General features: G+C 47.9%; 6 protein-coding genes across 17 annotated transcripts; 3 read left to right on the top strand and 3 right to left on the bottom strand.

Annotated features, from left to right (window-relative positions):
* Positions 1–6317: 6317 nt before the first annotated feature.
* On the top strand, positions 6318–54368 carry CASQ2 (calsequestrin 2). 2 transcript variants are annotated; one of them, XM_075000557.1, is made up of 11 exons: positions 6318–6748; positions 25249–25333; positions 28095–28195; positions 32306–32417; positions 32959–33032; positions 35065–35195; positions 40262–40307; positions 42792–42846; positions 44102–44202; positions 45436–45510; positions 50197–50449. In XM_075000557.1, the coding sequence occupies exons 1-11, from the start codon at positions 6473–6475 to the stop codon at positions 50248–50250; spliced, it is 1110 nt and encodes a 369-aa protein (XP_074856658.1). In that variant the 5' UTR covers positions 6318–6472; the 3' UTR covers positions 50251–50449. The 2 variants fall into 2 exon arrangements, with proteins under 2 accessions (XP_074856658.1, XP_074856657.1); XM_075000556.1 differs by lacking the exon at positions 50197–50449 and adding an exon at positions 50477–54368 and having other exon boundaries at positions 6319–6748.
* Positions 54369–67227: 12859 nt separating this feature from the next.
* On the bottom strand, positions 67228–131758 carry VANGL1 (VANGL planar cell polarity protein 1). 5 transcript variants are annotated; one of them, XM_075000552.1, is made up of 9 exons: positions 129174–131758; positions 123036–123185; positions 119814–120104; positions 118167–118293; positions 112896–113503; positions 82187–82320; positions 78154–78286; positions 75716–75950; positions 67228–74363 (listed from the first exon to the last, which is right to left on the bottom strand). In XM_075000552.1, the coding sequence occupies exons 3-9, from the start codon at positions 119882–119884 to the stop codon at positions 74103–74105; spliced, it is 1569 nt and encodes a 522-aa protein (XP_074856653.1). In that variant the 5' UTR covers positions 119885–120104; positions 123036–123185; positions 129174–131758; the 3' UTR covers positions 67228–74102. The 5 variants fall into 5 exon arrangements, with proteins under 5 accessions (XP_074856653.1, XP_074856655.1, XP_074856652.1 ...); XM_075000554.1 differs by having other exon boundaries at positions 119814–120063; XM_075000551.1 differs by lacking the exon at positions 123036–123185.
* A 2327-nt stretch (positions 131759–134085) lies between these two features.
* Positions 134086–136579, top strand: LOC142007046 (uncharacterized). The gene is made up of 2 exons (XM_074983567.1): positions 134086–135083; positions 135893–136579. The coding sequence occupies exons 1-2, from the start codon at positions 134442–134444 to the stop codon at positions 136499–136501; spliced, it is 1251 nt and encodes a 416-aa protein (XP_074839668.1). The 5' UTR covers positions 134086–134441; the 3' UTR covers positions 136502–136579.
* A 7164-nt stretch (positions 136580–143743) lies between these two features.
* Positions 143744–190276, bottom strand: CHD1L (chromodomain helicase DNA binding protein 1 like). Of its 7 annotated transcripts, none has more exons than XM_075000545.1 (23): positions 190095–190276; positions 187708–187820; positions 186912–187015; positions 183076–183190; positions 181248–181279; positions 174214–174295; positions 172710–172872; positions 171526–171681; positions 167330–167422; positions 165855–165951; positions 164552–164625; positions 162159–162269; positions 160360–160474; positions 159736–159889; positions 158425–158590; positions 157088–157230; positions 156538–156701; positions 150360–150568; positions 148952–149050; positions 147954–148024; positions 147591–147705; positions 147237–147345; positions 143744–144042 (listed from the first exon to the last, which is right to left on the bottom strand). In XM_075000545.1, the coding sequence occupies exons 1-23, from the start codon at positions 190189–190191 to the stop codon at positions 143985–143987; spliced, it is 2640 nt and encodes an 879-aa protein (XP_074856646.1). In that variant the 5' UTR covers positions 190192–190276; the 3' UTR covers positions 143744–143984. The 7 variants fall into 7 exon arrangements, 6 of the variants coding, with proteins under 6 accessions (XP_074856646.1, XP_074856647.1, XP_074856648.1 ...); XM_075000546.1 differs by having other exon boundaries at positions 157094–157230; XM_075000547.1 differs by having other exon boundaries at positions 186912–186935; positions 190095–190227.
* A 4340-nt stretch (positions 190277–194616) lies between these two features.
* Positions 194617–226017, top strand: LOC142016206 (uncharacterized). The gene is made up of 20 exons (XM_075000542.1): positions 194617–194852; positions 195156–195212; positions 198848–198885; positions 199714–199854; positions 201144–201206; positions 205603–205723; positions 206469–206561; positions 209016–209176; positions 209499–209584; positions 214306–214389; positions 216030–216092; positions 216236–216313; positions 216441–216529; positions 217897–217933; positions 220041–220189; positions 220492–220554; positions 220903–220978; positions 221453–221537; positions 221779–221866; positions 223710–226017. Exons 1-20 carry the CDS (start codon positions 194697–194699, stop codon positions 223818–223820), a joined length of 1839 nt encoding a protein of 612 aa, XP_074856643.1. The 5' UTR covers positions 194617–194696; the 3' UTR covers positions 223821–226017.
* Positions 226018–228999: 2982 nt separating this feature from the next.
* On the bottom strand, positions 229000–269002 carry TMEM39A (transmembrane protein 39A). The gene is made up of 9 exons (XM_074983565.1): positions 268578–269002; positions 239364–239557; positions 236707–236929; positions 235298–235381; positions 233670–233824; positions 232787–233135; positions 231705–231892; positions 230648–230768; positions 229000–229486 (listed from the first exon to the last, which is right to left on the bottom strand). Exons 2-9 carry the CDS (start codon positions 239474–239476, stop codon positions 229253–229255), a joined length of 1467 nt encoding a protein of 488 aa, XP_074839666.1. The 5' UTR covers positions 239477–239557; positions 268578–269002; the 3' UTR covers positions 229000–229252.
* Between the last annotated feature and the right edge of the window lie 17736 nt (positions 269003–286738).

Raw genomic sequence — 286738 nt, 5'->3', positions numbered from 1 at the left:
AGTTCATCGGCAATGCCCCCGAGGCAGGGAAACAAAGGGGAGAATGTCAGCATTGAGGTGGTGATGGGGTGGGAGCTGAGATAACGTACATTCCAAACTTCTTCCCATCACACACACACTGAGAAGAGACACGGCTTGTGGGTATTGCCCACTCTTTCCCTGTGTTTGCAGGGGTGGGAGAAGGAGGGAGGGGAAGGCTGGCCTCTCTCCAGTCTACAGCACCGTAACTAGAGAAGAAACACAGAGGGAAATCATGGCCTCATGGAATATTTCAATGTAGCATACACGTGTAGATGTAGCTTTAGAGTCCTGGCCTTCACAGCGTCCTCTGGCAAGGAGTTCCACAGGCTGACTGTGCGCTGTGTGAAGAAAAATTTTCTTTTATTAGTTTTGAACCTGCTACCCATTAATTTCATTTGGTGTCCTCTAGTTCTTATATTATGGGAACAAGTAAATAACTTTTCTGTATTCACTTTCTCCACACCATTCGTGATTTTATATACCTCTATCATATCGCCCCTCAGTCTCCTCTTTTCTAGATGAAAAGTCACAGTCTCTCTAGCCTCTCCTCATATGGGACCCGTTCCAAACCCTTAATCATTTTAGTTGCCCTTTTCTGAACTTTTTCTAACGCCAATATATCTTTTTTGAGGTGAGGAGACCACATCTGCATGCAGTACTCAAGATGTGGGCGTACCATAGTTTTATATAGGGGAAGTATGATATTTAGCCCCTCATTTTACATGGATCCTCGGACAGTCTTCCAATGCAAAGCTCCTGTGATGGTTAGCAGGGCAAGGATGATGCTCCATTTTCAAACGTAGTGTATAAAATGATGGCACCCCCCAGTGTTCTCTGTAAGCTGAGTGCTTGGGCAACCGCCAGGAAGAGATTCAGGCGCGGCCCAGCGGATATGCAGAATGCCCACAGTTGGCAGCATGTGTCTCTATTGGTGGTGCATAGCCACGCATGCCCAGGGGCAAATAACAAAATTTATTCTGCACAGGGATGGAAAAAATTAGAGGGAACACTGGGCACCAGGTGGTAATATGGTTTCCAATTCCCTAGTGTCTGAAGATTTAACAGTCTGGGGGCTTGTGGAGGCAGGGCAGTGCTGTTATCCCAATTGTACAAACGGAAATCACAGAGCCAGATTAAGTGATGTAGCCACTAGACCAGCCTTCTGCTTCTGTCTGTTGCTTTACCAACAGCCTGAGCTACCCCGTTTACCTGAAACAAAGCTGTTTGGAAGGTCAGACCAGTTAGTTTAACTTTTTCCTCCTTGCATGGTTTTCTTTGTCCTGTTTCCAGCTGGGCATGGAAGTAGAAGAGTTAAAACAACAGAGGTCAGGTCAAAGCACCAAATCGAGCTGGAGACTGCGAACATCCCAAAGTTCAGGGATATTTGTATGTGGGATTTTTGGTTTGTCTCATTATAGAGTTCAAGACTGCAGTCAAATGTCCCCAAAAATTCAGGGGTGTTGGGATCCTGGGTTTGGCACAGGCCCAGCTCTACAAAATACCAAGGAAAAGTCTGTTTGGCTGACATCTGCATCCCAGCTTTGTAGCCTCCTGGGATTCAGATTGTTCAGATAATCGTTCAGAATTTGGGGAGGAGCAGGGCCTGTGTGACCCTCCAAACCTTCTGGAGTGTCACCCCTTGCGAGTTCTACTTCACAAATAGACAGTTGACTCCACCATGGATAGGTGTCCAGAGCTTCAGGTGGGCACATTTAAAAAAATATCACACAAGCAACCATCACAATTAGCACTGAGTGGCCCAACGGCCTAGCTGACACACTCCGGGGAAAGGGTAAGGAATACGTGGACCACGGATGACGAAGGCAAAAGTGGCCCAGTGTGGTGTACTGCGAAGACATGGCCGCTAGTGCGGGCCCCTTATGCAGATGACTTTAAAGTGCCGCCACAGTAGTGCTTTAACATCACTGCCCATTTTGTCCACCGCTCCCAGGCCGCTAACGGGGAGGGGAAAGGGAACGCTGTTAGGCCGCTGCTGTTGCAGCACTCTGCAACCCTCCCAGCAGGGCCACCGACAGGTGGGGTTCAGGGTCCCTGACAGGGGGCAAAAAGTGCAGCTGTCCTGGGGCTTGGACTGGTGGGCTGTCTGCCATGGCCACTACCATAGCAGTGGCCAAAGCTGCAGGCTCTTTAAATCGCTGGAGCCCTGGCGGAGATGCGCGCTGTGCAGCGCAGAAGGGCTGGCTGGAGCCAGGCCCCCATGTGGGTAAGATTTTTAAATTACTTTCACCCTGAGTGACAATTACATTGCTACAGAAGGTCCCTCCACAGAGGCAAACTAGACAAAGCAAGCAGTCCTGGCGCACCTTACAGACTACCCGCTTTATTTATGGTCTTTAAGGTGCGCCAGGACTGCTTGCTTTGTTTTGTGAAGCTACAGACTAACACAGCTAATCTCCCTGAGACTAGAAGCACACTAGAAAGAGAAGTTTGCCCTGTTGCTACCCCAGTGTGTATGTGTGCATGGATTAAATACACATACACAGAAGATAAAACTGCGGTGTTCATCCTCCAGGGCTAATAAATCAGTACCTTTCACGAGAACTAAACTCATGTTAAAAAAAAACATGAAAGAATGGGGGTTGTGTCTATATTTAAGCAGTGACCGCTTTAAAAATAGCTCAAGAAATAAGAAAGGAGCCCACTCTGTTAACTTCTGTGACCTACTGCAAAGAAAGAAGAGCAGGCTTTGGAAACCTGATTTTAAAAAGTCAAGGCAACAAATTCCAATGAGTTTCATTTTACGATGGTGTCTGGCTTATGCATGTGCTTTAAAACATGCTGTTACTGGCAGGGGTTTGTATGGCATCAGAAATGTATTTAGTTTGTTGGAGACAAATGACCTATTCCCTATTCCGAGGCGCTTACGATCCAAATTCTAATTTTACAGCCTAAGCATCCAGTGAATGATCATTGTCATGTGTCCGCTCATCAGCTAGAAGAGTCTTGCAACTCCTCCTAAAAACGGCCAGGGTTGTGCTTGTCCATGTTGCAGTAGGAAGGTTATTTCAGAAATGGAGGCCTGTCCAGGAACACCTTGTATTCTGCTCTCTCAAGCTCCCAGCTGCCCATGGAGAAGCCAAGCTCAGGTGGGCTGGGAGGTGGACTGGAGCACCATATGGAGAGTGCTCAGCAGGCTAAGGGGCGGTGGTCCCCAGCAGCTACTGCTGCCGCCTGTCCACACCATCCCCACCCCCAACCCCGGTAATCCTTCTCTGTGCATCCATAGGATGGGTGGGGTGGCTGCCATGGGGCCCCCAAAAGCACAGCGCCTGGGGTGGCCAGCCCACTTTGTCCTCTGGGGGGATGTAGGAGAGTGTGAGGAGGCTTTTAAGAAAATATGGGCCTCAGTCTTCCAGGTCTTTGCCTCTGGTAAGCGGCACCGCTTGAATTTCACCCTACAGGCAATACAGAGCTAAGGCAGGGAGAGGATCCTGGGTCACTCAGAAGGGAGGTGACTCATCAGATGGAGCTTCTGGGTGGCTTCCACATGTAGCCTCACACGGACCACAGCACTGTGGAGCAGCTGAAAGGCTATGAAGGTGTGGATGGTTGAAGTGACAACTGTATCTGACAGCCTCTACCGCTGTAGAGGCAGGAGTGTTGTTTGCATGACTAAAGGAATTGGTGAGTCTAATGTAGCCAGACAGAATCCCCCTGCTCTACTCCATCTTACCCCTCTTAGGTGCCTCAGAGCACAAAGGACAAAAGGAAACAGCACAGTTTAGATGCCTGGGAGCACAGATGTGCTAGTCTCAAGCACAGTCTTTAATGCCTCAGAGCACAGATGTGCTGCCTCATCATGACCCTGGATGGAAGACCACAGATAAGAGGGCTAACAGGCCAGCCGATGACCATAGGGCCTCAAACTGCCCTTGGCTGGTACTGATAATTCATACACCTACATATCGTCCCAGGAGAGGAATCTCATGCCCATACAAAAAGAAAGTCCTGTCTTAATGATTTAGTTATCTCTGTCTTACAAGTGTAAATTAAGTTGAAACTCCCTTGTAAGAACTGGCGTCACAAAGGCGAACCAGTACAATTGGTACCTTTAGATAAGGAAGAGTGTACGTGACCCAAGGGGTAGAAAGAAGGGTCCGGCAGCCCACTCTAACTGAGCTCCAATTACCTATACCTGCCGGTTGGGTAAGATCATTGCCTCCCGAGGACCCAGGGGATGCCCTCCTCATACTCTTCCTCCCGAGGGATTGAGTGAAAGACGCTGGCTACGCCGAAGTCTGAGGACACAGGGGTGAGAATTATACCTGCAATGTATTTTGTGCACATTTAATAGTAAGAGCTCTGTAGGCTGAGGCATTTTGTCCCCAAATGTGTAACTTTCATTTGTAATCTAATTGGTATACCATATGTATCATCCTACTCATAGTTAAGAAGATAGAGCAATAATCTTGTAACCATTAAAATTTCTTATTTCTGCTTTTAATAAAATAAGAACCATTTAAGCTTTCAGCCTGATTCCTTCCAGTTACTGTAACTTGGCTGAACACAAACAAAGAACCTTAGCCGTTTGGCTATATCAGCCTGGTCAGTGGTAAGGTGCAGTAAAAAGCTGAGCGCTGAATCGTGTTACCTCCACGGGACAGACTCCTGGGGCACCCGTCAGCCTTCCTGGCTGCCCACTGTGAAGGGACAGTCTGTCCTAGCAGTTAAAGACTTGGGTGGAATAAGCTCTCTGCACCAACCTTTGGGGCACCCGTCAGCCTTCCTGGCTGCCCACTGCGAAGGGACAGTATGTACAAGCAGTTAAGACGCAGGTGGATCTCTGAGGCATCCGTCAGCCATTTTGGCTGCCCGTTGTGAAGGGACTGTCAGTCCTAGCAGTCAAAGACTTGGATGTAGCTAGGCTCACAAACCACTCATTACCCAGCCATCGACTAACATCTAGGAATGGAGAAGCCGAAGGACATCTGCTAAGCCCCAGGGCTGTGGACCCCCTCCGATTCACTGTATTTCAGTAGCCTTTAAAACATTTCTCCCTGCAGATCAGCATCACCACCATCTTCTCTGGGCTGAGCTGCAGCCAGCTGGCTTTATTCCAGCTCCCCATTATTGCCAGATATTTGGGGAGAGGGGCAGGGGAGTCTGGCAGCAGTGGTGTCTGGGTCAGAGGACAGCAAGACACAAAAAGAGGGGCATCAGCATCCTTCAGCCTCTCATGTGGTCGGTCTCAGTGGCTTCATGTAGCTGGAATGGAAAAGGGGCTGCAGGACTGAGACATGAGGCACCCCAAAACTGAAAGTCCCTGGGGAGAAGGTGCATTCAGCCAGCCTCATCTGCTGGCCAGGAAGATGAAGGAATGAGGGGAATCACTTGACAGGGATTTCATCCACACCGGCTGCATTGTGTAGGAGTGTGAGCAACAGCTGGTGGCCCCCAGCCTCCCAGGAGGACCAGCAAAGACATATGGCCTCTGTCCAATGTCCTGATGGGATCCCTGACTTCTGCCCATATCTCACAGCTGCTGGGCACAAAGCATGAGCAGTCAGACCTGCCAGTCTTGTCGTTTGACATCAGAATGCATCAGTCACATCTTAGTAATGTGGGGAGGGGGTCTGGATGCATGTTAATTACTCTGGGCACCTGAAAAGGCAAGGTAAGTTTCCAAGTCTTCCAGGATCACAGGTATCCAGGAGATGGTAAGGACCAAGCTTCACCAAAGCCCATGAATCTCCGCAGAGACTAGAAGAAACTGAAATAGGACAAGTGTGTGGCTGATCTGAACCTCAGCAACGACCTTTGCTTAATATCTCAGAAGAAGGGGCAAACTCCCCAAGTCCTCCCTTGTCTCTACTCCCTGGAGCCTGAGGAGAAGAATTTGTCCTTGAAGTTTGAATCAGAATCACTATCATGAAACATTTAATCCCACTTATATCCTTAAGACTGATTGATCAGTCCCTAATTACTGTGATATCTAGGCATGAGCCACGGTGCCAAGAAGGAAAGATACCCCTTGGTGTCCCAGCAACTGTTTTATTTTTAACCTCCTAATAAAGTGGATGGTGCCTTGATTCCCCTTTCTCTGGAAAACGCCTGCCTGCCTTGCTCCTAATCTCAACATCCTCCACTCCCTCTCCCTCGCTCAGATGATGCAGAGTGCCAGCAAGTCCCTCAATGGTGTCATATCTGTCCTTTTTATTCATTGCAGGGTTTATTTTTAGCCTGAAACAACTGCTTCCTAAAAATGGAGTTCCTAATGACACAGGAGCTGGACAGAGCTATGTAAGGTATCCAGGGCTTGGCCTCACAGCTTCTCCTGTCTGTCTCTTTGTCTTCAGCCCAGGATCGCAAAGTCTGCTGCTTCCCACTGGCTTTGGGGAGTCTGCACTGATTGTTAGGAAGGCAGAAGAAACACACACTCAGTTCAAACTTCCTCCTGAGCCTTTGGTTTCTGCTGTCTCTGTTCCCTGCCATGCTCAGCTATACAAGAAAAGACACCCCACGCTGTCTCCCAATGAAGGTAGTTTGCTGGCTACTGGCAGGTTTTTACCTCTTCTTCTGCTGCAGGGCAGAAGAGGGACTGGACTTCCCCACCTACGATGGGAAGGATCGGGTCTTCGACCTGAATGAGAAGAACTACAAGCAGGCCCTGAAGAAATATGACATGCTCTGCCTGCTCTTCCATGAGCCTGTGGGTTCTGATAAGGTCTCTCAGAAGCAGTTCCAGATGATGGAGATGGTACTGGAGGTAAGTGCTGGTGCATGCGTCTGGCTGCACACCGGTTTCAGCCAAGGTGTCCCGCAGCAGCACAGTTTGAAGGCGCTGAGGCTAGTCATGGGAAAGGACTCGGAAGGACTCAGGTAGGACTGATCCCCAAAGTCTTGGGTGCTGAATTCAGCTGAAACCTTTGGGTCTCGAAATTTCACGAGAATAGGTTTTCCAGGGCTGCTGTTAGAACTTCTGCATTTCTTCTTAACTAAGAAATTTCCTTCTTCATAAGCAACAGAAAACAAGATGATTGGCCTTTCCCAAATCTCTGGAAAGATTTGAGGCTCCACTTTGAACTCAGGGCAAATATTCAGGTCACTTTGTATGTTATCCAAGCCATTTCACCCATTTATATTGTGGACTTGAACCCAATTTTCTAGCCCGCTAAAGGGGCTTCTCTGAGCCCTTAATTAGTTCTACAAAGACAATACTTGTCTGCCTTTTGTTTAAAAGTTCTCAGTCCCTGCCAAGCTTAATCCGTTGTGCTCCCCTGACATGCAATCACCTGCTTGGAGTCCTTCTGTGTCATGCTAGTTTCTTCAGTATAAACCATCCATTTCTGAACTGGAGAATATGTGATTAATTACCCACCAAGGCAAGGCTCTGATTAGCTGATCCTTTCTAAAGGGGAATGAAGTAAAAATTACATGGTAGATTTGCAGCATTGACTCCTGGTCATAAAGGCACCTGTAAACTACTGGGTCATGTTGGGGAGTAGGCACCAAAATGCAAGGAGGGGAAAAAAAAGAAATTTTAGATACTCATTTTCCACCATTGTTGAGGTGGCTTTCCGGGTCTCAGCTGCAAAAAAGAAAGAAGTAAAGAAGGGACAAGTATGCTTTGCTTCCCAGATCTGGAGTTTAACTGTGTTGTGCCCTAACAGAATGGCAACTGAAAGCTAGAAAACATACCCACTTCTCTGTCCTGACAGCATGTTAATCCAGATTCAGCATCTACCTGTACAGCTTAACACTGAAGGTAGCAGAAAAAGTAAGGAGGTTTTATTCATCCATCAAAACACTATTACTTGCCCCAGGAGAAGGAGAAGGTAGAGTTCTGCAAATCTGGGTTAACAGCTGGGCAACAAAGCTGTAGCTCTCGAGCTGAGATGTCTGCACTGATGCTATAATTGCATTGCTATTTAATAGGGTAGCTATTATGTGCTACATAAATGGCAATTGATTACTAAATATATATTTATGGAGACTTGACAGAAAGTGTCTATTACGTATTACAGGTGTTAGTCTCTGCCAAAGGTCTGTCCATAATAATCTGTCACTGGCCATCTTATTAAATGTGTATGTGAGAACCTTTTCTTTTCTTTTTTTTTTTTTTTTTGGTTAGGGACGGTCCAATGATAGGTGATGATTAGCTCTGGAATCAGGAGATGTGGTCTCCATTTCCTGAATCTGCTTCAGATTTCCAGTGTGACCTTGAGCAGGTCACTTAAGCTCAGTGCCTCAGTTCCCCACGTGAAATATACATACAATAGCACATCACAGGGGCTTTGTGAAGATAAATATTTGAAGGAATAGGAGGTGCTATGATGGGGCCATAGAAGTACCACAGCTGGAAAGAACAATCACTCAGCGTGCTGCCAAAATAAAACTCACTCAAAACATACTCTGAAGAATCTGCCTCTTAGCCCGAGTGCTGGTGGGTTTTGTTTCAGTTCTCAGCGGACAAGTGTCCACAGCACAAAACTGCAGTCACGTCTCCCCTCCTTGCCAGCAATACCTGTAGTGAGGCCCGGGAGAACTGACTGACTCACCTCTCCCCTCATCCCGAGAGGCAGTTCCTGTAGAACAGGGCTGTGGCACATCCACAGGGCAGAACATACTGCTGCTTTGTGTGCTGTGCATATAGGAGATCAGCCTGTAAGGCTGCGGACCGACCCCTTTCATGAGTTCCTTGTCTGTCTGTTCATAGAATGTTTGGATACCAGACAGGAGCTGAGGGAGTGCTTCCCTGAGCCCCCAGGCTGATGGGGGCTAGGAGCATACTGGCGTGACATATTCAGCAGAGCTTGGTTGGGAAACTTTTGTCTAAAAGCATCTCCCTCAGAAAATACCATTTCACTAAACTGATTTTTTTTAATGTGAAATTGGCTCGATTTCAGGAAAATTTCATCTGGAAATGCATTAGAAAAGCATTCTGAAAATGTCAACACTTCCCATTTTGACCTTTTCAGGAGGGAAAGTTTCAATTTTTCATTTCAAATGATATCTGTATTCAGTGCTGATTTTACATAACAGAATTGAACAAAAAACAAAGGTTGAAGCATTCTGGACTTCGCTGAACAATTTTTCCTTAGAATTTCCATCTGTAAAAAAAAATGGCCTTTCCTTTTTTTACTGAGATTTTAAAAAAAACACTGAAATGTTTTGTAAGATGGAAAATCCCTGTTTCAACCAGCGCTAGTTCTCAGCTCCTGATTGGGGGCAGTGGGGAGGACATGGTTTTCTTGTGCTCCCTGCGGTGGGGTATGCTTAAGCAGGAAAACAGCTTCTAATGCAATGTAGTGATGCCACATAAGCGTTTGGGAAGGAAAAAAGACAGCGTTACAAGGTGGGCAGAGACAGACCCTGCTCCAGAGAAGCCTGTATGCACCCGGTTAAACTTAATCACAGGTTTAAGTACTTTGCTGCAATGTGTCCACAGTGAGCAGACTGGAGCATAAAACACTTTCCAGGAAGCCACAATGCACCACTCTGTGTATCTGCAAAGGCATCGGCACCGTCTGATCACATATGCCCAGGCTGACATGTTCATTTTCAGGGTGGGGGTGAGAAAAATGCGCCTTTGACTTGTTGAAGTAGAACTTGTGCAGGTAACTGTCTCTGGGTCAAGTGGCCAACAGCCTGAAGTTAAACAACAGCTGGAGGTAGGGGCAGAGGGGTGTGGTGGGGAGAGCATGAGAAAAAAGCCATTCAGCCAGGGCTTAGAAACAACTGGCACACACCCATCCTGTCTCCCTATACTGGAGCCTCCCTAGTTCAGAGAGCAAACTCGGGGTGGGACTTTTCTAAGTTCCACCCACAATCCAAACCATGTCCACGCAAAGCTCATACGCTGCCATACGATGGCCGTGGGCACAGCTTAGAAAGCCAAACAGCCAAGAAGACTAGCACCATCACGGACAATGATGGTGCATTGGAATTGCTCACTGCCTCTTTGGGCTCCCACACTGGTGAGCCATGAGATCCTGTACTGGAGGCTGGAGCGTACTGGGCTCCCTCACCAGGATTCCACAATGGTGTGGGATCCTGCGCTGGGGTCTGGAGTCCTCTGGCTTGCAGTGGAGAGGGCTCCTGTTCTCTGGCAGCCGCTGCTTCTCCCAGGTGCAGGCAGGGAGGAGGTACTCCTCGGCAGCTTGCAGTGCCTTGGACCTACCCCTGCATTTGCTGCCTGACAACTCCCCTGTAGCCAGCTCCCCCAAGGGCAGTGGCCTCAGATGTGGCACCTGGCAGGGAAGCAGCAACCAGAACTGGGGCTCTTCTCCCTGCCTGAGGCAGCTTCATTTCTGCCTTTGTGCCACTGTCTCTGCTTGGCCAAATGTGCCACTAGGGGCTGGCAGGGGTTGTTGCAAAAGGCACCGGAGTGGTGATGGGACGGCTGTGTGCCTGGTTTTTCTAAGCCCTGGCTAAATGGCTCTTCTCTCTCGCTCTACCCTTCCCCACCCACTGTACTATTGTTGTTATTGCACAGCGCCCACAGCAGCCTTTTGTAACAGCTGCCACCTTGGCTAATTGCACCCAAGACCTTCAGCGCTATGAATATTAGTGTCTACAAACAGAGCAGAAGAGCAGGGCTCTGGGGTTATGGCTGGACCAGACATGTGTCTTCTGTGGACTGGGGCCACAACACACACTGATCACTGGGTTACATGAGGCGCTTCCCAGATAAGTCAGCAAAAAAGTTCCCTGAAGAGGTCTCGGTCTAAGGGCTTGTCTGTACTTACCGCTAAGCCGACATGCTGGTGGTTGGGCTGCTGGAGTTTGAGTGAACCTGCCTAGTATGGCTGCATGAAATCAAACACTCAGGCTGCCACCGTGGTTGCGAGGAGTCAGGGAAGTTTGTGGGGGAGTTTGTCCCGTTGTCCTCCCGCTGTGGGGGTGGCGCAGAAAATCAACGCAAGGTACATCGAGTCCGGCCACACAATCCGCATAGCTGGAGTTGTAACAGCAACGAAGGGTCCTGTGGCACCTTATAGACTAACAGAAAAGTTTTGAGCATGAGCTTTCGTGAGCACAGACTCACTTCATCCGATAGCTGGAGTTGTGTCTCTTCCATTCGTTTTGTCCCCTACTGAAGGTCTGGCCTCAATAGGCAAAGTACAGGAAAGAAGAGGAGCAGTACGGTGAAGCTGAGGGGAGAAACATCCCCTCTCCTGTCCCTTTCCCCTCAGCACACTCCCTTTCCCCTCCTTCTCTCTGGGAGCCCAGCCTCACCTCCTCCTGTTTCTCCTTCTCCATTGCCTTCTCTTCTGTCTGTTCACAGTCCCTTTCCTGCTGAGGTGCCTGTTTCTAGCCCCATCCCTACAGCAAACATTGTAAACTGAATCATTCTACCTTCCCATGGGCCAGCACCCATCCCTAGGAATAAACAAACGAGGATGATGATGAGGAGGAGGAGGAGGAGGAGGAGGATGATCACCATCATCTGGGGGATTAGCGGCTTTGCTTCTAAAATGGAAGGCTTTAACAAAATATTGACCAAGCAGCTTGCATTTAGGCAAGTCCTTCATTCCTACTCCCCTGCTTTGTTCCTAGCACCGTGTGCACATGTGTAAAAGAGTCTGATCTGGTCTGACCACATTAAGCATCACAGCAGCGGCACTCGCTGGCTGAAGTTTCATGAAGCGTTGCCCTAGCACAAACTAATCTTATTTAGGTTAATAGAAGAGGAACATGGTGCTTCCCATTCCAGAATAGGTCTAGCAGCACACTGGTCTTCTGCCCTCAACTACACTCAACATGGGCTGCTTAGAACAACTTTGACACCATAACTTACTTGTCCAGTTCTGAAATGCTCTAGATGAGGGGTGGCCAACTCACGGCTCTCAAGCCACATGAGGCTCTTTGATCAATGAAATGCAGCTCCTGCTTGACACTGTCCACCCAGACTGCTTACTGCTGCTCTGCACCTGTGCCTTAGCATCTGGAGGGAAAAGCGGGTGGCAGCTGAAGCAGCTCCATTAAGTTTCAGGCGTTGCATTAGAGCAGGGAGGCTGGGGGTGCCTAGCTCTCGGGGTGGGGGTTGAACCATGTGTTATATATTTATTTTTATTTATCCATCTATCTAGATCTATATTAGATAGATAAAATAAATATATAATATGTGGCTCTTTGCCCTCTATCTACAGGTATTTTGGCTCTTCATCTCTAACTGGTTGGCCGCCCCTGCTCTAGATGATATGCTGAGGGAGGCGGGGGGAAGTCAGCTCCCATGAGCTAGCTAGCTCTCTCCTAGTGCATTAGAACCAATGGCGATGAAAAGGCAGGTTTTTTTCATCCAACACTAGATTAGGGTTAACGTGCGGGGTCAGGGTTAAGTCCCATATGGGACAAGAGTTGGTGTTTGGGTTGGATGGCACTGAAATCTCACCAGCTGTTCTCATGAGATGTGGGCTTGGGACAGTGGAAAAGACTCAGCCTTTTTGATCCTATGAATTTCATTAGTGGGATGCGCAGGTTAAAGACAGACAGGAATTTACACCCTGCATGGGCAGTGGGTATCAGAGGTTTGTGGAAGCTCAGAACTAGCCAAGCCTGGAGAACAGAGTGAAGTGAGCTGCAGTGACCAAGTGCATTGTGTGTTCTGCAGTATTTGATGGCTTCATATACTACAACTAGACAGGCAGACCAGCAGGGATAAATGGCACAACCAACTCCACAGGGATGTTCAGTGCCAGGCTTAGTCAGAAAAACTTCCCGGTGAAGCTGGTGGGCAGCAGTGAAATGATGTGCCAGAGAGCTTAGATACACTCTGTGGGAATCATCCTGAGACAGGATTGGACCCCAGTCGGGGTCCTTTCACCTCATGGCTGGAAACCCGTGCCTTGCCTGAGAGCTCACTTCAAATTAGGAATGCCCACTTCAGATAAAAATACAAATGGAACAACGTTCAACCTTTTGTGAGGCATCCGAAGAGTGTATCAAGTTTCCACGGGGCAGAGATACTCCAGTGTGAGTCATTAATGCCACAGTGCTGCCTGGCGGGGGGATCACTAGCAGAAAAATCCATTGGCCTGCGTGTGTGTGTGTGTGTGGGTGGGTGGGGCGGGGGGACACGACAGCCAGGGAAAGGGCTCTGCCGACAGTGATTAGTGTGGGCCTTCTGTCTTTCAAGGCTGCTTTCTGATTTGAGGGGCTGCAGCCATCTGGAGGGGAGCCTCAGCATGAAGTGGCCTGTGCATTTGATTCTAGCTGGGAAAAGGGACTGGGTGGTTAGAGGCTCCTCTCTGGTACTGGTGCCTGAGGGTCTGACCCCCAGGAACCACTCAGCTGGGCCCCACCCCAGATGTTCGCTGCCTGGCAACACTCCCAGACTCAGATTTTAGAAGCCCAGGGGGCTTTCTGATGTACAACTTCTCAAGAGCCCCAGAGTGCCACTACACCAGCTATAAAGACAAATGCAATAGAGAGACAACTGGGCACCAGAGCCCAGCTATTGCTGCAGGTGGAAAAGAGCTGCTAGAGGAGTCAGTGGTGGCAGGACCTGGAGTCACAAGTGACTCCTTAAAGAGCCGCATTTGGCTGTGAAGCTGCAGGTTGCTGACCCCTGCACTAGCCACATGTGGCTGTTTGGCTGGCTGAGTGTGGCTAGTTGACCTGAACAATAAATATATTTTCAGAATAAGGCAGTTAGTTCTCTACAGCAGGAGCCACTCTAGCGGTCACTGCTTCAGAACTGGTTGGACGCCAGGGTAGGTCTAGGTGGTGCTTGGTCTTGTCATGAGCGCAAGGAACGGGACTTGATGACCTCTTGTGGCTCTTCCCAGTTCTATGATTCTGCAGTTCCCCAAGTCCTGCCCCTTCCTGCCCTTACCTCTGAGCCTGCCACATTCTCTCCCCTCCCGCCTTCTCTAGAACCTCCTGCACGCTGCGAAACAGCTGATCGCAGTGGGGAGGAGGCACAGGGAGTGGGAGGGGAGTGCTGATTGGCTGATCAGTAGGTGGGCGCTGATGGGGGCTGCTGACGTATTACTGTGGCTCTTTGGCAATGTACACTGGTAAACTCTGGCTCCTTCTCATGCTCAGGCTGGCCCCCTCACCCTAGTGCTAAAGGTGCCGGGGCAGGGTAGAGAGTGGCTGCCTGGGGACTAGAAACATAGACTAAAACAGCCAGATCTCAGGCCACTGCTCCAAACAAAACTTCCGAGCATTTGCAACCCTAAATGGCCACCAGGTCCTGACTGCTGGTATATGCTGTAGCTTACAAGAGACTCTGGGAAGGGCAGGGATACCAGGGGAACCGTGAAGAGATAACACAGCGCCCTGGGGGGCTGTCTCTTACTTCCCCCTCCTGCCTTCCCAGTCTCTTGCTCTGCTGGCTATGGAGACTGGACAAGAGGCTCTGCTTGCTTACCAGGGAAGCCATCAATGCCAACTCCCTCTCACAGGGTTCAGTCCAGGCCTAGCGGAGCCTCCCACTCCTCACCGCCTGGGGGAACTGGGGTCCCTTTGTGCTCACCGCATGCTCTGCTGCTGCTCTCTCTCACGGCAGCTCTGGATCTCCTTCTTCATGACTTGGCCCTTCTGCCAGGTCACTGTGCTCACTTGCCCCTTTGGGGGTGCCCAAGTCTTTTCTTACCAGTCGACTTAGGCTGCAGCCACACCACAAGATAAAATTGAATTTAAAGGCGTTAGCTCGACATTAAGACACTAAGTACCATTAGCTCGAAGGAGTGAGCCCTGTACAGATAACAAAATGTCGGTATTATGGGATGGGTATAGAATCGATTTTGAATTTAACATTTCGAATAAAGGCTAGTGGGGAAGCACCATGTCTTTAATTCCAATTGATTGGCCTCCAGAAGTGTCCTGTATGTATCCCACAAAGCTACCCGGTGACCCTCCATGTATGGCCGCTTCGTTCTCCGCTGCTCTGAATCCAGGTGAGCAGGAAGAAGGTCACAGGAAGGACGCGAATTTTTGATTGAATTAGAATTAGGATTCTGCAGCGCCCAGGCCTGCAAATATAAGGGTCCAGACACGCAGCTGATGGAACCGGGAGGGGGGTGGACAGGGCTGGTAGCACAGATGCCCACCACTATGCCAACGTCTGCAGAGGATGCACGTCACAGGGAACACAGGTGGGTTTGGGGGGAGGGATAAATTCTGTTACTGGGACCTCTGAATTCTGGGGCAGTGCTTTGCAGCCTGGGATTCTAACATGAAACACCCACAAGTAACTGGGGCTAAGGCACCGTGGGATCGGTACCTACAATGCATTGCTCACGCTGTCAAACTTGCACAGGGCAATGGGGATGCAGAAACTCAACAAGGAAAAATGATGGGTCCAATTTCTAGAAGGTTTGTGGACACAAATTCGAATTCATAAGAAGGGGGTTAAAAGATCAAATTTATTAAAAATCGAATGTATCTCGGAGTGGAGACATAGCCCTAGTCAGTCTTTCCATTCACTGCCCGACAGGGCCAAATCCTTAAGCAGCTGGCTGGAGAACCCAAGCCCTGTACTCCAGCTTCCAGCTCAGGGAGCCGCTATCAGAAGCCAAGGTCTGTTCCCTTTTCCCAGAGGGTTTCCTCACCTGCTGGCTCTCCACCCTTCTCTGTACTTGCCAGCCTCACAACTCCCTCCTCCCTGGGGAGCGACCCCAGACATTTCTCTGCAGCTTCTCCCTCCCCTCAACTCCCTCCCCACAAAAGTGAGCTTATCTAGACTAATAAGAGCCTTCCTCTGGGCCCTCCATCTCCCAGCTTGCAGGCTAATTGGCCCATCTGGCCTTTCTTAGCCCCACTTGAGTAGATGTCCACTCCTTTGCTCTCTCTTAGAGAGACAAATTCATTGGTCCTCCCCATCCCTGCCAATTGGGTAGTGGGGGCAGGGCTGAGAAATGCTAGCATTACAGTCATTGGGGCCCTGCCAAGTGAAGTCAAGGGAACTGAGGCCACAAAACAAGCTCCCACCCTACAATGGGAAGCAGACAAACCTGAGATTTCCCCAGGGCTGGACCCCTGCTCCCCAGGATTCTTGGCCATCTGAGGGAAAAAACTGGCATCAAATACAAGCCTCAGCATGCGCAGTATTTTCATCAGATCAGAAGTATAATCACCCTACTCTGCGAAGTGACAAGACAGGGGTCTGCTGCCGATTTCAGGAACTGCCTTCCTTACAGGCTGCCCAGACAGGACACATCTCGCTGCTCCTCCTCTAGTCTATCCAATGTCACTTTTGCTCCTATGTGTCCAGTGATTTTGGAAACAGCCTCAAGGGCCTTATTAATCACCCAAAAGGTGCCAGCTCCAAAGCCTAAAGGTTTGTCTTCACTACCCGGAAGAGTGACCTGGTATGGGTCAATCTTTTGGGGTTTGATTTTGCACTCGTGGGGAAACACAAAATCGAACTATCAGGAGTTGACAGTCGCCCCCTGTACTCCTCATTCTCATGAAGATTAAAGGGAGGTCAGTGGGAGAGTTTCTTCTGCCAACCTCCCTCTGTGATAAGATAAGTTAATAAGTCAGATAAGTTGATCGTAGATAAATTGATTCCAGCTACGCAATTGTCATAGCTGGAATTGAGTATCTACAACCAACTTTAAGATCTAGTGGAGACCGGGCCTTAGACTACGTCAGTATGGAGAGCTCTCCTTTAGGTGCCAACAGCTCTGGGAGGGAAATGTCCTTCCTGGAGACAGAGTTTCATGCTGCTGGTATTCCAGCTGTCAGTGACTCACAGACTTTAAAGTCAGAAGACACCTTCACGATCATCTTGTCCAGTGATAGGTGTCGAGAGCTAGAGATTGGCCTTCCTTCACCTCAGTGGGACACAAGATTGAAAGTAGTCACGTGCACTAACCATGACCCCAAGAATAAGATTAAATATTTTAATGCAAGTCATGCTGAATATTTGAAAACAAGTAGAAATGCTTTAATCAGTCATGTATTAATAGAACTGTTATCAGCTTCAGATAATAAAACAAACAGTTACACTTACTTTACCATATCAAGTCCCTGCCCAGCTTTTTTCCTGCCTCCTGTCCCAAGCACCTCGTGTCCCTACTCCTCTCCCTCCCATGCTCATATTTCTGGAGCACCATGAATTGCCCCATCCCTGCTCCTCCTTCTCCCTCTCAGAGCTGGAACACCACAAATCAGCTGATTCATGGCACTCTGGAAGTGCTGGGAGGGAAGAGAAAGAGGAGGTATGTGCAGGGCCCCAGTGCATGAGAGGCATTGGAGAAGGTGGCCAAGAGGGATTTCATGAGCTGCACATGGAATCCCAATGAGCCACAGGGTGCCCAACACTGCCCTAGTTTGACCTCCTGCACGCTGCAAGTGACAGGACCTCGCCCACTCTCTCCTGTGACAGACACACAACCTTTGGCTGAGTCAATGAAGTCCTCCGATCATGGGTGAAAGACTTTAAGCTACAGAGAATTCACCATTTAGTTCAGTTTAAACCTGCAAGTGACACCGTGCTGCAGATGAAGGTGAAAAATCCACTTTTGGTTCCAGAGGAAATAACCTTCCTGGCCCCACATCTGATGATCAGTTAGACCCAGAGCACATGGACAAACCCACCAGGCAAACACTGGGAAAGAATTCAGTGACCTTTGACATCATCAACCAAGACGTTCTGACTTGCCTACGTGTGTGGAAGGAATTTCTTTGGGCCGACTCTACTAGTTCCTCTCCAACACATGCTGAAGGCCCATGATGAGCAACATCCTTCCTCATTAGTTCAATCCCCACTGTCTTTGGCTTGTCAGCTGCTTTACTCACCATCTCTGCCAGCCTCTTACGCAGTTTGTGAGGCTCCATGAGCTTCATTGCCTTCACGTGATGGGAAAACCCTTCTCTGTGGCTCTTTTGCATACAATGCACACAATGCTGTCTCCTTGTTGTCCCAAAGGCTGCAGGAAGCTGGAGCTGGTCCACACAAGCCCCAGGGTAGATGGAGGCGATGCTAATAGGAACACAACATGATTTAAATAAGTGGAAGAAGCTATGACTCTTAAGTTCCGCAGAATATGAGATGACATGCTGGGATTGCCTTGGACTCCTGGGTGCTCTTGGACACTCGGATAACAACAGTTACCTAAAAAACACCTTCTGTGATCTTCCCTTAGTCCATTATCCCAGATCCCTTGATCCCCAGACATCCCTTGCCTGGACACCCTGAATGGGCTGGACCCTAACTAACTCAGAGATCACCTCTTTGTTCACAGCCTACCATAGCTTCTGGGAACCAGAGGGCTGTTCTACCTGACAGAGAGGAGGCAGGGACTCTTGACTGGCAGAACAAGTTCTTGGGCTTGGAACTCCCCATGACTGTAAATCAGGGTACGTCTAAATTTTGCCACCCCCAGAGAAGGCCCCCCCACGATGACAGTGAGAGTAGCAAGACATAGAAATAAACAACAGGATCACCCCATTTAAGGGACGGCTGTAATAGTGGGACAAGGAGAGCCTACTTAAACACAAAGCTGCTATACTGAATGCTGTGCACAGCACCTAGATCCTATGAGGAAGGACAAGTTATGTAGGCACAGTACAGATAGGAGAGAGATGGACTGTGCGTTGCCAAATGAGAATGCAACATGGAGCATGGAGAGTCCCCTTGCTTTGCTCATACTCAAATCCACCCCCGCTTGCCTTGAACTCCTGCTGCACCTCGGGTCCATCTAGCACGACCAGGTAGGTCCAGTTTTTCCAAGCCAGGCTTTCGCCTCTCCCTGCCCGTGCAGCTGTTGAAGCCAAATTTTGTGCGGTTGAAGCAGACACCATGAGAAGGGCTGGGGTGGGCCAAGTCTTCCAGGGATTTGATTCTAAAGGTGGAGAGGAGGTGGTATGTTCATGAATGACAGCCCACTCCCTCCCACCCATCCTGAGCTGACAGGATTGCTGAGGTCAGAAACGTTATCTGTGTTCAAATCCCACTGGAATCAGAAAATACTGTAAGTGGATACATGAATGCCAGATACTGTATGAGGCTGAGGCAGCCAGCCAATGTGCTGTGTCTCTGGCATTCTCCGTGCTCTGATATTTGATGGTGGATCAAATGCCGTGGCACAGATAAGTCCTTACCTAGACAATGCATCAGGCTCCTCTACCCAGCAGGGGTCAGGGCAAGGGCAGTCATGCTGGTCAGTTCCTGTGCAGCTGGCCTTACAGAGAGATTCCCCAGCGCTGGACTCTGGCATGGCGCCCGTGGGCACACGCTGTACGGCATGCCTGGCATTATCTCAGTACGACTGTCCCAGCAGGGCCATCTGCTTGCAAGCACAGCTCTCTGCCCAGGGCTCACGCTGGCACACACATACACACCCTCCCAGATACACCTCCAGCCACACATACCCACAGAGAGACCAGCAAATTCCAAAACTACATTCACACACACACACCACACGTACACTCACAGAAACACCTACCTACACAGACACACAATTCCTATCACACATACACACTTCCAGCTATACCCTGTTCCTTCTCCCTTACAAACTCCGAACATATACCTATGCACACTCTCTCTCTGTCTCGCACCTACACACTCACCGTCCCACCACAGAGACTCTGATCCTCCCCCTGATATTTTTCTACATATGCTTACCGCTAACCATCCACACTCACAGTCACACACTCACCCGGCTGCCCACTCCATGGCCCTGTGCAAAACCTCAGCTCTGTTCACCCACCCGCTCTTATTCCCAAGCGCTCAGATACATGTACATCTACTCACGGGCCCATCACACAAACACCCTCAGTCGCCCACCCGCTCTCAAACCCCTCTCCCCATATGCAGGTGTTTAAACCTCAAAAGATGGGCAGACATTCTAGAGCTCACTTCAAGGCCTTTACATCCGCCTGCCCAGGTCTCAGTGTGAGACGAAGGAATGTTTGGCCAGTAACAGCCATAGTCTGTGCTTCTTGGACTGACCATATTTTACCTCAGTGATCTTCTCTGGTCACAGGGCAGGAAGGGGTCCAAGTGCTGGATTCACAGCTGAGGAAACTGGCATTGGTCTATCAAACCAATTGGGTCTATCAAACATCCTCACTGTGGCAATCTGCTTACCATAACTGGGTATTGTTCAGGAATCTCATACTCCAGCACTCACCAGTCCTGTGGCCGCCAAAGGGGTTCTCTGGATAGGCAGCCCATCATAGCATGGGGGAAGGGATTTCTCCTCTTCCCCACGGACCTCTGCTTGGCTAGCTATGTACCTGAAAAGGGTTTAATCTTACACTGAATCATTAGGCAGTGGCTGTTACCAGACCCTGACTGCTGATTTACATGGACCAGAGTTCTGAACCAGTAGGGTAGGAGTCGGGACACCTAACTAATGAGATCAATGTTCTCGGTCAGTATTACTGCAAGTAGAATAAGGGAAATAAGAATTAAGTGCTCTAACAGCGTATTCCAGTATGCCAGAATTCTTTTAAGTTTTCCTGTATACAGAGAGTAACCATTAACTTTCAGTCTGCCATCTGTTTCAAATAAGGAAAACAAGAACAAAAATAAAGTCTCTGTGAGAGAGAGCCCAGTGTATGCCTCCTTTGTAACATGCTGCATTTACCCTGCCTGACAAAATGGTGGCTGCCCCCACCAATGACAGGCCTTAGGAAGTTTTATGGTAGAGGAAATAAAATCAAAATGGTTATATGTCTAGGTACACCACGAAGGGGAGGTGGCAGGATGAAGACACCGGAGCAGGCCTGGGAGCATATCCTTGTGGGGGAATGGAAGCAGGGGTGTGAGGGAGGGGGCTTGACCTGGGGCATATTGTTATGGCGAAGAGAGTGAGAAGAGGGAAAGAGGATGTCCTTCAGTCCAAGGGGGAGTCTGACTGTAAAAAGGAGGTGGTAATCTAGGATATATTTTGTGGGGAAAGAGATCTTAAGAGTAAAAAAGTGGGGTGCAGGTTTAGGAGGATGTGTTTTTGGAAGGGGCAAAGAGAACTAACACGTCACAATTAAATGCATTTGCCATTGCCCAGGCAAAGCTTCTAGCAACTCCTGCCAATAAAATGCCCTCGTTTGGCCCTAAAATTTTGGCACTGGGCTGAACTGTTGCCAATGAATGATGACGACTTAACTGTGTATCCTTAACGAGAGACTCCGGATCCATAGCTGGCCTTTATCTTCCTTAATTTCCTGTCACCCTTAGGTTCAGACACAGACTATTTATAGCAGGGAGGTTAGCATGCTGCATTTCCATGTGCCCAGTGGCTCCGACCTATTGTGTGACATTCAAACCAGCCTGGCAACGGGGTGTGGGGAACACAGGGTGCCCACAATGCTGGGCCCTGGAATGGGCCTGCGTCACTCATAAATCATGCCGCAATCTGCCTGGAGGTTTTGTTTCTCTATCTAGTCCTGTGGTGGCGTCTGGAGGCAGGGAAGGCAGCCATGCCCTAATAGGGGCATCCATTTCCTACACGCCATGTGGCTCTGTTCCTGGGGTCCTCTTGTTCCTCAAATACTAGCGAGCAAACAAAAGAGCCATGGGGTTTTGTGGTGGTGAGTTGCCTTGTGACAGCAGAGATGTGGGAGTGCCCCCCAGCATGCAGCCCAAAACAGCAAGGAGTCCCAAGCACCAGAAATGTTCTCCCAGGGCAGGGCTTTCCAGCTGCTTTGTAACCTCTTTGTGTCATTACAGCACTGGTAAGGTCTGGGGCAATCTGCAGTCAAAAAGGCTTGTCACTGGGGTCTGGGTGGGGCTTGGAGGTGGTCCTGAAGTGGAGCAGGCTGTGCTTAGGAGCCGTTTCCTGTGCTAAGCCTGCATTTTGTGCTGGGATTTTGTTTGCCTTGCTGTGGGTATCCAGCTGGTCTTGGTCATCAACTGAAATGGTTGCTCTGACTGGGTGATTTGGATCTGGGGCCATCATGACTCTCTGCTCCCGTCGGCACCACATCTCTCCTGAACTGCTGCAGCATGGTTGCTCTGAACTGTCCTGGGCTCCTGGTACATTCAGGACAGCAACAAAGGGGACAGAGAGTGGTGGGAGACAGAAAAAACCCAAGTGGAGCAGCAAGAGAGACAGATTCAGACCGATGTGTGGGCTACCCTAGTAGACAACGCTTTGGCCTGCTTTTCAGGCTTCCACCCGACTCTGCCCTAGTCTGACACTGCTAACTGTGTGGCCATTGGCAAGTCATTTAATCTCTCTGCATCTCTGTTTTCCCTGGAGGTGTCTTGAGACTGGGGCACAGTTTGTCTTTGCAGTGAACTTGGCCCCTGAGTTTCCAAATGTTATTGTGCTTATCCCGAATAGAAATCCATGGGTAAAAATAACTGGATTCCCCAAAGCGTGGTGCTAGAGGCAGGAGGCTATTGTTTTATACCAATGGAAATAGATTTTTTTTTTCAGCTCTGCCTCCTACTTCACTGTCTGTGATTTGGGCTGGGAGCCTTCTCCCCACACCTGAGCATCTGGGAGTGGTTAGCAATACAGACTGTCTTAAACTGACGCAGCTCTGTAAGGAAGTGGGATGAAACCCAGTCACTGTGACCTATGGGTAGCATACCTCAGCCAACAACTGGCGTGTGACATGATACACCCATCAGTTCTGCCCAGAAAACAGAATATGGGTCACCTGTCATGATCTTGCCCTCCTGGTTGGTCACAATGACTTTTAGCTGCCTTGTGGCATTCATGAGAGAGACAAGGTGAGTGAGGTAATATCTTTTATTGGACCAACTTCTCTTGGTGAGACAGACAAGCGTTTCAGCCACTCAGAGCTCTTCCTCCTGTCTGGAATTAGTGATTAGATTGTTATAGTTAAATACAAGACTGAACTGACTATGTAGCATAAGTAGTTAGCACATATTCTAAGGGTCATTTAAGGCAAAGTGTCCTGTAGTTATAGGACAAAAGAGGGGATTAGTGAGCTGCAGGTTGTTGTAATAAGCCCTAAATCCAGTGACTGTTCACTTCATGATTTTGTGTCTAGCCGACTTAGGAATTTAAGCTTCCAGGTTCATCTTTGGAAGGCATTGTGCAAGTTTCACTTGCGGATGAGATCTGACAGGTCAGACACAGTCATAGGCGATGCTCCCTCCCACTGTCACCCCTCTCCAGCACCCACGGTCACTGCCACTCCGCTTCCGATGATGAGTGAGGCGGGGGCCTCCCCCAGAGTGGCACAGCATGAGAACCGTCCAAGCATCCTACCTCATGCTACTCCTAGGGCCCACTGTTCCAGGGGAGGGGAAACTGCCCTGTATGCTATGCAAGCAGTGGGTGGGGGCCGGAGTGGGGCATGGAAGGCTGGGGAGGGGCATGGGAGGAGCGGGTGGGGGAAGGGCGCTGGCAGGGGTTTAGTCCGGTGCTTTCGCCCCTCCTCCCCCTCCGCAATCCTCGCACCAGTGGCCGCTGCACAGAGTGGTCTCTCAGTGAAAAGTGCTCAACTACAGGTGATGGAGTGCGTTGTTTTTTTATCATTTTCCTGTGTGAGTTCTTCGAGAGCACAACGATTGTCCCACTTCACCTCCATAACGGGTATCGGGGCAGTTCGTGCACAGGATTAGCTACTCCAAAAGTGCTGGACCATTGGTCCTTGAAATGTGGATTATGGAGGGTGCTGACCATGGCAGCAGTGGAGCTATGTCTGAAGAGTTTCCCTCTGTTCTTCTGGCAGGGTCTGGTGCAGTGTTCCCTGTAAGCCAGTGGTTCCCAACCTTATCCGGACAGGGACCCACTTTGACAATTCAGGAAGACCTGGTGGCCCAAGGCAACTCAAAAATAGGGTGGGAGGGATGAGGCAGAGCCATAACTAGCTAATTTTACACCTGAGGCAAGAATATAAAATTGTGCCCCCTCATATTTACATATTCATAATAGTTATTTCATAGAAAAGGGGAAATATAGTAATAAAATAACAACACTACATTTACTATAGTTAGTCAGAGCTGTGGTGGTGGAAAGACACTCATCCCCAACCTGCTCCCCCTGCTTAAACCCCATGATCAGGGGCCAGGGAAGTCACACTCAGGAGCTGGGAGCGTCACACTTAGGCATGGGAGGGAGCTGGAGAGTCGCACTCAGGGCCTGGGATCACTTAGGGGCTGCAGGGGGTAAGGGTGTCTAACTCAGGGCTTAGGGGAGTCACACTCAGGAGCTCAGAGTCACTCACAAACTACCAGGAGCTAGGGGAGGCACAGGGACCCCGGCAGCTGGAAGTTGCCTGGGGCATGGAGCTCTGGCCAGCAGTGCCTGCCGTGGGAACCCCAGCCAGGGATGGAGGGAGACCCTGACCTTCTGCAGCTGGAAGCCAGCTGGGGCCGGGGGGGGGACCCCCAACCCCCATGGCTGGAAGCCGGCTGGGGCAGAGCCCTGGCTGGCAGATCCAGCTGCGGGAACCCCGGATGGGGCTGTGGGGGAACCCCAGCCACCACAGCTGGAAGCTGGCCTGCGGGAACCCTGCTGGTGTCTGGGGGAACCCCATCTCCTGCAGAGGCTGGAAGCTAGGGAACTGATCAGCTCTGCCCGCCCGTTCGTCCGTCCGTCCGTCCGTCCGTCCGTCCGTCCGTCCGTCCTCCTTCCCTCCCACCCAAACTCAGGCCCCTACCTTACCTGAGCTGGGTGCTGCTCCTCAGGTACACAGTTTTCTGCTTTGCCAATGAAATGGTTCTCAATTAGATTGATTAGCTTACCTGCCTGATGGCTGTTAATCCAATTAAGAAGTGAGAACCAATTCAGGAGCATGAATGGCTTCTTAGTAGCCACCTGTTGAGCTGCCCAGCCCAGCTGGCAACCCTTTGAAATGTAATTGTGACCCATGTTTGGGTCCTGACCCATTAGGTTGGGAAACCTAGCTGTAAGCAGCATGCTTGGGCAGCTGCCCAGGAGAGATTCAGTTGTCGCCCAGCCGATTAGAGCACCCACAGACACTCTCAGCTGGCATCATGTGTTTCTACTGGTGGTACACACCTGTATATGCCTCAGTGCACATAACAAAATTGATTCTGCCCATGGGTGGAAAAAATTAGAGGGAATCCTGGTCTGGGGCCACTCTGTGTTGGTGCATCCTGGTCTGTGGAGAACCTGCTTTTGATGGTGAGGTTGGGGCACTGTTTGAAGGCCAGAAAAGGGGCATTCAGGAAAGAGTTCTTCCAGGAGGGGGTCCCCATCGTGTATGGGGTGTGCTTATTTGATGGTGTCCTGGGTGGGTTACACAACCAGGGATCTGTGACCAGAGGGGATTTTAGCTTGGTATTGAAGCAGGTTCACTCAGGGTAGTTGGGTGGCCTCTGTTCATGTAATTTATGCTCGTGTCTGGATTCACTTACAGCTTGCTGCCCAAGTCCTGGAACCGAAAAATATTGGCTTTGGGTTTGTGGATGCCAAGAAAGATGCAAAGCTTGCCAAAAAGCTGGGTAAGTGTCGTATCTGAATGTCTGAAGCCGTGCACAGAGCTCACAGGTGAGGCACCAGCCCAGCAGCCCTGGAGAGGGCAGCCAGATGGTTATCCACAGGACAGAACGGTGGTGACAGCTTTCCCCACGCATACTGCCCCACCCTTCTAAGGGAATCATTCATGGTGTCAAGACAAGACAGGAGTTCAGAATCCATGGTGCGTTCCTTTTGCTTTTGCTTTTGCTTCTGCTTCTGCTTCCTGGCTGAGACTGCCAACAAAGAAGCCAGTCCTTGCTATTTCTGGTAGCTGCATGAGATTCACAGGCCATCAGAAAGGGGTGATAAGGTAGCAAACGTCCAATTCCATTTTAAAGGAATAGTTGACTTAATATATTTGTGCTGTCCTGGAGAGAGCTGGGCAGTACAGAACATCCATTTCTCGGGGGAAATGCAGGACTGGGCTGGGTGTGTGTGTGTGGGGGGGGATCACCCTGCAGTATAACCCAACCGGCGAGAGCCAGTGGGTCACTGGCAGGCTGCAGTTACACACAGATGCTTAGGGTGTGGCCTGCATGTGAGCAGCCCTGGTGGGAGATACATCTGCACGGTATTGTGGGGCACCTCACGTTACAGGGCATGGCTGACCCAGCCCCACGCTGTGGTAAGTCACGGTGATGCAGTCTATCCTGCACTGAGTCAGACTTGAAGCTGTGACATAGAGCTGAACATTTCCATAGCACATCACCAATCCCCAAGAAACCATCCAGTATCCTAGCACCCCCCAAGCTCTTCCCAGATGATTCCCTCCCCCCCATTATGACTGTGCTCAGACAGGGTGACTAGATTGTCTGTCCATTTCCTCTCTCCTAATCTTTCTTTTCAGACTCTTTTCTCCATTACTCTGGGCCTGGTGGTGGTTTTCTAGGGCTCTCCTTCCTGCACCCCAGTTTTCAGGGAGCCAAGACCTGCTTGGGGTGGGAGTCATCACTGGTAGTAGGCTGCATGTATCACAGCTGAGGGTACGGCTGGACTATGTGGAAGATCAACTCAGTCAGAATCGATCTTCTGGAGTTTGATTTTGCGCGCCCGGTAGAGACAGGCAAAATTGAACTCTCTGGGGTCAGCAGTCGACCCCTGTACTCCTCGATATTGCAAGGCATAAGAGAGGTCTGCGGGAGATTTCCTCCCCTCAACCTTCCTCTGTGAAGTCAGCCAGGTAAGTCGATTGCAGATAAGTTGATTCTGGCTACGCAATTGCTGTAACTAGAATTGCAAGTTACTCACCTGCCTAGTGTAGACCAAGCCTCAGTAGAATGCCAGAAGGACTGAGGAGAATAGCCTCGTTCTGTAGCCTGCTTCCTGAGCCGACGGCTCTGTACGAGTGAGCACTTCTGTGGTCCTCTATGTTAGGGGCTATTAGGGGAGGAGAGGGAGTGGGACTGGCTTTCAAGAAGCCAGTCATTGTATTACTTTGTGGTTGTTGGAGCATATTTACACTGTGAATGGTAGATCTGGAGTCATGCTACTTTCGTCACCCCTAGTGTTCTCGTCTGCCCCCGGGGCCCCTAGACTTGCTGTGATTAATGTTCCCACTATACTGAGCACTAGTGGAGTCGTGCAGGAGAGACTCAAATGCTGCCCAGCTGATTAGCAGAGCGCCCACAGTGTGTGTTTCTACTGGTGGTGCAACCCACACATAGCAGCATGTATTCCGCCCCCCCTCGATGGAGAAAAACAGAAGGAACACTGGTCATGATCCCCCTCTAAAAGGTCTTGCTCCTGCTCCATTAAGCACTGTCCTCACCTAAAATGGATTAGAACTGATGGCCTCCTATAGAGGTGTGAGGTTGCTGTGTTCTGCCTCAGAAGTGGCTATCTTTATCTACAGTCTGTGAAGCACTTTGGGATCTAGCTGTATACAGGGTGAACCTCTCTAATCCAGCACCCTTGGGACCTGACTGATGCCAAACGAGAGAATTTGCCACACCACAGGAGGTCAGTACTGTCTCCTCGAACGTTGCCAGCAATCCCACTGCTTACTGGGCTCTTAGACACTGAGGGGTAAATTAGAGCTAAATACCAGCACAGAACACTGAGAGCCAGGGCTGGTGGCTGGAAACAAACTTCATGGGATCACAGGAAACTTGGCCACACCCATGATAAGTGGTCGCCCGGCTAAGTAAAATCTTACCGGATTATAGATGTTGCTGGATGAGAGAGTGCCGGCCTAGAGAGGTTCAACCTGTACTTGGTGCCACATGAACATATGCTAGACCTAGGTGAGCTTTAGAGAGCCTGAGACTCACCTTGGCTCATTGGCTAGCTCTTATTTTATATAGACTTGGCTCAGCCATCTGTAGAGAGCCAACCACAACCAGGAAATCCAGATCATGGCTCTGAATCCAAATCAATTTTCTGACAGTTCTGGGGTGTTTACTCTTGGGATGCCTCTTAGAACCCGCAATTTTTTATTTTTGTTATTTGCTTAGCAAAAATCTTGCCCTTGAAAGGGAAAGAGGCTCGCGTCATGAAACTCATGTCTGAGTCAGAAACTGAACATTCTCCATGCCTGAGAGAAAAATGATCCAGAGTTCCCCATCTGGCTTGTTTCCAGTTGTGGTATCTCTCAGCAGGTAGATCAGTTTAGTTTCCCATGAGGAACTTTCACTGGCAAGTGGGCATACTCTGCTGGGCTGCTAATCTTATTTTCCCAGATTGCACCATTAACCCTTTCTGTAGCATACTGAACATGCTGTGTGTTTCTTTTTTCACTACTTCTAGGTTTGGATGAAGAAGGAAGTGTCTATATCTTTAAGGAGGAGCGGGTGATTGAATTTGATGGGGAACTGGCTGCAGATGTCTTGGTGGAATTCCTCCTGGATGTAAGCACAGATAAGATCAGAACCTGGCAACTATTTCCAAAATGTTTTTGAAAATGTTCACCACAAGTGAGTGTCAGCCCTATTTGCAATCCCCTTCTTGTCTGGTTTTCTGCAAAGATATAATTTTCTAATTTGAAAACTTCAAGAGGACAGCCCACCAGTGCTGATACCAGAAGTGTTCACGGCTATCTTGGAGTCTCTTGGATTTCCCTCCTCCAGCTTATAATGTTCAGCCATCCAATAAGGGAGGAAGAAACAATGCCATGTGATTTAGGTGACTGGCACATGTCACAAACAGTGAATAACTTGCGAATGGGAATTTGCACAAAGGGATCACTGATTTGGAAAGAAGAACAAATTAGTGATAACCCAAATGTGTTCAAAGGCAAGGCACTAAAAACAGCTCAGTTCAGTGATTAAATTACTTGCAGTGACCCGTTTGACCATCACTAGACAGGATCAGAAATATGAAAACCATGACATTTTTTCAGTGTGAGAAGAGAATTTGGTCTGTGACACTTGGACCTGTAAGGTCATGGCATCTATTTCTGCCAGTACACAAAGAGGTATCATGAGGGAACACTGTATGTCAGCCCTGAGCTCATCAGTAAACCAGATCTCCATCCAGCCTACCTCAGACATTACTACAAGCACTAGGCCACTCATTTTTCCTGAGAGGGCTTCAAATCCTGCTGTTTATCCCCATCTCAAGTGAGACTCCTTTTATGCATGACTTCATTACCCCCTCCTTTGTAATGTCACAGACAAGAGGGACCTGACCTCAGCTGGGCAAATGACTGAGCTGCAGGCCCTATTTAGAGATGATTGTGATGGGGGCCAGCAGCTCGTTTTCTGGGACAGCAGTAAGAGTTGTGCCTCTGCATAAAACCAGCGTAAGTTACGGGAGATCAGAAGTTGACAGCCAGAGATATGGTGCAGAGTCTGGTTTATAACAGCTTCCTGCCTGGATGGTATTATAATTCACAGTAGTGTAAATAAGATGAGCAGGCCCACAATACCTGTATCCCATTTGTCCTCAGCTTCTCATCTGTAGGATGACTCATCCATCAGCGTTATACAGGGATAAGGGGTCAGGATGGACTTGCAGGGCAGGATGCTGCCCACTGTCTTCCCACCAGAAGGACGCTACTCCTGATCTTGCTTCAGGAATAGGCTCAGGGTCATCTCTCTGCAGTGACCCAGCTTTGGAGCTGTAATGATACGGTGACAACTTACATTAGACTTTGTGGTCATCGGCTAGACAATGTATCTGTGGCATCCAGCCCTCCTGCACTTTGCCGTCAGTACAGGAAACCCTCAATTTAATGGACAAATGGGGGAAAGGGGTGTCCGTTAATGCTGGAAGTCCGTGATATCCGAATGGTTATAGTGTATGATGATGCATTGACCTTCCCAGCCCATCACTCACTCCCGTCCTCTGCCCTTCCTCTTCTCTTCCCCCCTCCTGCCCCATTCTTCCCCTCGCTCCTCCATCTCCCTCTCCCAATTACTGGGAGAGGAACTGCACAATGGCCTGGCTCCTTCCACCTCCCATGGCTCTCCTCAGCGCTGCAGCTCCTCTGGTCCCCATGGCCCCTGCCACTGAGGTGGCCCTGGTGGCGGCAGCAGCTCCACCGGCTCTGGTGAGTCATTGGCATTTATTTATGGGGACAGGGGCTGTTGGAGACTGTCCATTATTTCCGGAGGCTGTTAAAGCGAGGGTTTACTGTAGCTGGGATAGGGTTCATGTCTTCTGTAGGCAAGCCACTAGAGGGCGCTATGGTAACAAACATTGGCGCTGTTCTGACTCTTCACTTAGTTTCTAGTGGGATGTAGCAATCAGGCAGGGAGTACACCCAAGCGTCATTTATTATGCAGCACAACTTGTTCAGTGTGATGTTCTGTTTGCTGCCTTTTGACATGTGCACACAAAACGTATGCAATGACAAAAGAGAACAAAGCTGTTCTGTTCTCTCAGGAGGTGCCTTGTCATAAAGAAAATCCCACGCAAACGAGGGGAAAGGATAGAAAATACCTGGTTTGGAATACACAGAAATATTTAGGGGAACGTTTAGCCTCCCAGGATACTCAATAATGGACCTTAAAGTGGTGCTCCTCTTACAAAAGGATTTTTACTGATAGATTATAAAGGGGGACATCTGAATTGGAATTCATTTGCAAGTTTGACACATTTAACCTGGGTCTTCACAGAGATCTCAATTATCTTACGCATTACAACGATAATTTCCTCACCTTGCAGGAATGGCCCCTGTCCCACTTAACTTACTTCTTCCACAGGTCCTATTAATGACAGGTGACTCCCCCCTCCCTCTTTTATTCCCCTTCTACTTCTCCCCCACCTCCCTCCCCTCATATAAATCCTGGATTATTTATGCTCCAAATCTGATACAGTGGGTCTTACCCACAAAAGCTCATTACCTAATAAATAAAATGGTTAGTCTTTAAGGTGCTCTAGGACTACTTGTTTTTGTGTGTGAAACTACAGCTAACAGAGCTACCCCTCTGAGAAGATACTTATCATGTGAGCAGAATTGTCCCTAAAGAAAATGAACCCCAGTCTTCCTCCCACAGGTTTTACATCTGTCTATCTCCACTGGGTCCAGTGCAGTCACTTCTGGTTTACACCAGAGTCACTAGGCAGGCAATCAGACCAAATCTTTTCCTTTACTGTGGAACCCCTCCTTCATCCATGTTCTGGGGTGTCAGGAGCCCTGGGATTGATGTATATCCCATGATGCATAAAATTCAGATCCAGACCCAAACTTTCCAGAAGTCCCTGGGAGTGTTTGGCCTCACTCCAGCTTGCCTTTGAAATGACATTGTCAGCTAGCATTAAGATGTCTTTCTCCTTTAATTTCAATTTGTGCTCAAGGAACTCAAATATACTCATGCTGATAATCAATAGTTTGCCAATAACCAGTAACCAATTTTTGGTATGAATTTTAACACTGATTATATATTGTGTGAGAGGTATCTCTCCAGTTCAGATTACTTTAATAACAACAGACCTCTGCTATGTCAGCTTTGTATGAATGTATGAATCAAACAGTTAACAAAGACAATACATATGCACAGGGAGACAGATGATTACCAATAGCTGTGGAAGACCTTCCCTGAAGTTGCTAACAGCTGGCATCCAGTCTGGCAACAATTTTACAATCTATAATTTAGGAGCCATCATATCCATGTTACACTTATTGCGTGTCATTCTGGTCTTTACCAAATTCCGCTCTCTGGTAGATATATCTCCTTACCTTATTTCCAAAGTTCCCTGCTCCCTTGCAATTTTCCAACTGTCTCATCACCTGGTGTCCAGACAACGCATATAACCTCTTATGGATAATTTTGGGTTATTTCATCCGTTATATAGCTTGCAGCACATTGTAAGAATAGAATTTAAAAACAGCAGTCAAAATAAGCGGAGGGGTACTGCTCAGTAAAATTCCATTCTTTGTTAGATATCTTTATCTAAACTGCAAAGCACCATGGGAGTCTTGCTCCCAGGCAAGCCTTAAAATCTTTCTTGGCCTATCTTAAGTGTCAGCACTCAACATCATCCACAGCTACTCTCCCAACCATCTCTTCAACCTCTCTCAGTGGCTGATTACTCATCCCCCTAGCTCCCTACACAAGACACCCACCATCCTACCTCCTAATACTCATTTGCTCACCCAGAAGGTACTCTGTGATCATCTGGCCTGCTGATCACTCCTGCAGTCTTACCAAAGCAGCCCCTATACCTCACCCAGCTATCTGATCCTCATTAGAAAAACCACAACAGCAGGTGCCCCCTCCTGTGGCCATGTCTCAAACTCTCCCTGCTTACCTTCCCTCTGTCAACCATGCGTTTACCTGGTACAGCCTTCCTTATGGACAGCTGCCTTTGAGGGTGCTCTCAAACAACTCAACCCTGTGGGTTCCTTGTCTCAGGGCTGGGCTGGGAACCTGCCATGGGGGTAGGATAAGGCTTCTGGTGGCAGGGAAGCAAACTAAGACCTCCCCTGTAGGCCCCCCCATAAAAGTAGCCTACAGGAAGGAGGCTGCTGTTATGAGAGTAGGACTGTTCATCAAATCCATTTGTCATGGCAGTTGCTGGAGGATCCAGTGGAAATCATCAACAGCAAGCTGGAGCTACAGGCCTTCGACCGCATTGAGGACGAAATTAAGCTCATTGGCTACTTCAAAGGAGAAGACTCTGAACGTGAGATGGACGTGTTCCTTGCTCTAGTCTGGATGGTTTTTAGGGAGCCAAGGGGGCGGGGCAGAATTCCTGATCAGAGACCTTAAGAGGGAAGGTGTGCCAAAGAAGGTGTCATGTCAAAGTCGCTGACAACAGATGGATCTGGTCTGAGAGCACCTAGAAATTGCTCTCTGGTCTCATCATGTTAGCTCAGGCACATGTTAAACAAAACAGCAAAAAATATGTACAGAAAAGCCTAGGTATTCCTATTCTTATCCAGCTTTGGGATCCTAGACAGTGCTTTGCTGGAACAAACAGTTGTGCCATTGGCTATGGTGTGCTGTCTCCCTGCCTCACCAAAACAGTCACCCAGCTAGTTCTGTATCTTCTTTCTAACAATGGTCCATGCCAGATGTTTCAGAGGATGATGTAAACCCTCCATAACCAAGTGCCTGTTTGCAATGCTTATTATCCTTGGGAATCTGCTCTATTCAAACACAGTTTGGTCAGACGCATTTGGAAACTTTTCTTTAATGCTCTTTTCTGGCTTTCCTCCTTTCAGATTACAAGGCTTTTGAAGAGGCAGCTGAGCATTTCCAGCCATACATCAAGTTCTTTGCTACTTTTGACAAAGGGGTAAGTATCCAAAAAAACCCTCACAGCTTCCTCTCTGCACAGCCAAAGTACATTCAACTTAGAGTCCAGGTTTAGGTTAAAATTAGTGAAGTTTAAATCAGGACTTCCCAAATCTTAGCAGAGCAGGAGTTTAGATTCAGGGTTTTGAGATCCTGATTTTAACTTCTGTCCTGGGCCCTGCTGCATTAGTCTCCTTTGGCAAAGAAAATTTTCTTCTAACTGGAAAACAAAGAGAGTTTTTGCCCCCTAGCCAGCCAAAGTAGTGACTGCCCTGAGCGAGGTCATTGTTTAAATAAACACAAAGCATGGGGTTCCAGAGGCTATTGGCTTCAGTGGGGTTAGACCAGGCATGAATTTGTCTCAGAGAGACAATTCTGATAGACGTCAACAGCCTAAATTCGGAAGGTACATAAATAGTGGTGTGAATTACATTTCAGGTGTCTGATAGTCAGAAAACAGCTGAGATGACATGTTACTTGAATTAATTTGGCATTGGATGAGTTGATAAAACAAGTGTAACCTATGCACTGTGGGGGTTCGAGGGAGGAATGCTTGATTCTGGGTTCCCTGTGTAAAGTGAGCCCTTGAGCCATAATTTGGTTATTAATTCTAGTGTATGTATAAAAAAAGTAGAATTTCTGGATTCTCCAGAAATTTCTGCTCCCAATATACACACACACAAATCGCCTTGCGTGATCAGGACAATAAATCTCCGGGCTCTGCAGCCACATCCCTCTTTCCTTCTGTGCATTACCACCAAGTGGTTCTACATGGGACATGCCATGTCTCAGGCCCCATCCTCTGTCATACATTTCTTTAGCCTTGATGGAATGATCTCCCCTGTTCAGCAGGTCTGGGGGGAATGAGACTCCTCCCACAAAATGGAGTCAGCTGTGACAGAGACCAATGGGCTTGTCTCGCCTCCTCTCCCAGTTCTCACTCGTCTGGCGCCCAGCCAGTGAGGATCCACTGGTAACAGGGGGCAGTGGGGAGGGGGCAGGTGAGTGGAGTCACTGCTGTACCAGAACCTCTCTTTGTGATACGGGCAAGTGAGCAGAATGGAGACTGAAGGGAGGTGGGGCAGAGTGGAGACGGGAGGAGGGGCAGGAGCAGAAAGGAGGACAGAAGGATTGGTAAGGGACAAGGGTTGAAAGGGGAAGACAGTTAATGGGCTGAGGCAGATGAAGGGCCGGGGTAATACAAAACTCTGGGACACCTGTGGACAGCTTAACCCGTGGGGAGTGATATTAGCCAAGAAGCTGCAGTAAGTATTACACAGTACATTGGCTGGTAAAATGGACTCTGTGTGGACAGGCCCACCACAAGAAAGGGGGACATTCGTCAGCTAGAAGACAAGAAGCAGATGGAGAAACAGGCTACGCATCTGACGAGGCGAAGTGTGGTCGAGAGACAGGAACAGGACTTGGGATTATTCTGTTTGCAGCTCAGTGCATGAGTCACTAAGAAATTCTAGAAAAGTGTTTACCCCTCTGTGCAATAGGTCTCTAGTGGCAAAGTGAAGATAGAAATAAATAATGAAATTACCTTTCTCCCAGTGGGAGGCTGGAAGAATAATGCATCAATGGTTGTACAGCACTTACAGAAAGATGGATAGAAAGGGTTATGAAATACAAAGGAATACTTTGCTTAGCAAAAGCCCTCACAGCGTTCAGCTTACGATAGCGCTTCTGAGCTCTAGTGGTGGTCCCATGCCTAGAATGCAGTTCCAGACCAGGATTTTGAACTCTCCAGGTTTTAAGTTGTCCCCATGATAAAGGGCCTTTCCACAGTTCAGATGCAGATCCTGGCTTGGGTTTGAAAGCAAAGTGGGAAATGGTTGGGCCTCGTTCTGGCACGGCATAGAAAGTTGTATTTATAAGGGAGTGGTTGGGCTATGTGTGCAACAGATCCCCTACTACAAGGTGTGCTCTGAAGACATCACACTTGCCGCTGCTCTGCAACAGGGAAGACGTGTGCTAGCCCTGGTGGGCATGTCAGACCTATTCACTTGTAACTTCTGTGTTTCCTGCAGGTGGCAAAGAAACTAGCTCTGAAGCTGAATGAGGTGGATTTCTATGAGCCTTTCATGGATGAGCCAGTTCACATCCCCGACAAGCCTTACACGGAAGAGGAGCTGGTTGAGTTTGTGCAGGAGCACAAAAGGTACATAGCCTGCTCTTTGGGGCCGGGTTGGCTTAGGCAGTAGGAAGCCTGTCACTTCAGAGGTGCTGGTGCCAGCACAGACCATCTGAGTCGTAACTGAAGGTGGCTGCCACCTGGTAGCTGCCCAGTGGCTCATTAATTTTGTGAGATTGTGCTAAATTTCTAGTGTACGGCTCACAAAGTGGCATTCTAAGCTAAGGACTGAATGAAGACTGAATTCCCCTCTTCTTACCACGGGCAGTCCCTCTGGGTGTGTCTCCACAGCAAAGTTATTTCAGAATAACGTCCACTATTCTGAAATAACTTTGCGAACAGCTACACAACGCAACTGCTCTTTCAAAATAATATCGAGATAGCAGCTGGCTTATTGAGATTTACTAAATTTGAATTCTGGCTACGTCTACACTAGCCTCCACCTTTCGAAAGGGGGATGCTAATGAGACACTTCAGCAGATGCTAATGAGGTGCTGCCATGAATATGCAGCACCACATTAGCATAATGCTGGGCACGGCGATTCGAAAGTGCCATTTTCGAATCATGTGCTGCCCGTGTAGACAGGTGCCTTTCAAAAGGATCCCCCAGTCTTCGAAAGCCCCTTATTCCTAAAACCAAATAGGAATAAGGGGCTTTTGAAGTCTGGGAGGCCCTGTCAAAAGGCCCCCATCTATACAGGCCACACGCAATTTGAAAGCGGCACTTTTGAATCATCGCAGCCGGCATTATGCTAATGAGGCACTGCATATTCACAGCAGCACCTCATTAGCATCTGCCAAAGTGTCTCATTAGCATCCCCCTTTCAAAAGGTAGGAGGTGTGGACATAGCCTCTGTGAGGAATACCACCTGTTCCGAAATAGTTATTTCAGAATAGGGGCGATGTAGACAGGGAATAGGGGCTATTTTTAAATAAATTATTCTGGAATAGCTTATTCCAAAATAAGACTGCTGTGTAGACATAGTAGTTTGGATTAGGATTATCAGTGCTTCCAGGGGCTCTAGTCCAAAATAGACTCTATTCTGTGTGTACACACTATTTCGGAATAAGTTTTGCTTATTTTGGGGCTTCCCGGTAATGTGGATGCATTATTCCAGAATAGCTTATTTTGGAATAACAATTCTGGAATAAGATATTACAGAATAACTCTGTAGAGTAAACACACCCTCTCCGTCCCGATTGAAACATAGTGGTAGCAGAGTATTGAATGCATGCACCGCTCACACAGTTCCTTCTTTGGCGGTGAAACAGAAGGCCTGTTTCTGCAGGGCTGTCACAGCAGCACTAAAATCAGTCCACCCCTTCTCTGCTCCACCCGTTCCTGATGTTAGCAGTGACCCATCAGCACATTTCCTGAGCAGAGATCACAGTGCACAGTTAGAGGCGGGATAAGAAGAACAATACAGCGTGCTTGTTCTCAATGGGCTGATGAAACCATCCGCTTCATATGAGGGTCTGTTCCAGAAAAATACTGGTTGCCTGCAGTGTCTACTCAAGTCAGTGCAAGTTGAGGGTGCTCCATCCTTCTGGGGGCCAGGCCAGCTTTATATTTGATTAGGTATGGGGCAGAAATTAAAAAGACAAACAAAAACCAAGAACAGAGAGGTAGCTGTGTTAGTCTGTATCTTCTAGAACAACAAGAAGTCCTGTGGCACCTTATAGACTAACAGATATTTTACCTTACAGACTACCAGATGCATCTGACGAAGCAGGTCTTTGCCCACGAAAGCTTATGCTCCAAAATATCTGTTAGTCTTTAAGGTGCCACAGGACTTCTTGTTGTTCTCTAAAAAACAAGCAAAAAAACCCACGCTAACAGCTTAGGATTCTGGACATAGCTACTGAAGTTGCTTCTGTCTCAGTGGTTAAGACCATGTATGCGCATGCTGTGGAGCAAGGTGAATATGCACCTTTAAAATCTAGTGCAATGGAATTCAGACAGGATGTCATCCAGCAAATATACAAATTGCTTTTCCCCAACAGTTACACATCTCTAGAGCACACATGGAGTTGGTACCTAGGGCTGACGTAATATACTTACACTTCTGTACCATGTGATATTTTCTTTAAAAACTAAAGGCATAGTAAACTAACCTGGCACGCGCTAAATGATGAAAAGCAGGCTAGCTGATAGTTCTACAAATGTAGTTACAGCCAGAGAATAATCAAATGGGTCTGTTTTCAGTGGGAGACTTAGGGGATCAGTTCTTGGACTTATACTATTTGCTCTATTTATTAATGTCCAGGAAGAAAACATGAAATTATCGCTGATAAACTGTTCAGATGACACAATAACTGTGGGGAGAGAGGGTGGTAGATAATAAAGGGGACAGGTCACTGATACAGGGTGATGTGGCTCAGCAAACTAGGCTCAGAAAACAATACATATTTTAGCAGGGTTCAGTGTAAATGTAACAAAGAATTTAGGCCACAGGTACAAGGAGGGAAACTCCACCCTGGGAAGCTTGGATGCTGAAAAAAAAATTGGAGGTCTTTGCAGGGAATCACCTGAATACGGGCTCCCTGTGCAATGCTGAGGTCAGAAGGGCTAATGCAGTCACTGAATGCAGAAGGGGGAATCTTGCGTAAGAGCAGAGGGGTTATTTTACCTCTGTGTTTGACAGCAGGGTGATCGTTGCTGGAATACTGTGTCCAGTTCTGGTGCTTACAATTGAAGAAGGATATTGGTAAATTGGAGGCATTCAGAGAAGAGCCGTTTGAGTGACGCAAGGATTAGAAAACTTGCCTGGTAGTGATGGACTCCCGGCACTCAGTCTAGTTAGTGTAACAAAGAGAAGGTTAAGGGGTGACTTGATCATAGCATTAAGTATCTGCTGTGGCTATGCTCTGGCCATGCTCCACGAGTCCTGCACTTCTAGCGGATAGGGTTTGCCTCTCAGGCTCGCTGTGACCCTCCACACAGCCTTGCTCCCATTAAGAGAGACACGGGGCACAGTCTACTGAGCCATCTTCAGCGTAGGCTAGTCCATAGTTTGGGGTGAAAACCCCTCTGCAGCCCTGGCTTCCCCTCTCGGGAGCAGGGGAGAAGAGTCTTTGCAGTGGTGTGGGGAGCACTGGGGAGGACCCCCAGGCCCACCCGCTACTCTGAGTTCTGACCCAGCAACCCTCAGTCAGCGGCAATAGTCGGGGTTTCCTCTACTCCCACTCCAGCAGCTTCTTCCCTGGGCCACTTCCCCAAGTGCTCCATCCCCGTACCTTTGTTTTGGTGTCTGAGCAAGTCCATCCTACTTCTTCACAGCTCTCTGCCTTGCTCCCAGGCCCCAGCTCTCACCCCGTGCACCTCTTCACTCTCAGACCATACACTCCTGCTCTCCCTGCCTGGAGAACTTTTAAACAACCCCTGCCCCCCACCCCCAGAAAGGCTTAAAGGGCTGCAGGTGTTCTGCTTAGTCTGCTGCTTCTGGCAAGCCTTAGTTCACCCCCACGGACCTGCCTGATTGTGCTGAACTAGGCTCAGCCCCAGTTAGCCAGCTTTGAGGTGCGGGGGGGGGAAGGTTATCTGGGGTTCTCTGCTCTGTGTCCCCTTCTGGTTCCCTTGTTTTAAACCTGTGACTTGCACCCCTGCCCCTGTTTTCTCATTAGTTGTCCCGAGCAATCAGTTGGGTCTTCAGGCCAGTTGCCCCTCCCACTAGGCTGGGGGAGGGGCCTTAGCAGTGGGTGGGCTTCAGCCCGCCCACTTCTCGGCATCCAGATAGTACTTAGGGAAGAGGAAACTTTTTACCCAGAGCCCAGCATTCTGCCTTCCATTAGAGCAGTGGTTCTCAAAGTTTTCGGCATCACACCCCCTCCTTTAGATTTTTGAGAAGCCTTCAGGCCCCCCCCACCTCTTCTTCACCATCATCCAACCCCCCTTTAACGAAAAATTCAATTTGTAATTTGAAATGAACACAAAAACTTGATATAAAAATGTTATTTAAAATTAAAAACAAGCACAAATAATTTTCTTGGCCCTTTGTGGTTGCCTAGTGCAGCCCCAGCTGCCTGAGCCCTATGCCAGCCTCCAGAGCTGCCCACACCAGCTGCCCACCCACCTGAGACCTGAGCTGCCAGAGCCACCAGCCTGAGCCCCACACCACTGGGGCCAGCCACCCACTCACCTGCCAGCTGTCCACCTGGCTGCCTGAGCCCCACACTGCCGGGACCAGCTGCCCACTCAGCATCCCGAGCTGCCTGAGCCCCACGCTACTGGGCAGCCACCCGAGCCCTGTGCTGCCAGGGCCAGCCACCTGAGCCCCATGAGTCCTGCAAGCTGGCCAGCCGCCCGAGCCCTGCAAGCCCCTCCCCTGTCCTCCCACAAAGCCAGGCACCCCTAGCCTCCCATCTAACCCCATCCTCCTCCTCCTCCCAACCCACACACTCTCATTTGCAGAAGGCAGCCAGCTCCATGTGGGTCTGCGCTGGGTCACCCACGTACAATGGCAGTGGCTGAGACCTGGAAGCAAAGGCCAGAGCTTTCTTCAGGTCGGGGGGGAACAATGAGGGGGATGGGTCACTTCATGCCCTCCCCTGCAATTTCTTTGCGCCTCCCCAGGGTGGCACACCCCACCCCCACCCCCCAGTTTGGGAAATCATGCCTTAGAGTGAGGCAGCCAGCAGGTCTGGGTCTGTCACACTCCATGGGGAGCAAATATTTAAAACTCTGGCATAGAGGCAGACTGGTAATAGGGTATAATTTTTTCCACAGCCAGAGTAATTAAGCAGCGGAACAATTTGGCAAAGGGTCACGAGGGAATCTCCATCACTGACTAGCTTTAAATCGAGACTAGATTGTTTTCTGAAAGATCTGCTCTAGGAATTATTCGGGGGAAATTTTATGGCCTGTGGTATATAGGAAGTCAGGCGAGGTGATGACGCCAGTGCCTTGTGGGCTTGACATCTATCAATCTATGAAATGGGAGCAGAGTTTGAGCCTTCTGTCCATACCCATGCGTGCCCGACGGAGGTGAACCCCCTACTGGCAGGTACGTGTTTCTTGATGGCTTTTTCCATTCACACCAGCAATATGAATAACCTGCTTTCATCTTAAGAGAACGTGCCTTTGCTCTTTCCAGAGCCACCCTGCGGAAGCTGCGTCCAGAAGACATGTTTGAGACCTGGGTAAGCACACGAGTGAGGGAAGCCTTCAGTTCCCTGGAATCTTTGAATGAAAAACAAATCTGCTCTGGCTACTGAATTGCTACAGAAAAGGTCCAAGCAGCGATGATTAGAGATCAGCATTGTTTCCCAAAACAAAGGCTCTGGGGAAGATAATGCTTCACAGACACACTGGGTGATCATGTAGCAGGGAAAGCTTTGTCCGTAGCTTCCAAAATGTACACTAAATCCCACACATAAGTGCTTTGCTGTGCAGGGACAGACTGCTGAATTGGGGACTGGATCGGGGAAATGATGTTGAAACAATTCAAAACATAATAACCATAACAATTCATCTACACACGTAAACTGGCCAGATGTCACTCTGAGTCAAGGTCTAAAGACGCAATTTCTCATCACTTTAAATAATTGCTTCTTGGAACAGCTGGTTCTACAGAAGAGGAGAAGATGTTCTCTGTTTGGGGTTAAGTACCCACTGTATTTGGTTCAAGGTGCATTAAAAGCCAACGAGGAGCTCCAGTTGGGTCCTGCATGCTGACAAATTCTCTTCAATATTATTCATGAATGGTAGTTCCACACCTGGCTCTTTATAGGCACTGAAGACAGTTGGTTCTCCAAAGACCGCAGGGCCAACATTTTCAACAAGAGATAACCTGGGCTTGATTTTCAAAAGGACTGATTGCAGGATTGGTCCTAGAGACATCCAAGAAAGAGATGATACAAATCTTTAATTCTGAGTCTTTTAGGGTTTCTGTCATGTTGGACCCAGGGTTTTCATGTATCTTTTAAATATGGGTTTGATAGACTGGGTGAAATCCTGGCTCCAGCGAAGTTAATGGTTGTTTTGTGTTGCTGTTGATGTCAATGGGATCAGGACTTCACCCATAGGGATTTTGATTTACTATTAAATCATTATTCCCGATATTAAATACAATATAATCTTGAAGAACGCATGGATTGTCAGGGGTGGAAAGCGTGATAAACACAATGTTAAAATACAGTGAAACAAGAGGAGAAGGAGGTAAAGGAGATTTTTAATGCACGAGATCAAGGCCCAGATTCTGATCTAAAGTGGTCCAGGTGCAAATTCAGGAGACCCACATTGATGTCACCGGAGTTAATACAGGTTGACATGAGTGTAGCTCAGATCAGAACCGAGTCCTATTTGTCTAATGAGAGGCAGACTTTTAGTTAGCTAGTTAGTTAGTTAGTCTGTTGTGCAATGATCCTGCTGGCAAATGTCAAGGAAGATCAAAACTGCAGGCAACACAATCTGTTGTTTGATTTCTGTAGCAAATCTGCCCTACGTGTCTCTGTGAAAATAGGGCTCCCCAAAGAAGCTCAGGCAGGTCCTGCACCTGCTATTGTTTTTAGAGCTAATGTTTTCCACTTTGTCTTTTAGCTTGTTTTGTTGTTGTTGTTTGTAGCTTTTGATAGTGATTTTGTCACCTCTGGGCTCAAAGGGGAAAAGAAATTAGCATTTAGATGGGAATTTTTTCTTGCATTAAAATCAATTGAAATGGAAACTGGGATTGGCAGAGGATGAAGAAACTGAGACTTTCGCATGGGATAATTCTGAGACAATTTTCATAACAGGTGCACAATATGCAGCCTTTGCCAATGTCATTAGCCAATCCCTACTTGCTGTCCCCCTCTCCCTCCACCCCACCCTGCAGCTTTCATGGAGAAAATCACCCAAGCGCCTCACATCAGCCTCATGTCAATCTACCAGCTCTCACAAAGGCACCCATCTGAGCCCCATCACCTCTCACCTGCTTCATCTGAGCCCTCTCACTCCTCACAGAGACACCCTCCACCCAACCTCACACTGTTCATCCCTTATAGCCATTTCACCTACTTCACTTCTATTACTGGGAGACGAGGGACACCAGCTGATGCCACTGGCGTCGCTCACCAGCCTGGAAGGGGCCTGTCTGAGGGAGGTGGGGCACAGCAGGGAAGCATTTTTGGAGCATTCAGGCTCTAACTGGTGTGGAAAGACCCAGTACTCATCCGGCTGTCCTTCTGCAGCATCCCATGGGGCATTAGGCCTTCTACGGGAGCAAGGCCTCTCCACCCTGGGCGGCTTCACAGGACCAGCCTTTCTCCCTTCTCTCAGCAACTGTGTGCAAGCCCTGTAAGGTGCACTCTTCCTCCTCCTCTCCCCCTTCAACTCTATCTGTTGGCATGGTGGTCTCCTCCTCAGCTATCACTGCAGCTCCCCTCCAATGCTGAATATTAATCTGCAGTGACCCCCGTCAGATTCCTCCTTGTGGTGTCCATCACCGACACATCCCAGCCCCCTGCAGCATCACAGTGTGGCTCAGTCTCAGCCGCCCTTCACAGTGTCCCTCACCCAGGTACTTCTCACAAGACCCAATTTTACCTCACCCCCCAACAGCAACCCCTGCTCGAGCTTCCCCGCCACCACTCCGTGCCCCCTCCTCCTCTCTCCTGGCCAGTCAGTAACAGCTTGCTTCTCCACAGGAAGATGACCTGGATGGAATCCACATTGTGGCCTTTGCTGAAGAAGATGACCCAGGTAGGAGGCCCTTCTCCCCCACCCCATGCATGACTTCCGTCTCTCCCCACATCTGGCTGGAAATCTGCTGTAGTAAAGATCAGCTTTAACTGGCATTATGGCCTCCTGGTCTGAGCCTCACACACAGGCCCTCTTCTCAGCTCCAAGGACTTACAGCTCCTCTTGCTAGTTGTTTTCCTGCTGGACTCCTCCCTCCCAGCCCCAGAGTTTGTGTGTTAAAACAAATTCCACCCCTTGGAGGCACTTTCTCCCTTCCCACCCTGGATGGAGTACCCCATTCTGATTCTAAAGGCAGGTCTCTCCTCCTTTCACTGGAAGCGTCCCCCACAAGAGTGTGTCTGTTGCTTTGTGGTTCATTCACACCACCTTACAAAGAAAAAATAGTCTGACAGCTGGCAAACCTGTCAGACCAGCTCTGCAGAGCCTGCTTCGAGCAAGCAGCAAGAATCCCATACGCAAGCCGGGAGAAGGGAGACAGGCCTTACAGGGATCAAGAACCAGGATGCTTGTGTGAACTTTTAGCCAAGGAATAAGAATAGCCTCCACAATTGTACCAGTTAGGATTAAATTGCCAGGTTTACCAGCCCTCATCCTCCAGGGCTTAAATTAGTCATCAGCTGGGGTCGGGAAGAAATGTACCTCTCTCTCCAGTCAGCCTGACACAAATAGGAGATTCATGAGGGGCTTACATCTCCCTCAGAAGCATTTGACTCTGGTAGTTGTTGGAGATAAAACAATTTTCTGCATGAGATATTAGATTTTTTCATATGGCAGTCCCTAGAGTCCCTGTGTGCAGGCAGGACACAATTCAGGACCCTTAGGTCCTTGTTCCAGCTTTGACACTGACTTGCTGGGTGATTTCTTTAAAGTGACTTAGTGATTTAGGAGCATGAGTCAATGGGATCTGTGATGGTAAATCACTCAGACATTAGTGAAAATCCCACCTGCCACTCACTATGTGCCTCAGTTTTCCCCATCTGTAAAATGGGGATTATGCTACTGCCTGACTTCATGGAAGGATTACTAGGTTTAGTTAATATTTCGTTCATTTTTATATCCTTGGATGAAAGGTGCTAGTGAAGAGCAAAGCATTGTCATGTCATAGCCGTCCTCATAACAAATGGAGATTCACCAGAAGCTTGTTAAATGAAAAAGAGACCTGCATGCCGTCCTTCACCTGGACATTGCAACAACTCTCGAGGCTGTATTGGGGTGCCTGGCCGAGAGATTTAGTGGGTCACATCTGTCATTGCAGATGGCTTTGAGTTCTTGGAGATTCTGAAACAAGTTGCCAAGGAGAACACCAACAATCCTGACCTAAGCATTGTGTGGATTGACCCTGATGACTTTCCTCTGGTGAGTGGTAGAGGATCATTTCCCCTCCTTGGATGGTGTGTGTGTGTGTGTGTGTGTGTATGTGTGTGTGTGTGTGCGTGCATACACACTCCTCATACCAAAGCACTCGCACACAGAATGCAATGGAAGAGAAGAGATGGGGGAAGTTGAAACATAGTGACACAGACATGGCAAATTGGGAATGATCCAGCTGGATTCACTGCTCAGTCAAATCTGCATGGCAGTGGCAGGGGCTCCTCCTCACTCCACACTCCAAGTGCAGAAAGTGAAGCCCTGCAGAAACTTAAAAACACCTTACCTGTAAACAGGCTTTACCTTAAAACTTCCCTGGGTCACAGATTCCCTGGCTCTGGGGCTAGTTGCAGCCACCACTGAGTGAAAAAAGACCCTGCCTCAAGAAGACACACTCAGATATCTTCCTATGGGGGTACCCCAAGCTTTTAATCCTCCTTCACGAGAAAGCTTGTACAGAAAAACCTGAAATCAGTAGATGACAATTTGGTCTGAGGCACAGACTCTTCTTAGGCCACAGAAATCAAATCAGTTGCTTACAACAGTGATTTATTCACAAAACAAGAGAAAAATAAACCCTGGGTTGCATTCAGAGAAAAATATTTCCCTGGGATTCAGCTTCAAAGTTACAGGGGAAAATTTTCAAGTCAAACAATAACACAAAACAGAGGAAAACAGCTGCCAACAACAAAACAAGGTACCAAGCCAACAGACCCATCCAAATTTAAAATAATCAGAAGCCTGAACACGTCTAACTATACATTTCCCTAGTACTTACACCACTATGGCTGAGTTTGTGATGGGCAGGATATTTTTGATTTTTATTCCAATTGCCTGGAAGCCATCTCCCCACTGGGTCTTTTCTCCGTATCACAGAGAAAAAAAAGCCCTGGAAACTGCAATTGTTCTCAGTTTAAACAAAGCCACTTCACTCCCATTGGTTCACCTGGGATTCAGGTTACCTCAGGAAGATCAACCCCTTCCCTGCACTCATTCATGACAGCAATGCTATAGAAGAAACTGATCTGGTGTTTCCCCCATTTAATGGATGCTGTTGAAATGACCCACAGGTGAGCATTTTACACTGCCACCCTGTCTGATTTCCAGGCCCAGACTGATTTCTGGATGGCTTGTACTCCCATAGTTACCTGGGTTAATATGAAGTTTTTGTTGCTTAAACACCTTTGTCTGAACGTTGCTTTCTTTTTCTCACTGCTGCAGCTCATCACCTATTGGGAGAAAACTTTCAAGATTGACTTATTCAAGCCACAGATCGGGGTGGTAAATGTCACAGATGTGAGTATCACAAATACCGCGAATCCAGTAGCCATAGACTCAGGGATGCTGAGAAGAACAGACAAAAGGGCTGACAGATTCTTTGGGCCCTGGGCAAGGGGCAGGGAGCAGTTCCATGCTCCTGCAAGGGGCGGGGCCTTGGGTGGAAGGGACAGGGCCGAAACAGCCAGTTCTCATTACTGCCCAGATCACACCGCACTCCCAGCCAGCCCTCAGCACTCCCAGGTGCACACTGCCCAGGACTCTGGTGGCAATTTAAAGGTTCTGCACCTCTGGCCATTGCCACGGTAGCAGCAGCAGCTGGAAGCTCCAGGCCCTTTTGAATTACCAGGCCCTTGGGCAGTTACTCTCTTTCCCCCAAGCCCCTCTGTCAGTGGGCTTAAGACCAGAACATGGGGCACAATCCTGGCCCCGGCGAAATCAAGAGCAGTTTTGCCACTGACTCCAGTGGGCCTAGATGTTTGCTCCCGGGGAACGCAGCAAACACAAAGCCACAGAATTTACCTTTGAATCAGGATTTTCAACACCTCAGCGTTCAGGAATGTTCCGGTCCAGGGTTTCAGTTTGGGTGCAGTTCTGCTGCTGAGTCACATGTAGCCTACCTCTGGCTACAGACTGTTCCCCAGCACTTTATCCGCTTCGATTTTAAATAACTCAGACATTCATCACTTCCCCTAGAGCCTTCCCGAGTCACTCACTCCCAGTAGGGTCTGATTTGCATGGAATTCCACAGGTCAGAACAGAGCAGCAAAAGGCAGTGTTAGGGGCCAAAAGCACAAAAGGGAAGTTGCAGCTGTGGCAAAACCAGAAGGGCACAGGTTGACTGTGTAAGGAACGATGGTAAGTAGCAGAGATGGGTGAGCAGCCGTACAGATTAAAAATGCAGGAAAGAACCAGAAGGCTGCAATCTAAATGGACAATGGTTGGAGTTCTATGGGAAGAACACTGTATATCAGGGCTTCCCCTAGGTTTCTCCCCCCCACTGTGACAGCGCTGTCTTCAGAGGCATGAGACTCTGATCCAAGCTGCCAGTGGCTGTCTATTGGTCTTCACACCGGTGAAGCAGATGAAGGTGAATACGCTGGTGATGTACCAAGACCACAGCACTGGGTTTGACGCAGAGTGAGCAGAACTTTGTTCTCTCACAATCACCCATCTGACAATGGATGCAGAGCGAGCCAGCTTTGTTCTCCCATAATCACCCATCTGACAACAACCACCCTATCCTATTCTCTCGGCGGTATTTTTAATGGAATTTAACTAAGCCTCACTCCCCTCCGCCCCACCTTACGCAAACTGTGCGTGCAGCTGTGCCTCCCCAAGGGCACACCTCCTGAGAGCTAAAATCAAAGGGCCTTTTCTAGTGACACCACCATTTGATCACAAAAACAGCAGGCTCCTGCGTGGCTCCAGCAGCAGTGGAGAAGAGGAGGAGCAAAGGCATAATCCTTCTCCATGCCTGGGGCAGGGAAGCCTTTGACCTATTAATTCAACAGATAAACCTAACACATTTCACATTTCTGCCCCACGAAAGCTCATCACCTAATAAATTATTTTGTTAGTCTTTAAAGTGCTACTGGACAGCTTTTTTGTTTTCATAGTATATAGACTAGCATGGCTAGCTCTCTGTTACTGACAAATTTCACTGTGGCTTGCAGCCATCCCAGCACACAAGGGACAGAGCCCTGGCTTCACCCTGCCCAGAAACACAGTCTGGGCCTCTAGTACAGCCAGCATGACTAGGCAGCCACCCCTGTTTCATGTCCCGCAGTGACAAGCACCTTGGTGAGCCACAGGCACAATGTGGGGGGAGCGCTGGTCCCCTTTGAATGACCAGACTCTGGTGCAATTGCCCCTTTGCCTCTCCCCGTCCGTGGGCCTGATCCCAGCACACCCACGCGCACGATCTGGGGAGCGTAATTCAGCTCTTACTTTGTCTGTCTGTTTGACAGCCACCCTAAGACAAAAGCTGAGCAGCCCCGTCCTAGGGCACTTCACAAGTGCACAGAATTTTCCTCCCAGGTTGGCAACAATTTCTAAGACGTGCCATTGCGTTGCCATGGAGAGTGCAAAGCATCTCAAAACACCTCGTTGCTCAGAGGCACTGGATCCTCTCAACTCCTTTGGCCTTGGGTGACTCAGACTTTGCTATTGTGCTACCCGCCCGGGTTCTGAGAGCAGTAAATCTAGCCATTAACATGCTATTGTTTCCATTGTGTGTTTGTACCAGGCTTGTGCGTGACTAATGTCAGGTTACAAATGCCCTGTGCATTGACAGACAGTTTAGGGACCCAGTCCTGCCTCGCTTGTCTGACCTCCCCTGGGGCCTGAGGGGTGCTGAATGAGAGAATTTGTCGGATGATGGGAGGTCAATATGCTCTAGCACATTATCAGCACTTCCGCTGCTTACCCGGCTCTTAGAAGACATTTAGGGGGTAAATTAGAGCTAAATAAGAGCAGAGAACACTGAGAGCCAGGGCTGGTGGTTGTCAGCAAACTTTATGGGACCACAGGAAACTTGGCCTCACCCATGATAAGTGGTCACCCGGCTAATTAAAATCACCCCGGATTATGGAGTTTGGCGGGCAAGGGAGTTCCAGATGAGAGAGGTTCAACCTGTACCATAACGAAAACAGCCAGGAGAAGAAAATGCATGTGATGAAATGGCAAAACAATGGAGAAAAAAAACAACCCATTATTCCTCATTCTGACATAATGTGGAGATTATCTAAGAACAGGTAACGCAATTCCCAGATTTACAGGCTGGTTTTGGTAGGTGGATTCTATGAAATACAACCTTTCATACCCATTAAAAAGGAGCTGTCTGGATACACAGCAGCTTGGGACTCAGAATTCCCTCTACTAAAAATATTCATAGCATGGAGCCTGGGTTTAATGACCCATTTTGTGTTTGAAATTGTGTTAGTAAGACATCTGAATGGTAATTTGACCTCAGAGGAGAGTCGAGAGGGACTTCAAAGGACCATGACAATTTATACCAGCTGAGGATCCCACCCAGAGGGGTCTATTCCTGGCGCTGCTGCCTCCTTCCTCTGTGACATTGAGCAATTCAGTTCACCCATCAGTTTCCTCTTCTGTACAACAGGGATAATGAAATCCAGGCACATCATAAGGACACTACGCAATTTCATTTGCTCTGATTTGACAGATGCTAGGAAACCTGTGGAAGAAGGGGCTCACAGAAGGGCAAACTGGAGGTACTGTATTATTAAATCACTGCAGGCCTGTTCCCACTCCCACGCTAATCAGTGGGAAAGGTGGAAATGTAGAAAAACAGCATAGTCGGGCCAGAAGTTATTAAGCAGCTGTACAATTTACCAGACATGGCTGATTTATGATTATTTATATTGCTACTCTTCTGTCCCAAGTGGCCAGTCATAGTTTGAGACCTTTCATGTATTGCACATGGAACCAGGAATTGGTGATGGCATCTGCTCTTTTCTGAGTGCAGCCCTGTTTATTTACGAAGAATGGACAAAGCCCTGTTTCTTTGAACACAGGAGGAATCAAATAGCAGGAGACAGTTTCTTTGTTCACTGTTCCAAGGCTGCCTTTCCAGTTAATACTCATATCCAAAAGGCCTCCTTCTTAGCTTTCGCTCAGGGGCATGCTACTGTGCTACCAGCTGATGTCTGTATGTCTTTCTTTCCACATTTCTGTCTCCGTCTTCTGCTGTTGTCTTTCTGCACCATCCACCCACAGGCCTGGGTTACACCAGGCATTTGTGTCAGGATAGTTATCGCTCTTGGGGGTGTGAAGAATCCACACCCCAGAGAGAGGTGTCTGTATCTACTTAGCCCCGCATGCAAATAATGCTAAGTGGTAGCCTAGCCTCTCAGAGAGATGGGATACCTACAATGACAGGGGAATCCCTGCTGTCAGCATACGTAGTATCCACACTGAAATGCTGTCATGGAGCTGCTGTAGTGTTTTAATTGTAGACAAGCGTACACACATGCAAAAACAGCTTTATGGAGCTCTCCACTCACAAAGTCCAAATCACTGAGTGAGCTCGCATACCTGCCTTTGTCTTACATGGGGCTCTTGAGCTGTCTCTCAGCTGCCATAAAGAAGGGGTGGAGGACCTATCAGTTTAGATGAGGTTTAATTCAAGTCAGTGAATAATATTACAGCTTACAGGCTGAGAGCTTGTCTACTCTTACAACACTGCAGCTGAGCCACTGTCATGCTTCAGGATAGACAAGCATGGCTAGATTTTTTTACACCCCTGGCTGACGTAGTTAAACCAACCTAATTTTCCAGTGTGGACCAGGCATAAACAAACAAAATGGTGGAGGGGGAGCAGAGAAAACCAAAAGCACAGAGAGATGAAGTCTTATATAAGATCACCGTAACAAGCAGTCCTGTAGCACCTTAGAGACCAGCAAATGTATTAGGTCATGAGCTTTTGTAAGTAAAACTCACTTACTCAAATGAATAGAAAGAAAAAAAAGAAGAAGAGAAGTAGAATCCAGGGTTTATATAGCAGGGGAGGGGAGTGTGAAAGGAAGCAGCAAAAAAGAGTTACCTGTCACTGGTAGGACCAGTTAATGAACCAAATCAAGTAGGACGTGTCCCAAATACCATGTATATTGACAAACTGCCATCTAAACTGGTCCAGTAATGGGAAAAGTTTAATAAAAATGCACGCTATTATCTGACCAGCGCCTAACAGGTCGGCATAGCTACAGTAAATGGATTTGTCGCACCCATGAGTGATGTAGCTGGGACGACCTCAATTTTAAGTGAAGCCCAGGCCTCAGTGAACCACATTGAATCCCCCTGTTAGACAGTGGGAGAAGCTAATCCTGTTTGACACATGAAGTAATCCCATGACACCCAGCTAGGAGAATGAGCTAATGCCATCCCCTCCTTGGAGAAGTGAACCAGCCCTTGGTAGGCCAGGACATGCTCTGACCACTTGCTGTGGCATCTGCTCCTTCAGGCAGACAGTGTTTGGATGGAAATCGTGGATGATGACGACCTGCCCACGGCTGAAGAGCTGGAAGACTGGATAGAGGATGTGCTCTCTGGGAAGATAAACACTGAAGATGATGACAACAATGACAATGATGACGACGACGAAGATGAAGACGATGACGATGACGACGACGATGATGATGACAGTGATGACAACGATGATGACGATGATTAGATTTGACTCTGTACAGTTTATTTTCTGGACAGTGACCTGTTTTCACTTGGGGCATGTTGCTGTGTCTCAGAAACGGCTGTCCCTCCTGCTAGGACTTTCAAAGACTGTTTTCAGTGGTCACTGAGCACTTATCTCCTCTGTCCAGCTCATCCTGCCTGCGCCTGACATGACAAAAAAAAAACCTCATTGTGGCTGGGTTTCGGTGGTTCTGAATGCCCACAGTTCTCAGCAAAATCAACAACAGCTGCAGATGTTCAGCACTGCTGAAAAATACGTCCCCACAACGCACACAACCGAAATCTGTGGGGAATTTCCCCTGAAGTTTTTATGATTTACTACTGGGTAATGGGCAGATGGCCTTTCTCCAAGCCACCAAAGAGAGTTTGTAACTTATTTATATGTCCATGCTACTTGGCTTCTTATATATTAAGACCTAGTCTCATTGTAAGACACAAGAGAGGCCACGAAGGAATACTGACCATCTTATGAACAAAACATCCATCACAGCGGCTCAGCTAAACAGCACAGCAAAGACCACAATATCCCACAAAGCATGCTTTGGGGGTCTGGTGCTACATCGCAAATGACATCATAAACACCGTGTTATTTTTTTAAGGTTGGTAATTAAAAAATCTCAATTATCCATGTAATGAAAGACTATTCCCTTCATGCAGACCTGTGCAAAGCAACTGCAACCAACCACGCAAAACCTGCCTAGATTGGCATGTCACTGCAGGCTCCAAACTCAGGCAAGGTCGCTGACTGGTTAGAAATACAGGTGGGTCAGAACGAGAACATCTGGCCCAAAGTTCCAATGTTCAGATCCAAATCAGAACCCAAACCCTGAGGGTCATACCAAGTGGGCTGAAGTGGAACACGGATTCCTGACCCCAGAGCTTTCAGATTATCCAGCTCTGAACTCTGCTGCTCTGATGCAGCTGTGTGATGAGTGGAACCAGAACCTCATATATGAGCTGTCTGAATTTTGGGGAAGTTTGCATCTACATTTGGATTTGAACTCTCTGGGTTAGACCCATCTCTGCTTTTAAGAAATGTGGCTGATGTAAGATGTATGTACCTGGAAATTACATAAGTGGATACACAATCCCACAACTGGAAAGTGAAAGAATCGTTCCTAGTAAGCCAACCTAAATCCCTCCCATTCCATATGGCTATACAACCTCCAAGTCCTCTGAACCTTATTCCTGCATAGCACCTTTTTCCAGTGTCTACTCACCTTCACTAGACAAGCTCATTGGCTTGATAATGTCGGTGTGGCAGTCATCAGTGAAACGATCAAATTATCTGGTTTTTAAGAAGTCATAACTGGGTTTGAAAGTTATACTTCACCTAAGTGTTCCCCTATATCTTGGTGCTGAGGGTGTAGCGTCTTTTGGCTGCAAACTTTAAAGACCAACAGAGATTAGTTTGCAGTCAAATAGTCACTCATGATAGGGATCATACTTGATCCTGGAGCAGGCAGGGAGGAATCCACATGTAAACCATCTTGGTATCTTTAGGTGTCATGGGTTTCCTGCGACTTTCAATTGTTCTGCTTTATTGGGTTTTATGATAGTGCAACAGATGGACAATTTGAGGACATGCTAAGCCTTAGGAATTAATCCTCAAAAATTAATTCTCAAATTGTCTTGCCGCGTTAGCTTAGCTAGCATCTGTTTCTTCTGTCAAAAGCCAGGTCTACATTAGGGGACAATGTCAAGCTAAGGTATGCAACTCCAGCTATGTGAATAGCATAGCTGGAGTTGATGTACCTCAGACAGAATTACCATAGCACCTCCACTGGGGGGGTAGATGGGGGCAACTGGAGGAACTCTCCCATTGATTTCCCTTATGCTTCTCACTCTGGTGGAGTACTGTCGTCGATGAGAGAGCAATCGGCAATCAATTTAGCACCTTTACTAGACCTGCTAAATCGAGCCCTGGGGGTATCAATCCCTGCAGATAAGGCCTTACTAGAGATACAGGGCCTTCTCATCTTGGTTATACTGGGCAAGTCAGGAGTAACTACTGAAGTCAGTGAAATTAAGACTGATGTAAAACTGGTTGCGTTGAGATGAGAATCAGGACTCACTGGGTCACTGTATTAATGTGAATTAGTCCACCAAGAACTAAGGTTTATGCTTTGATAACTGCCTGTGTTTAAGTGAACTGCAAAGCAAAATTTTATAGCAATCTCTCTATTTTCATATAGCAGCCCTTTCCTGCTTCTGTCGGCAAGGTTTAAACTATGTGTCTTGTGGGGACATGGCGGGAGGGCTTTTCAATGCATTTACATTTGGAACACCAAGCCCTCACGTCCACTTCGATTTTAGAAGACTTGGTAACATCTTTGGAGGACCTGAAGGGTGTCATCACTCTATGTTGTGCTGCAGGCTGGGTGTCTCCTGCTTTCTTACTGCTACCTGGTGAGGAAGTGCACAGTTTCACCTGTTTCCCAGTGGTTGAGATAAGGAAGAAATCCCAGATTTGTCTACAACCACCAGTGATGGTCTTATGCTTCAGGCTCTCCAAAGTTCAGCTCCAGATCTTCCAGCACAGAGAGGGATGTAAGGACCTGAGATGCTTGATATAAAGAACACATAGGATATTATGTATATGTTTATATATATATATTTAAGTTTGAGGCCATCTTTATGCAAGAAAGAATAAAGCTACCATTTTTCAGTTTCTCTTCTCAGTTCACTGCTAAGGGACAGGTCCTGCTGACATTACGCATGCAGGAAGACTACCTCTTTTGCCTTCAACGCGGGGCTACTCATGTGGGTAAAGCAAGTAGGATTTCACCCTTTCTGGCTAATCAGAAGGGTCTGCCATGCACAGCACTAGCCACAGCTTCCGTGGCTTTTATAACACATATTTTAGTTATTTATACAATTTCCTAATCTGTTTGTCTCGCTGAAATTATTACTCATTTTCAGGAACTATTTGAGTGATCCCAGCCACGGTGAATGTTTCTTAGATTGGCCTGAGCTGGCTCATAGAAGGCTACTTCCAACATTAATAGACACTGAAACAGACACAGAGTTGTAATCTGAAATATAATTAATTTCTGTTAATTTAAAGAGTAAACAAATCACTTATTTTACCCCCTTGCCAGTAATTGGCACTAATGGGACATCCCGAAATGCTCACTAGCTCTCTGCATGCCTCTTCTCAGTGCCTTTCCTGCCTTAAGGACTTGGCTACGTTATGTATATTTGCATCGCTAGCTACACTGGTGCAAATCTTTCCCACAGATGCACTGTGACAGTGTAAAATGGGGTGAGCTGCATTTGTGCGAGCCACACCCATTTTGAGTTTTGCTCTGGTACAGCTGTCTTGGTAACACTACATTGATGCAAAAAGACCTTTTAAAGCATTGGGCAATATTGCTTTTGGGGAAAGGGGCACTGAGAACATGGGTATGGTCCAGGCAGAACTCAGTGGCTGGTATTGTAGCCTGTGCAGTGGGGTTTCAGGGCTTCGAAAATGAGACTATTAAGCTTTTCCTTGCATTGTACAATAAAAGGTTAAATGTGAAACAGTCATCCCAGCAGTCTGTGAAGTTGCTTTGGGTCCCCCTCATTCTTCAAATGTACCATTCTCTGGTTCTCATCATCCAGAGATCTGGGATCTTTTTAATTTTTCCTTTCAATTAAAAAGCTATGTATGTTTCTCTTGAGGTTTTTGCTTTTTTGAAAAATAAGTGCATGCCTAAGGACGGGGAAAGGAAGGCAGTCCTTGCAATGACAAAAGCAGGAGGCAAGTGTCAGAGGAGTAGCCGTGTTAGTCTATATCCACACAAATAAGAACTCCTGTGGCACCTTATAGACTAACAGATTTTTTGGAGCATAAGCAGTTGTGGGCAAAGGCCCGCTTCATCAGATGCATGTGAGACAGGCAGAAGGGACAGCTTGTTCAAATGCCTTTATCCATGCATCTGGAAGGTTCCAAATGCTCAGTAGTTTTCTGTTGCATAAGAACAGCCACACTGGGTCAGACCAAAGGTCCATCCAGCCCAGTAGCCTGTCTGCCGACAGTAGCCAGTACCAGGTGCCCCAGAGGGGGTGGACTGAACAATGATCAAGTGATTTGTCTCCTGTCATCCATCTCCAGCCTCTGACAATCAGAGGCCAGGGACACCATTCCCATGCCTGGCTAATAGCCTTTTATGGATCTAACCTCCATGAATTTATCTTGCTCTTTCTTAAATTCTGTTATAGTCCTAGCCTTCACAGTCTCCTCTGGCAAGGAGTTCCACAGGTTGCTTTTCAGTACCTTGTCTGCTGATTTTACAGAATGAGGCAGTATCTTTTGCGGGGTAGGGGAAGGGGGGGATCAGCATGTTATTGTGTTCTGTGCTGTGATTGGTGGGGTATTGAAGTACTCCATGCCGCGATTGGTGGGATGTTCTATGCAGCAATTGGAGGACCATAGTCTCTTGGCTCCTCTATGACAGTGTTTCTCAACCTTTTTTATAAAGTACTCACTCCTTAAAATAAATTATAAGTACCCCCCCGACTTCTCTAGGAGTACGTGTACCACCAGCTGAGAAACACGGTCCTGAGATCTTGAAACAAGTGCCATTCAACCTTTCTAGATTATGGTACCCTTTTCAAGAGTCAGATTTGTTTTGCACACCACCAAATTACACCTCACTTAAAAACTACTTAGTTAACAAAAACAGCCAAAAATATCAGTCGATCACAGATCCACAGTTCTAGCTACACCAATTGCATAGCTAAAAATTGACATATCTGAGCTCAGCTAACTTGCCCATCTGTACAGGGGAAGGTCGATGGGAGAAACTCACAAGGAGTACGAGGTCGACTGTGACCCCTGAGAGCTCGATTTTTTGCATCCAGACTCGGTGTGCAAACTTGAACCCTGGAGTGGGTCAACCTTCCATGGTAGTATGTATGTATCCTTAGTAGTTTAAGACTCAGTAGCCCTCTGGGTGTGCAGAGGTCCACTTCCAGGGAAGGTATGTCTGTCCCTTCTCTACATCTGGATAAAATACTCTAGACACCTTTGCAGATTTCCCTGCCAGGGATGTACTGCTCAGCCAATCGCATAAGCTGTCAGGGTATGTGGGGTTGCTTTTCTATCTTCACACCCTCCCTAAGAAGCAATTCCTTGGTTTGTTATCAGATCCGAACTTATTTCTGGAAAATAATAGATCTGACTGGAATGTATCTGATTCTGCTACCCACTTCTGCAGCCCTCTGCAATTAGGCCAGGCTGATGCTAGAATTATGCTAAGTCAAGTGCTGCCTTTGGCTATTACTGGATCCTCATTCTACAGTCATCCTCACAAAATAGCCTGGATTCTTGAGGATGGAGAACATGGCCAATAAGGAGCACACAGAGGGAGAGCAGATAGTTCTCCATACACACAGAGCTGTGGTACCCTTAGTATTCCACCCAGCTAGCATTCCAGGGCTGGCACTAGGCCAGCCTGTCTCCTGTCACCTCTGCCACCTGTGCAGAGCGGATATAAAAGGTTATCTATCAGCTGACAGAAGTGACTCAGGGCTCCACCGGCACACCTTGCACAGATCACAATGAAGCTACATGGCAGAGAGTCAGGCTTAATTTACTCAACTAGTCCCCAGGAGGGGTTCAGTACAAGGCTGAAGAGGTAAGGTGGAACTTTATGAAAAGGCGATGGAGCTTCCCTGAGACTCAGGGACCTGTGTCTGGAGCCCCATTGTGATGAGCTCCTGTGACGAAAACGGAGAACCCTCCCTAGTCTCTGAGACTCCCTTCTCAGAGCAAGGCTTGGCTCAAGCCGAGGCCCTGGAGAAATTCCATACAGGCCGGTGAACAATCAGGCCCCAACAGACTCCATCACAAGGGAGCTTTACCCCTCTGCGCTGCGTGGGTGCCCGATGAACTGCCATGGCCCCTGGGAGAGGTTCTATGGGGAAGGATCGTGTCACATTGTCCCAAACCCTGGTGAGTAGCAAAGCGGAGATCCTTCCCAGACTGTTACCTGCGGCGACTAACGATGTGACAGAGCTCAAGTTTGGCCTCAACACGTCATTCTTTGTGTGCCTGCCTGTGGTTAAGCAGTACTGCCACCTGCTCCTAGGATTTGTTTTGAGATTTGAATCCAAAACGTCATCCCCCTCCCCCCACCCAATTATTTCCATAGAAACACACCAAATTAGGCAGATGGTTCCAGAGCTGCAACTCATAATCATATTAGACAGAATTGCTTTTTAAAAAAGTTCCTAAGGAAACCATGTTCCTGAGAGCGTTCCAAAGCAGCAGCAAGCTGGTTGGCTCCACCCCCACCCCGTCCCCACACAATTAGCTTCAGAACAGCAAAGTCAGTATAAATATTGGGCCTGGTATGTTCAGGGCCCAGGAACTCCAGGTTGGTCTTTGCAAAAACCAAAAGACTTACAGCTTCCTCTCCACTGCACCGCCGCCAGCCTCCCTAGCATATAGGCAGAGGTCTCCTGTCCATAGGATGAGGTGGGGCGGCTGCCCCAAGGCCTGTGCTTTTGGGGGCCCTGCGGTGGCTGCCCCAGCCATCCTATGAGGCTGCTGCTGTCATCTGCTGTCGTTTCCTGCCCTAGGTAATCCGTGTGCAGACGGGTCAGGGAGTGGGAGGTCAGGACAGCGATGGAGTAGGGAAGGGGCGGGGGGAGTGCTGGAAGCCGTGTGCCTGCGGCACTGTGGGTGGGGGTTGCCCTGTGCCCCGCCCTCAGGATGACATTTAGGGAATGGCCACAGCACATGGCTGCACTGCTCATGCTCTTCCAAGATGTTCAGTAGTTCTGTGTTGCTCACAAAACTTCTTCTGAGAAAGTTGAAAGACTTTTGAGGTGATTATAGAAAATTTACCAGGAAAAAAAAACAAACCACAAAAACCCCTAAAATTCAGTAAGAACACCAGTGTGTACCTCCTTGAGGCCAGATAATCCTCTCGTAAAAGGAGGAAAAATATTATGGCTTAAAGAGTGGCATGGTTCCTGGAACAAAACAACTGTTACGTCTTTGTTTTAAGGCTCTGCACTTTTGTATTTCTACAGTTCACTTTGCAGAGCAGTCTGTACTACAAAGTTAAGACAACATAAGACACATTGCACCAACTTGTGCATGTGGGGATCCTTACATGTATGTGTCTCATACCAGCATAGCTGCCCCACACCTCCTCCCCAAGTGGCGTTGAGAGCCGGTCCTTGTTCTCAAGTCAGGGCAGCAGGAATGTACACTGTTACTTATGTTGATCCCAGCAGTCTTCCAGCAGCTGTCCCACAATGCCCAACCCTGAACGCTCTGTGCACAACTGTGAACTCCACTCCCCAGTGGTCATGGAGACAGGAAGCTCCTCACATACTGGAAAGCCTCATGAATTTGTAAATGTCTTTTCCTGATTGTCCAGCATGGTGAGCACCCCCACCATCTCTCCATTGTTGTGTGCAACTGCCCACCTGACCATGCCAGCTGCATGCTCCAGACACGCTCTGGCCTGGAGTAGACAGTAGATCTCTCGGTCCTGGGGAGAGCTAGGGACCAGCCATAGAAATATTGACATCTACCAGCAGATTGCACGAGGACTGCAGGAGAAGTGGTTAGACAGGGACCAGCTGCAATGGTGCATGAGAACGAAGGAACTGCAGCAGATATACCTGAAGGCTTAAGAGGAAAACTGTCAATTGGGTGCTGTCACTTTTACCACATGCTGCATGCAGACTGGGCAGAGACCCCTCCACTATCCTGGATACCTCTGAGGAGCGTGAATCACAGGTCCCTGGCATGAACAGGAAGGCTGAGGAGGTGGTGGAGGAGGTAGAGGATGAAGATGGGGGACTTGGGTCGGGGAGTATTGTCTAGCTATGCCATGGAGACCAGACCTAGTTGGGCCTGCACCACAGTCCAGCCATGCACAGCAGTTGAGCAGGGATGAGCCGAATCCATGGCAAGGAATCTTAGGTAAGTACATAAATGTATTTCCCACAACACCAGGGATGTACGATTGGTGCCTCCCAACGTAACAGGACACGGCTATTGACATTTCACTGACGTACTGCTACGATAGCGGGTAATGGAACGGCAAAGAGAAGGAGAGTTCTCACCTGGTTTTCATTTTCTCCTACAAGCAGGCAGCGGTGAGAGGCCTGCAGAGCACTTTGTTTTCATGTCCAGGATTGGCCTGTGAATCTTCTGGAGAGAGCACAACATGACGTTGATGGAGGCGCTCTGCAATCCTCTCCTGAAGGTTTCTATGGTGGTGGCTGTATTTCTCTCACCATAGTAGGACGCTTTCCCATGCCACTGTGCAATAACTTTGGCAGGCATAATGGCAGCACACAGGCTAGCGACACATGGACCTGGGCAGCTTTAGGACACCAGCAGCAGCTGTGCTTTTCCTGCCTCCACTAGCCTGAGGAGTGAGAGATCAGGTACAGTCAGCACTGCCCCTGGAAAAGGGTGCCAGCATTCATTGTTAGTGCCTGAGCCTCGTAATCTTATGCAACTGAGTCATTCCTTCCTCCTTTCTCTCAGCACTAGCAGGCCGTGGTGCTATGAGCAGCACCATGAACAAGCGCTCTGAAGCAGAAGTGTCAATGAGCCTTGTAATAGGTTGGGTCACAGAGATCCCCTTGAGACTTTTACCTGATGGGTGGATCATACCACTGCTCCCACCTACCTGCCCTCCAAGATGCCTCACCAACCTGTCCTGCTGAGCCAGGAGCTCTGGTCTCCCCCAGCAAAGGCCCCAGGAGAGTAACACAGAGACACGCGGAACAGCTCAGCTCTGGCAGGGCTCAGTTGCAGGGACTTGACAGCACCCAGCAGCACAGCCCTGATGGGACCTAACCCCCAAGTGAATCCATCACAGAGAAGTTTTACACAAACAAAGCTCATAAAGTTGGCCCAGTTTATTAATGAGAGAGAGATGCATGGCTGTTGTCCTCCCTGCAGGGCCTGGTAACAACTATTATTTACACTGGGTTTGATAAATAAACAAAAGGTGATTTTATTGAGTATAAAAAGTAGCATTTACATTGTTGCAACTGATAATAGTTCAAAGTAAGTTACTAAGCTAAAATTAAACCAAAACACACCAGCTAAGACTAACACACTAAGAAAAGTTGTTCAAAATCATAGCTTCTCACCCTTGTTCTGACTGCAGGTGAAATCTTTTCAGGCCAGAGCCACTCTTTCTGACCTAGGTCCAGCAGCTCACCCCCAACTCCTGTTCTTTGAATTTTGTTTCCAAGTATCTTTTTAGGGTGGGGAGCAGTGTGTGAAGCCAACTGAAGACAATTATCATTTGCTTAAAATAAATAAAGTTTCCCAAGGGCAGAAAGACTTTGTCTTATTCCCCCACGCTTGTGGAAAAATACCAAATTCAAGATGGATTCCACCAACAGGTGGCATGGTCACATGTCTTTGTAGCATCAACTGCAGTTTAGACTTACAGGAAAAAACAAGACTATTCACATATCCTTGTCTTGAGCACTGGGCCATCAAGTTCCTAAAGTAACAGTAATGGCTTTCACTAGAAGGCCTAAATTAATAAACACATATATTTCTAACTTCACAAACATGAAAGATAGTTGCACACAAGTAGAATACACACATTCAGAGGATTACGAGTTTTTAATGATGGGTTACTTGTCCTGTTTTGCATAAAGCGTATTTGACTTATGCATATTCATACTCAAACCACATTTCCATAAAAATATAAAGGCGTAGAGTTACAAGCATGTCTTGTTTAATGCTTTAGGGAGCAGGGGATGGGAATTCTGAACCTTGACTATCACTTTCCTTTGGGACAATACTGACAATGGTACCTCGGTGTGTTTTAGCCCCAGCTGCTGCCATTGCAGCCTTCAGTTGTTCCTCCTTTACACCTGTGGAACACTTCTGCAAGATTCGGGAGAGAGAGATGAGGACTCAGGATACATGTTCTGTGCCTGCAAGATTTCACCAGCCAGAGCTGCATTAGACAGTGAACAGAAGGCCTGGTGGATAAATATTGCAGACTATATGGAGTGGGAAAGAGTGGCCGAGAGAAAGGTCCAGGAGACCCATTAGGAAAGGAAGAAGGAGGTGCATCAGCATAAAATGGGTCTTCTCTGGAAGCAAACACAGATGGTTGAGGACCCACCTGTTTGATGTTCTCCTGCAAAGAGAGGCGGGGCTGGGGTTATCAATCTCATGCCTCTACATCACCTCTGCAACATTCCGCATGACCTCATGGGCTGAAGCTCTACCCTGCCACTACACTCCTGCAGAAAATAAGGCAAACAAGAGCATCACCCATCCTGACTGGTGAGAGCTGTGGCTGATGTACATGTAGCTAAAATGGACTTGAACATTCCCCCCTCTTCTTTAAGATCTTCTTACACATTTATTAAGGCTTTAACATATTTGCTTTTAACTTGCCCAGCATTTTTCTTAAAGTTTTTCACTGTACTGCTTGGGAAATAATTCATCTGGATTAGTTTCCAACATATGCCTCAGAATGCCTGGCACTAGGAAAAGCACCTCTTATTGCTATTGTACAGTGCTACACAACCCAGAGGATCCATGATAGTGTGATAAGCATTAATGTACAACATGCACCACAAAATTAATACAGATGTTCTCAGTGCTACAAATGTGCACCAAGCCCCATACAATTCCTAACAGAGCCCCACGGTTCAGGGGCAGGTAGCGCACCACCCACCATAACATTGTAGTACCCAGAGGCACTGAGACCTCATCCTAGGGTGAGTGAAGTCTCTGCTTTACAGCCCTGGCTGCGAGCCAGCTGGCCTTTAGCTCACATGGTAGAGCACAGAGCTTTAGCCCCTGCGATTACAGGTTCAATCTCTGGTGCTGGCAACCTGTGTCTGTTAAGCTACATCTACACGTGAATGCTACATCGAAATAGCTTATTTTGATGTAGCAACATCGAAATAAGCTATTTCGAAGAATAACATCTACACGTCCTCCAGGGCTGGTGCCGTCGACGTTGGGCAGCACCACATCGAAGTAGGCGCTGCAGGGGAGCGTCTACACACCAAAGTGGCCCACATCGAAATAAGGGTGCCAGGAACAGCTGCAGACAGGGTCACAGGGTGGACTCAACAGCAAGCCGCTCCCTTAAAGGGCCCCTCCCAGACACACTTGCACTAAACAGCACAAGATCCACAGAGCCGACAACTGGTTGAAGACCCTGTGCCTGCAGCATGGATCCCCAGCTGCGGCAGCAGCAGCCAGAAGCCCTGGGCTAAGGGCTGCTGCACACGGTGACCATAGAACCCCGCAGGGGCTGGAGAGAGCGTCTCTCAACCCCTCAGCTGATGGCTTCCATGGCGGACCCTGCTATTTCGATGTTGCGAGACGCGGATCAGCTACATGTGCCCTACTTCGACGTTCAACGTCGAAGTAGGGCGCTATTCCCATCTCCTCATAAGGATAGCGACGTCGACGTCTCGCTGCCTTATGTCGATTTCAACTTTGAAATAGCGCTCGCCACGTGTAGACGTGGCGGGCGCTATTTCGAAGTTGGCGCAGCTACTTTGAAGTAGCCGGAACGTGTAGGCACGGCTTAAGTGTCACAACGTGTCAGTGCAGCTTGCTATTAAAATGCTCTTTCTATGCTTCCCTAGGCTGCATAGCTTCACACTGAGCTCTTCTCACAGAAGAGTAGCTCTAGCTGTAGGTGTATGTTTTGGCAAGGTGGTTTGGTGCTAAAATAGGGATGTGCATGCTAGCTACCATCTCACAGCAGTTCGGGAAACCTGTTGCTGCAAATCCATTGCAGACCTTGCATATTGCCCAGAGTCGCTGTCCTGCATAGCTGGAGATGATTAATGGCTCTGCATATGTGCCTGACAATGGCCACCATGGAGGGATTTCCTGACTGAAATGATTTCCATTTTCTGGTAGTCATACAACATCGCGAGTTTACACAGATGACCGCCCTTTGCTTCTCTCCCATCAATGCAGCTCTCTTTTTGATAACCCTGTGCTGGAGTGAGTTCAGCACATGGACACAGGGGTGTTGGTTTGCACATCCAAAAGTACTGCAGCGACCACTCCTCATCCCAAGACTGCAGTGTGATGCCATCCTGTTAGTCAGTGCTTGTTCCTTGGGCACAGAAGTTGTGCTCCACCATTTGCAGATGCTTCATGAATTCCATCGACCATCTTAAACTGCTTCTTGCCATGGCCATCAGTCCGCCTGGAAGGAAATCATTAGGTGCCTCGCCGCTCTTGTTGTGGGGCTGCACTGTGGCGTGCGTGTCCCATGTTTGCAAGCCTCATGGCTGTGGCGCAGAGCTGTGTGGGCTCCATGCTTGTTTAAGAGTTGGGAGACTGAGACCAAGTACCAGGTGGATCCATGCGATATCCAAATTTGCTGTGAAAATTCTGGGATAGCGATGGTGCAGAGAAAGCTGAATTATGAGAACACGACCCAGCAGTCCCAGTTACTCCCTGTGTCACTTACATCCACCCCAGCATGCATTGCCAAAACACCCCAAAACACAGTGCGCTGGATGTTGGTGAGCTGAAGACCTACCCTTGGTGCACTGCACAGTGCAGTGTTAGACACACATGGTCAATGTAAGAAGCCAAGAAGGTTCATACCCAAGCAATGGACAAACTGTGATAGCTTTAAGCCAACGTCACTTGTGTTGGCAAAAGTTTGTAAGGTAGATGTGCTCTGAGCTGGAGATGCTGCAGTGGGTCATGGGAAAGACAGACAGAGTTCTCTCTGGCTGACTTGACTTTTTTTTTTTTTGTTTGTTTTATTATTTCCCTTAAACTAAAATAAAGGTAATTCAGGGTCACAGTATCTGGCTGATCTCCATGCCAGGCACAAGAACAAGCAACAACTTCTGTTCCTAAGAACTCACACTTCAGCCCTTCAGTCAGTCAAGTCAGAAGCAGTAGACAAAAAGGGCATTTCCCCCCAAAATGTGTTATGAAAGGGCCTTTTTTTTTCTTCTTTTTCCAATCTGCTTCTGATGCATCTGAGATGACCTTAGTGGAGTTGGGTCATCAGATAAGTGGAGCAGGGTTTTGAGGTGGCACTGTGCATTCTGTCTCTGAGACTATGGCTACACGACAGACATATTTCAAAGTTAAGAGATTAGCTATTTCAAAATATCTTGTTTTTGAAATAACACAGCTACACACTAAATGCATTTTGAATAGCACCTAGCTATTTCTAAATAGAATTTCCAGACCCAGAGCACCATTTCAAAATAGTGCAGTTGGACGCCATTATGGCTTATTTTGAAATAGCGCTATTCTGTGTCTTAAAGAGCACCTATTTTGAAATAGCTATTTCGAAATAGGCATTAGTCCACCTGCAATGAGGGTTACTGATTTCAAAATAACACACCCACTATTTCAAATTTATTTCAAAATAGTGCGTGCATAGTGTAGATGTTTGCAAAATTATTTCAAAATATTGGCTATTATCTCAAAATAACTTCGTAGTGTAGATGTAGCCTAAGATACTCACCTGGTTCTTGCTCGTGGTCTGAGCTGGCAGGCTCACTCCATGGCTTAACACACACACACACACACACACACACACGCCATCCTTCCCCTCCCATGGTGTGTAGCAGACTAAGGGGTGTGTGTATGGGGATGGGTGCATGGCGAGGGGAAACACACACACGCACACGTGTCTGTCTATACTGGGAAGGGCTGTAACCTGAACCCAGTGCCTTCCTAGTCCAAGATAAACTCAGATCAATCTTTCAACACCAATCCTAGGAGCTCAGCTGGCCGATCCCAGCATGCCTGCCTTTCCTGCATACACGTGTGACATAGCTATGCTGCAGAGGATCTTATTCCCCAAGGTGCACCACCTTTTCCTGTGCTTCAGGGCCCAAATATTCAGCCACACACATGCCTGTGACAGACAGGCCCTGAGCTTTGGCTCTACTTCCTACACTGTCCAGAGAAAACCAGCTGTTGGCTTGGATTCTGGAGCCAGGTTGAGTGAGTGGCCCAGCAACCAGCAATAAAGGGAAGTAACATAAGCCGGAGGGTCAGTTCTGTAGCTTTGAAACCCTTTGAAAACCCCTTACCCAGCCAACAGGAGGTGTTTTGCCAACAGAAAACACCAAGCTGTTAACTTCAGACACAAGGCAGAAGGACACATGCAGAAGCCATGCGATTGCACCACTGCTCCTTGCAGTACTTCAGAGCATTCACATCATACACCAGTGGTGGGAGACCTGCTGCCCATTGGGGTTGTGTGTGTGACACACTAGACATTTTGTCTGCTGTTGTCCATCCCCGCAGGGCTGCCAGATTCTGCTGGTTTCGGTCTGTGCAGTTTTTTCCTACTGGTATTACTAAAGTGACAGACACAAAACAAGGACACGTGAAGCGAGGCGTGCGCTGAGTGCACATAACGTTGACCGAGAGCCGCGTGCTTCCTCTGCAGCAAAAGTTCTGCTACGGTTCAATCGGCACACCCTGCAAATTCTAGGGGTGCAAGTGCATTTAGCAAAAACTACCCTATCCTAGGAGAATGACTTACTTACGACAATATTGCAGCCCAGAAACTCGCAGAGAGAGACATCATCTTCCTGTCCAAGTGCCAATGGATGACCTCTTTCCGCTCCCACCTCCCCACCCCCACCACCATTATATAAACCCTGGATTCTAGCTGTCTACTCCAGGGGTGAGCAAACTTTTTATAGCAGACCCCACTTTTCATCCCGGCCCTTAGCAGCCCTTCCAACCAGTCTAATATAATCCAAACTGACAGAAATCCGGTTATGTTCATCTGGAAAAGAGCCCCTTTCGGGACGTGTAAGAAACTAAGTCTGGAGAATGCAAAAACTTGACTAATCGGTATAGAAATGTGTACACATGTACATAAAAACAGGCACATTTCAGCATTTTTAATGAGATGGATGAGCCTGGGACCCAGTAGCTGATTGTGCTGTGTCCACTTTATGAAATTTCACACACATGTCCGACCCCCACTTTTCTCACCCCTGGTCTGCTCCAGTCATCTGAGGAAGTGGGTCTCACCCTTGAAAGCTCAGGACCTAATGAATTTGTTAGTCTCTAAGGTGCTACAGGACTGCTTGCTCTTCACCCAGTTTATGTAAAATAGGTGGGCCATGGCCACACACAACCTTTCTCCCTAGGGAGCAATGGGACCCCTCACACACACACGTGTGCGCCAGCAATGGGACCCCTCTCACATACACGTCAGTAATGGGACCCCCCCCACACACTCTCCAGAACAATTCTCCAGACTGACACTAGTTTGGCTGACCGGGAGCTGCAGCCTCAGTTCCATACTTCTGCTGAGCTAATTGCTTTCTTCACTCACGGCTTCCCCTTTCGATCCAGACCTGGGAGTAAGCCAGGTGGGGGCCAGTCAGAGCAGGGACCTCTAAGTCAAGCCAGCTCCTTCCACCACCTCTCCCTCTTTGAGCCAGGAGGGTGAGGAGCATGGCCAAGTGACATGCCTAGGGCTTCCACGAGGCTGAGACCTCACATGAGTGGTAGGTTATCCCGCCTCAGCCTGCTGTGGAGGGGTCTCACCCCTTCCCCAAACACCTGCTGCTAGCCACTAGCAGAGACAGGATAGTGGCTGGACAGTGGGATTGATCCAGTCTGGCAACTCTGCTCAGGGCACTAAGAGCAGGGCCTGAAGCACCAGTGGGTAAGTTTGAGATTTATTACTTCTTGGAGCAGCTTGCATCTCTAATGCATATTTCACTGCTGTCCCCCTACTGTCTCTTGCAGCTCTCCTGTGTTCCAGGGTGGTGCTCCTTAGGCAACTCCCGGTGCTGGGCAGCACAAGGGCGCTAGAGAACAAGGGCACACAGCCCATCAAAGGGGAAGGATCAGGAAGTGCTGACGGAGAGGTGCGTGAGCAGTGCCAAGTGCTCCCCCCCACCCTTCCTGTTTCCTGATGCTTTGAAATCAATGCTTTGCAGCCGAGTTTGGTAATCCCAGAAGGAGAAATCCCCTTTTGAGGCTCTCCGGGCTCGTGTTTATCCATTAACTGCTCTTATCTCTGCTACGGTCGCACTGTATTTTTCATAGCACGGCAGCATCCTGTGGATTTTTCCAACCATTTCTCAGGCACTGCTGACGGCAACCTGGCAAGTACTTGGACAGTGGAGGGGGCACGGAATGCAGGAAAAGCTGTGAGACCAAACGCATTGGCCCCATTGCCTGTGAGACCGCTGCAGGCTATATTTCCCACAGTCTGCAACAAAACTGCACCAGTGGAGCTGGCAACAAGAGGCGCTGGAGGGCTGGTCCCTCACTTGCATCTGTTGCCCCACTCGGAGTTGAGTCTTTGCAAGCTGGGTGTTGTAAACAGAGGGGCGGTAACAAAGCCCTTGTCCTTTCTGGCTGGAAAAAGTGCTCGAGAGCCGTGTTTATTTGAATCTCACCAGGTTTGAATTCTTCAGAAACCCAGGGCATGCCCAAGAACTGGTGCTCCGGATGCTCCCTGGGTTCCCCCTCAGTGTCCAGCTTTAATGGACTCCCAGGAGTTGGCAGAACAGCTCCATGATTTGGTTGTGTGCAGGGTGGTATGAGCTAAAAGTAAATGAGAGAGCAGGTGGCTGTACCCATTGGATTCTAACTCCTTTCTCCCGCTGCCAGTCAGCTCCAGCCCCTCCTCCTATATTTCCTTCCACGATTTCAGCTTCAAGGCATTCAGCACAACTTCCTGCCATCCCTTTTTTCAAGAGTGATAAATGAGCACACCCCCATCTTGGCAGGATGGCCTGAAGAGGCCTAGGATACAGCAGTGGGCACGATGGTAGGTTTAGCCTCAATAAGACTATGTCGTTTGTTTAGAGTTACCCCTCTCAAGGGGTAAAGGACACTCAGAGGGGGAAGGCGTCTCCCAGGCTGGAACAACAAAAGGAAGAAGAGGAGCTCAGAATTTCTGGTTTCGGTTTATTTTCAGAATTTTACTGTACAAAATACGCAAAGTGTAAAACGGTTTTATGTTTCGGTTCAAACCCCAAACCGTCCAGCTATAACTTACGAGAACCCAGCTTGGAACAGCACAAGTCACTCGGCGAGACACACAGCGCATTGACATCACAGACACCAGGAATTTGCTACTCAAGTTCACAACTGGGGGAAAAAGCCAAAACAGAAAACTGATTTCGGAGTTCATTTCAGACCGCGCAGCATTGTGGTTAAAAGTCACAGGTGCAGCGCGAGGCTGCTGACCGTCTTACTCATTAGAGCGCTGCAAAAGAACCCACCTTGTGATACGCAGTTGGTGTAGAAAAAAGGGTCGGGCTGTACATTACACAGTGATCAAAAGAAGTGTGCCGGGGCCAGGCAATCCTGCCCCCAGTACACAGTAAGGTTGTATTTGTTACAAGATACAGGCACAGAGGAGTGTAAGAACCCTTCACAGATAGGTCCCCGTGCAGGCAGAGAACCACAGCAATGTGAACATGTGTGGCTCCCAAGTGAATTGATTAGTGCTGGTGAAAAGGTGCCAAATCAACCATCCTTGAGAATTAGGTCCTCTATGGGCAGGCCAGGCACGAGTGGCACAGGCACAACACTTCCCCTACATGCTGCCCTGCCACGTGGGGTGGAAACCCTGTCTCTAAGACCTCTCTGGGAAAGGGGACAGTTAATACTAGCGGCAGTCATGGTGCTGTAAAGACCTGGCCCAAGAGGAACCAAAGAGATCAACACTGAAGTCACACAGGTTACCGAACACCTGCCAGATGGTAACTTTTGGTCACCATCTTTGATGGAGTCTCAGCTAGCAAACAGGAGGTGAAAGTATCAGCATACCCATCACATTGCCTGCTTTCACTGCTGTCCCCCTACTGTTTCTTGCAGCCTCCAGCCCCCTTACAGCAGTGTTTTTGATTCAGTCCCAAGTATGCTTCTCTCTCCATACAGTCTTATCGGACATCACAGAACCACTGCCCCGGCTCCAGGCAGGAGACAGGAATAACACACACGCCTACAATGGGACAGCACATACAAATACAAGCTGAACATGAGAAGAGCTATTTGCACATTCTTTTCCGATTGATCTAAGGGTCTTTTGGGTGGCAGATTGAAATCTTCCAAGAATACTTTGAAGATAAAATCTGGAGCGAAAACACTGTTCTCCCCAGGGCCTGTGGTCAGTTTTATTTGTTCTTTTTAGGAAGTTAGGACAGATTTGCTGGCTTTTTGAATAGGATAGCTACCTTAGCTTCATTGACTTGAATACACCTGCAACAAAGTAGGGAAAATAAGTTCTTGCTCCTTCAGGCTTTTTTGTGATTGTTTAAATAACTCACACCCACAAGACTTTAGCGCAGTCTCTGGGCTAAATGGAATTGCCAGCTTTTAAGAAATGGGGCATGTTAGGATTTTATAGCATTTTTGGTAGAGTCCACAGCAGTGGGGAGGAAGGGAAAAGAAGTCTTCCCTATAGGTGGGAGGCAAGATTGGGATTAAGATGGGGTCCACCCAAGAATCCTGCCTCATCATGACCCCCAGCAGCTTGTGCCCCCGTGATACCCACCTTGCCTGGAGCAACTGAGGGAAAAGAGTGGGTGTTCTTGGCACGTAGGACATCAAGGGCAGTGAGCCCAGCAGAGAGGGGCAGGGGACAAGTACTCCTGGGCAGCAGTGCTGAAGGCTGGTTTACATTTCTCTCCAGCGCCTCCACGCAAAGACATGAATGACTTCCGTTATTCCTCTGCGAGGAAGGACCGGGGCTGCTGCCAAGGAGCCCCTAGCTCAGACCCTGCTTTGCAAGGGCTGTCGTGCCACCCTTTCACTCTGCCTGCAGCCTCTACTCTTCTCACGCACCCCTGATCTCCAGGGGAGTGAGATTCCCAGCAGACACCAAGTCCTCCAGTACCAACTTCTTTTGCTATTGATGGAGCAGCAGACACGCTGGCCTCCAGGCAGCACGGGTTGGTGGGGGCTCACATCTGCTCCATTTTGCCCTGCCATATGGTAGAGCACTATCCGCCAAGCGCCCTGCTCCAGGTAACCTTCCACTTCCATTCCTTCCTCACCCTGCAGAGCAGAGAGGCCGCATGCCGAACCCACAGGCAATGGTGACAAAACAGCAGTCAGTGCCTCAGCTGTTTTCTGGTGGGCTGCTCAGTGCATACGGCCTTTCTCCATAGCACGGCCCTAGTTATGGAACAGCAAAGTCAGGTGATGAACATCCACCTTTTTGTGCCCATAAGCGGCCAGGGACTCCAGCATTTTCACTCTCTACCCTACAAATACCACACGCACCACTTCACTGAAGAAAAGTTGAGCCTTTTCTGGAAGTCTCAAACACCAGTCTCCAGGGATCTCAAACTGGTCCCAACAACTTCACATGCACTCACCTGCGAGGTGTCCAGCTAGGTCCCTCCCAGCTTTAGGGTTGACACCCAAACTCCTCACTGAGGGCGAAGATATAAGATAAAGTCTTTGGCAGTCCACGCTCCACCGTGGGGAGCAGGGAAAGCAGCAGAGAGCAAGGAGATGGCTTAGCCCCTGTGCAACAAGGAGACCTAGTTCCCTAAGGACAGGCTTCAGGCTTCACTTGCAGCGTTCAACAGAAACCTCTTCTTTTACTTAGCTTTTGGTCAAAGGCTGGGACTCTCACTCAATGTAAAGTAGGTTTCTGTTTCTTTAAGACTTCCGTGTACAAGAGAGGAAGGGGGTTGGAATGAAAACAGACCCCTTCAGAGCAATCCTGCAGGCCTTCTTTGCACTGCACTTCCTGGGATGAATGCAAAGCCAGGACTGGAATGGAAATGCCAACACATGGTACTGTCCCCCTCACCCGATTCTCATCCACTAACAGACTATAAACAGCAAGTGGAATTGGTTGCACTTGTTTCACTGTTTGAGTCTCTATCAGAAGGGAGTTTGCACCTTGACAGCAAATCTCAAGTGACTTTGCAAAGGCTAGGTTGACCCTCACAACACTACTCCTGTGAGGTAGATACCATCTTGGTCCCTCCCTTTGCAAATGGGGGAACGATGCCCCAGAGTAGTGAAGTAACCTGCCTACATCTCACCGCGATTCCACGACAAAGCAGGGACTAGAACTCAGGAGCCCCACCTCAGTTCAGAGCCAGTTGCCCCATCCAACCACTCATTTGCACTCTCTCCCTTCCAACCTTTGTCAAGGGCAGAAAGTTAAATGGCAAAGAGTAAATGACCTTTTCTTTTCCAGAGTATGCCTACACAGCACAGTTATTTTGAAATCACAGCCACTATTTTGAAATAACTAACCCAGGATATGGCTATGCTAGCCCCCACCTTTCAGAAGGGGCATGCTAATAAGCCACTCTGGCAGGTGCTAATGAGGCACTGACATGAATATGCAGCACCTCATTAGCATAATAGTGGCCATGTGCATAGACATGGGGCCTTTTGAAAGGACCCCCCCCGGACTTCAAAAGCCCCTTCTTCCCCAAACCAAATAGGAAGCAGGGGCTTTGGAAGTCCTGGGGTCCTTTCAAAAGGCCCCTGTCTACACGGGCAGCGTGCGCTTTGAAAGCGGCACTTCTGAAACACGTGCAGCCGCCATTATGCTAACAACGTGTTGCATATTCATGGAAGCAACTCATTAGCACCTGCCAAAGTGGCTCATTAGCATACCTCTTCCCAAAGGTGGAGACTAGGGTAGCCACAGCCCTAGTGTCTACACGAGGCAACTGCTATTTGGAAATAGTTTTGAAATAGCGGTTGGATTATTTTGAAATTGGTAAAGCTCGTTCTAGGAGGAATAGCGCCTATCTCCAAATCGTTATTTCGCAATAGGGGCTGTTTAGACAGGGAATAGAGCCTGTTTTGAAATGAACCATAGGGTGTCCAATAGCTTTACTTTGAAATAGGCTCTATTGTGTGTAGACGCTCTATTTAGAAATAGCTAAATGCTGTTTCAAAATGCACTGTGCGTGTAGCAGCCTTATTTCAAATAAGATATTCCAGAACAGCTCTTCCAGAAGAGCTTATTTCAAAGTAAGGCTGCTGTGTAGACATACCCTCATGTGGGTGTACCCTCTGGGGCCTTAGCAGGAACAAAGATAAAGGAATTCCATTTAAAAAAGGGTGCTGACAGCATCTCTGTCAGTGGCAGATGGCAATGGTGGCCCTTTACTGAGCATGTAAATTACACAGCTGCTGTGAACACACTCGGCTTCTATTTGGTTTTGCATTAAACCCTGATGTGCATTTAAAAAACAGACAGACGTTTCCTGAGCAAAGTGACCGTCCAACAGCTTCCAGTGCTGAGGTGATTGGAGAGGAATCGTAAGATAAGGAAATACTTACCAGGTGATTTTCTTCTAAATTCACACGGCCTAGCCAATGGAGCTTGAAATCAGACAGCCAAGTGCTCTGATCCCAGCTTTATCCAATGACCTGCACAGTCCGTGCCTCAGAACCCAAGGGAGTCTCTTCCCCAGTCGCACCCAAAGGTTAAAGCAATGCACTCTGTGAAGCGTCACACATGCTACGGCTTTTTAAAAACTGGTACAAAAACCAACACTTTTAAAACAACTAAAATGCAGCAAAGGCCATGACTGATAAACACCAGAGACTGCCGGAAAGCCTGACTGAAAGAGCTGGGTGCACACTCTGAGGCAGGGGCATTCTACATACATCACACGCGGCAGAGCGATCTTCCTACAGCTCCTTCTCCCTCCACATCCCACCAACCATCTTTCGCCCTCGCCACCCTTCCATGCAATCTGGCTGCTTTGTTATCATTACCGATGTGTAAATACAAAGGCAGTAAGGTCCTGTTCAATACCTAGGACCAGCAGGAAGAGCCTAGCAGACCAGATAGGCCATGGCTTGAAAAATCACCACTTTAGACCGGGTTCAGCACAGCCTTCAGTGGAACCTGCTGAAAGCGATACACGTGCTTAAGCACCTTGCCTTAACGTGCTCAACGTCTGGCTGTAACAAAGCCAGACAAGCAGAACAAAGATGTTGACATTGCGAGAGACCCAAGCCATGAAATCCCCCCTCAGATCCAGGTGTGAACTCACCCAGAGTTTGAAGGTGGCCTAGAAGTGAGTGAGGTTTTGGTTTAGCTCACAACCGAAGCAGGTGTTGTCTCTGGAGCGGAGACCTGGGCCCAAACATTGCTTGAATTCAGAAGGTAGGGAGTGCGTTCAGAGCCAGGGGTGCTGTTTAGGCCCAGCTTTCAAACAAACCTCTTTAAAAACCTTAAGAATAGAGCTGCACTTATTGGGGGGGAAAAAAAGCACTTTAAAAAGTAGGTTCTCAGCAGAGCTAAGCACCCCCCGGCAACTTCCCTCCAAGAACAGACAAATTCCAGGCTCGCTTGATGACTAACACCTAGGAGAACTGTCACATGGGGAAAACGGCCAAGAAATTTTCAAAAGCAATGGCAATGTTCAGACACAGTTTGGTCTCTCTCAGCTGCAGGTGGTGGGGGGAAGGGGAAGAGACACATACCGCAGTGCATTTATATGTATCATCTTGAAGAACTATGGCACTCAACCACGTGTCATCCAAGGTCTGCCCTTCTGCTCATTCACTCTGTGGGCCCAGTGGAGACAGAGGTTAAGTGTTCCCCCTCCTACGAAATGCACTTGAAGCGCCCCTAGAGCACGACACCCACATTCATGCGCACGTACCCTTTGTCCAGGACCAGACTGCTAGGGCTAGGTAAACTCCCGCCTCCCCTTCCCTGCCAGCAGAACGTTTACCCAGCCATGCCCTCCTTGTGCAAATACACAGTGAGAGCAGGGTGGGGAGGAGGTGATAACACGACTGCCCCCAGGGGAGCTGTTGCTAGCGGGGACAGAAAGGAGAGTGAGTATGGGGCAGTCCAATCAGTGAGGCAGGGACTGGAGATCAAGGGGTGGGGGGGTGAGGAGAGTCGTGTCAGGCAGAAAATCCCTTCACGGCTCCTTACGTAAACTGGGAATAATTCCAACAGCTGCAAAATGAGTCGTGCCCATACAACCATGAGCAACACAAGCAACTGAAGGAAACCAATGGCAGAGCCCACCCCCTGTAACCCCATAGTTTGTATGGGCCCAGTGCAATTGGAGAAGAGCGGCCCTCGCGGGGAGAAAGCCTCTTCAACCCCAAAACAGCCTAGCTTACAAACAGCTATCGGTTCTCTCACACACCCATCACTGTAAGGCAGAGTTCCAAAGGAAACAGAAAGGCCATGTTTGTTCACACAGTCTACTGTACGCCTGGAAAGCAAGGAGGAATAGTCTGTCTTAAAGGCTGAGCTAACTCAGCCAAGTTGCCCGGTCACTTTTTTAAGATACTTTCTTTCCCAACCCGCTTCTCCCCACCCTCCTTCCAAATAAAGTGCAGATGGTCAAATATGACTGGTCTGTCTGTCATCTGCCAGTTTCAGTCAGCCTTGGGGAAACAAAACCCAGAAAGCACAAAACAGAGAGATCACCAGCCCCGCACCCTAAACCGAAGTCTCAGATTGCAAGCGAAGGACAAACTTGTGAGATTTGGGGTCTATGAACTCTTCCGAGAGCTTGATGAAGGGGATTTTCTTCACATTGATTACAAGGCTGAAGTCCAAGCACTTGAGAACAAAAACACCACCATCCTTTAATCCACTTGTGACCGCTTCTTCACTGATGAGCGTCCATTGCTTGGCAAACCAGCGCTCCCTGTCATACTGGAGGGTTGGGCCCGGATTGATGTAACGTTCCAGAAATGCCTAGAGAGAGAGGGGGGGAATGAATTGGTGTCAGGGGAACTCCACCCCCCATGACTCAGGTCTCTCGACACTCTTTCTTAGGCCTGTGGACAGAGGAATTTCCTGCAGTGAAGTGTTTCAGCTAACACACTTGGTAAGCCTTCCCTTCCTCCTGCCACTTCCTAGTCCAGACCCTGAACAAGCAGGTGACAGCCAGTGATTTGCTTTATCACCATCTCAGTCAGTTCACAAAGTTACAGCTCCAGCTTGCCTTTTAAACAGATATCCAGCACTGGCAAAAGGGCAGACAGCCCAGCCCTGACCAGCAGAGGTCCCCTCCAGAAAGAAGCTGCTTGGACAAGCGCAAGACAATTTCCCTCCCCTCTGCAACATAAACAGCCCACTGCCAATAAACCCCACCCTGGGCCAGAAGAGAAACCTTATCCAGGCGGGAGGAGATTTCAGCCTCCACCTCCCACGCAGTCCTTGGCAGATATTACCTCAGACACCTGGAAGAACAAGCCCCACTTCAACTAAATACTGTATTGTAAAGTTCCCAGTGAAAACTCAGGGAGTAAGTTCTGCTTCCACACACATCATCAGGCCAACTGCTCGCTGGGATTCAAAGGGCAGTAGGTCATAAGAGACCCCCACTGGAAAGCCTAAATGCCCGCCCTTCTCTGCTATTATTATACATGGTTATTAATTCCCGGTCAGATAGCGAGTGCTTTTGCATTCCTGGGTGGCCTTCATCCCAGAGTGGACTATATGTGAAGCACCAAGTTAGTTACAAGGCTCCCTTCCCCCAGCACTCAAATGCAGCAATCGTTTAACGGTTGCACAGAAACTTAAGGTGGGAAGTGAAGCACACTCATTCGGGAGACAGAATGCCGTCAAACAAACTGGGGTCTGGCCAGGATACGAAGACTGATGCCTTCCATTCATTTCCACGCACAAAATGCCGGGGGGTCTTCAGCCGACCATTGTTCCTGGGTGAGAAATCCAATCCAAAGGCGACAGGCTGCCTTTGGGATCAGTGCTGTCAGTGGTAAAATTGAGTCCTTCCTGAATCACTGCTCCATTCCTTCCACCTCCTCCTCAAGTTACTTATGCCACTTTCTACAGCAACCTGTGTTTTCCTAGCAGGGCTCCAAACCAAGCTGACCCCACTGAACTGTTCACAGCTGAGGAGACCACAGCGTAACAAGGCAGATGGGAGATGGGGCAGCGGCTCTCAGTTCACAATAAGACCTAAACCCAAGTCATAAGCGAAGGACTGAAATGTACCAACGACACCCTGTCTGTCTGTCCCCCCATTTCCCAAGACACACGCTGCCCCTGCGGCTCTCTGGCTGTCTGTGCTCAAGCGTTACCTTGGGCGTCATGTTGTTGGTGATGCAGAAGGACAGGTGCTGCAGGATGCTCTCCATGCTGTGGTAGTGCTGCTGCCGGGTGGTGCGAAGGTATTTCTGCAGAGCCCTTGCCATGGATGGGAAAATGGCCTGGGCTGCCTCGCGGGGGTCCATCACTTCACCCGGAGCCTTCTGCTGGTCCTCTGCCTGGAGGCGTTTAATGTGAGTGAAAGCCTCTTCCACTGCAACCATAAGCCTGAAAAACAGACACGGGAGAGCCAGGTTCACCACTGGGAGGGAGGAAGCGTCTGGGGCGTAGGTACAGATTGCGCCAGAGTCAGGCTCTGGCACTGGACGTGTCAGACAAGTCACTTAATTCCTTCCACAGAGAGGGTAACAGAAGCACGCAGAGGTGAACCGGAGCTCTTTTTCTTGCTCAGAAAATCACCCAGCACACCAGTGACAAAGCCGGGATTGAAACCCCAGCATTCCCGGCCCCAGTCCTCCTCTCAGGTCACTAGACAGTCCTGCCTCCAGTTATAACTTTGGCCCACAGCTGCTCTCACGTAGATTATAGAGGTTTGAATGTAGCGGACTGAGCATACGTTAAACTCATACTCTGGGACCCATTGTCTCCACAGACCTCCCCGTATTCATGACCTGAACTCCAGTCTCTTTTACACAATCTGGGGTGTAGGTATCAGAGCCCCGGCAGGTTGCCCAAGGGGCCCCGCATCCGGCAGGCGTTGGGTTCCCTGTCCTAGCTCAAAGCCCTGGCAGCCAAAAATGCATCCTATGCAAACCATCCTTGTTTCAGCACAGCTGTGCAAACAAACTCAGACCACACTGCGGCAAAGCAACACAGAGAGGCCAGAGGACATTCAAAAACTAACCTCACTGGGTTTAGCAAGTACAAGAGAGTAGTGCAGTGAAAGAAAAACTGTTAGGATGCAAAATTATCCACATTTCATGTTGGGCTAAGTGACTGGAACCAAGACAGTAATAACAACTTTTCTTCAATGCCTGGCATATAAACCCTTTAGATATTGAAGCAAGGAGATGCAGTACTGTCAGCCTGATCACACATGAGGACAGAAGTACCAGAGACAAACTGGAGACACAGGAAGCTGAAGACAAGTATGAGCAGGGAGCAGTACGTGGCCCTCAGAGTTCTTTTTAGTCAGATTTTGATATTTTTAGAAAGATTCACCATGTATACAGCAGCAAGCTGCATCTTCCACTAAATGATGGTTTGTCTCTAGGTAAGCAGCTGAGCTCAGTGAATACAGGAAACAGAACCAAATTCAAAGGGTTAGGTCCATTAATGGCCATTAGCCAGGATGGGTAAGGAATGGTGTCCCTAGCCTATTTGCCAGTGGCTGGAGATGGATGGCAGGAGAGATATCACTTGATCATTACCTGTTTGGTTCACTCCCTCTGGGACATCTGTTGCTGGCCCCTGGCGGCAGACAGGATAATGGGCTGTATGGACCTTTGGGTCTGACCCGGTATGGCCGTTCTTATGCTAAATTACACAGAGGAAAACCTGTGCAAGCCCAAAGACAAGTGATTCCCTTTTTGCTGCGAGACTGGAGAAAACCTGGCCAGGCGCCAGGCTGAGCTAGCACAGAGGCTGAGACTGTCTCTGTGCTTTTACTGTTGACTCTAAACAGCCTGTTAGGACGACTCGTTCAGTCCCCCGGTCACAATGGAAACCTTCCAAGAGCGACTCAGCTCAGGGACTCGGTCTGCTGCAGGTGGCCTGCCTGAAACAATCGCACGGAGGAGCTGCCATCCCAGGTTAGCGCCCCTTGGCTGTTAATTCTGAAGAGCAGTTACACCCCGTAATCAACGTACTGAACTAGTTTGAACAGAGGACCATTCCAGCCACAGCATCAAGCTATTCCGGGATCATGCCCCTACCTCTGCCAGACTGGTTCGGCTGGACCATACCCCTACAGCTGGTAAGCCAAAGCACAGCACTGTCATATCAAACCCTTCATTCGCCTACTTGGGAAGGAGGGAGAATTTTTCCCTTCACAGACCAGGAGGCACTGATAGCGCTATGGTTACAGCCCTTGGGGGAAATGATGGGATTTCATGCATGGAGCTCTTACGGATTTGTCAAGCACTGGATCCTTCCCTAAGCCATAATGCTCTGTTAGCTGATCCTGAACATTCGCACGTCCTTTGCTCATCCACTTCCGCGAGACCTTCTTGTCACAGTGCTATTGCTGCTGCTGGGTGTCTGTTTCCTCCTATACTTTTTTTTTTTTTTTTTTTTTTTTAAATAAAAGGCACTTTATTTATATCACTCAGTCCCTTAATCAAAAGCCTCTCAGCCCAGTTCTCCTCCTTTTTTATTGGACCCACCTCGCTGGCTGGATACAGCGAGAGACCTTCTCCAAACTGAGTCAGGCAGGCAAACAGTTGCAAGAGCGTGACAGAGACAGCGTTACCTCGCTCGACGTTTTTTAACTCTGCGGTCATGGTCTGCTTCTTCATAATAGAGCTCGTTGTGGCTGGAGTCTCTGCGCCGGGCAGCCGCGGCGATCATGGCCCGGGATTGGCTGGCAGCATTGTTCCCCGGGGCTTCAGTGGAAAACAGAAGAGAGAGGAAGATGTTACTGTTCCACAGTAGGAGCTGAAAAGGCTCAGAATCCAGAGCGCCCGTCACAGGCAACTGGGTGGGCCAAGAGGTGATGTCCCTGCCCAGTGCTCTCAGGGAGCCAATAACCCTCCCTACAACTTATCAGTCCCTGCAGTCCACTCCAAGTGCTGCAATCCGTGGAGATGGGAGAGCGAATTCAGAGGGGACGAAGTAGCCAACTAGTTACAGTGACTGCCCACACAAACTAAAAGACCGAGTGCTTAGGGTGTTACTTACCATCCACTATATACATTTTCAGTTTGGCCACAAGGGCAGCTGCAACACATCACATTTCAGCAACAAGACAATGAGAGAGCACGCAAGGAGTTGGGAAGAGGAGCGGTGGGGGGGAGAGACAGACAGAAAAGAAGAACATCAAGAGACATGAAGACAACAGCCACACACAGGAAAATACAGAGCTATAATGGGATGTCTGGGCAGTAGCATCATCTTTAGATGAAATACAGACGCCTTCAAAAATGTAGTTACTGTCAAAGAAGCAAACACTGAATGTAAGTCTGGGCGCCATCCTGTGGGGCTGAAAGTTACATCTGTCTCAATCATTTTTATTGCTCTTAGCAGAGCCCTCTCAGCTCTTGGAAAGGAAGCTGGAGACTCTGCTCTACGTTGCCCATCAATATCCATCACTTGCCTATAAGTGAGCTTTTCAAATGCAGGAACAGCCCAGGTAGATTCCGAGGTCCCACATGCAGCTTGCAGTGCTATTAGTTCGGGCAAAGTAACAAGAAGTCCTGTGGCACCTTATAGACTAAATTAGGGAAAAGTGTTGTTTGCCGAATAAATTGAGCACGTTAGATCTGGTGTTAGAGAAAGAGAGGCATATAAAACTCTCACAAAATGCATACCTTTTAAAGAGCCACTTTTCTGACTGCAACTGTGCTTTAAGAGCCACTCTATGCCACTAAACTGGCATTGTTTAAGAATGATCAATTCTGCAGGGTAGCCAGGCCCAAGAATGCTCTGGTTACACAACAAAAGCTGTTTTTCCTTCAGAAGAGCATGGTTTCCAAGAAATAACTCTGATGTTTAATGGTGGCTAATCTCGGAATTCAAACAAACAGCTTCTCAAGAGTAAACACTTTAGATTTCATTTGACAGCCTCAATAGGTAGCGGTGAAGCACAGGAAAGGCGCAGTTTGGTTTAGAGTTATTGTGCGATTCATGCATGGTGATGAAAATACAGCCTTTGGGTGCCCATTTTGCCAGCACAATAGGGACTTAAGCAAGACCTTTCCTCTCTCCTGGCTACAGCAACACCGAACTCAATGACTGCCAACAAGTTAGGGGTCTTAGCAGCATTACAGTCCTCTCATGCAGAGAGCATGCGAGACAGATTGTTCTGCTGCCAAGACAGTCCTGGCTGAAGTGACACAGTCCACTTAGTAAATCCGCGGGAATTCTTCTAAAGGATATGCTTCTGTGCCACACAGTTCAATGTGCATTAAAAAAAAACCTGCTGCACACCAAGAGAAGCTATTCAAAACCTTTGCACACACTGGGATTGAAGAGAAGGTTACAATGGCTAAAATCCTGCAATAGTCATTACAACAATAAAGCCAAGAAGTACTGAGAGACCAAGGAATTGGCAATTATTGTAAGATCCTGCATGTGAAGCACCAGTGCCAGAAATAAATTTTTTATGCCACTGGAAAGTTGGGGGTTCCTGTTATCCAATGGCACAAAGCACTTGTTCCTAGCCCTGGCAAGACTGCAAGATTTTGGAACAGAAATACACAGCTCATCCAAATCCCTAGCTGGCTTTTGTCTACTTGTGGTCTGACAGGACTTTAAACTTGCCTAGCTCACAGACTGCCAGGGAAAAAAAAAAAAATTGGATTTTTTTTCCTCAGAAAGTTGGGAGTCCCAGCTTTGCAATGGCACACATCATTAACCTTTCCTGCACCAGCTGCGTCCTGCCAAGGCCTCCAGTTCTGCTGCAACGGTACTACATGATAGGCAAGATGGTAATTGGAACAACACGGCATTAAATATGTCTACTACCTCACAACCTGAGAAGGCGGAGGGGCACTTTGGCTGAATCGATTTTAGAAATACCTTTCAGATCTGTAAGTTCCCCCCACCGAACACTAGCCTGCGACCAGTGACTGGAATGGCAGAGAAGATTTCTACCTGGTCAAATGGCTTATTTTTTTTCCCACTCCCCTCCCACACACAAACACTGACTGTTTCCAAGACGGAAGCGGCTAGTTTACATTCCCTGCCACTGATGCAACTGATCATTTTGCGACCTGCTGCACTTCCTGGACTAGTCAAGATCAGAAGTGCTACAAAACTAAGTTGTCCCACACTGTGTTTCTGGTTGTCCCTCCCCACCAGAAGTAGGTCTCCATGGAGGGGGCTGCTCGGGCAACATTGCCATGTCCAATTTATGCTGCCTCTAGAGCACTGGTGGGCAGTCTGTGGTTAACTTGCTGCATGCAGCCCACTGGGGCTCCACCTGCAGCCTGCGCACCCCCATCTCCTGCACCGGAACACCAGAGCCTACTCCCTGCCCTGAATGGCCTGATGTGTGCTCCATCCCTGCTCCTCCCCCACCTTCCAAGAGCTGGAGCAAGGTGAATCTGCTGCTTGTGGCTGTTCTCAGTGCTCTGAAAGTGCTGGGAGGAGGAGGAGGAGCAGGAGCAGGAGCAGGTAAGTGCAGGACTCCGGTGCCCCAGGTGCATGGGGGAGGCAGGGTTGCAGCCCACTGAAGGGAAGGAGGGCCACTCATGCAGCCCACTTACCACTCATGGTTGCCCATCACTGTTCTAGTGGTTCAGATGAGGTTTGGTGAAGCATCCACACAGACTCTGAACCCTTTGGGGAACCCAGCAATGCAAATCAAGATATAAGCCACAGACCTTCTGCAAAAGACCGGTCAGAAGTCTTAGATTCAGTCTGTGTTTCCTGGGACAGCCTCTCTCCTTTGTATTTTAGCTTCAGTCCCGTTAACCTTTAAAGCTTCCTCAGAGAACTGAAGTTACCCAATTACTGGAACATCTGATTTTATCAAGGCTGTGGGTGTCCTGACACAACCTTGGCTTGTTTAAACCTGACTTACTTAGATTAAATGAGCACAGAATTGATTCAGGTTTGGTGTAAATCAGGTTCAGAGGGGCCACACAGGCTTTTCACAATGGTTTTATTACATCTATTGAAAGAACACTCCTTTAAATTGGTAACAATTGTGGAAAGAGGCCCTAAGCTCTCAAAGGTTTGCAGGACATTAAGCGTCACTGAAAGGGACCCTGTCCTTATATTTACCTATAAAGCACCATACCGGTTCGTGTCATCAGATTTAAGTTGGGCTTAGCTAACACGTAATAGCTAAACCTCACCTAAACTTGCTTACTTTTCCTAGGCCAGGTCTACGTTAGACATTAAAGTCAACTGTAGATATGCAATTAATTATGTAGCTGGAATCGACTTACCTGACTGTCCTCACTGAGGGAGAGTTTCTCCTGTCGACCTCTCTTACTCCTCACGAGATTGAGGGGTACAGGGGTCAACTGTTAACCCCTCAGTTTGTTTTCCTATATCCCTACTATGCGTGTGAAATCGAACCCAGAAAAATCGATCCTGACTGGGTTGATCTTCCAAGTAGAGAAGACATACCCCTAGCCAAGACAAGATTCTATTGTGCTGTGTAAGTAGGAAGTGATTTGGGACCCCGGTACTCAGCACTGTTAGGAGAACTGCTAACAAAAACTAGGAATCTTGGAAGGTCAGAGGGTAGGAATGTGCCTGGAACAAAGGGAGACAAGACCAGCTCTTCTCTACCGCCCACACATCAATTTCAGCAACTATTCCATCTCACTTACCATCCACATTGTAGACTTTCAGGCCAGCCATGTGTTTGGCTGTGCGGGACTTGGAGGCCATTAACAAGCTTGGATTATAGACAGTGAAATCTCTGTAGTAGTTTTCCAGAACCACCAGTGCAGCTCGCTGGATGCTGGAAAGAAAATGCAATAAAAACGTTTCTAAAGCAGACATTAGATAGAGAAACACAGCTAACCCTATTCATTATTCACGTTATGGCTCTGTGTACTGTGCAATGCTACAACTGACAGATCTGTCACATTCCGCTATTTGCGGCACTGGGCTCCAGAATTTGGCCAGAGGTCAGCAACCTTTCGAAGGCAGAGTGCCGAATTTTGGCTTTTTGATCTCTATGTATGGTCCGAGCGCCAGTGATACTTTTCGAAGTCACTAATAGTCCTACTTACAACAGCTTCATACATAAATAAATGAGGATGCACAGCTTTACTGTTTAGGCTGTGGCTGGTGGCACTAACTTGCCTTTTTTAATCCACTGGCAGCATGTCTTTGAGCAAGCTCCTGGCTGCATGGGAATGGAGGGGAAAGGCTGAGCTCATGCCTGTGTGCTGATGAAAATCTACTCTTGGCACCAATGCTGGGGGTTGCTGATCCCTGACCTGGGCTTTCGTTTTTGAGCTAAGTGTTTGCCTTTATAATTTTTTTTTTTTTTAATAAAACAAAGGCTTCTTAAATGCATACAGGGTGTAAAGCGACAATACTATGTTCATATCTGCAGACAGCCTGGAGCAATTTAGCTCATCTCACCTTGGCTTTGCCTGGACCAGAATTTAAGAGGCAGTACTATCATGTAGTAGTAGCCAGACAGCCTGCCTCTGTGGAGGCACTGTACAATACTGACAGATGCTTTCCCCACCAAATCTGCTACACCACTTCTTGCAGCACAAAATGTTTCCTGACATGAGACTTCTCCATCCCCCCAAATACTGACATGCCACAATCTTTACTGCTTGTGAGATCAGATAAGATTGAATCCTGAGGTAATAAGGCTGCATTATAGCAATAATCACAAATTCTGATTACATCTCACACAAGGGCTGGGACATAAAAGAGCAGTGTCACCTCCTCCCTTTGAGTTGGCTTCTATTCCTCACATAACAGCCAACACAAGCAAAACAAACACAGAAGTGCTCAGCTACAAGCTTTCCCATCCTCATAATCAGCAAGCAAAATATAAAGGCAGGGACTGTTTAACGACATTACAAGCTGAAGTATTTCAAAATGAGCCAAAGCCCAGGGTTAAATCAGGCACAGTGCAAGGAGATGCTTCACCAATTAGCTCCCCTCACACAGCTGTGCCAGTGCACTGCTGTCCTGAGCATCTCCTTGAGCAGATCCTCAGTGGCGATTTCTTCATGTCCCTGCCCAAGGGAACCAGCCAAAAACATCAGGCTGGTTTTAACTTTTAACCCACATGGATTAGACTTGAACAGCTAGCTCCTCAGGTGGAGTCGATACTAGAAGCTATCCTTCTTGTTCAGTTTACATGTACCGTTAACAAACTACCTCCCCCCGAACACAACAGATGATTCTCACTCATGTTAGAATAAGAAGGCTGTAGGATATGCACGCACAGGAAGGCTCGCATTGTAGAAAAAGTACAACTCAAGGAGACATTTGTATTCTGTTCTTGCCTCCACCACTGATTCAACATATGAATCAGGACAAATCACTTAACCTGTGTGTCTAATGTTGATAAAAAAGACTTCGTACCACACTACTCTGAGTCTGCATGATAAACAAACAGCCTTGCAAAAAAAACAAACCAAACCAAACCAAACAAAAAATCCAGATGCCTGTTCTACTCCCAAGGGTTAGAGGAGTATGGAGAATCAAACTGTGCCTTCCTCATTATATTTTACCATGTGGTAAAAGTGGCTAAGTTGCTTTCCTTAGTGGTGAACTTTGAAAATTCAGAGTGAGATTTTCAAAGTGAATAGTGATTTTCAGACTTGTTTCTTGGGGATGCAACTCAAGACACCTGAAAGAAGATGGGTACTTGCTGTTTTCAGAATGGTCCCCCAAAAAGCATCTCAATTGTTAAGATATTCTTCTCCCAGCCAACCCAAAAAAAACAAAAAAAAACAAACCACCAGTCACTGTTGAAAATTTCAGCCTTGATGAGAAAGTTGTGCAAAATGAACCACATGCACACATAAAGCAGTTTTTGAAAGGTTCACGCTGTCAATTCAAAAGCAAATTTTCACCTGAAGTTTCCAACTACATCTCCCCTGAACAAAGGTGATTTCCTTGACACATTTGTTTCCCAACTCCAGTCATAGAACACTAGGACTGGAAGAGACCCCAAGAGGTCACCAAGTCCAGTTCCCTGACCTCTTGGCAGGATCAAGCACCATCTATATCATCCCTGTTAGATATTTATCTAACATGTTCTTAAACATCTCCAATTAAGGAGATTCTACAACCACTCTATTTATTCTAGTAAAATCACAACATCACATCTTATTTTGCTTAAGCTTCCCAAAGTTTCACCCTGGTGCTGGAAAGGTGAAGGTTTTGGAGAGTGATGAACTCTTGAGAACATCAGAATTGAGACCATCATGCTCAGGTTTTAGCAGTGGACAATGGACAGTGTGAGTTGCACAATAAAACTACAGGCAAAATGCGTGGAGCATCTCTTGGGAGGTAACGTATAGAACAATTTGTGCCTCAGTGAGCTGTGGCAACATACCTCAGAGAAAGCATGTAATCAACTTTAATGTAAGACTATTCCTGCAACTCAGGCTAGGTCTACACTGCCACAGAAGATCGATCCATTTGGAGATGATCTTCTGGGGTTTTGTTTCGCACATGCATGGAATAGCACTGTCCAGGGTCAAAGTTGATCTGGGAACTCCTCATGAGCAGTGAGGATTAAGGAAGGTCGACAGGAGAAATGCTCCCATCAACCTTCTTCCATGTAGGCAGCCATAGCAGTCGACTGCTAATAAGTCGATTTTAGCTACGTCAATTGAATTGCTAAAATTGCATATCAGCCGTCAACTGCTATGTCTAGTAAAACAAAGCAGCAGAAAGGTAGCACTTTAAAGGACTAACAAAATGATTTATTCAGTGATGAGCTTTTGTGGGACAGATCCACTTCTTCAGATCACTTTCATTTCCAGTGCAGACTGACACTTAAGTACAGAGGACAAAAAAAAAATTGCAATAAAAATTGACAAATCAAACAGGATAGAAAGAAGTGGGTGAGACATGAGGGGATGCTAACTGTCCTGGCTGAGATAATTACGAGCACCAAAGGAAGGGAAGCAGTCCTTGTAATGCATGAGGTACTTGATGTCTCTGTTCATACTACATGTTAATGTGTCGAATTCGAATATGTACTCTAACTCACAAATCTCTTGCTCTAATCTGTTGTTAAATTCTCTGTGTTCCAGGACACAAATTCTCAGGTCTTTAGCATAATGGCCCATGCCACTGAAGTGTTCACTGACCAGCTTATGCGTATTGAGGTTCTTGATGTCTGCTCTGTGTCCATTTATTCTTTGGTGAAGGTTTTGCCCAGTCTGGTCCAATGTACATAGCGTCAGGGCATTTCTCCTAATCTGAGAAAGATTCTCACTGGCAATCACAGGCTACAACACAGTAATACAAATTCGGGAACTTTTCCTTGCAACAAACCCCACTGCCAACTTTGTCCACATATTTATTCTGGGGATACCACGACTGGACCTAACCATGTTAGTTACTAGATGAAAGGCACATTCATGTGCACTTCCAGCAACATTATATATGCCATTATGTGCCAACAATGCCCTGCCACTATGTACGTTGGACAGACTGGGCAAAACCTTCACCAAAGAATAAATGGACACAGAGCAGACATCAGGAATCTCAATACACAAAGTGGTTAGTGAACACTTCAATGGAGTGAGTCATTCTGTTAAAGACCTGAGAATTTTGTGTCTCAGAACGAAGAGAATTTAACAACAGATTAGAGCAAGAGAATTGTTAGTTAGAGTAGATATTCAAATTCGACATATGGTATGAATAGAGAGACCAACTACCTCACACATTACAAGGACTGCTTCCCTTCCTTTGATGCTCGTAAATATCTCAGACAGGACAATTAACATCCCCCCACCTCTCACCTACTTCCTTCAATCCTATCTGATTGCCAGTTTTTATTATAATGTTTTTTGGTCCTCTGTACTTATAAATGTCAGTCTGTATGGGAAATAAAATTGATCTGATGAAGTGGGTCTGACTCAATGAAAGCTCATCACCGGATACATCATTTGGTTAGTCTTTAAAGTGCTACATTTCTGCTGCTTTGTTTTGTTGGAGTGCAGACTAACACAGCTACCTCTCTGTTACTATATTTAGTGTCGACATAGCCATAGAAAGCACATTCATATTTACAAATCCCCTAAACCCTGGTGACCAAAAAATGTCAGAATTCAACTTGCTTAAAAAACCCTGCCATTTCTATGTGGGCACCAAGCCACGACATCAGTGAGGCCTGCGTTACTACAGGTCTCTCCCCACTCCAAAGCTGGCACAGAGCATGTTAGTAAAGTTTCATGGTTTCCTACCTCTTTTTATCAGCCCAACTCTGGCATCCACACAGTCGCACGGGCATCAAATTAGGAAACTGATAGAATTTTGTTTGCAGGGTTTCATTGTTTGTTTTAAAGCTAAATTCTCTCTCTTTTTAAAAATACCCTGGCAGTATGGATGAGAAAAATAGAAGGGTCATAATAACTAGAAGAGCCAATGAATGGCTGAAAGAGCCTCCAGGCCGTATTGCTCAACCTTTCTACCCACATCAAGGGGGAACACCACCCTCAACTGTGCAGTCAGAAAACTACTGCTGTTCTGAATTACAAGCTATAAAGCAACACAAATCCCCCACCCCAAACACATGCCCAGCTCTTCCCACAGCTGGGAGAAAACAGCACAAAGAAGGAATACATTTGGGCAAGTGAGAAGGCAGGTACGTGGCCAGATGCATACAGTGGAAAGTGCAGAGTCTACTGCAGCCGAGATCAGATCAAAAGCCTTAAGGGGATTAAGCTGGATGAGTGAACTGACTAGAATAAAATGCCAACTATGCACATAAAATTCAGCTCTGATACTACAGTCTCTGGGAATTTCAGCTACAGGCCAGAAGTACAGTTTCTTTAGTAATGCACAGAGAAGTAGCTGCTGCAGAAAGCACTCTCCTCTCCACCCACGCTCCATGGACTCCCGAGCTCACATGGAAACTGGCTAAATTCCCAGGCCCTCATTCTGAGGTTTTCCTGGCACAGCATCTGTACAAGGAGTTCAGCCCTGTGTTAGCCGGTAACATTTCACTCAGCACTCCTGAAAGCTAACTTCCCTTCCATTTAAAATTAAAATAAAAGGGATGGGCTTAAGGAGAAGATTTCATTGCACAGTAACTGAAGTGACCCACTCAGATGGTTGCAGAACAGACTACAAAATAAAGCAAGCTCTAACATTATGCTAACTCACAACAGCACAGAGCAACCTTCACCAGGAATTCCAAAGTGTTTTACAACATCAGCTCAGCTTCAAGTCACTGTTGGGGCAAGGCAGAAGACACCTGCTCTTTAGGCTGCAGCCCCAGTAAAATCAGGATAGTGCTAATATAGGCAATTCCTGGATACTGAGATGTGAAATCAGTAAGAGGGTCATGTTGGAACATGCAGCAAATAGGGGAAGCTTATAAACAGATACAAGAGAAGAACACGGTCTTTAATAGTAGCACCTTGCACCTGAGGACTGCAAAGCCCTTTACAAAAGCAATGAATCAAGATTTACAATGCCCCTGAGGAGGAGGAATTTGTTTCTTGTTTGTGTGAAACTGTTTCCACACTTCTCCCGCCCACCATAGGTAACTCAAGATCAGTTGCACTTGGAAACTTGTTACCAAATGTGATTTCCTTTAGAGGAGCTCATGAAATGCTTTGCAACTTGCAGGCCAAAATGGCCTTAATCTTGGGTACGGTGATGTTCTTAATCCAGCAGTCTCAGAGGGGCAGCTATGTTGATCTGCAGCTTCACAAAAAACCCAAGAAGTTCTGTCGCACTTTAAAGACTAACAATTTTACTGATAGTAACAGAGAGGGAGCCGTGCTAGTCTATATACTATCAAAACAAAAATTTTAGTGATGAGCTTACGTGGTAAGACCCGCTTCATCAGTGACTTGCATCTCTTCTCAAAGAGAAGATTCTTTGAGGCTCTGCAGAAGACAGGAAGTACTAAGAAGAAGGCTGGAGCAGAGAAAGGCAATCCTAGCAGTTACACCCAAATCAGATCCACAAGTAAAAGTGCGCAGACAAGCTGAGCTACACTTATACCCTCTGGACCCCTGGTCTTCCAAGATCTTTTTCTGGGTGGTCCTTGCAGCACCAGGGATACAGTTGAGCAGTGGCTTCCAAAGAGTCAGAGCTAAACAGAGCGTCTAAAATGCACATGTGAATTCAGATGGGCGTGACAATTCCTGGGCCAGTTGAAAGCCCTGGACAGTGTTAATGATGCATATTCAGGATCATTTTGTCCTGAAAGCTCCCCCCGCAAATGACCTACTTTTAAGTTTTCTAGTGCTCTAATATCTGGCACAATTCACTGACACCAGGGTGGGTAACCGAGAATAGGTGAGCTGTGTACAGAACAGTCACATGATAATGAGGCCAGGCAGGAGTAGGAACTGGGGAAGCTGGAATTTGGGTTCTCAGGCAATAGCCCAGATATGCATGCACTCTGCTGAGGGCAGGGTGGTGCCCAAGTGCAATCCCAGTGAATATGAGTTCAAGTCCTCTTCTAGGCAGATTCCTTTGACAGATTTTGTGAACGTGAGCTCTATACACAGCCTAAAACTCTGTCCAGTATCTAGAGAGATGTCATATCACTAGGCTGCCCCAAGTTCATCTAGTGTAGGCGATCAGCAGCCAGTCTAAAATACAGTCTGCTGGGCAGCACTCAGAGGGGTAGGGCTACCCTCAGCCCCTGGTGCTGCTCCCAGAAGGAAGTGGAGGGGCTGTGAGAAGTGCCCCAAGGGCTTTTTCCATCTTCGCAGAACCATCACCCAAGTTGGCTCCCCCACCTTACTCTCCCTTTATTAAATAACCAGGGGAAATACACACACAAAGTCCTTTTGCAAACAGGGAAGCCGAAGGCACGCAGCACCCGGGCTCCCTGTAAGCTGAGGCCTTGGGCAGCCCCCCCCGGAGTGATTCAGGTGCCATCCGCTGATTAGCACAGCACCCACAGCTGGCAACATGCATTGCTGCCAGTGGTGCGTATCTGCATGTGCCTCAGGGCACATAAGCAGTTATTCCATCCCTGGATGAAACAAATTAGAGGGAACACTGCTCAGTACTGCCCTGTGCCTGCCATGTCTTATCAGGTTATTGGAGCATAGCTCCCAAAACTCTAGCGTTCCAAGGAAACAAGATGACACTTTTCAAAGAAGCTGGACTCTGCTCCTGTAAGGTGAGCAGTAGGGACTGGGAACAACAGTACCTTTATCCCTTTTCTCTACAAACATGCTGTGTTCCCGGTGCCTACCATAAGCTCCAAGAAAGCATAATTCATAAGCAATCATCACTGTGCTTGATTGGCGGAGATTAAAGGAGGAGAACAGCCCTGTGCTCTCTTTCACTGACCCTTGCTCTGAGGAGGTAGTCAGGGCGCAGAGTTAAGGTTGTCTCTAACTGGCAGCAGCATTTCAGTTTGATATTGGAGAACGCACAGTAAAAACGTCTTAAGAACCCTGTACAACTATTGTGCTAAAACAAGATCATCAGACTATTGCAACAGCAACAATATTTCATTTTAGTTTACTGGGACTACAGTCTCATTCTTTCAAAGGACAGGAAAATCACATTTTCTTGTCAAGCAAGCACATTTGAAGTCTACAGTCTAAGCGGTCCAAATTCCTCACCCACCAAGCCTGCTCAGGAAATGCTCTGTGACGGTTTAGAAATTGGCACATTTGTTTTAAACACATGACAAAGGGGCGGAACCCTAGGCAGTTGTTGGACAAGCTCCTCAGCGGGGGGTGAGGGGATCAACGACCCATACATTTCTCCTGTCCTGGGAAGGAATGAGTCCCCAGCCGGCTACCACGCTGTCTGTATGGCAGAAACAGAATAGGACTTGTAAACACTTCACCCCGGCTCTATTAATTGAATGTGTACTCATGGTGCAGCTCAAACAGGCATACCAGATTTGTTGGACTTGCTCCAGGAATTTCTTCCTATGCCAGTTTCTTCTCTCCCTTTAAAAGAAAGCTTGGGAAATGAAGCGAAAGACATCTACATTAATGCAACACTAATGTTGCAGTGTTTAAAAAAACATCCAACTACTGTAGTCAGGAAACACATGAGTTAAGTTTCCAACCACAGGGTTATGTCAGCAGCTTTGAACATCCCAAATATTTTTGGCATATATCACATAGAACATCAAGTGACATTTAACAAGATAAAACTAATAAATACTTTGTGCAAAATGGCAGGGTAACAGTTCAGTCTGGATTTTGTACAAGACATTAAAAAATTTAGGAAATACAGAAGATTTTTTCATCTGATGGTTTCAAAAAAGTTCTCATAAGTCTATCACAAATGTGCTTAGCTTTTTTTTTTAAAAAACAGTCTATGTTGGTGATTAAAAAGCATGAAAATGTTACAATTCAAAATGGAAGTTTTAGAACAGCATGACATTAGCAAACTATTTTGTAGATAAAGCACTAGATTAAATGCAGTGTCCAAAATAAGATATCTTTAAAAAAATAACTGTACAAATATTCCCAGGCCAACACTGAAGGATGCCTGGGTGCATCCTTCGTATCAAATGACAAGATTTGGTCTCAGATGAGAAACTTTGGGAGAGAGCAGGACAAGAACGACTGGACATTGAAATTAAGAGAAGAAAGTGGGGATGGTTGGGCCACACTCTCTGAAAACCATCTTCCAGCATAGTCGGTCAAACTCTCACATGGAACCGGCAAGGAAATGGCAGAAGACCTTAGACAACGTGGAGAAGATCTACTGAGACCGAAGGACAACAGCTGGGGTGGGGTACTCCTGGAGTCTGATAGAAGTTTTGACCGGAGACAGAGTGAAGTGGAGAAGACTTATAGATGACCTGTGCTCTACCCCAAGTATAAGGATTTAACTGAGTATGTCAATGTTAAAGTCCACAATTTAGCCCAGCAGTTCTATAAACTCTGTAGAACTGCATATTACACCTACGGTCCAGCTGACAAACTCATTCTGAGAAACTGACCCAGCCAGGAGATTAGTACAATTGGACCAATTTCGCCAGACTTTCCACCAATCAATTCTGCAACAGTCTTTCACTGGGCAACTTTAGTAGTGGATATTTGTTTTCCTGCCATTTGTCAGATGGCGTACAAGCTACCTTCAGATGGCAAGAAGCAGTGGTTTTATCTCTAGAGCTACGTCTACATGTGAAGCCTACATCGAAGTAGCTTATTTCGATGTAGCAACATCGAAACAGGCTATTTCGATGAATAACATCTACACGTCCTCCAGGGCTGGCAACGTCGACGTTCAACATCGACGTTGCGCAGCACCACATCGAAATAGGCGCTGCGAGGGAACGTCTACACGCCAAAGTAGCACACATTGAAATAAGGGTGCCAGGCACAGCTGCAGACAGGGTCACAGGGCGGACTCAACAGCAAGCCGCTCCCTTAAAGGGCCCCTCCCAGACACACTTGCACTAAACAACACAAGATCCACAGAGCCGACAACTGGTTGCAGACCCTGTGCATGCAGCATGGATCCCCAGCTGCAGCAGCAGCAGCCAGAAGCCCTGGGCTAAGGGCTGCTGCACACGGTGACCATAGAGCCCCGCAGGGGCTGGAGAGAGAGCATCTCTCAACCCCTCAGCTGATGGCCGCAATGGCGGACCCCGCTATTTCGATGTTGCGGGACGTGGATCGGCTACACGTGCCCTACTTCGACATTCAACTTCGAAGTAGGGCGCTATTCCCATCCCCTCATGGGGTTAGCAGCTTCGATGTCTCACCGCCTAACGTCGATGTTAACATCGAAATAGCGCCCAACACGTGTAGCCGTGACGGGCGCTATTTCGAAGTAGCGTGCACGTGTAGACACGGCTTAGGAGGTGTAAAATGCAGCGAGCACGATCTATAATGCCAAAATTCAAAGACAGTGTTGGTGGGTGTGAAGGAGAACATTATTAAAAAGGTTCAATAAGATGCTGACTTGCGAGGCACAGAAAATGACTAGTAAAATGTGTCACGCTTCACTAATCTCTCCATAACCAAAGATCCAATACACCATAGTCTCTTTCAGCCCTTAAAAAACACCTCTTCATTCTTCGCTGAATTGAGGAATAAGAAGGAGAAAGAGGCAGAAGATGGGGTGGAAAGGATGAAAAGAAGAGAGGCCAGTCCCTGCAGAAGGGAGAAAGAGATGGAGATATCCGGGGATTGGGGAAAAATGAGAATGATGTACAGGAGACTTAAGGAAAAACAAACAAACAAACAGATTCACACCAATGCAAGGAAAACACAGCTTTATGGCATCGGGAAGTCCATAGTTAGCAGTTGTAACCAGAACAGGCTTCCAGACTAGAAGAGCATGCTGCCTGTGAGGAGCAAGGCTATGAGGCGTGAGCCTGAAGCTGAAAATGATCCAGAAGAGAACAGTAAAAAACAATGCAGCGTGCGCGCAGCAGGCTGGAAAGAATGACCATGCGAGATCGTCACTGGACTGGCTCAAGAGTGACTCCATTAGGGCAAGACATTTACAAGGGAAGCTCAGCACAACACCTGTGGTCCCTAGAGGATGAGGGACAAATTAATAAAAATGAACAGGTGGGTTCAGGGGTTGGCGATATGAGAAAGGTTTTGGGTTGAGTGCCCACTGGGAGTCTTTCACAGAAAGAAGAAATTCCTCTACTGATGGACTTCACTTGAGTACCTGGAGTATTAACTTTCTGGGACCAAGACTAGGATGATTGATACAAAGGGTTTTCAATTAAGAAACTCGGAGAGCAGGTTGTGAGGGATCTTGAGAAACCACCACATTTGTTTTCAATACACAGACCAGTAAAAGCAGCTAAATGAATAAACACTAAAGAATGAAGGGACACGAGAAAGTGAGAGTATGGACAACATGGGAAAAAAGGTACAAAAATTCATTTGAGTAGTCAAGATAGATGCCAAAATTAGTGAAAGGGCTGTAACTAATGTGAATAGAAAACTGTATGACACCTAAGCAAAAACAACAGAAGAGTTTGTACACTAAATGCAAGGAATCTCAGAGAGAAAATGGAAGAATTTGAACTAACGATGCAGGAGATAAAACCAGATATTGTAGGTCTGTAGAGCTCAAGGACTTATGTGGGGAAATCTGGAACTTCTTCAGATCAGCTATACAAAAGCTATCTGATATTTACTCCCCAAGCAAGGAGCAGATCTTGTAGAGAAAGTTTCCAGACTCAACTAGATGAATAACCACTCAAGAGGTTAGTAGGTGCAAGCATAGAGCTTATAGAGAATAGCAATTTTATTATGGCATAAAACTTTTCTGAGCTGCAACTCACTTCATCAGATTCATGAAGTGGGGGAAAAAAAGAAACAGATAGTAGGGATACAAAGATGGGTGTGTTTCATCAGAGCTAAAATTCAGTCAGGGTGGATGTGGATAAGGTGAGAAAATTACTTACTGTAACTGGAGAGCCACTCCCAGCTCCTAATCGGGCCAACTCTGCTGGTGTCAAAATTGCCTATGAATTCCAGCTCAGCAGTTTCATGTTGCAGTCTGTTTTTGAAGTTTTTTTGCTTGAAGATGTCAACTTTCAAGTCCTCCCAAGGTCTTTAAGAGCAAGGATAGGCTGTAGAATGTTGAAGATGTGTTGGAGAGGTTTTAGCTGGGGGTTGTAAGTAATGGCCATTGGCCTTTTGTTGCTTTCTTTGTTGAGTCTGTCCTGTATTAGGTGAGTTCTGGGTGCCTACCTGGCTCTGTCAATCTGTTTCTTCAGTTCCCCAGGCAGATACTGTAGTTTTAAGAATGCTTGACAGAGATCCTGCAGGGGTTGTCTTTGTCTGAGGGACTGGAGCAAATTCATTTGCATCTTCGCGCTTGGCTGTAGACATGTGATGCGTTATAGATGAAAGCTGGAGGTGTGTAGGTAAGTGTAGTGATCATTAGGGCTTTGGTACAGAGTGGTGTTTGTGTGACCTTCACTAATTTGCACTGTACTATCCAGGAAATGGATCTCTTCTGTGGAGAGGTCCAGGCTGCGATTCATGGTGGGGTTGAAATCCTGGCGGAACTCTTCAAGGATCTCCTTCTCGTGGGTCCAGATGACGAAGATGTCGTCAGTGTAGTGCAAATAGAGGAGGTGCACTTGAGGATGAGAGTGGAGGCAGCGCTGTTCTAAGTCAGCCATAAAAATGTGGGCATGCTGTTGGACCATGCAGGACCCATAACAGCACCGCTGACTTGAAGGTCTAAATCGTCTCCAGATCTGAAGTGGTTCTGAGTGAGAACAAAGTCACCCGTAGCTCAGCAACCAGCTGTATCAAGACATCATCAGGGATACAGTTCCTGGCAGCTGGTAGTCCATCTGTGTGAGGAATGTTGGTGTAAAGAGCTTCCACATTCATGGTGGATAGGATGGTGTTTTCAGGAAGACCACCAATGGATTGTAATTGCCTGAGGAAGTCAGTGGTGCCTTGAAGATAGCTAGGAGTGTTGGTAAAGTAGGGCCTTAAGAGAGCCTAAATAGGCAGACAATCCAGCTGTAAGAACACCCTATATGGAATGGACAAAAGCCGATCCACACAGAAAGCTACATCATGGAGGTTAGAAAATGGAGGAAGAAAGGGAGAATTACAAAACGTCAAGATGAATTAGCTCTTGCCAAGGAAATTAAAATGTACACAAGGGTGTTTTTTTCTTTTAAATTATAAAATTAAAAATAAAGAAGGTTGCAAAGGAGTTTAAAAATAACCTAGGCATGGCCCCAAACCTAAATGACAACTTGGTCTCTGCTTTACGTAAGGGTGATAATATGGACATGAAAGACAGGATGGTTGAGTATAGAAATGGAAGGTACTACATCTGAAGTGAAAGAAAAAAAACACAAAGAACTTAAGCTGCTCAAATCAGGGGAACCTGATAATTTACATCACAGAATACTAGAAAAGCTGGCACATGAGATTGCTTATCCATTAGCAAAGATTTTAATAAGTCTGTCTATTCAGGAGAAGTACCATATGCCTGAAGAATAGCTAATGCCATACCTATATTTGAGAAAAGGAAACAAAACAAAACTACACCAAGGCAATTAGATCTGTTGGTCTGACCTGGGTGGCATGCAAGATTTTAAAAAAACTGTGAAGGAAAGAATCATTACGTTCATGGAGGTAAACGGTAAAGGGAATGTAATGCAACATAGATATACTAAAGGTAGACCATGCCAGGATAATTTGATTTCCTCCTTTGAGAAAATATGATTTTTAAATAAGGGAAATGTGGCAGATTTAATATACTTGGACTTCAAGTAAAGCATTTGACATGGTACCACATGGGAAATTAAATTGTTAATTCAGAGAAGACGGGGATTAGCCTGAGAATTGTAAAGTGGATAAGGAACTGGCTAAAAGGAAGAAGGCAATGGGTTATGCTAAAAGGTACGTTATCAAACTGAAGGGATGTTACTAGTGAATTGGTCTTGGGATTAATCTTATTTAATATTTTTATTAAATGACCTTGGTGCACAAGAGTAGGAATGTTCTAGTGACATTTGCTGATGATACAAAGTTGGAAGGCACTGACAATACAGAAGAGCATCAGAGTACAGATAGCTCACAGAGACTGACACGTGCTAGCTCTGCTCAAGCGGGATGCAGAGGCATGGGCACAAGTCTGTCCCACTCGGTGGGTCTAAGTTTGAGTGGCCAGCCTGTCCCACAACGTCTAGACCTTTGGCACGAGAGCTTGAGCAAAGCTACTGCATATCTGACTACCTGGGCAGGAAGACATGCTCCCAGCTGGAGTACTGACACAGACTTAGACACTAACAGCTTTGTGTCCAGTTATTTATTTGCATTTACCATAACGCTTAGAAGCCCTAAGGCATTAATTCTCCTCGAACAGATTTAAAAGTATACATGTATAAGCCACTGATGCTCACAGAGCAGAGAGGCAGCCCATCTCCTTGTTGCCAATTCACACTTGAGGTTGGAACAAGGAACTGAAAGAAGAAGTAAGTCACTGCCTGTCCCTAGCCACATCACTACCACGAGCCAAGGACACCCAATGAGAAATGAACCAACGCCTGGCCAGATGCTCAAAACCCTCATTACAGGCTTGAGTCAGTTCTCACTGAAGCTAATGGCTCTTGGATTAAATCCTAGAAGGAGATGGGAACTGGATCACACGGAGGTAGCTCAGATTTAGGACTCTGCCAAGCATGCTGCCAGTGTGCCATGTGGACTGGCTCTGCACCATGGTTTTGTGAGGTGGCCCCGTATCCCTGTGGGAACAAGAGGGAAGACCGACTAGTTCATTTAAAACACAAAACCCGCTACTAACGGCTAGTGCTGAAACAGGCCTAAGCTGCGAAAGGCCCCCATTATCAATCAGCGCAGTAGGCCGGGGAGTGGAATGCTGACAGAAGCACAGAGGTGGCAATTTAAACGAAGGAAGGGTTTCAGGGAGTTGATCCACAAAGTCTCAAAACTTAGCAGCTCAGCAGGCACCCTGAACGTGCACAGCACCACTCACTCCAGCACTGTAGCTCACAGGTACAGTAAGCAGCAGCACAAGCCAGCTGCCCTTTCCAGCTTCCATACAGCAATGTGAGCCCATGTGTCCCTACCTACTGGTACTCTTTGAAGGTAGTAACCCACCCAAGTGACCAATCTGCAGGCAAACTACTACTGGGTGATCTGAGGTCTCCTGTCAATGCTTGCTACAGAAGTTGGTCCTGAGAAATAGGTCATCACTGGGAGAGGGAGGAAGAACAGGTCCCCGGAAGCGCTGGGAGAAAACACCCAGAGGGCTCTGCAGATGAGACGCAAGTTTGAATCTCATCTCGAGTCAACAATTCCAACACGGGCTCATTCCATAGAGAACAGCAGCTATTACACAATCAAATGCATGTGATGAAGCAGGTCTTTGCCCACGAAAGCATATGCTCCCGAATATCTGTTATGCTCCCGAATATCTGTTAGTCTCTAAGGTGTCACAGGACTTCTTGTGGTTTTTGAAGACACAGACTAACTTGGCTACCTCTCCGATACATGCCCAACAGATGCTCATGTCTATGATCTCAGGACTTGAAGAAACAAGCAAAGGGAAGCCATTTTCTTCCACAAATCATGGATTTTGTTTTGTTTTGACAATATCAATACGATTCATGAGGATCTGCGGCCAATAAGAGCTACAACCAGCCAATACCTGTGGCAATGCAGGTAAATACAGAGGTGGGGACCCACCCACCAGGGACTAACCTTGGCAGGCTGAATCTAGCCCATGGACCGGTATTTGTCCGCCTCGCCTCAGGGGTTGTTTTGAGACTATGCTGAGGGTTCCACAGAAACACAGGGTCCTGGCTCACGCGCTCCATTTCCAAGCCAGAGCTCAATCTCCCACACAGGGCAAGTCTTGACTGCAGAGTTAACTTGAACTACTCCGTTCAGGTTAGCCAGGTCAAGTGAGAACAGCCCCACTGCACAGCAAGACTCAGGCCTGGTCCATACTTAAAACTTAGGTTGCTATCATGAGAGCACTCAGGGTGCGCACAATCCACGTTGCCAAGAGCTGCGTTGCTTCTGTCACATGAGCTACCATTGCTGGGGGGGGACACATGGCGTTCCCGCAGCAAAGGAAAGACCTTTTTCATTAGTGTTGGAAACACGTAGGCTGTGGGATTAAAGCAGCAGCGCTACGATGCCCTTGCTGTGCCCCTATCGTATTCACAGCTTAGATGTGGCCTCAGTGTCCACAGTGGCGCCGCATTCACCCTCGAATATCACTGGGACTTCTAGGAACCCATCCCATGGTTCTTTGTGCTACGGTAAGATGAGCTGCCCTATGAATTCTCTCTTAGGGAAATGTGGAAGAGCTTTAGCACACCGGGGAATCTTGGGAAGGGCCCTGGAGGACAAGTTTCAGCTTATGCCTTGCCTTCAAAACAGGACGGTCAACTTGAGTTTAATTCAAGCTTAGAGGTGCTTTTAAGGAGGCAAGACAGGGAAGGGACCACAGTGGGGAAAATGACTTTTTAATTTAAAAATCATCTTTTATTTAAATTACCACAAATTTACTTTTTAAAAATAAACCTGTTTAAAATGGAAGTTTGAATTTAATGCGAGTGTGTTAAGGCCTAAACCTAAGATAATCTCTTAAGACATTTAAATACAAATAAATATGCTGAACTCATAAGCCTCTACCCAAACTTGTGTTAAATGTTCAGAGGGGCAGCCATGTTAGTCTGTAGCTTCACAAACAACAAGCAGTCCTGTAGCACCTGAGAGACTGACACGTTTATTCGATCATGAGCTTTCGTGGCTAGGTCCCACTTCTTTGAAGAAGTTGGGGAACCAGGTGGATGCCAGCCCCAGAGCCAGGAAGTTGGCCAGAGAGCCCCAGGACTGGGGAAGCCAGGGAGCCACAGGGTCAGGAAGTTAGCTATGGATCCAGAGGGAAGATGTAGGGCTGGGAAGTTGGCCAGGCCAGACAGCTGGTGGGAAGCAGTGGGGCTGGGGAGCCAGCCAGGAAGCCGACTTGGGAGCAACGGGACAGGGAACAATGGGGAGTTGTGGGGCCATGGTGGCCAGGGCAAGGAAATCACAGTTGGGGCCAGCAAGCGGGCAGCTGCGACTGGGCAGCTGGTGGTCCTGTGGCCAGGGCTAGGGAGTGGGGGCTGGGAAGCCTGCAGTTCCACGCTGGGGACCAGAAACTGGAAGGCAGTGTCCTGGACTGGGGAGCTGCAGGTGGTGTCAGGGAAGTAGTCGTGGCTGGCAGCTAGGCAGGGAGCCCAGAGGGCACTGATCACCTCTGGGCCAGCAAAATCCCTGGTGCAGGACCACTCACGTCCCAGAGGTGCTGGGCCAGGGAGATACAACCTGCATACGCTGTTGTGCCTTTAATTCCAATTATCGTCCTAACAGAGCTTGAGCCAAATGATGAACAAAAAGTTCATTTTCTAGTAAAGCAACAATAGTCACCATTTTCTAATATACTAAAACATACAGTAAGAATGTGAAAAATGTTACAATTGCTTACATAAATGTACAAAGGTACACAGTGTACCCACCTAGGCCAGTGAAATATGCACCAAATCTAGTACCAATGTTTACGTAGTTGTAAATCACTGAGTTTTAATGGCTCATCAACCTAGATCCAGGAAAAAGTACCTTTCTTTAGCAAAATAACTGAAGTACAAATGGGAAAGTGATTATAATTGATAATTTAAATCAAATCTTTCTTCTTGGTGATTTGAATCTTTATTTAAATTACTTATTAAAATTACCTTGATTTAGAAGCAGCACTGGAGAAGACTCAAGTTATAGACAAAACTCAGGTCAAATTAACTGGGCAGTGAATACAAGCTTGCAGAATCTGACTTTCAGTCATCATTAGAGACTGACAGAACAACAAGAGGTCTTGTGGCACCTTACAGACTAACAAATATTTTGGAGCATAAGCTTTCATGGGCAAAGACCCGCTTCATCAGATGCATGAGTTGGGGGAGGGGGGTGGTTTCAGAGGGGTATTTAAAGAGTGTGGTCCCAGTAAGAGGGAGGGCCAGAGCTGACAAGGTCTATTCAGCAAGGTGGAAATCGCCCAGTATCAACAGTACTTATCAAAAGAGGAAAAAACAGTCAGATCAGACAGGGGGATGTGAGCCTTTGTCAGAGTCTAATGGGGAGCTATTAGCACCCAGAGCAGAGAAACTGCCTTTGTAAGCTGCGAGCCACTCCCAGGCTCTGTTTACTCCATGGTTAATGGAGTCAAATTTGCAAATAAACTGCAGCTCAGAGATTTCTCTCTCCATTTGATTTTTGAAATTTTTTTGTTTCAGGACTGTCACCCTTAAATCTGCCACTGAGTGAATTCCCTAGGAGCTCTCCCCTGTTCTGTAAGGGAAAGCTCTGGAATTAGCTGCTGCCATTTTACACATCTTCCTCTCTCTCCATGGGGAGTCTACGTGAAAGGTTTGGGAGTGGGCGGTTGTTTTTTCAGTGTTTGTAGCGGCCTGGGACTTTTCAGGAGTGGTCACAAAGGTCACAGCAAGCAGTTCAGAGGAGGCCATCTGGCCTTTAGGGTGGCACGGACAACAGAAAAGGAAATGAGATGACAAACCCTTAAGTACAGGGCATTTTAAAGTGCTCGTACACCTAGAGGTGTGTGCTGTCAGTTTGCAGAACTAAAAGAAAGGGAAAATCTCTGCAGACTAAGACATGGTATTTCCTTTGTTACTTCTCTGTCTGCCCTTCCAGAGGTCGCCTGGTAAGAGGAAGAGAAAGCCAAAGATTAATAATTGACTGTAGGCCCTTCACCTGTGAGTACACATTTTAGACTGTTAATAGTTAGAAGTATTCCAAAAATGTGAAACCATCACTCCAGGGAATAAAGGTCACTCCCCATTCTCTGTAGTAGCAGAGAGCAATTGTTGTAGTGGCTGGTGTGCATCACACACACTCCATGTCCATGTTACTGGGATGCAAAGCAAGAGAAAAAAAGAACTCAGGCTCCCTGGCAAGGTAGAGGCTGCAGCCCATGAGCTTGCAAGGCCTGGAGGCTGCATTATCACCTCTCTCAGGCTTAATCCACACTACAGAGCTATTAGTGACTCGGCCCACAAAATACTTCTACCCCCTATGAGCAGGGTTCACACAGTCAACAGGAGCACACCCCTAACTGGCAACTTTGGGGCTGAGGGGGTTAAGCTCCTGGGAACAGCAAAAGTTGTCATTCAGTTGCCAGTGTGGACAACGCCTAACATGTCCTGTTTCAACAGAGCATCAAGAACAATTAATACTACAACAGCACATTTCAGGAGAGCATCCCATGGCACTAGCTTTCATTACCCTAGCTTCACTTCCACATGTATGAGATAGAGAAACCGAGGCATAGATGTGATATGATCACATGACATTATAGGTTCACACAGTGGATGGGGCAGAGGCAGGAATAAGACCCAGAACATCTCTGCTTCTTACTCTCTCCCGCAGCCAAATCAGTCTTTGAAAGCAGGAGTCCAACTATAGATTTGTTTTACAAGTCACTATTTATAAAAACTCTGAGAGGTAAGTCTGTGCAATAAGGGAGTACACTGGGAATACCCCCACATTCCACCTTCTTTGGGGATTGGGTGTCTCCATGTGGTAACATGAGGGAAAACTGTATCTTACGGCCAGGTCACTGTCAGATCTCTCAGAAGTGTTTCTGAACAAATGTTCCTCAGAACACTGGTATTCCATGAACAGCTTGCAGGTGTGCCGTGAGGATCTCTCACTTTTTTGATCTCACACACTGATGGTCTATATTTTCTGTTATTAGAACCAGATATGTTACTTCTTCAGTACTATGATACCTGAGTAAATTACTTCATTTTGGTTTTGCTGTATATGTTGCTGGTTGGGTTGTTTCGTTTTTTGGGTCTGATAACTTTTTTTGGGGGGAGGAGGGGAAGAACATTTTCATAGGTGTTCCACATAAAACTTATTGTCTCAAAAAGTTTAAGAAACACCGTCGTAGAGCACTCACTTGTAACAAGAGGAAGAGGGTAGCACCAGACTTTGCTGTTTGATTTCAGCACTACAGCATGCTCCATTTGACACCAGCACTGCTCCAACTGCCTTAAGAATGCCTGATTCTCCCTGAGGCAGTGCACAAACACAGCCTGCGTCAGAGCAAGCTGCCAGACAGCTCAATCCTCATAAAAAGGAGCTAACTTAAGAAAGAAAATCTCCTACCAACATTCATTTCCAGCCCACAATGGCAGCCGCTGGGGAGGCAGCAAGGATTTTTAGAGAACGCTACCCCTGAGGTGCCCAGAAGGGTCGAGAACAGAACGGGTCTGGAGAGAGAAAAGCTAGTCTCTCACAGTTGTAGTACAGTGGTGAACATGAGCATGGGGAAATCTGGGCTGCCATTGTTTGTGCTGGGCTCGTTCTGGAGTCAGGAAGACTTCAATCTCTAGGGCCATCAGTTTGGCACTTTTCATCAACACGGAAAGGCTACGTTAGGGCTAGCTCCAGAACTTCAGAGAGACCTTTGCCTGCTCGGTGGCAATGAGTGTCTCTTTAGCAGAATGAATCAGCTCCCTAGAGGAAGTTCTGGGCTGGCTAGCATGACGGGGGAAGAAGGGAAGAGTGGGGAGACATGGGAATGAAAATAGCCGAGAAGAGCCGTATTACACAGAGATGGGGAGGGTTGGCTTTGCTTTAGAACACCCTCAAAGGCTACCAACATGAATATTTTCGAGATGATGCAAGTTAGTGGAGGTGTGAGCAAGCAGGTGCCCTATTCCACATAGGCTACTGGGTTTGGCTGCGGATTTAGCTGTGCTACTCATTCCACTGTGAATATGCTCAGTCCGTTGTACTTACCGCTACAGGAGGGCCCGGTCTCCGATACCACAGCTTAACACATTTCAAATTACTAATACAATACAGAGCTCAGAGTAATCACATCTCATGGGTCACAGCAAAGCCTGATCACGGCAAGAGGTCTGGCAGACCACACTCTCCATCCCTGGACAATTTTAAGTCAAGATTATATGTTTTTCTAACACATGTACTCTAGTTTAGGGGGTCAGCAACGTTTCCAAGGTGGAGTGGTGAAATTTGACCTCTGTGTTTGCTCTGAGTGCCGGTGATACTTTTTAGAGTCACTAATAGTCCTACTTACAACAGCTTCCTTAATAAATAAAGATGCAGTGCTTTACCGTTTGGATGGTGGTTTGTAGCATTAGATGGTCTTTTGTTCATCCCCAGGTGGCATGGCTTTGAGGACGCTCCCAGCTGCGAGGAGGAGCGGTGGGGCTGAGCTCATGCCTCAAGTGCCGATGAAAATCGACTTGCATGCCACTGTCGGTACCTGTGCCGGGGTAACTTATTCCTGTTGTAGTTCAAACAGGAATCAGTCCATGGAAGTCCTATGGCCTGTGGTCTGCAGCAGGTCAGACTAGATCACATTGGCCCTTTCTGGCTTTATAATCTACGAACCTCAGCGAGAAACAAATTGGCCAGATACGTTAGTGAGTTGCTTCCGCATCATTTGTGAGGATCATGGACACAGCCCTGCGTCGAGAAAAGGATAGTGTAATGGGCTGCTGCTCTAATCTGGGCCAGTAAGTCCTGTGATGGAAAAGAAGGGTAAGAGGTACGTACTGCATGAAGAACCTGCAGTTGGGACCTAGAGACAAACTGTCAAGGAAAAAAAGTGTCAACGTGATGGGACAGAAAGCAGAGTTTTCTATCCAGTTCAGACGATGCACAAGTATTCTGGCTGACTAAGAGCATGTCACTCCTTAAGCGTTGCCTACAGTTAGTGAGCCACACTTAAGGAAAGGTTTAAACATGCAGACTTTGGTTTGAGGAACCTACTTCCCTAGCTTTTGTTCCTCTTCAGTGGCTTCTCCTCCCCACCTGCTCCAACCACGCTGGCGAATTATGCCTGCTCCAGCCACGAGAGGGGCCGGGATAAAAGAGGCAGCTTATCAAACTAGCTCCTTAAGTGCTGAAAACCCAGAAAGAAATTTCAGGAGTGCCTAGCCTGCTGTTTGTTTAGGCTTGAGCACTGATGAAAGAAGATGATTGCACAGAATACAGTCAGAACAGAAGTTGCACAAGCTGGTCCTCTTACACAGCTCTGCCATTGCACATTGCTTCTGCTCTGCGTTATGGTATATGGATGTGGGTGGCCATTTGCCACATGACACTATGGACAGTTCTTTCACCTTCTGTCACAGTTGGAGGAGAGCTCTCCCTGAAGCCTTTCATGTAGCTAGCTGTGGTAATTGCATCAGCTCTTTTGTTGATCACTGTGCTTGCAACAGCATCTCCGACCTGGAGGTCTCAATGACTACTAAGCAGAGCTGTATTCGGAAGAAAGAGACGGGCAGAGTAGTAGCAGGCGAGGATGATACTACAACCAGTTTCTTTCTTGGCCTCTACTCCAAATAAGGTCAGGTTAAGTACCCCACATAGCTCTCAGCAAGGATTAAACTCTGTCCTTGCGAGGGGATGGGCAAGAATCTTTCTGACATCATAGCGCTTTGCAAGTACACAGGCTCTCTGGATAAAAGACAACCAAGCCTACATCTGTTCGTGTGCACTGCACTGCAAATGTTGTAATCCAGCGACAGTCAACCCAGGCTAGTGAGTGGGCTGCATAAGTGGCCCTCCTTCACTTCAGTGAGCCACGAGATTGTTGTAACCAGGACTGTCTCCCAGGACAGGCTAGTTTTGCTCATTGCAGTTGTATACCTGGAGTTTGCGGGGTGTGCTGACTGAACCGGGGTGGCATTGTGATTGGAAGCAGAGAGAGTGCATGGCTCTCACCGTCAGCGCCATGTGCAATCAGCACATGCCTCGCTTCACATGCCTGTCACTTTAGTAATACCAGTAGGAAAAATATCTACACAAACAGAACGCAGCGGGATCTGGCAGCCCTGCAGGTGGGCAGCGGGAAACACCACGTCTCACAGGCCACACATCGATGGGCTGCAGGATGCCCACTGTGGCCGGATGTTCAGTAGCAACTAGACTCAGACTCGCAAGCTAATACCATAGGCAGCTTGTTTCAAGAGTTGATCCCATAATACTAAGAGGTGAAAGGCGAGGGCAGGGGTGTGCTCCCCACCACAGACCTGGCATTGTACTGCCCCACAGAACTATAAATAGGCAACCATGCACAGTGGCACCAGTCCCTCCCTCGCTGCTTCTTGTTCTGGGCAGTCTTGCGCCCCACCCACTTAACAGGGTGGAAATAGAGCCCTCTACGACCCACTAATGGCCCTTTTTCACCCCAGTCATTCCAAGAGAATGCAGGCGTCTGACACTTGTTCTATCAATTCTATCAGTGTTTACACTTATGAAACCATTCATTTTCCTGGTCTGTCTAGACTAGCACTGCTCTAGGGGGAGTGTGCACGTGAGGGGCGGGGTGGCGGGGGGCTGGAGAAGAGAAGAATGCATATGAATTTGAATGAAAGAGTAAGTTTAGCAGCCTGATTAAGAATGAGAGGGCTTTTAAATAGGGACTTTGCTAAGAATTTACAAGGTATCCAGAAAATCTGGGGAGGAATGAGACTGAAAGAGCAACAAATGAAAGGACTTTGTGATACAAATAAGAAAATTAAAATAGTAACACACCAGAATAGCGGCTCTGCTGATAAAGAATTCTTGATTTTTCCTTCCCTCCCCCTTCCCCTTTCTGTGCTCATCCTTCTTTCCTACTTTCATTGCTACAACCTCCTTCCCAGTCCAGTCAGGCATGTTTCACAGGTTTTCCCTTTCTGAGTTTTGTTTACCTCTCTTCTTTCTTTCTCCCTCTCTGTATCCATGTGCATTTGCTGAACTGGGTTGCAAACAGCCCTTTTGTTATGTTCCTCTGCATCTTAAGCGATTTCACCATTATAAGCAGTGCAGCAAACGTTACAAAATAAACAAATGCAGATGAGCTTATGCTTGGTTGCACAATTACAGAAACACCTCCACCATCTACCTTCATTACAAATGCATCTCCCTTTTGCCCCAGCAAAAATCACAGAACAAGAGGGCCCTAAGCTGGGCAGCTGAACTTGACATCTTAGGAACATCTTAGGTCCCACACCAAAGGCTTTTATGTAAATTAGGTGGTCATGGGATAGGAGGAAAGGTCCTTTCATGGATCGGGAATTGGTTAAAAGACAGAAAACAAAGGGTGGGAATAAATGGTAAATTTTCACAATGGAGGGGGGTAACTAGTGGTGTTCCCCAGGGCTCAGTCCTGGGACCGATCCTGTTCAACTTGTTCATCAATGATCTGGAAAATGAGGTAAGCAGTGAGGTGGCAAAGTTTGCAGATGACACCAAGTTGTTCAGGACAGTCAAAACCAAAAGGGATTGTGAAGAACTACAAAAAGATCTCAGCAAACTGAGTGATTGGGCAGCAAAATGGCAAATGAAATTTAATGTGGGTAAGTGTAAGGTAATGCATGTTGGAAAAAATAACCCAAATTACACGTACTACATGATGGGGTCAAATTTAGCTACGACAGATCAGGAAAGGGATCTTGGAGTTATAGTGGATAGTTCTCTGAAGACATCCACGCAGTGTGCAGCGGCAGTTAGTAAGGCAAATAGGATGTTAGGAATTATTAAAAAAGGGATCGATAATAAGACAAAAGATATCATACTTCCCCTATATAAAACTATGGTACGCCCACATCTCGAGTACTGCGTGCAGATGTGGTCTCCTCACCTCAAAAAAGATATATTGGCATTAGAAAAGGTTCAGAAAAGGGCGACTAAGATGATTAGGGGCTTGGAAAGGGTCCCATATGGGGAGAGGCTAGAGAGACTGGGACTTTTCAGTTTGGAAAAGAGGCGATTGAGGGGCGATATGATAGAGGTATATAAAATCATGAATGGTGTGGAGAAAGTGAATATAGAAAAATTATTTACCTTTTCCCATAATACAAGAACTAGGGGACACCAAATGAAATTGATGGGTAGTGGGTTCAAAACTAATAAAAGGAAATTTTTCTTCACACAGCGCACAGTCAACCTGTGGAACTCCTTGCCCGAGGCGGCTGTGAAGGCCAGGACTCTATTAGGGTTTAAAAAAGAGCTTGATAAATTTTTGCAGGTCAGGTCCATAAATGGCTATTAGCCAGGGATAAAGTATGGTGCCCTAGCCTTCATAACAAGGGCAGGAGATGGATGGCAGGAGATAAATCACTTGTCTTCTGTTCTCCTTCTCTGGGGCGCCTGGCATTGGCCACCGTCGGCAGATGGGATGCTGGGCTTGATGGACCTTTGGTCTGACCCAGTATGGCCATTCTTATGTTCTTATGTTCTAACTGGTTTGCTCCTGCTCCAACACTTCAGCTAACCTCCCATAACAGGAGGGGGAAGTAACATGAGCCTGCCGTAGCTCAGAAGGAGCGGAGAGAAGTTCAGTTCCTCGCCATTGAGAGCCAGTGCTGGTGGAAAGATGTCCATCAGAACCTCTGCGGATGGAACACAAGGTTTGTGACAAGCCTCTCTACAGAAAGGATCTGCCTGCCTCCCAGTTTTGGTTTTTGCATTGGAACAAAACAAAACAAAACCAACCAAACAAAAACCCCCAACAACTCCCCCCACCCCCATGCTTTCAGTTTTGACAGTTAAATTCCTCCTGCCCCCCCCAACCCCCTCCCCACACTGACCAGCTCACTTTGGAGGTGCAGTGAAAAACATTCAGAGGAGATATGTTAAAAGCTCTCCCCAACTTCCACCCCACCCCCAAAAAAAACCAACACATGCTGGACGCTCTAGGGAAAGAGACAGAGATGGACAAGCAGAGCTCAAAGCTGCTGAGAATGGGTCAAGAAAGACAAAACGAAGACCGGGGCAAACTGATTGGCCGTACCCTGCCAGCTAAATGTAACTGACAGAAAACATGTGCTCTCCTCCAGCAGCAGCGCCATGACTTCTCCTCGTCCAAGCCCACTAAAAACCCTGGGAGAGTGACAGGGACATCCCTCGCACAGCAAGGAGAGAAGCCCTAAAGCAACAGCAGAATGGGCGCACACTGCTAATAGTTAAGAGGATGGAGACCAGCTCTCCAGCATGTGCAGAATGCTGCTCCCCCATCCTCAAACAGCTCATCCTGGTCTACGCTCACTGTGGGATATGATTCACAGCTGTTCTCAGTCGGAAGCCCCCTACTGATTTACCCCTAGAAGCAGACATGGACCACACCTCTTTACTCCTGCTCCCCCCTGTCCCACTTACACTGGCATATAAACCTTCCTCTCTCGGCAACTCTGCCATCTACAACCACCTCCCTCTGCAAACATCTTTGTCTTTTTCAGCTGTAGGTATTTTTCCCCAGCTGATACACTAGACCCCAAGATGCACATATCTCCGGTTAATGCCACTCAGAGGAGTGGGGGAACTGACCAGCCCTGCTGCGGTTTCCCAGTTCCTGGCAGGGGCAGCAGCTGATTTGGCTGCCACCCCTGGCTGAAGAAGTTTCTCCGCTCCTGTCAGTGGTGGCATCTCTGGAAAAACGTCTCCGGTCAGCAGCAGCAGCTGAGTCAGGAAAGGGACCAGTGCAGCAGCAAGGAAACTGACCAGCGTTGCTGCCTAGTCTGTTTCCTGGCTACAGCAAGCACTGGGGAGCCAAGAACCAGGAGGCAGCTTGGCTCCCGGCTTCCCTCCACTGCTGCCTGGTCAGTTTTCCCACACCTCTGAGTGGCAGAGAGCTGGCGCCTGGCAGCCTGGAGCCAGGCGCCAGCTCCCCGCCACTCAAAGTCGCATTTACCCAAGATGTGCAAGTCGAGTGTGCATACTTTGGGGTTCTACTGTACCTGAAATTGTATAATATAATGGCAAATTAATGGAGTATAAGAGCTTGGGTCGGGGCCATCTTCATCATGCATGCATAATGCTTATCACTCTGGAGTCCTGACTACAGGCTGAGACATCAAAGTGCTACTGCATTACAAATAAGGAACACTCACTACTTCGACTCTCAGAAGTTTCTTTTAAATGCAAATTTCCCAGCCATTTTCAAGAGACTAATTTGCAAAACTGCAGACAGAGTCCCTGAAATTAGGAGCAAAGAGCGCACCCTGACTATTTGCTCATGCATGGACTTGATTTTACAACTTAAGAAATCTTGTCCCACAAATTCCACAACACACGAGTTGCAAAGTTATGGAATTCCACAGTTCTCATAGGTTCAGGATAAAAAGTAAGCCACGAATCAACAGTAAAAATGCACATGTACTTAAAAACCTACTGTAACCTAGTTTAGCCACAGTAATGACAGACTTCATTACTGAAAGTCAATGGCCTACCGCCCAATCCTGTGGTCAAATCCACAAAGGCATAAGGGTCCATCTTTGAGTAAGATAATGAATATTCATCTGTGCCAACAGATAGGGAAAGGAGCATAGTTTGTGACAAAGTGTGGAGTTTGGGGAGGTTCTACTGCAACTCTACACTTAGCTAAGTTTCTAGATCAAACTGTTTTTGATATAGGATGTGAAAAAAGTGGGTTGTAGACAGCTGAGAGCCATTTTTCGCCCCTGGAAAAGTTCTCACAGACTTTTTTCAATTTACCCAGAACTTCATAAGACTCTTCTTTGCCGCCGGGCCATGCAAGTTATTGCTATTAGTGATGTGCAGCCCAAAAAACAAAACCAACCAACCAACCGGTAGAACACCAACAACCAAATAAATCAGGTTTCCAACAGAAGACCTGCTACAAGTTTAGTTTAAAGATTTATGCAGATGCTTAACCTTCAGTATAATCTCCGTGAGACTATGCGCATCTATGGGGTTAGTTTAAAGCATGTTTGCTAGACTGTCTCTGACTAGGCTCTACTGTCTATGACTACAAATATTTGATTGCCTACCATTTCGTATTTAAACACTCAAAAGCAAGAATTCCACTTTTTCTTTAGGGGAAAAAAATAGATATTGCCAAAGTAAATTTTTAAAATGGACCACTCTTCTTCTTGTATTAACAGCATCTTCATCCCCCAACGTATGAAGCACTAGGATACGGATGAATTCTTACTTTGGTTGTCATGCCGCAGTCTCCCTAGTTTGAAAGGTTACTCTGTCCTTTGCCTGGTAAACAAGCTGGCACCTATCACTGAGTTACCAAAGCTCTCATAAAGGCAATAGAATAATTATGCTGATAGCAGCATTATCTCACAGATCTACATGATTTAAGAACAAATTAAGCCTCACTACTTTTCCACTCTGTGTGGAGAAAATACCTGTTTTACAAGGGCAGAGATTTGAACTGAGTTACTCAGAGTCACAGGCACAGCCAGGACCACGGAGGATCAAGCAGCCCAATACCCTGACCACTAAGTACCCCTTCAAAGCAACTCCATTGCTACGCTCACCCTGCAGGAGACTGTGCTCACATACCCACTTAAACCAGCACACACTAATCGCTCCATCTGCAGTAAATCTGTGCATGCCACAGGGATCTGGACAGGATAAATTCAACAGACGTTTAATCTGCACACTAGCTGACAGCATCTTCCCTTTCGTGCTTGTGGTCATTCCCTCCCACAGCCAGAGGAGAGCCATCAACCAGTTCTGACCCATCATTTTCATGGAGGGACGGAACCAGATACAAGCCCATCCCTGCCAAAAAAAAAAAAAAGCCCTAGCCTACCTCACTTTCCCATCTGAGGGAGGCAGGAACTTCAGCACAAGGGTCACATCCTCCAGGCATGAGTCATACACCTAAGGACACCAGATAACACCTTGGAGGTGCTAGAGCACTCAGGAAGGTCTAACAACATATCAGCATCCTGGCCCCATTGGAGACACTTACGAAGAGCGTACTACCCGCCACCAACTGAAGCAGCAAATAATCTAGAAACCAAACTATGTAGTAACAATACACAAAAGCAACCAGAGCTAGCATGTGGAGCTGACAGCAGCTGAAACAGATACTGCAGAGTGCATGTTTTCAATTATCCTAGAAGGAGAGGGAGGAACTGGGCTATATCCTGGGAGCTGTCATGGCAAAAGCTTGCTCATCTGTAGGCCGAGGGCAGTGGTTCTCAACCAGGCGTACGTGCTCCTGTGGGGGTGCTGTGAGGTCTTCCAGGAGGTATGTCAACTCATCTAGAGATTTCCTAGTTTTACAACGGGCTAAAGAAAAAGCGCTAGTGACATCTGTCCAAACTATAAGTTCATACGCTAATGACTTAATACTGCTCAATATACCATACACTGACATGTTAAGTACAACATTTATATTCCAGAGGATTTATTTTACAATTATGTGGTAAAAATGAGGAAGCAACCAATTTTGTCAGTAAGAGTGTGCTGTGACAGGTCTGTATTTTTATGTCTGATTGTGCAAGTCATATTTAAGTGAGGTGAAATTTGGGAGTACACACAGATCTATGGCATGCAGACAGAACCCATTCACCATCATGGAGCCTCAGGGTTAATGCGCAAAAGAACCGGGCCGCGAGCACAGCTCCTTTCCTATCCTTCATCTTGCTCAAAGGCTCGAGCCAATTTAACCGGTTTGAAAAGATTCCAGTCTCACAAGCTGCTGATCACTGAACACAGTTTCTTAAACTACACTCCGCGCAAAGCTGGTGTGCCATGAACGTCTCACAGGTGTGCCGTGAGCATTTGGAAAAATACACAGATGGTCAATAAACTCTTTGATATCCAGCACTCACAGGACCGGAAGGTTGCTACATAATCGTATATTCTGGATAACAGAGAGTACTCACGCTGGGTGGGACAGCAGAGGAGCCTCAGCTGCACTCACACGCCACACAGAGGGATGCAGGGCAGGGCCCGGCACCGATTTCCTCCGCTGCCCTGCATCCCTCCGTGTTGCGCCTGAGTGCAGCCAGCAGGCTCCTCTGCTCTCCCACCCAGCGTGGGTACTCTCCGTTATCCAGAATATACGATTATGTGGCCACCTCCCGGTCCTGTGAGTGCTGGATATCAAAGAGTTCATAGACCATCCGTGTACAGAGGGATGCAGGGCGGAGGAGGAAATCAGTGCCGGGCCCTGCCCTGCCCTGCGTCCCTCTGTGCCGCATGTGAGTGCAGCTGAGGCTCCTCTGCTTTCCGGCCCATTATCTGCTGAGCAGAGGAGAAGCAGCATTAGGGCCGGGGTTTGTGTGTTGGGGCGGCGGGGAGCAGGACAGCCCACTCAGCACTGCCCTGCATCCTTCCATGCTGTGTGTGAGTGTACAGCCGGCAGGCTCTTCTGCTCTCTCCGTGCTCCTGCCCAGTGTCCGCTGCCCAGAGCTGCCCAGCTGAGAGTGATGCCAGTTATTCGAGCGTGCTGCTTAAACCAACAGCAGTTAAACGAGAGTTTACTGTATTTTCTGTGAGTAAAACCACATACAATGTTACTTCTTCATTGCTATGATACCTGATAAAATTACTTCATTTTTTTTTTCCTGTATATGTTGCTGTTTAGGGGTTTTTTGTCTGCCAATTTTTTTGGGGGGTGGGGTGGGGAAGGGGGGGAGAAAATTTTCAGAGCTGTTCCACATAAAAAATTATTATTGTTTGGTGTTCTGCAATCTCAAAAAGTTTAACAAACGCTGACTTAGCAGAAGGACCCTTTCTCCTTGCCACCCAATGCAGGAGCATTTATGGATTCTTACAGGCCTGGAACTGAGGAAATCTGCATTCAATCCCCAGCTCTACTGGTTCTTACCTTCGACAACTGACAGACTCTGTGCCTCAGTCTCGCTATCCGTGAAACTGAAACGTTCCGTTCCTACCCCATGGAGGAGCCAACAGGTTTAATCGTTAATATTTTCCTCACGAGTGATTCCGAGTGCCTCTGATAGGGCAGGGTGTAGAAACCTGACAGATGCCCCATTAACATAACCATGCTGAATGCATTGCATTCTGTGCTATTACACTTGATTGTTATGTAGATTTCTAGCCATTCCCCTGCCCCCTCCCACCCAAGAACTTTCAACCTTACCTCAGGTGCCCCAAACTATAATATCGGGACTCTCCATCTGTCGACCGCACCACCTTGACTGTGAACATGGGCTGCAGTTGCCTCAGCTCCAGCAGCACAATGGCTAGATAGTGGATGAAAAGGAGAGCATCTACGAGAGACACTGCGTACTGTACGATTCCCTGGTAATTGGAGTCCTTAGAGTCCAAGATGCGGACGCCATAGAAGAGCCAGTAGGAAAAAACAAACAGAAATATAAGGACCAACAAGAGGGCCCGGAACACAAACACTCTTGGTATATCCGCCTTCGGCTGACGGAAGAAAAGAGCCCATGTCCCAATCAGAAGAATCAGGAGTTTAAAAGCCACAGAAATAAACAGTCCCTCGCAGACGGTGCCACATGGCTGCAGTTCATCCCGCCACAGAATCTGGGGCAAGAGAATGAAGGCAATGGGGGTAAGGAAGACAAGGAGTCCAAGGACAGCAGCCACTGTTAAACCAAGGTAGCGTTTGCAATCCAAGCCAACACTGTCCTCCAGATCCTTACTGATCCTGGCAATGTCCTCCTGGGAGATGCTGTGCTCTGAGGTGCCTGTGATAGCTGTGGTGGTCTCACCCCAGTTGTCATCCTGAAAGGGAAAGAGAACAAGGAAACATCCATTTATATCAGTTCCTGAAATTCTTCACTTAGCAGCCCGAGAGCCACACAGCTACCTAAGAGAACTTGAAACTTTCACAAGGTATCCGAACAGTACGTATAGAATCTCAACAATTTACTCAGTGATAACAATGTGGAAGGGTGAGATGCAGGGTAAATAGTCTAACCATATTTGGGGTCTTTTCCTACCTCTACAGACCCAAGAGAGGTGATTCAATATAAGAAATTACAAATGGCCACACTGGGTCAGAGCAATGGTCCATCTCGTTCACTATTCTGTCTTCTGATGGTGGCCAACCCTAGGTGCTCCAGAGGGAATGAACAAAACAGATGCTCATCAAATGACCCATCCCCTGTTACCAGTGAATAGAGGCTACGAAAACTGCAAAGCATGGTTTTGTATCTCTGGCTAATAGTCATTGACAGACCTATCCTCCATGGATTTATCTAGTGCTTTTTTGAATCCTTTCCGTTATACTCTTGGCCTTCATCACAACTTTCCATGCTGCTTACTACACCTGGGTCTTCCCTTTCAGTTCCCTGAAAGAAATATCAAATACCCTGACCAACCTGTAGGGACAGCAGAAATTACATGTCACAGCATGAGCGTGAGTAGCAGGAAGGGATTCATGGAGGGAAAGAGATTAGGAGCATCTGCTCCTGCTACTTAAGAGATCTGGAGAGTCAGCCCTGATAAAGATACCTAGAAGCTAATAACAGAGGATTCCCCTTCCCCCCCAGATACAGAACACGCTATAAGTGCAGGAACTAGTGGTCTTCCAGCCCACAAGTACTTATAAGTGCACTGCAGAATCCACCTGCAAGAGAAAGTTTCTTTCAATGGTCACCAATGAGCAGAGGCAATTGCAGTTATACTGAAACCTCATCCATAGTAAAGCTGTGCCCTAAGAGGCTTTACTGTCAAATGATTTTCTCAGTGTCCCTCGCTAGTGGAAGAGCCATTACAAACCTCTCTGCCAAACTGTTCTGGTCCAGTGTTTGTTAAGCTGACAGTCCAACTCGCCAGCAGTGTTTGAGATAGATATTTATAGGTGCTGGGCCACGTGAATTTGTGATATTCTGTGACACCTGTTAGCTCCTATAGCAAAGTACAGGACATGTCCAGTGCTGTTCAAACCTGAAGCCAGCATATTTGAATTAGGCACAATTGCCAAAGTCTCAAATTTAAGTCTATCACAAAGTCCTCTGAAAGTCAGCAATAAAAGGATTCTGACTTCAGAGAACTTCTGCCACAGGTCTCTTCCAAGCTGTTCTTCCTATGCCCAGATGCCAATGTTTGGGCACATCTACATCAGGCAAAGCTCAAGAGTTAATCTGACATGTATGGATCTGACTTGGAGCTCCTGTTCAGGGAGTGACTCAGACTTCTGAAGACTTGACAATTTATATCAATGCATCCCAAGCAGCATTAACGCTTCTAAACAGTGTACTTTGTAGGCAGATTACATCATCCCACACACTGGCACCTTAGAGACTTGTAGGCACCAAGCCAGTCATTAGCACTCCAACACAGGTTTTTGGAAGGAAAAAAAAGCTATCCCAGTACGAGTGTGTCAGTGACTGACAGGAAACATTTTTCTGCATATAAATATGCAGACAAGAGAGTTTCAACAAAGAACAGGCTTAACTTAATTGACAGAGGTCGTGCTGTGTTCTTCTTGTTCTGCGGTTGCAGGGCCTCCATCTTTTCATCTAGTATCTAATAAATTCAGCGCATTCATTTCTTGAAAGAATTACAAAAAAGCATTAAGTCTAAAAGAATGCTTGTAACAGGAGGAGACTGAGGCAGCCTAAACTTTTAGAATAGCTCCAAGAATTTTTCTTCTGATGCAATTTGAGACATTAATACCTCAGGCCAAAAGCACAGACGTTTTTAAAGGAGAGAAAGACCACTCACAGCCAGCATCTTGAAATGGTGTGAGCAGTGCTTTTTTCCTAGAAAAAAGGGTGCCAGCACTCAAGTCTGATGATTCCTCATAGGGGTTAGGTTGTTCAGCTTTAATGCCCTGCTCCCCGTGCTGCCGTGGGACCAGCAGGGGCTCCTGCCCCAGTCCCCACGCTGCTGCACGACCAGTGGGGGCTCCTGCCCCGGTCCCCACACTGCCACACAACTAGTAGTGAAAATTTTTCTGGTGTTCTAACAGAAAACAAGGTGCGAGAACTCCATTCTGATGCATTCTGCCAGAAGAAAAGCCCTGGGTTTCAGCTATGTTGACACTTCCTGTAAAAACAGAGGCCCTGGAAAGGCCTAACTAGTTTTGAAATGGAGTGCTGTACAATAGCACTCCGCTTTTTGTTACAGGTGGAACCTCTCTAATCTGGCACCCACAGGACCTGACTGGCCCTGGGCAAGAGAACTTGCCTGACCATGGGAGGTCAATATTGCCTAGCAGCATTACCAACACTCCCACCGCTGGCTGGGCTCTTAGAAGATATTTAAGGGTAAATTACAGCTAAATAAAAGCACAGAACACCGAGAGCCAGGACTGGTGGCTGTAAACAAACTTTATGAGATCATGGGAAACCTGGCCACACCTACGGTAAGCGGTCATCCCGCTAACTAAAATCATGCTGGATTATGGATTTTGACAGACAAGACTGTTCTGGATTAGAGAGGTTCCACCTCCATATGATGATGCAGCACTTTCCATACGATGATGATCAAAGCATTTTAGACACATACTCTCACTCCCTCTCCCACTCTATAAGGTGGACCAACAGAAGTGCCCTGATTTTACAGACACAGAAACAGTGCCAGAGAGAGGCTAAACTGATTTGCCAAGATCACAGCAAGTTGGGGATAAGACAACACAAAACTTACAAGCCATGGCTCCCAGCATTGCTGTGCTAACAATTCTTGCCATTTTAAAGAGCATTATCAAGAGTACATACAGTCAAGTCGAGTTAGGGGGTAAAAATCTGTGATGAAAAGCTGCTGGAGCATAATGTCTTTGAGTTGCTAAGAGACAGCCCTTCCTGTACTGTTTCTTCATTTTTCTTCATTTTTTAGAGTTATCTGCATGAAGATAAGGGCCCGTTTTTAAGAACTCACCAGCATCTTTTGCCCCACCTGATACAATAAACCTGCCCATTCACAACTGCTTCACTGGCAGTTTGTGAAAGCTATCATCCAAAAAACAAAGAAGTTTTATTCACGTACCTCCATTTGCTACCCTCTGCATGGCATCTGGATGTGCCAACTGCAACTATTAACATGAAAATTGCTGGCAGACACAAGGCAGCAGACTGAGGCTGGAAGTTTACATCAATCTAACTATGTCTGTGGTAGGGTGTGAAAAATCCACACCCATGAACAAAGTAGTTATGCTGACCTAACTCCTTCCCACTCCCGCCCCAGACAGCGCCACATCGGCCGGAGAACTTGGTGTAGAAGCCTGTACATTGAAGCGCCACAGCGATGCAGCATTTTAAAGTGTACACTGACCCTGACTCTCAAGAGTGAGTTCTTGGGTTTTATGTAAGCCATCAGTATTACTCTGAATTGTACACACAGATGAAGTGTGGAGGGTGTATCGAAATACATTCCAAGCTCCTGTAGCCCCTTAGAGACCAACCAATTTATTTACTAGTAATGGAGCTTTTCTGGGTAAGACCCACTTCTTCACCTTTGCAGAAGCCTGCCCTCCTGGGACTATTCCACGTGGAAATTATGTCAGGTTTGTCTTGACGTGTCGCTGCCCTTCACACAGTAGGACTGCTTCAAATCATGGAGTTCCAAAGACAAAAGGGCCTCTGTTCTGATCCAAATGGAATACAGAAATGGTGTCTTTTCACTCTTTGCCTCATCTAGTGTCCATATACCTATTGCATGAACTCAATATTTTGCTGCCACTCCAGTTTCTTATATTTGTTGTACATTGTCTCTTGCTTTCCTCCGCCTATTCATCACCTCAGCGGCCTGTTCTGTTACCTTTGGAAAGATTTCCTTTTAAAGAGCAGAGTTTTTGTTTTTTTTTTAAATGGCATGTCGCCCAGGTGAAAGGTGAGGAGGGCTGGGTAGGATAACTAGCCTTGATCAGGTGGTAAGAACAGCTGGTGTACTATGTTTGGCAGGACACAGCGTGCTGGTGATTCAGTAACAGGTGCTCTTCAGATCAGTACTGAATTAAAACCTTCAGTGTAATCACACAGGACTTGTACTACTGAACGGGATGTCTTCGGAAGAAAAAAATCCAAGATCCTAACAACATGTAAGCTCACAAGGTCCCGTATCTTTTATACAAGAGTGGAGATGTAACTGTGTCATTACATTACTTCCATTAGGAAGCTCTGGCCTTCATATTTTATCATGTTGTGTTCTAGTCCATTGTTACCACAGCCCACCGCAGAAGTGGTTGCACTTTGGTGATTGGTAATGTGATACCCTCCCTATAGGTAGAGAGTTTTGCAAAGCAGTTTGAGGCAAGAAACAACCCCCCAAACAACATTCACTGCAATCAAAAGGGACCCAAGAGCCATACCTGCCTGCCAGGAAGAGTGCAATGAACCCACTTCCATCAGCATGCAAGCAGGAAAAGAGTCACCAAAGCAGAAAGCTCTCCCACGGTCCACACTTTGCCCAGCCACATCTCTGTTTCCTTCCCATTTCTTACCTGACCCTCTTCTGTCCGAGAAGTATCATTCCCCAGCAGCGGTTCCGCAGGAGGCGTCTGGATAGTGACCGATTTCTCTGATCTACTGCCATCTTTACTCCGCGGTGATTTGTGCCTGTCCCGATTCCTTTCCCAAATATAAAGGGCGAGAAGAAGGAGGTTACAGGACCCATTCCCCAGAAAGCATCACAAACATAGCCCTCCCAGCAATATCTACCCACTTCCACTAACTTCCTGCAAATCAAAAAGTGCCCTAGTATCAGTTACCTCAGCAATATCACCCCTTCCAGAACATAACCACCACCCACTATTCCTCCAAGAAGGTGGAGACCCAACGCAAGTCCTTCATTTGCGGATGGTTTCTGGTGATAGGATTGTAAAGAATTCACCACACCGAGGAGCCTGCATCTGCCCTTACAACATAACCTTCTTTCAAAATGCTACGGGATAGCCTGATTCCAGATGACATCTTGCATGACCCTAACTAATCCTCAGGGGCAAGGCACATTAATTCAGTGTTCGCAGAGAGCTGGGTAGTGTAGAAGACAATTCCGGGCTTTGGGGACAAATTAGAAACTTTGCACCTGTTTCTTTCCCTTCTCAATCCCTGGTCACAAATACCTCCTACCCCAGCAACATCAGAAGAGACCCAGAGAAGGGGAATTTCTCTCATGTGTATCCTCAGTATAATCCGACCCAAGGACTCCTCTGGGAGATTTGGAGAGGGAAGAGAGGTGTGCATCAGTAGCCGAGCTGTTTCAAGGGAACTGAGATAGTACTAAAGGGAGCACTGACAGCAGTGTTTAGACCATGAGCCTATGTCTTCACTCTCCAGAAGATCAATCCAGTCAAAGTCAATCTTCTGGGGTTTAATTTCGCACGCCTAGTAGGGACGCGCAAAATCAAACTATTAGTGGCCGACAGGGCACTCCTCAGTCTTGTGAGGAATAAGAGAGGTTGATGGGAAAAACTCTCCTGTCAACTTCCCTCAGTGAGGATAGGTAGGTGCATTGATTGTAGGTAAGTCGATAAGTTGATTCCAGCTACACAATCAACTTTAAGGCCTAGTGTAGACATCACCTAAGCTATTCAGGACAGGGAATGTCCGGGTCCATACAGCACCTAAAACAGTGGGATCCTGGTCTTAGACAGAGCTCACTAGTGGCTACTGTGACACACAAAATAGAACAAAATACAGAAGTATTACGAAAGCTACAAACAAACTTCATCCTTTTCAGCTGTTTTTCTAAACCCCCATATTACTCGCGAAAGGTATACCCTCATGGCAGCCGAGGGGAAGAGAGACTATGGCCCTAGCAGAGAAAAAAAACCAAACAAACAGGTGTGGAAAAAGGAGGAACGCTAAGCATTGGTTTAAAAGGCTGCTCAGTCCTTCATCTAGGGACTCTGTCCAGCCCTTTGTTAATCACTAAACTAACCAACCTTTTTCCACCTCCATTTTCTGTGCCCCTATTTCTAGTTTCCTGTTCATAGCTATTCAGAGAGAAAGTCATCCCATGCTTTGCTTCCTCTGGAGCCTCAGCGTTTTGGTCTGCCAAAGGCTTCCACGTTCTTATGAAAGAGGAAACCTTTCCCTGTGGCACTGCCCAGATTAGAACACTGATTTCTTAACACGAGTTTCCATACCCTTGTCTGTGAGCTTTCTTGGAGTGACCTGAGTAGTGGGAATATCCCGAGTATGTCGATTCGGTATCCATGGTAGCAAATGCCCACCCCCCGCTGGGAGGGGGCACTGATCCCCTTCCTTAGAGGGTGAGCTCCTCTTCTTCCTGACGTGGGGTCCTCAGAGAAAGCACTTTCCTGGATTCTCTCAGCATCCCAATCATTTGTAGCTCCAAAACATCATGCAGCCAGGCATTTTCAACCTAAAGAAACTCTGAGGAGAGAAGAGCAGGTGCTTTACTCTTCAGCACAAACCTAGGAAAAAAGAAACAGATGGAAGTACAACACTGATCTCTGGTCAGCAAAGCAGCCACATTCTTGTTTGTCTTCCTTTAACATGCGTCACACCGAGGCAAACGGCATAAGCGCATGGAAACCTATGCACAGAACCAGATGCGGCATCTATTTAATGAGCAATACATTTTAAAATAAGCAGCATCTACAATACACAATGCAGCCCCATGCCTCTCCAAGTCTCCAGGGGGCAGTGGAATTTCTGAATGCACAGAGGGTGTGACCAGGGAGCGGCAACACAGCCCAGATCTGCAGTGGAGCAGATTTCTGTAACTCACTACTGGAAAACGCAGTTTGAATCTCTACCATCTTGCCTTGGATGTCACTTATTCCTGAGCAATGTAGATGTAAAAAAGGCTACCAAGTCAGAACAATAACAATTTACCCTCCCTTTCCACAGGTATGTGTCAGTACACAAGGAGCAAGGCACAAGAGAATCAGACCTGCCATGCCTGGACCTGTAGTGTTTCATAACTACAAGGTGTGGCCATTTTATTGGCATTACTTACTCTCAGAATATCATAGATTACAAAGACTTGTATCCCCTCACCAACTAGGTGGTATTTGGGTCTTCAATTGCAGCTTTTTAGAAGTCACAGGAGGCAGGGGAGACACTTATGTCATGTCTACTTTACATGCACTCTGGCCAATGCCCGACTTGTCTCCTACAGTGTATTCTGAAGGGCTTTCTGGTGTCAGACATCTTTGTAAACAAGGAGGAAAGGGAATCTGCTTTTGAAATAACAAGGTGTTGGAATAATAATCAAGCGCGGCCAGTAGAGCCGTAGAGTTTTGCATGAGGGACTGGTAGACATAGACTCCTTCCGTTTGGGGGAACTCAGATTGGTACCCTGAATTAGGTTACAAGTTAAATCTATGAACGGGGAGGGGAGCGATTTGCCAGCACTGACCACGCGCACAGCCTAGCTTGTCACTACACAGATCCCCTGACGCTAGAAGAGTAGGTGGCAGGCCTGCAGCTCAAGACTGAGTGCCCTTGGCAGAGCTTGGCTTGAAAAAGGAGGGAACAATCTTATACATTTCCTGCCCAGGCTATTTCTGCCTCTCATCAGCATCATGGCCTTTACTTTCACTGGTGTTACATTTATATACAAGTTGCAAAGTGAGAGAGAGAGAGAGAGAGAGGCGAGCTTGCTTTCATCACATCCTTCCATTATTTTCTGCTCACGGCAATTTTCAAACCACTTCCAACAAATACTCAACATCCTCCAAAAGGAAGAGTTAGCTTTTTAAGCCGTCTGGGATAATCTTTTTAATGCCTCATGTTCTACTTAGCAATGTAAGTGTACAGCACAGACCACATGACAGTGTAGGAAGTGTGCTAAACAAAGAACAAAATGCTGGCCTCACAGCACTCAGAGTCTCATGGAACAAAAGGGGACGATACTGCAAAATATTACAAAGATGGAGGGAGCTGCAATGGAGCAAATAGGTGGGCTTGCATGAGTTATCTGAATGGAAACGGAGGTGGATACGTGCATGTTAATTGGGAACGTGTTGCAAGCATAAGACACAAAGGTGTCCTAGTGAAAGAGGCACAAAGCTGGCAGGGATGCAGGAGAGCAGAGAGAGATGAAGGCAAGAACATAGTCACACAGAGATCTGAAAGTGAGAGCAGGAGGCTTGAAGCAAAGCAGGAGCCGTTCAGAAGCTAGTACAGATGCGTATGCAATGATGATGGTGAGAAGAAAGCACCCCTGGCAAAAAATGATCACTAGCAATCAGCTATAGCCATGATCTGCAGTTCCTGTAAATCAGCAAGACTACCACGCAATAGAGCAAATAGGCCCACTTTTATGTTGAGCCCACTTTTCATCCCTGCAATTAGCAGGGGTCCCCCAAATCAGTCTAATGCAATCCAAACTGAAATTTTGGTTGCATTCACGTGAAAAAAACCCTTTCAGCGTGTGTCAGGAAATAAGCCTGTAGAACGTAAATGGTTTATTAATCAGTATGTAAATGTGAATACAAGTACATAAAACAGTAACATTTCAATAGTTTTAATCAGACGGATGAGCCTGAGACCCAGCTGCCACTTGTGCTGTGCCCCCCTGCTTAACTTTCCTACCCCCATACTTTGCTCACCCCTGCAACAGAGAAGAAATACCCTGAATTAGGCAGACATTGCAATTAAGAAGCCTGGGCTCATTATTTCCCATCACAAGTGATGGCCTTACTCACATCTACTCTTTTGAGGACATCCATCCCCTCTACTAATACACATACTTCTAGGATGGGAGCAGCCAAGGGGGACAGAAGAGACAGCTGTATGTAGGTCCAAGGAGGGGTAAGCATCCCTCGTACAGGTTGAGCCTCTCTAGTAAAGGAACCTTGGGACCACACTGGTGCCGAATGAGAGAATTTACAGAACCAGGGGAAACTAATATTGCCTAGCAGCGTTACCAACACTTCCACTGCTTACTGGTCTCTTACAAGACATTTAGGGGAAAATTAGAGCTAAAAACAATAGCACGGGACACTGAGAGCCAAGACTGGAAACAAACCTTATGGGCCACACTCACAATAAGTGGTCATTCAACGAACTAACATCATGCTCCTACCTCTCAGAGGCTCTCTATTCACTGTGCAAACACTCATTACTTAAATCTCACAGCCGTTCTGCAAAACTAGTATTAGCCTCATTTTACAAATGGAGAAAATGAGATACAGAGGGCAAGTGGCTTGCTCAGAGATCACCCAGCAACTCAGTGCATCTCCTCCTTGTGTGTTAGCAGTGGTGCTTCTATTAGGGGAATAGCAACAGAGAGAATACAAGGCGTATTGCTTTACAGACCCAGTGATCTCCATTGAGAGTCAACATAGCATTTCAGCAGACGGACATTATAGCAAAATTACAAAGTCCTTCCTCACATGAAAAAAGAGCAGGCAGTTCCCATTCTCAGGTGGGGAGAGGTGACAGCAGGGATCAAGTGGAGAACACACCTCTATCAGGAAGTATTTTAATTAGGCTACCACAGAAGCACCCGGGCAAGCAGGCTGGATCCTGCCAAGTTTCTTTTTCTGTGGAAACAAGAGCAACGGTTTTGAGGTGGCTCCACAAAATGTCAGCGAGGGAGCCCCCAAAAGCAAAACCTCTTGGATCATAACCAACAGCAATACCCTTAACGTGAGAAATCTGCAACACCTCACACTCTGGGCCACATCACACTGATGGTGAAACAAAGTGCCCAGCTAATGTGGCAGCAAGGCTCCCATGAAATGGGCACTGCATCCTTTTGAATTCAGTTAGAAAAGAGAGACCACTGGTTTTGCCAATTAGCCAGCTAAGGGCGTCCAGACTTTGGGTAACCAAGGGGCGTGCTGGCAACTTTCCAGAACCTTGCCAACCACACCTAATCTGAGCAACAGAGGGCAACGCCACAGGTGCCCTCTTGGAAGACAAAGGTATGGCCTACAGAGAGCACAGTCCTACCCTCTGGCATGGAGTGGGCACATGCCACACCAAAGTCAGGCAGGGAAGAGCATGCAGCCCACGGCAGGCAATGGCTAACCCCACCCAGGAGAAACTTCAAGAACTGCAGCGAATGAGAGAAAGGAAATGAAAGAAGAAGAATCCTCAGAGAGGGCTCAGTAGGATGGGGAACCATAAGATGGCAGTAGTCCTTGACTTGCACACCTAGAAAGTGCCTAGCACTATGGGACCCGACCTGGTTGTGGCCTAGAGATGCCATCACAATAAATCTCCTCATGACCCTGGGAGAGGGGCACCTGTACTGTACAGAAGCCTTATCTAGTCACAGGCGTGCATCAGTTTAAAACCCAATTTGAGCTAAACAAGTGCAACGGGGATCAGATAAGGCCATCTTGTGAGACTCTGCTCAAGGATGTCCTGATTGTAGACACTTTGGGCTGACACTGAAGGAAGCCCTCTTGAGCACCAGTGTAAGGTAAGGCAGGGGTCGGGCAGGACTCTTACTGTGGTCATTCTTTTCACAGCCTGTAAACATGTTACAAACTTCAGCCAGCTGCTGAGCATGTGGGATATGGAGCCCTAACATGCTTCCTAAAGGAAGGTAGTTAGGGTCACTATGCTGGCAAGAAGAGGCACTAACTCCGCACATTATGAGTAGATAAAGCAGTCTCCACAGGGTAAAGCAGAGCGCTCTGTAATTAAGACTGCTAAGTACATTGTAACTCCCTAGTTTCACATGCTCATAAACCTCTCCCAGAACTTCCTTCTTTTGCGTCTGCCATTCTCCTAGCTTAGGCCATTGCTTTCAAGAGAGGAAGGCACTGGTGCAAGGCAGTTTAAAAAAAGTTGAGTTGGTTGCATTCAGTCCCTTTAATTTACAAATATAAACAAAAATACCCTGCTTTCTATGATACCCCATCAGTTTCAAGATGTGTCCAGGCAGTGCTAGGGAAGATAAGTCAGTATGCACTCAGCTTTGAAGTACAGTAAGGAATTAATCTTTATGAGGGTTTAGAATTTATACTGAACTAGAAAGAGTTTGGCAGTTAGATTGTAAAGTCACATGCATTTGAAAATGCCATTTGCAGCATAAGCAGCAGAAAGCATCCATAAGTACACACATGTTCAGATAACTGCAGTTGGCCTCGATTGTTAAATGACACCAACTGCCTATGGGCTGTTGCCGGCCCACAAGCTGGCAAACCTCAGGCAATTTCTCACAGTTCGGTAAATAAAAAAAAGGACTTGAAAATTAAATACAAAACCTTAAAAGCTGTATTCAAGCAATGTTAGGACTGCAGGGAGACCAAGAGTCAGGAAATTAACAAGTTAAAAGTTCCTGCAGCAGCATTAACTTGGCTGCACAATATAACCGTATTTTTCTATTCCCCTTTTCCTTATGTGTAAAAGTTGTGTTTAATATATTAAATTACACGCTTCAGAACAAACAAAGAGCAGTGTAACCAAATTAACACGGCAAGAACCTTAGATCAGGAAACATTGAAGTTAAGCCCCAATCCAGAAATCAGATTCACAAAGGCAGAATGATCTATCCACATGAATCCAATTGTAGTACTGGGCCTTCCACTTTAAGTGCAAAACATTTATGTTTTTTGGGGGGTGGGCACACTCTAGCTTTCACTCTGGCAGGTACTTTTTATCTTAAGGGCCTCCCATTACATAGCATAGACATTGCTGTTGAGGATTTTTTTAAATTGGTTTTAAAGAGGCAACAAAAACATATGGGTGAATCATTTGAACATGCATTACAGGTCCAAAAAATGCAGCCCTGCTCTTTGCTTCATAACAAAGTAGAAGTGTTTGCCAACCAAAAATTTCAAATTGCAACTCACACACACCGTGTGCAGCCACTAGTCTGTGTCCTGAAAAGATCCCCCAAGGCTTGCTCTAGGGCCCCCATGAGCCAGCAAAATAGCTTCCTTGTGTCTCCCTCTCCAGACCTAAGGTTACAGCAGCCTTCCCCAGATTTTTAGAAGCTGAGCCTGTACCTCTTAGTTTGTACAACTTCTATGTCCTCCAGGCCTCTAATTTTTTGAGGGACCCTTGATGGGGAGGGCCCCAATACCCAGACATTAAGAAATACAGGTGTAGTCTTCATCATATGACACAAGCTTTCATGAGCAGTGATGTTGTGAACAACATTAAAATTTAAAGCAGCTTGGCTTCTGCACAACCTGCCCAGGATCAAGCTTCCGGGGTTTGACTTTGTACACCTGGGTAGGGATGTGCAAAATTGACCTATCAGGGGTCAGCATCAAACCCTCATTCTCCTCATGTGGCATGAGGGAAGTCAATGAGAGAGTCTCCTGTTGACCATCTTCAGTGAGGATGGCCAACTAAGTTGATTGCAGATACATCGATTCTAGAGATGCAATTGACTTACTTTCCCCAGTGTAGACATAGCTTCAGTGTTCATTGAAACGAACAGTTTGGTTCAATGTCGGAGTCATTGTTTCAGGCCCTTGGCAAACTCAAGCATACTAATCCGCACTGGTAATACTAAGGGCACATTTTCAAGGATCCTTCTGAAACCCTGACAGCTAGAGGTTTGGGTGTTCTTCTAAGTGAAAGCTGTGACTCTAGGGAACAATTGAGAGAGCTCTTTGTAACCCCTGGGGGCTGCCCCATCCTTGAGATCCCTCTGTGGCACTTACACCTCAACTGTAGAGGGAAGGAATGGACTGTCCAGTGGAACTACAGTCCCAACCCAAACTGGCAAGGCAGATGGGCTTCATAACATGCATCTCTTGCAGGGGCTCTCCATCCTTTAGGAAGAAGGACAGGGCTTTGCAACACCCCTAAAAACCACAAAAGAAGGGGCAGAAGACACACCTCTATTCAGCTCAATGAGACAGCAAACACAGAATCACAGAATCCTAGGGCTGGACAGGACCTCAGGAGGTCATCGAGTCCCATCTCCTGCCTAAAGCAGGATCAATCCTAACTAAATCATCCCAGCCAGGATTGTGTCAACCTGGGACTTAAAAACCTCTAGGTATGGAGATTCCACTACCTCTCTAGGTAATGCATTCCAGTGCTTCACCACACTCCTGGTGAAATAGTTTTTCCTAATATCCAGCTGACACCTCCCCATCCGTAACTTGAGACCACTGCTCCTTGTTCTGCCATCTGTCCCTACTGACAACAGCTTCTCTCTATCCTCTTCAGGAAGTTGAAGGCTGCTATCAAATCACCCCTCGCTCTTCTCTTCTGCAAACTAAATAAGCCCAAATCCTCCAGCCTCTCCTCATAGGTCATGTGTTCCAGCCCCTTAATCATTTTCGTTGCCCTCCGCTGGATGCGCTCCAGTGTATCCACATCCTTTCCGTGCATGAAGAGCAAGTAAGGAATTATTTCCAAAACATATTATTACCTTGACAGTAGCACCCTGTCAGCCCTTTCCCCTTCTTTTGGGGGCATTAGATTCACATAATACTAGCAACTGGTAGCATTTCAACCACTATTCCATGCAAACATGCTCTGAGTAGCGTCAGACTTTGCGGTGCTTAGAATGCCAGTGGCTATATGTAGCCCTGACCACATTAAGCTTTCCACTAGTGGCAGAGGTGAAAGGATAGCAGCAAACATGGAAATTTAGCAGCAGTATGCTAATTTATAGGCACTCTGTATATCTGTTTAGCTTTCACGTTCCTGGCCCATAGCCATCAGCCGTTAGCTACCTCTCTGTGTGGCTGAACGTCTGCTGCAAAGCCTTCCAAAATGTTGACTTTCAAGGAAGTTTCCTTCATTTTTTTTTAAATGGGAGGTTCTCTGTAACCCTTATTCGTTAATCTTAAAAATAAATGGTGAATAAATTACTCTGGGACCAATACTGGTCCCATCTTTTCAGCCAGTTACCTATTAAGACTGCCAAAGAGGGGGAAAAAAAAAAAACAAACCAAAATTAATTTCTGAGAAGGTTACATACGCAGCAATGATGAGGCAAGAACTCCTAATCCGAACAGCAGAATAAAATTCTCCTGCTAATCAAACTATTTTCCCAATTTATATTCTCTTCCTTATGTACAATTTCTAGTTGTGCCCCCACCCCGAGACTGAGAAAGCTGATGCCATCACCTATATTCCCTTTAATTTTTTCCATCTATATGCAGAATAATTTACTTATGTGCACTGAAGCATGTGCAAATGTGCACCCCCAGTAGAAACACATGCTGCCAACTGTGAGCACTCAGTTAATCAGCCGGCAGCACCTCAATCTCTCTGGGGTGGTTGCTGAAGTGCACAATTTAGAGGAAATACTGCCTGTCATTGGCATCTTCATGAGGCATGTAACTAAAGATTCCAGCCTTTATTTTCACCTGTTAAGTAACATTCTAAACTGTGGAATTAAGTCTTCTTTTTTTTTCTCCCCAGGGGCTAAAATTCATAATTGTTATAATAAACTGGCAAAAGTAACAACTGCATTCTCTGTGAGGACAATCACCTCCTGTACTGTTAAAAATTAAAAGGGGTGTCCCCGAGGTCCAAGTACAGGCCTGTCCTTTTCCAGCAGATGGGTCTCTGGTTCCTCTCCATCTTTGACAGATTACTGGATCGCCGGGGTTTAAACTGACCACCATGCATACCTGTGTAGTCTTAAATTGTCACATTAGTCCACCTGATCACCAGCTTCCCTAGAACTACATCACAATTAGGCTTTACTTGCGGTTTTGTCTTATACACATACCCAAAGTTGCCCACACAGACTACTTGAAATTTAAAAAAGTTTACATCCTCCAGGGACTTTGCGGAGCACTGAAGTCAGTTTTGATTCACTCATTTATTAATCCATTACTGCTTTGCTTCAAAACACAGGGCTTTTAAAAATTCACTTCCCTGACAATCCCCTAGTCCTGCCAGGGCTGCAGACAAGCCCCAGTGGGCCTCAGCTGCTGCTCACAGCTCCGCCTGAAGTTAGCAAGGTTGCAGTTAGGCACATTGCTGTTGGCCGGGGCTCTGAGCGCAGCAACGCCACAAGACAGGACGCTGATCTCATGCACGGTACGAGATGGGAACGCTCTGAACAGCAGAGGCTCAGACAACCCAGGCGGCAACTAGGAGCCTTGAGGTGGGGGCGGGGGGGCAGGGAGGGAAAGAGAAGAGACTAAAAACTCCCCCTCTCCTCCTGCAGGGACCCGGCACCTCGCAGGCGGAGCGGGGGCCGCAGCACGCACTCCCAGGAGCCAAGACTTACGGCAACCCGGTGACGGCTCCCCGTCCTCGCCCCGGATTAACAGAGCCAGGAGCTAACTGCCGGCGTGGGCCCCCGGGGACACCGGCCACACCGCCCGCAGCTCGGATGCCGGCGAGGAGCGGAGAGGCAGCCCAGAGCCGGCCGGCCGGGCTCCGCGCAGCCAGTCCCCGAGCACAGCGCAGCGCTCGCCCAGCCCCGCCCGGCGTAGCTCCCCTCTGGGCAGCCCAGGCCCTGCAGGGCGCTGCGGCGGGGGCGGGGATGGCAAGGCTGCAGCGGGGCCCCCGGGGAGGGGATATGGGGGGGCGTCCCCGGGGGCGCGTGCCGGGCGGGAGAGGGGAAGCCCCGGGCCGCCCGCACCCACCTCGCGCGGCCGCTCCATGCCGCTCCCGGCTCCAGCCCCGCCGCGGTTGCTGCCGCCGCCGCTTTCCGCTTCCTGTGCCCGGCGCCGCCCCGCCCCCGCAGCTCGCCCCGCCGCGGGGAGCAGCCCCCGCCCGCCGGCCGGGAGGGAGTACCCGCTCCTGCTCGCCCCACGGACCCTGCAAGACCCCCGCGTGAGCAACACCCACCGCAGGATCCCCCAGGCTGTGACCACCGCCTACACGCCTCCCCCGCCTGCTGGGGCCACCTACTGGCACCCCTACAGCCGCCCGCTGCACCTTCCCCCTGCTCGCTGGGCCCACTCCTTGCCGCTCCCCACTAGGACTTGCCCTGCTGCAAGCTCGCCTCTGGGACCCCAGCATCCCTAACTGTACCCCCCAGGACCCAGCCCCTACAGACACACACACAAGACCAGCCTCTGCACCTCCCTCCCACTGCAACCTTCTTTAGGATCATCCCCACCCATGCTGCATCCTCCCCCGCGAGCCCACCTCCTTGCATTCCCAGACTGCTGCATCCACCTCCCGGCTCTTGCAACCTTCTCCTTTGCAGAATCAGCTCTCTCCACCCAGGGCTCACTTAAATACGAGGTGCACAAGGGTCAGGAGGCTGCAGCCAGAACCCCAGGCAGCACACGTGGTCCTTCAAAGGAATCCAGGGAACTAGTCGAAGTTGCACAGAGGGACACCCTCAAGTTGAGGGAAACGATCAAGGACCAGAAATACGTCCTGCAGTAGGAGACCACGCTCCCTGGTTGCCTTGTCTAGCTTCTGCCCCCTGGTGTGGTGGGTAGCCGCTGTGGCCCAGTAGGTGGGACATTAAAGTGGGAGTTAGGAGACTTGTGTTCCTGGCTTTGGCACTGACCTTGTCTGTGAGCTTTGGCAAGTAACTTCACCATTCTGTGCCTCAGTTTCCCCCTCTTGTCTTGTCCTATTTAGACTGTAACGTTTTCAGTGGCTGAGCAAACATCATGCTCTAGATCTCCTGGCTTTAACAACTAGAAAACGGTCGGTCCTTCAGAGGGAGCAGATATAAGATATTTCTCCCTCTAGCCACGTCCATGCTGCCTCTTTACTACACTGCAGCCTTCTTGCTCCGCGTGTGAAAAAACGCACCCTTGACTGCAGCAAGTTACATGGTTGGAAATCACGGTTCCCAGTGCTTTTAGCTACTCTCCTCCTTTATGTGTTTTACATAGATCCCTGGGACGGCTCCCTGCCAGCACGGGTGCTAGGGCCATACTATCATTTTACAGCACTGCTGTCAAATGCACTTTAATGTCTCACATGTAGACTAGGGCAGTGGTTTTCAACTGGTGTGCTGTGAGAACTGTCCAAGTGTGCCCTGAAATGTCGTCAGTTTCCCCAGGCTGGAGCTCTGCAGGAGGAGCAAGGGAAGCAGGAGGGGGAAATTGAGAACCCCACACCAGCAGGGGATCAAGCAGCAAGTCTGCCTGAGTCCCAGCTGGTGGGGGGGTTGGTCAATTTCCCCTTGTGATGGCTCTTTGCAGCACTGTTGTGAGGGAAAATCCCAACCCCACAAGAGACCGTTCGCTCCAGGAGCCAGCTGAAATGCTGCTTCCTAGCATGAGCAGGCTGGCAGGGCGGTTGGATCTGGGACATAGTTTAAATGCTGCATCCTGCAATGGGCTGGCGGGAGGGGGAGCCTGCTCCCTGGAGCACGCGTTCATTTGCCCACCTTTTTTTCAACCTGTCTATTCTTAGTGTTTTCTGTGCTGGATTTGAAACATTAATGCATTTGGTCCTCGTTTAGCTCATTGTGTGTACTACAGCAGCGCATCCTCCTCATTCACTACTGCAAACCTCAGTTGCCGTTACTATTGCAAACCTCAAAACTCCACCCTCCCCCCCACACTAGAGTACACTCAACACCACCAACAACCAGTCTCAATCATCTTATGACTTGGACATACCACCAGGTACAGACACCCTTGGATGCCATCCCCCAGGCTCTGTCCTGGCCATTGGCCTTACTGGAGCCCTTGGGGGCCTTACACAAGACATCACAGCAGACACACAAAGCCCACACAAGCAGCTGTTTGAGTTGCCTCCACAAGCACACACGGCACAGGAGGACATTCCTGAGGAACCTGTGGTCTAGGACCTGAAGGATGCTGCCCTAGACATATCCCCACCCACAAAGAGTTCCTCTTCGCCCAATGAGACTATTGCCTCCATCACACACATCAATGGATGACTTCTCCAAGCTCCAGGATCTTTTCTAAAGAGTGGCTGCAGAACTTAAGATTGCCCTTGAGGAGGTGTCTGAAACTCAAGATGAGTGGACAGCCACCCCAGTGACCTCCTCCTCTTCAAAAATAACTCTTCCCATCAAAGGCACTACCATGGATCTGGCGAAAATGATGCAGAAAATACCAGCCATCATTCTGCCTACATACAAAAGGGCTGATCGTAACTGAAGGGATTCCATTGAAGGGATTGGAATTTTTATTTACACACCCAGCTCCAAATTCGCTGGTACTAGAGATGGCCCACCAAAGGGGCAAGCAACAGCACTTCAGATCTCCTCCCACAGACAGCAAGAGGCCAGACCTTTTCAGACAGAAGGTCTACACTTCCTCAACTCTCTCTCTCAGAACCTCTAATTACTCTGCTCTACTGGTGAAGTATGAGCAAAGGAATTATGCCAAGTTTGCAGGCTTCATTGAGGACATCCCTCAGGCAAAGAGGCACCGGGTTAATTTCTGAAGAACAAACCATCACCCACACAGCACTGGATGCTGCTGACACTGCATCCAGATCTTCTGCTACAGCTGTCATCATGCACATGGCCTCCTGGTTCACATCCTCCACATTTCTTCAAGAAACACAGACCTCCGTGGAAGACCACCTGTTAGACAGAGACAAGCTAATTGCTACCAAAACCAACAAAGTCGTCTATATGATGAAGTCACAAGCCACGCTTTGCTCCCTTAGCATCCATATACCAGCCACCAGGAAAAGGCAGTAGATGTATCAATCCATAGCCTACGTCCTCCGTTCCACTCCTACAACCAACAGAGGCCATATGAATAGCAACTGCAGTGGCAAAAGGAAAGGACGTGGCGCTCGCGCCAACCCCAACAATGACATCCCAGCCTCCAACCTACAACAAACAAATTTGAAACATTGGTTGAGAGTCTCCCACTGGTTCCAATGCTGGATACTGCCCTCCAACTCTTCAGCGGTTGCTTACAACAACTGGGCAGTATAACCACTGACAAATGGGCACCAGAGGTTATTCTCTTGGGATATACTACCCCCTTTCTCTCCATCCCTGCCCAACCCTATCCCCTTTCAGGAAATCCTCTCATAAGTTACACTTAGTACAAGAGGTAGAACACCTTCTGCAATTAGGGGTGGTGGAATCTGGTCCCACACAGCACAGAAGTGGTGGTGGTGGGGGGTTACTCCTGCTATTTTTTAACCTAAAAGAAAAGCACCAGTGTTCCATCCTTGATCTCAGGAGACTGAACAAATTTGTAAAGCAGCAAAGACTTTTGATGGTAACAACTACCATACCAGTGCTGCAAAGTGGGGACTGGTTTTCAGCCCTAGAACACCAAGACACTAGTTTTCATGTGAAAATCCAGTAGCTGAAGTACATTGACAATGCGTAGTGTAGACTAGTCCTTACAGGTGTTAGTGGTCAGGGACACAGAGCAGAACCCTTTTATGCAGGATCCCTCCTCTGTGCCATGGGCTTGAACTGGGATGTTGGCACCCCCTTGTCCCTTTGTGAAGCTTGTCCCACCTGCAGAGCCCAGCATAGAAAAATCATTGTCCCACTGGAGTCCCTCACTCAGTGGTCCCAAATTCCTCTGTACTCATTCGTCAAGAAAGTATCATTCTAGGGCAAAGCAACTGTCTGGAATGCAATTCAGTATGTTGCCCTCAGGCAAGGTTGGCACATCATACAAATGGAGTTAATAATTTGCTCATGGCATACTCTACATACACCAGTGCAAAGTGGGTATAACATGCTACCAAATCAGAGTGAAATGGGAGCTTGTCTGCACTCACTGGAAGGTCAACGCTGCTGTGGTCGATCTTCCAGTGTTCGTATCTGGTAGGGATGCGCTAAATCAAACATTCAGGGCATCCCTGTCGACCCCAGTACTCCTCACAGTCGCAAGGAGTAAGGTACATTGATGGGAGAGTTTCTCCCATTGAACTCCTGCTGTAGGGATGGTGGAGAAAGTTGACCTTAGGTATGTGGGCTCCAGCTATGCCATTCTTGTAGCTGGAGTTGCGGATCTTAGGTCAGCTTTCTCCTCTAGTGTGGACCTGCCTTTAGTTTCATTTAATTAGCTTGGTCACATTCTGCTGTAACCCCAGCATAAGATACAGATCAAATATCAAAAATCAGATGCACATATATTGCAAATACACTTGCCACATTGCTCAGGGAAATGGGGGGCAAAAGAGGGTGCACATAAGCTACCGTCCCCCAACTAACACCACAATAACTTAGTACCTTTCATTAATATGTAACTACACAGTCCAGTGGTTCCTAACCTTTTCAGTAACACAGCACACTTCAAGAAGACAAACAATTCCAGGGCACACCCACTTTTTTCAGCTGAAGCGATTGCTCATAAACATCATATTTATGTACATTTACTATGATTGCTGTATTATACTTCTGTATTTGGCACTAGTTCAGCAGCAGCTGGAATACTGCATCCAGTTCTGCTGCCTGAATTCAAGAAGGATGCTGATAAATTGGAGAGGATTCACGGAAGAATCACAAGAATTATTTAAATAATTAGAAAATACTTTACAGTAGACTCTATAGCCGCGTCTACACGTGCACGCTACTTCGAAGTAGCGGCGCCAACTTCGAAATAGCGCCCATCACGGCTACACGTGTTGGGCACTATTTTGAAGTTAACATCGACGTTAGGTGGTGAGATGTTGAAGTCGCTAACCCCATGAGGGGATGGGAATAGCGCCCTACTTCGGTGTTCAATGTCGAAGTAGGGAACGTGTAGTCGTTGCGCGTCCCGCAACATCGAAATTGCAGGGTCCTCCATGGCAGCCATCAGCTGAGGGGTTGAGAGATGCTCTCTCCAGCCCCTGAGCTCGATGGTGGCCGCGTGGAGCGGCCCCTTAAAGCTCCCCGCCCCCTCCCTTCCTGTGCAGGAAGCTGAGAGAACGTGCAGGCGGCAGCCCAGACACGCGGCCAGCCTGCACGTCCCTCAGCCGCCACAGACAACCCCCCAGCTGCGATGGCCGCACGCCAGCCCCCCAAGCGCCCCCAGGGGACCCTCCCCAAGGGGAGCCCGGGCTCCCAGCCCAGCAGCCAGGCGGGGAAGCAGCAGCGGGGCCCCTCCTGGATGGAGGCCAAGCTCTGGGACCTGCTGGGGCTCTGGAGCGAGGAGGAGGTGCTCCAGGTAATGGGGAGCAAGAGGCGGAACGCGGATGCGTTCGCTCAGCTGGCCGAGGGCCTGGCCGCCCGGGGTCACCCTGCCTGCACTCCGGATCATGTCCGGAGTAAAGTGAAGGAGCTGCAGCAGGGTTATGCCCGGGCCCGGGATGCGGCCGGCCGATCTGGGGCCGCCCCCGTCACTCACCCCTTTTACAGGGAGCTCAGGGCCATCCTGGGCCCCCGGCACACCTCCTCCCCTCCGGCCACTCTAGATACCTCGGCCGACGAGCCCCAGCAGGCCCCAGAGGCGGAGTCCGCCCCGGAGGCAAGCCCTGCACCCCGGGGCCCCCCCAGGAGCCCACCCCCGGGGCACCGGAGGAGGAGGAGGAGGAGGGGGAGTCCTCCTCCAGCGACGCCGGGCTCCGGATCGTCCTGCCATCCAGGAGCTCCAGCCGGGCGTCCACCCCCCGGGTGTCCCCCGACCGTGGGAGTGGACTGTCAGGTATGTACCCCCCCCGGTGCACACCCCCGGGGTTGAGGGGTGGGGGTAATAGATATGGCCAGGGCCCTCCACATGCCCAGATGACCATGGCCCCAAGGACAGCAGTGTCATGTCCCTCAGAAGAGTGTATCAGCCCCTGCCCCCCCCAGCACGATAGTGCCGTGCCCCATCCCCGGGGCTGGGGGGAGCGGAACCTCTAGGGTCCCGCGGGGGGAGGGGGTGGGACACCCAGCAGCAGCAGCAGCAGCAGCAGCAGCAGCATGTGATGGAGTGGGGGGGAGTGCAAATGCGAGACTCAGGCTACATATGAGAAACAAGCTGAATAGCTCCCAGTGGCTAAGGATGATCCTGGGGCTACAACTGGCAGGTTACACCTCTGCCTTGAACAAAGAGGAGGGAGGAGCCGAGCTGGCTTTGAATCGGGGGCGGCAGTTAGAGGCTAGGGGAAGGGAGAGCTAGAAGGCAGCCAGCCTGAGGAAGGGGAAAGCTGCACCCCAGAGGGGCACCCCTCGGGGTCTTCTCCCCAGGACAGGTTGGAAGGACTGTCTCTGACTGCTGTACTGTCGCTTCTGTGAGAAACTGGGCATCTGTTGCCTAATAAATCTCCTGTCATACCTGCTGAGTTGAGTCACTCCTGCCAGCGGACGGGGTGCAGTGCAGGGGGACCCCTGAACCCCATCACAGCAGCATCTCCCGGGGACAGGGATGGGGAACCTGCAGCAGAGGGGGTGGGGGGACAAGGGTCACGGCTCGGGGCCCACACTAACGGCTGTCTCCACTCTTCTTCCCCCCTCTCCTGTGTTCCGCAGCTGCACCATCAGAAGGACCGGAGAGCGCCGGCGAGGTGTCAGTGGTCCCGGACAGCCCTCCGGGGCCATCACTCCAGGCCAGCCCCTCGGCGGAGGACTGACCAGCCCCATGGCGGGGAAGACGGCGGACCCAGCACCACCAGCCGACGGCAACGGACCCCCAGCTGCTGGCCCTCCACCGTCGGCAGCTGGAGGTCGCCGAGCAGCGGCTGCGGGTGGAGGAACACCGCCTCCACCTCCAGGAGCGGGCGCTGGCCTGGCGCCAGGAGGCATGGGGAGGCTACATGCGGACCTTCAACCGTATCGAGGACTACCTGGCCCCCCATGCTGCGCTGGCCGCTGCTGCGCCCGCCCTGCCTGCTCCACCTGCTGCTCCACCCGCTGCTCCAGCCACTGCGCCGTCTGCCGTCGCACCGCCACCCGCCGCCGAGGGGGACCTGGGCCCAGCTGACACTCGCCAGCCGTATCTCCCGGTCCGCCCGGCCCCCGGCCAGGGCTGAGGCCGAGGCGGGGATCCCGGCCGCCCACTCCCAGTGCTGGACTTTAGGGGTGTGGGGCCCAGGACGTGGCCCCCTCCTCCCCCTTTGTATATATTCCCCCCAGTTTTAAGTTAGTTTGTTGTAAATAGTTTGTATATTTGACCCCTGTTACAATGCTGATCCTTACCCCCCCATGTAAATACTTCTCCCCTTCCTTGTCTTCCCCTTTCATCTTATCTCTATTTATATAATATATATATATATATATATATGTTAGATTTTCCCTGTAAATAGTTAGGCTTGTTGATAATAATAATAAGAGTTCTAAAGATATTTGAGTTGACGAACAACTGTCTGCTTTTATTTACAAGAAAAGTGGGGGGGGGGTGCTCTTGGGTGCTCTGTGGTGTGGGCGTAGGGGCAGGGAGTGTTGTGGAGGATAGGGTGGGCAGTGGGGGGCCTGCCAGCATTTACCCCGCGGCCTCATCGAACTGGGCCCGCAGGGCCTCCCGGACCCGGGTCCCTTCAGGGTCCACCTGGCGACTGGGGGCAGCGGGTGGCTGCACATCAGCCTTGCCGGCCTCCACAGCCCAGCCCTGAAAGAAGTCCTCCCCCTTGCTCTCCACGAGGTTGTGTAGAGCGCTGCACGTGCCCACAATCTGGGGGATGTTGGTGGGGCCCACATCAAGGCGGGTGAGGAGACACCTCCAGCGCCCTTTGAGGCGGCCAAATGTGCACTCCACCACCTGGCGCGCGTGGTTCAGGCGCATGTTGAAGCACTCCTGGCTGGCGGAGAGATGGCCCGTGTACGGTTGCATGAGCCAGGGCCGGAGGGGGTATGCCGCATCTGCGATGACGCAGAGGGGCATGGTGGTGTCCCCCATAGGAATCTCCCGCTGGGGGATGTAGGTCCCCGCCTCCAGCCAGCGGCACAGGCCCAAGTTCCGGAATACCCAGGCATCGTGGGTGCTGCCAGGCCAGCCCACATAAATGTCCAGGAAACGGCCCCGCCTGTCCGCCAAGGCCTGGAGGACCACTGAGTGGTAGCCCTTCCTGTTTATGTAGCGTCCTCCACTGTGTTCCGGGGCGCGGATGGGGATGTGAGTCCCATCCAGAGCCCTGAAGCAATTGGGGAAGCCCAGGGTGGCAAAGCCCGCGATGGCGGCATCCGGGTCCCCAAGCCTCACGAGCCTGTGGAGGAGCAGGGCGTTGATGGCGCAGACGACCTGCAGGGGAAGCACATGGGAGAGCACCAATGAGGGGTGTGCAGGGTGTGTGTGGCCCTCCCCTGCCAGGGCTGCCTCCCCCTCCCCCCGTGGGTCCTCTTACCTCCATGAGGACATCCCCGACAGTGGCTTTGCCGACGCCAAACTGCTGTCCCACAGATCGGTAGCTGTCTGAAGTGGCCAGCTTCCAGACAGCGATGCCGACCCGTTTCTCGATGCTGAGGGCACGCTGCATGGCGGTGTCCTGGTGCCTCAGTGCGGGGGTGAGCCGCTGGCATAGCTCCAGAAATGTCTGCCGGCTCATGCGAAAGTTCTGGAGCCAGCGGTCGTCGTCCCACTCTCCGAGCACCAGCCGCTCCCACCAGTCGGTGCTGGTGGGGTAGCTCCACAGCCGGCGGCGTATGAGGCGGGGGGGGAGGGGGCTGCAGGGTTGGGGGTTGCGTCCTCCTCCCCTGCGGGCAGCTCTTCCTCTGTGGCAAGGAGGTGCTCAGCTGCCTCCTGCATGGCATTGAGCAGGGCGAGCACTGCTCCTGCAGGGGCGGCTGGGTGGACCTCTGGTGGCTGCTGCTGCTGCTGGGGGTCCATGACTGCATTGCTCGAGGTGTGCATGCCTATGGCTCTGCAGACCACGTGCTGTGCAGGCTGAGTGTGTCTGGGAGGGGCCCTTTAAGCTGTTGCCCTGGAAGTGCTAGTCCGCCCTGTGACCCTGTCTGCAGCTGTTCCTGGCACCCTTATTTCGATGTGTGCTACTTTGGTGTGTAGACGCTCCCTTGCAGCGCCTACTTCGATGTGGGGCTGCGCAACATCGACGTTGAACGTCGACGTTGCCAGCCATGGAAGACGTGTAGACGTTATTCATCAAAATAGCCTATTTCGATGTCGCTACATCGAAATAAGCTACTTCGATGTAGCGTTCATGTGTAGACGTAGCCTATGACAGTCTACTCAGTACGCCTATGAGAACAACAAGAAGTCTTGTGGCACCTTATAGACTAACAGATATTTTGGAGCATAAGCTTTCGTGGGCAAAGACCCGCTTCGTCAGATGAAGATGCATCTGATGAAGCGGGTCTTTGCCCATGAAAGCTCATGCTCCAAAATATCTGTTAGTCTATAAGGTGCCACAAGACTTCTTGTTGTTCTCGAAGCTACAGACTAACATGGCTACCTCACTGATACTCAGTACCCCTATGTTCATCCCTTTTATAATACTATGATAAATTTGTATAAAATACCTCTTGTGAGGTAATCATTTGAAAACTCCTAATTTGCTGATCATTACTGTCCCAGTAAAATGTTGGACATGGATGTTGCCCGATAAGAGAGTACCAGATCTGAAAGGTGCAACCTGTAGTTGCTTTCACATGTCACCAGCCTGTGGTCTCCAGTGTTAGGGGCTGGGGTGGATTGGGTTGTGCAGGAAAGCAACTGTTATCCCCTCACAGACTGTATGTCAAAGCTGATTGTTCAAACTGTCAGATCCTTATGTGGCTTGTGTGTGTGGGCATGCAATCCCCTCACCCCTCTGGCCAGTGGGACATATCAGAGGCTTAGGGATATGTACAGCCTGCCAATAAGCAGAACGAACTTTGCTTTAGCTTATGTCCTGCAGGAGGGCTTGTTTTGAGGAAGACAGACCTGGAGACGTGTGAATACGGGAAAGTCCCCACCTTATGGCTTGGCTGCTATTTGAAAAGGGAAAAGTGGAGCTGTGGGTACATATACAAGCAGCAAAACACAGAACAACTCACACATGAATTCTCCCCACCAGCCCTTTCCAGAGTTGAATAATCTAATACAGAACTCTATGTGATGGGGCGTGGGAGGCTGTGAGTTTTTACAAGCTCATTGTCTGGGTTTAGTTGAGGTCTGATTTTCATTTCTCTCAACTTCCTTAAGATGGGAGGTGGGAAGTCCGTGTTTTAGATAAATGACTTGTTTTGGTCGACTGCTTAGGCAGATTTAAATAATCATATATTTTCAAAACAAACTATCTAACCATGTCCCCTGTAAAGTTTGAAGGAGCAAAGCTAAGGTAGGTGCTACCTCCAGCATGTCAGAGGGTTACGAGATGGAAGAGGAACTCAGATCAGAAGCTGTCCTGCTTTGCCCCAGAGATTTAGAATACAGCACGAGCAACGGCTGCCCCTCCTGTTTCCAAACTGTGCGTCTATCCGTCTATCACTGGTTCCCAAGCTGGGGGTCCTTCAGGGTATGGCAGGGAGTCTGCGAAAAAAATAAAATAAAAATGATCGTAGAAAACAAGTTTTAAATAAATTGCAAGGTTACAATCAATTATTATTTTTAAATTAAATGTCTTCCAATAATGGTATTAATGGCTGTCCGAAAATCTATGTTGTGGTTTCATTTTTCACTTAATGAAGTGTACATAGCAGATAGAATTGGCTTTGATGGGGATCCGTGAATGGTTTGGAGGGTGATTGGGGGTCCGCACTAGTGAAAAGGGTGGAAACCACTAGTCTAGCTCTTTGCAGAGACCTCAGGGAGGTTTGAGGGAGGTAGGACCATGCTGCAGAGGTAGCTGTCTCCTTTTCAGAGACATGTATGCATGCTTCTCTTTGCTCACAGGAGCAGAGGCAAGTATATGAGGCCACAAGGACTTCAGCATTTGGCCTCATGAGTCCAAATTTGAGTCCAACATCTGGCCACCCAAGGCTGACTCAATATTAATAAATAAACTTGTCTATTTTGAAGCATGCTATCAACACACTGACACAGCAGGTTTATCCTTGCTGTAGCTGCACCGAAGCCAGAGGACTTGCAGTTGGGAGGTATTTGGCTGTAGATGTTCAGGAGGCTGTGAAGTGTGTTGGCAGATGTCGAAAGGAGAAACAATTGAAAATTATGCCAATTAAAAGATGACTACAAAACTAAGGGGAAAAGAGAGGCGGCGGAGCACAGGCATACGCCTGTAAACTGCAATGTCACTTGAAGAGATGAGTAAAATTGGAAAAGAAAAATGAAAAAAAACCCTAGATTTATATTTTAAATTTTGGCAGAACACCACCTTTTCCCAGTCTGAAGCACAACGTTTCCCTGCTGTTTCAAACCAGCCCACCGGCAAACACGCTATTTGAGTTGGTTAAGAGTGCCGCCAGCTGGCCAGCCTCAAAAACGTCACTTGTTCATACCTAGGAAAATACAGTAGTTAACATACATTTAAATGGCACCTTTCCTCTTCCAAGAGTAGGAGTGGGCAGTAACTTTTGATGGGGGGCTACTCCAAGAATTTGGTATGTGGTCAAGGGCCACACACTTCCATTATATTAATGGAGGTGGTGCAGGGTGTGGTATGGAGATTGGCTGTAGAAGAGAGTTTGGGGTAGGGAATGGGGGTGTAGGAGGGGATGTGGGCTTTAGGGCAGGGAATTGGGGTGCAAGAGAGGATTCTGACTGGGGGAATGTTGGAGGGGGTACAGGGTCTGGAAGGGGATTGTGACCTGGGGTTGAGGTACAGGAGGGGGTGGGCTGCTAGGTGCAGGCTCTGGCTGGGAGACACTTTACCTTAGGTGGCTCAGCAGGACCATCAGGCAGGCTCCCTGCCAGTGGTGGCCCTACACACTGCTCAGAGGCTAGCCGCAGGGGACCATGCAATGGGAAAGCATGGAAGAGGGCTCCATGCACTGCTTGTGCCACAAGCACAGCCCAGGACAGCTCCCATTGGCCAGTTTCTGGCCAATGGGAACTGCAAGATTATGCTGGGGGGTGAGGGCAGTGCATGACATCCCTCAGGCATGCAGTATGCTGAGATCATATAGCCTCCACACCTGACTGCTTTTAGCAGCATGAAGGGGTGCAGCAGGCAGGGAGCATGCTCACAGCTCCTGCTGGGACATGGGACAATAGCGGGTTGGTTCTGGCCGTTGGGATGTATGTTCAAGAGCATCGCAAACAAGGGCTCTGATCCTGCAAGCCCTTCCTCGCACGAGTAAGGGCTGTTCACATAAGAGTTCGTAGGTTTGGTTCATAAAGGCCTGATCCTGGGAGGTGCCAAGCTCCTGCTAAGGCCATTGTTGTTTATGGAAGTTGACAGTGATCAGAAGCTCTGGGGGCCTAGCAACATCGTGTGTGTACATGCACATGTGTAAAATATCAGTAAGACTGCCCGTGAAGGAAAGAAGGGGGAAAGGATATCAGAATCCGGCACAGTAACCCTACTGGGAGTCACCGTTATTGGTGCTGTTACAGACAGAATTACAAATTTGGCAGAGCCGAATGTATATGTGCAGTAGCATATTCAAACACAGGCTTCCCATTGGCTCCAGTGCACTTTCTTTCAGAAGTGTAACAGACTGGCAGTGATGCCTGTGTACCGCTCACAGCCTCTCTGACTGAACTATTTGTCAGCTCCTTCGATGTACCCAGCAAGCACGTTATGTGGCACCAAAAGCATTATAGTGGGTTTTACAGCACCACTGAAGAGCAAAACCAATAACGACATTTTGCCTTAAGCCTTTTTTTTTAAATTGGAGCAAAGAATCATAAAACTTCTAGAGCAGCAGAAGGAAGCCAGCCTGGTAGCAGCAACAAGCCAAGCATTTTACACTACAGAGCGCAGGTGGGTGGAAGATAGATGTCTCTTCTAAAGCCCTTGGATTTTGTCAGACGTTTGTGTACTGATAAAGGGTATCGATTAGATGGATCCTGCCTGGTGGTAAACACGTGGCTATGCAACTAGCCTTAGCTTAGAATGTTGTGTGTGAAGAAACACAATTAAAATGGGTCTCCAGTTTGTTCCATCTTCATCATGCCAGCACAATCCAAAAGCTGAATGTGTGTTGGAAGTGTCAGAAGGTGACGCGTGAAGCAGAACCAGCCTACCTAAGTGTAACCTTAGGCTGCATACTGAGTTAACACGTCCATCTGAGGAAGATGCCAGCTAAAGTTAAGATGTGCAACGATCTTATTAGCAAACAGGCGGATGCCCGCTCTTGTATCTGGTGGTGGAGTACTGCACACTGGCATGGAGTCACTCTTCAACAGCAAACTGGAGGAGATGCAGTTACATGCTGCCAAGTGCATCATGCTGCCACGAGCATCCAACTCCACTCCTGGGGCTTCCAGTTTTGAGCAATCAGACAAGAGGATGCCACCAGCAGGTTGCTGCAGATCGTGTGCACCAACCCAAGCCTGCGGCTGCACAATGACTTTTTTTAACTGAAAGCTGCGTGTTGGCTGTCATGTTGCCCATTATCTTATCTGCCATGCAGGATGTTAGGGAGGAAACGCTCTGGCAAATACCACGAGTATCTGTTATAATCCCCACTCGGGCCCTCGCTGCCGACCCCACAAGCAATGATGCACATTGCCAACGAACGGCTGCCGACGAGGCTCAGCGGTGGTCTAGAAAAACTGTATTGCACCAGTGAAGATGCCATTGCTTGTTAGATGTCTGTGCGCGCACTAAATAAATTAATTAAAATGGGTTTCTTTGCAGTTGGAACTTTTTTCATTAAGGCTGTGTCTATACTGCAAAAATAACTTTGAAGTTGAGCGTCTACACACACCCTACTTTGAAGTTAAACTTGGAAGTAGGGCACTACTCCATTCCCAGGAATGGAGTAAGAACTTAGCAGTTGGGCTCCGTTTCGAAGTTAACGTCAAAGTAAGGGAAAATGTGCACAGACTCTGTGCTCGCTACTTCTAAGTAGTACCTAACTTCAAAGTTAGTTCCTAGTGTAGACGCACCCTAAAGGTGTGTTACGCTAAGTTTTTGCTGCAGATACCTCCCTTGCCAAAGAGAGATGATTCATCATCATTAGATCTTTTCTCTTATTTTCAGTTCTGATTTTTCTGCTTGTCATTTGGCACTTGCTTGAGACAATCTTGTGAGTGTGTGTATGTGTGCTCACATGGTGGGGGGCTGTATAATGTGTGTGCACACATATGTGTTAGGAAAAGTTATAGCCCTATTTAGCCAAACTATCGTAAGCAACCACCAAACAACTGGCAGAAAAATCAATGTTGTAAACCAGAGATAAGGATTTGAAGCAAAAGTCAAACAAAACTGTACTGAAAACTCTGAAAACAACTTAAGATGGTGGCTAAAAATAAGGGCTTATGATTGGTCTTTAGTGATAGTTTTATTTTCCATCTTAAAAACTAGATATGGGCTCAAATAAATACCCCAGATGCATGGACATTCTGAAGTTAGAGGACATTTTAATGCAGTTCAGTTTCATAATTAATACAAAAACCAGTCTGAACATCAGAGATGAAGAAACCTGAAGAACAACAGTGACTTTGGATCAGCTTTGGAGAAGCTACATAAATACAGGTTGGCTGCAGAGGTGAAATGGAAGAGATCGTGGGATTTAGCGATCAATACACTTCTGAGTTAAACAAATGGACCTTCCTGGTTGTCGCTTATGATGTAGATGGTTGTGAAGAGGTGGAGGAGGCTTTATTCCTAGGGAAGTAGTATCTAAGGAGAAGAGTCAAGGAAATACTCTAAAATTTCAAACCAAATATCTACTAATGGCATCAACTTAAAGAGGTATGGAGGCAGAATACTCACTGTACGCCTTTGCCTGTAACTTCCCAACTCTCGCAGCATTGGTGATCATGACATTGTCCAGCAGCTGCATTACCCCCAAGAAGTGACAGAAAAGTGTATTAACACTTCTTACTCCTGCCAGCCCTGCAGAATCTACTCACCTATGTAAGTCTCAGCTGAATTCTATTCTGCTTTGCACACCATGACAGACAGAAACAGTACAAACAGCATGCACAGTGAAAACCAAATTGGATGTATAGGGTTCTTTCACTGGTTCAATAATCAAAAGTTGTCACTAACAAGGCAGATAAGGACACTAGTTTAAAATCCAGGTTAAAGCTCTCTAGTCCACCACCTTGGGGACCTGACTGGTGCCGAACGAGAGAATTTGCTGGACCACAGGAGGTCAACATTGTCTAGCACATCACCAACACTGCCAGTGCTTACTAGCTCCTAGAAGACATTTAAGGGTAAATTACAGCTAAGTAGCAGCACAGAATACTGAGATCCAGGTCTGGTGGCTGCAAATGAACTTTATGGGATGACAGGAAACTTGGCCACATCCATGACAAGCGGTCATCCAGTAACTAAAATCATACCGGATTATGGATGTTGACAGATGAGAGTGCCGGATTAGAGAGGTTCAACCTATATACTCATTTGAAAATGGTGTCTCTTCTTTTCTTCTGTCCAATATTCTATAAAGTGAACTAGCCTGAAGTTGGTGGCCCTTTTCCCCCATCCCCTTCAAAGACAGTCCTTGAGCTGATGTTTCCTGGCTTGCTGACTGTTCTGTCTTGCATAATCTGTGATGGTACATCACACAACTGCATGCACTGGTGAGCTAGTTCAGAGCAAATGATAGTGTGGTAGGCAAAGTTATATGGACATAAAACCCATAAAATTATTTTTTCCCAAGTAAGTTGCTCACTTCCTAGGACAGTGCTATGCCATTTTGTTACTAAGTATATTCTCTCACTCCTTTTCACCCTCCCACACCCACACTATGATGGCATGTTCGCTCCACCCCACCCCACAAGGGTTGAAGGTGGGCCAGAAGGGGCTAATTAACTCGGTAGCGCGCATCTGGGGGAAGACTTAGGCTATGTCTACACTAGATGTAGAAGTCAACTGCCAAAACGCAATTCAGTTGCATAGCTAAAATCAACTTATCTGCAGTCAATTTCCACGTCTGACTACATGGGGGAAGGTCAATGAGAGCATTTTTCCCCTCGACCTTCCTTATTCCTCACCTCTTGCAAGGAGCCCAGGGGTCGACTTTGACCCCTGACAGCATCATTTTGTGCACGTGCAAAACCAAACCCCGGAAGATTGACCCTGAGCGGCTCGTTCTTCTGCGGTCATGTGGCTGTAGCTTTAGGCATGACTGCCAAGCACTTTCCAAAGATGAAGCCCATGTGGGCAGAAGTAGGCAGCAACTTGTATATAGTTAGGAAGCGAACACAGAAGGAGGCTGCGGTGTGGAGGTCTGCAATCATGCTCTGGGCCTAGAGGGAAAGGAGGGAATCTGGGGAGCAAAAGCCCTGGCATGCTGACTCTGAGGGCAGAGGTTCATGCAGAGGTGTGGCGAAGAAGGAAGTCTGCTGAGGGCAGAGCAGAAAGAAGCCAAGGGAAACGACAGCAAGGTTTGACGTGGTACAGACTTGGCTGCAGACTGTAGGGTCCCTGGGCTGGAAACCAGAGAAGCGGGTGGGTGTGGCTTTTCTTCTCAGGCACTGGGAAAGTGGCACAGTTCGGGGAAAACTGTCTGCAGTAGCACCTGGACAGCTAGTCCCGTGAGACTTGTTACCTCAGAAGGGGAAACCTACAGTGTCCATGCCAGAAAGCCAAGTCACAAAGAGAAAGCACTGCAACTCCTAAGCCGTGTCTACACATGCACGCTACTTCGAAGTAGCTGCACTAACTTCGAAATAGCACCCGTCACGGCTACACGTGTTGGGCGCTATTTCGATGTTAACATCGACCTAAGGCGGCGAGACGTCGAAGCCGCTAACCCCACGAGGGGATGGGAATAGTGCCCTACTTCGAAGTTGAACGTCGAAGTAGGGCACGTGTAGACGATCCGCGTCCCGCAACATCGAAATAGCGGGGTCCGCCATGGTGGCCATCAGCTGAGGGGTTGAGAGACGCTCTCTCTCCAGCCCCTGCGGGGCTCTATGGTCACCGTGTGCAGCAGCCCTTAGCCCAGGGCTTCTGGCTGCTGCTGCTGCAGCTGGGGATCCATGCTGCATGCACAGGGTCTGCAACCAGTTGTCGGCCTGTGGATCTTGTGTTGTTTAGTGCAAGTGTGTCTGGGAGGGGCCCTTTAAGGGAGCGGCTTGCTGTTGGGTCCGCCCTGTGATCCTGTCTGCAGCTGTGCCTGGCACCTTTATTTCAATGTGTGCTACTTTGGCGTGTAGACGTTCCCTCGCAGCGCCTATTTCGATGTGGTGCTGCGCAACGTCGATGTTGAACGTCGCTGTTGCCAGCCCTGGAGGACGTGTAGACGTTATTCATCGAAATAGCCTATTTCGATGTTGCTACATCAAAATAAGCTACTTCGACGTAGGCTTCACGTGTAGACGTAGCTCTAGAGAGCAGGGGGAACTACTATACAGGCAACTGAAGAAAAGAGTATCAGCCTGGGCAGAGCTGGTCCCCTGATTGCAGCCACAAGGGATGTCCCAGTGCTGCGTAATCCCCACCTCTCTCTTACACACCCAGAAACTTATTTAGAATTTGCTTTTCCCCAGCTGCTCACTGTGTTTCTGTCTGGGTCAATTTTGTAAGTTGCTTCTGCAACATTAATGACATCACCACAGAGGTGGGACAGTGCGAAAGAAACCCAACGACTGTCAGAGGAGGACTACTGGGTAGTCCACATGCACTTACAGTGTCATACAAAACATCGTCATCTAAAATGCTTGGTATCCACCGTGTGTTGTGTAGTTGGCTGAGACTGAGAGATCAGTTCAACACAGTTCTGAACGGGCATGTTCTAGTAAGATGTCCATTGCTCACAATGGATTCACCAAGATTCTGCAGTGAACATTCTGATATTTGCAGAGAGGGTAAGTCATTTGATTTTGAATAAAATAAAATAATCATGCTTCAAAGGATACATAAATGTGGGGATTCCTCTCGTTGCTAAATATTTCCGGATGAGCTGCTCAGTACCATACCAGTTAAAGCCTTTTGTTGCATGTCCGATTCGTGGAAGATGAACGCTTGCTGGAAGAGAGAACAGAAAAGCTCTTCAGGTCCTGACACATGTAAAAAATAAATGGATGTGCCGTTCAAGTTACACTCAATGGAAAAAGAAACGCCTCTAACATAATATTCTACCTGCAGTGGGTAAATCTGTCCCCCCATTTCCATGACTGTGCCAGAATTTTTAAATGCAATTACATGCCCAGCTCTTGGGCGTGATGTTCTTTCCATTTCAAAGGCACACAGACGGATACATGCACACTTACCATTCCTTCTTTTGGCTGCTAAATAAATCTTCTTTAAGCCCTCTTCCAAAGCAGACAGCTTGATGCCAGACAAGTTGTTGGAACGATCCCGGTGCTGTGCTACAATCAGGGCCAACTAGGAAGTAAAACATGGAAGGTATGTACACTGACAGCCACCATGATGGCAGCTAAAAATAGCAAGAAATACACACCCCTTATCGACAGGAAAAAAACTTTCCCTTGTCTTGTCTTTGCGAACACTTGTTTCCAGCCACGCCTGTGCCGCATTCGTGTCCCTGTCATTTTGTATTAGACGTAATAGTCACTTCATGTTGTTTCAAAAATACTTGAGGAGAGAGAACATCAAAGAGCTTTTATACTTACCAAGTCCTGACCTTTATTTCTGGACTCTTTATCGTCAATGGGAAATAAGAGGGCTCTTCCCAGTGCCAAGTCTGTCCAAAAAACCAGAAACATAAGAAAACATTCAACGCTGCGAAGAAAAAAGGCGAGTCAGTGCAATGGTGACTGTTACAGGGGTCTGCACCCTCCTTTGTAGCTCTCCACAACAATGCGCACCACACACACACATTTTCTTCAGAGGGGAAAGTGAGAAGATAGAAAAAGAAAATGATCAAAATACATGAGGGGAAAAACAGACTACGGGTACATCTACACTACAGGGAAGATCGCCCCAGTCAGGACCGATCTTCCAGAGTTCGATTTTGTGCACCTGGTAGGGAGGTGTGAAATCGAATTGTCTGGGAATGGCAGTTAGTCCCTGCACTCCTCAATACCGCGAGGAGTAAGGGAGGTCGAAGGGAGAGTTTCTCCCATCAAGCTCCCTCTGTGAGGACGGCCAGGTAACTCGATTGAAGATATGTCGATCCTAGCTACGCAACTGCTGTACCTAGAATTGCATAGCTGCAATCGACTAACCTGCCTAGTATAGACGAAGCTTGAGACAATAAAATTCCAGGATACTGAGTAAGATCTAACCTGTTCACTAGCTCCTTAATGGTTTAAGACCACTAGTGAGTATGTGCACACAGGAGAACAAGGGGTACTGGAAAGAACTCATGGCCTAGCTAGATACATATTACAGTTGCTCCAACCCTCCTCCTAACATCATTTTAACATTTGAATTGCAGGTTTAGTACACTGCCTTGTACAAAGAAGAAACACTGTGACTAAGGAACAAAATCTTTCTCCCCAAACAAATATTAAAACCAGCGAGTTCTATGGAGAATCTTCTCACTCCAGAGCAAAGGTCAGGGTCAAAATGTCTCCCCGTGTTGTCACTGCCAACACCACATGTAGGAAGTAGCAGACTAAAAGGAGAGACCAGCTTCATGCACTAAGGTTATATTTTTCAATTTCACCTTTCATCCTCCCTGCCAGCTCGTATATTTTCCTGGGCTGATCAGAACGAACCTCCAGAGCTGTAAATAAACCTCCTCTTCCCCAGCGGCCGGAATCATCTAAAGCGAAGTTACAAGTTAGATTAGCTTACAAAAATCAGCATCTCTGTCCAAAGAGACGAGCTTCCAAGTGTATCTTGTGCTCATGATGCTGTCTTCAGGGAACAGATGCATTCTCACTGCACATCCTAGGGTGAACTAGAAATGTGGAAGATGAAATGAAACAAAGTTCCTTGATGCTCCCGCTCCATCATTCTGTGCAGGGAACTGATTACATGATCGTAAAAGATGATCCCTGCTCAGCACATCACTGAAATAAACCACCCTCAAGATCCCTGCCAAGCCATCCCAGGGGAAATTCCATCCTGGGCTGGCCCAGAACTTTTCAGAGTCTGGAGAAGACTTAGAAAAACCACTTTGTTCACAGTAAGAGAGGAGTTCAGAGGAGCCGACTGCACAGCACACAGGCAGGAAAATCCTCCTTCTAGCCCTCACTGTCCCCTCCAGTAGGGCATGATTGGTTTGCCTCAGCCTAACCATTGGCTATTCCGATCCTGGGGACATAACACAGGCAGCCTGTGAGAGGAGAAGACACGTACAAGTTTATTCTTTCCTGGGTATCCCATGCAGTAGTACTGTGACAGCTTTACTCTGCATAAAGCCCAGCACTGCACAGGGCCAGGCAGTTTCTCCAGGACCATCACCTATTTGTATTTTCACTTCCCAGAGTGCTTCAACTCCTTCCGCACAAAGCTACACTGAAGCACTATGTTTTCCCATATTCCCCCACTGCTAAGTCACTGACTGCCCGGATGCTGAGCTCTGCTAACACACTTACCCCATTGCTCCACTCCACTGATGCCTTTGCCCAGCTCGACTACGCAGATGCTCACCTTCTGCTATCTATGGTGCACTAATTTCTGCTGCTGGAGGGGGTCCTGCCTCCTCACTGATGGGTCATCAGGGTGGGCTTACACATAACTTCCTCCATTGTCAATGGACCTTATTAGTCACTGCAGAAATTCCCCACTTCAGCACAGATTTATGGAGTGGGTGAGAGGGAAGGTTCTTGGCACATTTCATTTTGGTTAAGTTATTACTTCCAGCCTATCCAGAAGGGGAGTAAATCTTCTGAATGGGACTCAAGGCTGAGCAGCCTCACGGAAGCTGCAGGCATACAGGGCCACGATCCACCCACCGACAGATGGAGGCAGTTTGTGCTTCACCTTCAGAAGAGAGGGAGCGTCCTACCCGCTCTCCTTAATTGCGGCATTCTAAAGGCACTGGCATACCGCCCAGCCATCTGGCTACAAGGCTACAAAGCAACAGCCCTATCCCCAGCAAAGCTTTTTGCCCTTGCCAGCCTTACCTATGCAGTGGACAACAATCGCATCCTCCTCATCTGCTCTGGGGTGGGTAACGTCACCCATCACATACCGGATGGAGTTCAGCTCTGCGTCTGTGTCATCCAATGCTGCATCCAGCCTGTCCTCCCACTCCTCAAAGGCATCGTCTGAGTCGCTATCTTCAGAGGGCAGACAGGGGGACCTGTAGTGATTTGCCTCCCACCAGGCCATCCTGAAACAAACCAGGCAAAGGGAGAACAGGCCAAATGAAAAGTAGAGAGCCAAAGGTTTCACGCTTTAAATCATCATCATGAATCACTGGAGACGGGTTCCTGAGAGACAAAGCTCATCTCCACGTTCAGAAACCATGCTGCCACAGGGCATCTGGCCCCACTGTGCCAGAGCAGGTGATCCCACCTGGGCCAATGAAGGTTCTATGGCTACACCTGTGGCCACCAAGGGTGAGCAGGAATACCAGTGGGAGAGACCTGGCTGAGACGGGGTGAGGAAGCAGCAGCAGGGCTGCCTGAGCCCCCTAGGCAGCGAGAAGAAGATGGAGCTGTAAAGAGGAGCTGTTTTTGTTTAAGTTTGGACAGTAAACCTGCCTAGGAGAGACTGTGGGTCTGGCAGTGGGTGCTGGAGAGGCTGGGGAGAAGCCCCACCTTGTTTCCCACAGAGGTGTACAGAGGCACTTTGGTCAGAGAAGAGTAAGGAACATCACTGGTGCAAAGGGAAAGAAAAGAGGGCGATCAGAAGCCCCTATCATTCACTGGCCTTGCCTTCTATGGGTGACCAGAATTCACAGAGGCAGATTCAGCGGAAGGCTGCTGTGCTTAGGAAAGGTCTGCTCTCCCAAGCTGCTGTCAGGAGGAGTACAGCAAGGGCGGGCACTCCTGTTCCAGTTCCCGCAGGCAGCCAGACGAGAGAAACAATAAGAGGTGCAACGGGAGTGACAGAAGCGAGTGCCATGCTCCAGGAGCAGCAGCAACCTCTCCTGGAGATCCTGCCAAGGCAAGGGACTGATGGGCCCACGCACCAAGCAGGAAAGAGGGTTCACGGTCCATGAAGACCAACCCTGGGAACATTCTGCCTGTGGGTGACTGGAGTGTGTAAAAAGTGATTGTCCTTATGTGAACTGTGCTTTTAAGACTGGCTCAGTTGCAAGGGGCACAGAACAAACCAGGGATACTCTGGGTGGAATCCTGCCTTGCTACTATGGCTCAGAAAGGAGGGCAGGACAAGAGGGTTCCCACAGGTTGCATGTTGTTGTGGGAGCTGAAGCACACAGAAGTGACTGCCCCACTAAGAGCATACACTGTGGGAAACCTGGGCGCCAAAGACTTGGCTATCTCAGGTGACAGAGGAATCACTGGAGGGTTTGGACCAGGAGACATGGTCAGCAGAATGACAAGTATCAGACGGGCAGCCAAGTTAATCTGTCAACAAGAAGTCTTGTGGCACCTTATAGACTAACACATTTTGGAGCATAAGCTTTTGTGGGCAAAGACCCACATTGTCTTCCCACAAGCAGAGGGGAGCTGGGTGTCTATGAGATTGGGAGGGACAAAAATACCCAGAGGTGCCACGTCAGAGAAGGGCACCAGGAAGCAGACACTCATGGTAAAGACGAACTATCAGGGGCCCAGACAGATCCTCATAAGTGAAGTCAGAGGAGAGCACAGACATGGAGTTTGTGGGAAAAAACGGAGTCATCCCTTATAGCTACTAAAGCCACAGTTACAGCACTGAAAGGAGGTGGTGTGAAAGGTCTGCTCTCCTTGGCAGAAGAGCCCTGGGTGGAGCCTGCTGCCTCGGAAGAGGCCAGAGAGCAAGCCCAGAAAGAGAAGGGATTGCAGCAAGAGCTGGGGAGGTAGCCCGAGCTCCTGGGGCAGGAGCAATTGGGATGTGAAAGATAAATCCAGGCCATGCAAAAGGAATGCCAAGGGAGGGCTGCTTTACTCCTGAGAGTCACTGCATGAGAGAGAGAGCTGGCGCAACTACAGACCAAAAAACTGACAAGCAAAGGTTGGAGACATGAGATGAGGCTCTTGACTGGATGCTTGGTGAAGATGTAAATTGTAGGGCTGGGGCTAACGACTCTGGGAACACTGAAGTGCATGAAAGTGCATGGCAATTTTTGTCTTTTGTCTGAGGGATGAGAGCCATCCTGCTGGGGCTTCACAGGTTGGAAGGTGGAGGATCGTGAAAGCAACAAATCACAGGGCGTCTTGCCCCTGTGACTGAAATAGTCCAACACCCTGTGCCACAGCAGGTGCTCCCAGCTGGGGCAATGGAGGGTGTGTGTCTGCACCTCGAACTACACAGGGCTCAGGGGTCATTCCAGTGGGAGAGGGCTAGGCAGCTGCTGAGACCAGCAAGACTGTCCACGCATCCTGGGGAAAGGAGGCAGGTGAGAAGCGTGAATTGTAAATGTGATAGGAGGAACTGGTGTCGCACGTGTCTGGACAAAATGCACCGCCTCTGAGAGACTTTGGGTGTCGCCGTGGAGCCTTTAGAAGCCAGGGAGAAGCCTCACCTTGCTTCATGTACTGGTGGTTTTGTGGTGTTAAGAAGTGGGGAGGAGCTTTGTGATAGCCATTTACAGAAGATGAAGGTTGTGAATGCTAAGGAAGGGGAGGCACAAAGGGACACAGCTAGAATTAGGGAGATGAAATTCAGACAAAGACTCAAGGCACAAAGTACAAATTCAAATTTCACTGTACGGGGAAGTGCCGAGTGTGAAATCTGGATCTGAATGTGAACCTGCTCAGACTTTGCACACTTCCCAACGAGGTTCTCTTCCATAGAAACACAGGTCTGGGAGGGACTTTGCAAGATCTTCTACGCCAGCCCCCTGCATTGACCCAGGACAAAGTAAACATGGACCATCCCAGACAGGTGTCTGTCCAAAACATTCTTAACAACTTTCAGTGATGGGGCTGGGAGGCCTGTTCCAGGGCTTAACTATCCTTTTAGAAAGGAAGATTTAGGTTAGATATCAGGAAAAACTTTTTGTAGATTAAGCCCATTATTTCTTGTGCTACCTTCACTAGACATGAAGAACAGCTGATCCCTGTGCTCTTCATATGTGAGGACTTTACAGGGGCCTCCTCTGTTTTCTTTTCTCAAGACTAAACATACACAGTTTTCCCCTCAGAGGTCACAGAATCATAGAATCATAGAACACTAGGACCGGAAGGGGCCTCGAGAGGCCATCGAGTCCCGTCCCCTGCCCCGATGGCAGGACCGACCACTATCTACACCATCCCTGATAGACATCTATCTAATCTGTTCTTAAATATCTCCAGCGAGGGAGATTCCACAACCTCCCTTGGCAACTTATTCCACAGTTTGACCACCCTGACAGTTAGGAACTTTTTCCTAATGTCCAACCTAAACTTCCCTTGCTGCAGCTTAAGTCCATTGCCTCTTGTTCTCTCCTCAGAGGCCAAGAAGAACAAGTTTTCTCCCTCCTCCTTATGACACCCTTTAAGATACCTGAAAACCGCTATCATGTCCCCCCTCAACCTTCCTTTTTTCCAAGCTAAACAAGCCCAATTCTTTCAGCCTTTCTTCATAAGTCATGTTCTCCAGACCTTTTATCATTCTAGTTGCTCTTCTCTGGACCTTCTCTAATTTCTCCACATCTTTCTTGAATTGGGGTGCCCAGAACTGGACACAATATTCCAGCTGAGGCCTAACCGGTGCAGAGTAGAGCGGTAGAATGATTTCTCGTGTCTTGTTCACAACATACCTGCTAATGCATCCCAGAATCATGTTTGATTTTTTTGCAACAGCATCACACTGTTGACTCATATTTAACTTGTGATCTACTAGAGCCCCTAGATGCCTTTCTGCTGTACTCCTTCCTAGACAGTCTTTTCCCATTCTGTATGTGTGAAACAGATTATTCCTTCCTAAGTGCAGCACCTTACATTTATCTTTATTAAACTTCATCCTGTTTACTTCAGACGATTTCTCCAATTTATCTAGATCATTCTGAATTTTGACCCTATCCTCCAAGGTAGTTGCAACCCCTCCCAGCTTGGTATCATCTGCAAACTTAATAAGCGTACTTTCTATGCCAATATCCAAATCATTAATGAAGATATTGAACAGAGTCAGAGTTGTCATTTTTATTACTCTCCTCTGGACTCTCTCACCAGTTTGTCCACATCTTTTCCTAAGTGTGGCAGTCACAATCGGACACAGTACTTCAGCTGAGGCCTCATCAGTGCTGAGTTAAGCAGGACAAGGATCTCCTACTTCCCTTATATAACACTGTTGTTAATACACTCTAAAGACAATGCATACTTCAGTTGTAACTGCATACGAATTGAGTTGGTACCCCAGATTTGTTTTAAGCAAAACTACCTCCTTGCCAGTTATGCCTCATTTCATAGTTGTGCACTTGATTTTTTTCTTAAGTGTGGAATTTTATGCTTGTTTTTATTGAATGTTATCATGTTGGTTTCAAACCATTTCTTCAATTTGTCAAAGTCATTTCAAATTCTAACCTTGCCCTCAAAAGTGCCTGTCACCCCTCCTAAGCTTGGGCTCATCCACAAATTTTATAAGCACTCTCTCCACTCCAAGGCATTAATGAAAATACTGGTGGAACATCTCTAGTACAGCACCCTTGGGACATAGGTCAACATTGTCTAGCAGCGTTGCCAACACTTCCAGTGCTTACTGGGCTGTTGGAAGACATTTAGGGGTAAATTATAGCTAAATAGCAGCAAAAAACACTGAGAACTAGGACTGGGGGTTGTAAATAAACTTTATGGGACCACAGGAAACTTGGGAACATACATGATAAGTGGACATCTGGCGAACTAAAATCATGCTGGACCATGGATATTGCCAGACGAGAGAGTGCCAGGCCAGAGAGGTTCAACCTGTCATACTGGACTCAAAACAGACTCCTGTGGGACGTGACTAGCTCCTTTTTCCCAGCAAACCATAGATAACTATTATTTTGAGTACGGTCTTTCAATCAGTCATAAATGTACCTTACAGTAATTTCAGCAACATATCCCAAGTTTGATTACGAAAATATCATGAGGGACTTTATCAAACACCTTACCATAATCTAGACATATCACACCTACAGATTCCCCCATCCACTAGACCATTATCCCTCTCCAAGAAGGAAGTAAAGGTGGTTTGGAATGATCTGTTTTGGACAAATCCATGTTGCTTATTCCTCATAACCCAAATATCTTCTTAGAGATTACAACTGATTTGTTTAATAATCTGTTTTGGTACCCTTCCAGGTGCGGATTTAGGCTGAGTGATCTATACTTCTCCAAGACCAAGCTGTTCCCAATTTCAATATAGGTACTAAGTGTGCCCATTTCCAGTTCCCTGGGCTCCACCCAGCATCCACCACTTGTCACAGATAGTCACTAAGCATTCCAATATTGCTTCAGATAGTTTCTTAAGTACCCTAGTTTCAATTTCATCGCGCACTACCAACTTGATTACGTCTAACTTATTTAAAAATTCTTTAGCCTATTCTTTTCCTATTTTGGCTTCTCCTTTGTTAATTTTAATTGCATTAATCATCTGGGCAAAATTTTCACTTTTGAGTGAAGACTGAAGCAAAATAGGTGATAAACACACACCTCAACCTTCTTGAGGTCATAATTTCCTAGTGCTCCTTCCTCACCCTACCAGAGGACCTACTCTTTCCTTCATCTTTCTCTGGCACCCAATGTATTTCTAGAACCTCTGATTATGGCCTTTTATGTCCCTTGCTAAGCATAACTCATTTTGTACCTAGTATCTTTCTGGTATTGTTCCTATATACTTGTGCTAGTCTTTTTCACCCACCCTTGGCAATCTGTCCATGTTTCTGCTTCATGTGGGATTCAGGCCCATATCTATGAAAGTTAGCAAAAAAACTGATGCTGCCATTGTGTCAAAAACTATTTCTACATCTACCCCCCCTACATCCTGCAATTTAAACACACGCTTGAAAACAATAATGTACAATCGTGATCCCATTTATACTTGCAGCCAACATTTCAAACCCTCTCTCCTCCTCCACCCTTTCCCCATGTCCCAAACGCCCTGTTATTGCCAGAATAATCAGAATGTGCAGTTTCGTAACTGGCTTTTAGCAGTCTAATTCAGCCAGTTTCCCCACCAACCATAACAGACCCCACACTGCTTAGCAGTAGCAAAGCACAGTCTTACTTTTTCTTGTGTTCAGCTTCTGCCTTCTTCTGTTTCTTTTCTTCCAAGAGCCGTGCTCTCTTTGCTGCTGCCTCCTGTCGTTTCTTCCTCCTGGCCTCTAGCTCTTCTGGGCTCAGTATGTGTTTCCTCCTGGTAGACACCTCCTGAAGACTCACGACAAGTACCTGGAAAAGGAAGGGGGATTGCAGATAAACAGCCACTTCTCATTTCAGATTCCTGTCAGATCCTATCTAATCTGATGTCCCATAACTGTTTCCCTACAGGCTTTGTCTGCACTGACTCATACTCCCCAGCTCATATCAAGAAGTTCACAAAACCATCAGCTAACAACAGTGATTTCTGCTGTTAGGACATGCATTTGAACATCTTAGATGCTAGTTTTTGATCCATGCCCAATCTCCCTGACTCATCCAGCCCTTGGAGTCTGCTGTTAATCTCAGCACAGCTATAACAATATTTTAAGTATTTCCTCTACAAAATGGAGATGAAAATCTGCCTCATTTTCAGTGTTTCACTGATTATATCAAGTTAGCTGGTTCTTTCCTCTTACACTTGCTTTATTTCGGAGAGCTCTTCCTCCTTTATTGGTCTCTTCCAGGACTTTCTGAAGATCTAACAGCTGATCAAAGGCTCTTCTGTCTTCTCCGCTGGGTTCTTTCGAATAATCCTTCCCTTCATATAGGTACATATGATCTTTAAAAGAATTAAAACATATAAAGGTCTCTGAATGGGCCAGTGACATCGGCTAAAATTACAATAATAATTACAATTAAGTAATTTGAAGTCACAGCCGTCTTTATGACACCATCGCCAATTATAACTGGGATAGCTGTTGTGATAGTTTTATGAGGAAAAACGTAAGCATCTTATGGAGACAACTAAACAAATTTCTGTCAAAGCACCAATCCTGATCAAGGATTACATGGATGGCAAATTTCAAGCAGAATCTGTTTGGAGTATCCAAGCACAAATAGAATTCAGGCTCTTAAGGCCAGCAAATTCTTCAACAGTTACCATGCACTGGGATCTGAACTACCACAGTTCTTTCAATGTGCAATATGAAATACCACTGTGTGGTAAGCATTGGCAAATGGTGATTTATTACCAGCAGCCACTGGACAGGACAGAAGGCCCGTTCTATAAAACCCCATTTTTGTATCTAAGGATATCAACGAATTTCCCAGACATTAAAGACTTTAGCCTCACAGCCTGCAAATCAGTATTGTTTCCCCCATTATACAGATGGGGAAACTGAGACACAAGAGGAAGCGGTTGTTCAACAGCCACAAATCAAGTTAGTAGAAGAGCAAGGAAAAAACCTTTCATTTCCTGATTTCAGATCCCCTACACCTGCGATGTCCAACTACTTCTGAAACTGGGGCCACTACAGTGGCTACCGCTACAGTGAACTAGCCACGTTATTCTGAAAAATGTACAGTAAGTGTAAATTTTCAAAAAGAGGAATAAAATTCGAACTGTAAGCTGCGGTTTACGATGATGCATGATGATTTTTGGCCTAAGTAGCACATTTAAGCTATTTCAAACACTGGGGGACGTTTCCACCCAGGAGATGGGTCAAACCAGCAAAGGGTGGATGTAGAATTGAGAAAGACCTTCTGAACTCTTTTTGTTTTCTGAAATTTTTTAATTTTTTTATTGAAAAAAATTTTGAATGCAATCTTTTTTGAATTTTTATTGTTGAAGACAAATAGTCACACTCAACCAGCTAAAGAGCCACACGTGGCTAGCGTGGCCCAATGCTAACCGCAAACCCATCTTTTTTCCTTGCAAAGTTACCCGAAAAACGCCATACAACCACCTGAAATCTCTTCTAATAGCATGCAGATTAGAGTGTCTTTCGTGTGTATTTAGGATCCTCAAACTTACTTTCTGTATCTCGCTCTTCGCTTTCTTCTTCATTTGGTATCACCGCATCCATTACCCACATCCCTTCTTTTGTCTCTCCGAGGATATTTTCCAAGTCCACATCCTGGACGGTGCTCCCTTCTGATGAGAGCAGCTTATCCAAACCAAACTTCAGAATTTCACTCAGCTGTAACAAAAAGATGAAGCTGAACATCACTGTCATATTTCATGCTGCTCCTAACTTACCACGCCTCTAGGTGTGAATGGAAGTAGTTTGTGGAGGGAAACCGAACACTTAATGCCACCCTGCAAAAACACTCATGCTTTGACAACTCTTATATTCACCCTGCCCTCATCAGTTTTGCACCACCTATCTGGACAGACTCACCTAACAAATCATGCTCAGCAACGTCCACCTTGCCTGCCATGGGTCACTAGCAGCTGCACAGTTACTCAGACAACATGCAGACAGAGCACCACACTGGGTCACGTTCAAGTTTTCTTCAAAATCAGAAAGGCCAGAAACCAGTTTTTTTCCTTACTCAAGGGCTTAAACGTCAGCAAAAATTAATGGGGCAAAAAGTGCAAGCCTGGTATATTACCACACACAGGTTCAGTCCAATTTCTCAAACTGGGAGCCATCATGGCTCAGGTAAGTTTATAGGGTAGACGGAAGAAGAGAAGCTGTGCCATATTTTCTCACAGTTCCACTTTCCGTGGGGCTCACATCCCTCTACACTTCACTTCATTTGGAGTCTAACTACAAGGGCTGGTGGTCCCTTAAACTCTATGGCTCATAAGCTGCAAAATCTTGAAGCAAAACTCAGCTTTTGGTTCTTAATCACAAATCCCTCCCTGGGTTCCAATGTGATTAGAGCTCAGTGAAAATTTTGTCTGAAAGTTGTGCAAGCCCAAGACCATAAGTGGGCTAGTAATGAATAGCCAGCACAGCAATGACGGTACAGTTCCATTTGCGTGGGAGAAGCAGGAAAAACGAAAGAGCTCCGAGAAGCAACAATGCGATTTTCATGCGACTATCTAGAACAGTCAAAAACGGAGAAAGAAAATCCCTTCCTCGGGGGGAAAAAAAGTCTTAGACAGATAGCACTTGAGCCTCAAAATGAACATGTCCACAAATTTCAGTGGTGTTTGGATCTGGGGTTTTGGCTTGCTCCATAAAAAGAGATGCACTCAGATTCCATGTTCTTCCCTATTCCTCCCCAAAGATAATGGTGTTTGGATCAGACCCATCTTGAAAATGCATATAAAATGGGGCCCTCAGACATCTTGGAGCGTTGATGCTGCTAGACTAATGCTTGGTGTTTCTCTTACCTGCACGTCTGCTGCTTCCTGAGACTTGGGTGCTCTGAGAGCAAATTGTCCCCCTCCAATAATGGTGTTTGTAAGCTGGAGCTTTGATGCAGCTCGGCGGTAGATTATTTCTTCTACGGTGTCACGTCCGATTAAGCGGATAATTTTTACTGGCCTTGCAAAATATATGAGTGTCATCTTAGCCATTCAGATTGCAGTAGAAGAGATTCCCTGAATCAGGGACCAAACCCTGCAGTTGGTCCTAACCCGGCCCCGTGGTGCCAAGATAGGCAAAAGTAAGTCCAGGTAGAATTGCAGGTGATATTGACCTGATCACCATGATCAAGATGAGGAAGGGACACATCAGAGAGCAGCCACCCCTTCCCATTCCATCCCCTTCCATAACTGCAGAGCTCCAGATTGAGAACATCTGGGGTGGCCAGGACTGCAGGGGGTCAGGGAAGAGGTGGAACTGTGCCAAGGACCCATGGCTCCTCCTTTTTAGCCACCCCTTCTCTGAACTGCTCTGCTTGGCTCTCCATCCCCGGCAGAAGCGTGGTGGGTGCAGGGAGAGATACTGAGTAAGAGAGTGAGCAACTAAGTGCACAATGCATCACAATAAACACTTCTGTTCCTATTTCTCACTTGTTCTGGCCAATCCTGTGAGCTCTCGCTGTGGCTTGTAAGTCATTTTGTGGGTTAAAATCACTATCGACAAAAATAACTGTATCTGCTGCAGTCAGATTCATGCCAACTCCACCTGAAAGCAAGTTTTAAACAAAGAGTTACTACAAAACTACACACAGTTACTAGCAAAAGGCTGGTATTGGCACTTTTTAATGTCAGCGTCATCGCTAAGATGAAGCTGCCGCAGGGACAGGCATTACAGAGCATAAGAATGGTCATACTGGGTCAGACCAATAGTCCATCTAGCCCAGGATCCTGTCTTTCAGTGGTGGCCAATACCAACTGCTTAAGAGGGAATGAACTGACCAGGCAATCGAATGAGCCATCTCCTATCATCCCATCCCAGTTCCTGGCAGTTGCAGTCTAGGGACACTCAGAACATGTGCTTGCATCCTTGTTCATGGACTTATTCTCTAGGAATTTATCTACTTCTTTTTGAAAACAGTTATACCTTAGGCCCCCACAAGATCCCATAGCAATGAATTCCATATTGACTGTGTGTTGTGTGAAGCATTTCATTTTGTTTGTTTTAAACCTGCTGTCTATTAATTTAATGGAGTGACCTCTGGTTCTTACTCACTTTCTCCACAGCATTCATGATGTTATCGACCCCTATCATATTCCCCCTCAGTTGTCTCTTTTCTAACCTGACCAGCCTCAGTCTTTGAGAAAACCACTGGTTTTCTCAACCTTTCCAGACTACTGTACCCCTTTCAGGAGTTTGCCTTCTCTCATGTATCCCCTAATTTTACTTCACGTAAAAACTACTTGCTTTCAAAAATCAAACATAAAAATACAAAAGTGTCTCAGCACACTGTTACAGGAATATTGCTTCCTTTCTTTTTTTGCCATGTATTTACAAAATAAATTAACTGGAATATAAATATTGCACTTAGATTTCAGTGTCTAGTATATGAAACAGTATAAACACGTCATTATCTGTAAGAAATTACAGTTTGTACTGACTTCACTAGTGATTTTAGGTAGCATTTTGTAAAACCAGGCAAATACCTAGAGCAGGGGTCAGCAACCTTCCTGAGGCAGAGTGCCGAAATTTGACCTTTTGACCTCTACGTACGGGCCGAGTGCCGGTGATACTTTTTAAAGTCACTAATAGTCCTACTTAAAACAGCCTAATTAATAAATAAAGATGCAGCGCTTTACCGCTTAGGTGGTGGTTGGTAGCATTAGCTGGTCTTGTGTTGATCCACAGGCAGCATGGCTTTGAGCAAGCTCCCGGCTGCATGGGAAAGGAAGGGTGGGGTGGGGCTGAGCTCCTACCTTGTGTGCCAATGAAAACTGGCTCGCGTGCCACCCCAGGCACCCATGCTGGGGGTTGCTGATCCTTGACCTAGAGGATTTTCTGCAGTTCTACCTGTGCTTTCTTTTATCATACTTGAGCTTAGTAATAAATACGTGTGCTGGCCTCAGCTGTTGAAATGGGAGTGTGAACTTGGGGCTCAGCCTGAACATAAAAGAGTTGCTGATATTTAAAATGCATCATCCAAAACTGTAATTAAAAAAAAAAAATCTCCACATGGATTCGATCACCGACTGAATTGGTTTTATTTGACTGATGTTATTTAAAAGCTTTGTTTTCTTTCCCTTATAAAATCCCATTTTAATCTTAAAACTGGAATTCTCTAAAAAATTCAGACCTTCACAAAATCTAGGCTGCACCTGAAGACCGCAGAACAGGAGACTGTGGTATGAGTTGTTTAAAAGTTATAGTTCTGTCCCTCCCATGGCGGCCTTACCTGCTCTGGTGCTCAGCAGGAAAATAAAAATGGGCTGCTGACCAAAATTCTTAATGGCCAGGTGCCTCTCCTCCCCTCTGACAGATCCATCCAGTCGCTCATAGCTGTAGCCTTTCCAAAGAGACAGAAACAGCAGCTAGTCAAGGAACCACTACTCTGATCCTCTCCCTCCCCAGGTTTGTCTTGTCCCAACCTTTCCATTCTGCCTCCTGTTCTACAGGTTGCTTTCCACGTCTGTAGTTGTCTTCTACTCTCACTCCATGCCTCAGCTTCGCCATGCTTTCCTCACAGACTCCCTCTGGCTTCCTATCCTTCATCTACAGTCTCCTATTTTTACTTCTTTGTCATTCCACTCACAGGGCTTTTTTGTCAGGGGCGAGGGAGAAGGGGAGGGTCGTAGCTTTGCTGCTCCCTCATATTTCCGCTGGTACTTCAGAAACGAAGAACCAGAGTCTGTTAGGGTTATCATATGAAAATGAGGCCACCCCTGACAGGGAGCGTGTCTGTATCAGCGTCTACCAGCTCACCTTGTATTTATGTGTTGCAGTGTAGCTACTACATTAATACAACGTGAATTGGTAGATCCAGTACAGATACACGCTCTCAGAGGTGTCCTCTTCTTTGAAAAGTCAATACAGTCCCAGTTGATGTAAAGCCAAGTAATGTGACTGACTTCAATGGAGTTACTCCTGATTTAGTGAATACAGGGGCTACCCGAACTGAACGTGTGGCAGAAACTCTTGAGGTTTGATGCTGGGAAACCAAATGGAAAAATTCAGAGTCAAAGCAGATGAGGGCTGGTACACTGGCCTGTTTTAGATCAAGCCACTCTGGCAACTAACTCCGCATTATGGGACAAAGCATAGAGTCCTTTTGCACTGACGTCCATGCCAGCTTTTCTGAGCCAGGACTACAGAATTTGGCTCCAAGTTCGGCCTTAGACTGCATCATTAGTTGTCCATGGCAATAAAGACTAAATAAAAGCCTTTCCTGTGAGAAATGGTTGGCATAAAGCCTCAGGGACTGAAGGACAACGCTTCATATTTCAAGAACACTTCTGGTAACGTTGCTGAAAATGGCGGCACCCTGCCTACACTTGCCCTCACACCATTTCCAAGGAGACGTACGTCTCACAATGGTAGTGTAGGTTACATGTCCGGATTCTTATTTAACTCAGTCTGCTGTAAGTCCGGAATACAGCTACTGATTTCACTGGAGTTACTCTGGATTTGGAGCTCTGCAGCTGAGCTCAGAACATAGGGGAGAGTTCTGAAGCGCAGGGCTCAGCACCATTACCGGATGACTTTTATGACAGGGCGCAATGTAAATAGACGATGGGCAGCCATGAGCAAGTAGTGGGTGGGCTGCATGAGTGGCCCTCCTTCATGTCAGTGGGCCAGAGCAGCCTGCGGTGCAGTGGGGTTCCGCTCAAAGCCCCACGACCCCCTCTCTGCCCCCACCTGTGCACCTTTTGCACACGGTGGCACCAGAGCCTCACACTTAGCAGCTTCTCCCACTTCCCCAAGAACTTTTGGAGCATGTGAATCACCTGATTAGTACTCTGTCCCCACCCCTCCCTCCCCCTCAAGACGGAACACCATGAACAGCTGATTCATGGCATTCCAGCTCTGGAAGGAGGAGTAGGGGCAGGGATGGAACGCAAATCAGGCCTTTTGTGGCTCTTCTGAACGTGCTGGGAGGGAGGGGGAGGTGTAGGAAGTGTGGGGTTCTGCTGCCTCAGTGTGCAAGAGACACATGGGGAAAAGAAGCAGCTGGGGGGTCCTTGGGCCACAGATGGAGCCCTAGTGGGCCGCATACAGCCTGGTTGCCCACCACTGATGTAAAGCAAACAACATGGCATCCCCATGAACTGTCAGGATGTTACAAACCAAATTCAGCCCTTTGGGCAACTGGCTGCAACACCACTGATATTAATGGTACTGCACTCACTGACATAAGGACTGAATATGCCCTATGACTACTATATTTGCAGTCCTAAAATCTTAGCTTTAGTTTAAGGTATTAGAGAGCAGATTCTTACCCTAATCCTTCATCAAAGAGGATGGAGGAGTGAGGGTGAGGATTTGGCCTTCACTTGTCTTTCATTCAAAGATTTCTAACTCTTCAATTCATTATCTCATTGAACATCCTAACAGCTTTATCATCCCACTTTCACAGATGGCAATACTGAGAGGTGAGAACACAGAGAACTGATGAGATTTGCCCAATGTCACACAAGCAGTCAGAAACTGTAAGAAAACTCCTTCTGCCTACTACAAATAAGTATTATGGTTCTTTCTCTCTCTTGCAAGGATCAGCCAGGTACAGCACCAGTATGGCTGATAAAAGGCCATTATGACAAGACAGCTATTCCAAGAACACAAGTGTTTCACCTCTATAGTCCACGTAGTCTTGCAGAATATCCAGCATTCGAGTCATCTGAGAAAACAGCAAGACCCGATGACCACTGAAGAAATAAAGTGAAATTCTGTCACTGCAATGTGAGCTTTTCTAGCATTTCACATGGGACAGACAAGTTTAGCTTAGTTTGATATACAGGAATATATTCAATCCAAACATGTAATTTCAGTTTTCTAAAATACAATATGACTCGACAAGGTCATAGAGTGAGCTAGAGACTGAGATGGAGTCAGAGCTCAGGTCTCCTGACATCTAGACCTGGGCTGTATGCCTTATGCTGTGACAGCACCGAATTTAAGACAGATGATACTCACCAGCATCATTTTTAGATGCAACAGATCTATGAGTTCTGAGAATTCTTGTGGCACAGGACCAAGGACAGACGGACACACACACATTCTCTTTCTCTCTGTCTGTCCCCTCAGCACTGCTATACAGCTCAGAAGCAAAATTATTCTAGCCACTTTAACAGTTTCATTTTTCCTTTAAAATGTCTGTTTAAAGACTCCCTAAGGAGGCTGCCACAGGGGAACTGCGTGCAAGTTAAGCTTATCTTGTTTAGTGTTACTTTGGATCATGAAGGAGGAGCTGCCCCCGGAAGTCAATCAGAAGTCTCAAATGTGTCCTGGACGGGTTAGCTCTCTCCTGGGAAATGGTGCAAGTATCTTCAGACTTCAATTCTAAATGCTGAAGGAAGCCACCAAAATTAAGTTCCAGAATCTGGGTCCAAATCTTAAATCCCCTGAGCTTGGCGTGTTGTGTATTTCAAGCTCTGATTGATTCCAGACTTTCCCCATTGTTAGGTTTGGGTTTTTTCCCTTCCAATTACGATGATTTTTCATTTTGAACACATACTTGTGTTTCTTCTGCCCAAAGGAGCTGAAACGCAGCATGGAAGTCTGTTCTCTTGCAGTCTGTGGGCAGGCTATAATCATGTAAGTCAACTTGTTCTTCCAGGACTTCCAGCCCAAATTTGGAAGACAGAAAAGGTCTGAATAAATACAGAGAAGCTGCCTGTACTCTGGGTTCTTTAAAAGGAGGCTTCAAAGCTTTTAAGATTCCTAATGTAGCTACAATGTTGTAATCACTTCTGTATCACTGTTAGTCATTCAGCATTACCTGTACTACTGCAATGTTCATTTCTGGGTGCACGCAGGTAACAGTCATAGCTAAATTAGTTAGTTTTTCCCAGCCAGACTTATCTAGACCCTTCTCCTTCTTCCTCACCCCACCCCCACCCCTCAGGCCCAAATAATGCTCAGTAACTCCACATACCCAGCATACAAGAAGGAAAGAAGTTTGTCTAACAAGCACAGCTTCCCACTGGCTTCGATGAGGTGCTCTCCAATTGCAAAGGGCTCTGGTTCGACCCCTGGAAGGGAAGCAAGTCTCAGAAGCACTACGACAATTAGACCAATGATAGCAAGGGCCTCCAGGCCATCCGCAAGTTACCTCTGTGCCATGTAAGATAATGTCTTGCATAGCTGCAGCTAAGCCAGATGTCCCGAAAGTGTGGGCCACCTCCTCCTAAGTGGGCATGAAGGAACATCCAGGGAAGGAGGGCGTGGCCTAGGACAACCCCCACAGGGCAAGAAGGGAGCACCACTGTGCCCCTCCCCACCTCCAGATATGCTCCAGTCCTGCCCACAGTGTCCAGGCCCATTGCAAGGTGTGGCTCCATTCCCAGGCCAGAGCTGAGGTGGGGCCAGGCCACAAATGGATCTGCCCCTGACTGTGGGCCCAATTGTTAGCCGCCACTGCAGTCGGCTGCACGCTGTGCTCCCACCCCGGCCACTGGCTTCTCGCCATAGCCCCAGACCCGTCCCCAGTTGTGGCCTCGGCCTTGGCCACATCACCCCGTCTGCATACACCCCCAAGGCTGCAGCCTCACTCCCTGCTCTGGGCGGGGTTGGGGAAGGACACGAACAGGGTGGGGAGGTGACCTTCAAAGTTTCGAGACCTCTGGTCTAAGCAGAGCTAGAATCTGGCTTCAAGACTGAAAGTGCATTGCTATCTAGGAAAACAGAACAAGCAGTCCTGCAGCACCTTAAAGACTTAAAGCATTTTATTCATTAGATCATGAGCTATCTCCTGATTCTGGCCTCTCCCACAAAAGCTGATGACCTAATAAATAAAATGGTTAGCCTTTAAGGTGCTACAGGACTGCTTGTTTTGTTTTGCGAAGATACAGACTAATGTGGCTACTCCTCTGAGACTACTTGCTATCTCGGAGGAATGCTACAGTAAAGACTCCATGCCAACAAACTAGTGTGAACGTATTCCTTAGGCGGAGAAAGGAAGCACTCAAGAGAAAACAAGTGCTGAGTTAAGACTGAGACCTCAGCCCTGGTTTAGGCTTATCCTTGAAAGAGAGACCACTTTACCTATCATTAGTATCAGAGGGGTAGCTATGTTACTCTCTATCCCCAAAAACAACGAGAAGCAGTCCTGTGGCACCTTATAGACTCACAGATTTTTTGGAGCATAAGCTTTTGTGGGCAAAGACCAGAAAGCTTATGCTCTCAAAAGTCTGTTACTCTAAAAGGTGCCACAGGACTTCTCATTGTTTTTATCTATTATTATGAGTCGGTTAATATGAACTCGAATTTATCATATGACCTAACACAGTCTTGAAGTGACTCAATGTTTAAGGGTCAATGAAATCTACAAAACAAGTCACGTTTGAAAAAAACTGGCCATATCCTGTGATGATTTTTGTTTCTTTTAAACGGAGAAGAGTTCTTGCTCACCACTGAAGAGGTAGGGATGGGCTACACACTTTCGAAGCTGAATTAAGACATTTTGAAGTTTAACCTTCCTCCCCACTTCATTTTCAAATGCATCTGAAACACAAAAATGAAATGGCAAAGCCGTTCAGCAAGAGCTCTGGGAATACGCAGTAAATGTAGTGACAGGAATTACGTGGACACGAACCACAGTTCTACAGGTTTATAATAGAGAAGGGAAACCTCTCTGTGGTATTGTTTCAATTTATGTTCCATGTTTAACATTCTCCTTCATGCATTAAGTTTTTGCAGTCAAATATTCATCCACTTTGGCAGAAGAAACATTTAGAAGAAGTATTTGTTGGAAATTTTTCCTGAAGGGCCCTGTTAGAAAGCCACAGCCCCCGACACTTCAAGCACCTCAGGGATTTTACATTTTCCAAATTAACAAATAAACATAATGTATTGGGGTATTGGAAAAAAAAAAAAACAGCACCACCTCCAAGACCGCTCAGCTGCCAGATCTGTGTTCTCGGGTGCTGCCTACTTTACTTCTGTTCAGAGTCTGTGAGAGACTAATGAGATGGGGGAAGAGTCAAAGCTCTGAGAAGGTATGGAGCACTAAGCCATCCATACGGCTATGTCTCCACTAGTGCTTAAAGTCAATTTTAAGGCACGTAACTCGATTTTACAAGGTGACTGTCTTCTCTGTAAATACCATTAGGTCAATTTTAACAGGTGCGAAGGTAAACTTTCTCGCCCCACCCTTCCCAGGTGGTATAAAGCCAAGTTTGAATTTAAAATGTCAAATTAGTGCTAGTGTGGAAACAGCATGATTTAAATGCATTTAATCCGCCTCCACAGGTATCCCACAATGCGCCGAACATGTCTGGTCTGGCCACCTTCCCCTCCGCTGCTCTCCAGAGCTGCGTCTACACGTGCACGCTACTTCGAAGTAGCGGCACCAACTTCGAAATAGCGCCCGTCGCGTCTACACGCGTCAGGCGCTATTTCGAAGTTAACTTCGACGTTAGGCGGCGAGACGTCGAAGTCGCTAACCTCATGAGGAGATAGGAACAGCGCCCTACTTCGACGTTCAACGTCGAAGTAGGGACCGTGTAGACGATCCGCGTACCGCAATGTCGAAATTGCTGGGTCCTCCATGGCGGCCATCAGCTGGGGGGTTGAGAGATGCTCTCTCTCCAGCCCCTGCGGGGCTCTATGGTCACCGTGGGCAGCAGCCCTTAGCCCAGGGCTTCTGGCTGCTTCTGCGGCAGCTGGGGATCTATGCTGCAGGCACAGGGTCTGCAACCAGTTGTCAGCTCTGTGGATCTTGTGTTGTTTAGTGCAACTGTGTCTGGGAGGGGCCCTTTAAGGGAGCGGCTGGCTGTTGAGTCCGCCCTGTGACCCTGTCTGCAGCTGTGCCTGGCATCCCTATTTCGATGTGTGCTACTTTGACGTGTAGACGTTCCCTCGCTGCGCCTATTTCGATGTTGGGCTGAGCAACGTCGAAGTTGAACATCGACGTTGCCGGCCCTGGAGGACGTGTAGACGTTATTCATCGAAATAGACTATTTCGATGTCGCAACATCGAAATAAGCTATTTCGATGTTGGCTGCACGTGTAGACGTAGCCCAGGTGTGCAGGAAGTAGGAAACAGGAAGCCCAGCAATTTGAATTCATTTTCTTTCTGGCCAGCGTGGCAATTACACCTAGCCATGATTTCTCAGGGTGGCAAAAGAGCCCCAGCACGGAGCCCCAGCACGGAACCAGGATCTCACTCTGGCTGGCGGGCTGCCCCTCGCCCCACCACACCACATGGCAGCTGTGCAGCACACAGCAGGCTTCCCGACAGCAGCATGTCCTGCCCTGCATGGGGTGAAGTCTTCTTCCCTCTGAGAAACTTGTTTTCTCCATTGCTATTTTCTGGTTCTCATTCTTAAACACTTCAACCTCTGGAATTTACACCATGTGCCGGGGGGCTGGCTCTGGGCCGCAGAAATGTTAGGGGGCTTGGCCCTCCAAGGCACCATGCACTGGGGCAGGGGCGGGGCTGGTCTCCTGACACAAACATTTTATGGGGTTGATCCCTGCACCCAGGCACACAACTGACTGAATCATGTCAGCAGGTTGCTAACAGTCTCCGGGGTTGAACCCCCGAAGTACTGTGCACAAGGCTGACCCAGGGCCACAGAAGTTTTAGGGGGTTGGCCCCCCAAGGCACCATACACTGGGGGGCTGGCTGACCCCAGGCCACAAACATTATACAGGGCTGCCCTCCCCACATCCCTAGGTGCCAGTACTCTCCCCTTCCAATTAGCGTGGCTCAGGGGAAGATTTCCTACGATGGAACAGAGCTTGTGGGTTCTCTCTCCTTTCTAGAAGAGGCAATGGAATCCCTTGATTTTTCCCTCAACTTTTCTATCTTCTAACATTTCCTTAACTTCTCCTTCTCTTCTCGAGCCACTACTATTTCTGACTGGGTAATGGCTCCTTCCAGCAGCCAGTGGACACCAGCACCCTCAGGGATTCTTTCCTTCTCCTCTATTTAGTGTTGGGGATTCATAATGAGTCTGGAGCTAATACTTTTAATGGTCTCCTCGCCTCATGTTGGAGACGTCAGTGCAATGGCCTCCCTAGGGTGCTCCTTACTTCTGTGTGGTGAGGACTCACAGATTTCTCTCTCGCTCAACTTCAAACCTCTCTCCTTCAGCCAGATACACTACCACTACACTAACACTTTTGCATTGTATTTTCTTTCCTTGAGAACAATAAGACACCTTTCCCAAGTCACATGAAGCCAGTTTGTTCCACTTGGATATCAGATTCTGAAGCCCACCTGTTTGGCAGTTTTTCACCAGGAGAAATCTAGTCAACACACTTGCTGACATGGTACGGTCACCTGAGTGCTCTCAGAAAACATTTGGTAAGTTTATTTTTCAAACTCAGTGTTCTTTAAAAAGTGACAGAATGAAGCACAGTCCCAGCACTGACTGCTACGAAACGTAACTGCCGCATGGTGGCTTGAGGTGGGGGAGCTGCCCCTTACAAATGTGAAATGGAGAAAACCAGTTGAGTAACCCGTTGAAATGGTTCAGTCAGCTGGGTGCTCTCAGAACTCATTTGGTAACAAGGTCTGAAATGCAGACGACTCAAACAATTTCTCTCACTGGGGAAAGAGATTTCTGAAAAAGGCCCTTTGTTTACATGGGAGGGGAATGAGGTCAGTGTAGTCTGGGAAGATGACATCGCACACCACAACCACTTGCAGGGTATTTTTTCCCGTTAACGCACCAGCAAAAGAACTCAGAATGCCACCAGGCTGAGGGAACTGTGGGATAGGTTCTCATAATGGACTGCTGCAACAGTCAAATTTTGGCGATTTAGTGGAGATGCATTAAGTCAACTTTGTAGGCGGGCGCAGACACTCAGCTTTCACTTTATAAAATCCCATGTTACAAAGTTGACTTTAATAAATTTGACTTTATTTTGTAGTGTAGATGTCACCTCAGAAGTGTCCAATTATAGTCTGACTCTCATCCTGATTCATGCTTATGGAACCTGGCTCTTGCCAATTTCCCCCCACAACTCCTGCATGGTGACTACCATTCCTGGTGGGCAGACCTCAGCCCAGATGTGACCTCTTGGTCAGACCACCTATGTCCCAGTCTTTTACAGTATAATGTGGCATTCACACAGGAAAAAGCAGGATGTCAGAATAAGAAATGGACACTTGAATGTAATTCAGCATAAAAGCTGAATGGTTCATTTTGATTGGTTATATATTAGATGTTTGTTATGAAGGCGAAGAACTTATGAGGGTGTTCAGTTGGGCATTAACAAAGATCTTAAATCACATTTTAATCAGAGGCTGGCCCAAACCAGAATCCTGGGACTGACAGTTTCCATGCTTTGTAAAGTTCTGATCCAAATGCCAGTGGACCAAACCAGCAGCCCAGCATTGAGCAGCTGTGAACCCTAGCAAAGTTTGCATCAGGCTATAAATTTTGAGGCTCAGACCGAACCCCAATTTTAACATCACTTGCTTCTCAATGGTCATTCGGAACACCGAACTCAGCCCAATCATTCAGTGCATTTTCTGAACGTTAATGCACTTCCTGCTTCTCTATTAAAGAGTGCAGGGATTTACAAACGAGAATTAACTTTGGTTTTAAATGAACTGATTAGGTCTGTCCTTGCTCCCCATTGTACCTAATTACCTAGATCTTTCATCAAAATAGCCTTGTAATATTTTCTCTGCAGGGCTGACATCCCATGATACAGAACCACCTCCACTTTCCTAGGCAACTCTGCCGTGACTTCGGCCTTCACCCTCCTAAGCAAGAAGGGCTGCAGAAGACAGTGCAGTTCTTCGGCTGTTTAGGGAAAAAAAAGTTGCAACCAGTGAAACAAGCATAAGGAATAACCTCTAGCACATTTTTATACAAACCGCAGCAGACCAGAAGTCGCAGCTAAATGCCCGACGGAGGGTGAACATTTTGGGTGCTGGAGGATCTCCTTTTTGTTCCCCTCCTAAGCTCCCAGAGGGTGGAGACCTGCAGGCTGGATAGACAGCTGGGGCTTGTTAGGGTTAGGAGTCAGCCAGCCGCTGCTTGCAATCAAGCACCTGCTACCAGTTAAGGTCTCCAGGCTCCCTATAAAAGACTTTCCCCAGGCAGCAGGGAGAGAGGAGTGCCCCGAGAGAAGGAGGCTGGAGGGTTGAGAGAAGGGCAGAGCAGGACAGGCTGAGTGAAGCTGAGGGATGCCAGTCACAAGGTACCAGATGGAAGTGGAGGGTGCAGAGGCCCAGGAAAAGGTCGCTGCCCTGGGGCAGGGTAGCGGAAGCCCCGGTAGCTCCTTCCCTTCCTAAGATCCCTGGCTGGAGACCAGGGCAGTGGGTGGGACTGGACTCCCCCCACCCTTCCCATGGAGAGGTACCCAACTCAGGCCAAATTGGGGTGGCCCAAGACTGGTGGAGAGGGTCCTAGTCCACCCCACTCAAGACTGGCCTGTGATGAAAATGGCTTGGTAAAGGGAGACCCTCGCTTCTGGGAAGCCCCAAGGCAACAAAGGGGCCTCTCTGAGGCCCACAAGGAGCCGCCCAGAAGCGCAGGACCCCTAGGGAATGGTCAAGGGGCCTGTCACAAACATTAAGGAAATCTCAGACTATCTTGTGAGCTGTCGGTGTTTTCCCTATTTTATAGGAGGGAAACTGAAGCATGCTTGGCTCTCTGAAGGTATGCATCTAAATACCTATTAAGGCAGCTACATGCTGATATAGGAGGCTTCTTTTCATAGCTAATCAGTGTCAGAGACGACACACCCATAGTCCCAACACCTAGTCCCCCATTCTAAGCAGCTGACAGAACTGATCCTCAAATACATTTTATGGCTCATTACTCACCTGTCTTGCTCTCCTTTTCAATCCCCTGGTAACACTGAACAAACTCTTCCACTTGTTCTTTAGGAAAGATACCAGGCTCAATAAAACTGAGTAGGGAGTACAGCTCCTGGAGGTTGTTCTGAACAGGAGTGCCGGTGAGCAGGAGACGGAAGCCCACTGAAAACTGAGATAAACAAAGTAGAATGTAACTGGAAGGAAAAGTCAGCTGCTACCCAAACCTCTTTGCTACTCTCCCACACAACCAGTTGGTAGAGAGGCACCGAAAGAACTCTGTAACTTCAGGGGAAGCCACCAAAGTCAAGACCTGGAGTAACACGCAAACAAAAAGGGCCGGATCTCCTCTCAAACACTCTGGCGAAAAATCAGGTGTGACGCCTCTGAAGTTAATGAAGTTACGCCAGAGCATAACACAAGATAAGAATGAAGGCCAAAGCTGGTGCCATTAAGATCTTTATCTCTGGCACGCTGTATGTGCAAACCTTGTGCCCCAAATTAAATAACTAGACCTAGCTGGAAAATTTCTACCAAAAAAAAAAAATCAAAAACACCAAAATGAAATTACACAAAATACACACTCTGCTCCTCCATTTTCAGACTAGCTCTAATGTTCTTCTGATCTGCGCCGTGCTGTTCGCAGTATCCCCTGTACTGGAGAACACAGTTACCATTATGGTAAGTTTAATACTATATAAAATTCCTCCAAATGGGACTTATGTTAATGGAATGAAGGAGGGATTGGGGTTATATTTTAGTATGACCAATAACCGTCCCAGCCGTAGTCACACAACTGTACTAGAAAATGTTACCCTGAGCATATTCTGTCTTCGCATATATTCCTTCAAGGACAGATTTGGATCTGGGACACCTGGTGGAATCCAAAGCAACACCTCCACCGTCCACGAAGAGAAGGGCAATCAAGGTCACACAGCAAGACCTTAGTACAACTGAGGTGTCATGATTCTTGGTCCCCTGCGCTCACCACTGCATAAGACATCCAAATTTACTGCTACCTATTACCTCACTTTCAAATTTACTGCTGCCTCACGCCTACCTCACTTATTTTTCCCGACTAGCCAAAGAAGAATATTTATAATATTAAAATTATATAATCATTTAACATATTAAAATTATATAATAATATACATCAGAAATACAGACCCCCTCCCACAGACGTCAAACAGCTGTAACTTTGTTCCACATTATTTGGGCATCTTTATGCTAATCTTTTCCTCACATTCCTCAAACTTCTGAAGCTCAAAGGCGAATCAGAATGTGAGACAAGTTCCAGACAAAGGAATCTCCATCCCAATCCACTCACACAGGGCCTAATCTATTTTCCCCTGAGGCAACAGGAGTCTATGTACTGACTTTGAGGGGAACTGGATCAGTCCCGCAGAAAAATAAACATGCTGAGGGACTAAAAAATGGCATAAATAATGAACCTGTATTAGTTAAAGGGGAGAAAAGACCATTAATTGCTGACAGGCTGTTGGATTCTTTTTACCTCTGAAAGCGTGTTGTGTAGCAGTGAGTTTTGATTTTTCAGCCTGTGGGCTTCATCCACAATCAGAGCAGCCCAGTTAAAACTGTAAAAATAAATGGATAGGAAATATTGTTTTCATTTAAAAGTCAAATACTCCTTGTCGATGTGAAAAGGTCAGTATCAGCTGCCTCTCTCTACATTAGTACTGGAGACAGTCCTCAACCAAGATGCACTATCTAAAATCCCCTGAATTATGGGGGCGGGAGCCAGGGAGGAAGCAGATCTTCACCTAAAGTTTGCCACTCGCATGCTTTTCTTGGTGTAATCGATGCCCCACACCAATCTATATTTAAGGTTGGAAAAAACTTTTCCATTCTCCTCTCTTGTTCTCCATCACTCTGCAACAGCCACCTTTCAACCTGAAACTTCCCAGGTATGTGTCTGCTCAAAGATGAACTTTTGGGGCTAAAATGAGGATGGGAACCTGGAGGAAAACAATTCAGCTGCTTCTAAGGGAGCAAAATAATTACACTTTTTTCCTCTATAAACACATATTACCGTGAGATGATTTTGAACCACTGGGGTAGAAGCTGGCCATTTGGCAGGGAAAGAGACTTGACTGAAAAATACTGTCACCACCTCTTTATGGAAGAAGGTAGCTTTCCACTTGGCCAAGTGAACCTCTGATAATGATGTGCCGAGGGTATGCGGTGTACGGTTTGTTTTGCTATGCTTGTAAAGCACACGCTCTGAATTGCTATCCACCTCTATAAAGTACGCCAAGATCTACAGACAAGACGGTGTGAAGTACCGTTATTGTTAGCTGTATTTTTCAGACGGAACATTCAGGCTCAAAGAACCCAAGCGACATTTTTAGAGGCACTGAGAGCCCATGGGTGAAGATATCACTGAGCTCTCACGGGCCTCAGAACCAAAAGACTGGTCCTGAGGCTGATGGATATGTAGTAACAGGCAAGTCATTTGGGCTGCGTCTACACTACGAGATAAATTTGATACCTAATAAAATCGAATATTTAATCTCGATATCATGAACTCGAACAAAGTGTCCACAAAGCTTCTTGAAATTCGACCCACCTTTCCTCCGTGTTGAATCTCTGCACCCCCATTGCCCAGGGCAAGTTCGACAGCATGAGAACTACATTGTAGGTTCCTATCCCACAGTGCCTTAAACCAGGTTCATGTTGGAATCCCAATCACTCTCTCATAATTCATGGCATCAGTCACAGTGTGGAAAAAGAACTGGAGATCACCCCATTTTCTGCTGCAGCATCCCAGCGCAAGCGTGGGCCCACGAAAGCTCCAAATCACAGCCTGGATTGTTATGGCAACCACAGCGGCCGTCACACAATTTGTCCTTCAATGACAAAGCTCGATCACACTTGTCTATCCTAGTAGTGCTGCAGCTGCTGACAACGAGGATGGTGTTTTGGAACAGCAATTATGCCAAATGAGGACCAAGAACGCCGAGCTGCTGGCTGCCATTACTGCATTGATGACGGGGGAGCAGCATTTTTGGACTTGAGAGACCAGCACACACTGGTGGGATCACATCATTTTGGAGTCCTGGGATGACCAGCAGTAGCTGCAGAACTTTCTCGTGTGCAAGTCCACCTTTATGGAACGTTGCGATGCACTGGCGCCTGCCCCAAAGTGCAGCAACACTGAAACGAGGCAGGTTTTAATGGTACAGAAGCAAGTGGCAATTGCACTGTGGAAGTCTGCAACCCCCGACAGTTACTGCTCAGTGGCAAATCAGCTCAGGGTGGGCAGATGTGCAGCGGGGTCCATGGTAATGGAGGTAGCCCATGCAATACGTCAGCGTCTCCTCAGGAAGACCGTGACCCTGGCAGATGTACAGGCCGTAGTGGATGGCTTTACTGCTCAGAGCTTTCCTAAGTGCGGTGGGGCAAGAGATGGCATGCACATGCCCATCAAGGCCCTGGCACACCTGGCATCGGACTATATTAATCAAAAGGGGTACTTCTCCATGGTCATGTAGGGGTTGGTAGGTCACAAATGTTGTTTTACCGACATCAGGGTTGGCTGGTCAGGAAGGATTCACGACACGCGCATCTTCTGAAATTCGGGACTGTACCGTAAGCTCCTGGATGGGACTTTTTTCCCTGATCGGAAAATCGAGATTGGCGATGTGGAAATGCCCATTGTTATACTGGACGACCCTGCTTACCCTTTGCTTCCCCGCCTGATGAAACCTTAACAAGAGCCCTGGACCCCAGCGAGGAAAACTTTAATCACAGACTGAGCAGGTGCAGAATGGTGGTGGAATGTGCCTTTGGACATCTCAAAGCGAGGTTCAGATGTTTTTTGACCAGTTTGGACGTTTCTGAAGGTAACTGTCATTACAGCGTGCGCTATTTTGCACAACGTATGTGAATCAAAGCAGGAGACTTTCCCATATACATGGCATTCTGAAGCAGAGGCAATAGGCAGGGCTTACTCGCAGTCGTCTACACTGCCTTCCACCAGAACCCATGCTCAGGCTTCAGCAATAAGAGACGCTATAAAAAACAGCTTTATGACTGATCTGTAATGCACATGGTACCTATGTATGTCTCTGCCATAATGCCAGTAAATTAACCACGCTGGAACGAACAAATGCTCTTCTTTCGGTGGGACAAGGAAGTTTCACTGCCCCTCCTCCTCCCCACCTGCCCAGTTCCCTCAGCCGCGTGTCTGCTGCAGATAAGGGAGCTTCACTGCCCATCTGTGCCTTCAGCAGCAATTACCCTCCCCCAACCCATCCATTTTGATGTGTGTTCCTCCTCCCCCCACCTTGCAGGACAAGAAATCACACCAAGCTCAAAGGAACAATTTTACTTTGGGGTTCGGAGATGTTTAAGTGCCCGGGAAAAGAAGCCTTATCAAGGGTGCTCGAGTAGCCTTCTGCAATGGCCCTTGGGGCTGGAACGGCACGGTAGCCTTGCCCTCCCTCCCCACGTTCAGGGACCCCGACAACAGGGGATGGGTGACCTCCCTTCAGGGGACTCGTCACGCAGATTGTAATGACAGGGGGTGGGCGCCCTCTCCCCAGCGGATTCAGGACAACGGGTATCAGCTGATGCCCTGCTGATTTGGGAGCCCCTCGGCAACTCAAGCCGGGAGTGCAGAATCTCCATCTGATGAGTAACGGCCATTACGAGCTTTGCCGCGACCTCAGTGTGCTTTGCCACCGCCTCATTCATTTTGGACAATTGCTACTGCTGCAGGTCAAGCATTCTCTTGTTGAATTTTACCTAACTCTGATGCCACTCAGCTGTACTGCGACACCATTGAGCAGTGTCCTTTGTCAAGTTCTTACACCCCGCATGAGCGTCTTGAATTGCATGTGCTGCATGATCTAATCTTGTTTTACTTTCCTGCATCTCCTGTTTTTTCCTGCAACACTGGGAATTGGGTCTGGAAAATGAAGGTCAAAATTAAGATACAGTTGACATAATGTGCTCTGAAGTGCAATGAATGGGTCTTTCTGTGTACTACCACTAAAAATATACTTTGGAAGGACACATGGGTTATTAAGGAGGGGACGGCACGTGTGCATTTCACAATACCTCACTTGCCATCACTTCTCTAGCACATTGCTTTATGGACATGGTAAGTGATAAGCAATTGTCTTCTTTTGGTGGGAAGAAGAAGGTCTGCAAAGCAGGGGCACCTGCCAGGTGACCTGGCCAGGTGTCCTGTGGCAGTGACAAAAGGACAGCTGTGCGTGGGGCTTTGATGCACAATAGAAATAATGTAAAGAAAAAAAAATATCCAAAGAAAGGCTGGATGTAAAGGGAAATGGGAGAGGAAAAGCACAGCAGAGGAAGCCCCTGTGCGGCACAGGGGGACTCCTGAGAACTGAAAACAAATGGTGCTTGGAAAGGGACATGGGAGGGAAAATGCCCAGCATGGCGCCTGGGAGTCCTGCAAAATCCAAAGAAACGCCGGAGGAAGGGGGATTGGGAGGAGAAACGCCCAGCAGAGCCCGGCAGCAGCGTGGCACGGAGGCAGGGAGCGGGGGAGGGTGGTCATGAAAAATGAAAATAAATGCTGGTGGGAAAGGGACATGCAGGGGGGAAACCCCCGAGCCTGCAAACCGCATTCTGGGGTGGGGAACGGAGCACCTGCCAGGTGCTGCAGGACAATGAAAAGGGGCAGGAAGCATGCTAAAAAAAAAAATGCAAATTCCTGTACTTCCGCAGGTTGCCAAAGAAGACATCATCCTCCTAAAACTAACAGATATGGAGAAAGAACAGCTACTCCTGCTGTGGGACCAAAAGCCTGGAAAATTTGCTAAGACGCTGTGTGGCGCCATGACACCAGATCGCTCTCTGGTTGCCTGGCGTGGCAAGGTGCCCTACCATGGAAGCCACAGCAAGTCAGGCCTGCCCAAGAATCTCATGGAAAAAATACAAGAGTGCTTGGATGAGGCCTTCGAGGAGATCTCCAAAAAGAAAGTGCGCCATCCCAAGAAACATTAACATGCTGTTCTGAGGGGCACAGCTAGCAAACCTCCTCGTATGCAAAATCCTAGAGTTATAACCACCCCAACCTGCTTCTAGCATGCAGAATAAAGACTCACCCAAACCACTTACTTCAGAGGGCTCGGGGACCAGCACGGAGGTGATCGGCGTGGAGGGGCCCAGTTCCAGTTCTACGGCGCTCTGGGCTGTCTGGAACAACTTTCTCTGTTCTCTGCTCATTGCTCCCTTCCTTCTCTCTGTTGCCCTCTTCCTCTGGTCCACGCTGCTCCTCCATGCTCAACCCAGAATCCATACCAGAGCCTCCACAAGTATCATAATTCAGTTTGGGCTCTGTGGTGCGCCGTTCCCCATAAGCATGTGGAGCTGTTGATAATAGCAGCAGGTCTATGGAGCAGCCCCTACTACTGTTTGGCTTCCTGGACTTTTTGATAGGCCTAACGGAGTGCTTTCACCTTCACCCGGCACTGCAGAGAGTCCCGGGAGTAACCTCAGGCTGCCATCTCGTGCACCATCTGATCCTAGATGGCCACATTTCTCCTGGCCACCCGAAGTCTCTTTGCCACCAATTGTTCTCCCCAAATGGCCACGGGATCCAGAATCTCCTGGTGGGTTCAAGCTGGGGCTCTCTTGTGAGCCTGAGACGTGCTAGTCAGATCACTAGCCTGAGTGCTCATGATTGCAGCACAGGGCTTCCGATAATTGCTACCTACAAGATGCAACACGATGGGCAAAGGGATTTTTTCATAACAGACACTCTCCTTATTTGCAGGGCTGGGCTGCTAAATTCCAATTCAAATTTTCATTCAAATTCAATCCAAACTTTGCGGGCTTACTTTGACCTTCTGTCTGCACACCTGACAGCAGCAGGACAAAGCAGCCATACTTGGAGGGTCGTGGCGTATCTTTGTGGGAGGCATACGGGACCATGCTAGAGGCTAACAAACTTGAATTAAGGACGTGGCGCTTCCACGCTAGCCTTGATTCGAGATTTTACATTTGAGATAGACACTATATCCATCCCATAATATCGATATTCTGTAATCGGCATTACGTCTCAATAAATCAAGTTAACAGTAATACGTGTGAAGACAGTTATGATTTAATATCGAGCTAAAGCCTTGAAATTCAAAATTTATCTTGTAGCGTAGGCACAGCCTTAACCTTTCCCCAACAGCATTCACACTACATACTGCAATGACGGTGTAAATGATGCAAAATGATATGGAACTCAGCAGAATATAATTCGGAACAAAGAGGATTGAATTCCATTCTCAGTGGTTCTATTCTTTTACCATACACAAAAAAGCATTTCACAATCTGTTAATTACCCACTCACGATATAGATTCTACCAAGATGTGTTCATCAAGCCCAGTACCTTGCTCTAGCAGTGACTAATACCTGGTGCTCCAAAGGAAACCCCCAGTACCCTCATTAGTTTTGAACAGAAGCTGAAGGGATGAAACAGGGCAATTGTCTCCTTCCAAATCCATAAAGTTGTCTCCTTCCAAATCCATAAAGCCTTCTTTAGCTTTGACAGCCTTCCAATACAAACCCTGTTAGTTATGAATTCTGGAAGTGTTGGCATCATTATTATAAGACAGCCAAACCCCTCTCCAGTACAAATACAGAAATATGTGCCACTGAGTGGGTACATTAATAAAATACAGATCTCACCAGCAAGCAAGAAGATTATTCAAAGAGTGGGATCTGCTGAACTGGCTATGTGATGTGACACAGTATAGGCTATGACCTTGTCCACCAGACGATAAAGCAATTCATTTTCAAAGTTTGTACCTGTAACCTAAATCAACACAGTCACTTTCACCAAAATGTTACTCTACCTGCTGCTGTGTATTATCTTCTCTTGGCTTTATTGCTTACTCTCTGGGAGATAATCTGGGACCAAAATCCACTCGCTCGTTTTACACCAGTTATGTGAGACCAGTGTGTGACATTCCCTGTTTCATCTGCTTGAAAATTGTCCTTTACAGAGGCGTGTGAGAGAGTATACGTGCAGCAATCCCTCGACTTACGTGAAGAACGCGTCCTGGGCAACCTCCGCGTAAATCAAATTTCACGTAAATTGGGGGTTGGGGAGATCCCCAGAATTCCCTTGACTGGAGGAGCGGGCAGCTGGGGATGGTTGAAGGGGCAGCCACACAGCCCTGGCTTCTCCCAGCTGGGGGCACACAGCTGCTTGCGGAACGGTTTCTCCTCGCTGGGAGAAACTGGGCCACAAACAGCTGTGTGCCTACTGGGCTCTCCCAGCTGGGGGAGCTTTGGGGGGGTGGGCCATGGTGCTGGATTTGCACTTAACTCATGTGAATGTGAGTTAAGCACAAACTGAAATTGTGCTTCCCAAGGGCTTTCTATACAATACAGATGAAGGTGAAAAGATACTTTAGTTGCTAGAAGCAAAATTCTAATAATCAAAGATGATTGTCAGTGGCTTACACGAAACAGAGATGTGATCTCAAATCTATGTGCCCAGAGAAACTCTTGACAGACCTACTGTGTAAACCCTGCTAAAACAAAGATAAACTCACGATTTTAGAAAGGCTCCGTCTTTCAGGCAAATCTGTAATCAAACAAAATCAATGTTACACACAATGCCTTACAGCTATATAACATCTCTCAGTATGAAATATCTGCAAGTTACTTACTAATATAATACTCTGATACATAAACAGTTCACTGACAAGGACCACTCCATCAACCCTTGAACTGCAGCTGCTGCTTGGGTGGCATATGGCAGCTACTTAACAGCACATAACAGAAGAGAAAGAAAGTGAAAGAGAATTGAAACTGTAGGGAAAATTCAGAGTCTGAATGTAATTAGTGGAGTTGTAACTTGGCCAAGACACCCAAATGGTTCTTATGGAAAATGCCTTGGGATTTATAATGACCACAATTGGCCAGGACCTTAGTTTTAGATCTCACCTGAAATACAATGCAAAACAGAAGCAGTAAAGCTCAACCAACAATTAAAAGAGGCTTTCCAGCCGGGGGAAAGGTTCAGCTCTCTCAACCAAGTCTTTTCACCTTTGTCGTGCTTTCCCAAGTAACGTTTCTTCCAGTGTTTGGGGACTGGAACAGTTATCTAAGTCCCTCTTGTCTCATTTGTCCCTCCTCTTTGACCCTCCATTAAAATAAGTGATAATGATGAATTTGTGCCATCAAAACTATTTGCTAATATCATAAGCACACAGTGTCTACCTTCAAAAGGGAGAAGCAGGACTGAGCCAAAAGAAAAGCCCTTACAGGTCTAACCTCTTCAATCTGGCACTCTCTCATCTGATAACATCTGTAATCCGGCATTATTTTAGTTAGCTGAATGACCTCTTATCATGGGTGTGGCCAAGTTTCGCGTGGTCCCATAAAGTTTGTTTCCAGCCACCAGTCCTGGCTCTCAGTGTTCTGTGCTGTTATTTACCTGTAATTTACCCCTAAATGTCTTCTAAGAGCTCAGTAAGCAGTAGAAGTGTTGGTAATGCTGCTAGACAACACTGACCTCTGGCAAATTTTCTCATTCGGCACCAGTCAGGTCCTGAGGGTGCCGGGCGAGAGAGGTTCAAACTGTATTAAAAGCAAAGACCTCATCGTGGGCAACAGCACCGAGAAAAGAGAATTACTAGTCAAGTGAATGCATTTGTCTACAGGAGGGGCTTTCTCAAGTTTGCTCCAAAGTGAAAGTCCCCTTTAGTGCCTCAGGACAAGTATCAGGATGAAGGAGGATTGAAAGTGGGCAGGAGGAGAGAGTACACCAGACTTAAGGGAGGAGAGAAAATGAGGGACCCCAAAACAGGGAAAGCAAAGGGGCAGAAGCAATGAAGGAAGTGAGAGGAGGCAAATGGGGAGACAAAGGGGAGACTTTCACTGTACTAGATTCAAGCTGGTGTGTTTATCTTTAAAAGCATATCGAGCTAATGGTGCTAAATCAGTCCCATGAGGAACGATTAATAATGGAAAAGATATTTATTTCCCCTCCCCCCCAGCATAATTAAGCAACAGAACACTGGTTTAATAACTGCAGGAGAGCCAAAGCAGTAATGCAGGGACAGATCCTGTTCTAATGAGCTTCATTTCTGTTCCCATTGGTGGCACTACGCACAAGACTGGTCGTAACCGTGGGCTCTGTTCAGCACTCTTTATTCAGCTCAGACTCCTCCGTCCTTTGATGGGAGTTTCCCTGGAGAAAAGCCCTAGCGTCAGGGTGCTGTGTGAATAAGGCACACAGAAGAGGGTCCTACAGCATCAATTGACAGGGATGAAGGGGAAGGGGGTAAATTCAAGCAAAAACCTCTACTAGATGCAATTGGTAAGAGGCTCCAGCTGGGAATGAAGCCATGTCCCACACACTGGGAATGTTCCTACCTCATATGTAGTTAACAGCACGTGGAAATGAGAATGTGCCTTCAGGTCCAACTGCAGCTTGGCCCTTTCCTCCTTGTCTCCTGCATACGCCACACAGGAAAGACCTGGAGCAAATCTGTTTCATTAGAACAACAGAAAGGGTGAGCTAGGCTGAGGCTTTGGTGTAAGTCAAGGGCACAGTCTGCTTTGAATCTACTCCACCAAACCTAGTGTGTAAACCAGAGAAGGGCCAAAACCGCAAACTCAAATCCAAAAGCCTTCAGGTTGGGGCTGGAGTCAGTCTTTGACTCTGAACCAGAGATGGGCAATCATCAAGAGTGGGTGGGCCACAGGACTGGTTCTCCTTTGCCTCGGTGGCCACAGCTGCCCACGGTCCACTGGGACTCCAACTCAGCTCCCCCACTAACCTGCCTCTCACACTCTGGGGAGCCAGAGCTCTACACTCACTCACCTGCTCCTCTCCCACCCTTCCAGCCGACTTGCATCATTCCAGCTCTGGGAAGAAGGAGGAGGGGTGGGCACAGAGCACAAACCACACCATTTGCATCTCCTCCCAAAGTACTGGGAGGGAGGGGAGATGAGTAGGAAGTGTGGGGCTCCGATGCCTGAGAGGCACACGAGGGAAGGGGCAGGCAGGCATCTGTGGGCTGCAGGTGGAGCCCCAGAGGGTTGCACGTGGCCCACTGAATGCCCCTAATTGCTCTGAACCTACCCAGACTGGTCTGAATCCAGGCTGGACCCTATTTTATGGTTCTGGCTTGGTAGAGCCCCAAACCTCATGAGAATGGCTAATCTCTCATTGCTCCTAATGGTCAACATGGGAAACCCTGTGATAGCAAACAGTCTCTTAGGTAGGATCCTACCAATTCACAGTCCATGTGGTCAATCTCATTGTCATATGATTTCAAAAGTTGTAAATGTCATGATTTGAGCTGTTTTCATCCCAATGTCATGGTGTTGTAATTGTCAGGGTCCTGACCAGCGTTCTCTGTAAGCTGAGCACTGGGTGACCACCCAGGAGAGATTCTGGTGCTGCCTGATTAACAAAACACCCACACGCACTCTCAGTTGGCAGCATGTGTTTCTACTGGTGGGGCACAGCCGCACATGCCTCAGTGCACACAACACAATTTATTCTGCCCACGGAGGGAAAAAATTAGGAAGAACATTGATCATGATGCAAAAAAGGAGTTTCTTCTGGGGCTCACAAAGTTATGGCATGGGGAATAGTAACAGATTTTCGGTTCTCTGTGCCTTAAATATTGAGTCTGCTCTGGTATGGCTGTGATCTGAAGAAGTGGGTCTGTCCCATGAAAGCTCACCTAACAAATTATTTTGTTAGTCTTTAAAGTGCTACTGGACGGCTGCTTTGTTTTTACTACATGGGGGTTGAGACACTGCTATCCTGACCCCTGCATTTCTGCTGGTGGCATTGCTCCCTTCAGACCTGGGCATCTGGAGAGAAGCGGCTGCTGGCCAGCAGCTCCCTATGAAAGCAGAGTCACCAGCAGCGCAGCACTAAGGATGGCAGGATATGGTATTGCTGGTCCTACTGCTGGAGGGGTACTGCCTGCAAAGCTGTGTGCCTGGCCACAAGCCACAGCGCTGCAAGCACCTGGCTCTGAAGGCAGCACCATATTGGAACCTCCCTCAGATCAGACCCCCTGCAATTCCCTTTTGGGATTAGACTCCCAATTCGAGAAACACTCGTCTCCCCCACAAAATCTGTATCAGATGGGGAAAAGCACACAAAGGCCAATTTCACAGTGGGAGAGCAGGTTTCATGGTCTGTGGCGTCTCTCCACAACTGTGAACGTGGTAGGTCCCTACTCAGGGGGTTCCACCATTTTGAGCCGGAAAAAAAATCTCAAAAAGGGCAGACAGATGCGGGCAACCCCAAACTTGAGCTCCAGCCCTGATTCAACCTCCAACCTGCACCTCAAAAGCAAACCTACAGCTAACATCAAAAAGTGACCTCATTCCCATCTGCAAAGTACAGCTCCTTTAACACCACCATAGGTTCCAGGGGTGTCAGGAGAAGCCTGGCACTCTTCCCGCATTACCAGCTAGGCACAATCCTTCAGTGCCTCAAACCCTCCTTCCTTGCCCCCTTTATTGTAATGCCAGTCCAGAACTCTCTCCTTCCACTGAAGTCAATGAGAATTTTTCCCTCAGCCAGTAGTTCAAGAACGAGCCCCCCCAAAATCTCAGAATCTTAAGATCCAGCAGTACCCACCCCTCTCCTGCTCCGCACAGGGCAGACCTAGCCCCATCGTCTTTATTAGATGGAGCGAGAGGAAGATAAGAAATACTGAGAGTGTGGAGTTAAAGGAGTCATGATAATGGAATTCTCTTTCTCACTTCCCCACCCAAACCATCTGCTTAGCTCCCCTCTCGGAAGGAGAGTCATTGTTTGTCTACATCGTTAGGCATTTTGAGCCATATTCTCCGAGCCGTCCCCTCGGTAAAGAAATTCTGTCTAAACTGCATCTGAAACTGCATACCCTGATCTTGAGAAGATTCTGCAAATCGTCTGAAGTCCTGTCCTCACCCTCTGATTCCAGTCCTCTGACCCTCCTCTCTGGGCATGTTTTCACTACAGGGAAGAGCCACTCTGCCATGCTTGCTATTCTGGAGTTTGATTTCGCACATCTAGTAGGGATGTGATAAATAAAACGTGCAGGGCACCTGCATCAGTGTTGATACTCCTGGCCCATTAGGAGTAAGGGAAGTCAAGAGGAGCATGTGGTCCTATTGAACCCTGCTTAGAGGAGACAGCACAGAAGCCTGAATTAAGGTACATCGACTTTAGCTATATAATTAACCCAGCTGGAATTGTGTCCCTTAAATTGACCTTCTGCTGTAATGTAGACCTGCCCTCAGGGTCAGACCTTTGGGCCCTGCACATTTAGTGCATTCAATGCACATGAGGAAGTCTGTGTTACTTGAGCACTTGTAAGAGTGTTTGTCATGCCTGACTTACGCATGCACAGTCGTGCACACTTTTGAGTGCAGACTGAATAGTTTCTTCAGGGAGTTCTGCCTAAGGGATAACGAGCATGGAGGCTGCAACCCAAATTAATAAGAGCTGGAAAGTGCAGGTCGTAGTTGAGCCATCAGACACTCAATATCTTCATCGATGGTAACATTCACATTGGGGACAGAATGATGCACCACCGTGGTGTAAAAACCCTATCTTCTCATTGCGAATGGGGCAGTTTTGTGCCACAGCTTTCACAGACTCAAAAATCTAGATGCAAGGGAGGGTCTACCACGATCATCTAGGCAGACGTACCTAATTGCAAGGGCTGCCCTAGAATAGTTCCTGTTTGAACCTCAACAGATATTTTAGAAAGGGACAGGGTAGGTAAAAATTGATGATTTTGAAACAGATAAATTAAAAATGGATTTTTATTTTCATTTTTAAAAGAATACTACTCTTTAAAATTAAATTTGGAATTATGGCAACATATGTGGAAAGACCAAACTTTTTATGGTCTATTAAAATAGCTTAAATTGCACAGAAATTATTAAGCAGCACATACTGGCTGCTGAAGTTTTAAGAAAAATCAAACCACTGAAATGGAAGAAGTCACAGGCACCTGAAAGCAGTCTGTTGAAGTGCTTTTGGTAGCTGTAGTCTCTTCTGTATGACTACAGCTACACTAGAAATTTTTGATGGCAAAACCCCGGTTTTGTCGACAAAACTGGTGTAACGTCCACACGCAAAATGCATTTTGTTGGCAGTATGTGCAATCTCTAGGAATACATCCAAATAAAATTGACAACCCTATTTGCAACTAAGCTAAGATAATGATATAATTGCTAAGGCTTACCTGTCCAGCTCCTCCTTCCAGTTGCTCAACACAGATAGAGGACAAAGAATCAGAAACAGCCTTTTGTTTAACTTTCCAGTTAAATAAACAAGCAGAGCAATTGTCTAGGACACACACAGACAGAGAAAGAGATTATTTTCCAGCAACTAGAAAACCCTGGCACCTAAACACCGCCCCTCCATTTCTCTCCCACGAAGACAGAAGAGTGTCTAATTTTGTCATTTTTAGAACAATTCACTTAATATTCCATGCATCTGAAATAATGTCAGATGAACATTCATGTCACACTCATTCTCCAAATCTCTAACAAAACTTACAAGAGTTGTTATGAAAAAGTCACCAAAAATCAACATGAAGAATCTACAAGTTTTACCCATCTCTGTCCCTAGAACTGAACTTCCCCAGAGTTGCATAAAAATTATATCACCATTATATTGACAGTATGTTGTTTTTACATCTTAACATTAGTGTGTCGTGTATGGCTATTATTATTTCTGATCACAATGTTCAATGAAGAGTCTCTTTACAGAAGATCATTTTGTCTTAATAAAAATAAAATAAATGAAATTGTTGCTGAGTGCTACTTTGGCAAAATTCCCTTTGACCCCAGGAAAGCTTTTCACTGGGTAAGGACTCTAGGCATCAAGATTCAGACTTTAATCTTTGCAGTAAGCACTTCAGAATTTGGACCTTGATTTGATCTTTGGCATTTTTCTGCCTTCTTGTAAGAACAAGCAAACGGGAAAACTGAAATTGGGCCAAGTTGTTTATTTGTATAGTAATGAGAAAAATCCACCTGACAAGTCTTTCCAAGACCCATCTCATCACCCAGGATGCAGCCACGCTGAATTTCATAGCACTCTACTAGCCACTTCACTCCTTCCATTTGGTAGGAACGTAGCTGGATACCTAGTAATAAAAGCAAACAGTGTAAAGCTAGATCCTACCGTAATGCACTCAACACAGCATTACAGCCAGAAGCTAAAACTGACACAGGACATGCCTGCCTGCCAACCCAGAGCACACAGCATTGGTATTTCACAGTACACATTGACAACCCAAGTAAGTTTTGAGGTGGAGTTTAAGGCGCTGGTTTTCATTAGTAAATCCCTAAATAATTTCAGACCTGCCTGCTTGGTAGATCACTTCTCTACAAACGTTAAACTGCTGCAACTGAAGTCAGGGAAAGGAATGCATGACCTGCTCCCTCCACAAATTAAATAGCAGGGAAAGTTTTGAGTGGAATTTTCCATGACATGTCCTCAACTTTGGAACCTTCATACCCATTGGCCTACCAGATGCCAGCTTTGTTAACCTCCAAGCCACGCTACAAAGCTTATATTTTCTTGCTCTGGGGATGGAATACATTGAACTCTGCTGTGATTCTGGGGAGGAAATATTGAAGGGGGATATTTTAGGGTACTATGATTATTGGCAAAAAATTGAAGAACAGAATGGTCTACTTTTCTGTTACTGACACCTTGGCTACGTCTACACTAGCACACTACGTTGAAGTAACCTATTTCGACATAAGAACATTGAAATAGGCTACTTGGACATGTATTGTCTACACGTCCTCCAGGGCTGGTGCCATCGACGTTCAACGTTGAAGTAGCGACGACGAACATCGAAAGGAGCCGCCCCAGAAGCAAATGCGGAACGTCCACACACACAAGCGCTCCCCATCGAAATAAGGGGCCAGAAAAGCCTCAAGCCACTCCCTTAAAGGGCCCCTCCCAGACACACTCGCCCTGCACAGCACGAGGTCCACAGAGCCGACAACCCATTGCAGACCCTGTGCACGCAGCACGGACCCCCAGCTGCAGCAACAGCAGCAGCAGCAGCCAGAAGCCCTGGGCTAAGGGCTGCTGCACATGGCGACCATAGAGCCCCGCAGGGGCTGGAAAGAGCATCTCTCAAACCCTCAGGTGATGGCCGCCATGGAGGACCCTGCTATTTTGATGTAGCAGGACGCGGATCGTCTACACATGCCCTATTTCGATGTTGAAAGGCAAAGTAGGGCGCTATTCTCATCTTCGGATAGGAATAGCGATTTCGACGTCTCGCCCCCAACGTCAATTTCAACATCAAAATAGCTCATGGCACGTGTAGACGCGACGCGTACTATTTCGACATTGTGCCAGCTACTTCGAAGTAGCCAGCTAGCGTAGACACACCCCTTGTTACTGTGAGCTTAGTGTATTGTAAAAATAGCCACCTGGAGCTTTCTACATGAATACTTCTTGCTATATGATTGTTTAGCAAAATAGATATAAATAAATCCATATGTTCCCAGATTTCTTTAGCTTCCTCCTTGGTTGTCATCAATTGCGATTTGTTCTCACTCACTGAAAACATTACTATAAAAGACTATTCATAAGGCAATTTTATTAATCTGTCTTTCTGCCTGCCTTTAAGAGAGATGGAGGATGATTCTGTTATTAAAGCACACGACTGGGAGGTAAAAGAGCTAGGTTCTGTTCTGAACTCTGCCATAAACTCACCATGTAGTACAGGCAAAGTAGATTAGAGAATGAAGTCTAGGAATGTCAACTGATTCGATACCCAGCTTGAGACATCTAGGTCAAAATTTTCAAAAGTGGGTGTCCAAAGTCAAGCATGTATTTAAATGCCTAAATGTGTACTTTGGAGCCTCAGTGGAAAGTACGACTATATTCAGACACCTTAAAATGTAGTCTCATTTTCAACTCAGGCCATTTATTCAGGTGTTCAGCTATGGACTTACGAGTCTAACATCAGGCAACCACTCTTGGCCTTGGTGTTTACTACTACGTGGTAAACATTCTAAACAAGCTATTTGCTGGATTTTCTACACTCAAAACATGGGAAGGCCCAGTAAAGACAAATACTGTATTATAGCAGCCACTTCAAAGTAATTTATAAAACAAACATTAAGGACTCCTGTATTCTTTTCTTCAATACCTTGCCTTGGAAACTGTGACCCTCCCATGCTATAAAGCACGAACAGCCTCCAACAGTCTCAGTAAACAACCCCAGAGAGCGGACTGAAATACAGCTCCCAGCTATGATGTAGCATGTGCGAAAAGGCAGAATGGAGAATTGCTCTGCACCGGATTGTAATAACTACTATGTTCTCTTCACTGGCATCTGCCATCAACGCACCCTCATGCCTGAACAATAGCTCAAGCCATCCCCACTAACCTGCCAGACCCCATTGGTGCAAATCCTTCTCTTTAATGCCTGGCCCGCTCGTCCTGCCTTTGGGTTTATTGCAGAGGGCCTGCAAGAAGCGAGACATCGCGATCTCCAGCTGCTCTTCTCCCGGGGGGGCGAAACCCACTCCCCACCCCGCGGCTCAGCCCAGGCCGGCAGCCGCGACGGGAAACCCCCTCCCTGCTAGCAGCATAGTCCCGGAAGGCTGGAGAGAGGAGCCGTGTCATTGGCTGATTGCATTTCGCCAGCTCCTCCCTGCAGCGTTGGATTGGCTGGTTTCACAAGACGGCTTCCTTCATTGGTTAGACGCAGCTCATAGCTGCGGATTGGATGAGAGGCTGGACTGCCCTAGCATTCGTCCTAGGCCAGCGCTTGGGAGGCTGTGTTCCTGTAAACTAGCTTGCAGGCTTGCAAAAGAACCAGAGATGCTCCTGCAGCCACCAATGTGAAGTGGGTTCCCATCAAAAGCTTGGCAGTTTGGTTCAATGGCTTTCTTCCATTCCTTCTGGAAAGCCACTGGTCCCTGCTGCTAGTATAACACACAAAGCAGCCCTTGCTGTTCAGATAACTTTGCAAAGCCCCAGGAGTCTCCCCATTTGCGGGGTTTCTTGTCCGATGTTTGAAATAAAGAGATTAAAGCGCCCTTCGTAAGACACTGCTTATCACTGGCACTTTCAAGCAGAACAGCTCATCAACTATTGTTATCGTGGGGAACTTCAATTACCCTGACATCTGTTGGGAGACCAATATGACAGTATACAAGCAGTCCAGGAAATTTCTGGACAATGCTGGGGATCACTTCTTGGTACAAGTGCTGAAGGACCCGACCAGAGGTCGCGTGCGGCTCGACCTGCTGCTTACAAACAGGGAGGAACTAATAGGGAAGGTAGAGGTGGGGGACAACCTGGGAAGCAGTGATCATGAGATGGTAGAATTCAGGATTCTGACCAAAGGAAGGAAAGAGAGCAGCAAATTACACACCTTGGACTTCAGAAAAGCAGACTTTCACTCTTCCAGGAAACTGATGGGCAGAATCCCCTGGGATTCTACCATGAAGGGAAAAGTAGTCCACGAAAACTGGCAGTGTTTTAAGGAAGCCCTATTGAAGGCGCAGAAAGAAACTGTCCTGATGCACAGCAAGAGAAGTAAATATGGTAGGAGACCAGACTGGCTTACTGGGGAAATCCTTGGAAAACTTAGGCACAAAAAGGGAGCTTACAAAAACTGGAAACCGGGACAGATGTCTAGAGAGGGGTATAAACATATAGCTCGAGAACGCAGGGCAGTTATCAGGAAGGCAAAAGCGCAACTGGAATTGCGACTCATGTGGAATGTGAAAGACAACAAGAAAAGTTTCTACAGGCAGGTTAGCAAGAAGAAGGTGATCAGAGAGGGCGTGGGGCCCCTACTGGATGAGGTAGGTAACCCAGTGACAGATGATGTAGGGAAAGCTGAAGTACTTAATGCTTTCTTTGCCTCTGTCTTCACGGACAAGGACAGCTCCCAGACGAATGCAATAAATGATGCATTGTGGGATGAAGGTGGACAGCCTTTGGTGGGAAAGAACAGGTTAGGAGCTATCTAAAAAAGCTAAATGTACATAAATCCATGGGCCCGGACCTAATTCATCTGAGGGTTCTGAGGGAGTTGGCTTATGTTGTTGACGAGCCCTTGGCTGTTATCTTTGAAAAGTTGTGGAGATCGGGAGAGATCCCAGATGACTGGAAAAAGGAAAATGTAGTGCCCATCTTTAAAAAAGGGAAGGAGGATGATCCAGGGAACTATAGGCCGATCAGTCTTACATCAGTCCCTGGAAAAAATCATGGAGGGGCTCCTCAAGGAAGTCATTTTGAGGCACTCGGAGGAGGGGAAAGTGATCAGGAATAGTCAGCATGGATTCATGAAGGGCAAGTCATGCCTGACCAATCTGATTAGTTTCTACGATCAGATAAGTGGCTCTGTGGATAGGGGAAAATCAATGGATGTGATTTATCTGGACTTTAGAAAAGCTTTTGATACGGTCTCCAACAATATTCTTTTCAGCAAGTTAAAGGAATGTGGATTGGATAAGTGGACGGTAAGATGGATAGAAAGCTGGCTGGAAGGTCAGGCCCAGAGGGTAGTGATCAACGGCTCGATGTCAGGATGGCGGTCGGTTTCTAGTGGAGTGCCTCAAGGTTCAGTTCTAGGTCCTGTTCTGTTCAACATATTTATCAATGACCTGGATGATGGGTTGCATTGCACTCTCAGCAAGTTTGCGGATGACACTAAGCTAGGGGGAGAGGTAGATACACTGGAGGGTAGGGACAGGGTCCAGACTGACTTAGACAAATTGGAAGACTGGGCTGCAAGAAATCTGATGAGGTTCAATAAGGGCATGTGCAGAGTCCTGCACTTGGGCCGGAAGAATCCCAAGCATTGTTACAAAAAGCAGTCAAGTAGCACTTTAAAGACTAGCAAAATAGTTTATTAGCTGAGCTTTCGTGGGACAGACCCACTTCTTCAGACCATAGTCAGACCAGACCAGACTAGTCTGGCTATGGTCTGAAGAAGTGGGTCTGTCCCACGAAAGCTCACCTAATAAACTATTTTGCTAGTCTGTAAAGTGCTACTTGACTGCTTTTTGTTTTGATAGTGTATAGACTGCATGGCTTCCTCTCTGTTACTATTCAAGCATTGTTACAGGCTGAGGTCTGACTGGCTTGGTAGTAGTTTTGCAGAAAAGGATCTAGGAGTTGTAGTGGATGAGAAGCCAGACATGAGTCAACGGTGTGCCATTGTAGGCAAGAAAGCTAATGGCACATTAGGTTGCATCAAGAGGAGCATTGCCAGTAGATCTAGAGAAGTGATTATTCCTCTTTATACGGCTTTGGTGAGGCTGCATCTGGAGTACTGTGTCCAGTTCTGGGCCCCCATTTATAGGAAGGATGTGGATACACTGGAGAGGGTCCAGCGGAGGGCGACCAAAATAATTAGGGGGCTGGAGCATATGACTTACGAAGAAAGGTTGAGGGAATTGGGACTGCTTAGTCGGCAGAAGAGAAGACTGAGGGGGGACTTGATAACAGCCTTCAACTTACTGAAAGGAGGCTGCAAAGAGGCTGGAGTGAGGCTGTTCACAGTGGTCACGGATGGCAGAACACGGAACAATGGTCTCAAGTTGCGGTTGGGAAGGTCCAGGTTGAACATTAGGAAAAACTTTTTCACTAGGAGGGTGGTGAAGCATTGGACTGGTCTACCCAGGGAAGTAGTGGAGTCTCCATCCCTGCGGGTGTTTAAGTCTCGACTCGACAAAGCCCTGGCGGGGCTGATCAGGGTTTGGTCCTGCTTAGAGCAGGGGGCTGGACTCGATGGCTTTTTTAGGTCTCTTCCAGCTCTATTGTTCTATGATTCTATGATAACTAGAAACGGAGTCCTCACAAAAAGTCAAAAGGAAAAAAAGTTTAAAATAGCCTTTGTGACCATATGTACCATAATTTTTTCCATGTATATGTTTCTCTCAGGTTGTTTTGAGAAAAACAAAACGGAGGAAAGTGATTGGGCTTGGAGCCTGCTAAGTTATGTACTTGCTTTATGCATGTGAATCGTCCCAAGATTAATTGATATTCACACTACAATGGTGATTAGGTGGGCACAGGTTGTACCTCTCTAGTCTGGCCCCGTCCTCTGGCAAGATCTGTAAACTGGCATGATTTTACTTAGCCGGACGATCACTTCTTATGGGTATTTCCAGGTTCTCATGGTCCCATAAAGTTTGTTTACAACCAGCAGCCCTGGCTCTCAGTGTTCTGTGCTGTTATTTAGCTCTAATTTACCCCTAAATTTCTTGTAAGGGTCCCTTAAGGATGGAAATGTTGATAATGTGTTAGACAACATAGACTTCCCCTGGCCTGGCAAATTCTCTGGTTCAGCACTGGCAAGGTCCAGCAGGTGCTGGACTATAGAGGTTCAACCTCTAATAGAAAGATTGGGGCTACACAAAGATTTGCACGTGGGTATTTCTTAAAAAGGCTGTGACATAACTGAGTTTATGGGGGAAAAGTGAAATTGACTGCAATAAGTGCTGCCTATGGCACCAAAGAGAGAAATTGGAAGAAAAAAAACCATATTTCTCATCTATCTTCCCCACAAACCCGCTACTGTGTTCACCTGCTCTGCAGCCTACAACCCACCTCCCGGTAGCCACTTTGACCTCTTACGAGCACCCGCCCGGCTGCAGTTCCTCCCTTCTCTGGGCACTATACCCAACCCCCCCGGGGACAACTCGGCCTCACCCGCTTCTCGGCAACCCTGGTGCCCTGTGTCCTAGCAGCCCCCTGGGCCAGCCCTCTACTGTGTGACATTCCCGTGCAGAGCAACATCCGGCGCTGCAGTGCCTCAGCCCTGGGCACATCTCCGGCTGTCCCCCCTCCTCCCTCCCGCGTGCAGCCGCCGTGCAACCTCCCAGCTGTCCTTCCGCCTCCTTCCCACTGCAATCTCCCAGCCCAGGGCAACGTCCTGCGCGGCGCCGTAAAGCCACGTGAGCAGCTTGTCTCGGCCCCTCAGGAGCAGACACCGCCTTGTCCCTGTCAGCGCCCGGTTGCTCCGGCCATGGTGCTGCTTCTGCTGCTGCTCTCGGTGGCGGTCGCGCTCTTGGGCTTCTACCTGGCCTTCGTGCGGCGCTGCCCGGCGGTCCGCCGCGCTGCCTTCCACCGCCGGGAGCCGGGCCGGGCCGGGGACAGCGCTCCCCAGCCCCCGCGGGACGGAGTGAGTGGCGGGCCGGGCGGCTAAGCCCAGCGGCGGGGGCACAGAGGGTGTGGCGGGGGCTCCCATGGGGGCAGTGGGGTGAGGCGGGAGGCTCCCAAGGGGCGGGGCTGTGAAGCAGTGGGATGAGGCAGGGGCTCCCCTGGGGGCAGTGGGGTGAGGTGGGGGGGGCTCTCCTGGGGTGGGGGAAGGGGGCAGGCACAGGGCTTGGTGGTGGGTTGAGGCAGGGGGCTCCATCCACCCTCCCATCCCTGCCCAGTGCCAGCTTCCCCACCGCAGTCCTTGTCTTTCTTTGTCTCTCTCTAGTGGGGTCCCCGGCTGTCTGGCTTCCCCCTGCGCCTCTTTGTCCATGTGGCTAACACGGTGAGTGCCTGCCTGGCTCCAGGAGCCGGCCCCAGCAATGGACTTTGGCCCCCGTGCCATTTGCCAATTGGGTTATAGCTGTTACCTCTGCTGACTTCCCCCACCCCGTCCTTCCTCCAGGGTGGTAGACCCAAATAAATTCAGTTCAGTAAAGAGAGGGGAGCAGCCCAAGCAAGCTAGGAGACTTTAAAACTCAAGGTGAAGAGGTGCCTTTTGCAACCTTTGTTAAGCGAGCCCCTGTCAAAATTGAAGGAAGGATAAAGCAGCTGTAGAACTACAATCTAGCGTGGGTCTGCATTTAAAACACTGCAGCGGCGCAGGTGCACCCATAAATTTGCACAGCTGTAGGGCTTAAGTGAAGATGATCTTAAGCCTGATAGGAGAGAACTCTCTCTGGAATGTAATTAATATACCTCCCCAAGTGGTAGCTATGTTGGTGGGAGAAGAGCTCTGGTGGATGTAGCATTGTCAGTGGGGGGCAGGAGGGGCTGGGGGTGGGGAGTTAGACCAGTATCAATTTATCGCTTAGGGATGGGGATTCTTCACGCCAGTGAAAAATTTATTGATGCCAGTGTTGGTCGGTAGTGTAGTGTTGACCTTGCTTTAGACATGTTAAAAATACATCTCCTTTTTCTAATAGTCTCTTTGGGGTAGCCTTGTGTAGACAGACCCTAACTGTGCACTCGTTAATGATATACTCGGAATCAGAAAACAAGACATTCTTAACTTCCACTGATGCGTTCAGACCACTAAACAACACTGCTTTGATACCACAGCTAGAAGGGATGAAGGATGCTATGATCATGAAACTCGTTGGCATTCAGTAATAAAATCAAAACCATCTAGGGCTGTCATGTGCCTTAGCAGGACATCAAGTACAGCCCCCTGCTCTGAGGCCAGACTAATTAAACCTAGATTATCCTATTTGTCCATCTTGTTCTTAAAACACTCCAGTGATGTGGATTCCATAGTCTCCTGGGGAAACCTGTTTTGGTGCTTGACTATCCTTACAGTTCGAAAGCTGTTTCTTAAATTTGTGTAAAGTCTGGCTTGTCCCTTCTATTTAAAACGTCTACATTTTAGTTCCAGTGCTAGTCAGTGAGAGGACACCGAGATATATTTTACAATTTAAAAATCTAATATTTTCCCCCCTTCCTTGTTCATAACTGCTGCTTGAACGGGGAACGCAGGATATCTGTGACTGGGATGAAATCCAGCTAGCTTCACTCACACAAGTAGTCCTATTGATGCAAGTGGAACTATTCGTGTGTACAGTGATCAGGATTTGTCTGTTTCTGCATCTCACTGTGCGTGAGAGATCGTACGGACGAGGCTCCTCCTAACCATGGCCAATTTAAACAGTTGACTGGGAAATATTCTGATCAGGCTTTAATGGTGCAGATGCTGGTAGGTGAACAGAAGAGTGAACAGTATTTGTTTGCGCTGGAGAGTTCACTAGTCCAGTTATGTAAACTTTGTCATTGAAAACCTTTTGGAATAAAATAAACTTACACCCCTATAGAGTGGACGTTTGGCTGTTCTGAGTGGGTTTAGAACAGTGTTTCATAAGCTTTTTGGGAGCATGGAACACCACACAATATTTTTATATGGAGCACCTATGAAAATTTTCTTTAAAAGAACTTGTGGGCAGTCCAAAAAACAGGCACAACAAAACCAAAATGAAGTAATTTAATCAGGTACCATAGCAATGAAGTTACATTTTTATCTGGTTTTAATAACAAAAAGTGCATGATATCAAAAAAGTGTCAGACGCTTGTGGCACACCTGCAAGTTGTTCATGGAACGCTGATGTTCCGTGGAACATAGTTTAAGGATCACTGGTTTAGAGGACATGGTTATTTAAAATACCCATGGATGATCTACATTACTACAATGGTGGGGCACTTTAAGTAGAACTCATTGTGGAGATAGGCCTTTCTAGGGCCCCATGACTGAGAAATTTTGTTTACAATACATTCTCAAGTTGTTCTGGAATGCCTGCAGCTGAGAACAAGGATAAAAACCCTTTTCACTGGAGGAATCATGACGTTCCAGCTGCTTACAACTTTCCTGCCAGCAAATGAGTGTGAGACTCCACCATCCAGACAGTGAAATCTCACCTTGCCAGTTCCTGAGAATTTTTAAGCTCTTCTTGGTCCATTGTTTTATTTCTGCTTCTCTAGCTGTGGTGTCTCTCTCTGCTTCTGATCCTGATGCTACCATGTGATTTGTGCACAGCAGGGTACTGATAGGAATAAGTGACTGACCCCCAGTTTGAGGTGACCTTTGCATGTGACCAGATAACACATATTTGCTGTTCCATCTGCTCAAAAATAGGGGTCTTTTTAAAAATGTTTTTACTTTTGGTGTAGCACTTTTCTTTTTTAAAGCTATGTACAAAGAAAACAAACCAACAGTCATGTAGCACTTTAAAGATTATCAAAATAATTACAATAATATTTTGTTGGCCTTTAAAATACTACCGGACTGCTAGTTTTGTTAGAATGCAGATTAACATGGCTACCTTTCTGTTACTGTGAACAAAGAGCCATTTAAATTATGGGACTTCATAAATTACGTCTCTCTTCTCCCCCATTTAATTGTGTGGCTTGTTCCTAGACGGGAAAAACTAGCTACTGGGAATGTGTCCTTTTTTATTAATGGAGCTGTCTTTATGGCTAAACCCAGGATTGGGAAGCAGAATTCTCTTCCCAGCATTGCTGTTGACTCACTGTTGTGCCCTTGGGCTGATCACATAGCCCCTTTCTGCTTCAGTTTCCCCATGTGTGAAATGGGAATGACAATATTTCCAAACCTCACAGAGCTATCTTAGGGGTTTAATCTGTGTTTACGTTTGTATGCCACGTTGAGATCTCAGAAGAAAGGAGCTACATAAATACAAATTACTGATGTAGTCTATTCTATCTGTTTAAGTGCATGAACATGAGACACCTGCAGAAATCTTCAACATATTTTCCATACCATGAATTCTGTCAGTAATTTTTAAGCATGATCTTGTTCTGTTCTGATTTAACAGTGCATGCATAATGTCTGGAATTATTAATATTTGCATAAAGGGAAAACAAAGCTAGAGTTCAAATATTTGGATTCTTTGGTGGGTTGTTTACATGTCTAACACTTTGGGGATGATAAGGTTGAGAAAGCAAGAGCAGGATCACGTGTATTATGGCAACAGGGTATTAATGGCATCATGAAAGCTCTTCGCAATGAATTCTATAAACCAGAAACTTAAATCTTTTATTCAGTTTGGTATTTTTTTTGCAGAAAGCTGCAAGAACTGTCAATGGAATCTGTGGATTTCTTGTGACAGATATAACTTTTTCCTTGTTGTCTGTCAGCGTGTGGCTTTTAGAGTTTTGCCTCTCTCCATGAAGGGTGGGTATTGATGTGTTTTGGCTAGGGAACGGAAGGAACATATATCATGAATTTTGAGGACTCTGTTAATGTGGGCCAAATCTATGACCTAACAGTATCCCTCTCAGGAATGCATGAATGGGATTCTCATATCCTTGTCTTGTGTTATAGTTTCATTATGGCATAGAGTTCCAGTTGTGGGTGGCAGAGGGGAAAGGCTGGTTTTCATCCTGTCCTCTTTTTTTTTTTTTTCCACCCAGGCATTTGGACAGTTTTGTGTAATGCCATTTTTATTGAGGTAAGAGCATGTTCCACATCTTCTCTCTACAATCTTGCACTGCTAACAAAGCTGAGGTTTCTGTAAAAATCTGTGTAATGTGGTATTTTTCCCAGAGCCATTAACAGAGTGGTCAGAACTATTGTGCAGAGGCTCTGGAGCTGGCTGGCTATCTTGGTCCCAGTACAGTGGTCACTGGAACGAAAAATTATTATAGTCAACCTAGAAAGAAAAAAAAAACCCAACCCCTTCTCAGCTGAGTAGAACTTTGCAGTGATAGTTAAAGCTTTCAATGAGTTTCAGTGAAGTCGTCAGCGGCAGATAGGCATAGATGTTGAAGACCAGCCTTGTCATCACACTGTGCTCCACTAAGAGTGCAGAGGAGTGCTCTGATCACTGGTGGTGGTATTTTCTAAATAACATTGGTTTCTTCCTGGGATCTTTCTTCCCAATAACAATAAAATGGTATGGGCCTCAATCCATGATGGTGATCTATGCGTTGCAGAGGACACATAAAAGAGCTGCTCTAGGAATTATTTGGGGGAAGCTCTAAGTCTTGTGCGATATAGGAGGTGAGATGTGTAAGTGATCACAGTGATCCCTTCTGCCCTTGGAATGTACAAATTAATGAATAACTTGGTGATCCTTCCACTCCAACTCTGCAGACCAACATGGTGGCACAAGGAGAGAATTGTCTTCCAGTAGTTCTGCAGAACTGGGCTGGGAGAAGCACAGTGTTGAAAAGGAGAGTGTTTCAGGAGTGTTTTCTGTTTAACAACATGTTTTTTGAATGAAAACATTAGGGTGGGGCCTAGAAGCTCAAGCAGTGACCTTCTTTCTGTCTTGCAGGATGAATAATTTCACTCTCATGCGCTATCTGGATATCTGGGAATACCCCACGTTTCTGCCAGAGGTTGCTGTTGAAGGAAGAAAGGAAAATCCTGACACAAAAAGCACCTTGGAAATTCTTAAGCAGTTGATGGAGACAAGGTCAGCATGATCTGCAAGTAGGGAGGTTGTGTGTTAGTGCAGTGTTGAGTCATTATATCATAGGCAGTAGGTGGGACAAAATTAGGTTTTTCAAAATAAAGTGAATAAATTTCTATATGCCCTAAAGAATGGCACAAGTTATAAGGAATCTTTCCTCCTGGGTGTTTTCTGAACTCTAATATGCAGCAGCCTTTGCTTTCTCTACTTTTTCACTTTGTGGCCTTACTCACTATCTCCCCAAGCTATCTTGGCACCTTCTCATCCCAAAAGCTCTCCTGCTTCATTAACCTTTGTCTAGACTGGGCAGGGAAAGGTTGTTTTGAATTAAATGCGGTTCATGTTAGGTACTTAATGGGTTTTAAATCAGTTATAGCAACTTTAAAAATATGCTGCTTGCTCACAGTCAATTCTAAGCTCTACTCTGGGCTACTGTCTGTCTTTCCCTACCAAGTATACTGCATGACAGTGACCAGTGAAATGTGTTTCTAAAAGATGTTTTGAACTGGTTCACTTTAGGTTCTGACACATTTTTAAAGAGCATGTAATTCAGCTTTAATAGCTAACATGTTTACAGGCAAGGGTGTATTAATCACTCACATGCTTAGGAAAGCTTTATCTGTACTTAGAACATATATATATAATGCAGATTGGTTGGTCTTGCCAGTTGACCTGTTTTAACTGATTTGTACATCTGTCTCTATTTTGAAACATATGACGCACCAGCAAATACAGAGAGCAGTAGATTAGGTCCCTTTTAGGCTTTATAGCATGCATGTTGACTTGTTCTTTGTGATGTGTTTGAGTGCGAGGTTCAGGGGGAAAGAAGAGGGCTGTTGTAGTTTCTAACATGTCTAGCATATATAAATAATGATAATAGTAGTAACTTTTCAAATTTTGTTACAAACTGTGGATTTCAGTTGCTGTTAGTTCTAATGCATGCCTGTCTGGTGTGCTCAGGTTTCATATTTAAAAAGCATAGGGAAAAATATTCAAATGCCCCTAAATAACTTGAAAGTCTCAATTCCACGACTGTCTCCAAGTCACTTCGGCATTTTTGGGTATTATACTATTATGTATGGTGGGATTTCTGACAGCTAAAGACCACCTCCAAAGGTGTTAGTTGGATTTTTGGCAAGGAGGATTTTCTGGGTGGGAAAGGGATTCTGGTTGTAACACTGGAATCCAAAGTACTAGATGTTGCTTTTCTGGTTAGCACCTCATCGCACTCTTGTTGGCATTGAGTCTCAAGTCTTGACTGCTGACCATCTTTTTTATTTCTCTCTTTGCAGGTCTCAGCCAGCCAGCACTGGGTTCTGTTTTAAAGGGATCCAGGACTATCTGAACTGCTACAGGTAGGTGAGATTAAGTGATTGGTGGAAGGACCTAGAATATTAGTGTATCTTATTTTTCCCCCTCTATGGCTTAATAGGGTTCCCTGTACCTAATGGATCTTTGTTTGGAAACTCTCTTCCTAAATTTGGCCTAACTATATCTCCTCCTAGCTACATCCCATTACTTCTAGTTCTTCATGCTAATCTTCTGCATAAATCCTCTTTCTCGGTTTTTTCACTTTTCCAGGATTTCCAACCTTTCGCATTGTGCTGCTAGGTAGGTGACCTGTGTCTGACTCCCTAACACTCTGGTTTGTCTGAGGCCTTTTCAGAGATGTAGGAAAGTAGGGGAAGCGTCCTTGCATCACTTTTCCCCAACTGCTGGGGAGTGCATCCAGTTGTTGAGTGGGCGGCTGGAAGGTGACCACAGCACAGAGCCTTGTGGTTCCTGAAGAACCTCCTCTGAGTCTCCCCGCTGGTGGCCTTCTCTGTTTGAGACCTTTCCACCCAATGAGTGTGAACAGACCAGAGGTTGCCAGAGCACTCCATGGCCTTAGTGGCTTTTGTTCCTGGTCCGTGCAGAAACAAAATGGCTAAAAGAAGCAGTGAGCAAAATCTTCACCAGAATTTTAGAAGCTGTATGCCTCAGGTCCACCTCTGATACTAACACTGTGACTGGGGCTCCAGGGGAGCCAGTGGAGGTTACTCAATTAGGGCCAAACTGCAAGGAATAGAGAAACCACTCTCCAAATCTGGTAGTTAGTCAGTTATTAAGATTTACAAAGCCAGCACAAAGAGCTTCTATAATACCTTCCTGATTATCCAGAAGCAGCCTACACAGTTCCCTTAAAGCAGCCCATCATTAGGCTTTCACTCAGACACTCAAGTCAAATAAAATTCTACTATCCCCCAAAGGATTGGTTGCCCTACCTCCCAAATTAACGAATAATGCAGTTTTTACTCCAAGAACTGGCTATTAGCATGTATTTATTAATTAACATTTATTTTAAAAAAGAAGAGTACTGATTAAAAGATCAATGTACAGACAGTACAGTTCTGAGATCAGGTTCATAGCTGAGATGATGATCAGCTTTGTAGATGCAAATTAGTGTTTGCATAATTAGGCCAGTGTTCCTTGTCCAGCGTCCATATTTCAGGGTGGGATCTACATGGGCCTGGAGATCTCAAATTGCGACTTTTGGCTTTCCCTGATAAAGCGTCAAGCAGATCTGAGATAGAGAGGATCAGGCCCTAAGGGGTTTGAATACACTTTTCAAGGTGCTTTTTCACCTTTTAGTGCTGCACGAACAACAGACAATCATGGAGACTTTCAGATAGACACTCTCTGAAGCAACATTGGTAATTAGCTATATGGATTACATTAAGATCATGGTCCCATTGCCCATCTTTCAAAGATGATTTCCTCTACATTGCAAAGAGATGAATACAGTATAGACAGAACCCATTTGATTATATTTTTAACTTCTTAACAGTATACATGCAAATACACAAAAATATACCCTTTAACTAGCTGTATGTCCCTAATGGTAGAATTTGAGTCCTTTTATTTTGCAGGATGCTTAACCCTTTCCTGGCCATGGGTCATGCACACACGTTGCACTGTCAGAACAAATGGAAAGGGGAGCGGGGCAACCCCACAGCTAGTAGGAGGCGTGTGTTTGCCTGTGTGCTCATATACATAACATCTCTGTGCATCTCCAAACATCAACCTGGTATCTATGAAGCAGAATTCTTGGCAGTGTTACTGCAGTGTCTCCCCCTCCCCAGGATATTGACTTTTAGACGGCTCCTTTTTGGGGTGGTTTATGAAAGTGATGTGGTGAGGTTGTTTGCAGCCCTCATTGTCAGTGGGAGACCTGCACAAAAGTTGACTTCTCACAGATTTGTAGAAGATTAGGGTTGGAGGAGACCTCAGGTGGTCCTTTAGTTTAATCTCCTGCTCAAAGCAGAGCCAACCCCAGTTAAGGCCGTGCCTACTCTTACGGAGGTTTTTGTGCTGTCACTATCGCTGGTGATGGTAAACAGGTCCAAAAAAAAAAGCACTGGTGAGTAGTAGAGGCTGGGAAGGCACCTGTACTCACTTTGACATGTATCAGAGAGTGTATAGATTTGCAGCACTTCCATCACTGATGAGAGCAGCGTATCCCACTGTGCAGCTTTTCCCATTTTGACGATAGGTCTCTTAGGAAGGGGGGGCTGATCCTGCCTGCCCCCCTCCACGTGTTGATCAGCTCCAGTCACTCAGCATTGCTGCAAGCAGAGGATCATTTGCTACATGGAGCAGGCATTGTCACCTGGCCAGATAAGCAAGCATTTACCAAGAAAATATGAAGGGGTGTTTCCAAGATCCTGGGGCTTTATGGGGATGAGGTTGAATGTTTTTTTGGCTTCTGTCAGAGGAGCAGAGTTGCCAGCTGGAGTGATCACCTAGGCATGTGAGAGATCCTGTGGAGGCTAGATCTCCAACAGAGCAAGCATGTGTCTTCACTTGCATGTCACCAAGAAAACGTCATTGGTAAGAGCTGTATGCCTCTGTTGGAGTTGTTTTTCTTTTTACAGTGAAGCTTCTTTCACGGCACCAAAAAAAAAAAAACATTGTCAAGTGTAGACGCTCCCATAGGTTTTGTACAAAAGGGACTTTTTCAGCTCTAAGTGACCAGTGTAGACATTCCCTAAATCATCCCAGCCAGGGCTTTTGGATTTTTCTCCTGCAGCCTCAATAAGGCTTCTTTAAAATACAGCCAGTTCTCCTGGACTCCATTTCCTTCACGATAGCCTCCCAGAGGACTCTGCCCATCAGTTTCCTGAGGGAGTCACAGTCTGCTTTTCTGAAGTCCAGGGTCCATATTCTGCTGTTCTCTTTTCTACCTTTGGTCAGGATCCTGAACTCAACCATCTCATGATCACTGCTGCCCAGGTTGCCACCCACATCTACTTCCCCTAGCAAGCCCTCCCTGTTTGTGAGCAGCAGGTTGAGCTTAGCATGGCCCTTGCTTGGTTCCTTTGGCACTTGCGTCAGGAAGTTGTCCAGCACTCTCCAAAAACTTCCTGGATCGTCTTTGTGCTGCTCTGTTGGTCTCCCAGCAGATGTCTGAGTGATTGAAGTCCCCTGTGAAAACCAGGGCCTGTGATCTAGAAATTTCTGTTTGTTGTTTGAAAAAAGCTTTGTCAGCCTCCTGGTCTGGTGTCCTACAGCAGACCCACTTGCACCCCACCCCAGTGACATCACTGTTGTTGCTCTTGCTTCTAAACTTAACCCAAAGATTCTCACTAGGTTTCTCTCCCCTTTCATAGTGGAGTTCTGAGCAACCATATTGCTCTCTACCACACAGTGCTGCAACTCCTCCAGCTTTTCTTCCTTGCCTGTCCTTCCTGAACAGTTTATACTCATCTGTGATCATCTAGTCATGTGAGTTACCCTATCCTGTTATTCCAATCACAGGATAGTTCCTTGACTGTGCCAGGACCCCCAGTTCTTCCTGGTTGTTTCCCAGGCTGCTTATGTTTGTCTACAGGCACCAAAGATAACTAGTGAACTGCTCTACTTTCTCAGTGTGAATGAGGAGGCCTCCCCTGTCGCACCCTCCTCCTTGTGTTTTCTCCTGGTATCCCACTTACCTTGGGAGCTAGGTCACCATCCCCCAGCAAACCTAGTTTAAAGCCCTCCTCACTGGGTTAGCAAGCCTGCTTGCCGGGATGCTCCATGAAGGCTTTCATATTGTGCTCTCAAGTCACCCTGCTCCCTGGACAAAGGGAATTCCACAGCCAAGAAAAGAGTTTTGCCTGTAGCTCTGTTGTCTACAACATTCTGGTTTATCCTGGTGTTCCCAGGCTCCAGAGAGGGTTTCCAGTTCCTGTCTCACTCTCTGGGGTAAGCAGTGCTCCGGAGACAACCACTAGTGGGGAAGGAAGCACTTCATATTGCTCAGTAGCACTGGCTGTCCAGGGAGTATCACTAATCGGCTCTGGATTGATTGATTCCTCTCTGATTCTCAGCACAAAGGATGATGGCATGACACCTTCATGCCAGAGGGTGGTTTCCTCCAGAACAACATACGGGAAGCAGAGAAAGTCCCATGGGGAGGGAAGGTGGGACTTGTGGGTGCCGATTTGTGCATTCGCCGTGGCTGGAGCACCCAGGGGAAAATACACTGTGTGCTCAGCCGGGCCTGGCTGATCAGCTTCTCCTCTGCCCACCATGATCAGCTGTTCAGCAGCATGCAGGAGGCACTGGGGGTAGGGCAGGAGAGAGGACAGGGAGAGGTAGAAGATGGGGCTTGGGGAAAGGGATGGAGTTAGGGGCAGGGTGGAGGTCAAGCACTTTCCAGGAAAACAGAAATTCAGTGTCTCTGGTGGGAATCATAACAGGATCTCTGAACTCTTCTGTGTTTTCTAGGTCTGGGGAATTGACACCCACACAGGTTGCTAACAACATCATCTCTTCACTGGAAGACTGTGAGAAATCCAGCCCCCCTCTCCGAGCAATTGTGGAGTGGGACCGGGTGCAGATACAGAGGGTATGTCTGCCTTTGGTGGGGGTGGGCTCCTTTATCCCTAGCATCCAGTGATCACGAGAGTGTGCGCGTTTTCCCTACAGAAGAGGGTATGAGGTACTCTTAAGAGGCTCTTGCTCTGATGGGCTGTATACCTTTTCTCAGATCCGGGTTTATGAGTGCTGAAATGAAGGGTGCATATTTCATCCTTCTCCCGTTTTCCACATTCCCGCCCTGACAGAGGGCCAGAAATGACTCGATTTCACTTACTCTGGAGGCAAACTAATATTTCAGCACTTTCAGTTCCTCTGTGGCTTCCGTAGTATTCTCCCCACCCCGTGGCTCCTTTTGTCCCATGACCTTGATATAATTGATCAACAGCTGTTACTTCTCTCCTCTCAGCCCTGATGGAGGGGCTTCTGGGCCCATTGTGGGAAGATCTCCACAGGTTAAGGATTTTTCTCCTGCCATCCATCTCCAGCTTCTGACAAACAGAGGCGAGGGACACCATTCCTTACCCATCCTCCATGAATTAATCTCGCTTTCTTTTTTTAAAACCCTGTTTATAGTTCTAGCCTTCACAGCCTCCTCTGGCAAGGAGTACCACAAGTCAACTGTGCACTGTGTGGAGAAGAATTTCCTTTATTTCTTTTAAACCTGCTGCCCATTAATTTCATTAGATGTCCCCACTTAGTTTGCAGTTTGATCATACCCATCTTCTTGGTTATATCCCATTCTCCAACTAAGATAAAAATATCTCTCTCTCCAGATGGCGGAAGCCTCCACTACTCGTTACAGGAACAAATGCCCCCTTTCTCTCCTGGATGGAATCCCAGTCTGCTTGAAAGAAGAGATGAAAGTTGTGAGTTCCCTTTGTGTGGGCATTTCATTGTGTGAGGTTATAAACACGTGTGCATCCTTCAGCTGAGGGACACTTAAAAGCAGTTCACCTTAAAATGCACAAAATGAAATATGTTACTTTAAAAAGAAGTGATTGGCCTATGTAGTTCACTGCCATGGGTTGTTTTTTAAGGCAGGCATCTCAGTGAGATATTTGAAAAAAGGTGTGGGCATTATAGGAATAAGACTAGAATAGGCTGTTACAATAGCAAGGTTAAAACTGTAAGACTAATCCTGGAATATGAACTTAGGAAAAGTTTCTCGCATCTGGTGTATGAAACTTCTAACAGCACTTAACTCATGAAACCCAGAAGGTAGCAGGGTACTGGAGGTGAAAAAGAGACGCTGCTCATTCTGACAAAGCTGAGATTCAGTAACTTACCCCTAGAGTTGGATTGCCAAAAGTTCTCAGTGTTGGCCAAACTCTGGTCATTGGAGTCTTACTGCTGACATCCGAAGGAGTGGAGTCATTAGGATGAGAGTTAGTTCGAAAATGTCAATTTGCTAAAGCATAATGTTTTGCCAGAACAAAAGTAAGTTCCCATTGGAAACCTCCCAGGGTTCCAAAGTCCGCGGTTCTGGCAGGGAGTCTGCAGCCCCAGTCAGAGCTAGGTCTCTGGGAACTTGGAAGGCTCTTGGTTTCACAACAGCAGCCCAGGTGGCAGCTGAGTGAAACTGGCATTCTGTAGCTATGTGTGAAATTGACGAAAATGTCAATTTCCCATTCTTTTTGGGAACACCATTTCCCTGATGCTGAAGTGGAAATTTTCAGATATCTTTACTGAAGTTTCTTGCATTCCAAAGTTTTGCTTTTTGTTCTAAGTAATAACCAAAGCAAATTTGCAAAATGAAAATACCGAAATTTCTTATGGACTGAAACCTTGAATTTCAGTTAGAAAAACAGTGAATGCTTTCATAAATCCTACCCAGTTTTCTGCCTGTGTCCTAGTAATGGTTGCCATTAATTTCTCTTGTCAGCTGTGTCAGAAATTTGATGGCGTTTTCTATACGTGTCACTGAATTATAACCATATCTGTGGGAGCTGCAGCTGTACAATATATGCTTTATGTGTACCTTTAGTAGCCAGAATTCTCAGTTAACTGGAAATTTTCATGAAAGACGGTATATGTTTTTTTTTCTTTATTAACTGGATAAAATTACTAAAATCATCTGGAACGCATTTCCGGTTGTAGTGCTTAGTGTATAAAGGTTAACTTATGGGGCAATAAACAGCACATTTAACTAGCAGCAAGAGAAAATGTCAAGTATAGCTCCTACAGAGGTCAGAGTAGAGAGATCAAAGGCATTTTTATATCTCTGGGATTGGACATTGATTCTGTATGTGTGAAAGCAGAATATAGTTACATGTACCATAGAACCCTGACATATGCACACCTGAGTTGTGCTTATCTTGGGTTACTGCGAGTGAACAGCAGGGAGCTGGTGCCTGGCTCTGGGCTGCTGGCCATTCAGGGGAGCTGGGAAACTGACCAGCACAGTAGATCTGGTTAGTTTCCTGGCTCCTCTGCATGGCTGGCAGCCCAGAGCCAGGCACCAGCTCCCTGGACTCAGAGGAGCAGGGAAACTGACCAGTGCAGTAGTGCTGGTCAGTTTCCCCTCCTCTGTGAGCTGTGGACTGGCACCACTGTGCTGGTCAGTTTCCTGGCTTCCTGAGTTATGCAAAATTTAACTTACATGGCGTTGTGCAAGAATGCAACTGTACAGGTTCGAATTGCCACCTACCTGTTGTAAGTGAACATTTGTGACCAATAAGTATACCTCTCTGTTAACCGGAAAATTTGATTAACTGGAATCCCCCATTTTCCGACACTTCTGGATAACAAAGTATACTGTGTTCTGTTCTGTTCATTCTCATCCTCATCATCCAAAAATGAGATCGGTTATTTGGGTGCCTAAGTACCAGTTTAGGTTTCTGAAACCTGCAGCCCCTTCTAATAGATGAATCTGGAGAATGGAGTGGCACAAAAGAGTCACTGTTTGCCACGTGGCCAGCAGTTTGGAGTTAATATGGATATTTTTGTAAGCGTTTTCCATCCAAAGATCTCCAAGCCTCATGCAGACATGGGTCATTGTTACCTGTCTTAGTGCTGTCCCAATCCTGATACTCATCCCCTGTACAGAGCAGTTAGGGGAAACATTAACCATTTGATTTTAGGTTCTCTGATTCCAAGTAGCCTCCATAGAGAACCCCAGCGCAAAAAAGCGAGGACCCTGCCTGAACTGTGAGGCTAAAAGCAGCTATTGTGCTTGGCTAGCTCTGAGTTCACCATAGCGCCTTGTGTCTCGGGAACAGATGTGCAGTGATTCCTCAGAGAACCCTCTCCTGCTGCTGTGGAGCAGTTCCTGGATCATGTATGTTCAGTACACCTACGGCACTCTTCTGTTTCTTCCTAAGGTGCCTTATCACTACCGATCGGGAACAGTGTACCTTGGGACAGAGCCAGAGACTGAAGATGCTACGGTGACCAGGAAGATGCGGGAGGCTGGAGCGATCATTATTGGGGTCTCAAACATGCATGAGTTAGGAATTGGAGTCACTGGCTGTAACCCCAACAGGTAAGCAAGTCCCTTCTCCTCCCTGTTCCCTTACCCCATTTTTTTAGCAGCCAGTTCAATTTAAAAACCCCTCAGTGATGCAGCTCAGCTGTTGAACGTTCTCACGTGTCACTTGCACAGGGGCAATGAGACATCTGCGCCCTGGCAAGGTCTGAGTGCCTGCAGGGTAGGGAGTGCGACTCAAGGCCGCAAGGTGCCTAGCGAGCAGCACAGGGTGCCCGGTGGGGAACGCTAGGCTACTTGAGTCATGATTGCTAGATCCTCTCCCTCCCTGAGGGGAGTCTGACCGCTGTGAAAGTCCGCACTCTCCTTTAATCTCCAGATTCCATGGCACCCCAAGGAACCCGTACAACCCCCAGCACTTCACTGGCGGCAGCTCCAGTGGATCAGCAGCTGCTGTGGCGGCAGGTGAGGTGGGCTGAACCCAGCCGGGGAAGGGGCCACTTCAGGAGCTGACGGAGCCTTCTGGAAAGTTTCTGGGGCATGGCGGGAGTTCTGAGAGAGGCTGGCCAGAGATAAATGCCTCCGGGTGTTTTGAGCAGAATCCATCGGGGGAGGGGCCTGGGATCACAGATTAGCCAGCTGAAGGAAATAACCTTTCCATGGAGTGCTTTTCCTGGTGTTAAATGTACAACAGAAGCGGACCCCTGGTTTGAGTAGAGAGGGCGGGGAGATCAACTGGTTATCTAAGGTGTTTGTACACCAATGCCCAAAGCCTCGGTAACAAGCAGGAGGAATTAGAAGCCCTGGCCCAGTCCAAGAACTGTGACTTGGTTGGGATAACAGAGACTTGGTGGGATGACTCGCATGACTGGAGCACTTCCATGAAAGGGTATAAACTGTTCAGGAAGAACAGACAAGGGAGAAAAGGTGGAGGAGTTGCACTGTATGTAAGAGAGCACTATGGTTGCTTGGAACTCCAGTACATAGAGGGAGAAAAGCCTGTTGAGAATCCATAGGTCAAGCTTAGTGGTGTAGGCAGCACTGGAGATGTGGTGGTTGGTGTCTGCTACAGGCCGTCAAATCAGGATGATGAAGTAGATGAGGCTTTTTTTGAACAATTGAGAGAAGTTTCCAGATCACAGGCTCTCATTATCATGGGGGACTTTAATTACCCTGACAACTGTTGGGAGACCAATACGGCGGTACACAAGCAGTCCAGGAAGTTTCTGGACAATGCTGGGGATCACTTCTTGGTACAAGTGCTGAATGACCCGACCAGAGGTCACGTGCGGCTCAACTTGCTGCTTACAAACAGGGAGGAACTAATAGGGAAGGTAGAGGTGGGTGACAACCTGGGAAGCAGTGATCATGAGATGGTAGGTTTCAGGATCCTGACCAAAGGAAGGAAAGAGAGCAGCAAATTACACACCTTGGACTTCAGAAAAGCAAACTTTGACTCCTTGAGGAAATAATGGGCAGAATCCCCTGGGATTCTACCATGAAGGGAAAAGGAGTCCAGGAAAACTGGCAGTATTTTAAGGAAGCCCTATTGAAGGTGCAGGAAGAAACCGTCCCGATGCGCAGCAAGAGAAGTAAATATGGTAGGAGACCAGACTGGCTCACTGGGGAAATCCTTGGAAAACTTAGGCACAAAAAGGGAGCTTACAAAAAGTGGAAACTTGGACAGACATGACTGGAGCACGGTCATGGAAGGATATAAATTGTTTAGGAAGGACAGAGGGCAGAAAAGGAGGAGGAGTTGTGCTCTATGTGAGGGAGCAGTATGACTGCTCAGAGCTCCAGTATGAGGAAGGAGAAAATCCAGTTGAGTGTCTCTGGGTTAAGCTTAGAGGTGGAAGTAACAGAGGTGGTGATGTAGTTGGTGTCTGTTGTAGACCACCAGATCAGGGAGATGAGATAGATGAGGCTTTCTTCAGGCAGCTTAGTGAAGCTTCCATATCACAGGTCCTGGTTCTCATGGGAGACTTCAATCATCCAGACATTTGTTGGGAGACCAATACAGCAGCACACAGACAATCCAGGAAGTTTTTGGAGAATGTTGGGGATAACTTCTTGGTACAAGTGCTGAAGGAACCGACCACGGGCCGTGCGCAACTTGACCTGTTGCTCACAAACAGGGAAGAACTAGTAGAAGAAATAGAAGTGGGAGGGAACCTGGGCTGCAGGGACCATGAGATCGTAGATTTCAGGATCCGGATGAAAGGAAGAAGGGTGAGCAGTAACATACAGACCCTTGATTTCAGAAGAGCAGACTGAGATACCAGATGAGCAGGATCCCTTAGGAAACGAAGATGAAGGGGAAAAGAGTTGAAGAGAACTGGCAGTATTTTAAAGAAGTCTTACTGAAGGCACAGGAACAAACAATCCCACTGAATAGTAAGAAATGCAAACATGGTAGGCAACCAGCTTGGCTTAACAGGGAAATCCTTAGTCAGCTTAAGTTCAAAAAGGATGCATACAAGAAATGGAAACGTGGACAGTTGACTAAGGAGGAGTATAAACATACGGCTGGAGAATGCTGGGCAGTAATCAGGAAAGCGAAAGCACAACTGGAACTGCAGCTGGCAAGGGATGTGAAGAGTAACAAGAACTGTTTATACAGGCATGTGCACAATAAACAGGTTATCAGAGAAGGTGTGGGGCCATTACTGGATGAGGGAGGTAACCTAGTGACAGATGCAGGAAAAGCTGAAGTACTCGATGCTTTTTTTGCCTCAGTCTTCACGGACAAAGTCAACTTCCCCATGACAGTCCTAGACAATGCAGTATGGGAAGGTGGAGGGCAGCCATCTGTGGGGAAGGAACAAGTTCTGAGCTATCTAGAAAAACTAGATGTGCACAAGTCCACGGGTCTGGATTTAATGCACCCCAGGATACTGAGGGAATTGGCAGATGTCATAGCCGAACCTTTGGTCATTATCCTTGAAGACTCTTGGAGATCGGGGGAGATACTGGATGGCTGGAAGAAGGCAAATGTGGTGCCCGGCTGGACAAGGGCCTGTCTGGGATGACTTAGTGGGAGTTGATCCTGCTTGAAGCAGGAGGCTGGACTAGATGACCTCCTGAGGTCCTTTCCAGCCCTGTGATTCTGTGACAGATGTCTAGGGAGGGATATAAATGTATAGCTCGAGAATGTAGGGCAGTTATCAGGAAGATGAAAGCGCAACTGGAATTGTGACTTGCGAGGAATGTGAAGGATAACAAGAAAAGTTTGTACAGGCATGTTACCAAGAAGAAGGTGATCAGAGAGGGCATGGAGCCCCTACTGGATGAGGTAGGTAACCCAGTGACAGATGATATAGGGAAAGCTGAAGTACTTAATGCTTTCTTTGCCTCGTCTTTGCGGACAAGGACACCTCCCAGACTAATGCGATAAGTGATGCACTGTGGGATGAAGGTGCAGAGCCTTTAGTGGGGAAAGAACAAGTTAGGAGCTATCTAAAAAAGCTAAACGTATGTAAATCCTTGGGCCTGGACCTAATTCATCTGAGGGTTCTGAGGGAGTTGGCTTATGTCATTGATGAGCCCTTGGCCATTACCTTGAAAAGTCGTGGAGATCAGGAGAGATCCCGGATGTCTGGAAAAAGGCACATGTAGTGCCCATCATTAAAAAAGGGAAGGAGGATGATCCAGGGAACTATAGGCCGATCAGTCTTACATCAGTCCCTGGAAAAATCCATGGAGGGGCTCCTCAAGGAAGTCATTTTGAGGCACTTGGAGGAGGGGAAAGTGGTCAGGAATAGTCAGCATGGATTCATGAAGGACAAATCATGCCTGACCTATCTGGTTAGTTTCTACAATGAGATAAGTGGCTCTGTGAATAGGGGAAAATCAATGGATGTGATTTATCTGGACTTAAGCAAAGCTTTTGATATGATCGCCCACAATATTCTTGTCAGCAAGTTAAGGAATGTGGATTGGATAAATGGTCGGTAAGATGTATAGAAAGCTGGCTTGAAAGTTGGGCCCAGCGGGTAGTGATCAGCGGCCCAATGTCAGGATGGCGGTTGGTTTCTAGTGGAGTGCCCCAAGGTTCGGTTCTGGGTCCTGTTCTGTTCAACACATTTATCAATGACCTGGATGAGGGGTTAGATTGCAGATGACACTAAGCTAGGGGGAGAGGTAGATACACTGGAGGGTAGGGACAGGGTCCAGAGTGACTTAGACACATTGGAAGACTGGGCCACAAGAAATCTGATGAGGTTCAATAAGGACAAGTGCAGAGTCCTGCACTTGGGCTGGAAGAATCCCAAGCATTGTTACAGGCTGAAGTCCGACTGGCTTAGTAGTATTTCTGCAGAAAAGGACCTGGGAGTTGTAGTGGATGAGAAGCTGGGCATTAGTCAATAGTGTGCCGCTGTAGCCAAGAAGGCTAATGGCATATTATGTTGCATCAAGAGGAGCGTTGCCAGTAGATCCAGAGAAGTGATTATTTCTCTTTATTCGGCTTTGGTGAAGCCGCATATGGAGTACTGTGTCCAGTTCTGGGGCACCCAGTTATAGGAAGGATGTGGACACACTGGAGAGGGTATAGAGGAGGGTGACCAAAATAATTGGGCTGGACCATATGACCTATGAAGAAAGGTTGAGGGAATTGGGACTGTTTAGTTTGCAGAAGAGAAAACTGATGGAGGACTTGATAGTAGCCTTCAATTTACTGAAGGGAGGTTGCAAAGAGGCTGGAGAGAGGCTGTTCATAGTGGTCACGGATGGCAGAACACGGAACAATGGTCTCAAGTTGCAGTTGGAAAGGTCCAGGTTGAACATTAGGAAAAACTTTTTCACTAGGAGGGTGGTGAAGCACTGGAATGGTCTACCCAGGGAAGTAGTGGAGTCTTCATCTCTGGAGGGGTTTAAGTCTTGCCTTGACAAAGCCCTGTCAGAGCTGATCTGAAGGGTTTGGTCCTGCTTGGGGCAGGGGGCTGGACTTGATGGCTTTTTTTTGGGTCTCTTCCAGCTCTATTGTTCTATGATTCTAAAAGTGGCTGGTGGCCGTTGGGCTTCTCTGGGGGGATTTGGAAGGTGGTGAGCATCGCCGTTGGTAGAGCTGGGAGTGTCCGGTGTACGACACGCCCTCTCTTTCCTGTTGCAGATGCTGGGGAGGCAGTATGGGAAGGGCTGTGAACAGTCTTTATGGTCCCATGCAAATACATGTTTCTTTGTAGGTCTTTGCCCACTGGCTCTTGGCACTGACGGAGGTGGCTCTGTGAGGATTCCTGCTTCCTTCTGTGGTGTCGTGGGGCTGAAAGGTATTGCGCCCTTTACCTGGCTGAGGATCCTACCTTTCCATGGGGAGGACGGTTTCTTCTCCCCCATACCCTGACCTCCCACCCATCCCCTCCTGAGGTGAATCTGTTCCCCAGCCCTCTGCAGGTTTGGGGTGGTAGTGCCAGTTCAGCTGGTGCCTGCAACCATCAGTGGTGAGAACTGAGCTTTGACTTGTGACTTCAAATGGTAGGTAGGGAAGTAAAAAACTTGTGTGTCTTAGGGTTTTTAACTTAAAGTGAAACTGACCACTGGCACACCCAACGTAGAGATGCTCCCTACTTAGCTGGTATGCCCTGAGTGTTGCTGATGATCGGGTGTTCTGTACTCCAGCCACTCTTGTCTTCTAACCCAGAAACTTGCCCTGGCTAAAGGACCGAGTTAAGTAGTTGCTCTCCTGAGCTGGAGAGTGGGAACTTGTTTTTAGCAGGCAGAGTGGAGAGGAGAAGGTTGACACACATGAGCCCTGGGTCAAGAGGCATCTCTGACCTGGCACTGTGGATCCCCACCTTGCTAAGGGTTTGGAAAGTGCATTGTGTTAAGTTTACCCCTTTTTTTTTTAGCTCCCTCCAGGCAAGAGAGGACTAAGGGGCACAGAGAGAGTGGGGGGAATTGCCCAGTTGTAAATCCATCTGCTTCTGTCCTGACATCTGCAGAGCCCCAGGACCAATTTACAGCTTAGGAAGAAATATTCCCCACCCTCGGAATTCTTAGTTTTGAATAATGTGGTCACCCCAGGCCTGTCTCTCAGGTTCGGGGCCCCAGCGAGCCCTGGGTTAGTTAAACCCCAGTGAATTAGTACTCCTTTCTCAGGGTGTGGGAGGGGGCAGTATGTTCTGGCAGACCTGCTCAGAAGTGGGGAGGTAGCACTGTGAAGCAGGAAGGCAGTGGGATTGGCCTCAGTCCCATTGACCCCTAAGCATGCAGTTAAAGTGAAGCATGTGTCCCGTTGAGCTCTCTGGGACTGTCGGTGCTCAGAGTTAAGCCTGTGCTGTTGACAGGATGGTGGTCCCCAGTGGAAGGGTGTGGGGGTGGTCACTTCTGCTCTGTAAAGGCTCCCCAGGGAGCCAGAGCTTGGTTTCCAACATGCAGTCCTGCCCTTTATTCTTCTTCCTGAGCACATGTGCTACTGGTGCCTCCTGTAGAGTAAACTCTCCCCTAACTTAGAATTGCATTGGAGGGTGGAGTGCGGAAGGAAGCCCAGCTGTGATCCCTCTAGGAACAGCAGGATGGAACTTCGTACTGTTGTGCTCGTCCATCTCTTGACTGCGTGTGCCGTAATCAGCGCTGGCTTCTAGCGGGGACCAGATCCTAACCCATAGACACTCTTATTTGCCTCTCATCCCTTGTATCGTCTGGGATGTCCCCTGTGAGGAGAGGAGGGGAGCCTGTCTAGAGCCACTGTCTCCATGGCACTGGGGCGGTCTCACTCCAGGCACACAAGAACCCTTGTCCCTTTGTAGGTCAATTCCAAAGATAGGTCTGAACCACAGCCCAGATCCCCAATGAGCTACCTCAGAAAGACTGAGCTGTGGGAGCCGAGCTGCTCAGTGCTGATCTGTCTGCACTTACCACTGTTCCTTTGTGCCTCTGTCTGACCTCTGTCTCTGTGTCTTGCTTGAAGGTACCTTTGGGCGCATCAGTGGTCACGGCTGCCTTCCCCTCTCCTACTCCACCGTCGGCCTTGGTAAGAGGCCTCTGGCTCCGGGACTGTGACTTCACTGGGCTTGTTGTGTGAACACCCACAGCCGTTGTGAGCCCTTGCATAGGAGGGGGGCGTGTCCTGCTCGCCCCAGTCATGTTTGTGACCATTTCATTTGTTCTGGACAGGGCCCCTGTGTACCTCAGTGACAGATGCAGCCATTGCGTACAGCATCCTAGCTGGGCCGGATCCACTATACCCATATGGTGAGTGCGCCTTGTTCTCTCTCCCGCCCTCTCGTCCTGCCTGCCTCTCCTGGGTCTCCCCATGCTAGTGATCTGTCTGACAGCTCGCTGTGCCTAGTTCCTGCATCTTTTCATTTGTCCCTTGCAGGGCTGCAGCAGCCAAAACCATCCCTGTCTGAGATCCTCGCTCCAGACCTCCAGGGCATAAAACTGGGAGTGGACTGGACTTTTTTTAAGGTGCCTGTTGTCTCTCTCTTATGGTGCAGTGTGTCAGCTCTCTGACTTCCTCCAGCTCAGGCCTCATCTACACGACCATGGAAGATTGACCTGCTCAGGGTTGGTCTTCCAGGATTCGATTTTGCTTGTCTTGTCTGGATGTGCAAAATCGACTTCTCAAGGGTCGCAGTCAAGACGTGAGGAGTAGGGAAGGTTGACGGGGAGTGGGAAACTCTATAGTTGACCTTCTCCTGTATAAACAGAGAAGTTAGCCGAGCCCAGATATGTTGATTTGAGCTACACAATTGGTGTAGGTAGAATTGCGGAGTTGTGGTCAACTTTCTTAGTCTAAAACAACAAGAAGTCCTGTGGCACCTTATAGACTAACATATTTGAGAGCATAAACTTTCATGGGCAAAGACCCGCTTCATCAGATGCATTTGATAAATCGGGTCTCTGCCCACGAAAGCTTATACTCCAAAATATCTGTTAGTCTACAGGGTGCCACAGGACTTTTTGTTTTTGATGATACAGACTAACATGGCCGCCTCTCTGATACTAGGCTAAGGAAGTGTGTAGACATAGCCTGTTTTCCCCTCCACTAGCCTGCCAGTTGAAGATAGACTGCAGAGGTCTTTCTTGCTGCCTTTAATGCTATGGCCTGTTCCCAACTGCGTCAGAAACTTCACAACAAAAATCTTTTTCAAGAGAAGACAGTCTGTTGACATTGACATTTCCATAAGGAAACATTCTTAGAGTTGAAGCGTTTTACTTTCCCAAGGCTGCATTTTGTTTCCTGACATCACTGTTTTTCCGCCCTGGCGTTTGCAGCTATGGAAACAGCAACCCTAGGAGAGGAAGGGTTTGGGTCTGAACTGACGTTTGTGAGCGTGCGTCGTTCTGCAAAACAATTCAGTGTTTCCATTTTTCATCCAAATTCGGGACAAAAGCAAGTCTTGAAATATTGGGATTTCTCATGGGGTGGAAATTACATTTTCCAGCCTGCTCTGCCCCTCACCCACTGCCTGTCTGCTGAAGACTGAGCTGGGGTCACATTCCTTCCGCCCTAGCCAGGCAGAGGGGGGCTGTTTGTTACTGGGTGTGATGGCGCAAGGGAGGCTTCATGTGCTATGTTAGCTGTCCCATGGCTCTCTATTTTCCTCCTGCTTCTCTAGAGCTGCTAGTGCAGAGCTATGCAGTCTTGGAGCTGTGAGATGTGTTGGCTCTACTGCCTCAGACTGTGTTGCAAGGAGGAGAGGAACATGTGGCCTTAATTTGGTGCTTGGGGGTGGGCGGGGGAGGCTGGTGTAGGGCTCAGCCTGGGGGAAGTGGGCATGGCGACTGATAAAGGCCGTTAGTTTAATTTATTTTTCTGCCTTCTCTTTCAGGCCTGTGATGCAGAAATATTGGCAGTCTGCCAGAAAGGTAGAGCAAGAGTTTTTCCATTGCTGTTAGTTGCTCCCTCGGGTCCCTATGTGGTAAAGGCTGCAAAGGCCCCGAGGCTCTGACCTGTAGGAGCGCCCAGCCTTGTTAGTTTGGAGGGGGAAGAGTGGTGAAGCCACTGGGGGCAGCTGTCCGTATCTCGGCCTGTAGCGCGTTCTCTTGTCTCTCACCTAAGAGGTGCCTTTGTTCTGTGATAGCTCACGTCCAAGTCCTGGAACTGTAACCTTGGCTAACCTGGCCCCTGCTGGCTGCCTGCCTGCCTGCCTGCCTGAGGGCAGTGGCCCTGTGCCCTGAATGACCCTGATTTTGCTGGAGCTTTAAAGCTAAGCAGGTTTGGGATTGTTCAAATGACAGTGCTGCCCCCTTGCTCCCATTGAGCCTGGCATTCTGGGCTGGTGGTTCCTTTGCTGTTGGATAAGCCAGCCTGTGCGCTGCCACACCTGCAATATGATCATACAGAGTTGTCTTCTGAAAGCCTTTCTAGGTATGCCTGTCTGCTAGCCCAGGGTTAGCGCTCTGCTGGGTAGATGTGGGCCCGAGTCCTGCTCCCATCCACCCACTACTCGGGGCTTTCCTGACGGCAGCCAGATCAGCTGTGCTGCAGGTGTATGAGCTGGGGAGTTGTGGGGATCTTGTCAGAGCCCTGAAATCAAGCAAGGATGGACCTGTCAGTACTTGGATGAGAAGAGAGATCTCACCATGGTCTGTGGATCTGTATCCCCCATGCCTCAGATTTTAGCTGCTCATCGATCTCCAAAGGTTTTGTTGTTGTGCTGGGTACATTTATCTCACCTAATCCCAGCTCCTATTGTGACAGTATATTGCATCATCTCCTTGTGAATTTTAATTCACGTTCCCCCTTGCAGTCCGCTGGGCATGTCTAGCATTCAGCACGTGGCTGCCAAGATACTAGACTAGGTTCCTTTAAAAATACCAAAGAGGGTGTTTGCTTAATTAAATGTAGCATCACGTTTGAGTTTTAGCTACCCAGAGATCAGGAAACTCGGATCTTTCCCACAGCAGATTTAAACTTGCTCCCTTGTGTGTAGCCTGGTGGTGTCTTTTGCTCTCAGACACTTGGGGAAAGTAGTCTGTATGTTAATTAAAATGCACATTGTGGTGCATTCTGAATGCATGAGGGACTCATGCCTCACCTACACTGCTTCATGTTGGAAAGCAGGTCAGATGTTGTTTTAATAATGCTCAGCACTTACATAGCATTGTACAAATACCAGTTCCTATTTGAATGTTCCCACACCAAAGAGGTGGGTAGGTCCCCTTACCCCCATTTTACAGATGACAAAACTGAGGCCCAGGCTGAGTGGATTGTCACAGTGCTGAAAGGAGTCAGAAACAGTAAGGGTAGAACCCGTGTCCATACCTGACAGACATGGGACCACCCAGTGCCCCCTCATTGACAGCATCATGTTGCTTTCATCTCTGACCTCCATGTTACACTAGCTACTCTTAATGTCCCTTGGATGAGCACTAGTGCCATTGATAGCAACCTCTCCCTAGTCTAGCATTGCTTGTCCCAGCAGCCCTGGCAGCCCTTTGCAAAGTGCGAGACCCATTACTAAGCCCTTTTCAAAGGTGGGTAACTGAACTAGAAGTGGCTTTGCCACAGTGCAGCGAGTCAGTGGCAAAGCCAAGAGCAGACTCACCCTGGACCCGCTCTGTCACGTGATAGACGTTGTCTGGTGGACAGCAGCTGTGCAGTTTTTTTTCTATAATTAGATGCGTCCAGGTGTGTTACCGCCAGGGCACCCTCTAATTGTTTTCCGTCGGGGAGAAATACGTCTTATGTGCCCCAAGGCATGTGCAGATGTGCACCGCCATAGAAACGCATGCTGGCGGCTGTGGGCGCTCGGCTAATCAGCGGGGCAGCACCTGAATCTCTCCTAGATGGCTGCCCAAGCCCTCAGCTTTCAGGGAACGCCGGTCACTGTGCGAGCATAGGAGCAAAGAGCCTGTTGTAAGGCGATCGTGGACCCCCTGTCTGATGTGAGGTTAGGGCTTGGGCTGGTCTTGTAGCCTCCTGAACACAGGGGCTAGTGTGTGCCTTTTGCTCCTCCTGCGTCGTGCTCAGCTGTCGAGCACCTGCAGGCTGTAGGGGCCTCCGTGGTCGAGCTGTCCCTGCCGGAGATGGAGGAGGTGCGGGTGGCACACGTGATGTGCATTCTGAGCGAGATGAAGGATTTCCTGCAGCCCGACTTCAACACCCATTTCAAGGACATGGTAAGGGGTAGGGCTGTGGGTTGTTCGCCTCAGCCTCACTGGTCTCAGGCTGACTGCATCAGTCACAGCAGCATGAGTGGAAAGGTGTGTGGGATCTGGGACCGTCTCAGACTTTTCTGGAAGCGTGTCGGGCAACACACCAGCCACACCGCTGTTGCGTTTTGAGCTGTGGTCCGTGGGAAGGTGGCTCTGTCTTGGGCTCCAGGCTCTGGTGAGAGCTCAGCCCATCTCCCTTTTTTACCCTTTCTCCCACATGGGAGTAGAAAGAGTCGGCTTTCACCTGGAGTTTCTGTGTATTTCAGAATCTGGATACTCGGTTGAGCCTCGCTCTGGCTTCCCAGTTCACAGCAGGGGATTACATTAAGGTGAGGAGCGTGGGGTTGAGAGGGGAGGAGACAGGCAATGGAGAAGGTTCGATGGGGTGGTGGGGAGGAGACGGCCCACTCTCTGCCCCTGCATAGAGAGCCAGGGAGTGATTACCCAGCATAAGAACCAATGCAAGCTTGGAGGTGTCCAGACAAGGAGTCATCTGCCCCATGCTCTTAAACGGACTCTGATCAATGAGTCTGTGCTGGAGCTGGATCAGGGAAGGATGCTGTGGCCCACAGTACTGGTGGCGAGGCACTGCTGAAGGATTGCCTCCATTCTGTAAATTGCTGCCTCCTTGGTACGTCCCAGCTTGGGGGTCTGCTACCATCTCCTTCTCTTGGCAGGCAAATCGGCAGAGGACTCGGAGCATGAGGTTTTTGCGAGAGATCTTTGCCAATGTGAACTGTATCCTCACCCCAGGTATCTGCTCTGAACAGGGGCTTTACTGGGGCCCACAGTGAGACTCTTGGCAGGAATTTGCACCTGTGTGTGGTGCGCTTGGCTTCCAGGGTTCATGTTTGATCCAGGCTGAATGGCAGAGTTACATTTTTTATAGCTGCCTGCAGGCAAACATCCTAAATTTGCTCTGCCCCAGCTCCAAGGGAACATGACTCTGAATTTGCTCCTCTGGCTTTCCCAGGCCCCTGCTTTGTGTTGTAACGCTGCTGTCAGCTGAACTGGGCTGGCTCAGCAGGGCTGAAAGGGTGGGAGTGGGAGTCTGGTCTCTCGTGTGCATGATTAAGAAACTCCTGTTCCAGTGGGAAAGTGGCTGTTCCTGATGACGTGCCAACCACAAAGAACTTTGCTCTAACTCATGCCTGGAGTCAAGCCAGTGGGGGCTGGGTTGTCCCTGCAAGCGATGGTGATTGCTGAATGTGTGTTTCTCTCACACAGCCACTGCTTGCACTGCCCCAAGGATCCACGACTCTGACCTCGTGACCGGGAGCAATGATGTCCCAACGATGCTCCAGACCATGAGGTGAGAACTGGGCTTTTGTGCTGGGCAGTAAAATGTGTTCATGGTCAGGCTGTCTGGAAAACTCTGGGCAAGCTCGCCACTCCTCCAGGCCCCGCTGCAGTGGCTGCAGCCGTTGGTACGGGGGCACTGGCTTTACAGCAGGAGAGCTCGCACATGGTCTGGTTTTTGCCTCTCTGAAGAGCCAGGCTCCAGCCCAGCGATGAGCACATGGGTGACTTTTTTCTTCCCCTCTCTCTTGCAGATATGTGCAGCTTGGAAACTTCACAGGCATCCCGGCTCTGGTGGTGCCAGTTGGGTACTCAGCCACTGGGCTTCCCATCAGCTTTCAGGTAAGCACTGTGTCCCCTGCTAATGCTAGCAGGAGAGCTGTCCAGGCCGCACTGCTCTGCGGGAAGAAGGGTGGCTAGTGAGGGGTTCCCCAGAGCCAGTTCACATAGTAGGTGGAATTCGGTCCCAGAAGGTCTAAGCTTCTCCTCATCCTTGTCACCAGACTTCATACCGACCTACATATCCTGGGTCACCAGGCGCATGTGAGCCCAAGGAAAACACTGGGTCCTTTTCACTACCCCCAGGTCTTCCTCAGTTGCTCTCCTAGCACCTGTCCTGCTCCCATTCCTGTTGCTCACTTGAGCTCATCTGTGTGTACTCCCTTTGTCTCTGGCACAACGGTGCTCAACCTTTTCCTGCTGTGTCCGTGCCCTGCCTTACTAGCAATGGAATCCGTGCACGCTGCCCCTTATTACCTCACCGTCACTCCTCTCAGGAGCTTGGCTGGAGGCGGGCATGTGGGGGAGCTGGGGCTAGAGGCCGGGGGATGGAGTGGGAATGAGGGCACAGCTGGGCTGTATGGAATAGGGGCCAAAGCTTGGCTGGGGGTAGCGTGAGGCTGGGTGATGATCCAAAACTAGACCAGGAAGGGTGGCCCATTCGTGAGGGCTCTAGCCTAGGACTTGGGAGACCAGGGTTAAACTCCCAGCTGTGGCACGCCTTGTCCAATTCCCTTAGCCTCTGGGGACCTCAGGCCCCCAGCTGGGGCCATGGCAGTCATAGCACTGGCTTAGCTCCCAGGCTGTCTGGAGGGTAAAGACGTTGCAGAATGCCAGGCGCTCGGGTACGACAGCAATGAGAGCCGCAGGGGTAGCTTCCGTAGATGGATTTGTGGCCATACATCCAGGTATCCTGCTGTTGATTCTAGTTCTGGACCCTGGGGTGGCCGGAGAGGGGGAAGACAGCGACCGGGGGAGCAGAGGTGGTTGGGAGCGAACAGAAACTCTCGTCCAGACATTAAACTGTGCACCAGCAGTCCATTGGAATTGGCTGGTCGATCCTGGGGAGTCTCCCAGTCGATCACGATCTCCAGGGATGGAGAGGGGCAGCCCATGCAAGACTGTCTGCGAGAAGGAGTTCCTGTGACCCTGACCCTGACCCACGGGGTCTCGCTCTTTCAGGGGCCTCACCCCCGAAGCGCACACCTCACCGGCCAGCCGGAGCATGGTCCCTCGTTGCCCAGGCACAGGTGGAGTTCCTCAGCTGCCTTCCCCTGCTTGGCAAACCTGTCTCCTGAGTCATCCTTTGTAGAAGGTCCTCCGGGGCTCCAAAGCCTCACGCTCCAGGGGGCATAGGAACTGCTGCACCCGAGGGAGGTCAGAAGCATGGGGGCAGCTAGGAGAACATCACTGGTGCACAGAAGCTAAGGCTAGGGAAAGGGGCAGTCTTTGGGAGGGAGCTGGAAGGGGGCCCGTAATTACCTCCAGTCGTCATGTGCAACACCTCAGGCCAGCCCTGCTCCTGGCAGCCACGAGCCCACTTTTCTCCAGGGACCGTCTGGTGTCTAAGGAGGACAGTCATCCTGCGGGAGAGGGCAGCTGTCCCTGTCTGTCCCAGCCAAAAGCTCTCCCACCTCAGAGGCTCAGTGCTCCTGTTGTTCTCCCCGTATGTCCCTGGTGGGTGGAGCCCTTCGGCACTGGTGCCTGTGATCCCCCGGTGACCTCAGGCTGGGTGTTAGAGGGTGGCTTTGGCAGGGTTGTGATGCCATTGCCAAGAAGGCTTCTCAATCATTGTGTGTGTGCTCTTCTGCTGGAGAAGCCAGGCTTCAGGCCACTGCTCTGTAAGAAAGCTCCAATGCCCCGCCGGAGACGGTGACTGTGCTGCTTCTGTGTCTTCCACTTGCAGGTCATGGCAAAGTGGTGGGACGAGGCCGTCCTCTTCCGGGTTGGCCTGAAGCTGGAGCACTTCCGTGAGACGACCAGGAAGCCAGCCATTTATTACGACGTCCTCGCGTGACGGGAGACCCAGCAGAGATGCTGTGATTGTCCTGAGTTGAGCGTTGCCTGGGAAAGGAGTTACAACTTCCAGTGCTGATCTGAATGCTGGGGGCGGTGGCAGCAGGGCTGTTTTACATAGCAGAATAGTAGAGTTTGTACTAATGTAGTAGTTATTCCCCTGTGCGTTCCATGCTGCTCTCAGGTACTAGGGCTCTAAGGTGATGCCTGTGGATATGGGGCTCATGGACAGATGCAGAAACAAATATTTGGTGTTACATGGGTAGGACCAACCTGGAGTATTCCTCTAATGACTTTGCTTGGGCTGCACTACTAAACACCCAGCTGTGGGTGTGCAGCTCCCCTGGCCTTGCACAGGATGCAGCACCTGCTTCTTGAGTAAATCCTTTTTCCCGAGTTACACTGTAGAAAGGGAGAACAAAACACTGCTCTTCCCTGGGTCTTGGGGTTTCTGTTTCGTTTGGGGAGGGGTGAGCTTTTGGGGTGGGGAGTTGGTGGGAGGGGACAGCAGCAGCATCCCTACTGCAGGAGGAGCGTTTTTACACTCAGGATAAGCTAATAGGATGTGGCTCCTCCTGGAGCAGACGGGCTGCTTCAGGAAATGCACAGGACCATATTCTTGGCCAGGGGCATAGGACTGGTGTCTCTTGCAGCGAATGTGCTAACCTGCATGTGCAAGAGAAACTGAACAAAATGGCGGACGAATAGGAAAGCAGAGTCTCTTAAAGCTTGTTTTGATTTCTCTCAGGTCCCTGTCTGCTGGCAGGGGGGATTTTTGTGAAACTAGGAGCTCTTACGGACTGTGCCCTTCATAGAGCCTGAGGCAGGGATGCGGAGAACTGCACCAGACTAACAAGCCTGTCTAATTGCAGCACAGCAGTAGGTAAGAGATGGGATATAAACTACCCGTCCCTTAGGACCTATCAGCCAGCACCTCCTCCTAAGCCTTTGGCTGAGGAGGAGAGGTCAGGGCTCTGAAAGGCAGATAAATGGTGGGCCAAGGAGAAGGCATTGTCCTGGTCTAGGAGGGCTTCTTACTGCTCCATTCTCACATGCTTCAAAAAAGCGTGCAAAGCAAACGCTGTCTACCACACCCTCCTCCCTGCCACAGTTTCATGAAGGAGCTAGGCCTTAGGGCCAGGACTGCCTAAAGATCACAGTCTATAGTGAAAACTTGCCCTTAAATTTTGGTGGGTACCCACCTCTCTGCCTCATGGGGTTGGCTTGTTGCTTCTGCCCACTGATTGCTGTACTAGTGCATTCAGCTTGGTTATGTCTATCAGAGCAAGAAAAGGCATTGCCCTAAACCTACGTTGGTGGTTGATCTCTCCTCTACTCATTACGTACCTTTTGGTCAGTAACATACTTGACACAGAAGCATTGAAAGGGAAACTCCTCAAGTTGTCCAATGTATTCTACACCCCCCACTGCCAGCGGGTTTTAAATTTAATACTAGCAGAAGCTGCTGCTGCTGGGCCAGAGTTGACCATTTCCCTGCTCGGAAAGGTGGAATGCTCACTGGAGTAAGCAAAGGTCACATTTTAACATGCCCCACCTCCCCAATACGCCCCCGTCATAATCCCGTTGTTTTCTAAATGGAATGGGCTTTATTCCCAGCTTGCAGCTTCCATGCCGTTGAAACAGGAAAACACACGGCTGGACTCTCTCATCCACATTCAGTTCCTTCTGGGAAATAGCTGCCAGCATCATTTGCTGTTACAGAGAAAGTGAAACAGTGTGGGCTCTCTGAGTGCTCTGCAGTTCTTCTTTACTTCTATCTAGTGAACTAGTGTTACCATATTAAAAAAAGGACACCCCTGAGAAAGGGAGTGTATCTTTATCAGCGTTTACCCACTCATGTTGTGTTCATGTACTATATATAGACAAAAAATAACATATTAATATGAGTGGGTACATGCTGATAAGCTCCCTCTCAGGGTTGTCCTTTTTTGAGAGGTCAAATACAGTAACCCAAATTGCCCAGTAGGCTCCAATAGCTTCCTCTGAAGACTAGCATCCTTCTAACTGCTACACAAGTACTTTCCCTGCTGCAATGGTAATTATAGTTTGGTAAAGGATCTGTCTGTGGAAGGGCTACAAATGTATGCATGTTGCCTGAAGGCATGCTGAGGATTTGCCCAAATGTCCTGCATGGGGATGGGTGTTATGTCTCCACTCAAATATACAAGTTTGTGCTCTCTCTGCTCAGTCTGCTCTTTGTCAGAATTGAGGGACTCTAATTGCAGTGGTGGTAGGCGTGTTACCAGCAGGTGGGATCGCAAGAGGTTGCTGTAAAGAAGGGGATGGGGGGCAGACTGCTGGAAATATTCTAATGTATATAGTCATAGGAGTATATGTAAAAATGACAGCCATCTAAAGACAGGGTAGAGCAGGGTGCTTGTGGAGGGAGAAAAAAACTGCTTACACTCCACTCCAGTGCTGTTGGAATTTGAGTTGTCCATTCTTAAACCAGGGTAATTCTTCTTTGGTTCGGAACAGAAGAATCAAACCCTTCTCTCTGGAGGGGCTCACACCTCGTGTAGTAAGAAAAAACATAAGCACAGGTGCCTGTATGCGTTGCCACTTACTGAAGGCTAGATTCATGTGGCTGTTCAAATGTCTGACATTTTAAGTACTTAAAATCCAAACTTCAGATTTTCAGTGCCTCCCTTCTGCTGCCTCCTAGACCTCTAGGTGTCCAATTCCCACAGCATCTGAAAAACCTGCTGAATATATACCCAGTTGCCTCAGAGGGGGCACCAGATCCCTGGAAGAATCCTTGCCATGATGCTGAAGGCCTGGATTGTGGGATCTGATACAGTAGGTGGACAGGACTTGAAGGTGAACCTCCTAAGACCCATCTTACTTAGAGGCTTGGGAGGACTAGATTTTTACTGGTAAACATCTATTTCACCAACTGCAGACCAGTGAAAAATACATTAACTGGTAATAATTTAGATAGGCAAAATAATAAAAATCCCTTGATGTCAGTGTCTGATGTAAGGATATTTTGACAAGTGATGCTGAAAATTTGTGTGAACAATAAAGCTTTAACTTTCTGAATCAACAGCGATGCTTAAATAATCTAACATCTTAATTCTGCACTACTCTCAAAAACAGCAACGAAGGGTCCTGTGGCACCTTATAGCCTAACAGAAAAGTTTTGAGCATGAGCTCTCGTGAAAGTAACTATAAAATGTTTTAGCAACACTTGCTATTCTCTAGTGAAACTAAAAAGAAAAATGAATAAAAATCAAATGCTGCCAAGTCTCAGCCAGAAAGTGATTCCAGGGTTTAGCAGAGAGTGAGAACATCTTACCTTCTACTTACCCCACCACATACTTGGGGTCAATGTGCTGTTGTGAAGCTGTCTCTACACTAAGATAAATTTGACTTTTTTTTTTACCCTTGTTTTTGTGGATTAGAGTCCACAAACCTTGAAACTTGATCCATCATTTTTCTGTTTTGTGTGTCCCCATTGCGCTGTGCAAGTTTGACAGCATGAGCAGTGCATTGTGGGTACCTGTCCCACAGAGCTTTAGTCCCAGTTGCTTGTGGGTGTTTCATGTTAGAATTGCAGAATGCAAAGCACTGCCCCAGAATTCAGAGCACCTAGTAACAGAATTCAGCTCTCCCCCACAAACCCACCTGGGTTCCCTCTGCTGTGCATTCTCTGCAAACCTTGCAGGCAGCTGTGCATCAACCCCTGTCCAGTTCCATCAGCTGTGTAGCTGGACCTTTGTATTTGCAGTCTTGGGTGCTGCAGAATTCTAGTTCTAATACAATGAAAAATTGGCAGGCTTCCTGTGCACCTGGATGGAGAGCAGCAGAGAAGAAAGCAGCCATACGTGGAGGGTCGCTGCATAGCTTTGTGGATACATATGGGACACTTCTGGGTGCTAATTAATTCAAATTAAAGACTAGCACATTCCTACTATCTTTCATTTGAAACTGATGCTGTACCACCCAGTAATGACATTTTTATCATCAGTCTTAGGGCTCACTACTTCAAGCTAACAGTATTTACAGTGAATACAGTGACATTTTAATATCAAGCTAACCCCTTTAAATTTGATTTTTTATCTTAGACAGCCTGAGATGCGAGTTCAAATCCCTGTTCCCCCTCAGGCGAGGCAGGAGGTACTGAACCTGGGTCTCCCATATTCCAGTTGAGTGCTCTCAGCCCAACTTAAAAGTGCTAAAGCACCATCACCCAGCATTTACACATGCCCCTTCCCTTCAGAAGAGGCATGCTAATGAGGCAGTGGCCTGCATATTCAGTACCTCATTAGCTTAATGGCGGCCAGTCACACTTTGAAAGTGCATCTTTCCCAACCCAGACTGGCTGTATAGATGCCAGTGCTTCGAAATAAGTGCCAGACTCTGAAATTCCCTTATTTCCACTTTGTTATGGGAACAGGGGAGTTTCAAAGTGTGGTGCTTATTTCAAAGCACCCGCATCCCTACAGTGAGTATGAGTTTGGAAAGCTGCGCTTTCAAAGCGCAGCTGGCTGCCATTATGCTAATGAAGTGCTGAATACACATGTTAGTGCCTCGTTAGCATGCCCCATCCGAAAGGGAGGGCATGTGTAGACACTCCCTCAGTGTTTTCTGTGAGGAACCTCGCTTCAGGAGCAGCAGTCTGGTTGTGAATCCTAATGAGGGGGAAGTGCTGCCCTATGAACTGGACTGAGCTGGTTGCACCCCTTTGGGATAGCTCCCAAGTCAGTTTGCAAGCTCTCACGCAGCCTGTTCTCAGACTCCACAGCTGTGTTAGGTGACTGCCAGACACCTAATTGTTCCGCAGCACAACACTGAATGTAAGTTCCTTTTGTGGATTTAGTCCTAGCTTCTGAGCTAAGCCACAGCACCACCCTGGACTGCTAGAGCAAAACCCTTTTCCTCTTTCTGGCAAGAGAGGGGCATGCAGCATTCGCCTGCCAGCTAGCTCTCGGTAGGTAGCAGTGAGAGCCATGCCTCTGGAAACCCCCTGGACATTCCCTGGTTTTAGTTCCCTTTGTGACTGAGTCTCCACCACAGAATTTGTTCACACCTCCGTGGCAGGAGACTCATCTTGCCAGCCCTGTCCTCCGGCTCCATGAGACAGAGCAGAAGAGATGGTGGTGGTGCGACTGTGTGAGCAAAGCAGTAACAGTGATCACACACGCAAGCCTGTTTGCTTCACATAACTGTATGTATGGATATAGATATACGGTATATACACACTGATTTCATAGGTTATATATAAAATAACACCTTGTTTATAAAGCGACATTTAATTGCCACTTGCCCTGTCCCGCCCCACAAAAACAATAGTATACAAAATATAAAATATCTTAAATATTTATAAACAGCGCAAGGAAAAAAATAGAACTGTACGAAAATAGTTTTTCTGAGGTTCCGTCCCCTCCCAACCATTGATGGTTTGGCAGGTTAATGTGCCTTGAGTCCGTAGCTGTTGAGGGGGTAGGAGTAGGCCCTGCCCAATACTATCCGGTCCCGGAGGAGCTTAAATAAGACATAGTAGTTGCAGAAGAGGATCAGGGCCATGGAGAGGGTGTGGTTCCACTTCTCTGAGCGCAGCAGGGAGTACAGCTGGTAGCAGACCACACTGCCTTCAATGAGGATAAGCAGGTTGAGCAGCCGTAATGGGCGGTGAAAGAGGAACTGCAGAAGAAAATCAGCAGGTTTGTGGTTTGCACTGGCAAAGAAGCTGGAGGAATATTTTGTACCATTTGCAGGGCTTGCGCCATTGGGTTAAATAACTGGTAATGTCCAGATGGTGGGCTAGCTAGCAGCCCAGAAAAATATTCTGGCCCATCAGGAGTCCCTGCTCTGGAGTGTCCCTCTGTGCAGGCGGCAATGCTACAGCCATTCTGGAAAACAGCCAATAGGCACCTGCTACTGCTGTGGTTTTGAAACTGCTCTCACATTAGCTGAGTGCAGTGAGTGGAAAGCCCCTTGCCCAGGGAATGAGCAGCAGGAGATTATCCTGGGCTGAATTCCAACTCTGACTGACAGGAGAGGTTGCTGTCTGTGGCCCATCCAATCAGTGGCCTTTTTGCTGCAACTGCTTGCAAGAGTGCCCATCTGGGGCACAGTCCCTTCCCCTCCTAGGAGCTGGACTGAGGTTCCCCATTGTATTAAACACAGGTCCCCAAACGGGTGCAGACTACAACGGGGGCTCCATCTCTCCCTTCCACTCTGCTGAACTAGTCAGGTCCTCACAGTATCAGAGCAATGTTTTGAACAGTCAGTTCCTTTGCCAGGTTCAGCTTTCCATGCAGCAGCAGCTGGCCCCAGGTCACGTCTAGAATTAAATATCTGCAGAACTACAGCAGGCCACATATTTAAAACAAAACTGTTTGAACAAAGACAAAAGGAAAGAAGGGGACCCATAACTAGCAGGAAAAATAGCCGGGCCTTCTGAGGGCTTTGGAACTAAAAGCAGTCTACCCGCATTCAGTCTTATTCTTTGCTAATCACCAGCCTGCGGTCGTTTCAATAAGAGGGTTAGCACCAAGAGTGCTAACAAATCAGAGGAGTGTGTGTTTATGGTGGACATGAAGCTCTGTATCTAATGCCAGTCTGCAGTGCATACTAGAAAATATTAGAGGGCCCTGAGGGAAAGAGCAGGAAATTAAGAAAAAGGTGGGGCCAGGCCCTGGCAATCTTGGTTTGAAGACTCCAGTTTAATACTTTCTGCCTGACATTCAATTCAGGCTCATCACAAGCTATTCTGCTGCACCGGAATTCAACGCTCCCCCCCCGGCAACCCTCTCCACACCACCTCCTCCATGAGGCTGACACATCAGAAGAGATACTTGCATAAAAGCGGGCGTGGGAGACGTCTGAAGGCACTGCTACGTTATAAGGCCCTACCGCCTTGTACAGGCATCGACTGTGTCGCACCAGCACGCCCTGGGGCCAGATTGTACTTTCCGACCAGCTGAGAAGAGAGAGAGAGAGACGGTGCCATTAGCCTATAAAAAGGCAGCAAGTGGGGGTGGGACGTGGAGGGTGATACTTTCTAGGTCAGCTCAAGAGCTTATGTCTGATGAATGATTTCAGGGCACCCACCAAAAGCAGGTGAGCATTATTCCCTTCAGGGAAACGGGCATGAGAGGGGAGAAGATACCTACCAGAGTGTAAGACCAAGCAGAGCCTGGTTAGTAAGGATGTCATCATTACAGAATCTGTGACTTCCAGACACCTGCCTCAGCCCTGGGACAGCAGGGCCGGAACTCTCACCGGCAGGGGGTCCCTGCAGCTCCCGGCTGCTCCACCTACCGCTCTGAGCCATCGCAGGCAGGCTCCTAGTGAGCTGCAATGGGGGGTGGGGGCCGAGTGCCAGACCTCCCCATAGCAGGGCTCAGGCTCTTATCCCTCCAACTTGCCTGGGTTTCAACCAGCTCCCCACGCTCCCCCCCCCCCCCCCGCCCCCAAGTATTCTTAGTGGCAGTCAGACAGATTGCAGGCCTCCCTGAACTTCTGTTTATTGGCTGTAACAGTGCCAAAATCTTACCCTTACCCATTCACACAACTAGGCCCAAACAGTGCCCGACACAAGAACACTTCTGGATTGGCGCCCGTGGGGCTGCTGGGAAACATCCCACCGCCCATGGGTTGTGAGATCACGAGAGGGAGTCCTTATTGCTGGGGAGCAGTGTGAGGGCCAGTGCTGTCCGGGCACTGCTGCCGGGAAGCTGACAGCGCTCAGGGGCAGGACGTGCAGGCTCCGGCAGCACGGACAGAGCAGAGCAGCCATGACCTTTCCATGCAATACTTGGAAGAAGGGAGCAGCTTTCCAGGCAAAGAACAGCAGCTCCTCAGAAGGCCCTTGCTCCCTGGGGCAGGGCGCTAACGCCTCCCAGGCCACACTTACATGTGCTGCGGGGCGTTGCTATAGGAGCCGTGTTCCAGCTTCTGCCACTTGCCCAGGTGGGCGGCCGATCTGTGCAGCAGGTCGCAGTACTTGGGGGGCAGCAGCTGTGTGGTGAGCATAACGAAAGCGTTGATCCACACCATGATGAGGTGCTCGCAGGACCAGCGCATGTCGTAGTACTGGGTGCTCTGCAAGAGACCGGAGGGTAGGTTAGCGCCGCTGGCACCTCACACCAGACAGGACAGGGGGATGCTGTGTGTGCAAGCAGCAGACCAGCTCCGGACTTTACAGGCAGGCACTGCCAGGCCAGTGAGTTCGGAGGGTTACCACCTAGGAGACACCTCACAGTTCCTTCTCCTGGACCTAGAGGCGAGAGAGGACAGGGGAAGCTGCAGCTTGTGCCTCTCTTCCCTCAGCAGCCACCAGAAGGGTGGCTGAGCCATGGACTGTACGTAGACCAGAGTCACTGCATGGACTGTGGAGCCCTTTCCCTTCCTGACAGCACAGAAAGGATCAGCCAAGCTTAACAAGCTCAGGGATGCTCCTGCAACTCCACAATGAACAACAGACACTGGGCTGGCTACAGAAGTCCCAGATTTCCTAGTCAATAGCCACTGAGCCTGGCACAAACTGGAGAAGCAAAATACAGCCCTGGCACCAAGACTTCCCATCTCTGGTTCAGGTCCAGACGTCCCTGGTGGCCCTGTTCTACGACAGGCAGAATTGAAACTCCCGGACCAAACACATACACCCCAACCGTTAGCAAAATGTAGGAGGTGAACAAGGCAGCTTGTGCCTGTTTGCAGCACGACCACAGTTATCTGTCGGTCCGGGGAACAGGATAAGGGGTTAGTAAACAGGGCAGGGGGGACCACGGGTGCATCAAGTGTATGGCAATACCTATCCGCCAACCAGGAGCGGTACTAGTGCATTCCAGATGCAGCCACACTCCACCATCCAGGCTGCCAAAGGGGAGACAGAGAAAAGGGGATTAACCAGAAATCTGGCACGTTGACCATTTTGTGCAAATCTGAGACAGCAGCGGCGACGGGGGGAAAGCACCAAGGTGGGACAACAGCTACCTTCACGAAGCACAGCGGCAGGAAGGCCACGTAGTAGGCACTGAAGAGGGAGTTGAAGAGAACCTCCTTGATCCTGCGGTTGAAGTCCGCTTTCAGGCACTCCACCTCATTGCGGATGAGGTCGGGAGAGAGGGGACAACTGTGGGTGGGGATGGCCGTAGGGTTATTGAACTGTTCTTTCAGGGACTCCCGCAGGAGTGAGAGGAAGTCTTTGGGTTTGACCAGGCTGCCGACGCCTGAGGTACCGTCATCCACCATCTGATCCTGCACCAGGTAGCTGCAGTCTGTTGGGAGCGGCTGCGCTCTGCTGTCTTGGTGGAAGCAGCAGAGGGGAACATAGACACCGAACCTGAGGAAAGCGAGGGAAAGCAGGGTAAGAAGGCTGCTGTCTACATACCAGACCAAGTGCCATAACTCTCCCCTGCCCCTCCCCCGCCCCACAGAGGAGAGAGAAGTGAAGTCCCACGAAAGCCAGCGCTGTCTGGTGCTCACAGTTCAGAGCCAAGCAGCCTCCACGCTTCTTCCTGTAAGGCGTGGTGCAGAGTTCCCTATAAAATTCTTGGCTAAGGGACCCATGAGCACACCCACAGATGTCACAGGTTCAATAAACCCACTTGCTACTAACAGTACATCCACCCCCTTTCTCTATGTCTTCAGGGCTATTGGCTCCTCCTTCCTTCAGACACCTCCTGCCACTCACCTACCCCTCACCTTCCTGCATGCGCTCAGAAGCCAGGAGCTGCTCTATCTACGTACGCACCCCTCTCACACAGGTCACAGATCAGCAGTTCCTCCTCATACAACACGGCTGAGGCCACACATCTGCCACCTCCCCCCTGTGCTTGTGGACCCATCCTTCCCCCGAAGCCAGGGCGTTACTCACGGGTAGCCCAAGAAGAGGAGGTTGAGCACAGAGTGGCTGCGGAAGAGATTGACCAGAGTCCAGCAGAGCGCCCAACCGCACAGCGTGAGCAGCACCAGGCGCGCCATGATCAGTGCCATGTAGTGAATCACTGATGTTGCGCCCACCTGAGAGGCCTGCAAATTCAAAACCCAAAAGAAATTACCATCCTGTCACGTTGATGCCAGGATATGCCTGTATTGCAGGCAACGGGGGAAGAAAGGAGACCCAAAGGGCTCCTGAGGGAGGTGGTGTGGTTGCTACCCTCTTCCTCAGGAACAAAGATGCCCTGATATCCATGATGGTGAGGGGTGCTGGGAGGTAGCTCTTAGCTCTCGGGCTTTGGTTGGGACAATCCAAAATAACAGTGATTGTTTAGAGCCCAGCCTGAACCCTCTCCAAGAGACAGGGGCTAGGTTACTCCTAGGATAGGGCCTTTAGCAGTGGAACTGCAAAGTTGTTGGGCCTTAATTGTGCAATGATGGGACACGTTGCGTCTTGAACATTCCCTCTCTCTGCTTTTACCAAACGTACAGACTGCAGTCTTGCAAGGAGATGGGGCATTTCATATTACAGTAAGGGGATTATTTGCAGTCACAGAAATTGTCATGGTCGTTTGCATTAAGAAAAACATTCTTAGGAGCAACAGCTGAGCAGGCCATGAAAGAGATTCCTGAGCAAGGGGTTTCAAGGCCCTGTCTCCATACAATCCAAGTGTGGTCTAGGGGAGGCCTTGCTGAGGATGATACAGTAAGGGAAAATGGTAGAAATCACAGATGAAGTTGAGCTTCTGAGCTCCCAGTTAGCCCGGTCACCTGCAGAACGGGGCAGGAGTGCTCCCTACTGTACGGTTCTCCAGTGCTTTGTCTGTCCAAGCTTTAAGTATCCTTATGGACAGAGCTTGCACCACTTGTCTTTTCGCTTCAACACTGAAGGTCGCTCTTGGCGGCCCAAGTGATCTTTCTCAGTCCTAACTTGAACCCGCTTCTGCCCTCACACCCACAGACAATTCTCAACGGAATCAAGGAGTGTTGTGCTCAGAGGGCAGAATCAAAAAAACCCCGGCAGGCTCACAGAAAGCAAAGGGAGCTGAAGAAGAACAGTTCTACCAGCACTTCCTCTTTCACCAACTGCTCAGCCTTTGTTTTGAACTCAACAGGGAGTTAGCCATGACCTTGGACTCCCCCTAACCTCTGACATTTCTGTTGTCTGGAAATCTCCTGTTTCCCCGTCTAGAACATCATCAGAATTTAGACTTGTCTGAACCACCTATTCTCTCCTTCGCAGCCTCCTCAGTCAACCACTGCAAACTCCTTGGTTGCTCCTCCCAAAATGCCTGCAGCCAGAAGATTCCTAAAGAGGACAAAAAGGCCAGATTGCTCCTGAGAGCTGCAGGGCAGGTGTGAGCCAGGGAGCAGAGCATAGCCAAGAGGTGAAGGGGAAGCTCGCCAGATTGCAACATCAAAGCAGCTCGCTCAGCTCCTCACATCCAAAGGGAGGTGTTGCATATTTGGTATGTTCCTCTCCGCACTTAAGTTCACTCAGCTCAATGAAAGCCTCTCTGGGACCAGTATCTGGATGTGGCAGAGGAAACAACTGCAGAACATTACCTCAGAGATGAGGGCCCACACCAGCCTCCGTGCCAGCATCACCGTGATGAATGCTGCCAGGTGGTAATCAATGAGGTGAAAATTCTAACAGAAGAAAAATGAAAGTTTCACCATGAGAAGGGACCAGTGAAACTTAAGTGACTTACCCAACATCCCAAGTGAAGCAGTGTCAGGACTGGGATCAGAACCCAGACTCCCTCACTCCAATAAATTAGAACCCAGACTCCCTCACTCCAGTCTTTAATCCAATAAACTATATTCCCCTCAGGCTTCATGACAAAAATCTTCCCACCACCACTAGCTTGATTTGAGAACTGTCAACTCCACTGGCCACAGCTCTGTAGTGAAGTTAACAATCGCTGCTCCTGGGAAGCTGCCAATACAGCTGTGAATAGGGCTCAGCCTGCTTGGGTGCCACTGACTAGAAAGAATGAAAAGGTTTGGCTTCTGACAGAGGCAGAGATGAGAGAACTACTGTAGATTTCACAGAGAAGGTCTAAGGCAGAACATTGTTTTTTTCCACAGAGAAGAATGGATCAGGCCTGTACTACAGCTGAATTTCACAAAAACAGCTGGACAGTTTCACTGCTGATACTGTATGAGTATTAAATCCAGTCAAAACCCCATGTGCAGTAATGGATAACAGGCCAGGTGTGAGGTGAGGATGTTTTTCTTCCTTGGAAGCATCGGGTATAAGTCACTATCCAAGGCAGGATGTCTGACTCAGCAGGGCAATGTTGGTGTTTAAAGCCTACATTAAACTTGGCAGAGTGGAAGCCAGCGGAGATGCAGCTGAGGGTTTGTCTCCTGCATCTATTCCTAACTCTGCAGCTCCTTTACTATGTGACTCTCATGGAAATTCCAGCTCCCGTCTTCAGCTGGTTTCTGCTGCAATTGGGCGAGTTCTACTAATAGAAGTTGCCACCCAAGGAGCCAGTTTAACAGAGCCGTTGCTCCATTCCAAAACCTAGGTGTGAACTAGAACTGGTAAATATCAGATCAACATTGTCATCTACAATTTTTACTAAGGAGCCTGGCAGGCAACAACAGGACTAAGTCTCTTCACCTGTGAAACTCTCCAGCTGTTTTTGTGAAATTCAGCTGTCACACAGGCTTCATCCACTCTTCTCTGTGGAAAAAATAATGTTCTGCCTTAGACCTTCTCTGTGAAATCTACAGTAGTTAGCTCATCTCTGCCCCTGTCAGAAGCCAAACCTTCTCATTCCTCACCTGTAACCCTTCTCATCCGCAAATGGGGATGCTACAGCCCTCCCAGGTTGGCAGACTGTGAGCCTTTTTTCACTGATTTATATCTAATGCTCGGCCATCCCCAGGTTGAAAGAACAGGTGAGGAGAAGATGAGACATAAGTTCTCTGAGGACCTCACTTCTCACCAGAGGGAAGCTCACCAGAGAGGTGCAGGAGGCAGGGTGGCTGTAGGGATACCACCAGACAGTCTTGTAGATGTTGATGTACTGAATAAAGAGGGCCACCAGCAGGTAGATGAAGAAGAGGAATTCGAAGAGAAGGCTCCCGTCCAGTGGCAGGTCAGGGATCCGGCAGTGACGCACAGGCTCTGGGGTGATCAGGGCTGTGATGGGAGGGGCTGAGAGGCTGATCGCACTACCATTCCTGAAACAGACAAGCCATTAAGTATAGCCTCAGCATCCTCTGCTGCCTCAAGTTGCCTCCCTGAGGTTCTGGGGTCATTACAGAAGGGTGCAGGGGCATGGGAGTGAGGAAAGCAGAACCCTGCTGACTAGAGTTTGCATCATTCATGCCTCTACCAGAGGGCAAGCAGACACTCCCTGCCTATTTTAACAATTGACGTCCTTCACTGGCTTCTTCCACAGACAGCGAGTTGTGCCTCTCAACTTCTCCAGAAGGTCAGCAATATTTTAATCGTTTGACAAAGGAGAACTGAGGCATAAAGAGGGCAAGTTACTTCCCCAAGCCCACAGGAGGGACCCCAGCTCTGTGCAGTTACCATTAGACCATTCTCTTAGTGTCTAGCTTCAGACTGTCAAGGTAAAAATCCCTGCTTCAGACACCAGAGACACCCGCTACCTCTCCAGTCTTTATCCCACAAACTGAGCGAGACAACAATTCCTCTCTCAGCTGGTTGTTTACCTACTGACAAAAACCTGGTTCCCAGGCTATTCCTGGTGACAGACCTGTGGTTACTGAGGGCTACCAGACACCTCCTCCTTCCCCAGTCTTGACTATGCAGTGGAGTCGGCTGACACAACATCCTAGGGCTGGAAGGAGACCTCCGGAGCTCGTTGAGCCTAGCCCCACAAATCATATAACCACATAACACACAGAGTCCAGCACATGTGAACGCTGGTAGACAAAACTGAAAGCTCCGCAGGCCAAAAAAAATCACATGACTGAAAAAGGGCAAGCAATGGCTCCTGCCAGCTCTAGGCAGCCACCATTGACAAAGCTCTCAGCACAGCTGCTGGTCTCTGAGGTGCCTGGGAAGATACCACCTGTCCCTGGCTAGCTGCACCAATGGAAAATATGTCTTGTAAAGGCCAAAGCTACCGCACAACTCAGTAAAATGGTTCCGTCCCCTCTGCACCATAAGACTGAGAAACGTTTCAGGAACTTCAGGGTTCTTGTGTGTGGTGAATGGTTTTCCCAGTACACTCTTTGCTATAAGAACTGAAATACAGTAGACCCCAGAGTTAAGTGGGGGTTATGTTCCTTGCAACCCCCACGTAACTCAAATTTCATGCAAGTCGAGGAAGACAGGAACCAGGCAGTAGCCTGGTTCCCCTCCCCTGGGCTTGCAGGAGATGAGAAACTGACCAGCCCACTAAGACTGGTCAGTTTCCTAGCTCACAGAGCGGTCAGGAGCAGGAACCAGGCAGCAGCAGTTCCTGTCTCCCTGCCACTTGCAGGACATGGGAAACTGATCGGCCATATGCTGGTCAATTTCCCAGGTCCCACAAGCAGGGGTGTGTAGGGGAGCTGGGAACCAAAGGGCAGCCGGGTTCCCATCTCACCACCACTGGTGGGAGCCAGGAAAATGACCAGTCTGGTTGTTTTCCTGGCTCCCCGGCACTCTGGGAGACAGGCACTGCTTCTCCCTGGCTTCCCCCAATGGCAGCGGCTGCGTGCCCACCTGACCTTCCCCAGCCGGGGCAGCCTGGTGGGCAGACAGCTGCAGAGTGGCTTTAAGTTACGCTTATCTCACGTTAATGCAAGTTAAGCGCAACTCGAAGTCATGCATTTTGAGGGTTTACCGTATGCTTCCATTTTCTTTCACAGCCCATCAGCGCTCCCTGTGGCCTTGGACAGCGGGGCGCCATCCCCCTTCCCAGTGTCACTGAACACTTCAATTACCAATGTCCCCAGAAAACCGGCAGCAGCTTGAACTGGAATTCCCAGACCCTGTGGCCTAGTGGCCACGACACTCTCCTAGAACACATTTCTGTTCTAGCTTTCTTCCCACCCGGCAGCCGGGGGGAGGAATCATGCTTGTACTCTGACACACTACAGGGTTTCCCCAGTGGCATCACAGAGAACAGAGTGGAATGGGCCAGTACTGCACAGTGCTAGGATTCACAGCACCCAATCTTGCTGCTGGGGAAAACAGACGAGAACTGTGCCTTCCTAGTCCCTCTCACTCTGTGCTTTCCAGCAATATGCGGGGGGGGGGATGCGACGCTTGCAAACCGGGTCACAATTCTCCCTTTGGGACACATTTTAAAAAGTAAAACAGAGGGGAGACATACAGGGAAATGAGTTGGGCAATGGTGGGGCCATGGGGACAATCTACGATTCCCCTTCACACTCCTTCTGAGAGTTAAGAATAAAACATGGGAGTGCTGGGTCCCAGTTTATGCTCTAACCATTAGAAACCACCCCCCCGCCCCCAGGGCCACAGAACAGAACTCAAGGTTCTGGTCTACCAATTTGCTGCTTCAGCCAGGAGGTAACACTGCTTCCCAGAATGGAACCCAGGATTCCTGACTTCCAGGCTTCTTCTCTAACCGTTAAATAACATGTCCTCACTGTGTAGCAGTGTGTCTGGATGGCCAAGCCGTTTTGTCCTTACCGGTTTCTCAGACCAGTGCCGTTGCCACAGCTCCCGCCAACCAAAGTCTGGAGAGAGGGCAAAGCTGAACGGCTTAGCTGCTGCCGACTGGGTCCCCTCCTTCCACCGGGCATGACCAGGAACCGATCCACCTCCAGTGCCCCCAGCAGGCTCTGCCCTGAGAACCAGACAACAATCCCAAAGCCTTCCCAGCTCTGCAGGAGAGAAAGTGAGGGGGAGGGGGAGAATAGTGGTATTAAGCTGAAAACTTCTAATGACCCATTTCACAGCTGACACCACAAACTCGTTTGGAAAGAATCCACTTTTATTTGCACTAAAACTTGTGGCAAACCTGGGACTCCCACCAATACCCCAGGGCCAATGACCCTTGAAAACAGTCTTAGATCCCTTGTCTGTCTGAATACCCAGGGTGGAACAGCTCTTACAGGTAAACATTAAGACATACCAGCGCTTGTGTCTTTGAAACGTGATAACATAAGTCAATGGTCAATGAACAGCATAACCCCCCATTGGTTAGGAAGCAAGTTACTACGGAAGGCAGAACCATGTGCTCTAGTTTAACAGCAAGTGCGACATGAACCTCTCTTTGCTTCAACATAAGGAACTGGGAGAGATGTGCTTCCCTCCATAAGATTTCTAAAACCATTTTACAGAAGTTGGTGGATAATGGGGCTCTATGTACACTGGACTTCAAATGGTGTCAGCTATTGACTAGTCTACAGCTAGTTTTAGCAAATCAACACCTTCCCCTACACTGGCAAAGAAAGCCATATGGCTGCCTTACTAGCAAGAGCCATATTTAAAGACATATTCTTATTAAAATGGTTGGGCTTTCAGAACATACAGGGTCACAAGGCATGATGTACATGCGTGTGCCTCAAGTGTACAGTCAGATAGGAAACAAACGTCCAATGCTATTAACCCCAGAGAGATGTGAAAGTCTTATAATCACTCTCTGCCCTTTACAGAAGAATGTTTTAATACATGTGTACTTGTTAATTGCTTTAAATGGAAAACAAGCATGTTTTTACTTCTTCAACAATTGATCCATAGAGATGGTGAAGCTCAGACAATTAATAGGACAAAGGTGGATTTTCCAGTGGTTAGCAATTCCACGAGTATTGTTTTTAGACTGTACCTCTTACTTGTCCTTGCAGGATTTTAGTGGGTGAGGGGATCTGATGGTTAACACAAATGTGAGTTGCAGCTGTAAACGGGAGTCTCTGTCCTGCAAGTCACTCCACGTTGGCCCACTTTCCAGGATCATGGTCTCAAAGGTGAAACCCAGGCTAAAAGTACACCTACCTCTTCATGCTTTTTTTCAGACACATGCATCTCCCAACAGCTTAGAGCAGGAACTGAGCCTGAATCAAAGCCTGGTCCCTGAACACGCCCCACTTCTAGGAAAGCCTGGATCTGGCTTTAAAATTTGCAGCTGGCCTCTATTTATAATGAAGTACATTATCACCTCCTTTCAAACCCTACAGCCCCGCAGCGTTCAATGCGTGTGCCGCATGTGGCGAACAGAGGACACCACAGTGTGGCAAGTCTGGCTCTGGAGCTGCAGGTGGCTCTTGGAACTTTAAATGCAGCTCCTCCTAGAGCCGCACCTGGGGAGTGCCGTCCACCTGCTCCACACATGCGCCCGACTGCTTGGCGCAAGACGCAGCAGCGGCAGTGGTGGCTCCGGCTGCTCTGGCAGCCCCAGCGGTGGTTGCCGCGACTACGGCTCTGGCCCGGAGGCAGCGGCTCTGGCCCTGGTGGCTCCAGTAGCGGCAGCCCCAGCAGCACTAGTGAGTCACCGGCATTGATTTAGAACGGGGCGGCTGGGGAGGGCATTTATTTAGAGGGGGGACTGGGAGTGCCTGGCTCGGCGGGAGCCTGGCTTTTGGAGAGGACATTTATTTAGAGCGGGGGAGCTGTGGCGAACATGGAAGGACAGCAACTGCAAGTGTGGAGATCTTTGAATTCCCATTGGGCATCGCTGCTACGGCTGCAGCTGGCAGAGATGCCAGGAAGTGTTCTGAGTGAGTCACCTCACCATCGTCATGGACATATCTTTCCTCCTTGACCACCTCCTCGACGAGCTTCCATTTTGAACTAAAATGTCTTATGCATGCTCTCCAGCCCAAAGCCAATTTTCATAAAGCTTTAACAAGACTGGTTGAGCTGCTTTTGAGGTGACTATTTTGCATATACCCCTGTCAATGTGACCTGTAAAAAAGGAGGAAAAATGGCTGATACAGACCCTGTTTTTTTGTTTTTGACCTGTTCTATGTTTGCATGGTGGCATATCAAATTTTGTCTGGTGCGGAAGAACCTCTGGAGCTTGGAGAATAAGAGAAATGGTCATATGGTGATAGCCAAGAAAGGCAAAATTGGACAATCTGGGATGCGAGGTAAAGTACTTTCTAAATTCACATTTCTTTATTTTGGTGGACTCTTTAAACCAATGCTTCTTAAACTTTTTGAGACCACAGACCACCAAACAATAATATTTTTATATGGAATGCCTACGAAAATTTTCTTTAACTTTTTTTTTTTGTCAGACTCCCCCCGCCCCCAAACAAACAAACAGCAACATATGGAGCAAAACCAAAATGAAGTTATGTAAAAGACAGTTACCTGTTCTGTAACTGGTGTTCTTCGAGATGTGTTGCTCAAGTCCATTACAATTTGGGTGCGCGCCGGGCGCATGCCCAGTTGCCGGAAGCTTTTTGCCCTAGCCGGTAGCCTTAGGGTCGGTGCGACGCCCCCTGGAGTGGCGCCCGTATGGCCACCCATATATGCACCGCCTGCCCCGCCCCCCGCTAAGTTCCTTCTTGCCGGCTACTCCGACAGTGGGGAAGGCGGGAGGGTTTTGGAATGGACAGGAGCAACACATCTCGAAGAACACCAGTTACAGAACAGGTAACGGTCTTTTCTTCTTCGAGTGATTGCTCATGTCCATTCCAATTTGGGTGAATGCAAGCCAGTGCCTAGGAGGCAGGGTTGGAGCCCCGAAAGGAGTGCAGGACAGCCCTGCCCACCGCGGCGTCTTCCCATGTGTGCTGCGTAATGCGCCGTGAACACGTGAAAGGAGGACCAAGTGGCCACCCTGCAGATGTCCTGGATAGGGACCTTGGCCAAGAACGCCGCAGAGGACGCCTGTGCCCTTGTGGAGTGAGCTCTGATTGGGGGAGGGGAAACCCCCACCAGCTTGTAACACTCTCTGATACAGGCCACCATCCTGGAGGAGATCCGCTGAGAGGAGACTGGATGCCCCTTCATCCTGTCTGCCAGTGCAACAGACAGCTGCTGCGACTTCTGGATGGGTTTGGTCCTGTCCGTATAGAAGGCCAGTGCCCTCCGGACATCCAAAGTGTGTAAGCTCTGCTCCCTAGGGGAGGCATTGGGCTTTGGGTGAAACACCGGTAAGATGATGTCTTGGTTAAAGTGGAAGGGAGAGACCACCCTAGGTAGAAACACTGAGTGGGGTCTCAACCTCACCTTATCTTTGTGGAACACCGTACAAAGTGGGTCCACCATCAGGGCCCTGAGTTCTGACACTCTTCTGGCTGAGAGAATGGCCACCAGGAATGCCACATTGTAGGTAAGGGACAACATAGAAGAGGAGGCGAGAGGTTCAAATGGGGGAGCCATCAGCTTAGACAAAACCAAATTAAGATCCCGTGTTGGCAGGGGGGCCCCGAACCTGTGGTTTTTCCCTTTCCATTCCCTTCATGAACCTTTTCACCACAGGGTCTGAGAAGACCGATGACCTCCTAGCCCCTGGGTGAAATGCCAACATGGCTGCCAGGTGCACCTGTAGGGAGGATACTGACAGCCCTGTATGGCTTAGGGCCAGCAAATAATCTAGGATAAAAGGTATTGGGGCCTCTCCCAGGGACAACCCCTTTTTGAGTGGCCCATAAGGTAAACCTTTTCCATTTGGCTACATACGTTACCCTCGTGGAGGGTTTCCTGCTGTTCAGCAATACTTCCCTGACCGGTTCGGAGCAGGCCAGCTCAACCGGTCTCAGCCATGGAGCCTCCATGCTGTGAGAAGCAGCGCCTGGAGACTGGGATGCCACAGTCTCCCCTCCTCCTAGGTCAGCAGGCCCGGGCACAGAGGGAGCGTCTCTGGGACGTGAGTGGACATCTCCAAGGGGGTCGAGTACCCGTGTTGCCGAGCCCAAGCTGAGGCCACCAGGATAACTGATGCTCTGTCCGACTGAATTTTCAACAGCGTTGGGTGAATGAGCGGTATCGGTGGGATGGCGTACAACAAGGGACCCGACCAACGAATGCTGAAGGCGTCTGCCAAAGAGCCTGGCCTTCAGTTCTGGTAAGAGCAGAACATCCTGGCGAAGAGGTCTACCTGGGGACGTCCCCACCTCTGGAAAATTGAACTCAGTACTTCGGTGTGTAATGACCACTCGTGGTCCATGAAGGACCTGCTGAGGCAATCCCCTAGCGAGTTGTGAGCCCCAGGCAGGTAGAACACCCACAGGAGAATCTGGTGCTGGATGCAGAAGTCCCAGAGCACAAGGGCCTCGAGACACAGGGGCAATGAGCGTCCCCCGCGCTTGTTTGTTTATGTAGTACATTGCCTTAGTATTGTCTGTGCTGACTGCAACACACTGCTCTTTCAGTTCGCTCTGAAACACTTTGCATGCCAGCCGAAATGCTCCGAGCTCTCGCACGTTTATGTGGAGCTCATTGTCGGACTTGCTACACAGACCCTGAGTCTGTCGGTCCCCAAAGTGTGCTCCCCAGCCCAGGTTCCAAGGCGTCTGTGACCAGGGAGAGGGAGGGTTGTGGGGGATTGAAGGGCACTCCCATGCAGACTGACTCGGCCCCTAGCCACCAGTGTGATGCCGTTAACGCTCTTGGGGGCACTGTCACAAACTTGTCTATATTGTCCCTGACAGTCCTGTATACTGAGACGAGCCACAGCTGGAAGGGGCGCATTTGTAACCTGGCATGCTGGACTACGAATGTGCATGCCACCATGTGTCCCAACAATCTGAGGCATCTCCTGACCATTGTGGTTGGCAACCTGATCAGGCCTTGGATGGAAGACACCATGGCTTGGACCCTGCTCTGGGGCAGAAAGGCCCTGGCTTGTTCTGCATCTCATCAGGTGCCCACAAACTCCATGACCTGAGTTGGGGCTAGCACAGACTTTGCCTCGTTCACTAGGAGGCCTAATATGTTGAACATTTCTCGTATCAGCTGTAGATGCTTCATCACCTGTTTCTGTGACCGACCCCTGATCAGCCAGTCGTCTAGGTAGGGGAACAGGTGCACTCCCTGCCTGCGTAAGAAGGCTGCCACTACTGACATGCATTTAGTAAAGACTCTTGGGGCCGAGGAGAGGCCGAATGGAAGGACTGTGAACTTGTAACGGTCCTTCCCTAGCACAACCCGGAGGAACCTCCTGTGAGGTGGACAGATTGCTATATGGAAATACACGTTCTGTGAGTCAAGAACAGCAAACCAGTCCCCTTGTTCCAGCATTGGGATAATTGTGACCAGGGATATCATACAAAACTATCTTTTTCACAAATTTGTTCAAATTTGTTCGTAGATCCAAGATTGGCTGTACTCCCCCTTTCGCTTTTGGGATTAGGAAATAACAGGAATAAAATCCCTGCCCCCGGAATTCCTGGGGAACTTCCTCTATAGGCTCCTTTTGTAGGGGGGCCCCCCACCCCCTGCCTGAGAACTGTCTCATGAGAGGGGTCCCTGAAGAGGGACAGGGTAAGGGAGGGGAAGGGGAGTAGGAAGAAAATTGCAGAGGACTTACTGGTCCAACGTTATGCTGCACCCATGCATGGTAGAATGGGGATAGGCAGGATGAAAATAAATACTGAGCTGGAACTGTGGGGGTGGCCGGTGTGTCGCTCCCGACCGCCCCATCAAAACTAGTGTTTAAACCCTGGTTGGGGCTTCTGGTGGCTGGTCCTGTGTCTGGTGGCCTGGACGTCTCCTATTACGGTGGCCCCTTCTCTTGTTCCAATCCCGTTGTTGTTGTGGGAATTGTCTGAACTGGGGCCTAGGGGAAAAGCGTCTTCTCTGGGTCACCGGTGTATAGAGACCCAGCGAGCGTAGGGTGGTCCACGAGTTCTTCATACTATGAAGCCTCTTGTCATTTTTTTCTGAAAATAGGGAGGGGCCCTCAAAGGGGAGGTCCTGAATGGACTGCTGCACCTCCTGTGAGAGTCCCAAGACCTGAAGCCATGCCCACCTTCTCATGGCTATACCCGAGGCCATGACCTTGGTGGCTGCATCTAGGGCAGCCTGCAGTGCTGCTCTAGATAAGGCTCTCTGCTCCTCCACCACGGCCATAAATTCCAACTTGGTCTCTGGCGGGAGCAGCTCAGCGAAACAGTCCGTGGAGCTGGCTGTATTGTACATGTATCTGCTAACCATGGCTTGCTGGCTATCAATTCTCAACTGGAGGCCACCTGTAGAATAAGCCTTCCTACCATACAGGTCTAATTGTTTGGCATCTTTGTTTTTAGGGGAGGGCCCCTGGACCCCCTGCCTCTCACTGTTGTTCACAGCATACACAACAAGGGAGTCAGGCGGAGGATGAGTGAACAAGTTATTCATTTTGCTGGACTGGGACAAAATACCGGCACTCATTTTTCCTAGCCGTGGGCAAGGCTAAGGCCAGGGTCTGCCACACTGTCTTGGCAATTGTCTTTATAAAATGGGCAGTGCCACCCCGGTCGGTCCAGACGTTGAGAGAATGTTTGTAACAGGGTCTATTTCATCCTTGACCTCTTCCGCCTGCACCCCCAGACTCTAGGCGACCCTCCTCAACAGCTGCTGGTACACTCCTCCATCCTCCAGTACTGGGGATGCAGAGGATCCAGCCACTGCCTCATGTGGGGAGGATGAGGATGAGGGCATCAGGCCGTCCAAGTCCACCGGTGCGGGGGATTCCGGCACGTCCATTCGAGTCCCCAGCACCGTGGTTTGCGGTGCCGTGCTCGGTGTCTGGGGGGAAGGACTCCCTAGTGGTCTCTGGTACGGTGCCAAGAACACAGGGCCACTCCGCACCTGGGACAGCACCGGTTCTGTCGCTGCCGTCGCCCACTGCACCACAGGCCCCTGTGCCTGCAGGGCTGGTGCCCACGCTTGGGTCGTCGCTGACTGCACAGGTGCCGACGACTCCCCCTGCTCTCTTGGCAGGGCTCCCAAAGCAGCGGTCAATGCCGATCTCGACACCTGAGGGTGCTGGGCGCCCCCTAGTAGGGAGTCCCACATCCCGCCCCTGTCCCTCATGGAGCACCCATGGAGTCCAGAAGGGCCATTGGGGGGCACATGGGGGGGGGCCTTTGCCACTCCCCCTCTGAAGGGCGTCGGGAGCAGTGTCGATGCCCCCTTCATCAAGATGACCTCGTACTTTCACTCCGAGCTGAGCTGGAGTAAAACAAGTCCAACTCCGACGACTATGGCAGTGCCGAGGGTCCCGTAGCGCCCACCAGTTCTTACGCGCTCTGCACAGTCTGTGCGGCACTGAGACGACCGCTTGCAGGGGTCTCCCCAGCGTCAGGAACTGGGCTGAGGTCCCTAGAGCCTGTTCAGGCACCTGAAACTGGGGCGATGAAGGCTCCCGGTGTGGCATCTGCAGCGGCATTGTAATTTGCAGGAGGCCTTGTGCAGCACTAAAGGCCTCCGGCGTCGAGGGCAGTCTGGGAGAACGCGGGCTCCCGCCTCACGCTGGAGTTGATGCCTGCACTTCATGACCCCCGTCATGGTGTGAGCTGGCGGACTCCCCTGAAGTTTGCCTTTGCCTCCTTCTCTCTTGGGATCAACCCCGGTCCCATCTTCCCTTTTTGTGAGGCACCGGGGACTGGCTCTTATGAAGCCGGGAGGCGCTAGGTGCCGAGTCCTGCTCTCGGCGCCAGGAACTTTCCGATGGCACCAATGGTGCCGAAGCACTCTGCATCGACAATGCGGCGCACTGCGTTCCCACCAGGGAAATGTCTAGGCGCAAGGCTGATTCCGTTAGTAGAACCTTCAGCCGTTGAGCTCTACCTTTTAAAGTCCTGGGCTTGAAGGCCTTGCAAGTAGAGCAGTGCTCCTGGAGGTGTGTCTCACCGAGGCAACTCGGGCAAGCCCTATGCGGGTCGCTTTTGGGCATTCATTTGCCACATTTTGAACAGGTTTTAAATCCTGGGGAGCCAGACATCCCCTGACGCCGAGGCGGGTTAAAGACCCACCTCGGCTCACTAGGTGCTAAGGGCTACGAAAGATAAATAACTAAAACAAAGGCTACCAGTGAATGCTCAACAATGAGGGGGCTCCAGCAACCGACAGCGCAGCAAGAAGGAACTGAGCAGGGGGCGGGGCGGGCAGTGCATATATGGGCAGCCGTACGGTCACCACTCCAGGGGGCACTGCACTGATCCTAGGGCTACCGGGTAGGGCAAAAAGCTTCCGGCAACTGGGCATGCGCCCAACTCGGAATGCACATGAGCAATCACTGGAAGAAGAATCAGGTGGTCTAGCAATGAACTAGTAACACTGTATCTGGTTTTACTAACAGAAAATATAGATGATCAGTGTATACTTCCAACCACTTGCAGCACACCTGCAAGCTGTTCACAGAACACAGTTTAAGAAACATTGGTTTAAACCCTTTTTTTCTTGTTAATAGCAAGTGAACTGCTGTGACCAATTAACACGGTACAGAATGCCTTTGCCTTTTCAATTCACGCATGAAAACTCACATGAGTTGCCTTACACCTTCTAGACATTCTCCAGCAAAATTAGGGAAGGCTAGACATGATGTTTCTGATATTTTAAGGTAAAACCCAAGCAGAACAAAACCACAGCTCTTTATTCCCTAACCTACTGTAGGTAATGAAGGAAAACAGGGTGCAAGCTAGTTTTCTTAAAGTCATTTGAAGGTCCACCTTAAAAAAAAAAGAAAAGGATTTGTGTTTTTTTTTTTTTAAAGTCACTAATGATTTTTAGACTTCAGACTTGTCATGGATTTAGCGGCCAGTGGCGGACTTGAGCTTGTGATACATTCAGTGAGGCGATTCACTAAGACAAGAGTTTTGTGCCACATAGGGGCCATCCTATTTGCCACGTTCAGTAAGGAGCATCCATACAGTAACAAATCAGCATGTGTCCTACACAGGGGACAATATTAGCTGTGGAGCTCACTTGAAGCACCCTGAGATGTCTTCACACTGTGAAAGAGGGATGGAAGCAGGGGTCCCGACAATTTTTTCCACCCACAAGCACAATTAATTTACCTAGGTGCACCCAGGCACCTGCGGATGTTCATCTGCAATAGAAACCCATGCCGGCGGCTGTGGGCGCTCTGCTAATCAGCTGGGTGGCACCTGAATCTCTCCTGAGCCACCGCCCAGGTGCTCGGCTTACAGGGAACGCTGGATGGAAGGTTCTAAAACATCAGAGGACTGTTTTAAGCAAAACGAGACTCTTAAATGATTTACCTAATTCTCCCTAAAGGAAGAGCCAGCCCAGCAGGGCCTGGCAGGTGGGTGGGGCCCAAGGCGGAACGCTGACAGTGGGGCCCCACCAGTAGATGGTGGATGCTAGCGTCCATTGGAGGGCAGGACCCAAGACAACAGCCTTGTTCTAAGGCCAGGCCTGACAAAAGGAATGCCTTATCAGAGAAGGTATAATTGCACGGGTTTATAATTTAATCTATAGGCCAGGTACTAGCTGGGAAACTCTTGAGCCAGACCTGTCACACCAGCTCCAAAAAGGAAAGTTAACAGGCGCTGGCTGAAGCTACCCAACCCCTAATTGGTAATGGGAAGAAGCTGCTGGCCTCATTAACCAGGGGAGTTCATAAGGCAGGCAGGGGGAGGGAAGAAGGAGGAGCAGGAGCCATCAAGGAATGGGGTGTCTTGCCTCGGCTAACTAGAAACACTAGCGGTCCCCGAGACGGCAGGCTTAAAGTTTTGCATGTAAGGTGCTGGGAGCTGTCGGATTCAGTAACAAAGCACACTGACTGCAATACAGAAGAGATCTCACCCTGTGGGCACAGAAATGGTAGAAACCTGAGGGATCCACTTTGGCCATGTTGCACTTGGGGGCTCATCTGGAAATGGAGCCAGGAGAAGTCGTTGGCAACTTAGAGATGGAGGAGACCCTACCATGGCTGGTCAAACACCAGGAGCAGATGCAGTAGGCCCTGCAAAACGTTCAGCAGTCACAAGAGGCAGGCTGAGAGACGGGCCTTACTGCCTGGCAAGCAGAGCAACAGAGCCTGCAGAGTTTATATGGGAGCAGAGTGGCATTCAGCAGCAGCTCCAGCAAAAAGTGGTGAGTCCCCCAGGAGGGGATGGCACCTGGCTGCTGGGATGAGGGCTCTGTAAAATGAGCTTGACAGATGAACCAGATGCCATGACCCCCTTCAAATAAACTTGTGCCTGCCCTACAACTCCTTTATTGGTCAGAACATCCACTGTGAGAAATGGTGGTCTCCCCCATGAAATCACTGTGTTATGGGGTCAGCATGCAGAAGACCAGATTTCCTGGTGGGAGACCAGATTTCACAGTCCATAACACATTTTGCATGTTTGTGAATTTTGTAGGGGCTTACTTATGAGGAAGATTAACTAGAGCTGGCTGAGACAACCCATCCACTAACTGGTTGAATCTCTCTAGTCCAGCACCCTCAGGATCTGACTGGCAAACAACAAATTTGCCAGACCACAGGAGGTCAGCATTGTCTAGCAGCATCACCAACACTTCCACTGCTTACTGGGCTCTCAGACAACATTTAGGGGTAAACTGCAGCTAAATAACAGCAGAGAATACCGAGAGCCAGGACTGGCAGCTGTAAACAAACTTTATGGTACCATGGGAACTTGGCTACACCCATGAAAAATGGTCTTCTGGCTAACTAAAATGATGCCAGATTACGGATGTTGTCGGACAAGAGTGTGTCGAACTGGAGAGGTTCAACATGTAGCCAGGGGACTACCTAAAGCTGGCACAAAGTACAGGTGGGGGGAGAGGAAAGGGGGGAGCTAAAGGAGTCCTGGGCTTTTCTCCTCTGCTAGCTCTAAAAACTAGCACACACTGGGACTGCAGGTTTGAAACTCTATATGCAAGGTGGTGGGAACTCTCACATTAAATAAAAAGCACGCTGATTGGAGCACAGAAGACCTCTCTAGCTGATTTGTGGGCACAGGAGGTACAGAAACTCAAGAGGTCCTCTTTGGCCCTGTTACAGGGACACTTAAAAAAAGTCATTTCCTACTTTACTCTCAGCCTGCTCAATAATTCATCCAAAGAATTCAAGTTCTAATTTGTGTCTAGCAATTTATGGAGTTTATTTACTTATTGCCTTGCACACTGAAAGCAAAGATGCTACTTTCACCTTTGGGTTTTAGGCCTTAGCACACTTGCTGGAGGGTTTCCACTATGAAATAAGAGTGTATATAAAATCTCTTTCCAATCAAATTAAACATTCTCCTCAAAAGGTTTTCAGAGTCACTTTTCTTACCCCTACACTTGCAGGGCTAAATTGTCACCGCCCTTGTTTAAGATTTATGGTGATACAACTCTAACTTCAGTGGAATCAGTCTCAAATTTTCCTAGTGTAAATAATAGTAAAACTTGCACACCACCCACTTCTCCTAAACAAACACAAAAGGACCAGATTCACTCCTGGTTTAACCCCAAGGAAGTCAATGCAGCTGCATTAGGAATTAATTTGGATCAATGCCCCCTACATTTTCTGGCCTTAAACCCAGTGATCCTTTAACAAAAATAGTATTTTTAATTAAAACAAAAAAGCAGCCCAGTAGCACTTTAAAGACTAACACAATATGTTTTTAATTATTTATTTCATTTAAGGTGTGGTCAGACTGAAAAGAGACTGCATGGCTACTCTTAATCTCATATTTGAACGCACCAAACCCAGCTGTATCTAGCTACTTGATTAAGAGACAAAAATAAGTCTGCTTTATTGGTTACTTCTGCAGTGCCAGCACAGCTATTGGAGAGTGTGCCGGAGTCTGTTGTGGCTTGTGCACTACCAGCAGAGCTATTTCTCAGAAACGCTCCAAATGCACAGCCAAAACTTCCTTTCAATGGCAACTCTAACCTGCAAGGCAAAACTGTGGATTGCACTAGTGGCAGAGTTTGTCAAGCACCATCTCTGTTGCAAGTGGTGATGAGCCAGCTGAAAATTGCCCAGCTCCACCCTCAGATCCCAGTGAAGTCTGCAGGGCTGGCAGTAAAGAGGAAAACACTCTTATACTTGTAAATGGAGTAATTTGATCTGGAGTCCTCAAGAAATAAAAAAGGAGATCCCACGATGCCATTTTTAGTCCCTTTTCAGAACAGAACTGCATTTTAAAAGTACAACTAACATCTCATTCTTATCATATGCTCTCTCAAGCAAGAAAAGTGAGAATTTGTTTACTCATTGTATAATGTTGCTTTAAAAATTACTAAAAGGAATGATTTTGGGATTGTTTAGTCCTCATTCCAGACATCCAGGTACTCCCTCCCTACAGCCACAGGTTTCAAACCCTTACAGGAGTTACATCAGCCCTTTGCCCTTCCAAGGTAGGTAAACTGAATGCCATGCAGTTTATGCTAGCTGCTAAGAAGGCAGAAGACTTGAAGTTCTGAAGAGATGGGAAAAATCCCATTTGTTGCTGTGCCCTGAATTCCCACCATTTACCCCACCGGTGGCTGTGTGACAGGGGTGCTTTATGCATAGAGTCTTGTCGTAAGTAGTGAACAAAACTGGCAAATAACAGTCTCAGCAGAGAGGGCTTCTTGGCACTTGGCTTTGATCCCATCTTGTCCCCTGACCCATCAGGCCACCAGTTACCCTCCTGCACCATGATCACATGCACAGAAAATGTATTCTTCCTCTGTGCCCCCTAAGATAGATATTCAAGCCTCCACCTCACTTCCTTGTGTCCTGCAGGCTCAAGTGTACATTTTAGTACGTAGCTAGCTCACAGGTGACCATGCAAGTCTCCGCTTGGATGCCCGTGCTTGCTGCTAAGCAGAAAGGACCAGGGTGCCGCCAGGCCTGTGAAGCTGTGCATTGCCAACCCGATGCCCCGCCTCCCACAAGAGAGCACAGCAGACTGTCCCAGTGGCATCACTAGGGAAAGAGTGCCTGTGCTGATTACTGCCAGCAGCAGTCAGCAACAGCTGACAGAACACTATTAGTATTTCAGGGTGCTAGTCAGCAGAAGGAGAACCGCTGCCAGTGTCCAAATCCACAAAGGGCAGAAGGTGGGGGAAGGAAGGTGAGCAGCCGGGAAAAGGAAAGAGTGGAGAGAGGGCTGGAGACCACTGGGGAAGGAAGAAGAAATGCCCAGGGGGACTTCTGAGGTCCCTGAGACCGTTTCCCCCCTCGCTTCGGATAAATATGTCATGTGGCAAGTCCTGTCAGTTATTCTGCTGGCAAAACACATCTTAGAGCCACACCTGGACCAGTGCATGCTAGGAGCCATCCAGTCCCTACCCCGTATCGCCTTGTGTTGCTGCTGAGAGCTGGGCCTTTTGTGTCATTTCCAAGCATGCTGCACTGCATTCACAAGGATGGGGATCAGAGGATTGGCTGAACAAGCACAGATGCAACTCCCGTGGCAAGAGACCCTTTAGAACAGGGGTGGGCAAATACAAGCCTGTTGGTGAGGCCCTGGCAGGCCCCCACCTCTATATTTACCTGCGCCGTCACAGGTATTGGGTGATCGTGGCTCTCGTTGGCTGCAGATCACCATTCATCGCCAGGGGGAGCAGCGAGAAGCAGCGTCACAGTTCATGACACTTCCATTGGCTGTGAAAGGCAATCCATGGCCAACGAGAGCTGCAATCACTCAACACCTGCAGAGGGGCAGATAAATATAGCAGTGGCAGCCCACCAGGGTTAACCCTGCCACACTGCTACCTTTTAATTGCCTGTCCCTGCTTTAAAACCACATCATTTCAGCCAAGTCTGAACGACTGACTCCATCCCAAGTGCCGAGAGGTGCAGCCACCACCTACGGAACATTTGGGGCAGCCACTGCAAGTGTACGCAAAAAAAGGTCCATGAACCCAAACCAAAGTTGCCTGTTTTGCATAGCAAAACAAAGCAGCAGTCATGTAGCGCTTTAAAAGCTAACAAAATAATGTATTAGGTGATAAGCTTTTGTGGGGTAGACCCACTTCTTCAAATCTGGAGACAGCACAGTATTGGAAATTGGTGCTGAAAGTACAGTACCATCTCCTATTCTGTAACAGAGAGATAGCCGTGTTAGTTTGTATTCTGTCAAACCAAACCAGCCATCATGGAGCACTTTAAACACCAACAAAATAATTTATTAGGTGATGAGCTTAAGTGGGACAGACCTGAAGAAGTGGGTCTGCCCCATGAAAGCACATCACCTAATAAATCATTTTGTTAGTCTTTAAGGTGCTACATGACAGCTGGTTTGTTCTGATAGAGACTAACACAGCTACCTCTCTGTTACTATTTTGCATAGGGTAGACAGAGACGCAAAGGTAGCTTCTCACTCACAAATGAGTGATGGGGAGAGCAGGGCAAAGCCCTGTGGCTTTTGGAAGTATTACAATAAAAGTCCGAGGTATGACTTTTACTGGGAAACCAGTACACAATCTTTCTGTTCCTGTCTCTCTCTTCTTTTTCTTCCCTGTTTTAATTTTTAACTCAAAAATCGAACAAATAATGCTAAGAACCTTCGCTACTAGTCCATTCAACTCCTTTCCCCGATCAATTGAATCGCCGACTTCCATTTATTTAATAAACCCAATTCCACATTTAAAGAATCATTAAACACATTTTGACAAAAAGAAATGGTTCTCTCCCCTCAACAAACTTCTGCAGAGAGTCCTGGCACTTAGGCTCAATTTCTGGCTTGCTCCCTTTCAAACCAGAGCATCTTTGTCACCTTTTTGTAGAAGGAGAAGATTAGATAGAGCCAGGTGATATCACAGCTTTGGGAGCAGAATCCAGGATTACTGATGATCAGTCCTGTGTTTTCTAACCATTAATAACAGTGCTTGCTTTGTGACATTACAGTAGTTCAGCAGTTCCCAAACTTTTTGAGACAGGGACCCATTTTGACAATTCAAGAAGACTTGGTGACCCAAGACAATTCGAGAACAGGGGGGTAAGGGGGTGGGTTTGGCTCCTGACTGATAGGTTGGGAATCCCTACTGTGGCTGAAGCTGAGATGGGACTTGTACTACAGCATTGTACTAGCATCCCAACAGCAAAACTAGAGGTTGTACTTTCATTTATACAAACCCACTTTCATGCAGAAACAACTGACAAGTTGCCAGATGGCAAATTAAATATTTGGCTTCAACAGCCCTCCGCATACAATAAACACAACCTTTCAACTCCCACTGATAATAAAAGACAACACCTGCCACCTGGAAACAGAACCCTGTCCCCCTCCCCCATTCAGGGAGACATAACTGGTTAGACCACCTCTGAAATCAGTACATTTTCCACATTGCCACTGTACGGAACACTCAGAAGCACACTAAATGAGTACCGCTAAATGAAGAAGAAAGCAGCAGGCCAAAAGGACATCGGTGGGGAAAGTACTAGACAAAGACAACACAACAAACATCCGCCCTTTAAAACTTCCATGGTACAGGTTGAACCTCTCTGCTTTAGCACTCTGGTCTAGCAACACGCGTGGTCCGACATGACTTTAGTTAGCCAGATGACCTGTTATCATGGGTGTGGCCAAGTTTCCCATGGTCCCATAAAGTTTGCTGACAACCACCAGTCCTGGCTCTCAGTGTTTTGTGCTGTTATTCAACTCTACTTTACCCCTAAATGTCTTCTAAGAGTCTGGTAAGCAGTGGAAGTGTTGGCAATGCTGCTAGACAATAATGACCTCCTATGGTCCAGTAAATTCTTTCATTCAGCACCAGTGAGCTCCTGAGATTGCTGAACTAGAGAGGTTCAATCTGTAATCAGTGTCTACACAGGAGACAGGCGAATGGATGTGAAAGTCTTATCTGAAAAGAGCCAACCCCCCAGCAAAGTGCATAGTGCCCAGATTAGCTACATTTTTGGGGTATACTCACTGCAAGTTTGAGACACGTCTATAATGACCGACCAGGACTTACAAACCACAGCTTATGGAAAGCACATAGGACAAATACTTCAGAAAAAGGCAGAGCAGATTGAAAGTCTAGGAATTCTAAGGTCATTTTTATACCCTTCAGCCGATCCCTCAGATCTCTTTTAAGGAAGCAGTGTGAGAAAGAGACTTTCATAGGTGAGGATGGGATCTGGGCATCTTTCGGGTATAGGGAGAATGCGCTGGGGTGCGGTGGGGGGGCACTCAAGCACTCTTACAGAACCCTTCACTGAACAGGAAAACAAAACAAAACTTTAATACAGTAAACCCTCAAGTTATACAGTGGCTGTGTTCCTGCAACCCCAGCATAACTCGAATTTCCACACAAGTCAGGGGAGATAGGAACCAGGCTGCAGCTCCCATGGGCTTGCAGGAGCCGGGAAAGTGACCAGCTCACTAGGACTTGTCAATTTCTTGGCTCCCTGCAGCTGGGGACCTGCCTGTGAAATACCATTAACTTTACAAATTGCTGCCAATTTAGCTTAACTACCCTACAGATAGCACCAGAGAGGTACCATGTTAGTGTGTACTCCAACAAAACAAAACAGCAGTAATGTAGCACTTTAAAGACTAACAAAATGATTTACTTGGTGATGAGCTTTTGTGGGACAGAGATTGATCTGAAGAAGTGGATCTGTCCCACGAAAGCTCATCACTGAATAAATAATTGTTAGTCTTTAAAGTGCTACATTTCTACCCTAGAGATAAGCCTTCTCCACACAGCTAGTTAAAAGATTGGAAACTGATTAAAAGATCGGAAACAAAGGGTAGGAATAACTGGTCAGTTTTCAGAATGGAGAGAGAGAAATAGTGGTGTCCCCCAGGAGTCTGTGCTGGGACCAGTCCTATTCAACATATTCATAAATGATCTGGAAAAAGGGATAAACAGTGAGGTGACAAAATTTGCAGATGACAAAACTACTACAAATAGTTAAGTCCCAAGCAGACTGTGAAGAGCTACAAAAGGATCGTACTAAACTGGGTGATTGAATTTCGTCTGCCATTTTGTTACCCAATGTTGATAAATGCAAAGTTACACACTTTGGAAAATATAATCCCAACTATACATATAAAATGATGGGGTCTGACTGAGCCGTTACCACTCAAGAGATCTTGGAGTCATTGTGGATAGTCCTCTGAAGACATCCACTCAGTGTGCAGTGGCAGTCAAAAAAGCTAACAAAATGTTGGGAATCACTAAGAAAGGAACAGATAGGACAGAAAATGTCATATTACCTTTACATAAATCCATGGTATGTCCACATCTGGAATACCGTGTATAGATGTGGTTGCCCCAACTCAAAAAAGATATATTGGAATTGGAAAAGGTTCAGAAAAGGACAACAAAAAGTATTAGGGGTATGGAACGTCTGCCATATGAGGAGAGATTAATGAGACTGGGACTTTTTAGTTTGTAAAAAAGACAATTAAGGGGCAATATGAGAGAGGTATATAAAATCATGAGTGGTGTGGAGAAAATAGATAAGGAATTATTATTTATGCCTTCTCACAACACAAGAACTAGGGGTCACCAAATGAAATTAATAGGCAGCAGGTTTAAAACAAACCATAGGAAATATTTTTTCACACAACACACAGTTAAGCTGTGGAACTCCTTGCTGGAGAATGTCGTGAAGGCCAAGACTTTAGTAAAGTTTAAAAAAGAACTGCATAAATTCATGGGGGATACGTCCATCAATGACTATTAGCTAGGGTGGGAATAGAGGGTGTCCTTAGCCTCTGTTTGCAAGAGGCTGGAAATGGGTGACAGGGAATTGATCACTTGATGATGACCTGTTCTGTTCATTCCCTCTGGGGCACCTGGCATTGGCCACTGTCGGAAGACAAGATACTGGGCTTGATGGGCCTATGGTCTGACCCAGTATGGCCGTTCTTATGTTCTTATGCCTCTTAACGTACTTCTCACTTGATTAACCCAGGAAGCTGCTGCTCAGCTGGGGAAAGCCGCTTCTCTCCTTATAACAAAAGCAGGGCATTACAGCAGCCTCGTTGGTGCTTCCAAGATAGCAGAAGTACCAGAGTTTGTTTTGCCGCTGTCTGATGCCTGGGCCCACAATGGAATTTCTCACCTGGATTTTGCTGTCCTTAGTCCTGCTGTGCACCCAGCAGCACAGGCATATCAAGTAAGCGGGGAGCGTCCAGGGTTTTTCCTTATGTGTTGTTATCCACCTTTGCCAACTACACTCTGAGTCCAGGAGCTCCTGCGGATCTCTGTGCCCTGCTTTTGTTATCTGGAGACAAGCGGAGCAGCAGTGTCCCAGGTTAAACGAGTGAGAGGTACTTTAACATTCCTGCTGTGTGAAGTTGAGGCTCAGTTTGAAGCAGTGTGCTGTTGCTCAGCAACAGCGACCCCCACAATCTCTCCAGGGCCCAAGAGAAACGTAGGCAGGGCAGGGCGAGGTGGGGAGTAGGGTCAGCCCTCCTCAGCTCCTGGGCTGCGTCCTGTGCCCTGCCTCATACTAAGCAGAGCAGAAGCACCATGCCAGCACTGCTGTCCCAGGGTGCCATCCCCATTTGCAGCTGCTTTTCAGAAGCTTCTTCCAAGCAGACCTTCTTCTGTGCAAATCTGGTTGCTGAAAATAACCCGCGAAACTACAGATTGGATCCTAGCAAGCGCAGGAGGACGCAAACTACAAATGCTCCCTCTGGACTCGAGTCGCGTTAATATGAAAACATGTAAGTCGAGTGAGTAAAGTGAGGGTCTACTGTAGTGGTAAGAGAAAATATTTCAACAACATAAAATTATCCTGTAGCACTCACAGCAGCAGGATATTGTTGAAGCAAATAGCTTAGCAAAACTGTAATGAAGGATTAACTACAGCAAACCCTTGAGGTATGCGCAATCAAGTTGCACGTCTCGGGTTAACGCGACTGCTGCCCGCGACAGGAGCAGTTTCCTGATCCCCGCAGTGGTGGGGAGCTGAAAACCAGGCTGCACCAGTTGCCCTTCCTTGGCTGGAGCCAGGTAACTGACCAAGGCTGCTGCCCTGCTCAGTTTCCCCTCTCTGTAAGTGGAAGGGAGCCAGGCTGCTGCCTGGTTGCCAGCTCCCCACTGCTTGTGGGATCCTGGAAACTGACCAGCTGGTCAGTTTCCTGGGTCTCACAAGCAGCAACTGGCAGGGAGACAGGAACAAGGCAGCAGCCAGGTCCTGTAAGTGGCAAGCAGCGAGATGTGAACCAGGCTGCCCCCTGGTTCCCGGCTCCCTGACACTTTGGGAGCCAGGAAACTGACCAGCCCCACTGGGGTGGTCAGTTTCCCACCTCCTGAAAACCCAGGGGAGCCAGGAACCAGGCTGCAGACTGGTTCCCGTCTCCCCTGAACTTGCACAAAAATTCAAGTTATGCGGTGGTTGCAGAAAAGCAAGCTCCATGTAACTTGAGGGTTTACTGTAATTGTATGAACTAGGACATTTATACTTATGCTAGCAAAGATGGCAAAAAGTACAGGAACCGTCATCTTCATGCCTCAGGGTGTAAACTGATCAACAGCCAACAGCCGGGAAGAAATTTCTCACATATAGTAAAGGGTTACACAACTACCCAGCAGTACTGTGGGCTTCATGGGCTTCCTTTGTAACATGACATTAGTGCCTGTCAAAAGCAGGATGTTTGTAGTCCATTCATTGGTCTGTTCTGTTAAGACACGGAGAAAGAACTTCAGAATGGGTCTCTTCTAGTACAAGTGTTCTGACCCTTTGGTCTAATTTGGTTGTACAAGATCTACATTTCTCTATCACAAAGAGGTGGGCATAGCAATGCTCAAGTCTCATCCTGCATGTGAGATTTAAAATAAAGAAGCTGGCAGGAATTACTAAACTAAGAACATTACCCAAAAGTCACTTGGCCTTGTCATCTGAGAGCTGGAAACAGTTTCAGCTTGATACCCAAAATAGCATTTCTATACATAATAATGACACATTTATAAGGTCTGAGAATTCACATCCTACTGGGGCTAGAAACAAAAGCCTTATACACTGAAAGAAATGAGTAAGCCACTCTTCATCTCACTGATATAAAGCAACTGATTCTACACCTGATGAGTTAGGAGATCTAAGACCTCAAATCTGCTACTAGTCCAGGGCTACATATCACCCTGCCTAGGCCTCAGGCTGCGATAATTTTTGGGGAAAATAAAAATACAGTTTTAAAGATGCCATTACTGAAGCAGCTCAGATATTGGACAGTTAGAATAAATCAAAGGGAAGATGGATTAGCAGGAAGAGTGCATATGAGGCAATTTATGGCCACGATGTGTGTCTATAAACAGACAATTCTTGAGTTGTCTTCCCTCCACAGAATTTAACAAGCAACTGTACAGACACACAATAGAACTGAAACACAGCCACTGCTCAAGAGCAGATATGCAGTTCTCTGGTTGGCAAACTACTGCATGACAATGGGTAAGGAAATTTCAGCTAGGAGTACTGAGGGTTTAAATATTGTCAGTTATGTGAGGGGAGGGAGGAGAGAATGTTATTTTTAAAGCCATTTGTACAGCAAAAAAAAGATTCTGACTTAGGATCCTGTGTGCTAATTTGAGCCAGTGGCAATTTTTTATGGCCAAGTTAACTACAGTAAACCCTCGATTTAACGGACCCCCATTTCATGGGCTTCGGAAATAACAGATGCTGTCCGCCAGACCCCCATAAATGCCGCGACTCACCAGAGCCACTGCAGCTAGGGCTGCAGGAGCCGCCAGGGCCACCACATCTGGAGCCGCCATGTGCTCCGCGTGTGTGGGCAGGCAACATACACTGACATGCTGCGTGTGAGATGGGGATGCTGTGCACATCCATCTCGCCTACTTGTTCCTAATGGAGTGATCATGGCCGTCTCCTCCATGCTGCCTGCCACCTCGGCCACTACCAGCAGCTGCAGTGTTGGGGTCTGGGGGCTTGTTCTGGGCAGATCCCCTCTATTCTCCCTCCCCACAAACCCATTGAGTCATCCCAGAAAACGACTGCACCAACACCAGGTGAGCAGCAAACTCCACTGTCACTCCTTGGGGGGTGCCTGATGGCCGAGGGCAAGGGAGAGTGCTCAGTCTCCTCCCAGAAGGGTGGGTGCCCGAACTGGAGAGCTGGCGGGCATCCTGCCAGCCAGAGCCCTGGGAAGAGGCACACCCACACTAGGGAAACTTAGTTTCAACAGGAGTGCCCAGCCTTGGGTGGGTGATGAATGGCTGGGGCAGGTGAGCCCAGAGGCTGTGCTCTGTAAACCACACAAAGAGCCTGCTGCCGAGCTCTTTCTCCGGAGCAGCTGCATTCCTCCCAGGTCTCAGACAGAGCAAGATTCCTTAAACTTCTGCAGTAAATGAGAGACTGGGGTCACTGTGCATGGCCCCACCACAGCTGTGGGATCCTGCTGCCTGGTCCACCAACCTGTGTGTCCAGGGCTGCCCCAGCCTGGCACAAAGGTCACCCACGAGGGCTGGTTATTTGGTAGGCCTATCACGCTTACTCGTACGCTGAACAGTTAACCATTTTAACATTCTCAATTCCTTAATCTTTATACAGTAAGCCAGCCCCTGCAATATGCTAAACACTTTACAATAATGTAGGCAAATGCACTAATATAAGGCTGCTCTGCAGCCCAGAACCATCAGAGCACATAGCATTCCAGCTACCCTTCAAGCTGTCCCTCCTGCCCCATGTACAGAGTCCTGCATTGATACAAAACTGGTATCTCTAGCCACATCTTCAAAAATGATCTGCGGATATCTGCATCCATACCCATGCATGTGAATCTCCACAGCTATAAAGTGGATATCTGCAATTCTGCAGGGTTCTAGATACAAACTTTGTGTCCATTTCCACATCCGCACCCACATCCCATGGATATCCGCTCCTACATCCATGGATTTGAATACCTGTGGGTATCCATGGATCTGCAGCGCTCTATCTATGTGTGAGCTATGGAGGGAGGGGGACTCAAGGCTACTTTGAGATATTTCTCTGGAGCCAGCTAGGCCATTTTCACTGCCTCTGTCACAGATCCCCAAACAGGGCCCCAGGACTTGGGCCCATGCAAATAAATATATTTAAATACAAGAAAGGGAAAAAATCTTTACTGCAGAATTAAAGTTTCAGAATGACGGGGGAAAAAAAGTCAGATTCCAATGATTCAAGTAGTTACTCCAACCTTAACTCCGCCCTCCAATGTATTAAAAGTCTGCATTAATTCCATAACATCAAAATAACATTTAAGAAGAGAGTGTGAGATGGGAATTGGCCAATATTTTAAAATATGAGTGCTTGGTAATGCACCTTAATCTGCATTTAGGGACTAGAATAAAAATGGCTTTATTTTCAGAAGAGCTGAACTCTCCCAGTTCTGTATGACCCTTGAATACCAGCCTACATTTATTTTGGTCCCTTAGTGTGCATGTAGATGCCTAAATTGAGCTTAGGCTATAAATATACAACAGTAGCGGTGACTGAATTAACATTGCCAGAGCTTAGTTTTCAAAATATCCTGATTTCTGAGAACAGAATGTGGGACCGCAAAGGTACTTAGGTCCTTCTGTCTTGCAGCTAGACGCCTACACCCTAGTTTTGGCTATACTGTGAGCCACAAAGCTGCTGCTGAATGCTCGGCATAAACTCAGCATCTAAGTTTTTCAGAGCAACATTTCCCTCAGTTCCTGCTTGCCTCTGGGCATACACACTGCTACCTTCTTTGAGGTGCCCGGATGTTGCCTCTCATCTCAGCCCAAGAGATTCGCAAGTCAGGGGAAGACAAGCATTCAGTCACCTAAGCACATATTGGGAGCACTCCAGGAGGAGGAGGTGTCAGAAGCAGCATCAATGTCTACACCAGGCAAAGTAAGTCAACCGCAGATACACAAGTTGTCTAGCTATGGCAACTGCGTAGCTAGAATAGATATATCTGTGCTCAGCTTCCTTGTCTGTCCTTACAGAGAAGGTTGACAGGAGTTTCTCTTGTTGACCTCCTTTATTGCTCATGTCTCACAAGGAATATAGGGGTCAACTGCGACCCGAGAGGTCGGTTTTACGCATTCATGCTGAACACACGAAATCGAACCTTGGAAGATTGACCCTGAGCGGATTGCTCGTCTGGGCTAGTGTAGGCAAAGCCTTAGTCCATCACTACAACACTTGTTTAGGATGTGGGAGGCTCACATATAATTTTCCCATCTCTGCCAGGAAGGAAGGCAGGACTGAAGATGACTCTTCCCCATCTCAAGAGAGTGCTCTAAACACTGGATCAGGACACAGTAAACCCCTGAAAGGCACAAGTTTGAGTCGTGCTTAACTTGCATTAATGTGAGTTAAGTACAACTCGAAGTCACTCTGCAGCTGTCTACCCGCCTGGCTCCCCCAGCGGTGTGGCTTCTCCCAGGCTTCCTCCAGCTGTCCACCCAGCGTGGCTTCTCCCAGCTGGGGAGAAGACACTCCTGCATCCCAGAGCAGTGAGGAGCCAGGAACGAAGCAACAGACTGGCTCCCATCTCCCCTTTGCTGGCTGGAGCTGGGAAACTGACCAGCACTCGGACAGACCCACTCAGATAGAAGACTGGTGATGGTCAGTTTCCTGGCTGCCTGTCAGTGGAGGGGAGCCAGGAGCCAGGCTGCTGCCTGGTTCTCAGCTCCCCACCTCACTGTGGGAGACAGGAAAATGACCAGGGCTAGTGCCCTCATCAATTTCCTGGCTCCTCTGAATTGTGAAGGAAATTTGACTTATGCAGTGGTTGCAAGAACACACCACCAGTCTACTGGAGTCTGATTTCAGGCTCTCTACTCAATTTTTCCTCTTGAAGCTGCTGTCCTTTGGATAAAGAATGAATGAATGAATGAGTGGAGCTGGGAGACTGGACTTAAATTTCACGTTGGTGTGCTAATCACTGGCCTACAGGCTCATTCCCATTTTTCTTTCTGATGGTAGAAATATTTATCCACATCGGAATAGTCTTCGGGCCAAAGAGGCAGAATACACAGAAATGACCCTGGAGTCCAGTGTTCAGGGCAAGTTTGAAGTTTCCAAGTTCCAATGTTTTGAGTTTTATCTACCCATATTCACTTGGTTTGTTTTTACCCTCTCTTAAATCCAAAACACTGATAGGATTTTGCTCAGAGTTTATTAAACAAACAAACATGGTTCCAAGAATTCCAGCCCACAAGGTAAAAGTTTCCACAGAAAACACAGGAGTAGGAAAACAACACATTAAAGTAATTTATACAAGCACGCACCACTGATACACTACCATAAGTATGTTCCCTCCTCGTGTCTGGTGTTGGCTAGCAAGCTGATCAACAGCCCAGACAATTTATTCCTTATTTGACCACCATCAGGTAATCCAGCAAGAACGCCGTGATGTAGGCCTGGCCTACCTTTTGGATTGCCAGCTGTTAGCAAGCCTACTTAAGAACCTTGATTGCTTTTTTTTTTTTATCATATACTAATGCCACCTGTTGGAACGAAAAGCAAACTAATTGAAAGTTGAGCCTCTTGACTGGCGAGAAACTTCTAGAACACTGCACGTATCCATATCCTTAGGCGTATAACAGGCTGTGAACACACGTCTAGGGCCCAACCAAATTCATGGCCCATTTTGGTCAATTTCACAGTCACATGATTTAAAAAATGGTAAATTTTACTATTTCAGATATTTAAATTGAAATTTCACACCACTGAAATTGGGGGTCCTGATCCAAAAAGGAGTTATGCAGGGGCCACAAGCCTATTGTATAAGGTCGTAGCACTACTACCTTTCCGTGCAGCTGCACTGCTTTCAGAGCTAGACGGCTGGAGAACAGTGGCTGCTGGCCAGGGATGCGGCTCTGAAGGCAGAACTAGCACCAACAATAGTGCTGAAGTAAGGATGGCACGGTATGGTATTGCTACCTTTATTTCTGCACGGCTGCCTGCAGAGTTGGGACCTTAGTTAGCAGCTGCTACTCTCCGGGCAACCAGCTCTGAAATCAGCAGTAAAGACATAAGGGCGACATAGGTATTGCACTGCTGCCCTTACTTCTGCACTGCTGCTGGTGGAGTGCTGCCTTCAGAGCTGGGCACCCAGCCACCAGTACAACCACTGCTCTCCAGCAGCCCACTTCTGAAGGCAGCACAGAAGTAAAGGTGGCAATACCATGACCCTCCTGAAACAACCCTGTGATCCCCTCTGGCAACCCCCTTGTGGGTCAGGACCCCCAGTTTGAAAAACACTGGTCTCCCCCATGAAACCATTAAGAGTACACAGTAAAAGCACCCAAAAGGCCACATTTCATGTGAGAACACCACATTTCACGGCCTGTGGTGTGTTATGTGTGGCTGTGAATTTGGAAGGGCCTGACAGATGGCACTTTACAGAGCACTTTGAACAAGGCAGAGTCCCTGCCCCAAAGGCCTACAATTTAAACTGACTACTAGATGATCATGTAAAAATTAACTCAGAAGGGAGGGAGGGAGAAGAGGAAATATTTTCCCCAGCACACACTGAAAAAAGCACAGCCATGAAACTACTAGAAGGCCTGTCACCCACCCAGAAAAACTGGAGTTAAAATGACTGTTTTTTCTTTTATAGTTGCTGTGTTTGTTTTTATTTCATTTCAATTTTTCCTGTGTAACTGTTCAGTCCTGACTAACATTCACATTTAAATACTAACTTAACAGTGCTAAAAAAGGTGTTAATAAATAATTATTCCTTCATTTTTTATAACTTCTTTTTGGGGTTTTGTTTTTTCCTGAGCTAAAACAACTCCGTTAAGTAGCTTGATTTTTGTATCTCTCTAAAACTAAGCCTATCTGAGACCATAAAGTCTTCCTTGCTTTAGTTACTGTTGTCATTATTGGAAAAAATTAGCGCTTTAAAATGTTTGCCCATATCTGACATTTTGACAATATTTGACCGGTCAATTGGCCAATCATATTTGGACCAGTCATATGCCCAACTCTCATCCTACATCTACACTGAAACTCCTTTGCAGCCTTCGCTACAGCAGGAAGTCATCAACAGAAGTGATAGGCTGCAAGTGCGATTCTTCAAAAGAACTTAAAATTATTTAAAAGAACTGACTTATTCTCACAAAACCCCTGCTCAAGGAGGAAGGTACACGTTATTCCCTTTCAACAGATAGGATAGTTGCGGCACAGAGAAAGATAAGGACCAAATTTGCAAAATTATCAACTTTGTGTGTTCAACTTGAGACAAATTTGGCCTTGTTTTCAAAAGCACTGGGCATCTCCAATGCCACTAGAAGTCAATCAGAACTGGGTGGCTCAGCCTTTCTGAAAAAATTAGGCCCCATCCATGAAGAGACTCAGTATTATAACACTGAGTGTCATTGTGCCTAACTCTTAAGCACCAAGAAAAATCCCAGGATCAACACTGGGATCCATGAAGCCAAGCTAAGTACTCAGCCTCCCTCTACAGAGAATGCAGAGAGCCAGGCGCCACACAATGGGACACACAAAAGAGAGCTGTATGCACTAAGCTTCTTCCTCTCTGAGACAGACACCTAGGTCTAGGCTGCAGGGAGACTACAGAGTCATTTGTCTCTCTCAGTCTGGCTCAGTCAGTCATTGGCCCAGAGAAAGAATGGCTCTGCACTCCATTGGTCAGGGCACCCAGGCGGGAGCTGGAAGACCCCAGGTCTCCAACCACTCTTTCATTATTTACCACCAGTAGGAGAGACTAAAGGTGCTCCACACAAGAATATCTCAAGGCCCAGGGCTCAGAACATCTCCCCTGAGGGAGACCCCTGTTCACCTCTCTCCCCCTATGGCAGAGGGGTGGGAATTTAATTTAGCAGTGGTCTAAAAGTTGTAAAGTGGACAGCAGCGCTACCATCTCCTTCTCCAGGCCGTTCCCGAATGGGCACCAATCCAGTAGATAACCGCTGAGCACGCTTCCTCGATCAGGGCCCACAGGTAACTTATGTAGCTAAATGCCTGTCTCCTCCTGGTTTATGAAACACTTGGGTGGTTAGGAGGAGACTGGTGCCTGGACACCTGGAGAGAGACACCACTGCATGTGCCCAAAGGCACAAACATAGGCTCCTAAGGAACTTTTCCCCTAAAATTTTAGGCACTGAGCAAGCTTAGAAAACCTACCGGATTCATCAGCACTTTTGTAGATCACAATGGACCCAAAACTGGGACTTAGGCTCATAAGTACTTTGCAGATTCCTTCCCAATGTGCCTCAAATTAGGCACCCAATGTTGCTAGCTGCTATCAAAAAGGTCCATTCACTTGGATTTCACAAATTTACAAAGTGAGACAGTGTCAGAGCAAAGAATAAAAACCACCAGAGCTGACTCGTGGCCTCTTCCTCTGGTCAGTAGGCAGCACTCCCATCCTCTATGCTGGTTTTGACTCCAACATGAAAATAGGAAGCTGCTTGAGAACAAGATGCAGGGCAGAAATGTTCACATCTTAGAGAATCCCAGCACGAGCAGGTCCTACAGGTACAGAGTAAAATCCTGGGTTCAAACAAGTCAATAATAAAACCCCAGTGATGTTTGTAGGGACAGGATTTTACCCACTGGTTATGACTAGGGCTGGATATTATGGTGCTTTGTGTGAAGGCATGTTCTAGCTCTGAGAAACTTCTTAGAGTAGGGAGTAAGAAGTACTGAGAGCAACCTCAACTGATATAATCATTAAGAAAGTTAAGGTACTGGAATGGGGATTAAAGGGACTGGCTTCTATTTCCTGATCTGCCACTGACACATTGTGTGATCTCGGACCTTTCCTGTCCCATCTCTGTATATCAGTTTCCCTGGACAAAAATTCCTAATGAGAACAGATACACAGGCCCCTCGGCTGTCAATTAAGGCGAGGCTTTTTCTCCTAGAACTTCACAATCCACTGCTTTGGAGCATGGACATCTCAGTCATTCACGGCTAGTCAAAGATGGCAGCAATATCAGAGGCCTGCTGTTCACATCCCAAAAAGTATGCACAAGAGCTATCATACATTGGAAACAAAGCTAGTTCTGTTTCAGTTGACTATTCATGGTTAAAGTGACCCCAGAATAGCTAACATGCAACCTCATACAATAAACTGAGTCGTCATCTTAACTACCACTCCATGAAATGGAGGATAATCAATACATCGCTTTATTAGGAGTGCACAATTCCCACCTCCTGGAGAATGGTGTCTTACTGGATATTATAAGTGCTTAGACTAATTATGTTTCAGCATTTGTGATTCGTGGCTGCAACCAGATGTATATATCCCATGTCCTACTCGATCTGACATATTTTCTCAATCATTTAAAACGCTGGGTGGAGTTCTGAAAGAAAAAAACCCCAAAGACAACCAAACTTAAACATAAGCCCAAAGGAACTTTGTGGTGTTTAAAATCCAAACCCCAGCTTTTCAAAGAGCAGGTCTCTCATCTAAATCCCACCCCCCCAGAGCTCTCCCAACCCCCGATTCCTGGGGTCTCTGAAATCCAAATCTGGAGCCCAAGTTTGTAACTTATGCCTATCACCAGATAAGCTGTGGAAAATACAGTTTTAACACATCTTAACAGCCCGGCTGCAACTTTGCATTTCTGGGCTCCTCCTAACAATGAGATCTTGAGCCAGAAAGAGAGGCAACACTGAAATTTCTGCTCCCCCAGGAAGGCACAGCCTTTCATAGAATCACAGAACACTAGAACTGGAAGGAACCTCAAAGAGGTCATCAAGTCCAGTCCCCTGCCCTCTCGGCAGGACCAGGCATTGTCTAGACCATCCCTTGTTTGCTATCTAACCAACCTGTTCTTAAATATCTCCAATAGGGAAGATTCCACAACCCCCCTCGGGAATTTATTCCAGTACTTCCTCTGGGGGCGGTAATTCTTCACCCTGCAGCCCAGAGGCATCTAAAAGGAACTCCCTGGGATAAGCGGGCAGGATCCTCACGCTGACTCTGGAGAACCCCTGCCAGCCCCACGAGCACCCCTCCCACGAGAAGGAAAGCCCCAGGCAGAAGCGCGAGGGGGTGCAATACTAAGCCAATCCCCCACCCCCATTCTGGGACAGGCATTTCAAACTCCCAGCGGGGCCCGAGGGAAGGAACCACAGCGCCCTGGCGGGGAGGGGTGGGGAGAGGCACTCACACATCCAAGTGCAGATGGAGGAGGTGCTGGTGCAGCTCAGACATCAGCCAGGAGGACGGTCCCCTTCGCCCAGCAGCAACAAAGAGCCACCCTCTCGCCCCCTCCCGCAGCCGCTGCAGTGCCCGGGGCCCTCTCCAGCCCTGGCGGCAGACTCCGCGTTCCTCGGGCGGGCAGCCCGGCTCCGGCTCCGGCTCCGGCTCCCCACGCGGCCCCAGCCCCGCCGGGAGACTCGCCCAGCGCCTCCCCGCCCTGCCGGGGCCGTCCGGGCGGGCGCAGCCAGCTGCTCAGCGGCGCCCAGCTGCGGGGGTGGGGGGTCGGCAGCTCCCCGCGGAGAGCAGGCGGGAGACGCTAACCCAGCGCAGCCTCCTCGACACCTTTCCCCGCGCTCGCCCCTCAGCTGCGGCGGCGGCGGCTCCCCAGGAGAGACGTGGCAGTGAGGGCTGATGCGCTCATCACCGGGCGACGGCGGCAGCAGCCAGCCCAGGAAGAGAAGGGGGGCGGCCCGGGAGAGGAGCCATGTTGGTAGTGGCAAAGCCGGTGTGGCCGCCCCTCTCCCCGCGCCCTCCCTGAGGTCTCGGCCCTCCTCAGCCTCCCCCGTGCGAAGGGGGCCCTGGGAAGCTGCAGCAGGAGGTCCGCTGTGCCTCGCGGGAGAGGCAGCCTCCCAGCCCTCCTCCTGGTGAGGAGCCTCCCAAGGGCAGCTGCTGGCTGGAACTGAGGCTGCTTTTGACAAACAAAGCCTTTTCTTCAGTCCCTCTGCAACTTTTTTATGTGGGGCTCCACTTTTCATCCCTGCAATTTGCAGCCCCTCCCCCTCCCCGCCCCCCAAGCCAAACTGACAGGCATTTCAGTTGTGGTCATATGAAAAAAAAATCCCCCCTTTTCTGCAGGTGTGAGAAAATACATCTGTAGAATGTAAAAACATGAATAGTCGGTATAGGAATGTGAATACACGACCCTCCTTTGGAACCCCCCATTCATGCATCTGATGAAGCAGGTCTTTGCCCAAGAAAGCTCATGCTCCAAAACAGGCTTTTCCAAACTTTATATAGCTGGGAGCCAGTTTTTATCAATACCCTTTTCTGTGGCCCAAAAATATAAACACATGTTAAAAAAAATGAAAAATGAATAAATTTTCATTGTTTATTATTTATTCACAATCATACGAGTACATAGACCAGTATTTGTTTTTTCCAAGGACCAGAACTGGGCAGCAGACCACACTTTGGGAAATGCTGCTCCAAAATAGCTGTTAGTCTATAAGGTGCCATATGACTTCTTGTTTTTGAAGATACAGTAAACCCTTGAGTTACATGGGGATTGTGTTCCTGTCACCCCCACGTAACTCAAATTTTCGCCCAAGTCGGAGTGGGGGGGGAGATGGGAACCAGCCTGCTGCTTGGTTTCCAGCTTCCCTCCAATTGCAGACCTAGGAAACTGAAAGGCCCACTGGCTGCTTCTCCCTGCCTTCCCCCAGCAGTGTGGCCAGCCAGCTGACAGATGCTCTTCAGGGGGAAGGCTTTTAGCTTGCCTAGCTCCCCACAAAGCAGCATCAAGTTAAAGCAAGTTATGCGCAACTTGAAGCTGTGTATGTCGAAGGTTTACTTGTCAGACTAACTTGGCTACCCCTCTGACATTTATACACGTACATAAAAACAGTCACATAGTTTTAATGAGATGGATGAGCCTGAGACCCAGCAGACTGGACACCCACTTACGAAATGTCATGCCCCCCTGAGGGGGCCCACCCACTACTTTGTGCATCCTCGCTCTACAGCTACCCACTCAGGACTGACTTTCAGGGGCTGCAAATAGCTGACAGGATTCGGCCAAGCACTCAGATCAAGCACCAGGCACCATAATACCTTTGGAGACTGGCTTACAAACGATGATGAGATTTAAAAACAATCATGCATGCTGGGTTCTTTTTCTTTGCCTGCTGCTTTTGGAGCCTTTGGTTCACGTTCTCACATTTTCTCTAGAACAACGATGAAGGCTAGAAACGTGTTTTTCAGTGAAACCTGAGACTCTTGTGTTGTTCTGTGGCTCCAGGAGTTGGAGCTTTAAGAAATACACCAATCATCCTGACAAATGTGATATCATTGTGACAGCTGGCAAATATAAAACCACATCAGAGGTCCTTCCATTTTTAGGATGGTGGTTTTCAAATGTTTGTGTTGGTGACGCCATTTCAGAGAGCAAGCCTCAGAGTAAATTAAAAATAGGAGGGCTAATTTAATGGAGGCTGTGAGTCCCACAGAGCAGGTACCTCACAATCCCCATACAATCACCATGCACCCCCCTAAAAGAACATGGTATGCAGTTTGAGAAACCCTGTTTTAAGAGGCTAGATAATTTCTTGGCCAGAGGATGGGATAGTGCTATCCAAGATGCTACTGGCCAGTGTGGACGCCCTTTCACCTGGCTGCTTGCACCTACACTCCTCCACCAGCCTAAGGCGAGAACCACTGGACCCAGAACTCCAGTGAATGTGGGGAGGCAACAGAGAGGGAACTGAGGGTTACAGGGTCAAAAACAGGATGCCAGAGAGGGACATGGAGCAGAGAACCCCAGAGAGCACCCACTGCTTCTCCAAAGTGTCCAGGAAGCCATTGGACCCAGTTCGGAGGAACTCTACTGAGAAACACAAGCTAAGATACAAGTGGAAATAAGTCCCAGGATCACAGAACAATTTCCCATCCAGCGTCCTCCTTCTGGCATGGGGCATGGCCACTTTCACCAACACCAGGAGGAGGCTTAGGGGCAGTCTCGTGTAGCCAGCAAGCCAAGATTGGAGTGTGTGTAAATAAGGAGGTGTGGGGAAAAGTGCAGCTAGAACCTCAGGAGAAGATTCTGGAGGAAGAGAAAAAAGGGCTGCAACTTGGCACCCTGGGTATAAATGTACGCCAGGGTATCCCTTGTGCTGCAGAAGGGGCAGATGTCAGGGAGAGAAGTGAACTGCATCAGGTATTTGCTCTATGAAGGAGCCATCAGCTGATATCCCCAGCAGACTGGAGAACCAGGGTGGAATACAGGACAGGCCCAACACGGGCTGCTTGAAGTTGAGCAGGATGCTCTGCTGAGTTAGGAGAGTGCCCTCTGGGTATAAATTAGGGCAACACAATAACATAAGAGGATATATGGCTTAATAGCCCAGGGAGGCAACTGTGAGGTAGCAACTCTGGAGTTCTAATCCCAGCTCTGGCACAGAGAGTACATCTATGCTAGAAATGTTACAGCTGAACCACTCCATGTCATGAGGTGCAGGTCAGGGTCAATGAAAGAATGTTTCCTTCAACCTAGCAGTATCTACACCTGGGGTCAGCAACCCCCAGCACAGTGCCAAGAGTGGCACATGAGCCAATTTCCATCAGCACATGAGGTGGGAGCTCAGCCCCACCCGTTTCCCCCTGTGGCCAGGAGCTTGCTAAAAGCCATGGCACATGTCGATTAACAAAAGACCAGCTAATTCTACCAACCACCACCTGAATGGTAAAGCTCTGCATCTTGATTTATTAATGAAGTCGTTGCAAGGCTATTAGTGACTTTAAAAAGTATCACCAGCACTTGCACAGTAGATAGAGGTTAAAAGGTCAAATTTCAGCACTCTAAGAAAAGTTGCTGACCCCTGATATAAACCGAGGTTTATGTCAGCTCATTTACATCACTGGAGGCATGAATTTTTTTTTACGGACCCAAGTGATATAATTAAACCAAACTAGTTTGGTAGTGCGGACCAGACCTCACTCCTTCTGTGCACTTTGGCACCTGAAGGTTTGAACATGCTGGACACTTTCCAGGAGAGTTATTCCACCTGTGGAGGAATGAGTGACAAAAGAGGGAGAGGAATCAGGCTTACGCTTGCCTCACAATAACGACAACAGAGCACCAATTTTTTTCACTGTGAGTCAAATTCAGCTCTAAGGTGAGTGGAATAAACTCCAAAGGAGCTACTCTCACCAAACTGTCCATCATTGTTTACACATTTTAATCCTGCCTTTTCTCCTTTGTGTCAACCAAACTGCATGGCTTAACTCCTCTCTCCCCTCCCAACATGTCCTTTCCCCACTCCCTCACCCATACCTTACATCCCTTCTCCAGCTATGTCCTCTATAGGCTTTTTCCCTCTTCATTCCTGAATACATCCTTCTTTCATTAGGCCTTTCAGTTCTGATACTCTCCCCGGTGCCTAGAAAGTGCTAACAAAATTATAAAACGTGACATGAAAGGAACCGTGAACTCTCAAACTATGCGCTGATAGTAGCTGCTCGTTTATTATCTGTTTGGCTTCACCCCACTAATTTCCACCACATTGACTTGATTGTGGAATCTTCAAGGCAGATATCACTATGTATGCTTTAATGCACCTTGCACACTTTTATTTCTGTAAGGGCTTGTCTACGCTTGCCCCAAACTTCAAAGGGGGCATGTTAATCAGGGCAATGGGAGATTACTAATGAAGTACTGCGGTGAATACGCAGCACTTCATTAGGCTAATTCTCCCTGGCGCAACTTCGAAGTGTCAACCTTCGAAGTGCTGGCATGCGTGTAGCCATGGGCACTTCAAAGTGCCTTTACACCCCCAAAATTTTGAGGCTACACACATGCCGGCACTTTGAAGTTTAACACTTTGATGTCGCTGCGGGGGAGAATTAGCCTAATGAAGTGCTGTGTATTCACCGCAGTACTTCATTAGTAATCTCCCATCACCCTGATTAAAATGCCCTCTTCGAAGTTGTGAGCAAGTGTAGACCTAGCCTAAAACAATTTATAGTAATAATTCCTGCAACCAAGTTATTTTGCATTATGAGATGCTAAAAATAGGGAGTTACTTCTTTAAAAAGTTTATTTAAAAAAGAAGTTTGCTCTATAACTCAGAAATGACAACAGAAAATTCAGCTGCAGTCTGTGCTCTGCAGGAGACAATGAAGATCCCACTGATGAAGAAGTGCCAGATTTGATAGGAAGCAATTTACACCCACTTTGCCAAGGGGTAAATGACAGCACAAGGGGCAAAAGAGGAGAATCATCCTCATTCAAGATATATCTATACTGCAATAAAGTACCCAGAAGAAACTCATGTCAGCTATCTCAGGCTCCTGTGGGTCAATGTGTAGGACTACAAAACTAATAGTGCAGATGTTCAGGCTCAGGCTGGATCCTGGGTTCTGAGTGTTAGCCATTGGTATTTTGATTGTGGCATTGTAGACACCCTGTCAGAAAGTTCTCAGTGAAGAAGAAATAACCAGTTTCGCCACAGGGTGGCAGCAAATAATTAAACGTTGACTATCATAATCTACAGAATTAATTAAATGCTTTAGGAAGCGCAGGTTGACTTTCTGAGCCAGCTAACACATGCTGTCCCAAACCAGAGGGGTGCCACCGCAAAAAGAATCTCTCTGGGTGGTCAGCTCTCACAGCAAACTCAAGGAGCAACCATCTTTGCCATTTCAAAAGGTTTTGTCATCAGACTTAAGAGTAAGCAGGATCTGAATGAACTCTGCCCTAACGGCTAGCTTGGGAGGGGCAGAGACTTCAAATTCAAACTATGTTTACATGAACACACCCACGCAGCGTAGGTATCTAGCAAACAGGAGTTGTGTAGCTCCAAGTTATCAGCTTTGGTGGATGTGTGTCCTGCTTTGTTTTGTGATTACGAATCCTACTTGTGGCCTTTTCCCAAATGTTATGTGACTTTCCCCCTTTCATTGAACACTTCTTCAGATTTTGGACTTGTGAATGAGGAAGCACTGCCTTTCAGACACTCAGAGGTGGTGTGTAATTTTCCAAGGTTACTGCTTTCAGACCTGAACCCGTTCTGCGTTATACTATTGCTAAGGAATCCCGAGATATTGAACAAAGCCCTGGTTGCTGCTGGTTCCATCTAACAAAAGGATCACATATGAGACAGAAGGCAAAACTGATGTAATCTAGAAAAGTGGAAATTCAGGGACAGGGACATAGTCACAGTCTATAACTACCTTCACAGTAACAGAAAGGTCTGTGATTCCAGAAGCAGTGCAGGAGCAATACCCTGACACTAAAGAAGGCACATTGAGGTTAGTTATCATACTAGACATGGAAAGGAGTACATTCTAACCCCGGGTTTTCACGTGCAACAAAAATATTCACTCTTTGGGCTGACAGGTAGCTGGACTAGTGTCCCCCCACTGGTGATATTTTCATTAATTTTGCATAAAACCTCTCACTTGTTATTTTTAATTGACCCACCCACATACCATTTGTCCCAGTGAAAAATAAATAAAATCAATCTTTTTAGAGACAGTTATCATATAGTAGGATTCATCCAGTTTCCCCACTAATTCTCTTCCTCTTGCTGTATCCCAACACCATCATATGAAACAAGACAGCATCATCACATGGCAACCTATATCCTGGTTATACATCCATTGTCACAACTTCTATCACTGTCAAATAAGGCAAAACCACATAATGTCCCTTCACCATCCTCAGCACCACTGGCTCAGCAGCAATTGGACTCGTTTCTGGACTGGCTGGTAGACAATAATTAATGAAAAAGCTACTAGAGTTTAGGATTAACAACTGTGACTATGACTTTTCTTCCACTTTTAGGAGCTGTCCTTCTGTCTGTGTTATAACTCCCCACAGTCAACCACTTTCTCCTGCCAAAGTGATAAGTAGCGCATACTATTTCTAATTCCCAATCAGCATGGTGCCCAAACTCTTCAGGGAACTTTATTCCTGTTTCTGCTATCTTCTGGTGTTAAGAAGCTGTGATATTTAAATGTGACTAGTAATTTAACTTACCAATGTGCAAAACCATTTTCTACTTGGATGAGATGTCTGGATTCTGGCTGCAATGCCTTTGGCTCTTGGGTTTTCCTTCAGTTCTGATGGTGTGACTCCATACTTGGGTGTAAGAACTAATATTTAGACCTGATCTACTAGAAAATTAGCCTGGCAGAACAATGTTGTTCAGGAGCGTGAAAAATCCATGCCCCTGAGCAGCATAGTTAAGCCAATTTAAGGCCTTATGTAAACAGTGCTATGTTGACAGAAGAATCCCTCTGCACTGACAGGAGAATCCCTCCAGTCAGTGTAGCTAGAGTCTGTACTGAGTCATTACAGCCATGCCAGAACAGCATTTTAAATGTAGACAAGCCTTTAACTTTCTTCTCTTGGACTCACTGCTGCTCTAAGCAAGTAATCACTTCTGTGGAGTACACAGGTGTTTCTGTTCAAAAGTTCCAGTGATTCAGCTGTCAATAAGAAAACACACTTTAAGATAAAGTGCTGTAAGGAATGAGGGCAGGTCTATATTATCAAAACAAAAAAGCAGTCCAGTACCACTTTAAAGACTAACAAAACAATTTATTTGTTAGTCTTTAAAGTGCTGCTGGACTGCTTTTTTGTTTCGATAGAATATAGACTAACACTGCTATCTCTTTGTTATTAGGTCTATATTATGCAATTCCAGCTATGCTAATTACATAGCTGGAGGTGACATACCCTATTTTAGGTTTCTGCGTCATCTCCACTTAGGGAGGTCAAATGAGGAGCAGGAATACTGGCACCAGTGGGGGCTCCCTGTAAGTTCGATTTAGCATGTCCGTACTAGGCACGCTAAATCAAATTCTGGAACATTGACCATGGCAGGTTCAATCTTCCTTGTAGTGAAGACATACCTGAAAAACAACAAGTGCACCTGAAAAAATGTAAGACAGTTTATGGTTCTGTTAAATCTCTTGCCAGATATATACAGTTGTACTTTTGGTTATGTCTCAAGAATCCTGATCTGCTTCTAAAATAATTGTTCCTTGCTTTGGGCAAAAATCAATCTTACCCACTGGAAAACGTCTAATTCTGCAAGACCCTGTGGGATGCACAGTACTCTGACTAGGGCTATTGATTAATTGCAGTTAATTCACACAATTAACTCAAAAAATTAAAGGCAATTACAAAAAAAATTGCAATTAATCACCGTTTTAATAACTGTTAAAAATAGAATACCAGTTGAAATGTAATAAATATTATGGACATTTTTCTACATTTTCAAATAAACTGATTTCAATTACAACACAGAATACTAACGCACTTCACATTATTGTTTTTAATCATAAATATTTGCACTGTAAAAATAAACAAAAGAAAATAATATTTTTCAGTTCACCTCAAAGAAGCACAGTTGTGCAGTGTTTGTCAACTATTTTTTACAAAGTACCCTCTTTAAAAAAATTATAAGTACCCCCAGGCTTCTCTCACATACCCCTACGGGGACACATACCACCAGTTGAGAAACATGGTCCTAAGGTAACTCGAGGTCTTGAAACAAGTGCCATTTAACCTTTCTAGATTATTGTACCTTTTTCAGGAGTCAGATTTGTTTTGCACACCACCAAGTTACAGCTCACTTAAAAACTGCTTACTTACAAAAACCTGCAAAAATATCACAGAAGACTACTACTGAAAACTTGCTGACTTTCTACCATCTTACTATCAAATAAATGAATTGGAAGAGAAACATTGTACTTACATTTCAGCAGAAGGCATATGAAGCAGTAGAAACAAGTCACTGAATAAGTGAATGAGCTTTTAGGCTGTACTAACTTTACCAGTGTTTTTTATGTAGCCTATTGTAAAACTAGGCAAATATCTAGATGAGTTTAGGTACCCCCTCAAAGACTTCGGTGTACCACCAAAGGCACATGTAACCTTGATTGAGGAATGCTGCTGTAGAGCAATCTTTTTAGTATGACAATGCAACTTACTAATGTAGATTTGTTTTTTTTTTTACATAACTGCACCAGAAATAAAACAAGGTCCTACCTCCAGTCAGTCCTACTTCTTGTTCAGCCAACACTAAGAGAAGCAAGTAAGCTTACGTTTATGGCAGACATTACTGCCCACTTCTTACTTACAATGTTAGAGTAAAAACAGGTGTGCACCTGGAATTTTTGTAGCTGGCATTGTAAGATATTTATGTGCTAGGTATGCTAAACATTTGTATGCCCCTCATGCTGTGGCCACCATTACAGAGGACATTCTCCCATGCTGATGACACTCATTAAAAAATAATTAATTAATCAAATTTGTGGCTGAGAATGTTGAGGGAGAATTCCATGTCTCCTGTTTTACCTTCATTCTTCCATATATTTCATGTTATATTATTCTTGGATGATCACCCAGCACATTTTGTTTATTGTAAGAACACTTTCGCTGCAGTTTTGACAAAACGCAAGGAAGGTATCAATGTGATATTTCTAAATACAGCTCCAGCACTCAAACCAAGGTTTAAGCATCTTAAATGCCTTCCAAAATCTGAGAGGAAAGAAGTGTGGAATGCTCTTTCAGGAGTCTGCAAAGAGCAACCCTCTAATATGGAAATACAGTACCCAAGCCACTAAAAAAAGAAAATCAACCTTCTCCTGGAAACATCTGCAAATGACGATCATCAAATGCTGAAAATAAACATGCCATCGGTACACGCTGCTTTGGATTGTTAGCAAACAGAACCAGCAATAGCATGCACAAGTCCTCTGGTGTGGTGGTGAAAGCATGAAGGGGCATTAATCTTTAGTGGATCTGGCATGTAAATATTGTGATGCTGACTACAACAGTGCCATGCAAAAAGCCTGTTCTCCCTGGAAGGTGATATTGTAATGAAGTGGGCAGCATTAGCTCCTGCAAATGTTGTTTGCCTAGGCAACCGGCTGAACAACAAGTAGGACTGAGTGTACTCATAGACTCTAAAGTTTTATATTGTTTTATTTTTGAATACAGGCTTTTTGTTCTATGTTGTATTTTGTGTTCACACAGTTTGTATTCTGTGTTGTAATTGAAATCAGTATGTTTGAAAATGTAGAAACATCTAAAATAATTAATACATTTCAGTTGGTATTCTATTGCTTAACAGTGTGATTTATCATGATTAATTTTTTTAATTTCTTGACAGCCTTAATTCTGATCTTACAGTCACTGAATATTTAGATGGACACATGGTTGCTACTACTGCTTTCCACTTTGGCTACAGTCATACTATCGAGTTTTGACAACAAAACCTGGGGCTTGTTGACAAAACTGGTGGAACATTGACACATAAAAAGCTCTTTGTTGACAGTTTGTCAACAAAACTCAGCACTTTCACAGGCAACCTTCTGCCTCTCAGCCATGAGGTATAACACTCCTTTGACAGATTCTGTTGACAAAAAGCTGTGTGGACACTCTGAGGAGGCCTTCTCTCAATAGACAGGGCATCCAGAAAAAGGGGCAGCCCTGTCTGCTGTGCTTCCAGATGCCTGTTTTGTCGAGAGAGCAGACAGGCAGTCAGGCGACTCTGTCAACAGAGGAGAGCGCTCTCCCAACCGGCGTTTGTGTGTGGCCGCACTCTGTCAACAGGAGGTTTGCTGGTAAATCTCTTCCAACAGTAACTTCTGTCAACAGAACGCTGTAGTGTAACCATTGCCTTTAGGTCTGATATGCTCAGACCGTAACCATAGGTTCTTGATTCTGGAGTGGATATGACACAGGACAGGAGTTAAGAGACATTGATTAGTTTCCAGAATACCTCCTGCTTATCCCAGAGAAGTTCCAGGGTACCAAAACTTCTGTTAGGCCACTCTGGACAATGTCTCCAACTAATTTTACAGGCCCTCTCAGTTGTTCATATATAATAAGGCCAGAAGGGATCATTATGATCATCTAGTTTGACCTATTGTATAATACAGGCCATAGAACTGTTCCAAAATAATTCCTAGATTCTCCAAATCATCTCCTAAAGTCACGTCAGAGGCTGATCACCTTCTAAACCCACTGCTGTCATCCCTGTTCTGCCTTCCCAACTGATTATGGATATGTCTACACCAAAGGTTTTCAAACTGGGGTGCATCCTCTTGGGAGGTGCAGAATGTATTGGGGGGGTGGGCAGGCAGGGGCATGAGAAATTTTAGGAAAACAAATTTACTGCGCACATTCAGAACTTGGCAGCTGGAGAGCAGTGTTTGCTGGCCAGGTGCCCAGATCTGAAGGCAGTGCCATCATCTGCAGCACTGAAACAAGGGGGCATAGTGTGATGTTGCCACTGTTACTTCTGCACTGGTGACGGCAGTGATTCTGTCTTCAGAGCAGGACTCTTAGCCAACAGTCACCACTGTCTGCTCAGACTTCAGAGTGGCTGCTGGCTGGGTGTGCAGAGGGAAGATGTAAACACAAAGAAGGGGAGCACAATAAAATATGTTTCAGAACCACTGGTCTACGCTGCAAGTAAACCCCTTTGGCTCAGGCCAGCTAACTGGGCTCGCAGGTATTGGGCTAAGGTGTTGTTTAATCCTGGTGTAGCTCAGACTGGAAGCTGGGCCCTGGGACCCTCCTAGGGGCAAGTCTCCAGCCTGAGACTGAATGTCTGCAAGGGCTCCTCAAAATTCATAGCATCAGACCCCTTTCTGACAAGAAAAATTGCTATATGTCCACGGGAGTGGGGAGGTGGAGGGAAGGGAGGAATGAAGCTAAAACCAAAACTGAAGTCCTACCACCCTGCTTGGTATGGGAGAGGGAAACCTGAAGCCCAAGGGCTTCAATCTCAGTCAGCGGGCCTGTAACAGGAGCCCTGCTATCCAAGCAAGAAGTCTTCAAGCTTTGACTTTGGCTCTGGCCCTATGCAGTGGGGCTCAGGCTTTGGGCCAAGCAAGTTATATTAAAATGGAATCCCAACCTACAGTTTGAGACCCACTGAGCTAGACTGAATTGTGCTGCCCTGGAGTCTAAGGCCTAGTCAGCTAGCACAGGCCAGCCACAGGTGTTTAATTGCAGCGTAGATATGCCCTACTTGAATTCAGGCAGTCTCGGAGGATGGGGCAGCACTTATTGTGGCTGGATCCAGTTCCCACGCTCCATGGCTCTCTCAGCAACCATGTCCCAGAGTCCTCCTGGCATTGGCTTCTCTTTACTCTTCATCAGCTGGAGATGGTTCTGTGTGGCAGACGGGTTTCTTAAGTGCTTTAGTTTATGAATTTGTCACAATGTCCCCTGTTATAACCTGGATAGTCCCTCGTGAGTGACCCATACCTGGCCCACACTGAACCTCTCCCTCTCTTCCCGTGTTTCACCCTTATTGGCCTGGCCTAGAGCTGACCGGGGCTGTGACCTTACTGGCCCCCCATGTTGGTCATGTCTATTCCTGCCCATTGACCCTATCATTTTCCTTTTCTTTCTCTGTGAGCACCTCGATGTCTTGTAGACAGGTTCTTCTCTGCCAGCCTGGGAGCCTCTTAGAGAGATTCATACCAAACCCTTCAAGACAGTCCTCAAGAAAGTGCCAAGATTTATGTGTCACTCATGTCCCCATGGTGACAATATGTACCATGCTCAAATCATGGGGGAAAAATAAGGGGGCCCTGACTGCCAGGTGTCTTGCTTACATTTGAAATAATAGTGAGAAGGAAGGGACCATACGACAGAAATAAGGCAGCCCCTGAAAGTAGTAAGGGGACCCAGCCATCCCAGTACACAAGCCCTGTGCCTGCATCAGCTCCCCGCTCATAGTAAAGTAATTCATTCTTCCTGCCCTTAGCTTCACCATCTGGTGGCAGCCAATGATTGGCAAATGCCGTTTCATCTCTGGCTGTGGGCTCTAGCTCTAGTCCCTTTAGAAGTGGCCTCTGTGTTGCCCCGTATAACTATACAGCATATTGAAACACTTCACATCAGAATCTTTCCCAAAGAATTTATTCTGCAAAATTTGGAGTCTTCAGCAGATTATACTGCTTTTAGTCAGAGCCAGAAAGTGAGGATTAGAGTGCTGCCAATGCCTGAGGTTTCTTAGCAGATGTTTCTGTAACTTTTGGTTTTTACAGATAGGCTTGTTAACCCTAAGCCAAACCCTTTTATCTTGGGGAGAGGTGATCTGAATTTGTCTGGTCTCCACCCTTTGACCTACCCACTTTGCATGACACTCCCAGGAGCTGTAGCTCCCACTCGCATAGCTCAGCATGGCATCTCATCCAAAATTATTAACCTGATCTGTTCAATGTACAAACCCTCAACATGCAGATTTGCTCACAGTGGCATCTGGACAGAATCCTTCAGCATACTCTCAGGAATGCAATAAGATTGCCTACTGTCATCTTTCCTGTTCTGGATCAGTGCACTGGATTATGAGCAAGACAACAGATGGCCTTTAACAGGGCATTCCATGGACACTGTTCAAATAGCTAGAGGATATTGATTTTGCTGAGGATGTCACCTTCCTGTCATGCCGATGTGAAAGCATGGAAGAAAAGGTCACAATGCTAGACTAAACTGTCTCAATGACTGGACTGAGCAGCAACGAAGGAAAGATCAAGACAATGAGGATCAACCAGTTCAATAACAACACCATCACACTGGGAAGGGTGACCTGGAAGATGTGGAAAGTACTGTGGGAAGAGACAGAGGAACACATAAAGATATCAATGCCAGGGTAGGGAAAGCAACATCTGCATTCAATACTCTCCGTCCCATAAGGAGACCACATATAATATCTGCAAAGACAAAACTGCACATCTTCAACAAAAATATGAAGAGTGTGCTCTCGTATGCAATACTCAAAAAGTCTTCAAATCACAAGCTGCAGACATTGATAAACAGATGCCTGAGGTACATCCTTCACATCAATAAGGAAGACTTTATCACAAACGAGGAGCTTTGGAACAGAGCAGGACAAGAACCAAATGTTCAAATCCAGAGACGAAAATGGGGATGGCTAGGCTACGCCCTCAGAAAACCATCAACCAGCATAGTAAGAGAGAGGAAGCTGTGCTAGTCTATACACTATCAAAACAAAAACCAAGTATAGTCCGTCAAGCTCTCAAATGGAACCTGCGCGAAAATGCGAAAGAGGAAGACCTCAGACAATGTGGAGAAGATCTACTGAGACGGAAGGACAACAAGTGGGGTACTCCAGGGGTCAGCTAGAAGTTTTGTCCCGAGACAGAGTGAAGTGGAAGAAACTTGTAGATGACCTATGATCCACCTGGGGTACAAGGGTTTAACTCAGTTAATCAGTCAATGCCCCAGGCCTCTGCAATGACAGAAAGCAAGTTGTCTGCAATTCGCCCATGTAATCCTAGCCAATGAACCTGCTCAATTTTGCAAATGAAGGCAAAATACCTGCAAAGTCTACGCTAATCTAATCTGGAGGAAAATGCCTCCCTAGTTCCTAATTTGGGAGTCAGTTTAACACTGAGCGCACAGCAAAGCATCTAGACTCACAGGATTCGTGTACCTGGGCTGATGTTCTGCCTTCACCTCTGGCCACTATTTGATGCTCTGAGGGATATACACACCATGTCCCTGATTTCATCTAGTCAATTTTAGCCAATATTGAATGTGGGGGCGGGGGGGCGTGTTCTTCCTGACCACTGCAGGAGAACAGCTGAAGCCCTGAAGCCTGGCACTGGATTCACTTTATTATCTTAGCAACACAGCTACCAATAGTACTAAGGTAGAAGAAAAAAAGAGGGTTGATTTTTTCACGACATAGACATGAGGAATGCAGGATTGGGGGCGTTTATCTGCATTCCATGGATTGGAAGCAAGGGATGTGAGACAGGATTATGGTCAGGTTTACATCTGTAGCATTGTAAATATGCACGGTCCTTTACAACACACAGACAAGTCTCACCCTTGCCTCCAAAGGGTTCACAGACTAAAGAAGACCTTACAACCTTCCAAGATACCCATCAGCTGGGACAGGAAGGCAGGCTTCTGGAGCTGGCCTGAGAGTCTCATGAATTTTATTAGTGGGCTCCAATCTCTAAGCTTTAGCACTTTCTCTCTTTCTCTGTATACAAAGGTTCAAGAATTTTATACACTGTGAGATCTGTGGAAAAAGGTTTTTTTCATTATAGCAAAAATATTAACATTTGCTGAACCATCCCTTATGCTAGATAGTGTGTGTGTGAGAGAGAGAGAGAGAGAGAGAGAGAGAGAAGTTATAGAAAGGTGGTGGCATTCCCAGTGTGACAACTCAGTGTTGTCATTGTTACCAACTCTTAGGACAAGAACTGGAGCTGGCCAGTGAGCATACATTGCTACATTTTGACTGTTCTCTCCTCAGTATGTCATGGATGCCTCTATCCCCTTCCAAGATTTCCATACGACCTGAGTCCTTGTTAATCCTTGTCCCTACCTCAAATCATTATTTCATTATTTACCATTAACTAAGATGCTCTGCAATTATTAAAAAAGGGCAACTGGATCAGGACCAGAGCAAGGCATCAAGAGACAAAAGACAAGAAAAGAGATAGATAGGAGACAGACTCCCTGAAAAGAAGATAAAAGTAGAAATAATAGGGAAGGGAGAGAACATGTTTAATAAAGTTTTATGGGGACTAGCTCACATCCTCCGTCTCTGTAGTGAGCCACTGTGGCCTTCCGCTGACTCAGAGGCAGAGGAGGCTGCGCAGAAGCCCTGGTGGGTGGGCCCGGAGCCAGAACACCAGTGGCCCGCCCCTCAGAGGGCAGGGCCTAGAGCCAGAAGGGCCAAGGGCAGGGCTCGGGACCCATTGAAGGCTGGGCCTCCAGGCAAGGAGGGAGCGCCTGCGCGAGCTCCCCGGCGCCAGGGGCAGAGGGGCCGCTGCCACCCGGGTGCTCCGAAGGAGCAAGCCCCCAGCGGCCCAGAGCAACCATGGATCCAGATGCCTCAGGGGGACTACCTGGACCTGCCAGGACTCTCACACCGGTGGAGACCCCCCGCATTGGAGGAAACCCCGGGCCCTGCCAGCCTGACGAGGGCTAGCGACCACGAGGCCCCAGGAGCGGCCTGCCCCGGAGCTCCGGCGGGCCCCTGCAGCCCCCAGGCCCAGGATCGCCTTGGGCCCACCGTGCTACCGCCGCCGGACTACCCCAATGATGTGGACATGAGCGACTGGCTGGAGCCCCCGCAGGTAGACAATTTGGAGGAAGCCGACCCCGCGGGACCCCCTCACCAGATGGACTGGGACCTTCCCCCAACGGAGGTGGAGGTAGGAAGTGGCCCGGGGAACGCTGCACCAGAACCCATGGCGGTGTGTTGCGGCCTGGATCCCCACTGCCGTGGTCGTGTGTAAGCGATGCACAGGGCCCCGGTCCGGGTCGCAGTGGAGTGGGAGGGCCTGCGACCCTCTACCCCCTCTGTTACGGGCACGCCCTTGCTGGACTTGTGCTCCAAGCCCTTGTGCTGCTGCCCCACCCCAAACTGAGGCTGGGCTTGTGCTCTAAACCCCTGTGTTGCTGCCCTGCCCCAAACTCAGGCTGGGCTGGTACTCTACACTGTGAACTGCTGCCCGCCCCAAACGGAGGGCTGGGCTGGGCTTGGACTCTAAACTGTGAACTGCTGCCCACCCTGAAGGAAGGGCTGGGCCTGTCTTGTAACCCTTTTGTTGCTGTGCCGCCCTGAGCCAAGGACTGGGCCTCCCAGGACCGCCGGCGTGGCTGCGGTCCACTCCGGAGCTACAGGCACTGGCCTAGCTCCGGACTCCTACACATGATGGAGAATGTGGGTACTCAGTCCCCATCCCTGACGTAAGGGGCGAGGGAGTGGGCCTGCGAGCCCACAGCTCAGAAGAGATCCCAGACAGTGGGAGTAACTATACACTGGTTTTTTTTGTTGTTGTTGTTGTTGTTGTTGGTATCCCTGCTCCAGTGATGGAGATTGACAAGCTGCTGAAATACCTCGTGGACAGTCAGCAGAAGCAGCAGACTGCCCAGCTACAGCAGCACCAGCAGCTGCTCCAGCAGCTGGGAACGCAGCAGACCCAGCTGCTGCATGAACTGTCCCAAAACCAGCAGCACCAGAGACAATGTCTACAGCAACTGGCCACCCTGGTGCCATTGCCGGCCGAGCCACGGCAGGGAGCCCAAGGGGGAGGCCCTGCATCAGTCCTGCCGGTACGGCTAACCAAGATGGGACCAGCGGATGATCCAGAGGCCTTCCTAGTCACCTTCGAACGAGTAGCGGTGGTGGCTGGGTGGCCTTGGAACCAGTGGGCTACCCTGCTGGCCCCTTATTTGACTGGGGGGCGCCCAGAGGGCTTACCAGGCACTATCTATTGAAGACTCCCAAGATCATGACCAGGTGAAAGCAGCCGTCCTCGATGCCCTGGACGTTAGCCCTGAGACCTTCCGCCGGCGGTTCCGGACCTTGACCTATGCCCCAGGGGCTTGGCCGCGGTGCGTGGCGCAGGAGTTGAGGGACACGTGCCGGCGGTGGCTACAACCAGAGGGGAGGACCCCCATAGAGCTCATGGAGCAGGTCGTTTTGGAGCAGTTCCTCTGCATCCTCCCGCCAAGAGGGCGGGCTTGGGTGCAGCGCCACCGACTTACCACCGTTCAAGCTGCCGTCAACCTCATGGAGGACTTCCTTGCCGCGGAGCAGCCAGAGGCACCCACAGGCTCAGCCCCGTCGTCACAGCCCACGCGCCGGGGAGTCGAGAAGCAAGGGGAGCCCAGCTCCGAACTGCCCGGCCTGCTACGAGAATCACCTGGTCTTCAGTGGAGGCTACTGCAGAAGCCAGGCCCCGGTAACCCCCAGGTGGGACCTGAGGGGGCCACCAACACGCAGCCACCAGGTCCAGGGGGGCGCCAGACCCACGGAGGGCCCCAACCAGCGCTAGGACCCTGCTTCATCTGTGGGCAATGGGGACATCTCCAAAGGGACTGTCCAGAACAATTCTGCAGCTTTGGCCGGGTATGGACAGCCGAAAGGAGGGCCTGACCCCTGCAGGCACCCCCGATTACGGTCCCGGTCCTCGTTGGGACTGAGCCCATGACCGCCTTAGTGGACTCAGGATGCAGCCAGACCCTGGTCCGCTGACGGGCCGGCCTGGAGGCTGACCCTGCTCCAGGGACCATTCAGCTACAGTGCATCCATGGCGACGTGTGTCCATACCCCAGAGTGCGGGTGGCCCTGACCGTTGTGGGGGTGACCCATCATGTGGTGGCCGGCTTAGCACCCCGACTGGTGTACCCAGTAGTATTAGGGCGGGACTGGCCAGGCTTCGTAGGCATCTTCCGCCCGGCTGCCGGACTTAAGGGGGAAGCGACCCCTGTCCTGGAGGGGAATACGCTGGAGGATCCGCCTGAGGAGAGGGTAGGGCTGGACCTTGAACCCCTAACTGAAGGACCCGCCGAAGGCTCAAAGGGGACCAGCCCCGACAACGGGGTAACCT

This window comes from Carettochelys insculpta, chromosome 1 (genome assembly GCF_033958435.1).
Source record: "Carettochelys insculpta isolate YL-2023 chromosome 1, ASM3395843v1, whole genome shotgun sequence".
In the NCBI taxonomy this organism is placed as follows: Eukaryota; Metazoa; Chordata; order Testudines; family Carettochelyidae; genus Carettochelys; species Carettochelys insculpta.
This window is presented reverse-complemented; position numbering and strand designations above follow the sequence as displayed.

What these genes read in the sequence shown, in the direction of transcription:
- LOC142007046 (XM_074983567.1), top strand. Translation starts at nt 134,442, where the DNA reads ATGGCCGCACGCCAGCCCCCCAAGCGCCCCCAGGGGACCCTCCCCAAG. An exon ending in CCGTGGGAGTGGACTGTCAG is followed by an intron (nt 135,084 to 135,892) that starts GTATGTACCCCC and finishes TGTGTTCCGCAG; the next exon opens with CTGCACCATCAGAAGGACCG.
- CASQ2 (XM_075000556.1), top strand. Translation starts at nt 6,473, where the DNA reads ATGCTCAGCTATACAAGAAAAGACACCCCACGCTGTCTCCCAATGAAG. An exon ending in CAAAGGAGAAGACTCTGAAC is followed by an intron (nt 32,418 to 32,958) that starts GTGAGATGGACG and finishes TCCTCCTTTCAG; the next exon opens with ATTACAAGGCTTTTGAAGAG. An exon ending in AAGACATGTTTGAGACCTGG is followed by an intron (nt 40,308 to 42,791) that starts GTAAGCACACGA and finishes GCTTCTCCACAG; the next exon opens with GAAGATGACCTGGATGGAAT.
- LOC142016206 (XM_075000542.1), top strand. Translation starts at nt 194,697, where the DNA reads ATGGTGCTGCTTCTGCTGCTGCTCTCGGTGGCGGTCGCGCTCTTGGGC. An exon ending in TGGACTGGACTTTTTTTAAG is followed by an intron (nt 216,530 to 217,896) that starts GTGCCTGTTGTC and finishes CTTCTCTTTCAG; the next exon opens with GCCTGTGATGCAGAAATATT. An exon ending in GAACTGTATCCTCACCCCAG is followed by an intron (nt 220,979 to 221,452) that starts GTATCTGCTCTG and finishes TCTCTCACACAG; the next exon opens with CCACTGCTTGCACTGCCCCA.
- VANGL1 (XM_075000552.1), bottom strand. Translation starts at nt 119,884, where the DNA reads ATGGATACCGAATCGACATACTCGGGATATTCCCACTACTCAGGTCAC. An exon ending in GTTAAAAAACGTCGAGCGAG is followed by an intron (nt 75,951 to 78,153) that starts GTAACGCTGTCT and finishes TCTGTTTTTCAG; the next exon opens with GCTTATGGTTGCAGTGGAAG. An exon ending in CCAACAACATGACGCCCAAG is followed by an intron (nt 74,364 to 75,715) that starts GTAACGCTTGAG and finishes CTCTCTCTCTAG; the next exon opens with GCATTTCTGGAACGTTACAT.
- TMEM39A (XM_074983565.1), bottom strand. Translation starts at nt 239,476, where the DNA reads ATGCCCGGTGGAAGGAGGGGACCCAGTCGGCAGCAGCTAAGCCGTTCA. An exon ending in GGCACTGGTCTGAGAAACCG is followed by an intron (nt 236,930 to 239,363) that starts GTAAGGACAAAA and finishes TGTCTGTTTCAG; the next exon opens with GAATGGTAGTGCGATCAGCC. An exon ending in TCTCCCACGCCCGCTTTTAT is followed by an intron (nt 229,487 to 230,647) that starts GCAAGTATCTCT and finishes TTTCTTCTGCAG; the next exon opens with TTCCTCTTTCACCGCCCATT.
- CHD1L (XM_075000545.1), bottom strand. Translation starts at nt 190,191, where the DNA reads ATGTCTCGCTTCTTGCAGGCCCTCTGCAATAAACCCAAAGGCAGGACG. An exon ending in CTCTCCGAAATAAAGCAAGT is followed by an intron (nt 156,702 to 157,087) that starts GTAAGAGGAAAG and finishes TTCCTTTTCCAG; the next exon opens with GTACTTGTCGTGAGTCTTCA. An exon ending in GAAGCTGAACACAAGAAAAA is followed by an intron (nt 150,569 to 156,537) that starts GTAAGACTGTGC and finishes GGTTTGTTTCAG; the next exon opens with GATGGCCTGGTGGGAGGCAA.